The sequence below is a fragment of the Mus musculus genome, chromosome 15, assembly GCF_000001635.26.
Source record: "Mus musculus strain C57BL/6J chromosome 15, GRCm38.p6 C57BL/6J".
Classification (NCBI taxonomy): Eukaryota; Metazoa; Chordata; class Mammalia; order Rodentia; family Muridae; genus Mus; species Mus musculus.
The window spans coordinates 34,296,953-34,571,293 of record NC_000081.6 but is presented as its reverse complement, the minus strand read 5'-3'; the positions used below and the strand labels follow the sequence as shown (position 1 = coordinate 34,571,293).

Here is a 274,341-nt window from a genome sequence, read left to right as displayed (position 1 = left end):
ACCCAAATACCACATGACTCAAATTGGCAATTACTCAGGAGGTCACTAGGTCAAAATTGATTGCCTACTATTTTAGTATTTGGTTTAGTGGGTTTTTTAGAGCAGTTTTGATTTTGCTTCTTGAACATTGAGCAGAAGGTACAGAAATTTCTGATATAATTCCAGTCCCCATGCTTGCAAAGCCTCTCCCTTATCAATGAACTTACAAGTTTGGGAGGTTTTTTGTTGTTGTTTTGTTTTGGGGGTCTATTGTTGTTTGGTTTGGGGATATTTTTTGGTTTTTGTTTGTTTTGTTTTGTCAGCTTGCTATAAGCTAGAGTTATCTGTGAGATGGGAACAACAGTTGAAAAATTCCTCCATGAGATTGGCCTGAGGAGCAGCTTCTTGATTGGTGATTAATGAAGAAAGGCCCAACCTTTTGTGGGTGGTGCCACCAAGGGCTGGTGGTCCTCGGAACTATAAGAGGCTGAGGCTGGGCATGGTGGCCTGCACCTTTAATCCCAGGACCTGCAGAAGCAGGGGGATCTCTGTAAATCTGAGGCTACCCTGGTCTACAAATAAAGTTTCATGGCTGAGAAAGAGAGAGAGAGAGAGAGAGAGAGAGAGAGAGAGAGAGAGAGAAAGAAAGAAAGAGAGAGAGAGAGAGAGAGAGAGAGAAAGAGAGAAAGAAAGAAAGAAAGAAAGAAAGAAAGAAAGAAAGAAAGAAAGAAAGAAAGAAAGAAAGAAAGAAAGAAAGAAAGAAAGAAAGAAAAAGAGGAAAGCAGGGTGAGAGGCTGAGCAAGGCAGGAAGAGCAAGCCAGGAAGTAGCATCCCTTCATGGCTTCTGCTTCAGGTCCTGCCTTGACTTCCTTCAGTGATGGTCTGTGATGTGGAAGTATAACAAAATAAACCCTTTCCTCCCGAAGTTGCTATAGTCATGGTGTTTCATCACAGCAATGATAAACCATAACTAAGACAACAGTCAGCACTGTTAAGACTGTTCTTTCAGACGTCATGAGTTCAAATCCCAGCAACCACATGGTGGCTCACAATCATCCATAAAGAGAAACAAAACAACCTATGGTCCAGAGTGAGTGTGGCCCGGAGCAAGCAGGACTAGAGCAAGAGAGAAAAGAGAAGGGGAGAAAAAAGATCCTCTCTCTAAATGTGTTTGTGTTCACATGTATGTTCAGGTACACACGTTTGTTCAGGTACACACTTGTATATGGAAGGTCCTGGCTGATGGCAGGAGTCTTCCTTGATTGCCCTCTTCCTTATTTTTGAGACAGGGTCTATCACTTGAATCCAGGACTCATCGGCAGGGCTAGTCTTTTGCTGTGGGGATTTCCCCAAGTTCTAAAATTACCAAATTATACCCCAGCACTTACATAGGTCCTGCGGTTCTGAGCTGTCATCCTCTCATGTGTGCAGTAAGAGCTTGAGCCACTGAGCAATCTCCCTGGCCCTAACAATTAAGGTTCTTAGAGGGACATCAGCCTGGTTTTCTTAGGCGACCTCTAAAGGTAGTAGGTATCCTTTAAAAAGATAGAAAAGGGGGAAATCCAGACTCAGTCACTTGAAAATGGAGGCAGATATGAGGGTCTTGAAATCACAACAGAGAATTCCTGGAGCCGTGTGAACCTGAAAGAGATCAAGGATGAGTCTCCTTTCACAGGGAGCACTAGCCTCTTAACCTTTGATTTGGATTTATATCTCAAGAAGGAAATATATTTATTTCTGTTACTTCAAGCCACCAAGCATATGACAATTTGTTGCAGTGACCTAGAAAATAAATATACAGATCAACATGGTCTTTGAAGCGCCAGAACATAGGAGAAAACCTCAGCAAACAGACTCTGCATATGCTGGTAACATGGGGAGGCCCCTCCACTGGCCTCCAGTGACTGGAGCTGATGTACATTTAAAAGTTTGGAGTAGACTTGAGAAGAAAATGGTGGCATTTGCTTCATATCTAAGAACGCAATATGGATATGAATATAGTATTAGGACTTTAGTGACTGAGAGATGGCCCAGCCAATAAAAATGCTTGTCACATAAGCATGAGGACCTGAGTTCAGTCTACCAGTCAATGAGCTCCAGGGTCAGTGTGGTATCCTGCCTCCCCAAAATTGAAAAGGACACCTAATGTTCACCTCTGGCCTCTGTAGCACAGCACTCACAGATATGAACGTTCACACACACATTAGTCACTTTTCTAGTTGGTGTCATCAAACCTATGGTAGAGACAACCTAAGAGAAAAGGTTGATTTGGCTCACAACTTCACAAGTTTTAGTTGAGCACAGTGGAAGATATGATGGTGAGACAGGTTCCCCGTGGCTGTGGAAATGTAGTAGTAGAATGAATACAACAGGAGAAAGGAAAAGCAGACTGGGTGAAGCAGAGGTCTGTTTTAGGGAGCTCTTGGGGACCTAGCCTGGCTCTGGAGACCACAGGTGTGTGCAGCTCACCCCCCCCCACACACACACACACACACTTTAGGGGCACACATTACAACCACACCCACTCAGTCCCCAGCCAGCCAAGAGGGGACTACTGGACACCAAAAATGCCCAATATTCACAGGCTCACTGGGCTGTAGCCTCCCTCAGCCTTGAAGCAGGCTGATCCAGACTTTGACCTTGCTGCCACTAAGAAGGAGATTACCTAGGGTAGATGCTATGCATACTCTAGTGAAGTTTGCTTGGCAGGCCAAGAGGCCTGGGAGCACTCACAAGGCAAAGAGTTTCAGAGAAACTCACCTCCTAGAATATTGGCGTTCTCATAACCCATATACTCATACCCTACCCCCACGTTAGTCTGGTGTATGGATCCACGTGCTCTCTTTTAGTATTATTTTAGTATAAGTGCCTTTAAAGATTGAATTCTGACATAGCTAAGCCTTCGCCAGTGTTCCAACATCCTAGAAAATCCTTGAAGCCGACAAACTTGGAATTCAGTAGGAATTCAGTGAGAATGTCATCTATTCAGTAACATTCAAGTTTACTTCTAGTAGAAACAGTGAAACTAACTAGGCATTACAAAGAATGGAGCTAGAATAGCTCAGGGCTGGTCTGTAGAGTGATTACTTAGGACAATAGCCAGTCTTACCCAGACAAGGGAATACACTATGGTCTAGCGAATAGGTGGGTTTACCATGAAAGAGTTGGGGAATCCCACTGAGACAGGAATCTTCACTACAGCCAGGTATAGCAGGCTATACTGCATATTAGAAGCAAGTTGGTGAATTCTTCTGACAAATGGAGATTCTCCACAGATACTTAAAAGTTACACTCATACAAGAATTTATCGAGGCCTAGGAAATAGGAGGTTTGCATTATTCATGAGAAGGTCTGCTAGAGCAGAACCCCCTGGTGCTAGCTTTCACAAGGCTCAAAGGAGTAGCACAAATTGTGACTAGGGTGTGAAATCCTTACCTGTCTTTAGCTGACCCTAGGCAGGGAGGTTTTAACTTTACTGTAAATATTACCTGGTTCCTGTAAGTCCTTTTGAAGTCATTCCTTTGTTTTGTGCCAGGTAATTTCAATGTACTTTGCCTGCTGTGACATCCTACCCCCTTTATTTTCTGTATTATATAAGACTGGTGTTCACTTTGTGAAAATACATTCAGACTCTACACAACCTCTTGTGTTGCGTCTGTCTGTCATTCGCTGACTCCTTGTCCATCTGCAACCAGAGATCTGTTCTATGCAGACAGGGACCAAAGAGAGTCTGCAGCAGGTAGAGCCTTCTGACCTTGATGGCTCTATTTGCTCATCTCCAAGACTCTGCTTCCTGCAGAAAGGTCCTTGAGACGTTCCAGAGACACACCCTATAGATCACCTACAAGCTGGCTCCAGGCACCAAAAATGGGCTGGCGGGGGATGGGCCTACCCTCTTTATAAGCACGGACTCTCAGTAAACTTCAGAGGCTTTAAACAGAAAGGTTTGTCTTGGCCTCATTCTTTTCTCTATGTCTGATCTCTTTCAGCCCCAGCCCGCCTTTCAGGGAACCCAGTTCACATGGCCGCAGGTGGCTACACTGGGCCTAGAAAACAACAGTTAAATGTGGTTTCAGGCACCATAAACATGGACACTGTCTCAGATTATAGTTCAAACCACAAAAACAGTGGAACTCAACAAGCACAGGAGGCAGTATTCAGATAAGAAAAGGGGAGCCTTTAAATGTGACCAGAGAGCCCTGGTAGATTGCCTGGCTTAATCTGAATGAACATTACCTCATTAGTTTTTAAAGGCTTAGTGTCTCTCATGTATCTATCTAAAGATGGCTCAGGCATGGCTAAGCGAAAGCGCTGGTACAAAAAGGGATGCCGAGGATGTGGGGCACAAGGGGAACCCTCTTCAAAGTGAAAAGAGAAAGATCAGTCTCCCAGTCAAAAAGCAGCTAGAATTCAGAATGCAACAACAAAGGAACCCTTCAAGGACCCACCATCCTGTCTACCAGAGAGTGTACAGCTAAGCAGGTGGGTCAAGACAAACTAGAGAAGTAAATTAATGAGAGTAAGAAGAGCCCCTCCCGACAGAGCAAGCTTTACTATACTACCACCAGCAGCAGCACCAATACTACCCCCAACCCCAGTACCATCACCAATAGCAGCAGCACTGCCACCACACCACCACCAGCAGCAACGGCAGCACCACCACCACCAACATACTACCACCAGCAGAAGCAGCAGCACCATCACCACCAGCAGCAGCAGTAGCATAACCACCAGCACCACCACCACACACTGCAAGCTAGGAATTCTAAAGCTCTGCCTTCTGGACTAGATGGTGTATATCAGTCTCCTGGAGCCCTCCCTTCCAACTGCTCACTCTCCACTATCTCCAGGGATCTGGGCATTCTGCAGCTATCTTCCCTTTTGGGTATGGGGGTATTGTAGTGGCAGCCTAGGACACTGCTGCTACCCAGGGCACAACAGCATACTGGACCTGTAAAGGACAGCAATCTGTCTCCAGGCACAGTGGACTGGTTGAACATTGTACAGCCTTATCTAAAGTGAACCACCTGTTTCCTGCTGGGCTCAGCTCCTGACCTTCCAAGGTCTCCACAGAGTAGACCTTCATCCAAACCATAGCTGAGGAATGACAGCCTGGAATCTACACTCATTTTCCACTGAAACAAGGGAAAGTAAAGATGGCACCAAACAAAACCAGCTTCCAGCACTTCTTGTTTACTCTTTCCAGAGTCTCCTTGGCCAGGGGCTAGAGAGCCCTTCTTGAGGGAACACAAAAAGCCAGTTTGGGTTTTCTAGAGTTGTTTTTTCTTCCACGGTTCTACCGCCCACCTTTTGTTACATGCAAGTTCACTTGGGGGTTGGGTTCAGTCACAATGTGTTTCTAGCACTATTCAGAGATAGACAGGCTGCTGCTTATATGCTCCCTATATGCCCTTGCTGACCTCCCACTGTCCTGTCTATACAGAACGCTAATTAAGTTAGAGCTTCTGAATAAGATGTAGGAGACATGACACAAACGTGAAAGGACTGGGGAACCTGGGACCTGTGCCTGGCACCAACACTCTTCCACTTCACAACAATGTGAACAAGTGACATCAGAATTAACCCCTGGCACACCCAGGCTGGGCAGGAAAAGCTACCCAAAAGGACTGAGCAGTGCCACCACCCCCCACCCCAAGACATTGGATATAACACACACATGCATGACTGCGAGTCCCTTCTTATAGCCACTGGGATGTCGAGCATGTTTGGACAGAGTGATGAATGAGCTATTTCTGCGTGGCCAAAGACGACAGGTCTTTGTTGCAGATTGGTAATTGGCCCTTCCCACAACCCACACAATACTCATGTAGTCTCCATTACAAAAGCAGTGAGAACAACTTCACTTTCCACACTGAAGTTAATAATGGAAGAAAAAAATGTACCTTGTGGCCAGGGACGCTCTGAACACTAGAACTACAGCTTATCAACAGAAAATTGCTGAGAATAAACCCATGTCTGTTAACCTTTTTTTTTTAGAAGAATGATTGAAACAGAAAGGTAGATTCATTTAATTTTCATAATTTAAAAATTGACAATTGCATAAATATCTTTCCAAAAACATCAATAGGAAAACCATCCTGTCCTTGTGAGGAAGAGAAATGGAGCAAAGCCCCAAGCCATGCAGCCTCACCGGGAGGCAGTGCGATGAGATGTGCTGCGTTTCCCAACTCCACACTGCCAGAATGAGACCTTCTGAAGGGCTTTAAAGAGGTAATTCTGGTATAGGTGGAGCTTTAGGGTAAGCCCTTATCAGTATGTTTGGTGCCCTTACTATTAGAAAGGAGAGGTTTAGATTAGACATACAAATGCTGAAGGCCATGTGAACACACAGGAAGACCATCAATCAACAACGATATTGCAGAGATGAGCAGAAAGGCAAGAAACAGGTTATCTATCCCCTGAGCCCTCAGCAGGGCAACCCCAAATTGCTACCCTGATTTCAAGCTCCTATACTCCAAACCATGAGATGATAGATGTTTGGGGTTTTTTTGTTTTTGTTTTTGTTTTAATTTTTTTAATTGGGTATTTATTTCATTTACATTTCCAATGCTATCCCCAAAGGCCCGCACATGCTCCCCCCCCCGCCACTCCCCCCCCACCCACTCCCACTTCTTGGCCCTGTAGTTCCCCTGTACTGAGTCATATAAAGTTTGCACAACTAATGGGCCTCTCTTTCCACTGATGGCCGACTAGGCCATTTTCTGATTCATATGCAGCTAGAGACAAGAGCTCCAGGGGGGTACTGGTTAGTTCATATTGTTGTTCCACCATAGGATTGCAGATCCCTTTAGCTCCTTGGGTACTTTCTCTAGCTCCTCCATTGGGGGCCCTGTGATCCATCCAATAGCTGACTGTGAGCATCCACTTCTGTGTTTGCTAGGCCCGGCATAGTCTCACAAGAGACAGCTCTATCTGGGTCCTTTCAGCAAAATCTTGCTAGTGTATGCAATGGTGTCAGCGTTTGGAGGCTGATTATGGGATGGATCCCCGGATATGGCAGTCTCTAGATGGTCCATCCTTTCGTCACAGCTCCAAACTTTGTCTCTATAACTCCTTCCATGGGTGTTTTGTTCCCAATTCTAAGAAGGGGCAAAGTGTCCACACTTTGGTCTTCGTTCTTCTTGAGTTTCATGCGTTTAGCAAATTGTATCTTATATCTTGGGTATCCTAAGTTTCTGGACTAACATCCACTTATCAGTGAGTACATATTGTATGAGTTCCTTTGTGATTGGGTTACCTCACTCAGGATGATGCCCTCCAGGTCCATCCATTTGCCTAGGAATTTCATAAATTCATTCTTTTTAATAGCTGAGTAGTACTCCATTGTGTAAATATACCACATTTTCTGTATCCATTCCTCTGTTGAGGGGCATCTGGGTTCTTTCCAGCTTCTGGCTATTATAAATAAGGCTGCTATGAACATAGTGGAGCATGTGTCCTTCTTACCGGTTGGGGCATCTTCTGGATATATGCCCAGGAGAGGGATCCTCCGGTAGTACTATGTCCAATTTTCTGAGGAACCACCAGACTGATTTCCAGAGTGGTTGTACAAGCTTGCAATCCCACCAACAATGGAGGAGTGTTTCTCTTTCTCCACATCCTTGCCAGCATCTGCTGTCACCTGAGTGTTTGATCTTAGCCATTCTGACTGGTGTGAGGTAGAATCTCAGGGTTGTTTTGATTTGCATTTCCCTGATGATTAAGGATGTTGAACATTTTTTCAGTTGCTTCTCTGCCATTCAGTATTTAGATGTTTGTTTTTAAGGACTCTATTTGTCACAGTAGGTGTGGCAGGACTCCAAGAGCTTTTGTCTGTTTGAGCACTCGGCAGTGTTTGGGGTATACGATAGGAATACTTGTGGAGAGAGAGAAGGCCTCTACTCCCTTCTATTGTGCAAGCTGAAAACAGCTTCCCATCTTCCCAACATCAGGAATTAGACACTACATCCCCAAAACACTGAGTCAGAGTGTGGGCAATTTTAAATGTGCCCATTAGTCACCAATAGTGGTGACATTCAACCTGCAGTTACCTGTCCCATCCCAGTGTAGCTGGAAGCTGGGCCTTGGGAAGCCATTTGTCTTCTCTATGACTCACCCCCCTTTCTAAGTCTGACCCCACAGTCTTCCCACTGATTCTGTGAGCTTCCCACCAATCGACAGAGAGCCATACTCAACTGCAGTACTCAGATGCAGCTGTATAATTTGTTCATTGTCTACCTGTCCACCTATGCCTGCTTGCCATGTGACAGCCTCCTAGATCAACAATCTGGACTGTTACAGTCACTAGTGTGTCTTCGTGCCTGGTAGCTGGTGGGTGTTCAGTACACACCTACTGCTTAAACGTTGCAGCTTCCATTCCTGACTATGGTGGCAGTACAAATGGTGCAGCAAAGTAAGAACTTCCCAGTTGCTATTTCCCAGTGCGTGCAGAGGTTGTATACACCTCTAAAAGATAGTATACTTTAAAAATACTGTGTTGCAGAACTAGTGAGAGAGGCCAGCAGTTAAGAACATTTGCTCTTCTTCCTGAGGACCAGAGGTCAGTTCCCAACACCTCTGTCAAACAGCTCATAACTGAGTGTAACTCCAGTTCCAAGGACTCTGACACACTCCTCTGGCCTCTAGGGGCACCCACAAACACATATGTAGTACACTCACATAGACAAACACATACACATAGATGAAAAATTAAAATAAAAAATACTAATAGTACATTGTTACTGAGAAATGCTAACAGCATCCTGAGCATGCACAGAGCTGCCATCTTTTCGATGATGGAAGGTCTTGCCTCCACATGAGCAGCTTCTAGCTCCAGCCAGGGTGATGAGTGCTGAGGACTGGGTAGCTGCAGGTTACCTCAGTGACTGACGCTGCATCCACTCACTCTCTCCATTTCATGGGGGATGCCTCTGCAGCGTGAAATGCGCTTGGGAGAAATTTGTGTACAACAGAGCTCCTTTCAAACTTGAAGTCAACCTCTCACCTCTTGAGGCTGCTTTGCCCCCTAAGACGATGGTCCTAGTGTCAGGCTACTGCAGTTTCAACAAAAATCCTATCCCCTTCTCCAAGAGTAGAGTTCATCTCCAGGAGACACTTCCTTTGCTTGTCCACATACAGCGACTCCTCCTGCATCAGGCTTTATCAGGAGATGACGGCAGTGCAGCGGTGGCTTCAGGCTCCATTTCTAATCTCAGCACTTCCCATCTACTGGCCCTTTTGCTTGAGATGCTTTAAGGAGCCAAACTCAGGGCTCTGCCACCGGAGCTCCCTCTCCAGCTCCAATTCGAGTTCTCTTGGTCCTCCCACCTCATGCACAACTAGCTCCTTTCTCTTCTGATGTTTTGGACCCTCAAAGTCACCCACGAGGGCTGCTGCCAACTGCTTCTGAATGCCTACTAATATTGAAGTTTTGACCTCTTTCCATGAGTCAAAAAATGTTCTTCTTTCTTTCTTGTTTTTTTTTTTTTATTTGTATGGCATGTACATGTGCGTGCATGCATGCTTGTCTGTTGGTGTATGTGTGAAAGCCATAGATGGATATCAGGTGTCTTGCTCTATTACTCTCCCTGTTTTTGGAGACAAGATCTCTCACTAGAGTTGGAGTTCATCATCACAGGGACTGTCTGGCCAGTGAACCCCAGCATCGGCCTGCCTTCCCTACCTCCATAGTGCTGGGTTATGGATGTGAGCCACAGTGCTCAGCTCTTATGTGGATACAGGGTTCTCATGATTCCCAATGGCATCTAGAATGATAAACACTCTCTTGACCATTTTTTCTTCGTCCATCTCTAGCTCCAGACTCATAGAATGCATTTTTAAATAATAAGACTTGAAAGATCAAAATTACTCCTCAATCCCTAAGCAGCAAAACAAAGGCTATGTTAGAGGTGTGAAAGCAATGCTGACCTCATGTAGAGGTGTGGCTGGAGACTCCATCAATAAGTGGTGACTTTCTTTTTCATTTTTTATTGGTTATTTTATTTATTTACATTACAAATGTTATCCCCCTTCCCAGTTTCCACTCCACAAACCTTGGTCACCTTCCCCCTCCCCTCCCTCTATGAGGGTACCCCCCCACCTGCCCACCTACTCCTGCCTCAGCTCCCTAGCATTCCCTTACCCTGGGAGCCTCCATAGGACCAAGGGTTCCCCTCCCAATGATGCCAGATAAGGACATCCTCTGCTACATATCCAGCTAGAACCATGTCTCCTCCCTGCCATGTGTACTCTTTGGTTGGTGGTTTAGTCCCTGGGAGCTTTGGGGGCTCTGGTTGGTTGATATTGTTGTTCTTCCTATGAGGTTGCAAACCCCTTCAGCTCCTACAGTCCTTCCCATAACTCCTCCATTGGAGTCCCCTCACGCCAGACTTAGTCCAATGTTTGGCTAAGGGCATCCACATCTGTATTGATCAGACTCTAGCAGAGCCTCTCAGGGGACAGGTTTACCAGGATCCTGTCAGCAAGTGCTTCTTGGCATCAGAAATGGTGTCTAGGTTTGGTGTCTACAGATGATATGGATCCCTAGGAGGAGCAGTCTCTGGATGGCTTTTCCTTCAGTCTCTGCTCTACTCTTTGTCCCTACATTTCCTTTTGACAGGAGGAATTCTGGATTAATATTTTTAAGGTGGGTGGGTGGCCCCCTCCCTCAACCAGGGGCTGTGCCTATCCACTGGATATGGTCTCTACAGGTTCTATCTCCCCTTTGTTGGGTATTTTGGCTAATGTTCTCCCTGTTGGGTCCTGAGAACCTCTTGGGTCCCTGGCATCTGGGACTATCTAGAGGCTACCCCCAGTTCCTCCTCCCCCACTGCTTGCTCCTCCATTCAATTTCTTGACCCTCTGTACTTCTCCCCCATCTCCTCCTGTATCTGAACTGCCCCTCCCCCTGTTGCCTCCCCCTCCTCTCTCCCTTTCAGATCCCTCTCTCCCTCTACTTCCTGAGATTATTGTCTTCCCCCTTCTGAGTAGGATTGTAGCATCCACACTTTGGTGTGGTCTTCTTTCTTCTTGGCTTTCATATGGTCTGTGAGTTGTATTGTGGGTATTCTGAGCTTCTTTTTGGCTAATATCCACTTATCAGTGAGTACATACCATGTGTGTTCTTTTGTGACTGGGTTACCTAACTCAGGACAATATATTCAAGTTCCATTCATTTGCCTAAGAATTTCATGAAGTCATTGTCTTTAATAGCTGAGTAGTACTCCATTGTGTAAATGTACCACATTTTCTGTATCCATTCTTCTGTTGAGGGACATCTAGGTTGTTTCCAGCTTCTGGCTATTATAAATAGGCTGCTATGAACATAGTGGAGCATGTGTCCTTGTTATATGTTGAAGCATCCTTTGCGTATATGCCCAGGAATGGTATAGCTGGGTCCTAAGGTAGAACTATTTATAATTTTCTCAGGAACCTACAAACTGATTTCCAGAGTGGTTGTACAAGCCTGCAATCCCACCAACAATGCAGGAGTGTTCCTCTTTCTCCACATCCTCACCAGCATCTGCTGTCACCTGAGTTTTTGATCTTAGCCATTCTGATTGGTGTGAGGTGGAATCTCAGGTTTGTTTTGATTTGCATTTCCCTGATGAATAAGAATGTTGAACATTTCTTTAAGTGCTTCTCCCCCATTCAAGATTCCTCAGTTGAGAATTCTTTGTTTAGCTCTATACCCCATTTTTAATAGGGTTATTTGACTCTCTGGAGTCTAACGTCCTACCTTCTTTGTATATTTTGGATGTTAGCCCTCTATCAGATGTAGGATTGCTAAAGATCTTTTCCCAATCTGTTGGTTGCCATTTTGTCCTATTAACAGTGTCCTTTGCCTTACAGAAGCTTTTCAATTTTATGCGGTCCCATTTGTCAATTCTTGATCTTAGAGCATAAGCCATTGGTGTTCTGTTCAGCAAATTTTCCCTGTGCCAATGTGTTTGAGGTTCTTTCCCACTTTCTCTTCTATTAGGTTCCTTGAACCTAGTTTTATATGGAGGTCCTTGATCCATTTGGATTTGAGCTTTGTACAAAGAGATAAGAATGGGTCAATTTGCATTATTCTACATACCAACTGCCAGTTGAACCAGCACCATTGTTGAAATGCTCTATTTTTTCCACTGAATGATTTTTGGATCCCTTGTCAAAGATCAAGTGAACAAAGGTGTGTGGGTTCATTTCTGGGTCTTCAATTCTATTCCACGGATCTACCTGCCTGTCTCTGTACCAATAGTGTGTGCTCTGTAGTATAGCTTGAGGACAGGGATGGTGATTCCACCAGAGGTTCTTTTATTGTTGAGAATAGTTTTTGCTGTCCTGGATTTTGTGTTATTCCAGATAAATTTGAGAACTGCTATTTCTATCTCTGTGAATTATTGAGTTGGAATTTTGATGGAGATTGCATTGAATTTGTAGATTGCTTTTGGCAGGATGGCTATTTTTACTGTGTTAATCCTGCTGATCCATGACCATGGGAGGTCTTTCCATCTTCTGAGCTCTTCGATTTCTTTCTTCAGAGACTTCGAAGTTCTTATCATACAAATCTTTCACTTGTTTGGTTAGCGTCACACCAAGATATTTCATATTATTTGTGATTATTGTGAAGGGTGTCCTTTCCCTAATTTCTTTCTCAGCCCATTTATCCTTTGAGTAGAGGAAGGCTACCAATTTGTTTGAGTTAATTGTATATCCAGCCACTTTGTTTATCAGCTGTAGAAGGCCTCTCATGGATTTTTTAGGGTCACTTATGTATACTATCATGTCGTCTGCAAATAGTGATACCTTGACTTCCTCATTTCCAATTTGTATACCTTTGATCTTCTTTTGTTGTCTAATTGTTCTGGCTAGAACTTCAAGTTCAAGTTGAGTAGATAGGGGAGAGTGGGCAGCCTTGTCTTATTCCTGATGTTAGTGGGATTGCTTCAAGTTTCTCTCCATTTAGTTTGATGTTGGCTATTGGCTTGTTGTATATTGCTTTTATTATTGTTAGGTAAGGACCTTCAATTCCTGATCTCTCCAATACTTTTAGCATGAAGGGGTGCTGTATTTTGTCAAAGGCTTTTTCAGCATCTAATGAGATGATAATGGGGTTTTTTCTTTGAGTTTGTTTATATAGTGGATTATGTTGGTGGATTTCTGTATATTGAACCATCCCTGTATCCCTGGGATGATCTACCTGCCTGTCTCTGTACCAATACCATGTGCTCTGTAGTATAGCTTGATCAAGGTGAATGATCATTTTGATGTGTTCTTGGATTCAGTTTGCAAGAATTTTATTGAGTATTTTTACACCAATATTCATGAGGGAAATTGGTCTATAGTTCTCTTTCTTTGTTGGGTCTTTTTGTGGTTTAGCTATCAGTGTAACTGTGACTTCATAGAATGTATTGGGAAGTGTTCCTTCTGTTTCTATTTTATGAAATAGTTTTAGAAGTATTGGTATTAGATTTTCTTTGAAGGACTGATAGAACTTTGCACTAAAACCATCTGGTCCTGGGGATTTTTTGGTTGGAAGACTTTTTTTTTCCATTTTTTATTAGGTATTTAGCTCATTTACATTTCCAATGCTATACCAAAAGTCCCCCATACCCACCCACCCCCACTCCCCTACCCACCCACTCCCCTTTTTTGGCCCTGGCGTTCCCCTGTACTGGGGCCTATAAAGTTTGCGTGTCCAATGGGCCTCTCTTTCCAGTGATGGCCGCCTAGGCCATCTTTTGATACATATGCAGCTAGAGTCAAGAGCTCCGGGGTACTGGTTAGTTCATAATGTTGTTCCACCTATAGGGTTGCAGATCCCTTTAGCTTCTTGGGTACTTTCTCTAGCTCCTTCATTGGGGACCATGTGATCCATCCAATAGCCGACTGTGAGCATCCACTTCTATGTTTGCTAGGCCCAGGCATACTCTGACAAGAGACAGCTATATCAGGGTCCTTTCAGCATAATCTTGCTAGTGTATGCAATGGTGTCAGCATTTGGAAGCTGATTATGGGATGGATCCCCGGATATGGCAGTCTCTACATGGTCCATCTTTTTATCTCAGCTCCAAACTTTGTCTCTGTAACTCCTTCCAAGGGTGTTTTGTTCCCAATTCTAAGGAGGGGCATAGTGTCCACACTTCAGTCTTCATTTTTCTTGAGTTTCATGTGTTTAGGAAAATGTATCTTATATCTTGGATATCCTAGGTTTTGGGCTAATATCCACTTATCAGTGAGTACATATTGTGTGAGTTCCTTTGTGAATGTGTTACCTCACTCAGGATGATGCCCTCCAGGTCCACCCATTTGGCTAGAAATTTCATAAATTCATTCTTTTTAATAGCTGAGTAGTACTCCATTGTGTAGATGTACCACATTTTCTGTATCCATTCCTCTGTTGAGGGGCATCTGGGTTCCTTCCAGCTTCTGGCTATTATAAATAAGGCTGCTATGAACATAGTGGAGCATGTGTCCTTCTTACCAGTTGGTGCATCTTCTGGATATATGCCCAGGAGAGGTATTGCTGGATCCTCCGGTAGTACTATATCCAGTTTTCTGAGGAACCGCCAGACTGATTTCCAGAGTGGTTGTACAAGCCTGCAATCCCACCAACAATGGAGGAGTGTTCCTCTTTCTCCACATCCACGCCAGCATCTGCTGTCACCTGAATTTTTCATCTTAGCCATTCTGACTGTTGTGAGGTGGAATCTCAGGGTTGTTTTGATTTTCATTTCCCTGATGATTAAGGATGTTGAACATTTTTTCAGGTGCTTCTCTGCCATTCGGTATTCCTCAGGTGAGAATTCTTTGTTCAGTTCTGAGCCCCATTTTTTAATGGGGTTATTTGATTTTTTGAAGTCCACCTTCTTGAGTTCTTTATATATGTTGGATATTAGTCCCCTATCTGATTTAGGATAGGTAAAGATCCTTTCCTAATCTGTTGGTGGTCTTTTTGTCTTATTGATGGTGTCTTTTGCCTTGCAGAAACTTTGGAGTTTCATTAGGTCCCATTTGTCAATTCTCGATCTTACAGCACAAGCCATTGCTGTTCTGTTCAGGAATTTTTCCCCTGTGCCCATATCTTCAAGACTTTTCCCCACTTTCTCCTCTATAAGTTTCAGTGTCTCTGGTTTTATGTGAAGTTCCTTGATCCACTTAGATTTGATCTTAGTACAAGGAGATAAGTATGGATCAATTCGCATTCTTCTACACGATAACAACCAGTTGTGCCAGCACCAATTGTTGAAAATGCTGTCTTTCTTCCACTGGATGGTTTTAGCTCCCTTGTCGAAGATCAAGTGACCATAGGTGTGTGGGTTCATTTCTGGGTCTTCAATTCTATTCCATTGGTCTACTTGTCTGTCTCTATACCAGTACCATGCAGTTTTTATCACAATTGCTCTGTAGTAAAGCTTTAGGTCAGGCATGGTGATTCCACCAGAGGTTCTTTTATCCTTGAGAAGACTTTTTGCTATCCTAGGTTTTTTGTTATTCCAGATGAATTTGCAAATTGCTCCTTCTAATTCGTTGAAGAATTGTGTTGGAATTTTGATGGGGATTGCATTGAATCTGTAGATTGCTTTTGGCAAGATAGCCATTTTTACAATGTTGATCCTGCCAATCCATGAGCATGGGAGATCTTTCCATCTTCTGAGATCTTCTTTAATTTCTTTCTTCAGAGACTTGAAGTTTTTATCATACAGATCTTTCACTTCCTTAGTTAGAGTCACACCGAGATATTTTATATTATTTGTGACTATTGAAAAGGGTGTTGTTTCCCTAATTTCTTTCTCAGCCTGTTTATTCTTTGTATAGAGAAAGGCCATTGACTTGTTTGAGTTTATTTTATATCCAGCTACTTCACCGAAGCTGTTTATCAGGTTTAGGAGTTCTCTGGTGGAATTTTTAGGGTCACTTATATATACTATCATATCATCTGCAAAAAGTGATATTTTGAGTTCCTCTTTTCCAATTTGTATCCCCTTGATCTCCTTTTGTTGTCGAATTGCTCTGGCTAATACTTCAAGTACTATGTTGAAAAGGTAGGGAGAAAGTGGGCAGCCTTGTCTAGTCCCTGATTTTAGTGGGATTGCTTCCAGCTTCTCTCCATTTACTTTGATGTTGGCTACTGGTTTGCTGTAGATTGCTTTTATTATGTTTAGGTATGGGCCTTGAATTCCTGATCTTTCCAAAACTTTTATCATGAATGGGTTGGAAGACTTTTAATGACTGCTTCTATTTCTTTACGGTTATGGGACTGTTTAGATGGTTTATCTGCTCCTGATTTAACTTTGGTACCTGGTATCTGTCTAGAAAATCAACCATTTCATCTAGATTTCCCAGTTTTTTTTGAGTATAGGCTTTTGTAGTAGGATCTGACATGTTTTTTTTTTTTTTAATTTCCTCAGTTTCTGTTGTTATATCTCCCTTTTCATTTCTGATTTTGTTAATTTGGACACTGCCTCTGTGCCCTCTGTTTAGTCTGGCTAACAGTTTATCTATCTTGTTGATTTTCTCAAAGAACCAGCTCCCAGCTTTGTTGATTCTTTGTATAGTTCTTTTTGTTTCTACTTGGTAGATTTCAGCCCTGAGTTTGATTATTTCCTGCCATCTACTCCTCTTGGGTGTATTTACTTCTTTTTGTTCTAGAGATTTTAGGTGTGCTGCTAATGCTAGTATATGCTTTCTCCAATTTCTTTATGGAAGCACTCAAAGCTATGAGTTTTTCCTCTTAGCACTGCTCTCATTGTGTCCCATAAGTTTGGGTATGTTTTGCCTTCATTTTCATTAAATTCTAAAAAGTCTTTAATTTCTTTCTTTATTTCTTCCCTGACTAAGATATTATTGAGTAAATAGTTCTTTAGCTTCTATGTATGTGTATGTGGGTTTTTTTGTTTGTTTGTTTTTGTTGTTGTTGAAGAACAGCCTTAGTCTGTGGTGGTCTGATAGGATGCGTGGGATTATTTCAATCTTCTTGTACTGGTTGAGGTTTCTTTTGTGTCCAATTATATGGTAAATTTTGGAGAAGGTACCTTGAAGTACTGAGAAGAAAAGATATTCTTTTGGTTTAGGGTGAAATGTTCGGCAAATATCTGTTAAATCCATTTGGTTCATAACTTTCATTAGTTTCATTGTGTCTCTGTTTAGTTTCTGTTTCCCTGATCTGTCCATTGGTGAGAGTGGAGTTTTAAAGTATACTATTATTACTGTGTGAGGTTCAATGTGTGCTTTAAGCTTCAGTAATTTTTCTTTTACAAATGTGGGTACCCTTGCATTTGTGGCATAAATGTTCAAAATTGAGAGTTCCTTTTGGTGGATTTTTCCATTGACGAGTATATAGTGTCCTTCCCCATCTTTTCTGATAACTTTTGGTTGAAAGTCTATTTTATTGGATACTAGAATTGCTACTCCAGCTTGTGTCTTGGGATCATTTGCCTGGAAAAAATTTTTTCAAGCCTTTTATTCTGAGGTAATGTCTGTCTTTGACACCAAGGTGTGTTTACTGCATGCAGCAACATGCTGGGTACTGTTTATGTATCCAGCCTGTTGGTCTATGTCTTTTTATTGGGGAATTGAGTCCATTGATGTTGAGAGATTTTAAGGACCAGTGTTTGTTGCTTCCTGTTACTTTTGTTGTTAGAGGTGGAATTATTCTTGTGTGATTCACTTATTTGGGGTTTGTTGTGAGAAGATTAGTTTCTTGCTTTTTCTTTGGTGTAGTTTTCCTCCTTGTGTTGGAGTTTTCCTTCTATTATTCTTTGTAGGGCTGGATTTGTGGAAAAATATTGTTTAAATTTGGTTTTGTCATGGAATATCTTGGTTTCTCCATCTGTGTTAATTGAGAGTTTTGCTGGGTATAGTAGTCTGGGCTGGCATTTGTGTTCTCTTAGTGTCTGTATGACATCTGCTCAAAATCTTATGGCTTTTAAAGTGCCCATTGAGAAGTCTCGTGTAATTCTGATGGGTCTCCCTTTATATGTTACTTGACCATTTTCCCTTACCACTTTCAATATTCTTTCTTTGTTTGGTGCTTTAATTATTATGTGATAGGAGGAATTTCTTTTCTGGTCCCATCTGCTTGGTGTTCTGTAGGCTTCTTGTTCTGTAGGCTCCTCTTTCTTTAGGTCAGGGGAGTTTTCTTCTATAATTTCGTTGAAGATGTTTGCTGGCCCTTTGAGTTGGGAATCTTCCCTTTCTTCTGTACCTATTATTCTTCTGTTTGGTCTTTTCATTGCTTCCTGGATTTCTTGAATGTTTTGAGTTAGGAGCTTTTTGCTTTTTATATTTTCTTTGACTGTTGTGTCAATGTCTTCTATGGTATCTTCTGCACCTGAGATTCTCTCTTCTATCTCTTGTATTTTGTTGGTGATGCTTGTATTTGTGACTCCAGTTCTCTTTCCTATGTTTTCCATCTCCAGGATTGTCTCCATTTTTGTTTTCTTCAATGTTTTTATTTCCATTTTTAGATCCTGGATGGTTTTTGTTCAATTCCTTCACCTGTTTGATTGTGTTTTCCTGTAGTTCTTTAAAAGATTTATGTGTTTCCTCTTGAAGGGCTTTTGTTTGTTTTCCTGTGTCCTCCTGTATTTCTTTAAGGGAGTTATTTATGTCCTTCTTAAAGCCCTCTATCATATTCTGTTGGGAGCCGCCCTCACATTCGCCGTTACAAGATGGCGCTGACATCCTGTGTTCTAAGTGGTAAACAAATAATCTGCGCATGTGCCAAGGGTAGTTTTCCACTACATGTGCTCTGCCTTCCCCGTGACGACAACTCGGCCGATGGGCTGCAGCCAATCAGGGAGTAATACGTCCTAGGCGGAGAATAATTCTCCTTAAAAAGGGACGGGGTTTCGCCATTCGCTCTCTTGCACTCTTGCTCCTGAAGATGTAAGCAATAAAGTTTTGCCGCAGAAGATTCTGGTTTGCTGTGTTCTTCCTGGCCGGTCGAGAACGCGGGTAAGAATATTCATGAGATGAGATTTTATATCTGAATCTTGCTTTTCAGGTATGTTGAGGTATGCAGGGCTTGGTGTGGTGGGAGAACTGGTTCTGATGTTGTCAAGTAGAATTGGTTTCTATTACAGTTTTGTGCTTGCCTGTCGACATCTGGTTATCTCTAGTGCTACCTGCCCTTGCTGTCTCTTGACTGGAGCCTGTCCCTCCTGTGAGCCTGGTTGTGTCAGAACTCCTGGGAGTCCAGCTCTCTCTGTGATCCTGTGATTCTGGGATCCTGTGATTCTGAGATCCTGGGTGTGGCAGAGTTCCCAGGAGTCAAGTTGCCTCTGGAATCCTTAGATCCTGGTGTGTCCAAGCTCCTGGGATCCTGTTATATCAGAGATACTTGGAGTCAAGCTTTCTCTGGGTGTTGCAGGATTGGGTGGGGAGACAGCACCGGGGTCCACTCCAGGCACCGCGATGCAAACTGGGAAGAACCTGTGCCTCTGGCTGGGTGGGGTTTCCTGCATCCTTGGATCTTGTGGGCTGCAGTTACTTTAGATGTTGGGGCAGATATTGTGGCCTTACCTGTGATCCTGGGTGTGTCAGAGCACCTGGGATTCGAGTGGTGACATTTTTTTTTAAGGAATCCTTTTTCTTCAGTAGTTTTTAACAGTGGCCTTAAAACCTTCAGAGAGCTATGTTGTAAGCAGATGTACTGGCATCCCAACTTTGTTGATTGGCTTGTAAAGTACAGGCAGAGAAGTTGAGAGGGATTCTGTTGGTCCTGACGTTTTGGATGGGCAAGTGAGCATTAGCTTCCACTTAAAGTCACTAGCAGTCCCAGCCCCACCTTCAACACTTTCAACCCAAGCATTGACTTCTCTTCTCCATCTCTGAAAGCCTCAATGGCATCTTCTTCCAGAAAAGGCTGTTTTGACTCTTTCTTAGCATAGCTCTCTTCTAGACTTGGCTCCATCTTCTTCATGGACTAAGCTCACTCTCCTTGCTTTCCACTATAGAGACAGGTGCTTTCTTTAGGTGTGGTAAGCCAACTTCTGCTGGCTGAGGACTCAGCCTCAGCAGCTTTTGGACTTCTGTCAGCCTTCTTGGAACAGATGAAATCAGGACCTTGCTCTTGGCTGAAGAGAAAGTTGTCATGTGTGCATTCGCCTTTAGCCTCCTTCAAGAACTCTTGCTTTTCTCTTATTAGTACAACAAAATGGTTGGTTGGTTAGTGCAAAAGGACCAGCTTTGGGTCTATTGCAGCATTCCCCATGCCTCCCTCTTTATGTCTCCTGAAACTCTTCTTTGCAAGCTTACTTTAGGAGAATCAATTGTCCTGGCTTCAACATTTTTGTATCTCAGAGTGTAAGGGGGTCCAGTAGAGGGAGAAAAAATGGGGAATAGCCAGTCTGTGGGGCAGACAAAACACCATAGCATGTACAGATTAAATTCAGTCAATATGGTGGCATTTGTGGCACCCCAAAGCAGTTACAGTAGTAATAATAAGGAGAACTGATCTTGGGTCATACATACAATGCTGAGAACATTGCTAAAGTGTGTGCTCATGCAGGGTCTTCATATGCATTTGACTTATAAAAGTGTAACATCTGGGCTGGTGAGATGGCTCAGTGAGTAACAGCACTGACTGCTCTTCCAAAGGTCCTTGAGTTCAAATCCCAGCAACCACATGGTGGCTCATAACCACCCGTAATGAGATCTGATGCCCTCTTCTGGTGTCTGAAGACAGCTACAGTGTACTTATGTATAATAATAAATAAATCTTTTTAGTTTTTTTTTAAGTGTAATATCTGTGAAGCACAAGAAAGCATTGTATGTTTGCAAATATTTGTTACATAAGTGTGTTTCTGAATTCTGTGTACACATAGCTACCAATCACTAGGTTCCCCCATCATCAAATCTTGCCTTGCTCCCCCCCCCCCTTAAACATAATTCCTGGTTGCTTGGTTCCTCTTTTCTCTGCTGTCATGGAAACCAACAGTCCAGAGACAGATTGCTTTTTATCAAGCAGGGTAACATGTATTGCATGCCCCCAGAACATAGGGACATGGCCAGAGCCCAGGAAATACCAGTCTGCAGTTGAGTATACTGGATTCAAATGGCTGTAAGACTGGCCTTGCAATCCCAGGAACCTCACAGAATGTGCTGAGGGACTGCCTGAAAACTGGCTGTGTCTGAGAATGCCCACAGAGACTACACAGTGTGTTCTCAAGAGAGTCTCAAGCCATAATGTTCCTGGTGCTTCCTACTCTTTTGTCTTTCTCTATTTCCAGCAATCGCTGACATAGAGCTCCTACAATGGACAAGCCACATGACATTCAGTCTCTCAAGTTCCACAAAACTGCAAAGTCATAGCTCCCCTTTATAGCCAAGGAAACCAAGGCCCAATGAGGTAATGGTTTGCCTTAGATCACAGAGCAAGAAGTGAGGTAGGTGGTACAGAGTGGTAGAGCCCCTGCTGCTCTGCTGCTGGTGTCTCAGCCCTATGCCCGAAAAGGTCAGCAGGGGACATGTTTGGGCAGACAGAAGGCACCATGGAAACCCTAACGTGTGCACTTCATACACACACACACACACACACACACACACACACACACACCATAGCCATGAAAATATTATAACCCTAGAGGTGATATTTGAAGGAGGCTGAACTCTGAGTTCCAACCCTCTTAAAGTCTTTAAAGAAATAACAAATAAAAAAATAATCCCATCTCTCTGGAATGACATAGGTGTGGTTATGCCTAAAAGCAGAGATTAGCTGACCCCAATGGTCCTGCTTAGCTTTATGACTATGATAAACCATTGCTGGCCAGGCAGGATAACTGCTTAGAGCATTACTAAATCTGTTTTTAATAACACCAACATCCCAGGACCAAACCCTGACCTTCACTGCAATAAAGGTTCATCATCGCTGGAAAGACCAGCCACAGAGGCGGAGGTGGGAAGTTAGGAAGGCCTGTGTGTTCTCCAGCATGGGGCTTCTGAGTCACCGAGTGCCTGGGGAGGGGTGGAGTGCTTGATAATTTATCTCTGTTGAGTTCTACAGGATAAAGAAGAAAATAATGAATTCCATATCACTGCAGCAGGACATTAGTCCACCCAGAAAACTACTTTTAAGTGTCACTGGAGATATATGCATGTCATGTATGATCATAATGTAAAATGTAAAAATCACAAACACAGAGTCTCAGTGTGTCTAAGAAGTGGGCACACCTTAGGCTATCTTCAGAAATGGCAACTATCTGTGACTCCGATGGTGCTGGTGAATTGTAGATCCAACAGGGCAGGAAACTGCAGGGGCTGAAGCAGCAGAAAGAGCCTAGGAGGAAAGCAGTATCTCAGAGACAATTGAGGGGCAGCAAACCAATGACAGGGTCAGGAAATGTGACCAGAGTCAATGGGTGGGACCCCAGAAAGCAGCTATCCCAGTGTCCAAGTGTGAATGTCCAGAAAATGTGGCCAGCTGGCTGGGGCTTTAGCTCCTGCTGGTGATGACACCATCTGCCAGAATTCAGGCCTTTATGTATCTGAGAAGAAGGGTGGAGCTCGTGTTAAGCCAAAGGATAGAGATAGTGAGCCTGGAAGGCCCTGGCTTCCGAGAGTGGATTGACAGGAGAGAAGAAGTCACGTCTAAATGCTGCTTACTGGAGAGAGATGGGGTGACCTGAGTCCCATAGCAGTGTGCTTGGGCTCAGTTTCCAAAGGATTCACAGAGTTTTACATCAGTGTTCCCGCTAGGGGAGCCATGGGTGGTTCCAAGTGGCTGTGTGGCCTTAAGCAGAATCACACCTAGATCCATGTTACCTGCAACCCCAGCCAGGACTATCATATAAATATGCCTGCAGTCCCCTTAGGAAAGGAAAGCTGAGGGCCCCATTTGAGCAGATATAGCTAGAAGTTAGATTCCTGTCTGCATGTGCCAGGGAGCCACATTAGGAAGGAGACCAAGCAGACTGTGCTTGGTAACAAGATCCTTAGGAACCCTGTCATAGTGCCCCACTCCATCTAGGTAAAAGCCAGAGGTCTTTATCCTCCGCCCAGCCCTGTGGTCATAGCCTCACTACTTGGCCACTCATTTGTGCTGCTCTTCCTGATCCATTAGCACAGCCTTCCTACTGTACTCCATGCTTCCACATCCAGGTCTCCGTGCTGATGTTTAAACTGATGCAACGTTCTTTCCCTGGCAATCAGAGGACTCAGCCTTCACTCATCCCTGTCAACTGGTCAACAAGTCTTTGACTCAGCGCAAAGATGAAGATTGCCTCCAGATGCTCACCCTTTTCCTCACAGTGCTTCTGACTGAAAAATCAGTGTATTCCACTTCTTCTGTTTATTGTCTGTTCTCCCAACCAGAGTGTCAGCTTCCTGAAAGAGGGGTCGTCACTGATGTGACCTCCTAGAGCTTCGCACCATGCCTAGCATGTGGTGCTTATACATGCACCGCTGAAGAAAGGGAGAGAGGAAGAGAGGGAGGAAGTAAGGAAGGGGCAGGGGAACTGATAAGTGAATGAATAAATTGATAAATGAATGGTCAAGTAGCAAAACCACATCCTTAACAATAGTCACAAATAATGTAAAATACCTTGGTGTGACTCTAACTAAGGAAGTGAAATATCTGCATGATAAGAACATCAAGTCTCTAAAGAAAGAAATCAAAGAAGATCTCAGAAGATGGAAAGATCTCCCATGCTCATGGATTGGCAGGATCAATATAGTAAAAATAGCTATCCTGCCAAAAGCAATCTACAGATTCAATGCAATCCCCATCAAAATTCCAACACAATTCTTCACTGAGTTAGAAAGGGCAATTTGCAAATTCATCTGAAATAACAAAAAACCTAGGATAGCAAAAACTATTCTCAACAATAAAAGAACCTCTGGTGGAATCACCATGCCTGACCTCAAGCTGTACTACAGAGCAATTGTGATAAAAACTGCGTGGTACTGGTACATTGACTGACAGGTAGATCAGTGGAATAGAAATGAAGACCCAAAAATGAACCCACACACCTATGGTCACTTGATCTTTGACAAAGGAGCTAAAACCATCCAGTGGAAAAAAAGACAGCATTTTCAACAAATGGTACTGGCTTGACTGGTAGTTAGCATGTAGAAGAACGGAAATTGATCCATTCTTATCTCCTTGTACAAAGCTCAAGTCTAAGTGAATCAAGGAACTCCACGTAAAACCAGAGACTCTGAAACTTATAGAGGAGAAAGTGGGGAAGAGCCTCAAACATATGGGCACAGGGGGAAAATTCCTGAACAGAACACAATGGCTTGTGCTGTGAGATTGAGAATTGACAAATGGAACCTCATAAAATTAAAAAGCTTCTCTAAGGCAGCGGGCACTGTCAATAGGACAAATAGGCAATGAATAGATTGGGAAAAGATCTTTACCAATTCTAAATTTGATAGAGGGCTAATATACAATATATACAAAGAACTCAAAAAGTTAGACTCTAGAAAACCAAATAACACTGTTAAAAATGGGGTGCAGAGCTAAACAAAGAATTCTCAACTGAGGAATACTGAATGGCTAAGAAGCACACAAAAAAATGTTCAACATCCTTAGTCATGAGGGAAATGCAAATCAAAACAACCCTGAGATTCCACCTCACACCAGTCACAGTGGATAAGATCAAAAACTCAGGTGACAGCAGATGCTGGCGAGGATGTGAAGAAAGAGGAACACTCCTCCATTGCTAGTGAGATTGCAAGCTGGTACAACCACTCTGGAAATCAGTCTGGCAGCTCCTCAAGAAATTGGACATAGTACTACTGGAGGATCCCACAATACCTCTCCTGGGCATATATCCAGAAGATGTCCCAACGGGTAAGAAGGACACATGCTCCACTATGTTCATAGCAGCCTTATTTATAATAGCCAGAAGCTGGAAAGAACCCAGATGTCCCTCAACAGAGGAATGGATACAGAAAATGTGGTACATTTACACAATGGAGTACTACTCAGCTGTTAAAAACAATGAATTTATGAAATTCCTAGGCAAATGGATGGACATGGAGGATAGCATCCTAAGTGAGGTAACCCAATCACAAAAGAACACACGTGATATGCACTCACTGATAAGTGGATATTAGCCCAGAAGCTCAGAATAGCCAAGATACAATTCGAAAAACACATGAAACTCAACAAGAAGGAAGACCAAAGTGTGGATAATTTGATCCTTCTTAGAAGGGGGAACAAAATCAGAGCAGAGACTAAAGGAATGACCATCCAGAGACTTCCTCACCTGGGGATCCATCCCATAAACAACCACCAAACCCAGACGCTATTTTGGATGCCAACAAGAGCTTGCTGACAGGAGCCTGATAAAGCTGTCTCCTGAGAGGCTCTGCAAGTGCCTGACAAATACAGAAGTGGATGCTCACAGCCAACCATTGAACAGAGCACAGGGTCCATAATGAAGGAGCTAGAGAAAGTACCCAAGGAGTTGAAGGGGTTTGCAGTCCCATAGGAAGAACAACAATATGAACTAACCAGTACACCCAAAGCTCCCAGGGGACTAAACCATCAACCAAAGAAAACACATGGTGGGACTCATGGCTCCAGCTGTATATGTAGCAGAGGATGGCCTAGTTGGTCATCAATGGGAAGAGAGGCCCTTGGTCCTGTGAAGTTTCTATGCCCCAATATATGGGAATGCCAGGGCCAAAAAATGGGAGTGGGTGTGTTAAGGAGCAGAGGGAGGGGTAGGGGAGAGGGGGTTTTTGGAGGGGAAACTAGGAAAGGGATAACATTTGAAATGTAAATAAAGAAAATACCTAATTTAAAGAAAGAATAGTCAAGTAGATAGATGGATGGTTAATTAATTGAATTGATTAATAGAAAAGATACAATCTCTGCCCTTGAGACTCTTACTATCTGGTTGAATAGGTCTCTTTGCATAGATTAGTGTAAGAACAACACATTTTTCAAAAGATTTGAAGTCTGATGTGGGGGAGCGAGGTGGCTCAGCTGTTAAGAGCACTGTCTACTCTTCCAGAGGACTTGGGTTCAATCCAGTCACCCACATGGCATCTCACAGTTCACAATCATCTATGACTCCAGTCCCAGGGGAATCCCTTCCCCTCTTAATGGCCTCCAAAGACACCAGGAATGCATGTGGAGCACATAAATGCATACAGGCAAAACATTCTGCACATAAGCACAAAATAAAATAATTGAATAAAATAAAAGACATTTTTCTTTAACACCCAGCCAGAAAAGTCTCTCTCTCTCTCAGTCCTTCCCTGGCCAAAAAAAAAAAAAAAAAAAAAAAAAAAAAAAATCCTCGTCATGAAGAAGCTCCTGAGAGGAGGAAAGTCATCTGTGACCTTATGGTCCAGACCCAAACCAGCTGGGCCTGAGAGCCAAGAAAGAGTGCTAAGAGCAAGCAGAGCTGCTTGGCTGCTGTGCCTACCCAGTGCTGGGGCAGGTGCCAGGAAGTGCTTGGGACACCAGGCATGGGGAATGGGGAGCCAATGTCGATGCTGCCAAAGGGGCAGGACTGGAAGCAGCATGGAGCACAAACACTCAGACCCTGTGGCTCTCCCAGGGTGCGCAGCTGTAATTCTACCTAAGTCCCTGCCTGTACTAGTTAAGTCACTATGTGTAACCAATCACCCCAAACTGTAAAACCCTGAACAACAATCATAATCAGCCTGTATCATTTCCGTGGGTCAGAAAGCGAGGGTCAGTTTGGCTGGGCAGTTCTGTCTCAGTGCCTGGGGAAGTTATAGGGATGTACTCAACAAAGGTTGCAGACTCTAGGCTGGAGGGTGGGAAAGACAACCCACTCAGTAAACTGCCTGCCTCCCAAGCATGAGGACACAGGCCATTTGACAGACAGACCCTGCCTCGCCATACCCTAATATCACCTAAGAAGCAGTTACATAAGCGATTACGTTGAACCTTATCATCAACAAAAAGGCTGAAAATGCCAGGTCCAAAGAAAACTCCACTCTCCCAAATTCTGGTGCCCTAATTTCCTCTACCAAAGGAGCCACTTCTTTATCTGACCGAAGGACAAATGGCTATGTGTGGTGCCTATTAGCACACCAAAACTCCTGCTGGCCTCTGGGCTCTCTCAGCATTGCAAATACCTATTACAGAGTCTGAGCTAGCATCCAGGCTCTTCCTGACCCCTACCCTAAACTTCTCCAGCTCACAAGATTCCCTCCCCCATCCTCTCATTTCCATAACCCTGCACACACTCTGACTCCTCTCTCTCTCTCTCTCTCTCTCTCTCTCTCTCTCTCTCTCTCTCTCTCTCTCTCTTGCTCACTCACTCTAAACCCCTCCAATCCAATCTGCTAGCCTTGCTCAGTCTACTACTTTGTTTACTTGCTCTGGACTCTTCCAGATGCCTCTGGCTGGAGGCTCCATCATAGCTGCAATAAAAACATTCCCTTCAACCATACCTTGAAGAACAAACTGGGGGCTTCCAGCGTTCCTCAGTGGCCTGTACTTCATTGTCTCTTCTGAATCACATGTCTCCTAGTTCACTATCTCTTCCATGTCACACATCTCCCATTCAGTGTCTCTTCCATGTTCATGTCTCCTAGTTCACTGTCTTGTCCATGTCACAGGTCTCCTAGTTCACTGTCTTTTCGTGTTATGTGTCTTCTTCTGGTTTTTTTCTGCCTTCAGCTGTTCTCTTAAAACCTATTTTTAGCAAACACAGAAGTGGATGCTCACAATCAGCTATTGGATGGATCACAGGGCCCCCAATGGAGGAGCTAGAAAAAGTACCCAAGGAGCTAAAGGGATCTGCAACCCTATGGGTGGAACAACAATATGAACTAACCAGTACCCTTGGAGCTCCTGACTCTAGCTGCATAGGTATCAGAAGATGGCCTAGTTGGCCATCAGTGGAAAGGCCCATTGGTCATGCAAACTTTTTATGCCTCAGTACAGGGGAACGCCAGGGCCAAGAAGTGGGAGTGGGTGGGTAGAGGATTGGAGGGGGGGTATGGGGGACTTTTGGGATAGCACTGGAAATGTAAATGAAGAAAATACCTAATTAAAAGAAAGAAAGAAAGAAATTAGGGAAACAACACCCTTCTCAATAGTCACACACACACACACACACACACAAAAGCCATTCTACTTACTGTCTGTATGACAGAGGGCTGGTTGTTAAGTCTCTCTGTTTCTCAGTCTCTTCCCCCAGAAACATGGAGAAATGACAGTGTTCCTGTCACTGAGTGTGCATGTAAATTACACAAATTAAGCCAAATGAAATATTTAGAGCAAGACTGAGTAGTCTTGACAATGCTGAACTCAGTGCTGTGTGTGTCATGCATGTTTCATGTATGTGTCAAGCATCATACAGCACTATACAGAACACTAACAGGTCTTTCGACTGCAATTGTCGGCTAGAATTAAACAATAATGTGGCCAAATGGCAGGGGTTTGTAATCAGCACCTTCCTTATTAAACATTTTTTAATTTAAAAAAAAAACCTATTTTTACCCTTTTGTAGTCTAACTTCTAGTTTTACTACTTGTATCTGCCCTCTTTATATGTGTGCATATATAAATCTGCATATGAGAGAAAGAGAGAGACCCTGTCTCAGAAAACAAGTAGGATGACACCTAACCCCGGGCACTCAGGGTCATCGTGGCTTCCATGCACACTCACACACACTAAATCCAGGCTGAACAGAGGTTGCATGGTCCCCTTTCGAGATGGCTCACTTGAATGACTGGCAAATCAGTGCTTTCTTAGTTGTTGGAAGGCCAACAAGGCCAGCTTGGGAGATTTAGCTGTAAGCAAATCACCTCTGGATTTGTACAGCTCGACTAAAACCACTCCATAGAAGTTGAAGTTGATACTGACAACATGGTTGTGAGCTTTTACACACATACACGCACACGCACGCACACACATGGGTGCACACGCATGTACACAAGTGCATGTGCACACACACGTTGAAGCCCTGACACTCACCCCACATGGTAGCACTGAGTGGTGAGTCCTTTGGGTAGCAGTCAGGTTCAGGTGAGGTCATGAGGGTGGGAAGTCTGTAAGGGAAGGAAGGAGAGAGAGCAGAACGTTCAATCACACAGTGCAGTAAGTGTGCTTTCCCTGTTTTCTTCAAAATGGGATGTAATATAGCTTACAATTGAGGGTATGAATGTTAGGAAGAGGGATCTCACCAGGAGCCAAGTCTGCTAGCACCGTGATCGTCAACCTCCCAGCCTCTAGAACAATAAGAAATAAGTGTCTGATAAGCCACTGACCAACCTGTGGGGTTTATTCACAGCAGCCAGAGACAGCCAGAAAGCAGCCTCAGAAAGGTATATTCTAGACGGTGTAGTATCAAGATGGGAGACAGCTATCTAAGTCCTATGGGTGTGTAAAGCCATTGAGACCTTCAGGTCTGTCTGTCGTGGCATCTATGTATCCATCATCCCTGTATCTATAATGCCAGGGCACAGGGTTGTGCCAGGCCTGAGGTGGGTAACAACTGCTAAAAAAACATGTGTGTCCTTTTTCCATCCAGTAACTCGGTTAAATGGAGCGGGTGCCCAGGGGATTCCCTGCTTCCTGACAGGCTGTAGGTGCTGAGCACAGGGACTCTGCCTGCCCCCAGTGACATTTCAGTCAGTTCAGTGAGGCACTTGTGTAAACTGACCATTCTGTATAATGTGGTAAATGTACACACAGGAGGTTAGAGTCAGAAGGGAAGAGGCCAGTGTGGAGGCATGTAGCAATGCTGGCAGCGGTGTGAAGTTGAAAGAACCTTCCCGGGGCAGATGAGAGAGACTAACTGTGAATGATGGGATATGGTCATTAGAGCATTCCTAAAGGCTGAATCCTCTTAGTCTCTTTTGCTTCGGAGAGAGCAGCTAGAGAAGGTGCGAGGATCTAGGGTCAAACACCTAGCGTCTCTTTTGAGCTTAGTATAGCAAATTCAATTTTTATTTTTCTAGGTCTAGCATAATGTCCTACTTTCTTCCTCATCATTTGGATGGAGCCTTTCCACATGGAAGAGAGTGTCTGGGGACAGCAACAAACCTTACATCTCCTGGTTCTGAGTGTAGGCCCTGGTCTGCAGCTGGAGCTCCACAAACAGCCATTGAATCTAAAGAAGCAGCTGCCCTTCCCATTTGCCTGAAGGCTCCAGGGAACATCCCTCCAGGGCTAGTAGTTCCCTTAATTTCTAGGGACTGAACCTCTGGGAGTGTCACTGTTGGTCCATACTGCCACCCAGTGGTTATACTTGGGTACTGCATGTTCTCAGTGGACAACTCTGGAGGGTCCCCAAATGGCCATGTTCAACCCCATAACATCTCAGAATAACTATCTATTTTAGCTTTTGTGTGCTAAGTGTCCATCTTCCAACAGATTGCTAATGAGAGGTCATATCTGAGAGAGATAAAAGGGAAATGACGGACTGTGACAAGCCTTTACCAAGGAGCATGTTGGCCAGGATGGTGACTGCCATCTGTTAGGTGCCACTCTCTTGCTGTGCTGCCCTAGACAATCACTTTGTTTCGGTGGACTTGCTCAGTGAAGCATCTTTTGCAGCCTTTCTGCAAAATAAGAGATTGCACAGCTTACAGAATTGCTATGGGGATTAAAATAAATAATCCATATAAACTACGCTAAAGCTCCCTGGCAGGCACATGCAAGCACTTAGCAAATATAAACACAAGGCACTTAAGTTTCTGTTATTCTATCTCAGCTCAGCGAGGGGGATGAAGGGAGCCTTAGTGCCATCTCCATTGTTGACAAGGACACTGAGGACCTGAGGGCTTAAGTAACTTCCCCCAAGGTCCTTCAGTCTGAAAAGGGCGGGGTTTAAAGCCCATCTTTATGGATCTTGCCGTCATCCCAAGTAGGTCTTTGAAAGTTCTGCCCCTTGAGTTGCAGACCCACTGGGAGAAAGTTGAAATGATCCAAAGAGGAAGAAAGAATGACAAAGATCCAAATCTAGCACAGTTTACAGCTCACATCTACTATGGGTGAGCAATCCTCTCGACGGAAGAAGGCACATGTTTTCCAAACCCTGGTCCTGAGGAGTGCCCACTGCGTCAGGAGGTTCTGGCTTCAATTCATACACAGAAGCTGTGTTATGTGGCTAAGTGACTTAGACACATGCTGTCCACTCTCTAGGACACAGCTTCTTCCATGTCCAGGTGGGACAAGAGAATCCAAATCACCTGCCCAGGCTGACATCTTGTCATCCCATAATCTATACCCTTCGAGTGCTCCCTAACTATCTGCAGTGAGGGTCCCAGGTGACCAGCAAAGAACCAGAACCCTGGAAAGGACTGGTGACAGATGGAAAGGCTGGCTGGGTTCTATCACATGAGCAGGAACTTAATCCCTGCTAGAATCCAGTAACAATGTCCACAAAGGCCTGGAAGCCAGGCCCGTGATTTATGGACAAGATTAGAAGACTACAGTGATTATTGGCCCAGAAGACCCACACTGGGTAGGGCATGAGCAGAGGCTACAGCTCCAGGGAGTGCAGGGTTCAGAAGGTGCCACACAGCACCTTACGTCCCTTCAGGGTACGAGGTGGCTGTGTGCTATTGTCTTGTTTTGGCGAATATTTTCAGCATGAGTGGGCCAATTGGCAGACGTAATCATAGGCATTTCACACACACACACCTAACAAGGGCAAGATGAATGATGTGGGTGGTGCTGGAGTCATAAATATCACCAGTATATCAAGGCAAAATGAAAGCAAAGAAAATAAATCTATCAGGATTCCGTGGCTCTCCAAAGCAACCCCAGGACAAAGGAAGCCAGATTCCCCCGACAGCCTGAGCACCGGACTCCTAAACTGTCTTCTCTGGCCGCCAAAGCTTGAGCAATTTCGACACAAGGCAGTGTGTGACTCTCGTGTGCTTTGGAGCACCTGCATGACTCTGATGTAGAAAGCCTGGTAAATCTCACAATGTGTGTGTGTGACTTAGGACAGCCTGAGTTCTGTTTCCTACTGGCTGGCTGGTCAGTGGCCTCTCTCCGTGTTGGCTTCCTCATCTAGAAAGGAAAATGGGAGTCTTGATGAGAGTGTGGTTGTATGACATGGATCACAAGCCTAGTGTTCCACTTTTGACAAACTAGTGCCTGAGTGAGGTCGCTGGAAGCCTGCAGATCTACTCCACGCCACGCTGGCAGGACTGATGTTTTGTTTCCCCACTGAGAATGAGAGAAGTGAAGAGTCCTGGGTGGCTCTGTAAAAGCCGCATGCTGGGTTTGGGGACTCTTGTTCAAGGTCGTGTTTGAGCTTGTTTCTATGGTCAATACAGTTTGGTAGACACCTCCACCTGACTTATAAAATTGTGCCTAAATTCTACCTGGGAACATAGAGAGGGCTCAGATCACAGCCACCTCCTCCCCAGCCTCTAGGTGGAGTGGAACAGAGTCAAAGAGTTGTCAGTAGAAAACAGAGTTGGCAGTAGAAAAGTAAAACTCTCCAGCGGCTGTGTAGCTCCTCATGTGGGAGAAAGGCGGGTAAATGAACTGACTAGTATATCAGGAACCAAGCTCTTCCCCAACATAAGAAGTAACTCCTACCTTCCCCCCTTTCAAAGACAGGGCCCACAGACAGACCTCAAGCAGTGGGCTCAGAGAAGCTTGGGAGATGAAGTCTGAAGCTGCCCAACCCTGAAGTGGCTTCTAAGGGAATCTTTGTTCTGGTTTGGAGTCTCCTGCTACTTCTTAACTTCTGGCCTGGCAGGATGCCCTGGAAGTCTCCTATCTCCCTTTCTCCCCCAGGTGATCTACAGCTCTGGCCAGCTGCTTCATCACCCACTAGGTCCACCCTCCACTTTGAAGACCTGCAACCTCAAGATAGCCAACCAAGGGCCCAGGACTGGAGCCTTGGTTGAGCATCCTTTCTTAGCATCCACATGGGCTTCTGGAGATATGGTACAGATGACTAACATGACAGGAGCATTTGGGAAGACCAGATACAGCAGACACTGACATTTTGCTCAAAAGCAACACCCGAGAGTCAAGATGCTGCAGCTCAACTCTGAGTACCCTAACATCTGGTCACCCCCAGTCCACCAAAACTTATTCAGCTGGCTCCCCAGTGTGGGAGCCATGGGAGCCACATGGCAGATGCCTGTAAGATGCTGGGGAAAGACCAGACTCTTCAACAGCCAGCACCTAGAAATCAAGGCCTACTGAGGGATGTGGGGAGAAAAGGCACACAGTAGTCTAGAACCTCAGCCTCTGCATGTAAAACAAACAAATAAACAAACAAACAAACATCTTGCCTTGGTTTCTAACATCCCAAGAGTGTCAAGGGCAAAAATATCAGAATCCCTGGAGTAGAGAATACTCAGAAGATGGTCTAGCCTGGTGATTCTGATGACACCCCACAAAATCACCCCCAGAGCTAATGAAACCACAAACTGCTGGCCACCCACAGGCCTGGCGCAGCTGGGCTCTCTGGAGGCTGATGCTCAGAAATGTGTGCCTTTGGCAAGTGCCCAGGAGCTCTGGTGATAGCAGGGTGGTGTGGTAGCAGTGTTTGGACACCTGGGACTCTGTGAACGGCCCTGGAACATTCCTGCCTGTGGGAATCACACTCAAGGATCTGGTCCAGATGCTTGGTTTCCTCTAGGTCTGGGAATGGCACCTGAGATTCTAAGTCCCCATTGCTGAGGCTGCTGATCCCAGGAACATAAGCCTATCGGAGTCTGTTCTCTAGCATCCCCCATCTCACTGAGAAACAGAAAAAAGCCCACAGGGAAGCAACTGAGCCAGAAGAGAAGAAAATGGGGTGGGTGGAAGCTGCAAGCAAGCTGGGCAAGAACTAGTGCCTCGCACAGCTAGTCCAAGGCCAGCAGGGTAACTCCAGCTTATCATTTTCTGACCAAGTGATGGTCCTGGGGCTACCTTCCTAATGACCATTGTGGCTATACAGTGGGAAGTAGTCACAGATGGCACAGACAGGTCCCTTGATCGGGAAATCTGCTGGACCCCTGACAGCTACAGCTCTGCGTCTGGCAAAACTGACATCAGAATGCACATGCCAGCTGCTAGGGCTTGTTCCAGAGTCCACCTCAAGAAGTCACACACACGCACATACCACACACACACACTCAGGCACACTCACATAGCTCTGCAAAAGATACAACAGAACAACAGAACATTGTCATCTTGACCTGGAGGGCTCTATCTCATATTTTCCTGGCCTACTTTTGGGCATCTTTTCCTGTTGTAATGTCTTGAGAACAGGTAAAACTTGTCCTTGGGGCTTCCTTCTGATCTCCCATAGAAGTTGGATGCTAGGGGCCAGAAAATGAACAGTCTCCAGGACAACCGCAGGCTTATAAGAACGGGGTCAATGAAGATTCCTCTGCTGAAGGAAAGCTAAAGACATAAGGCTAGTTTGTTTGCCTTAGAGAAAAGAAAGCAAAAGGTTAATAAGTGACTTCAATAAAAATAAGAGTGGAAAGGAAGAGAGGGCACTGTCACTGAAGCCTTCTGCTCTGTTCGACTGGCTGGATACTGTGAGCAGGCATTACACTTTATATAAGACAGTTTCCATTATTTCTTTTCTAGACATCTTCAAGATTCAGAGAGCCCATGGGCTAGCAAGATAGTCAGTAAGAGCATCTGTGCAGTGAGCCTGAAAGCCTGAGCTCAACCCCCACATCTCACAGAGAAGTGACTCCTGAAATTGTCTTCTGACATCAACACGTGAGCCACACATGCACGCACAAACACACAGAAACACATATACAAACTCACACATACACAAACACACACAAACACCCATATACAACCACACCCATACACACATAAAAATACACACATATAAACAAACACACACACACTTCATAGAACTAGACTAGGGAGATGGTCCAGTTCATAAGAGCACTTGCTCTGAAGCATAAGGACCTGACTTTAAAGCCCCACAGCCCATGGGCATAGCTGTGCAGACCTATAACCTCAGCACTTGAAAACAGAGGTAGCTGGATCCTGAGAGCTGATTGGTCAGCCAGGCTAACCCAAACAATGAGCTTCTGGTTCAGAGAGAGACCTTATCTCAAGGCAGTATGGTGGAGAGAGGTACAGGAAAGCACACAACATCTTTCTCTGGCCTCTACAATCTGATGCATGGATGCACACACCACAGTTACACACACACACACACACACACACACACACTCCACATAACAAAATTTCGTCAATTAGGATTCTGCCCAAATGGGTATACCCTCTAAAAGATGGAGTACTGATTAATCTAAGACCACATAAATACCCTTAGTAACAAGGATTTTGCACAACAGAATTGTATTTTAATAGGATCTTTCTAACCACAGCCTATGCTCATGGTCTTGGCACCACCTAGTGGCTTACTTGCTCATTACAACTTTTACCGGACCTCTGATCACTTAAAATTTCAATTCAACAAAAATATATTAGATAGAAGTGATGAGTTAAGAGCCAGGAAGGAAGCTATACTGAAACATTAATAAAAGACACGGTCTCACCTTCCTGAGGCTGATGTGTAAGAGTTATACAAGTACATAATGCAAACATGATTACACACTGCGAGGTAACCAGGAAATGAAATTGTCATGGGCTGGAGGAAGATGTACGTAGAAGAATGGCTTTAGTTTTGATTTTGTGTTTTGAAACAGTATCTCACTAAGTAGCTCAGGCCTATCTTGACCTCTTCATCCTCTGGCTTCAACCTCCAACGGGCTGGGGTTGTGGGCATGCACTACCATGGTCTATAAAAGCAACGTATTTTAAGTGAGTGGCAGGTAAGGCCACTAAAGTCAAGCCCATACAGATGAGACGGAGTTGGATGAGGATATTCTGTGAAAACAGAGCAGGTCTTTGCAAAGGCAAATGGATCAAGGTCTCAAGCGCCTATGGAAAGAGCACAAAGTCCAGCTTGTCCGGAACACCGTGAGCAGGCCTAGCAGGCTATGATGAGGCTGGACTGAAGCTAGGAGTGTGTCCTTAAATGAATGCACACATATGGGGAGATGGGGTGGCGTTGGGGTTGTCCCCAAGGACAGAATCCGGTTAACTTTATACTTTTTCAAAATGGATTGGGAGAGGTTGGAAATACTTTGAATTGAGTTTGGACACTCACTTGACCCCAGCTGGATTTCAGGGATTTCAATGACCTGTGTCGGTTTATGGCTGGCTGCCCTGCCCTTTCCCTTAACTGACAGGCACACCCCTAGGGGGTTGCAGTAGAACCTCTTTTTAAGAGTCAGAATAGTGGTTCTAAATTTGGGGCCTTTTAGGCACCACTAAGTCCAGTTAAATTGACATCTCAAGGAGTGGGTAGCATGCTTTACCAGCAAAACTGAGAACATCTGAGCTTGGGACATTCTTACCAGGAGAGGAAAATATCAAAACAAAGTACTTGGGTTGGGGGAGGGGACAGGGGGTTTTCGGAAGGGAAACCAGGAGAGGGGATAACGTTTGAAATGTAAATAAAGAAAATATCTAATAATAATAAAAAAAAGAAATAAAAAGAAAAAAAAAGCCAAAGTACTCTGGGATACTGGAATCACGGAATCACACAAGTACCAGCCAGGCTGGTTTTTGCTTTGATTGGTCCATTGGTTTTGTTTTTTAAAATGAGTTTGTCCCAGGTAGAATTCCCAGTCTGGACCACAATGTCTCATTAAGTTTCCACCTAGATGTCAACAGCTCAGAAGAGCTGATGTCATAGAGGGATACAGTTTCTTGGTGTAGACGAAGCTGGCTAAGCAGACAGGAGTTATGAGACATCTGAGACTCCATTACTCATTCACAGGTCTCTGAAGTCAGAGGGTCCAAAGAGGCAGGCCTCTCGGCCCCAGTGGAGTCACACATCATAAGGACCCAGAGAGCAGCTAGCAGATGCTCATACTTTGGCTCAGGCTTGGGCTCTCAGGTGATTCTCATACAGACAAGCCAGAGATGAAACAACATCCTATAGCATCCTATAGTTCTGGGGAGACCTGCCCAGAACTGTGTAACTAACTTGCTATTCTGACATCTGCAACTAACACAGTGTGTGTGTGTGTGTGTGTGTGTGTGTGTGTGTGTGTGTGTGTGTGTATGTGTTTGGGGGGGGGGAGTTACGCGCGAGAGCGCACAAGCGTAGGCAAGTACACACACATGGATGTGCAAGTGCATGTGTGCATAAGTGTATATGTTTGTGTGTGTAAGTGTGTAATGTGCATGGCTCAGTGTGTGTGTACAAGCATACTCTACTATGTGAGCATAGGTTCTCATTTTAACCAATTAAACCCTCCACTACTTTTTCTTAAAAGATGCCCACTCATTTATATCTTAATGCTTAAATGGATAGCTCGGGAAAGCTAGTGGTAGTTCTCATCTAGATGGTGGAAGTCGGGTGATTTAAATTATTTTGTTGTTAACCACATACAGCAGTACAAGAAATCAAAATACTCTGAAGGCTGAGACAGGATTATGAAGTCTGCCTGGGAAAAGAAATTTTCTGCTAGACACAGCAGTTCATGACTGAGGTAAGAAAATGCCTGCAAAGACAGTCTCAAACCACCAACAAATACTGGTGTCGGCTTCGCTCTCTGATTTTCCTGATGAAAACAGTCAACTGGCATTCAGTCTGTTTCTTTTCCTGTTGCTGCCGCCACCCTGACAAAAGCAACCCAAAGGAGAAAGGGTTTATCCTGGCTCACAGTTCAGGAATACACCCCACCCCATCATAGTGAGGAAGTCGGACAACTGGAGTGAAACATCTGATCAGACCCCATTCACAATCAGGAAAAAAGAACGCTGTGGCTCAGATCATGTTCTCCGTTTTATGCAGCTCAGGGTCCCATCCTGGGATATGGTGTTTTCCACGGCAGCAGGTCTTCCTGCTTCAATTAACCCCATAGGTGTATCTGGTGGCTTGCCTTAGACAATCCTTTACAGGTCTTCCTGCAGGCTTGTCTCTAACAGATCTTGAAATTTAACACTTCATATATTTTAAGACTATGACCCAGAAGCTGAGAATGGTGATGGAGCCTTCTAGTCCCAGGACCAGAACTCAGGAGGCAGAGGCAGTTGGACCCTCTGAATTCAAGGCCAGCCTGGTTCTAGAATAGCCAGGACTATGTAATGGCATACACTCGCCCCAAAAAATGCAAAACAAAACCACCCAAAATTAATTTTGTCTTATATGGCTGTAACTGGTCCAAGTGTTCAACTTACAATCTTTGGGACAGCACCTGACTTTGTGGGCCTTGACATCCTTGTCCCTCAATAAGAGGACAGAAAGCCATTGTCACTTACTCCATGTCTATTCCATTGATAGAGAGAACAGGAACCCTACCAGTCTTGGATTTGGATCTCTCTGACAGACCACCACTTTTTCAAAAAGATATGTCAAAAAAAAAGCGTATGTTTCCTGGACAATAGGTATGGAGGGCAGTGGCTGTGCAAGACAGACTCTTCTTCCCTGCAATCGCCACTATGCAAATATGCACGAGGAATCTGCAGTGGAACACAGTACAGCTCTTCCCAGATTCACCAGGTCAAGAGAACTGTTCCCAGGACAGTGCTCTAGGAATAGATTTGCGAATACTCTATCACATGGCTCTTTGACAGAGAAGAGTGAGCAGCAGGCAGAGCACTACAGACCGCAGCTGGGGAGCCAGCCACACAGTATACTCAGACTTGCCAGGGGAATTGCTAAGCAACAAAATGGCATTCCGCCTACAAAGCAAGTGTGTAAGAGTCCATACCTACTACTGACATCGGGTGATATTTTTCTGTTTACAGACTGCAACTTACCTTGTTTTTTTTTTTTTTTTTTTCAGCTCATCTGAGTTGGACACTGAAGGAGGCTGGCATGGCTCAAGCCTCAACCATAAAGCCTGTTGTCTTTTCCCAACCCATGTCAAAAATCTCCAAGGAGAAAGAGCCCTAGTGGCACTTACTGGACCACCCAAAGAGCTTGTTCCCACCCCATTTCAAGACCTCCAGTGAACCCTGACTGCACTGGTGTGGCCTGCTGTTTCATCACCCTGCTGAGAGTGCTGTCCTGTGTCCGGGACACACAAACCAGAGCATGTTTTTACTAACTGGTCCTACAAAATGTTTATCCAAAAAAGAATAAGATCAAAGAGAGAGAAAAATATTATGTATTCTTATCTACTTCCTGGAGATTCCCAATGTCCACTGCCACACTCAAATTCCAGAAATCCTTTAATTACAAAAGGAAAATTTTTTTAAAGATTTATTTACTATGTATACAACATTTTGCCTTCATGTATGCCTGCAGGCCAGAAGAGGCCATCTCTCATTACAGATGTTTGTGAGCCACCACGTGGTTGCTGGGAATTGAACTCAGGACCTCTGGAAGAACATATAGTGCTCTTAACTGCTGAGCCACCTTTCCAGTCCATCCTCTCCCAAAAAAAAAATGTTTTTGCTTAACCTAAATTATCTTAAATCAACCTGATCTTGGGTTTTGCTTTGTTATCATATTTAACAGAACATATTTTGAAAATGAACCATCAAGGCCTCCAGAAATTATCTGTAAAGACAATGTTTTTTTTTAACTAGATTTTTTTTTTAATTGAAATATTTTCTCTTGTTGCTTCATGAACCTCCATGTCATCCTTGCACAGGGGCTGTGCTAATCTTCTCTGTATCTGTATACAACTTTTATAAGTGCTCTAAAGCGAGCACTCTGGTTGCTTCTTAACTAGCTGGGCATTCCACTGTACCACTCTAGATGTCATATGACATCATATATGATATCATGAGGGTGGCAGCCATCCATATTGCAGCCCACAGGCTATGCAGTACCCAGGATCTCCTTAATAGTTCCAGAAAGTTCTCTAAAGATCAACCAGACAGTTTTGACAATCCAATAAAGAGTAGTATTTCCATGGCATTTTTTTGAAAGATTAAGAAACAACAAAGCCCTGTGTTCCATCCAATAGATGACAATGAGCATCCACTTATGTATTTGCCAGGCACTGGCATAGCCTCACCAGAGACAGCTATATCAGGGTCCTTTCAAGTACCCAAGGAGCTGAAGGGGTCTGCAGCCCTATAGGTGGAACAACAATATGAACTAACCAGTACCCCAGAGCTCGTGTCTCTAGCTACATATGTAGCAGAAGATGGCCTAGTCGGCCATCACTGGGAAGAGAGACCCCTTGGTCTTACAAACTTTATATGTCCCAGTACAGGGGAATGCCAGGGCCAGGAAGTGGGAGTGAGTGGGTAGGGGAGCAGGGTGGGGGGAGGGTATAGGGGACTTTCAGGATAGCATTTGAAATGTAAATGAAGAAAATATCTAATAAAAAATTGAAAAAAAAAAAAAAAAGAAACAACAAAGCAACACCAGGGAGTGCAGCACACTGTCACACACCCAGCCCACTTGACAATACACAGCCACATGTGATTTCTTTATGGCACACGATGTTAGCTCAGCAAGACATAACTGAGTGCAGCCACACACCTTGGGCCTCGGATGCAGGGCCAGGCACCTCCAGCATCTGCCTGTTTCTTTAGCTCTGATGTGAGGCTCGAACCCTGGCCTTCATACATGAAAGAGCTTGACCACTGAGCTATAACCCAGGATCCTACAGTCTCTTCCTTAGAAAAAATCGTTAACAGTTATTGTTGCACATCATGTGACTATAAAATTTCTAATACAAAGTGTTCAGCTAGCATGTTAAACAATTAAGCATATTCCCAGGACAGGAAAAGATGGAAAAGAGTCAGATTAAAAACAAATCATCATCCACATGATTACATAATTTTAATTCTTGTTTCCACGCAGTTCCACAATATATCTTAAATCAGATGGTGACAGAGACAGCCAGGACTTTCTGTGAGCTTTGACCAAAATAGTTATAATTTAAGACCAGGCTATAAACTTAAATTCACACCTCAATGGTAATTCTTGCAAACCGATACTGCAGTGAGGTTGGAGGCCGCAGCAGCACCAGGCCCCTCATGGCTGCTGACTGGCTGGACAACATTTCCAGCAAGCCGGTCATACTAACAAACCCTAAGGCTTCTCCACAGCCAGCAGCCATAGAAAAATCTCCCTGTGTGACAAAGCCTAGGAGGAGCCTGGAGCAGTGTGAGGTTAGTCCTGGAAGGGGGCCTGACCACAGCCCCTGCGTCAGAGCTTCCTGCCCAGCTATGGGCGGCCCTGCGGCCTGGCCCTCGGAGGCTCTGTGTTCCCCATCCTGCCTCTTCTCCTTTTTCTTCTTTTCTTTCTCCTTCAGAATCAGGCTTTTAAATGGGTCGCTGTGTCTGGATTCCCAGGGTCCATGGTAGCACTGATCCTGACTGAGCCGGTGCAGGTCCTCCTTAGATGGGACACAGATCATGGTGTGAGGCTCTGGGCTGCCCTTCCTGAGCAGGGACAAGCTGACCCACACCAGGGCTCTGGGGAAGTCATTCAGAATGGACAAGCAGACGTTACTAGTCAGTTCTTGCTGAGCTCTGCAGGGAGCCCTCCTGATCTCAGAACTGGGCCCACACCAGGACGAGAGCTGCTTCAGCAGTTTCCTACTCCTACATAAAGCAAGGGACAAAGTTAAAAACCATTTAAAGCATGACATATACTTAGTTCCAATAATCTTTTCATGTCTGTCATTTCAAAGATTATAGAATTGGGCCAGAGAAAATAAGGCATTCAGAAAAATAAGATAAAAATAAGTAGGGTTATAACTAAAGCAAGAAAAGCAATAGGAGGAGAGTTTGAGAAGAAACAGGGATATAAAAATCTTAAGATAAATAAGGTGGACAAAAAGACTACTCAATAGGAGAGTGCACTGTCGGGTCTGAGTGGGCAGTGCTCTCTGCACATGGTAGCAGAAGCAACTCCACCCTGCTATGAGGAATGGCTGCTGGTCCATCCCACATCCACACAATTCACAACTGGAGAGGCTGGCTCAGAACAGAGGCTTGTCACCAATCAGGGCCACCTGGCCAAGGACAGTATTTTCAACCACTTCATAAGTTAGTACCATGTCTCAAATCATGTATTAAACTGTTTCCCTAGGCCCTCTATGAAACATCAAAGGAATGGCTCCCCTTTTCAGAAAGTCATGAGTTAGCATATAGGAACAAGGTAATGTTCATACCCAGAGCCTGTTCAATATGGAAAACTATTCAAAATGTACCTGGCAGCTGCCTATACTTACCGAACAACACAGAGCTGGCTACCTGTGGTAGCCATATGAGCCTCACTGGCATTCCATTCCATGGCCACTTTGGTCCCCTCCTGCGCTTGACAGCCTGTAACTTCTGGCTTCCTGGGTTGGTTTTCAGCTATGCCTGCCTCATTAGATAGTTGGCAGATCTCTTTGGGGACACAAGGCACTCCAAGCCGTCTTGGGTCAGTCTCCTGAGCACCAGGCATTGAAGCTATAATAGCTGCCTCTTGGGCATGAACCCTGGACTCCCAGTCCCGAGTCAGCTGTTCCCAGGGACAACAGAAAGGAGCCAGTGTGCCAAGCTTAACATAGTTGGGCCTTTTAGCAGGAGGGCGTCTAACGAAAAAAAGAAATAAATTTTAAACTACTGGAGAATTAAAACAGCCATGATTATTATAACACATCTCCAAATAACACACCACACACACACACACACACACACACACACACACACACACACACACGCCTTCCCGCCTGCCTCTGCCTCCCTAGTGCTAGGTTTAAAGGTGCACCCCACCATAACCAGCACCTAGCCATGATCAGGGGAGCTTCATTTGGCAGTGGGTGACAATTCATGCAGTCTTATAACTTGCCAAAGTCTCGAGAATCGGTGCTTGGCCATAAACACGTGCATCACTCCCTCCAAGGCCCGGGAACAGTGGGGCAGAAAGACAGAACTGAAAGAACTCATGCAAGTCTCAGACACACAGAGGCTACCTACAAAGATCAAGCCAGTCGAAACTCCAGGGGGCGGGAGCCAGGTAGGTGAGGGTGGGGTAAGGATATGATATATGCTTTTAAGTCAGGCAGTGGTGGCACACACCTTTAACGCTAGCACTTGGGAGGCAGAGGCCAGCCAAGTGAGCTCCAGGACAGCCAGGTATACACAGAGAAACCATGTCTTGAAAAATCAAAGAGAACAAAAATCCCCACGTGGATATGGGAGGGGCTCCTGGCTCTGAGGAGCTACTGACTAGTAGCCCAAGGAGTCATTTTCTTCAGTGGTACAGCAATTGTTAAGTTGCCTATGCTCCAGTAAACAGCATATATCCACTGCCACGGCCATGGCCACACCCATACAAGCAACCTGTATTAAATCAATGAGTCAAAAATAAAAAGTCAGGGAAACAGGAGGAGCTGGGAAATGGAGGTCAGTAGGAATGGGCAGGGTGGTAAGAGAGGACTATGGGGCAGTAAATGTAATTACAGTACCCTCTATAGAAGCATGACATGATCAAATAAAGTAAAGAAGAAACTAACGTCGCTTTACTCTGTGCCTGTTGGAGCCACAGAGCCAATAGCAGGCTTGAAATAAATATGTGCTGGATGAATGAATGACTCAGACAAATATAGAGATGGGTTTAGGGAAAAGTTCCCCAAAGCACCGGCCAGGAGAGCAGAGGCACCCCACAAGGCCGCTGATGAGACATAGTGCACATTCACGTTGCAGCCTTACAGGGTCAAACTCCACCCTGCGCCACAGCTGGCAGCTGAGCCACATGGGCCAGATCTGCCTTTATATGACCCAGACGCTAAGAATGATTTTCATATTTCTAGTCATTGGAAAAGGAAAATGATCCTATTTTATGACTGAAAATTATATGAATTCCATAAGTGAGTGAGCCAGAAATAAGCCCTGGTTGGACTCTAGCATACTCTGTTTTTGTCACCTGGGACTGCTTCCTTGTCCCAGTGACAAAGCTGAGACCTTGTCACAGAGACAAAAGGGTCTACAGTCATAAGTGCACATCATTTGGCCCTCTACAAAAAAGTCTGCCAACATTTGCTGTACGATCATTACTTATTGATATAGGGAAACCGACACACTGGTTAAATGAAAAGGTCAGGTTTCAAAGTAGTATGGGTAACACCATTCTTGTATTTGGGAGGTTTTGTACCTACAGAGAATATACATGAAAGAGTCTAAATAGTGAATAGTAAACATTCTCAGCTACAGGACTTGGCCACACCGTACTGGTGGCGCACAGACACAGCACAGAATGGCTGGGAAGCTGATCCAGGACCAGGTCACAACTTAGTCACTAACACCTGTCTATCATTCAACAAATGGCTCGAGAGCCAGCCAACTCTACACCACTCAGACACACAGACACAGACACAAACACACAGACACAGACACACACACACAGACACAGACACATACACACACTCACACACGTGCACACCACCTCTGTCTGTGGTTGTGGGAACAGCAACTCCCAGCAAAGCCACTGCAACATTCAATTATCAAACAACAAATGTTAGAGAGGACCAGCATACACCACCCATGGCTAGATCTATAAGCACCACAAACAAGAGAGTTTCTGTGCTTCCAGGAACCTACAATTTAATGGGAACATGGGTTCCTATAGTTTACCTAGACTTCTCTATATAACAGAAATAAAGGCCCTCATTCACTTGTTTCCAATGAAAGATATATAAGAAAGGCTACAAGGATAATACTAGAATATTAAAAACAGTGCATATGTATCTCTGGATGGAAGAATTGTATCAGTTTAAAGTGTTTTGCCTACTTCCATGGTTTCGTTAACTTTAATAAATTAGTACTATTCCAAAACCAGGTTTTCTTAAAAAGTACAATTTCTGTAAGAATGGGGGTACAGGTAGGATAGTGATGAGATCCATAGCAAGTATCTGAAGTGTATGTCTGTAGTTCAGACATCCATCACTGAAGTTGGAAAATAACCTAGAAAAGGGCTGGACCAGATAGGCCTCTACAGGACAAAAAAGTATACCCTGGCTCCAAGCACTTCTTGGTAACAGAGAACGCAAGGAAAGGCTTTCCACTACCCACAGTTACTGCAGCCATCCCCAAGCCAGCGGGCGAGGAAAGCAGGAACCCCCGGCCCGAGAGCAGACTGAGAATCGTTCCTTCCTTACCGTCTGTACTTCTCTAGAAGATCCTTAGCTTGATCTTCAGCAAACAGAACTCCAGCACGGCAGTCTGGGAAATCGCCTGGGATGTTAGGAGACCGTCTGTATTGAGAATGCACTGTAGCCTCTTTTAGTCCACCAACTCGTGCACCTCGGTAGATCTAACAGAAAAGCCAAGGGGCCCTGTCAGTTTACTAACCTGAAGTGAAATTGCTTAACTGTCCATATAGGGGCATGAGAAACAAGCTTACAGCCCAGCACAAGGAAAATTGATAAATTCACACGTTAAGAGAATCCTACAACCAAACACCAAACAATAGTAAAACTGAATGGATGAAACTTCAGTCAACATGGGAAATAACTCAATATCCAATAAGCCAGTTGCAGACCCATACGCGATAGGCATATAGATTAAAAATGTGTACTTACAGAGATACAAGCATCTGATAAAGACCATGCACAGAGGGAACAAACACCAAATCCTAATTGTGGTACTTTAGGAGGAGAGCTAAGAGATGTGAGGGACATGGAACATTGCCAGCGAAGCTGTAAGCTTTGTTTCCTAATCGGAACACAGGCACAGGGCACATACTGAAATATGCCTAACTGTCTGGGGATGCAGCTCAGTGACAGAGTGCTTCGTAGACTGGCCAAGACCCTCAGCTCAATACTCAGTACTGAGGAAAAAGCAAACAAAAATTTTCCTAACAAAAAAAATTAAGAGGAACAATTAAAATAAAATCCCCTTCCTAAATGATTAACAGTTTGCACTAGGCAAAAATTACTAAAAATGTAATTATCTGCACAAACCTAGCAGTCTACAATGACATAGCTCTTACCATATCTAGCAGAGTAATACTTAAACTCAGAAGATGCTCACACACAGATTTTAATAAAAATTTTGGCTACAGTTAAAAAATGGGAACAGTATATGCTTATACTTAGCACTTAAAAATCACAACAGTATGCTCTATACTGCTGTAAAAGCTAAGCTAAACTTATTCAAGTCAAAAATGCAACATTATTGTTGCCTATTTTTAAAAAAAATAATAGGGCTAGAGAGATGACTCAGCAGTTAAGAGCACTGACTGGAGCCGGGCGTGGTGGCGCACGCCTTTAATCCCAGCACTCAGGAGGCAGAGGCAGGTGGATTTCTGAGTTTGAGGCCAGCCTGGTCTACAAAGTGAGTTCCAGGACAGCCAGGGCTATACAGAGAAACCTTGTCTCGAAAAACAAGAGCACTGACTGGAAGGGCGCAGATTCCTTCCGGTCGGCACCAGCGCTGCCGGGTCACCTTGGGCGCCAACTCTGAGGATGGTCTCATGTCCCCAGAGGACTCTCCAAGCCCAGGATCTTAGGATCATTAGTGAGTGGAACACAGCATTGGTTCCAAACCAATCGTGACAGGCCTGTGACAGCAGGAGCAAGGACACAGGAGCCTTGCCTGACCAGCAGCTCAGGTTCCTTCTGATCGGTGCTGGTATACCTTGTTTTCGAACACACCAGACAGCCCCACGGTCCCCAGAGGAGACACCACTTCCAGTCGCTGTAACAAGCCTACATCTTAGGATTTCAGGATACCAGGATACCAGGAGCTTGGTCATACCAGGATCTCAGGGTCTCAGAAGAAGCTTACTGCCAAGAACTCTGATACACCCAGAATCTCAGGTTCACTGGATCCTGGATTCAAAGGATCACAGAGAAAGCTGGACTCTGAGGAGTCCTGAATCAACCAGGATTATAGGAAGGACAGGTTCCAATCACACATATTGAGGGCAACAAGCACTTAAGATAATCAGATGGCGGGAGGCAAGCATAAGAACAGAAGCAACAGAAACCAAGGTTACTTGGCATCATCAGAACCAAACTCTCCCACCATAGTAAGTCCTGGATCTAGTCCTCCCACCATCACACCAGAAAAGCAAGACATGGATCTAAAGTCACTTCTCATGAAGATGATGGAGGACTTTAAGAAGGAAATAAATAACTCCCTTAAAGAAATACAGGAGAACACAGGTAAACAGCTAGAAGCCCCTAAAGAGGAAACACAAAAATCACTTAAAGAGTTATAGGAAAACAATACCAAACAGATGAAGGAATTGAATAAAACCTTCTAGGATCTAAAAATGGAAGTAGAAACAATAAAGAAATCACAAAGGGAGACAACTCTGGAGATAGAAATCCAAAGAAAGAAAATCAGGAACCATAGATGCAAGCATCAACAACAGAATACAAGAGATGGAAGAAAGAATCTCAGGTGCAGAAGATCCCATAGCAAACATGGACACAAGGATCAAAGAAAACGCAAAATGCAAAAAGATCCTAACTCAAAACATCCAGGAAATCCAGACACAATGAGAAGACCAAACCTAAGGATAATAGGTATAGATGAGAATAAAGATTTTCAACTTAAAGGGCCAGTAAATATCTTCAAAAAAATTATAGAAGAAAACTTCCTGAACCTAAAAAGAGAGATGCCCATGAACATACAAGGAGCCTACAGAACTCCAAATAGACTGGACCAGAAAAGAAATTCCTCCTGACACATAATAACCAGAACTGCAAATGCACTAAATAAAGATAGAATATTAAAAGCAGTAGGGGAAAAGGTCAAGTAACATATAAAAGCAGACTTATTAGAATTACACCAGACTTCTCATCAGAGACTATGAAAGCCAGAAGATCCTGGACAGATGTTATACAGACCCTAAGAGAACACAAATGCCAGCCCAAGCTAACTCTCAATTATCATAGATGGAAAAACCAAAGTATTCCATGACAAAACCAAATCCACATAGTATCTTTCCACAAATCCAGCCCTTCAAAGGATAATAAAGGGAAAACTCCAACACAAAAGGGAAATTATGCCCTAGAAAAAGCAAGAAAGTAATTCATCAACAAACCTAAAAGAAGATAGTCACAAGAACAGAATCCCAACTCTAACAACAAAATTAACATGAAGTAACAATTACCTTTCCTTAATATCTCTTAATATCAATGGACTCAATTCCCCCCCAAAAAAGACATAGACTAACAGACTGGCTACATAAAAAGGACCCAACATTCTGCTGCTTACAGGAAACCCACCTCAGGGAAAAAGACAGACACTACCTCAGAGTAAAAAGCAGGAAAACAATTTTCCAAGCAAATGGTTCCAAGAAACAAGCTGGAGTAGCCATTCTAATATCGAATAAAATCAACTTCCAACCCAAAGTTATCAAAAAAAGACACTTCATACTCATCAAAGGTAAAATCTTCCAAGATGAACTCTCAAGTCTCAATATCTATGCTCCAAATGCAAGGGCATCTACATTCATTAAAGAAACTTTAGTAGAACTCAAAGCACACATTGCACCTCACACAATAATAGTGGGAGACTTCAACACCCCAATTTCATCATCAATGGACAGATCCTGGTAACAGAAACTAAACAGACGCACAGTGAAACTAACAGCAGTTATGAAACAAATGGATTGAACAGATATCTACAGAACATTTTATCCTAAAACAAAATGATATACCTTCTTCTCAGCAAAACTGACCATATAATCAGTCACAAAACAGGCCTCAACAGATACAAAAATATTGACATTATCCCATGCATCCTATCAGATCACCACAGACTAAGGCTGATCTTCAATAATAACATAAATAATAGAAAGCCAACATTGACGTGGAAGCTGAACAACACTCTCCTCAATGATAACTTGCTCAAGGAGGAAATAAAGAAATTAAAGACTTTTTAGAGTTTAATGAAAATGAAGCAACAACATACCCAAACTTATAGGACACAATGAAAGCAGTCCTAAGAGGAAAACTCATAGCCCTGAGTGCCTCCAAAAAGAAACTAGAGAGAGTGTACTAGCAGCCTGACAGCACACTCTAGAACTAAAGGACGCAAATTCACCCAAGAGGAGTAGACGGCAGGAAATAATCAAACTCTGGGCTGAAATCAACCAAGTGGAAACAAAAAGAACTATTCAAAGAATCAACCAAACCAGGAATTGGTGCTTTGAGAAAAATCAACAAGATAGATAAACCCTTAGCCAGACTAACTAGAGGGAAAAGGGACAGTATCCTAATTAACAAAATTAAAAATGAAAAAGGAGACATAACAACAGAACCTGAGGAAACCCAAAACATCATCAGATCCTACTACAAAAGGCTATACTCAACAAAACTAGTAAACCTGGATCAAATGGACAGCTTCCTACACAGATACCAGGTACCAAAGTTAAATCAGGATCAGATTAACGATCTAAACAGTCCCATTTCCCCTAAAGAAATAGAAGCAGTCATTAACAGTCTTCCAACCAAAAAAAGCCCAGGACTAGATGGGTTTAGTGCAGAGTTCTATCAGACCTTCAAAGAAGACCTAATTCCAACTCTTCTCAAACTATTTCACAAAATAGAAACAGAAGGTACTCTACCCAATTCATTCTATGAAGCCACAATTACTCTGATACCTAAACCACACAAAGATCCAACAAAGAAAGAGAACTTCAGACCAATTTCCCTTATGAATATAGATGCAAAAATACTCAATAAAATCCACACAAACCAAATCCAAGAACACATCAAAACAATAATCCATCATGACCAAGTAGGCTTCCTCCCAGGGATGCAGGAATGGTTTAATATACGGAAATCCATCAATGCAATCCACTATATAAATAAACTCAAAGACAAAAACCACATGATCATCTCGTTAGATGCTGAGAAAGCATTTGATAAAATCCAACACACATTCATGATAAAAGTCTTGGAAAGATCAGGAATTCAAGGCCCATACCTAAACATGGTAAGAGCAATCTACAGCAAACCAGTAGCCAACATCAAACTAAATGGAGAGAAACTTAAAGCAATCCCACTAAAATCCAGGACTAGCAAAGGTGCCCACTTTCTCCCTACCTATTCAATATAGTACTTGAAAGTCTTAGCCAGAGCAATTAGACAACAAAAGGAGATCAAGGGGATACAAACTGGAAAGAAAGAAATCAAAATATCATTATTTGCAGATGATATGATAGTATATATAAGTGACCCTAAAAATTCCTGATAAACAGCTTCAGTGCAGTAGCTGGATATAAAATTAACTCAAACAAACCACAAAGGATAAACGGGCTGAGAAAGAAATTAGGGAAACAGCACCCTTCACAATAGTCACAAATAATATAAAATACCTTGGTGTGACTCTAACTAAGGAAGTGAAAGATTTGTATAATAAGAACTTCAAGTCTCTGAAGAAAGAAATCAAAGATCTCAGAAGATGGAAAGATCTCCCATGCTCATGGATTGGCAGGATTAATATAGTAAAAATGGCTATCCTGCCAAAAGCAATCTATAGATTCAATGCAATCCCCATCAAAATTCTAACTCAATTCTTCACAGAGTTAGAAAGGGCAATTTGCAAATTCATCTGGAATAACAAAAAGCCTAAGATAGCAAAAACTATTCAACAATAAAAGAATCTCTGGTGGAATCACCATGCCTGACCTCAAGCTGTACTACAGAGCAATTGTGATTAAAAACTGCATGGTACTGGTACAGTGACAGACAGGTAGATCAATGGAATAGAATTGAAGACCCAGAAATGAACCTACACAACTATGGTCACTTGATCTTTGACAAAGGAGCTAAAACCATCCAGTGGAAAAAAGACAGCATTTTTAACAAATGGTGCTGGCACAACTGGTGGTTAGCGTGTAAAAGAACGCAAATTGATCCATTCTTATCTCCTTGTACAAAGCTCAAGTCTAAGTGGATCAAGGAACTCCACATAAAACCAGAGACTCTGAAATTATAGACAAGAAAGTGGGGGAAAGCCTCAAAGATATGGGTGGGCACAGGAAAAAAAATCCTGAACAGAACAGTAATGGCTTGTGCTGTGAGATTGAGAATCGACAAATGGGACCTCATAAAATTGCAAAGCTTCTGTAAGGCAAAAGACACTGTCAATAAGTCAAAAAGGCCACCAACAGATCAGAAAGAATTTTTACCAATCCTAAATCAGATAGGGAACTACTTTCCAATATATACAAAGAACTCAAGAAGCTGGACTCCAGAAAAATCAAATAACCCCATTAAAAAATGGGGCACAGAGCTAAACAAAGAATTCTCAACTGAGGAATACCAAATGGCTGAGAAGCACCTGAAAAAAATGTTCAACATCCTTAGTCATCAGGGAAATGCAAATCAAAACAACCCTGAGATTCCACCCCACACCAGTCAGAATGGCTAAGATCAAAAATTCAGGTGACAGCAGATGCTGACAAGGATGTGGAGAAAGAGGAACACTCTTCCATTGCTGGTAGGACTGCAAACTGGTACAACCACTCTAGAAATCAGTTTGGCAGGTCCTCAGAAAGTTGGACATAGTACTTCCGGAAGATCCAACAATACTTCTCTCCTGGGCATATACCCAGAAGATGTTCCAACTTGTAATAAGGACACATGCTCCACTATGTTCATAGCAGCCTTATTTATAATAGCCAAAAGCTGGAAAGAACCCAGATGCTCCTCAACAGAGGAATAGATACAGAATATATGGTACATTTACACTATGGAGTACTACTCAGCTATTAAAAACAATGAATTAATGAAGTTCTTAGGCAAATGGATGGATCTGGAGGGTATCATCCTGAGTGAGGTAACACAATCACAAAAGAACACACATGATATGCACTCACTGATAAGTGGGTATTAGCCCAGAAAGTTAGAATAACCATGATACAATTTGCAAAGCAAAATGAAACTGAAGAAGGAAGACCAAAGTGTGGATACTTCGTTCCTTCTTAGAATAGGGAACAAAATGCCCATGGAAGACGTTACAAAGTTCGGAGCAGAGCCTGAAGGAACGACCATCCAGACACTGTTCCACTTGGGGATCTATCCATAAACAACCACGAAACCCAGACACTAGGCAGATGCCAACAAGAGCCTGCTAACAGGAGCCTGATATAGCTGTCTTCTGTGAGGCTCTACCAGTGCCTGGCAAATACAGAAGTGGATGCTCACAGTCATCCATTGGACAGAGCACAAGGTCCCCAATGAAGGAGCCAGAGAAATAACCAGGGAGCTGAAGAGGTCTGAAGCCCCATAGGAGGAACATCAATATGAACTAATCAGTATTCCCATAGCTCCTTGGAACTAAACCACCAATTAAAGAAAACACATGGTGGAACTTGTAGCTCTAGCTATATATGTAGCAGAGGATGGCCTAGTCAGTCATCAATGGGAGGAGAGGCCCTTAGTCCTGTGAAGGCTCTATGCCCCAGTGTAGGGGAATACCAGGACCAGGAATGGGAGTGGGTGGGTTGGGGAGCATGGGGAGCAGGGAGCGTATAGGGGATTTTCAGAGGGGATTTAGGAAAGGGGAAAACATTTGAAATGTAAATAAAGAAAATATCTAAAAAATAAAAATATAAAAAGAGCACTGACTGCTCTTCCAGAGATCCTGAGTTCAATTCCCAGCAACATGGTGGCTCACAACCATCTGCAATGGGATCTGATACCCTCTTCTGGTGTGTCTGAAGACAGCTATAGTGTACTCATAAAATAGATGAATTTTTTTTAAAAAAACATTCCATTTCAAAACCTTCAAATATTGTTCCTTATCCCTATAAAGTGTGGGGAGGTGCCTGTGGAAGAGACTGTGGGACACAGGTAGACAGATGGACACAAAGCAAGCATGTATGGAAATATCATAGAGTAGCTGTACAGTTAATATTCAAATCACTGTAAGAAAACAAAAAATAAAATGTGTGAGAAAAAATGTACAATATGAGGCAGGCAGTGTGTTTAAACCTACAATCCCTGCCTGGGAGCCTGAGCAGTCAGCTAACAAATCCCAGGCCAGCATGAGCCACATAGAAAGACTGTCTTTGGAGGAAGAGGGCTACACTACTGTCTTTTTTTATTTTCAACTTTATTTACTCTGTGTACATGTGCATGCACATGGGCGCATGTGTGATGGCACAAGTGTGGAGGAGAACTTGAGAGACCTCATTCTTTCCTTCCACCATATGGTACTGACAATCAAACTCAGGTTGTCAGACTTGGTGGCAAGCACCCTAACCTGTGAGCCATCCTGCTGGCCCACAGGTTATCCACGAGAACCTGGCTCCAGGAACCACATGTTATAAAGTATTCTATATTTTTATATTCACTATTTCACCTCTAAGGACAGAAGTACACTGTTAAGTTCCTAAATTGTGCATGATCCCCGGAATATTTAGCATCTATTATCACTTAAGATTGTGTTTTAAATATTGCAATTATAAGCTGAAATCAAAAGGAGACTTACAAATGGAATCCAAAAAGCCATGCCCCAGCCCTTGGGAATGAGGACATCCCAGCCACTGCCCCAGCCCAGTCGGTCTTCGCCAGTCACTTTTCCTGGCTGCTGAATCAGAAGTATGGGTATCTTAGATTCACGAGCCCCTAAATCAAGTTGCGATCCGGGCACCAGCAACTCACTTCTCATCCGGTTTAAATCCTAAGGGAAGAAAACAAGTGGATACAAACAGCCACAGTCTTCTAGGAGGTCGCACTGGGCCTCCCCAGGACCAAACTTAAAAGTTAAATGTTCACCTAAAAGACAAAGCTCTGAAATAGCAAGCACAAGCCAGTATAAGTAAAAATACACTTTCTATAAAGATTTTCCTCTATGGACAGGCTTTGGTAGGAAAAGGCCAGAATACCTGGAACTTGCTGTCTGGGCTAGAGGGTACAGAAGATTCAAAGTGAACTAACTTATGTTCATTCTGCTAATCTCATCTAAATCCGTCTATACTTGTATACTCGATCCCTTTCATTTTGATTATCTTCTGTTATCATTAAGTAAGGCAGTACACAAATTAACCACAACTTCTCAAAGGTGGACAGGTGGGGGAAATGGTCTCTGCTCTTGAGGAAATATCTTAGCAGGTCTGAGTGATTAGAACAGAAGGCACTGTGAATGGAAGGCGTGGACCAACACAACAAGAAGTGCACAGTGCCCTCTCACTTCCCACAGTCTGCTCAGGGAAGGAATAACAGCTGTGCTGAGTTCAGAGACGCCAGCTACTGTCTCAATGACTGAACAGAGCACTCCTCCATGTTGTGATGTAACTGTAACCTCAACCATGCTCCTCAAACTTTGACCTTTTCACGTTTGCTAAGCTTCTATAACTTCCTGTATATTTATTGTCTATTCTAATATATCTTCCCTTTAGCCCCAAGCTTCCCACCTGGAACTTAAAGCCTGTCTCTGAAGATATCCACTCTTGAGAGGCACATGGCCTGTCAAATGGCTCACCTTTCCCATAGTCCTCTTCCAAATTCTCCCCTAACTGAATAATCCCACATATCCCAGGGCTCACTGTTCATCCATTTGCATATTTACTGAGCACCTCTAACATGTTAAGTGGTTTTCTAGAACCTGGGAATACAGCAGTGAACCAGTCAACATGACTCCAACTGTTAGCAGACACCATCATATTAGGAGCTAGTCTACAGATACCCTTTCTCATCTTCCAAGAGCCACCACGTCTCATCAATTTTATCCTCTGGAAGTATATTCTGAATCCCAGCCCCTTTACTCCAGCTGCTGCACAATTCCAACCCCCACCATGTCCTATTGGTGTACTTCTTTCTTTCTTTCTTTACATTCAGCTACTTTATATACATGTTTCTTTTAAGGCTATCTGACCCGCAGGCCTTTCTCCAGCTCTCTCCCAAGCAGAATCCCAGTCTAACCTTCACTCCACATACTGCTGGAGTGAAATCCAGTCATCCGATCTTGAAACCCTCGGTGGACCACGCAGCTGGCCCACAACTTGATGCCTTGAGGCCCTCTACACTCTAGCCTGTGTCCCTTCAGAACGCTCCCTTGTGCCACTACTAACTCTCAGCTCTTGTCCCATCTGGGGATTATGAACAGGTCAGGCCTGGACCACTGTAAATGCCACTTTTACTTCCTGACACCTTTCTCCACTCCAGCCTTGACCTTGCCTCCAAGAAGTCTAGCTCCCATCGAAAAGTAATTCAAACATCAGCTTTTCCACACAGGAAGCCAGCCTCAGTGTCCCTAAGCCTTCCTTACGCTTCCTAACACCCCAGTCATCTGTCAGTATCTGACTCAATGCCTGACTCTGGTGGGGGCCCAATCATTGTGAACTTACAGACAGAATATTTAAAGGAAATAAGATTAAAGACAAATATATTCAAACCACGAGATTATACACTTCAGGTCTTTTACTAGAAAGCATTCTTTAGAAAAAAAAAATCAATGTATCACAACAAAGAATCTATAAGTACACAGGACATAAAATCACCGTGTAGTGTCTCTACTCCAGTGACTCCCATAGCCTGGCACATTAGTTACCTGATCCAAGAGTTTATTCTCGGTGACACTCCTACAGATATCCTGGTCCCAGATGAAGCTGTGTGCACATGCCACAGGCACACCCTCCAGAAGCAGCTGCTTCACTCGCTCATTAGCTAAGAGGGAAAAGAAACAGCCTTCAAACCACACAGTCACTCCACCCAGCACTAATGCGGAAGACCGAAGACAGCAAAGGGCTTCACGCAGTCAACAGGCATTTACTGAACTAGAAGACTTTCCCTGACGAAAAAATTACTCTTAAAATTGGCTTCCTAGACCATGACATCACAAAGACACAACTATAATACTAACAAGATGCCCATCTCATTTAAAATCACCAAACTCTAGATGGCACCTTCTGTTACCCTTTCTCTCAGGTCTCTTATAACTACCATTTACTAAGCTGTTCACTGCTGTCTATAAAACATGTTTCTCCATTCCTTTAAGGGGAGCAATGTTTGCGAACTATACTGTTTCTTGAGAAACAGTTTTCATGACAGAAAAAAAGTTTTTCAAATCTAATTTTGTTAGACTGAAGAATTTAAAAAAATAAATTAAAAAAAAAAATGAGGAGATGGGGGGCTATTGTCCCAAAATACCAACACAGAAATTCACTCAACGCCAGGCATGTGGTGCACGCCAGGCAGAGGCAGGCGGATTTCTGAGTTCGAGGCCAGCCTGGCCTACAAAGTGAGTTCCAGGACAGTCAGAGCTACACAGAGAAACCCTGTCTCGAAAAAAAAACAAACAAACAAAAAAAAGAAATTCACTCAAAAGTGATACCTGAGCTGGAGAGATGGCTCAGTGGTTAAGAGGTCATGAGTTCAATTCCCAGCAACCACATGGTGGCTCACAACCATCTGTAATGGGATCTGATGCCCTCTTCTGGTGTGTCTGAAGACAGCTACAGTGTACTTATACACAATAAATAAATCTTAAAAAAAAAAAAAAAAAGGTGCATACCTGTATAGAGCTGCTGGCTGGGGAAGTAACTAGGGCAAGGTGTGACAGATCTCAGGGGAGATCAAAGCCAGAGAAAATTTAACTGAACAGACCCGAGAAGAAAGCTGCAGAGCAGCACTGGCATCTGCAAACTATCCTACTTCGTGGAAGAGGTCTAACCTTGTAGAAGAGGTCTAACCCTCATGGATGAGGTCAAACCTTGAGGAAAAGGTCTAACCTCATGGACAGGGAAGGTCTAACCTCGTGGAAGAGGTCTAACCTCGTGGAGACTAACCAGAGAGCTCATAGGTGTAGTGCTGAGTGCCTGTGACGGCCACACTGCCCACGAAGGCCCAGTCCCATTCCCAACAGCCTCGACGAATCCAGAATGTTGCCCTAAGGAGCTCACACGAATCTGAGGGGCAGAACTGAGTTGCAAACCAGAGAGAATTCTCAAAAGAAAGGCACAGGAAAGCACCAGCTCATCTTTAAATATTCTAAATGATGGACTAAAAGGACTAAAAGAAGACAGGAGACTCCTAGATGCATTTCACTAAGGGAAAGAGCCAGTCTGAAAAGACTACCCACAGTATGATCAACCACGTGACATCTAGACAAGGCTGAACTCCAGACACACTGAAAACACAGGGGTCAGCAGGAAGAGAGCTGCAGCCTTCAACTCACTGTTAGGAACAGGCAGCTCCGAGCTGAAAGTGCAGCAGCTGCTAAGCAGCAGACAAAGCAGACCACACAGCATTAATAGGGTGTGAGGTTTTCTTTCAACTTCCCCAGGGTTGACACTTGAACCTGGGCCGTGTGGTGTTAGGCAAGAGCTCTATCACCAAGCGACACCTCCAGCCTTGGATCTGTATTTTGAAATCTCACCTCAAAGCTATTTACATAGTAAACTATTCTGTTAATGAAAGTGAGAAGTGTTTTTAAAAACATGTTAATAATTAACTCTTACTTAAGAGGTAAAAGGTTCAAAGCATGAAAACACAGCGGTCAGGTTCCTAGAAACTTTTTCCTTTAAAAGCTCCCTGAAATGCAGTTTATACAAGAAAATAAGGAGCTTGTTACACAAAGCAGGCAAACTCCTCTTTAAGGACTAGTATATTTGAATTAATTTTACTATCACTGTTTGAGACTCTTCTAAGGACTGGCGTTTTAAATGATCGAGTCACCAAAGTACATTTCTATCCTTCATCCTGATTTATCTTCCTAGGTGAGATATTAAAAGTACTGACATAATACTAATTCAACTAATCCATGTGAAAAGTGTCCTCCTTGCCAGGCGATTTGACTCTTGCCTGCAATCACGTACTCAAGACCGTGTATGAGGGAGCCAGAGAGACACAGAGTTTGCCCATGGCTTTAAGGTACTACTGCTCTGACTTCTGGTCATGCTAGCCCATACCCACTGTAGAAGGTAACGATGACGACTTGGGCTCCACAACAACTAATTTCCTATGTGTCTTCAATCCTCTCAGCCACCTCTTCTGTGGCGCTCTCACAGGGCTGTTTATTGGTCCCTAATAAGCTGGGTAACTACATCTAGAGGTTAAAAACACAATTGTTAAGTTGTTATGACACATACTTACATGCTTTCCTCCCAAAGCTCACAAGCTAGTTTAAACTCCTCTCCTAACTAATGGTGTTTAAATGACAGTGTATGCAACACAGCATCATCACAACTGCAGCAACCCCCTCAAGTCCTGGCCAGCCCAAACCCACCTTCCCACACTCCCAGCCAACGAGCTCTCAGGTACCAATATTCTGTTAAAACCATGTGCTCTGATACTTCAGCACCTGGGATGGCCTTGCCAGGATTCGAACCTGGATCATCTGTATGGTCAGACAGAGGCTTCCAATGAGCACAAGACCAGCTGCCGGTGCACATCCCTTCCTCACAGGTAAATTCCGAAACTCCAGTCATTTGGGAGAATAAAGAAAGACACACTTTACTAGATACTGAAAACAGAGAACTCAGGAAAAAAATAGATAACAAGCTTAAGAAGTTGGCTCTGTGGTTTACACCTCCCATGTAAAAGATGCTTCAGGCTGTGTCCTCTAACACGCCCCAGACAGAGCTACTCCATAAGTGGCAGGGACTGAATTCCTTGTGCATCTGACAGCTCGACAAGGGGCATAGCAAGCACCTTACCTTGGTATCTTTCTGGATCAGGCAAAGCTCTGGATCGCTGTGGGGGCAAATTTACTCTCGGATCCCTAACTGTCAATCCCAGAATAGTACCTGCTGGAATTTCTGCTGGTGATGATATCCCTTCAACAAAACAGAGAGAATGAATGCATAAAAGCAAGTTTACAGAAAGGCAACACCCAGGGCTTGCGATGTGGCTCAGTGAGCAAAGACACTTGCCGCCAAGTCTGACAACCTGAGTTCTGTCCCTATGAGTAAAGAAGAGAACTGACTTCCTTAAGTACACATGTGTATATGTACACATACACAAACAGAAAATAATAAAGGTAATAAAAATGTTGTATAACACAATCTTGTTTGTATTTTGAAATCTTTCAGATTTTTCCAATGAAACATTTTCCTTGGGATAATTGTTTTAAAATACATATCACCTTTTGCCCATTAATACCTTCAGAAATAAAATTAACACTTTAAAAATAAAGTTTCTTGCAAAATAAAATTAAAAGACCATAAAATTATTCCCTAACAACTGCACACATTTGTCTAACAGCTGTGCGCATCTGGGGGCAGTGTGCAAGGACATTAGGTCAGCAGTTATTGCTCGCTTACTCTTTCTTACTGCAGAAAACCAGTTATTTAGAATAGGAACAAGCTTGTTATTTCATAAACAAGCACAAACTCAATGCTTTAATCTTTAGCTCTGGGCTTCTTACTCGATTCTCGTTATATCACAACAAATAACAGCAGGATAAAGCAAGGCAACCGCTCTCCTGAGCAGTCCCACCCCTCCCTTCCCTTCTCGTCAGCACCAGATCCTCCCTCCTTGTACCTCCCAACAACTCAAACACTGCTTCTTGTCTTTGGTGAAGAGAACGACCATCAGAGCTCCTGCAAGTGTCAGTCCACCAGTGATGTGGTGTCTCCTCGGCATCCTCTTCCCCCTGGAAAACAAGGACCTGGCCTAGTCCCTGCTGCAGCTGTAACACGGCTGTAACAAGGCTACACTCGCTTTGTTTCTGTATGTGAGAACAACTGCTTCACAGAGAGTGGCAGGGAAGATGCCAGCATATCTAAGACAGTAATTGCTACCTGACTAAACATTCTAATTAGCAGTTTCACACACTCAGAATACAGCCATGCTTTTCAAAGACACAGCTTAAGTAAGCATTGTCACTCTCTTTCCCTAAGAGACCCTTTTCCATCTCACTGCCTTCATCCTCTCTTAATTTAAGCGGTAAAGTGTTCCTTTTTTACCAAACCAATGAAAACCTCGAGTAAACCACTTCACTATTCTCAGCAACACCGGACGAGATGCGTAAACACTTCTACTTACATCTTTCTTAGCAAAGCTGGGATTTAGCAAAGTTGGCAAAGCATTTCAAGTATAGAAGTGTGACAAATATGACAGTGAAGGCCACTATTCATGCTGAAAGCCTCCTCCAGACCCTAAAGTGGTAACTCGTCTGCCACTCCCCTAGCAGAGCTAAGTGGTTTGGAGTCCAGGCCCTAGAACAAAGCCTTCTGAACTCAAATCTTCACTCCAACCTTTTTGAGCACATACAAGACCTCCATGTGCTAGGCACTGTGCTAAGCACTGGGGACAGGGCAGAGGGCAGGGCCTGCACTGCCTGTCATCAGCAGCCGCAGACATCAATGAGAGATACGGACGTTAACGTAGAAGGAACGTGCAGGTTCTACAGAAACAACAGGCAAGCGAGTTACCCAGAGGGGATACAGAGTGTAAGACACAGGCTGAGCCTTGAAAACTGAGGGACGCTTAGCCCAACCAAGAGTCGCACAACAGAGTGCTCAACAGATACAAAGAAAACAGCTGTGAGTCCTGACAGAGATGAGAGGTGACACATTCTAGAACCTGAAGGCCAACATGGCCAAAGGTCAAAGGTGAGGTGAGAACTGCAGGTGTGAGGTAACACAGGCCACAAAGAGCGCCCTGACTTTAATCCTTAGTTAAAATTAAATAAATACAAATCAGCTCCTCACCCACTCAGTCACAAGTAGGACTGGCGGCTACAAATCCTGAGAACACAAAGGATGTCAGCCCTGCTTTTGATCTGAAGTGCCGGGAGACATGTTGCTCAGAACTTTCCAGAAAATCAGTCAGATAAGCCAAACTAAAAGAAAACAAAAAACTAAAGGAAAGGGGAATAAAAACTGACATAAAATGTCAAGAGATTTTAGAGACATCCCATTGTCCATCTACGGAGCAGGGATTACCTTCTACAGATTCACAAAAGAGGATATGAATTAAATATTCAATTGACTATCACACCCACTGAAATTCCATCTTCTAGAAGTGAAAGATTAAAAAATATATAAGCAAAAATGAGCTGGTAATAACAGATTATATGGCAACCCAACAGAATACGAGATTGTATGTGAGGCCTCACAAATCTGCCGTGTTTACTCACTGTGTGTACAGGAGCAGCCCTCAGTGCTGAGGTCAGGATACAGTGCGAAAGAGGGCCTATCAGCCGGAACCTGTTCATCTCCATTGTCAAGTCACTGAGAGAAGACCACAAAATGGAAATGTCTATCACACGTGATGTCTGTGATAAAAATGGAACATAGCAAACATGGTGGCACACAGCACAAGGCATAGCCAGGTAGGGTGGCACACACCTTGAATTCCAGCACTTGGGAGGCAGAGGCAGGCAATCTGAGTTTGAGGCCAGCCTGGTGTACACAGTGAGTTCTAAAGACAGCCAGGAAAACCCTCTATTGAAAACAAAACAAAACAAAACAAAAAAGGAAAGGGGGGGAGGTGATGATCGTAGTGTTGTCACAATGACAGTCTCCCACTGAAACTCCTCCTACCTGACTATAATCCCTGTAGTGGGAGATCGCCATGACCGAGGCTGGCAGGCATCTCGTGTCCCGTCACCAATGGTCTTCTTAGCTCGGCTAACACTCTCCCCATCGTCTCTCCTTTTTCTTTTCTTGCTGATTTTGTCACCAGCTAGTCCTGCTTGAATGTCTTCCGGGGCTGGTGTCAGGAGTGGGTCAGGCATGCAGATATTTGACTTGACGGGTTCTGAACAGTGGCATGTTGTTTTTATTTCTTCTAGGACAGCCTAAGGAAGTATGTAAACATTCACTTTAACCTTCAAAATTAAACACAGAGGGCTCAAGAGATATATTTCTTAGTGGTTAAAACCACCTCTTCTGGCCCTTGTGGGTACCAGGCATACACATAAAATAGAAAAATAAATCCTTCAAAACTGCTTTAAGTTAAATGCAGTGTTACAAATTACATTGACAGAGATGAGTGTGTTCACTGTGATAAACATTACATAATGTGTATCTATTTATTAAATCATCATTGTCAAGATAAGTACATCCATTCTTTGCTCAATAGTTTTAGATAAAAAAAAAATTAAATTAAAAAAAAAAAATCAGCCAGGCATGAAGACGTGGGTTTTTGGAAGACAGAAACATGCATATCACCTTGAGTTTGAGGCCAGATAGGTCTACATAGCAACAGGATAGCCAGGGCTACACAGACCCTGTTGAGAGAGGGAGAGGGAGAGAGAGAGAGAGAGAGAGAGAGAGAGAGAGACAGAGACAGAGAGACAGAGAGAGAGAGAGAGAGAGAGAGAGAGAGAGAGAGAGAGAGAAAGAAAGCAAGCAAGCCAGCCAGCCAGGGCTACACAGACCCTGTTGAAAGAAAGAAGAGGAAAGAAAAGGAGAGGAGAGGAAGGGAGGGAAGGAGGGAGGGAAAGAGAGAGGGGGAAGGAAGGAAGGAAGGAAGGAAGGAAGGAAGGAAGGAAGGAAGGAAGGGAGGGAGGGAGGGAAAGCAAAAGAAAGTAAGGGAAGGATGGAAAGTAACATTTTAATTGATTCATTTAAAAAAATTATCACATCAAATCGTCAGCCAAACTTTTTTACCACTGAAATTTCTAAAATACTGTCTTCCAATAGTAATTAAGAATGCAGCAGTAAGCAGGTCCATGTGGTGGAAGGAAAGAGCAGACTCCCACGCGTGTACGGTTAAATCCCTCCACACACTGTGATTAAAGAGATGGAATGCAACAGAAAGACATACCAGTTTAAGAGTTGGGTGAAGCCAGATCCACAGCTGCCTATCCTCAGAAGCATCCTCTGGGGTCATCCTAGACTTCCAGATGAAGGTAACCGGCCCAAGCATTTCCCTGGGATACTTATTTGCCCGGTAAAGCATGAGGCTCCCTTGCCGCTTCCCAGACAAGCAGTGAACTGCAGCAAAAGTCAGGCCTGGCACAAACATAAATGCAACAGCGAGACTGTGGGTGCTCACACAGAGCAGTATTATTCCTGAGAGCCATGCTTTAGCAACTGTCAGTCTCTGAGAGAAGCTTTGGTTCTGGCCAGAGTAAGTCCTCAAAAAATCTTTGTTAAATCAATGATTTAGTGAGTTTCAAGGTGTTTCTGCCTAAGTTTACTCCGGGAATAATGACTCACTTTACATAAGAATGTTATTAAAGATTTAAATATCAACTCAACCTTTCTTAAATTAACGTACTCACTGGGAATAAGAATATCTTACATTTCCATATTAAATCTGAACTGCTTAGTAGTGCTTATAACAGACATTTATTTACAAATGAACAGATACACAAAGATTAACACAGCACAAGCTGTTGAAATTACCTGCGTCTATGCTACACATTTGAGAGAGCGCTTTCAGTAGTTCTTCCTCTTTGCCTTTCAACTCCAAACAGCAGTAATATGATAAATCCTGAACAAAGGAGAGACATGTTTAAATATTCTAGGATCTGTTATGGGGTAAAAAAAAATGCTAAGAAGCCAGTGCTGTATCAGAAAACCTGTGGAGGAACACAGGAGAGATGGCTCAGAGGTTAAGAGCACAAACTATTCTTGTAGAGGACCCAAGTTCAATTCCCAGCTCCCACTTTGGGTGGTTCACAACTACCTCTAACTCCACGTCCAGAAGGGATCTGATCTAACATCTCCGACAACCAGAAAACCTGTTCTAAGAACAAAATCAATTACCGGAAGTCAGCTTTCAACAACTCAAAATCTAAAGCCTGCCTACTACTATTACATTAGCAGATAGTCTTAAGCCAATCTGAGTCAAAATCAAAATGCACCTTCATTTAATTTATCATATACAGTGCCCTACACTTTAGCAAGCTTATTGTGCTTCACTCTACTCTCACAGGCAAGTTCAAAATAGGCTATAAAAACTACTGCTTTTAAAAAAGGATTACTCATTATTCCTCAGATCTACAGAAGGTGAGAAGCCACAGTAAAGGAGTAAGACAAGAAGAAGTCCACAAAATTATGCTAAAAAAACCCCTGCTCACTTTGGCTAGCCACTGCAGCACCTCCGAGTGCAGTGCTAAGTTGGACATAAAGAACTAATCTGTCCATCTCCCTCCCATGCCAGTTAGAGTAAGCTATGCACAGGGCAAACTGAGAGGAAGCTGAGGAGAGACTGGACTGAGTATGAAGGAATCTCAAGAACTGTGCTGACTGCTACAGTCCTGAAGTTAACCATCAGTCCTGTTCTTATGTCCCAGGAGAGGGCACCAAGGCACCGGCACACTCATCTGTGCACTGCAGCCAGGACCAGTGCCCAAGCAACCCTCTCCACAGCACTCTGAAGTAAGTCCAGCCTGCTAAGCAGCAGGAACTGAAAATTACAGTGGTGATTTGAACAAGTCCCTATCAACCACTTCCATTATTGACACAGAAACCTTCCTGCCAACAATGGCTCCCTCTCAGTTATCAGATGGAGCTCACCCAAATTTATACAACTGGGTCACAACAAAGAAAAATGGTCAAAAGTCAGATGGCCTGAGCCCCAAGCTCAGGTTGTATGGGCGGAGGTAACTTAGTCTCCACATCTATAAAACAGGAACTGACTTCCTTAAGCTGTTGTTGTAAGGACTACTGATGAATGAACACATGTGAAGCATAAAATCAAGTGTTCTAGTCTAGCACTGACTAAAAAAGAATGGCATCCTGTCCCTCCTGGCATCCTGTCTCTTACACCCATCTATCTGACTAACAATTGGACATATGTGCCTCTCCCTTCACCTCCAGCACCCAGCAGGGTCCTTGTCTTCATCTGGAAGATGTGTAACATTACAGAAAAGACTGCTGCACCATGAACAAGCCTAAGACTTGGCACAGGGAAGGTTCTAAGTCCAGTAGCCTGGTGTACCTGCAGGAGGCAGAGGTTTGTCATGGCTCGATAGCAGGCTCGGTGGCTCTTGGCCGTGGGCCTCTCCCCAAGGCAGTAACCCCACTTCTTCACCATATGAAACCGTTTGGCGTGCCAGATGTGAGTCTCTAACCATATGTTCTTCTGTTGTCTGCGGTTAAATTCCAGAGTCCGGTTTATGTGACATCTTCGGGCTTTGTGGCATTTATTTTTTGAATGTTCTTTTTTCTGATGAGCAGCTTTCTCCGCCTACAGTTTAAAAAGGAAAGGCTGAACCCGAACCTTCTTTGTAAGCATCTCAGAGCACAGCGGAGCACTAGGATTCAATGACTAAGCATAAACAGATGGGGTGGAGACCTGACAGGCCCCTCTGCTTAGCTGGCTAGTTTGGAGTCTTCTCTCACATTGACTGAAGAGGGAGGCAATAGAAACTATTAAGATTTCAGAGGCAGGTAATCCTAGAAAGGAGACAAAGACCTAACACTTGCTAGCAGGACAAGCAGGCCTCATCCTTTATGGAGATACAACAGAGGCTGGAGCGATGGCTCAGTGTTTTACCACGCCTTGCTCTTACAAAAACCCAGGTTCAATTCCCAGCACCCATATGGTGGCTCAAAACCACCCATTACCTTTGTGGAAACACCAATTCATTCATTTCATTAGACTACAGACAGATAAATGCTAAATTCTGCTAGAAAACAGACTTCACAGTCAATCTAGAAAGTAAAAAATTTGCAGGGGGGCGTGGTGTGGGGGTGCAGAACACACCCTTGATCCCAGTACTCAGGAGGCAGAGGATAGCCTGGTCTGTAGAGTGAGTTCCAGGAGAGCCAAGGCTACACAGAAAAACCCTGTCTAAAAAAAACAAAAACAAAACAAAAGAGGATGTTTTACTCAGAATGGCAGTCCATGCCTGCAATCCAAGGTCATCCTTAGGTCCAAGTCAAACCCTGTCTCAAAAAAAAGAAGAGAAAGATAGAGGAGAGAGAAGAGAAGAGAAGAGAAGAGAAGAGAAGAGAAGAGAAGAGAAGAGAAGAGAAGAGAAGAGAAGGGAGAAGGGAAGGGAAGGGAAGGGAAGGGAAGGGAAGGGAAGGGAAGGGAAGGGAAGAGGATGTTTTACTCAGAATGGCAGTCCATGCCTGCAATCCAAGGTCATCCTTAGGTCCAAGTCAAACCCTGTCTCAAAAAAAAAAGAAGAGAAAGATAGAGGAGAGAGAAGAGAAGAGAAGAGAAGAGAAGAGAAGAGAAGAGAAGAGAAGAGAAGGTTCCTTGGGAAACCAGAGATCCTCTTGCCTCTGCCTCCTGAGCACCGGGATTAAAGGTCTACTAAAAGCAGCTATAATATCGCACTGCCTGCTAAAGCAGCTAAAGAAGTGGACAGGGCTATGGAATGATCAAACTAAAAATATTCGAAAAGAAATAGAGAATGCTATCAGAAGTATGTTGACTTCCCTAAAATTCTTCTGGATTAATACTTGTTAATATTTCTTAGACCTACTAATGTAAACATTTACACTTAAGTGAAGTGCCTACCTCTTTTTTGGCCATCTCCTGCAACCGTCTAGGAAGGCGTTTGACATTGTGGCTCATGGCTCTACGTCGCATGTGCCTTGGAAGAGTCTGGAAAACCAGTGAGTTAGATGACTTCTGGGTCACAGCTTTTAACATGGCACTGATTTCAGCGGCTCGTGCTTGAGCAAAAGTAGAAGCTGTTGAAGGAAATGGCAAACAGTAGGGTGACTGAAAGCAAGTCTTGAGTCAGCAGTCTCTCTGCTGGGGTTCAGTGGTAGCCAGATCTGAAACAAGTCAGACACTAGGACCCCTATGAGGGAAGTACCAACACTGGTCATTTCTGTGTCCCTATCCCTGGAGAAGATACTTCAATGTTAACATGCTTCCATGTTTTCTAAAAGAATTCCATTTTCTAATTAGAAAAAAATTCAAGCTTCCTAAATCTTCTAGTTAGTAAAAAGGATTAGCCAACTTTAGGAGTTTTGATGTAAACATACTATACAGTCATGTAACATATTCACAACTGTTGTTTCCTAGTCTTTTTAGTTGTGTATGTGTGCTGTTTACATGTTAGACAGGGTTTGACTTGTACCTAAGGATGGCCTTGAACTGATCGTCCTGCCTTGGATTACAGGTGTGAACTGCCAATCTGAGTAAAACATCCTCTTGGTTTTGTTTTGTTTTTGTGTTTAAAGATTTATTTTATATATATGACGAGTATACTCGCTGTCTTCACACACACCAGAAGAGGATATCAAATCCTGATACAGATAGTTGTGAGCCACCACGTGGTTTCTGGGAATTGAACTCAGTACCTTTGGAAGAACAATCAGTGTTCTTAACCACTGAGCCATTCCTCCAGCCCTTATTCTCGTTTTTTTTAAGACAGGGGTTTTCTGTGTAGCCTTGGCTCTCCTGGAACTCACTCTACAGACCAGGCTATCCTTTGCCTCCTGAATACTGGGATCTGTCTGTAGTCTAATGAAATGAATGAATTGGTGTTTCCATTTCTGTATTTCCAATCTTAAGTGATGATTTAAACAAGAAGTTGGTGTTTTATTTATCTTGTTATCTGCTAATAGCCACATAAAGCTTATGTTATTGTGCTGAACATTTTTTTAATTTGTTTACTTTGTAGTATGTGTATGAATGCTTTGCCTGCACGTACGTACGTATGTGCACTATGTTTGTGCCTGGTGCTGTGAAGAGTCAGAAAAAGGCACCAAAGGTATGGGTGGTTTTGAGCCACCATATGGGTGCTGGGAATTGAACCTGTGTCTTTGTAAGAGCAAGGTGTGGTAAAACCATCGCTCCAGCCTGTATGTTTACATCTGACTGTGTGGTTACTTGTGCCCAGGCACATACATGCAGAGGCTAGAGGAAGAGCTGTCTTCCTCTATCATTCTCTGATTTATTCCTTTGAGATGGGTCTCTTAACTGAACTGGGAGTTTACTGGTTTAGCAAGACTGGCTGGACAGAAAGCTCTCAGACTCAACCTGTCTTTGCCCCACAGTCCTGGGGTTATATACATGTACAACAATGCCCACCTTGGGCAGGAAAGACACAAGCTCAGGCTCTCATGTTTGCACAGCAAGTGTTGTGACCACCGAGCCACCTCGCCAGCCCCTAATCATAACTGTTCTTAAGTACAAATTAACAAATAATTTTAAAAAAAAAAAGGGGGGGAGGATTCACAAGAGTTTTGACTTCAAGGAGTGTACTGGCTGTGTCAACCATTTCTGTGTCAACTTGACGCAGGCTGGAGTTATCACCGAGAAAGGAGCTTCAGTTGGGGAAATGCCTCCATGAGATCCAGCTGTGGGGCATTTTCTCAATTAGTGATCAAGGGGAAAAGGCCCCTTGTGGGTGGTGCCATCTCTGGGATGGTAGTCTTGGTTCTATAAGAGAGCAGGCTGAGCAAGCCAGGGGAAGCAAGCCAGTAAGTAACATCCCTCCATGGGCTCTGCATCAGCTCCTGTTTCCTGACCTGCTTATAGTTCCAGTCCTGACTTCCTTTGGTGATAAACAGCAACGTGGAAGTGTAAGCTGAATAAACCCTTCCTCCCCAGCTTGCGTCTTGGTCATGATGTTTGTGCAGGAATAGAAACCCTGACTAAGAGGAATTTTCCTTTACTATTTTGTTTTTTCAAAACTTGTAATTATTATTATTGGTTTTCTTCATTAAAAAACAGTCAGTCTCAAGCTTCTCTCTCTCTCTCTCTCTCTCTCTCTCTCTCTCTCTCTCTCCTCTGTAAGCAGGGTGCTAGAGAAACAATCAAATTCATCTGAGAAGAAATAAAGATATCAGAAAGCATATCTAAGTTACGTTCAAGGGACACAGAATTTATGTTATAGTGGGGTGGAGATCACGCAGCAATGACAGTAAGTCTGGCAAGAGCCCATAGCCAAATCATGGTGTCTACAAGATTTGCTCTGCGTTTGCAGAACACCATACTAAAGATCAGTGGGGCAGGGAGATGGAAGTGATGGGAACAGCCACCCATAGATTCACGAGATGAGTCAGAAGTAGGGAGAGCAGCAGGCTTCAGGACGCAATAGTCAAAGCCCAGGAGAGAGGTGAGCCGGTGGTTAGGACAGAGAGAGGGGAGGCAGCTAGGCAGGGAAGCAAAGAGCATTGTGTACAAAGAGCCAACACACTTCCTGACAAATACCTACCAGTTATATACTTGGGGATCTCCTGAGAAGTGCCCTCAGGACCTGCTTTCCAGCCTCCCTTTTTCTTAAACATGGTTTTGGAGGAAGATTGCTCATTCACATCAGACTCAGGAAGCAAGTGGGGACTCATCTTGATTTGCCACTGCCTTGAGGTTCCAGAATGAAGCTCTAGTACATTTTCAAAAACAAAACAAAAAGAAAGACATCACCGTATCATACCAGAGATAGGCTTACAGCACAGAATTAACTTAACTCTAGAGCCAACCTGTGAGTTATTACCTGTCTACCTGCGCACACACACACACACACACACACACACCCCGCACGCACACACACACGAGCACAGGTTCTGAGGACTAAACTCAGGTCTCCAGGCTCATCTAGCAAGGGGTGACCCTCTGGATCATCTCACAGGCCCTACTATCTTTTTTAAAAAAGGAATCTTGGGTAGAAAGGAGACTTTCCCAAGGAAAAGCCCAAGGCCACAAAGTGAGTAAGCAGTTCAACAGGAATCACATCAGTGTGACAAATAAACACATACAACAGCAATCACATCAGTGTCACATATTAACACATACAACAGCAATCACATCAGTGTCACATATTAACACATACAACAGCAATCACATCAGTGTGACAAATAAACACATACAACAGCAATCACATCAGTGTCACATATTAACACATACAACAGCAATCACATCAGTGTCACATATTAACACATACAACAGCAATCACATCAGTGTGACAAATAAACACATACAACAGCAATCACATCAGTGTCACATATTAACACATACAACAGCAATCACATCAGTGTGACAAATAAACACATACAACAGCAATCACATCAGTGTCACATATTAACACATACAACAGCAATCACATCAGTGTGACAAATAAACACATACAACAGCAATCACATCAGTGTCACATATTAACACATACAACAGCAATCACATCAGTGTCACATATTAACACATACAACAGCAATCACATCAGTGTGACAAATAAACACATACAACAGCAATCACATCAGTGTCACATATTAACACATACAACAGCAATCACATCAGTGTCACATATTAACACATACAACAGCAATCACATCAGTGTGACAAATAAACACATACAACAGCAATCACATCAGTGTCACATATTAACACATACAACAGCAATCACATCAGTGTGACAAATAAACACATACAACAGCAATCACATCAGTGTCACATATTAACACATACAACAGCAATCACATCAGTGTCACATATTAACACATACAACAGCAATCACATCAGTGTGACAAATAAACACATACAACAGCAATCACATCAGTGTCACATATTAACACATACAACAGCAATCACATCAGTGTCACATATTAACACATACAACAGCAATCACATCAGTGTGACAAATAAACACATACAACAGCAATCACATCAGTGTCACATATTAACACATACAACAGCAATCACATCAGTGTGACAAATAAACACATACAACAGCAATCACATCAGTGTCACATATTAACACATACAACAGCAATCACATCAGTGTGACAAATAAACACATACAACAGCAATCACATCAGTGTCACATATTAACACATACAACAGCAATCACATCAGTGTCACATATTAACACATACAACAGCAATCACATCAGTGTCACATATTAACACATACAACAGCAATCACACCAGTGTGACACACATACAACAGCAATCACATCAGTGTGACATATAAACAAAAACAACAGGAATCACAGCAGTGTGACATATTAATACATATAACAGTAATCACATTAGTGTGACATATTAACAGATATAACAAATTACATCAGTTAGACATATAAACACATACAACAGCAACCACATCAGTGAGACATACTAACAGGTACAAGGAAATTTTTTCCTTTGAGATTTCCAACGCAACATGAATTGTTAATCTAAGCCCTTGCTATGGCCTGAACATTTACAAACATAAGAGAGGTCAGTGGAGAATTTTACAGGATACAATACAAGATAATATTTGGGAAAGGTATACCACATGTCAAACTATAGTCCTCTACGTCTAGATCTAACTCTAGAGCTTAAGAGTTTATAGCTAATATTTATTTAAATGGGGCTAAGGCAGGCCATGCTTTAAAGCAGCTTTCCTAACTGGCATTCCCACTGCTATCCCAGAGGACATCTGCACCCTATCACTTCCCAAGGATGTGAAATTAGCACAGTAGTTAGATATTGACATGCTGACTATATTTCTCTGAGGAAACAGAAGTATACCTTAGATCAAACATATCAGCTGTAAAGTGTACATAATCATTCTATAATAGTATGTCTGTTTCACAACGTCAAGTGAACACTGAATGAGAGCAAACCTCTGCTCCAAGAAAAAGTATCTCCCCTTTCTCTTTTCTTCCCTTCATACCCCCTGTCTGTCTGTCTGTCTCTCTCTCTCTCTCTCTCTCTCTCTCTCTCTCACACACACACACACACACACAGACTCAAAGAGAGAACTCAATCTCATATAGATTGTAATTTTATGTATCAATAGCACACAAACTCAGAGGACAACTTTCAAAGTCAGTTCTCTCCTTCCATAGTAGGTTTAGGGAATGGAACTCAGGTGGTCAGGTATGGGTGGGCACCTTACTGAGCACTATATCCTAAGCACCTTACCAGCCTGTTATTTTAAAGTCTAGAAACAATTCATACCCACAGCTAAGACTGAAACCCCAGGCAGGGCTGGTGCTCCTTGCAGCCTGTACTTCCACAGTCCCTACCCTCTGCAGGGGAAGGCTGGGGAAGCAAGCTGCTGGGACACAATGAAGTTCCTCCCTGCTCTCTCATGTCCAGGGACATGGACTGAACAGCTCTGTAAGTGAACTTTAACAAGAAGGCAGACTTGTAAGCACAAATTCTGATAAGGACAGTTTTCTGTATTCTCTCTTTAAATGAACTCGTTTACGTGACATCGAGCAAACAAAACTGGCAAAGGCAATTAATCCAAATGAAGTGACAAGAACAGTGTGTGCGTCTTACCTTGTTTCTGAGATTGGGACGGCTTCCCCTTTCCAAAATGATGCTTTCCATCTCTCTCAGCCATAAAGCCGGAGGACAGAGTCACGTTACTGGGCTGGTTTCTCATTTTCTTAGCATGTTTTCTTTCCTTTGCATTAGACATTTCTAGAAAGAAAGCAATACACTTAATAGAGGAAGAGAAAACTTTCACTTCAAAAATAATGAATTGTTGCCGGGCGCGGTGGTACATGCCTCTAATCCCAGCACTCAGGAGGCAGAGGCAGGTGAATTTCTGAGTTTGAGGCCAGCCTGGTCTACAAAGTAAGTTCCAGGACAGCCAGGGCTATACAGAGAAACTGTCTCAAAACACCAAAAAAAAAAAAAAAAAAAAAAAAGAATTGCCAGGTGTGGGTGCTCGCATCAGCATCTGGAAAGCAAAGGCAGGAGGCTCTTGAGTTCAAGGTCATCCTTTAGCTACATAGCATGAGGTCAGCCAGACCTACCTGACAGACCCTATTTCAAAACACAACAAAGAATACAATTTTAAAATGAGCCAGTAATATGACTCAGCAGGTAAAGGCAATTGCCACTAAACCTGAACTCAATCCTGAGACCTACACAATGCAAGGAGAGCGCCTACTCCCAAAAGTTGTCTTCTGACAACTACATGCCCATCAAGGTATACTCCTAACCTCCAACACAGATAAACAAGAAAGGTAAAATAATAATAATAATAACTTTAATAAATATTTATATAACTCAATGTTTGATGATACCAAAATGTTACCATATTAATCTATAGCAGGAATCCCCAAAAAAGAGATTTCAATAAAGTCACTCATCTCAAAAGAAAGTGCTGTTGCATGCTTATAAACCCAGCCGTCAGGATAGAGCTGGGGGCTGGGCAGAAGGAAATCTTTGAGGTTGAGGCCAACCTAGGCTACACATCAAGTTCCAGGCCATCTTGGACTTCACAGTTTTTGTCTCAAAAAATAAAGGAACAGAGTTTCTTCATGGAACTATCCCAACTGGCAGATTTTGCACTGCCGAATAATTAAACTACATATAATCGCTAATGATGCATAAAATGAGGTAAGATCACTAAAATTAAATTACTTATAACGCTTTATCTTGGTTCTTGGCTGAAATAAAAAGACCGGGATAAATTATAAGTAAAATATTTGAGTCCAAACTGAAGATAAATTACTGGTATTTTCACTCACGACTTCACTTCAAGTGAATCACATAAAGGATGGGTGCAGAGAGAACCTGATGGGTTTACTTAGGAGTCCCCACACCTGGACCAACACCCTCATTATTCATTGAGTCAACGTGAAACACTTGTTTTCTTTTTCAAAACAAAATTCATAATATGGCTGACTAGAGATGTAACTTTTAACAATACCCTACACTATGTAACATAAAGACTTGAGAAGTTATGTTAATAAAACAATATGTATGTCTGTATGTGTTTTTCCACAACTACACTAGATAACAGTCTGAAATGAAGATTTTGAACCTAATGGATGTTCATGTCAACAAGGGACCAACATAGGCACTTGGCATAATTCATAAAGCCTGAGACAGGCCCTGGAAGCCTTCACCCCATACAACAGCCATTAATTCTTTTGCTGATGGAGTCCAGGCTAAAACGTGCACCATGGAGATACTGAAATAAGAAAAACTCAGAGAAGCAGTTACCAAGCCTGCATTTCAATTCCTTAATATTAGAATATTCTACCAACACATAAACTTTATGTAGATAACAGCAAAGAAAGTAGGTTATTCTTGTGCCTCAAAGAAAAGGTAACCAAGCCACTAGTGAGAAAATTCCCCAATCTGGTAAGCATTCTGAGATTCCATCCAGGCTCAGCTCCATTCACTACTCCTAAAACTCAAAACAATTGGAGACTAAAAGCACAAATGAAATATTCTATACAGGGAAACTGTGCAACCTCAGGGAAAGCCAGTAAGAAAATGTCAGCTGTAATTTTTGTTTAGGAATCTACCGTGTGAACAACAGGAATCAAAACTCAGGAGGACTAGAAGAGGAACATAGGAAGAAGATGGAACCAAATAGGCTGTGGAGTCCAAGCAGGAAGCTCGTGTATTCCAGCATGAAGCCCTAAACCAAGAAAAAGGATCTCACCATTCTTGAAGCACGGAAGCAGTCCCTCAGCATTACACAGGACAAGATGACAGGGAATCAAGAGGATTTCTTACAGTGCATGTTGACAGAGGGTCACAGGTCTGACCTTTCTTATTGTCACACTGCACTTAGCAGACTACCATAAACAAAGTACAGGATCAAAACAACACAAGTATTGGATATTCATATCCACACATACATGAACTTTGACTATAAAGCAAACGTTAACAAGGTAAGAAACATTTAGCCCGCAACTACGCTCCTTCTGACACAGCATGAGAACTGTAGGTAGCCTCAGAGCTTCTCCAGTTGGGGATCACAACCCCATATAGGGTCATGTAGCTGAATGTGAGGTGATGAAAAATCTAGCAAGAACAATTCAGAAGTCAAATGTGTAATGAATCCAAAGTGTTTCTGGCAGTGCTCTACCTAGACGTCACTACAGCCACAGTTCAGCAGTGACATCCCATGCTTACACACCATACAACACCAACAAATACTGCCTGAAACAGCTCAGCCAAGATCCCAGGCAAGTTATGAACCCAGTGTTCTTACTGTACATACAGGTTTATGCTCTTAAGAAACAATGTTATACAGGCTGGTGAGATGGCTCAGAGGCTAAGAGCACTGGCTGCTCTTCCAGAGGTCATGAGTTCAATTCCCAGCAACCACGTGGTGGCTCACAAAACATCTATAGGGGGATCTGATATCCTCTTCAGGCAGGCAGATATATATGCAGCAGAGCACTCGTACATTAAATAAAGAAAAAGAAAAAAAAGGAAACAATGATATAAAAACAGGCCTAAATTTCTCTTTAAATTGTTCTCATGCCGCACGTCTTTGGATTGTGCTGGGCTGCATTGTTTGATTTAAAAAACTAGTTTGAAATTGAGTTGCTGGGTTAAATTTTATATTTTTTAAATCATTAATTTGGATTTGGGATTGAGATAGACTTTTCCAACAACTGGCCCTAATTATAGTTCCGACTGTACTACATATTTAGGCAAAATAGCATCTCATCACTGACTATTATAAAAATCAAACAACAAATCAGCTCTAAAAAAAAAAAAAAAAAGCCGGGCGTGGGGGCCCACGCTTTTAATCCCAGCACTCGGGAGGCAGAGGCAGGTAGATTTCTGAGTTCGAGGCCAGCCTGGTCTACAAAGTGATTTCCAGGACAGCCAGGGCTATCCAGAGAAACCCTCTCAAAAAACAAACAAACAAAAACAAAACAAACAAACAAACAAACAAAACCACTTTAGATGCTTTATGTCTTGCAGTATCAAATACTCTACCAAAACTCGTATTTATGAAAAAATAAACATACACACATCTATTTAGAGAGTAAAAATTAGTTTTTATCTTTCTCAAAAGGCAAAATTATACCAGCTACACTAAAGAATTGTTTTAAATATACTTCCTTATGATATATTATCAGTTACTAATTAGTACATCTTCTTATCTACCCAGGTTCGTTAGTGAGAAAGCTGAAGTCGTGAGCTAGGAGAAGATGACTCGCCTCCGGAAAGCAGACCCCGGTCTGCTCAAATCTTGAGGCGATCATGCATAGAAAGGAAGCACGGGATGGCGAAAGGCAGACAACCCACACCTCTGCTTGGTTCCCCGGAATGACCCATCCCTGTCCTTTACGGTACCCAGAAAGGGATACAAGCGCATTCCCAGAGGGGATTCCGCCTGGCAGGGCAACGATAAGCATAAAAACGAGCACAGGAGCCTGAGGCTCTGGACTGCAAGAGGGCCCGCCCGGGCAGCATGGACCTCCCCAAGTGAAAAGCGCCGCAAGCCGAAGCCGCCACTGTGGGCAAGCCCCCACGCGAGGCCCCCGCGAGCTGGCGGCCCCGGCTAAGCATTAGTGCCTCACCACCAACCTGCCAAAAGTTCCGAGGGCTTCGCCGGTAAGAATGACAAGGTTCTGAGATCCCTAGAAGCTCCCACCACAGAGGGTGAGCGAGCGGGCTGAGGGCGCGTGCGCAGCACGGCTTCTTCCTCCACGTGTCCCGGAGTCGCTTGTAAACTACAATTCCCATCGGGCCGTGCGAATTCGCACGGGGCTGTCCCTGAACTAAAACTCTTTTGCCTAGGGCTGTCTGGTCAGTGGACAAGAGTGGGTGTAGTTACTTACCATCGTTTCTTCTTCTGGAGGGTCTTCAAGAGGGAAGGATTAGCATGTCGTCCATAATCAGAAAGGTGATCAGCACCACAAAAGCCCCGGCGGCCATTGGTCCCTACAGGTAATGTTTTTTACTGTAGCTCTGAAGGACCAGGTAGGTGCAGTGTTGCAAGTTTGGAGCTTTGGCCCCTGCTGGTCCGAGCAAAAGAGAGTCTTAGAACGCGCGAAGAAACTAAGTTCAGAAAGAGTACAGTGTATCCAAATCCCTCAGAGAATGGGGGAGCCCTGGTGCTACCAGAAACTTGCACTCCTAAGATCTTGCCCCCATCTGGAGCTGCCGGGGCCCCGAAGGCGAGCTTGCTACATGCTTTCTCTGGTTAGAAGTGGCATCACCCCAACCCCCTTGCCTTTCGTCTTGGTGGCTTCTAGTTTTGGTTTTTGTAACAATTTTATTAAGATAGAATAAACAACCCATAGAATTCTCATTCTGTTAGTGGGTTCAATTCAGTGGCTTTTACTATGCCCAAAAGTTGTGTAGCCATCATCACTTTCTATTCTCAAAACATTTACATCCAACCTAAAATAAGGTTTATACCATTAGCATTTATTCCACATGGCATCTTTCCCCAGCTCCTTACAACCACCCATTTATTTCCTCTCCATCACTATAGGGTTTATCTGTTAAAGACGTTTGCTATAAAAAGTATAATACACTGTTTGGTCCTCTGTGACAGGCTTCTTTTACTAGCATGAAGTTTGATCTAACCCTTTCTTAATTTACAAGATATGCTTGTCTCATTTGGACAGTACTCAGCAAATACCTGTATGTCTATCCTAGTCTCTGGCTTCTATAACGTGTAGGAATGCAATGATGCTTATGAATGGTTTATCCATGCCTATTTACCACTAATATCAAATGCAAGTAACACCAAAGGTGATCTTCTGAGATTATCCTATATACTAGAGCTAACCATATATGTACTGGAAAAATAAAAACTACCCTTTGGCATTTATCTCTGCTTACCAGAAGTGCTTTTAAATAGAAATGGTACTTTCTTTTCACTTCCTTCTGTGGGTGCTATGAAGGACAGACTAACTTTGTAGCTCAGACTAACCTAGAACCTGCTGTTCTCCTGTTTGAGCATTCCTAGTGCTGACGTGAAGACCAGCACACTTAACTTAAAACCTTGTTCCTCAAAATACCTCAGCTTTAAAAATCACTGTATTGTATCTTATATAACTTTCTCCTCTCTAACTTCTAAGTCTTCACTAAAACGTATCTAGAGCCAATTCCTTTTGAAAAAGTCATTTCTGACACAGTGTCTCTTTGCTGTCAATCAAAACTGAAGATTTTCTTCGGCTGCAACATTAGTACTGTAGAAGATGTGTAGTGCATGCCAAGTATTTAGCTGATTCAAAAATGTGTAAGAAGTAATCCGACATAGGCCTTCACCTATAAAAGGAAAAGAAGCAGTAATGTAGCAAATGTTACATGACAGGCACTATGACAACTAACTACCTTTAAGTTGTCTCTCCATTTTACAAAAGGACAGCTCAAGGTCAATCTTTTCAAGGAAATACAGTGTGCAAGTGACATCTTGGCTTGAACTCAAACCCTAGCTCCCTTAATATCAAGAGAAATAACAGTCCCATGTGTCAAAGCAGTAATTATTATAATAGGATTGGAGATGGAACTTAATGGGATGAGAAACCAAATGAAAGGGAGGAAAACTGATTCTGATTTGGAGCAGAGAAAGAAAAAAAGTTTTGAAGAAGCTCCCCAAATAAGGTAGTCCGGTTAAACTTTAAATGTTGGGTTTTCTGTTTTTCCACTTTTAATAGTGTTAGGAAGTTTGACTCATCATAGTTAATTAGTTACAGACTGACATTCCTCCAGAGGACACAGAGGTAAAAGAATACAGAATGTAGAGATTTGGATGAGATAGTTTTCAATTGACCTTTTTTTTTTTCTCCCAAACTGTATACCTGGTGTTTTATAACATTTTCATTGAAATGACTTACTTTCACTTAAATTAATTTTAAAAGAAAACATTATCAAAATACTCTAAATAGAAAACAATACAATAGAAAGTAACTATTTTTAAAAATAACTCAAATAAAAAGTATTAATTCCAAAACTCTATGAGCATACTGCAGTTGGCTCAAAACCTTGAGCCTGCTCCCTTTGTTAAAGTGTTTCTGGCTGGGGCTGGAGAGATGACTCGGCACTTAAGAGCACTTTCTGCTCTTCAGGAAGCCAAGTTTGGTTCCCAGCACCCATATTAGTCCATTCACTCCCATCTGTAACTCTAGCTCCAAAGGACCCAGAGGATCTTCTGGCCTCCATGGGTATGTGCACAGGTGGTGGACTTATACACGTGCACATAAATAGTCATAATAATTTCAATGTCTTTCTGGCCGAGGATGGATATAGCTCAGTAAAAGACCATGCTGAACATGTATGAGGCCCTGGGTGTGTACCACCAGCGCCCAGCTACAACTCCATTTTTCAGATGTGAGAGCTGTCATATACTAAGTTGAATAATTTGCCAAGGTCACTCCACTAAGTAATTTAATACAATTTGAAAGTGTAGTGGACTCCAGGGCTCAATCTGAATGATTTCATTTGTTGTCCCAGCTTAGAAGAATTGAAAAGAAAACTACAAAGTGAAGATATGATTCCCTGTCTGTGGGTGACTTTCTGGGAAAAAAAAATTCAAAAGTTAGCATTAAGAGTTGGAGTTTGTTAGGAGAGGAGAGTTGCACTTTGGATTTAAATTCTTTTTTTTTTTTTTTTTTTTTTTTTGGTTTTTCAAGACAGGGTTTCTCTGTGTAGCCCTGGCTATCCTGGAACTCACTTTTTAGACCAGGCTGGCCTCGAACTCAGAAATCTGCCTGCCTCTGCCTCCTGAGTGCTAGGATTAAAGGCGTGCGCCAGGATTTAAATTCTTAGTTGGCTTCTTTTTAATGGTGTGACCTTACAGAGAGACTTTGTCTCCTAGTTTGCTTCTTTATCTTCTAAATGAACCTAAGTAATAATGCTAGTTCTTAACCATAAGGAAGGAAGGGGTCAGTCCAAAAAATCCCTTTTAAGGAAAAAATTCTGTAGTCCCAGCACTCGGGAGGCAGAGGCAGGCTGATTTCTGAGTTCCAGGCCAGCCTGGTCTACAGAGTGAGTTCCAGGACAGCCAGGGCTACACAGAGAAACCCTGTCTCGAAAAGAAAAAAAAAAAATTGTAGTAAATTTTTTGTTCCTCGGCCTAATCCTGCTCTTTCAGCTATTGGTGATAGTTGCAGGAGATTACCTTCTTTACTTCAGAACAAAAGACATCTGTAGCAGAGAGACACTTTGTCATGAAGCCTGGTAACCAAAGGGTGTCTTCAGATAGATAACTATCCGGCTTGTTAATGCCTCATCTCCTCTCAGAAGCATTAGTTAACACTTGTACAGTTAGTCTCCCTCTTCCTGTTTAGAACGGCCCTGCATGGAGGCCAGAGTCCGGTCTCTACCAAGCTCCTACATAAACAGTATGTGGTAGCCCTCCTGTGATAACAGTACATGAGAGGCAGAGACAGAAACTCCCCAGAGCAAGCTGACTAGATAGACTAGTCAATCAACAAGTTCTGGGTTCACGTGAGAGACCCTGCCTCAATGTAGTAGATAAGGTAGAGAAGGATTGAAGAAGGCACCTGATGCCCACTCCTGGCCTCCGTATTTTGGGAACTATTTCCCAAAAGTAAAGACTAGTGTATAAAGTTTGTGATGAGTACACTTTTTGAAATTCTAGCTTCTCTCAAGAGAATTCTAATGTGCTGGGCTTTTTAGTCCTCAGCCCTGGGAATGAATGGAGTATTGTTACTGATTAGCTAAGCACAACTCAGCACATTTTAGGACACTGAGGACGGACCTGGAGGGATTGCAACACCAGTGCTATTGAGTGGCTTTCTGTTTTATTAGCACTGCCATAATATGGCACAGACCATGACTTGAAACTTAATTGGAATGTTTCTGAAAGTTTTACCCCCTGATTTTGGGCTTGGTTTGCTATCATTTAGGTGTTTCTCTGTGTGGGGTTTGCTTGCTTGCTTGTTTGTTTGTTTTCAGGTAACCTCACTGTGGTCCCAGACAGCCCAGAATTCACTACACATCCCAGGTTGGCACCACACTTGAGAGCCTCCTGAGTACTAGGGTTATAGGTTTGCACCATCATGCCCAGTATATTTCTGGACAGGAAGTAGAATAAAAGGCTTTTAAAGTTCTGCATGGGTGAAATGGTTCTGCAGGTAAAAGCATCATTATCCCAAAACCCAGTGCCCTGAGTTTGGTACCTTCATGGTAGGAGAGACCTGACTCCTGCAATTTGTCCTTTGACCTCCACATGTCTACTACAGTGAGCAAGAGCACACGCATGTACACAAACACACATACACACACACTAAATACAATGCTTTTTTTTTTTTTAATTAGGAGCTGAAAAGATGACTCAGCAGTTCAGAGTACTTCCTGCCCTTGCACAGAACCCAAGTGTGGCTCCATGTACCCACATCAGGTGGTTCACAACCATCTGTAACTCTAGTCCAGGGGACCCTGATGCCTTCTTCTGACCTCTGGGTACCCACACAGAAATGTGGCATGCACTCATGAAAACACACATACATATAAATAAAAATGAAGTCTATTTGTAAGATTGACTTATTTTTTTATTTTATGTACATGACGGTTTTGCTTGCATGAAATTGTGTGTACTGTAGATCTGAGGAGGTAAGAAGGGAATACCAGATTCCCTAGGCTTGGAGTTACATAGAGTTGTGAGCCACCATGTTGATGCCTGGGATTGAACCTGGGTCCTCTGCAGGAGCAGTAAGTGCTCTTAACAACTGAACCAACTCTCCAGCCCCAAAATAGTTAAAAAGAAAACATTAGGAAACAATTTCTGGAACCTACAACTGAAGGAGTAGGATTCTTAGGCCTAGGAAGTATCACGTAGTCAATTGTTTTTTGGGTTTTTTTTTTTTTAGCTAAACCTCTTTAAATCCTTGGGAGTTTCAATCTTAAACACAAATTGTCTCAGCTCCAATAACTACTTTTGATATTCTGGAAATAAATGGATTTTTTTTACTATCATAAAGTTTTTTATTATTGATGATGCATTCGAGCTTAAACTCTTTCATATGTTGTGAAAAACTGAAGATATTTTGCAATGGGCCTAGTGCAGATGGCCTAATTACACAAGGGCGGGGTGGGGGTGTGTTTATAGTGTTAACCAATAGTTCGGTTCAACCTGAGGAAAGCTCACACATTAAGAAGCTCAATAGTTATCTATTTAAAGATATGGGTAAAAGAAAGCCAGAGAGCCCTGTGCTTTCTGAGTTGTCAGAGCCGACCTCCAGCACTTCCTGTGTAAGGGATGAGCATACACCAGGATAGGGTGATAAGGGGACAGGAAGGAGGTTTCCTCTGGAGCCAAGGGGAATAGGACTGCTGGCTTTCGATTCTTTGGTGGTTCCGTCTCCTGAACCTGCAAAATCACCAGTATGGGAGGTAGGAAAGGTTTCAGCCACAGAGAAGGGTTCTCTACCAGAAGCTGGCAGTGGTGTATGGGACCTGGCCAGAGAGTCCAGGTTTTCCATACACAATACCTTTAACCCAGTGGATAGTAGGGAGGTAGAAAGTGCCTCCTTTAGGCCATCCTACACTGAAAGCTGACCATTCTTTACTGAAAAAAAAAAAAAAAGTCAGTCTCTCCCCACCCAAACAGTTAGGCCCAAATTCCCTGACAGGTGTTTGAAGTCCTCAAGTGTAACTGGACTAGGTTCGGTGGGGAAAGCTGCTGGTCTACCCCATGAGAGTTCTCAAGAGGCAAGATATTACCGTAATTTTAAGCCAGCCTAGAATACACAACAAGTTTCAGGCCAGCCAGGGCTACATGATGAAGCCTTGCCTCGAAAGCAAAGACACACCCCACCACCAAAAAAGTACTATTTTGAGCCAGATGTCTTTGCTGGAATTATCCATCAATGTGTAGTCATCTGTTGGACCTAGCAGAGATTCGTTTTGTTTATTGGAATGTTGTTTCCAAACATTCATGTGAAGCTTTGGGGTGTTTTAATTCTCATTTACATATTTGCCTAAGGGATAGAATAATACTGGGTATCCTAGGGTTTTATTGCTGTGAAGAGACCATGTGAACAGACACCATGACCAAGGCAACTCTTATAAGGACAATATTCAGTTGGGGCTGGCTTACAGGTTCAGAAGTTTAGTCCATTATCATCAAGGCAAAAGTACTTTCTCCCAACCTGTGACTGTTTTACATTCTTAAAGATGTCAGTAAACAAAATTTTAATTTAGTAAATGTCAGATTTATGAGTTTTTTTATTTTACAACTTTTACTTTTTTATCTTATTACTATTTTAGCATTGGCTTTTATGTTATCTATTATATATACATGTATATATATGTGTGTGTATATATATGCTTTTGTTTATTTCAGTCAAGCTGTGCAAGTGGACAGGACCATTTACATTTCTGGACAGGTAGGCCTGGATCCTTCCAGTGGACAGCTTGTGCCAGGAGGAGTAGTAGAAGAAGCTAAACAGGTAAGCCTGCACATGAGAGGTCCCCGTTGTAACACTACATGGTAATATCGAACCGTGGAGACAGTCTTTGATCCTGAGCAGTGATCACATGTGTTTTCAGCTACTCACTATTCGGTCTAAGACTTTAAAAAACTCTTTTATCTATTTTATGTGTATAAATATTCTATCTGCATGCATGTTTATTTAGCACATGTGTGCCTGTTGGATTCCCTGGAACTGGGGTTACAAGCGGTCATAAACCACTACGTGGGTGCTGGGAATCCAACTGTGTCCTCTGCAAGAGCAACAAGTACTCTCAACCAGGGGCCATCACTGCAGCCCCTTTAAGATGGCTTAACAACAGAGAAAACCACCTGCTTATTACCTGTGTTATCAAAAACAAATGCTGTTGTGTCAGATGGATTGGAAAGCTTATTTTCAGGGCCATTGACCTCCCTCCTCTTCCCAAAGTATGGATATGTAATTCATTACTGATGATTTGATTATTTGAGGTTTTATTTTGATTGGGGTTAGGGGTTGTTTTAAATTTTGAGACAGGGTCTCTTATAAGCTAGGCGGCTTTGAACTCACTATAAACTCACTAACCCCAGCCTCTTGCCTTAACCTCCCATGTACAATACCATATCCATCCCAGTATTCCTACAAAATAAAAAAACCTTTCACTACAATTCAGATTTAGTCCACTAATGGAAGCCAGTACATAATTGACTTGTGTGGAAATATCGGTTAAAGTAATTACACAGCATCGTCTTTGACCTTTCTTGACTTGATTCACAGGCTCTTAAAAACTTGGGTGAGATTCTGAAAGCTGCAGGCTGTGACTTCAATAATGGTGAGTAACTGGGTCTTTCTTCCCTGTTCATTGGTGGGTTTTGTTGTCTGTTTGTGTTGTTTGCAGCACTCAGGATCCAACTCGGAGCCTCATGCATGCCAGGCAAGCCAGCACTGTTAATGTGTGTTTGGTATGTCCTTGGTCTTTGTGGAGGACGTATAATAGCCAATCATCTGAGTATGCATGTCTTTTTTGGTAAAGGTTATGGAGTTGTTCGTTTACAGTATTCTGCCTGCACATATTCCTGCACACCAGAAGAGGGCACCAAATCTTATTATAGACGGTTGGGAGTCACCATGTGGTTGCTGGGAGTTGAATTCAGAACCCCTAGAAGAGCAGCAGCCAGGTGCTTTCAACCCCTAAGCCATCTCCAGCCCTAAAGGTTGTGGGGGTTTTTAGGTTTGGTTGGTTGGTTGGTTGTGGTTGGTTGGTTGGTTGGTTGGTTGGTTGGTTGGTTGGTTGGTTGGTTGGTTTTTTGAGACAGGGTTTCTCTGTATAGCCCTGGCTGTCCTGGAACTCACTCTGTAGACCAGGCTGGCCTCGAACTCAGAAATCCACCTGCCTCTGCCTCCCAAGTGCTGGGATTAAAGGCATGTGCCACCACCGCCCGGCAAAGGTTGTGTTTTAATGCTCTAAAAAACAACACCGGTTCCTTTCTTTAGTCTTGGTTTCATCAGGTTACTCATAAAAATTATACACTGGGATTTTGTTTTTTGTTTTGCTTTGTTTGTTTTGGAGGGGGTGTTGTTTTGTTTTGTTGGTTTTTTGAGACAGGGTTTCTCTGAGTAGCTTTGGATGTCCTGGAACTCACTCTATAGACCTGGCTGGCCTCTAACTCTTAGAGATCTACCTGCCTCTGCCTACTGAGTGCTGAAATTAAGGCATGCACCACTGCCCAGATATACACTGTTTTTCTAAGTCTTGTTTTGAGTTTGATAAAACGGCTAAAACTAAAGAAGAAAAAAATTATTTTATTTATATGTGTATATATATATATATATATATATATATATGTGTGTGTGTGTGTGTGTATATATATATTTGTATGTATCTGTCTTCTAGTGGTGAAAACAACTGTTTTACTGGCTGACATGAATGACTTTGGCACTGTCAATGAGATCTATAAAACATGTAAGTGATTTGACCTTATTCTCACTCACTTTTAAAGGGAAATAAGTCTGCTGATATAAATGTATCATTGTCAAGTAAAAGTGAGATGTGAAAATGGCATTTTGTCCTGACACAATCCATTATCTGGTTGGAAACACAGTAGTAGCATGCCCTTGTGAGAAAGATCTCTATTTCTATTGCAGTTCTTAAAAATATAATGTGCATAAGCTCTGCATATTCATTTTCCTAGAACCTAACTTTATTGTTTGTTTCTCTGGCTTTGTAAGCCTCCCCTAAATCTTTTTAGACATACAGACTTATTGCTATGATATGGTCTAGCTACCTTCTTGTGGCTCTCTGCAAATCACCGGGAACTTACTGAACATTTCCATACTAGTTCTTAGTCCGTAAAGTGAGGACAGGATTCTGCCACCTTCGGGCGTTGTCAGAATGATTACATTAATTATCCTGTACAGCACTTAGAACAGATACTGGCAAGGTCTAAGCTCCGAGCAAATGCTCCTGTTGCTGTCATTGCCGTAGCAGGGGAAGTGAGTCCCTGTCTCCTGGTAAGATGAAATGAAGGTATAGTGTGAAAAAAACTTCACTGTTATTCTCTGCAGAAGATGTGACCACAGAAGGTTAAAGTTCACAGGGAAGTCCTCGCTGAAGATCAGGAGCCACCCTCAGTTTTGATAATTGGTTCATAGGAATCACTTTAAAGACCAAACCCACACTCATCATTATAAGACAAGGGTGCCAGATTATGTGTTTCATTGCTTATAAAGTACTTAGAAAAGTACCAAAGGTCATAAAATCGTGTGGCAGAATATCTTGTCAGGCAATCTAAATGCAAGCTTTTCTGTCGTTTGTGTGTGGGAACAGACCAGGCCATGAGGCCGTTCCCAGATTCTTGCTTCTCTTGCTGAGTGAGGGCCCATGTGTGGAGATTAACCTGATACTGTTCTACATTCAGATTTCCAGGGTAGCCTTCCTGCCAGGGCTGCTTACCAAGTCGCTGCTTTACCCAGAGTAAGTACCTGGTACAATGCCAGTGCACACACAGTACATGAGACCTGTCGCTTTGAAAGGAAACTTAAAATTAATACAGTTCCTGTTTCTCAGAAATACAGAGTCTAAAAGTCAATACCTGATCACTGTTGTGATCTGAAAAAAGCTTAAAAAAATTCGTACAAAGCAGCACATGGGTATGACATGATCCATCGGACACAATCTGATGACTTAGATTATAAGAAAAACCTTAAGAGCAGTTGTGTTGTGATGTTACTGGAGCAGTGTAGATTGCTGGGCCCCACTGTGTTTCCCCCTGCAGTCTGACTTCATGCCTCAGTGTCTGCCTTTCAGTAAGGACTTCTGAAAATGTAACACAGTGTACAATTACGTGGAGACTTCTGGATAGCCTTTGTTCTCACTGAAGGGAGTTCTTCATACCACAAGGTGTAAAACTAATGCTCTTGCTAGTTCCTACTGTATTTTGGAGTATTGGCCAGAAAATGTGGATAGTATTACTATTTATCTTAATAAAAACAAATTCACCTGGCTCTCCTATTATGAAGACTCTAGACCATTCACTGGAAAGATGCTCTCCATCCTGGTTCTGGTGTTCCGTCACTGTGGTCTCTTTTCCTATGCCTCCTGCCCACTCTGTACACCTGCAGGGCGTAACTGAACCACCTCAGAGTGTCGTTTGTTCTTGCTTTAGTTTGTTGTTCCTGGGAAAGGTCATTGTCAAACTGAAAGTATTGAGTGTATTAGAAAAAGCTTATACTTGGAACCTGAAGACATGGGTTTGATTATCCACTGCTAGTCTTTGTGATGTGGGACCACTTTGTCAGCCTTTCTGAGGTCAGTGCCTTGTTTTACGACCAGGGCTGCTGTGGGAATCAAATGAGCTAATATATAAGTGTGCCTAGCATGGTAGCCTGACTTGTTGTAGAGGCTTAGTGAATTCTCTCTCATCCTTGCTTTCTGTGAAGAGATTAATGGTAAAAATACATGTTGCCAGTAGTTGCATGTGTTATTGAACCTTGACTTGCATTAAAGGATCGAGACAGTGACTTTTGTTTTCTTTACAGGGAAGTCGAGTTGAAATCGAAGCAATCGCTGTCCAGGGGCCTTTCATCAAGGCATGACTATAAGTAGCCATGCTGATGTTGACTCCGGAGGTTTTAGAATGTCTTTCACACTTTAATTTTTACAAATGATGCTGGGAAGTATAAAAATGACCAGAGTGGTTGAAGTTATTGTGGAAGTGATCAAATATGTGGAGATTTGACATTAATTGGAGATTATTCAGTATAGTGACTGATGTTCTAATTTCACTTATGTTGCTGGGTGTGAGAGAAGAGGTGCACAGCTACTGAGATGGGAAGCAGAAGGAAAGATGGGCTGTTGTACATGAGAAATAGTAAGGAGCACATCTACTTAAATCATATTAATTTGCTCATGTGAAATACTTAGTTCTTATGTTAGATATAAGAAACTAAATTGAAATATTCAAACTTGAATAGTACCAGGAGAACAAGTGGACCAAAATCTTATACAGATAATATTACTTTAATTGAAATAAAAAATAGATGTGTAACTTTCCCTTGGTTTTTAATTTTGTTCTCTTATTTTTTTTAACAGTTTAATTATACATTAAAACTACTACCTAATAGCCAGGCAGTGGTGGCGCATGCCTTTAATCCCAGCACTTGGGAGACAGAGGCAGGCGAATTTCTGAGTTTCAGGCCAGCCTGGTCTACAGAGTGAGTTCCAGGACAGCCAGGGCTACACAGAGAAACCCTGTCTCAAAAAACAAAAAACAAAACAAAACAAAAACAAAACAAAACAAAATACTACAATCTAGTAAAGGGTGAGTAGAAATTCTTAAGTTATGGGCTAGAGAGATGGCTCAGAGGTTAATAGAGGTTAATAGCACTGACTGCTCTTCCAGAGGTCTTCAATTCCCAGGAGCCACATGGTGGCTGTCAACCATCTATAATAGGATCTTATGCCCTCTTCTGGCATGTTAGGTGTACATGCAGATAGATCACTTATATGCATAAATAAAATCTTAAAAAGAAAAATCTCCAGCTATTTCAAGTTTATTTCTGGCTTTCAAAATTTTTCAGTTGTAATTAGATTGCATATTGTCATATTTTTATTGAAAGCCTTATTTTTTGTGTATGAGTACTTTTCCTACATGTCTGTTTGTACCCGTGTGTTCAATGCCTGCGAAGGGCATCAGATCACCTTTGACTGAAGATAGAAGGTTGCGAGCCACTATGCAGGTTCTAGGAATTGAACCCAAGTCCTCTGAAAAACCTGTCAGCATTTCTATCTGCTCTACCATCTCTCTCTCTCCACTTTAAGGTCTTTGTTTGGTTGGATTTTGAGATATGGATGCTGTGATGGTTGGAATATTCTTGGCCCAAGGAGTGGCACTATTAGAAGGTATGGCCTTGTTGGAGGAAATGTGTCACTGTGGACATGGATTTTAAGACTGTCCTAACTGCCTGGAAGTCAGTCTTCTCCTGTCTGCCTTCAGAATAAAATGTAGAACTCTCAGCCCCTCCAGCACCATGCCTGCCTGCACATTACCATGCTTCCCGCCATGATGATAATAGACTGAACCTCTGAACCTGTAAGCAAGCCCCAATTAAATGTTGTCCTTAGAGGAGTTACCTTGGTCCTGGTGTCTGTCTACAGCAGTAAAACCCTAACTGAGACAGAGACCTTGCTGTGTTATCTAGCCTGGGCTTCCTCCCAGGCTCAAGCAGTCCTCTTGCCTTAGCTACTGGGGTAGCCGGACTACTGATGTGCTGAGCCCTTAAGCCCTTCAACATTTTTTAAGAACTGCATGAATAATTTCTCATGGTCGAATAAATCCTAGCATAGAATGACAAGTTAGAAAGGAGATTCTGGATCACATTCCTTACCACTTACCTCCCCAGAGTGAGCACTGCCAGGTGCTTTCCCTGAGACTGCTGATGGCCATTTACACACTCAGTTATCTGCCTTTGTTTTGCCAATTTACATAAGTGAACAGTCACCATATATATTATATTACAACTTGCTTCCATATACAGGTATACATTTTAAAACTATAGGCAATTTTTAAAACTATATTTTAAAAACTTTTAAAGGTTTAAAACTATTGTAGACTACTCTTTTGTGTAGATTTTAGGTGATTAACTGCTTGTATAAACCAGTGTTTTAAAAATTAATGTTTTACATCAGTGCTACTGTGGTATTTATTAGGTGACTTTTTGCAGAAGATGGACAGATGTCTCTTTAGCCCAGATAGGACACCAACAACATGCCAAAGAACACCCAAGTCTATCTTAGTGAACCTGTGAATGCATTGGGGTTACCTCTAGGAGTATGAATAACCAAAGAGCCCACCCCGCCTTGGGCAGTGAACCATGCAATGCTAATCTCTGGGGCTCTGTACACACCTTGCAGGCAGCTTAGCTGGGCAGAGACTCCTCTGCCTCACAATCGTTACTGCTCATATAACCGTGGGGATGGGGCTTGTGAAGACCCAAGAACTTCCTAAGAACTCTCAGTCTCTTATGCTCTGTCCAGCAAGGCACTGGGAACGGACAGCTGGGATATCAGGAAGTAAATAAAGGGCGTGAGGACATACAGAAAGCTGGGATTGACTGGTTTGGGCTGGAGAAAGCCTAGGCAGGGTTTATGGTGTTAGCTGCATCAGGAGGCAGGTTTACCTGACCTCAGTAGAAGTGGTCTCTAGTGGGGAACAGTCTTCAGGCCATCAGTATGGAGGTGGGGCTGAGAGCTATGTGGGACATTTTCTGTACACACTGTTGTTAGGTCTCAGACCCAGGTCAAACAGCTGGGGTGTCTATTTAAAATACTCCTCTTTGATATTTTAAATAGGCACATCAGTACCATATGAATTAAAAAAGAAAAGGGAAAACTTGACTGCTCCTAGGTATGGTGGAGGATCTCTCTCTCTCTCTCTCTCTCTCTCTCTCTCTCTCTGTCTGTCTCTCTCTCTCTGTCTGTCTCTCTCTCTCTCTCTTTCTCTCCCCCTCTTTTTCTCATAATTGTGATATGAGGGAGACCCTGAGTGGGGCCATGTGAGGTGAGCAGCTAGAGGACAGAGAAGACCAGGAGAGGAAAGAATACTTGAAAAGGAAGCCCAGTAGCCAAAATGGTTGGACTGTATAGGAAAAGTCAGCTGGGGAAAGGGCAGCCCAGCCTCTGAGCTGGAGAAGTTTAGGGTGGGAGGCAGGATATGCCAGCCATACCTTGTAATGGTTTACTGGCTAGTTTTATGTCAACTTGACACAGCTGGAGCTGGACAGATGGCTCAGCGGTTAAAAGCACTGACTGCTTTTCCAAAGGTCCTGAGTTCAAATCCCAGAAACCACATGGTGGCTCACAACCATCCCTGTCATTGCTCAATTGGCACATGAACAAAGTGGCCATGGTGGTCGAGATGGAGGTTATGCTTGGGCTCAGCAACACAGACTTCCATTCACCAAGGCTGACCTGGCTACAGCTGCTGCTGAGTGCCAGATCTGCCAACAGCAGAAACCAACAATGAGCCCCAGATATGGCACCATTCCTCGAGGGGACCAGACAGCAACCTGGTGGCAGGTTGACTACATTGGACCACTTCCTTCGTGGAAAGGACAGCGTTTTGTTCTTACTGGAGTAGATACTTATTCTGGTTATGGATTTGCCTTTCCTGCATGTAATGCCTCTGCTAAAACCACCATCCATGGACTGACAGAATGCCTTATCTATTATCATGGTAGTCCACACAGTATTGCTTCTGACCAAGCAACATCCCTCCATGGCCTCTGCATCAGCTCCTGCTTCCTGACCTGCTTGAGTTCCAGTCCTGACTTCCCTTGGTGATCAACAGCAGTATGGAAGTGTAAGCCAAATAAACCCTTTCCTCCCCAACTTGCTTCTTGGTCATGATGTTTGTGCAGGAATAGAAACCCTGACTAAGACAAATGGATAGAGACTAAGGGATGCTGGGAGAACCTTGCAGCTAGGTCCACTTTGATGTGTAAATAAATACCTCAGCAGTTTGTCCTGGACTTGAGAACTAACAACTGCTCAAACTTGGTCTTCCAAGGAAGGCTTTGCTATCTCCCTGAACCTGAATCTATAGGGCCCTTGACATAGCTCCATACAGGGGCCAGGGAATGGAATGTGCTGGTCTGAATTGGAAGCCCCCGTAGGCTCATATGTTTGAGTGCTTAGTCATGACGGAATGGCATTAGTTGGGAGTGATTAGGAGGAGTGGCTTTGTTGGAGAAAGGGGTGCTTTGAGGCTTTAAAAGCCTCAATGAGCCGGGTGTGATGGTTTACACCTTTAATCCCAGCACTTGGGAGGCAGAGGCAGAGGCAGGCAGATTTCTGAGTTCAAGGCCAGCCTGGTCTACAGAGTGAGTTCCAGGACAGCCAGGGCTACACTGAGAAACTCTGTCTTGAAAAACCAAAAAAAAGCCTCAACAAGCCCAGTGCTCTCTCTTCCTACTTTGCCTGTCTGGATATAGAACCCTCAGGTTCTCCTCCAGCTCCATGTCTGACTGCCTGCCACTATGATGATAATGGACTAAACCTCAGAAACTGTAAGCCAGCCCCAATTAGATACTTTCCTTTGTAAGAGTTGCCTTGGGGTATGAGTATGTTCATGTCTCTTCACAGATATAGAACACTGACTAAAGCAATATCTTTATGGACTTTACAAAGAGTTTTGATGAAGCCTTGTCTGATCTGTACTTTGCTGACTTTGTTCCTCAAGGAAATTTACATATGCTTTGTTGTGCATGCGAACTGAATTATCACCAGTAGCTTTCACTAAATTGTGCTATATATAGATATGCCTAAAATAAATGACTTAGGGTCAGACTCCCATTGAGCCAAACTCCCTTTTTGTCTTCCATGGGTGTGAAGGTCACAGAGACACCCTCTCAACTCCCTACATTTAGGTCATGACTTCCAAACCAAACTCTGGATAAAAGAACTGGAAATACATATGGCACCCATGGGAACTGAGCTGTTTGTGACTGGGTCAGGACTTCATATCTTCCCTCCAGACAGACAGAGAAGCACTGCATTTTGTTAATGTAAAAAGGAATGGCAATGTTGGCCTCTCACACATGGTTACAGTAAACCAGGCCCATGCCCAGAGAGAGCACTCACGAGTGGAGACAGGAAATAAAAGTTCAAGATACATGAGTTCTGGAGCACCAACCTAGGCTACATGAGACCCTGTCTTAAACAAATAAATAAAAGATAAACATACTAACAATACCTAAAAACAAGTCACCCATATTTCTTTACTACCATCATATTCTTTTTCATTGTTATTTTTAAAACAGGGTCTTGCTGTGTAGCCTTGGCTGGCCTGGAACTCACTTTATAGACCAGGCTGGCCTCCAACACACCAAGATTCACCTACGCCAACCTTCCATATGCTGGTATTAAAGGCAGCACCTCCACACCCAGCTGATTGTCATATTCCTTACCTCAGAGTAAATAGAATCTGCTCTTCTTCTGAAGGGAAAAATAGAACAAAAGGAGTTTGTGACTGTGTATCTCAGATAAAACAAATACACCAGAGTAAGTTTTCAAATACTTTATTAGTTGTAATAACACATATTTGTTTAATCAAAGTTCTAAATGTTGAGCCAATGGTACAAAATAATTCTATAAAAATTTTTGGCCATGATTTCTCCTACAGCCAATTATTCATAAGGAGCTGCCATGGTTACATGGTTGTAAGGAACATTTGCCATAGACATGTATTCGTAGAATACCAAATTTGTGTTGGCCTTGTGGAGAAAAACAAAGATGAGCCAGATCCCAAGAGACTTACAGCCTCCTAATACCGTTGGATAAGCAGTAGCAACCCTTCAGGCTTCTTAATTATTTTTTTTTTAAGAATTCCAAGCTGAAGATATAGCTCATGTTAGAGTACTTGCCTTGCAAGTATAAGGCCCTGGGTTCAACTCCTAGTGCCACAAGGAGGGAACAGTAATAATTATTTCAAATATTCCATTTCAGGTCACTATTCAACCACCCTAATTTATCACTCTCTGTCAGCCAAGTACAGATTCACTTAGGCACATTGCTTCCTCTCTAACACTAATTGATAGCTACTGTTGTGACAAATATTCTTGGAGCCATCTCTAACCATTCTCTCTAGTGGAGTCTAGTGAAGAGACTCCAGAAGAGCTGTGCTCAGTCAGAAGACTCAATATTCCAATAAGAATTGTGTTTTGACTAACTTTTTATAACAAGTTTTGAAAACAAAAGGAAGATTTTCCCTCATATACATATATATTAAAGGTAATGATTTTTTTAAAGATTTCTTTATTATTATATCTAAGTACATTTTAGCTGTCTTCAGACATCCAGAAGAGGGCATCAGATCTCATTATGGATGGTTGTGAGCCACCATGTGGTTGCTGGGATTTGAACTCAGGACCTTCAGAAGAGCAGTCAGTGCTCTTAACCCCTGAGCCATCTCTCCAGCCCAAAGGTAATGATTTTTAGTTGATTAGATCATGAATAACATTTATCATCTAAAGTTTGTACTTTAAGTTTCTACAATGAACATACTCATTTGTTACTAAGAAAAACAATGTTTTAATAAAGTTTTCTCTACAGTTATTGACTAAGTAATCCACGTGTGTCTAGAAAGTACCTAGGTAGAAAGCTATTTTTCCACCCCTTCACCTCAAATGATTAACACCTCTGATATTCAGGAAACTTAAAACAAATCCATAAAATAATTACTAATTGAAACCAACTCCTTGTTCATCCTCCTGCTGAGCTGCTGGGGTGAGCTGCTGGTTGGAAAGGTCACCCCTGGGCCTGAGATGCTCCTGAGAGCTGGAACCCAACTGTCTTTATAGAAACTGTATGCTTGAAGTCTCTAAAAGCACAAGGGTAAACCCAACCACAGTCATTTGACCTTGCCATCTAACATTCTCTGCAGAATTCTCTCTCCTTTCAATGCAGAGAAAGCATTTCCCTGTAAAATTGCCACTTAATTCAAGGCTGAGTTTGTAATACAACGTGTTAACAGTGGATGGGTGTTTTGACTACTTCAAAAGCTATGAACTACACTTGAACTCTTGCAATATAAAGGTCAAATGGAAAAGAATGCCATGAGTGTGTGGGTTATGGTTGGTCACAGAGGTCAGCCACACAGTCCTGTACCCTCCCATTTCTGGCTAACAGTTTTAAAGCCTGGCCTTGTATTTCCTAGATTTGAGGCTGGCAAGAAAAAAAAAAAAAGATTGCCTACTGTGGAAAGCATTTATTCACTATTTCCTTAGCAGTTAGATACAGAATATGATAAAGTTACCTTAAGATTTATTTTCATTTGTATGAGTGTTTTTGCCTGCATGTGTGCATGTGCATCACATATATGTCTGATGTCTATGAGGGCAATGGACCCCTCAGAACTAGAATTGCAGACAGTTGTGAGCAGCTGTATGGTTGCTGGGAAACAGACTCAGGACTCATGCAAGAGCAGTGTCTTAGACAGGGTTTCTATTCCTGCACAAACATCATGACCAAGAAGCAAATTGGGGGAGAAAGGGTTTATTCAGCTTACACTTCCATACTGCTGTTCATCACCAAGGAAGTCAGGACTGGAACTCAAGCAGGTCAGAAAGCAGGAGCTGATGCAGAGGCCATGGAGGGATGTTCTTTACTGGCTTGCCTCCCCTGGCTTGCTCAGCCTGCTCTCTTATAGAACCCAAGACTACCAGCCCAGAGATGGTTCCACCCACAAAGGGCTTTTCCCCCTTGATCACTAATTGAGAAAATGCCTTCAGTTGGATCTCATGGAGGCATTTACTCAATTGAAGCTCCTTTTTCTGTGATAACTCCAGCTGTGTCAAGTTGACACAAAACTAGCCAGTACAAGCAGCAAGTGTTCTTAACTGCTGAGCCATCTCTGCATCTCCTGCTGTATAAATAGGACATAAACTGGGCTACAAAGTAGCCATACCTGGTTATTTTGTTTTTGGTTTTTTTTGTTTTGTTTTTGTTGTTGTTGTTGTTGTTGTTTAATTTAAAAGAACAAACAAGTTTCAGGCTAGAGAGATGGATCAGTGGTTCAGGACACTTAATACTTTTGCAGAGGACCAGAATTCAATTCCAAGACTTCATGTCAGGTGCCTCACAACCTCTCTTAACTCGAACTCCAGGGGCTCCGATCCAATGCCCTATTCTGGCCTCTGTGGACACCTCTATCCATGTGTACAGAAACACACACACACACAGAGAGAGAGAGAGAGAGAGAGAGAGAAAGAAAGAGAGAGAGAGAGAGAGAGAGAGAGAGAGAGAGAGAGAATTTAAAAATAAATCTTTTGTGGGTGGTGGTGACACAGAGAGTCCGGTGGATCTTTGTGTTCTTATGTTCTAGGCCAGCCTGGTGAGTGAGTAAGTTCCAGGGCTGCAGTGATCAACCCTGTCTCAACATCTAAAAATAAATAAGTAAATCCTTAAATTTTTAAAAGATTTCTAATATCTTAGTAGCCACATTAGAGATAAAAGTATAGAAAGCACAAAAAATATACAAATTTCTAAAGCTAGGAAAGTAATTGGATGGCTAATAGAAAGTAAAGCATTAGAAGGCAATCTGTAAAACTTTTATTTTAGAGCTATAGTATACTTTTTGAGAGAGTGTTCTTTCAAGGATGACTGTTGTATAAACCTGCTCTGGGATCACACAGCTGTGATCTCAGCACTCAGGAAGTGGAGGCAGCAGGACCAGGAGCTCAGGCTCAACCTTCAGGAGACCTTGTCTCAAAACAACATTTTAAGGAAGAAAGGAGTTTTGAGCTGGGAATGGTAGAAGAGACCTATAATTCCCGCATTCAGGAGGCAGAGGCAGGTGGACATCTGAGTTCAAAGGCCAGCCTGGTCTACATAGTGAGTTCAAGGTTAGCCAAGACTACACAGTGAGACCCTGTCACATAGACACAAAAAGATAGGCCACCCAATGAAGAATGGACTTTTGTGCTTGTGCCTATTAATTAAATGTGTCCATCTGAGTGCTTGCTATAAAGAAGATTCAGCTGTTAAAATAATCTCTGATAGCTGGATCTGGAGGAACATACTTTTAGTCCCAGCACTGGAGACCTGAGTTCAAGACAGCCAGAGTTTACATGGGAGACCCTGTCTCAAAAAAATTACCAAAAAAGGAATGGTCACAGATATTTTACAGTAAGCCTTTACATTTAACTTTTTATTTTTGATTGTCAACTATTAAGTACAATATGTTATAGTGATGTATATGTATGTATTCTGGAATGGGTTTGTCAAAAATATCACCACACACACCTGCTCTGACACTTTCTATTTATCGACTCTCCTAATCAGGAAAAACTAAACAAATGAAACTTGAAATATATGTTGTATAAAGTCTCTACTGAGTTTCTGACCTAAAAACCTTGCTTGGGGAACTACTCTGAACATTGAGCTTGAGCAATTTTGACAGGAAAATGGATTTCCCCATCTAAGAGATAGAGCTGGGGTAGTGCCACACAAATTTATATTTCCAATATATTGTTTCTTGGTATTCAAACATTGACTCAATAGATAGAGGATCTGTAAGTAGTCTATTGAGGGAACCAAATAACTGAATTCAAGGTTACATAGAACTACTTGCTCTTAATGAGAGCAGTCCAACTTCTACTTTGCAATAGGCTATGTCATCTGTTAGGAACTGCTCTTATCTATCTGGGTGTGTTGCAGAGGCATGAGGTAACTCTGACGTCAGAACACTGATAGTACACTCCCCTCCACAGTGTTACACTTAGTCTTGGCTCACCTTAAGAGGTTTTTATTTTAATGTAGACACTAAAGCAAAAGATGCTAGTTGGTTCATCTAAGTGGTAATCTTAAGATTATGTATTCCTAAAATGGTAAATTTTTCCATAAACCTACCTTGAAATTCATAGACACAAAGCGCTTAATAAAGAACAAGTTAACTGCCATATTGTAACTCACACACAATCATCAGCAGAAGTCCTTACTTGCTTTGGAAGAATTCCAAAAAAAAAAAAAAGACTTTCTGTGGTACAGAAATGTTTTTAAAATCTCGACTTCTTAGCTCTTTTTCACCTAATGCTAATTTGCAGTCACTTAAAAGAAAGCAGAATGTAAATGGAGAAACTAACTAATAAAAAATGAAATGAAAAAAAAAAAAAAAAAAGAAAGCAGGCTCAGGAAGATTACATATAAACAGTAAAGCTGAGCGAGGGCATTTTGGGGTTTTGTGTTTTTGGAGTTTCGTTTTTGTTTTGCCTTTTTTTTTTTCCCCATGTGTCTGCTGTGCATGTACACATGTTCTCATATGTGTGGAGAAATGTGTGTGCACGTGTGTGCAGAGGAACACAGCTGATGTTAGAAACATTCCGAGATCACCGCTCACCTTATTCTATAAGGCAGCATCTCTCAGAAGAACTCACGGTTGGCCGGAAAGATCAGGCTCCCTAGCCAGCCAGCCTTGAGGATCCCTGGGCTGCATTCTAGGCAGGATTTACAAACAGCTTACATACCCACCAGAGTTGTTTCTGAGGATCCAACTCCCATTCTTTGCCTGGCAGCAAAAACTTAGCAAACTGCTAAGCTGTCTCCACAGCCCTAAAGCTAGGACTGACTTAATCCTTGCTGGTTGTGTTCCATTTGTTTTTGTCTCAGAAATTCATTGAAAGTCAAGTGATTTAAAATTATTTTACTGCTAGTAAATCACATGAAAGAGAAAGAAAGAGAGAGAGATCACCAACACTCCCCCCCCTTAAGTATAAAATCACCAGCCAATTCAAAATGGCACATGGAAAATGTGGACTCTTTAACTGTAAAAAATCCCAAAGCTTGCAACAGCACCCCAATTGCATCCCTCCAGAAATTTTTGTTAACATTTAGTATGCCATGGGTCACAGTGATTTGTAGTAGTAGATAGATTTCAGGACAGAAAGTAGTTAGAATACAGGCTCCCTGAGGTTCCTTTCTTTCTGTTTTGTTTTTCAAGACAGGGTTTCTCTGTGTAGCCCTGGCTGTCCTGGAACTCACTTTGTAGATCTGGCTGTCCTCGAACTCAGAAATCCTCCTGCCTCTGCCTCCCGAGTGCTGGGATTAAAGGCGTGCGCCACCACGCCCGGCTCAGTCAAATTTCTATTACAGGACAGAAATATTAGGTAGAGTTGGTCCTGTGTTCTGGGGTTATTTAATTTTGTTCCATCACTATTATAACTGCAAAACTCTCTTATCATGAGTTCCTTAAAGTTTGCTAGTTCCTCTCTCTAGACACCTACATTTAAAGGTTTGTACTTTCCTTTTAGGGTCTCATTTTATCCTGAGACCTCATGGCTACAAGGGTGAAGATTGCCTTCTCTCTCTTAGATGATCTTACAGTTTTGATTGGCTATGGCTATTGTCACTTTGAATTCATAATTATCCTAAGTATCTAAGAAAACCGTGTCTGGCTTAGCAGTTTTATGGTGTAAACAATAAAAGAAAACAAACAAACAAACAAACAAAAACAGCATTGTTCTCTTGGTTCCTACAGTCATTTTAAAACTATACTCCTTGTATAAACCACAAAGCCGCAGAAAGGTGGTGCCCGCCCTCCCAGCCTCAAATATCCCTGCCCTCTGGTGTAACACTGCACACTAAGCCCTTCTGTCACCAGCCCCTGCTGCTCCAAGATCCACAGCTTCTCCTGTTTCTTTCTCTTTAGTTTCAGCTTCTTCACTTTCTTTCTCATTTTTCATCTCTGCTTCCACCTTTTCTCCTGTCTCACCTAGAAAAAGCAACCAAAGGAAATAATAAGAGATGCTTGCTTAGCAGTGTGTCCTGGATAGTTTTTTGTCAACCTGATACAATCGAGCATTATTTAAAAGGAGGGAGCTTCAATTGAGAAAATACTTCCATAAGATGCAGTTCAATGCATTTTCTTAATTAGTGATCAGTGGGGGAGGGCTCAGCCCATTGTGGGTGATGCCATCCCTGGGTTGGTGGTCCTGGGCTCTATAAGAAAGCTGGCTGAGCAAGCCATGATGAACAAGCCAGTAAGTAGTACCCTCTATGGGCTCTGCACCAGCTCCTGCCTCCAGGTTCCTCCCCTGCTTGAGTTTCTGTCCTGACTTCCCTCAGTGGTGGGCTATGGTATGGAAATGTAAGCCAAATAAACTCTTTTCTCCCCAACTTGCTTTTGGTCAGGTTGTTTCACAACAGCAATAATAACCCTGAATAAGACACACTGGACACTTATAACCCCAATGGGGACCATTTTTGCCCTCTAGGTCTACACAGTAGGTTTCTTCTATGCTGTCATGCCAGCATTCTCATTACCCAGAGCCTCTGAGAGGCCAATGTCATGTCACTTAACATCCCTAGGTCCTGGCCTGCTTGTAACACCAAGATACAAAATTCCAGTTTTTGAAGAGTTTTTTTTGGGAATAATGAGATGCCTTGGTGGATAAGAGTACTCACAACACACACATGAGGCGCTGAGTTCAGATCCCTAGCACCATGTAAGAAGCTGGTTACAACCAAGCACGACTATAATGCAGCCAAACCAGGCAGATCCTAGAGCTCATGAGCCAGGTGATCCGTCATTCAGTTAGTTATAACTAAAGCAATATGCTCCTGATTGAGAAACTGCCTCAAACAGAAGCAGAAGGGAGAACAGTCAAGGAAGACACCTGATGCCAACCTCTGGCTTGCATACACGTGCACACCTGTACACACTCACATGGACATGGGCATCCAGGCAGAGATACTAATAATAAAGTAAAAATTTTTAAATTTTGAAGCAGCTTGTGTTTTAGAAATACTTTGCTGGGAGCTGAACTGAGCCATGATAGAATGTTTCCCAAGTAAACTGAAGTCTTCTGTGTTTGGGTTAAGTGAGCTTCACCCAACAGAGATGTCAGCAGCTCTATGCCAGCACCCCTGGCCCCACAACTGGCCTCCATCCCCTTGGAGCCACCCTAGCAGTTAGGCCCTGGCTAACCTCCATTTACCTTCAATGTGTTGTTCCTCTTTATCAGGGTGGATTTCTCTGGCCATTTCCACCTTTGCTGCTGTCTCTCCAGTTTCGGCTGGCTGTACCCTGTTTCCACCTGTTACTTGAGGTTCATGGGCATTTCTGAGACCGTCAGGAGCTTCACAGGGTGACTTGTTCATTACAGGTGTTGGCACGGGCTGGCTTCTGCCTGGCATCTGTGATGTTTCGTTCTCTTTGAGTACTGTTTCTAGAGCTTGGGGCTGCTCAGCTTCACCTGGGGCTTCTACAAGTTGCTGCTGTCCGCTGCTTTCTGCAGATTGGATCCCTTCTATTTCTGGAGAGCTGTTCTCTTTGGGAATTGCTTCTAGAATCTGGGGCTGTGCACCCTTTCCCGTTGCTTCTTTTGGTGGTAGCTCCTGAGTTGTTTCCAGAGGCAGAATGTTCTCGGCTGTTTGTAGAAACTTCATCGTCCCAGCCTGTGGAGCTCCAGGGGAGTCCCTCTCTGATGACAGCCTCAGAGGCTTAATCTCAGCATCTCCTTTTAAAGACGGGACCTCTGTCCTTGCTTCCACATCTTTCTTCACTTCCTCAGTTCCCAACATATCATCTTTGCCTCCTGGCTGAGGTTGCTCACACTCCCCGCCTTGCACTAGAGGCTCAATCTTCTTTGTGGGTCTTGAGTGATCTGTGGCTTCCTTTCCAGGGGTCTCATCATTTGCCAGAGATGGTTGATGGTAGGATTTAACACCATTTGCTGTAGGCACCACTGAAGCCTTGGGCCTCTCGAGTGAAGGATGGCTTTCCCTTTGTGTGTTGCCATGAAAGGCAGCTTCTCCTCCTGGTGTACATGGTTTAGGTTGGTCTACACAGAACTTGTTATGTTCTACAGTGGAAGAATTCTCATTCGAAGTTACTTTTGACCAATTTGGTTGAAAAATAAGTAGAAAAGAGAGAACAGAATTGTTATTTAGCTATCTTGGGAAAGTTAACTGGTACCACGTAGATTTAATGGTTCAATCAAACCACAACCCTCACTTAGATCGAAGCCCTTTAATACCATCAGCCCAAACTCCTCACCTTAGGCATTAGAGTCCTCTAACCTGGATTTCTCCTGGGCACCCTGTCAAGGCATCTGTCCCATATACTAACTTATCACAATTATATGCTTCTCTTGCTCTCACCCTCTCTCAGATGCTTTGCTTTTCCATGTGTGGTCCGTGGACTGGCCCCCATTCCCATTACACATTGGTATCGCCTTTCAGTTTAATAATTGTGCACTGATGATCACATAAAGAAGTCACTTGTCATAATATAGAAAACACAAAATGAAGGCCCTGTTCTCAGTCTGACCTCACCTCAACAGACACTCTAATGAGTGGAAAGGAATTTTTTTCTAATTAAACACGCCAGTAATCTATAAAGGCAATTTCTGAGAAAACATGAAAAACCATGCCCTCTGGTATGACAAAATCACGCGAAGCACTGTGAGCGTTCATATACACAGTAGGGAGAGATTTGGCAAGCACTGAACTGAACAGCTTTTTTGTAGTTCCCAAAGAATACACAAGGAGGTCTATCTCAAAAAACCAAAACAACAACAACAACAACAAAACAAAAACAAAAACAAAAACAAAAAAAAAAGGAGGTCTAGAGACTGGGGGGGGGGGTGAGGATAGCTGGAGTTCAGGGCTGGAGTTAGATTGAGGAGCCTGTAGGTGGCGCTGATAGGCTCAGAGTAAAGCATGAACAACAAGACCTGTGAACAAGGCTATACCAGGACTACACAGAGAAACCCTGCTTGGGGGGGCGGTGGGGGGGGGGGGCGGGAAAGTTGACTAAATGGAGTAGAGCACAGCTCAGAAGTACTGCATGTGTTTAGAGTACACAAGACCCTGGGCTCAGTTTCAGCACCAAAGTCAATACACATAAAATCAATATAGCAAACCATTTCTCTCATATTTTGCCAGGAGAAAACAGTAGGAAAATGTATAGATAAATGTTACATTTTCATCAGAAGATTAATGGGCATATTGAGGTATATTCACACAATGGAATGTTACATCAAACATAGTGGCACACATCTGGAATCTCAACAATCAGGAGACAGAGGCAGGAGGACCACAAGTTTGAGGCCAACCTGTTCTACATAATGAGTTCAAGGCCAGCCAGGGCTCCACAGTGGGACCTGACTCAAAGAAATGAAAATAGCAATTGATAAGTGCAACAGCCTGATAATTCACTAATTTTCAAAATTAAATTTCAAAAATTTTCAAAAAATGCTTCATGAAATAAGACTTTTTTTTTATAAGCTAGAAAATATTCCAATCTGCTCCTCAGTAATAGATGCAGAGCAGTGTTTGAGGCCTGGGGCTGGGACAGGATAGGACAGGAAATTTCCAAGAGGCATGAAGAAACATTTGGTAAACAGAAACAATCTCAATCTAGATTGCTGATTGCTATGGGTGCGTTTGTGGCTGCACACATGTGCAAAGGTTGCTGAAATGTCATGGTAAGTGTGCAGGATATATCGACAATACTCCCCCAACCTGCTAACTTTAACATAATAAAATAACATGGAAAAAAACCTAAACATGGGAGTGGGTAGATCCGATATAAATTATTTTTCCCCTTCCCTTCTCCCTCTTGCTCCAGCCCCACTCACTTCAGCCCATAGGGTTTTTTTTTGGGGGGGGGTTGTTTGTTTGTTTTTCATTTGTTTCTCATTACAGATAGTTGTGAGCCACCATGTGATTGCTGGGATTTGAACTCATGACCTCCAGAAGAGCAGTCAGTACTCTTAACTGCTGAGCCATCTCACTAGCCCCAGATACAGATTTTGAAAAGCCTCCTTCTTTGGGGTAGGGACTTAGTTTAGTGCTCTAGGACCCAGAAAGGAAGGATAAAAGCTGGATGTAATGACTGTATGAGGGAGAATCTTGGCTACCACTGAGTAATCGTGTGGATCCTGAAGACAAAAAATATAGGTAAAGGATTTGGGTTGAAAGAGAAAGAGACCTGCATAGTTTTACCTGACGAATGTGGTGGAGGCAGGTGTCGGTTATGAATAGAGAGGCAGCATCTGGAAGCAGCCAGATCTTGACCAGAAATGTGTGTTGCCTGGGTCTAGAAAAGGATGGTTTTGGCATAAAGGCAAAAAGAGGGTGCAGGGGTGGGGTGGGGTGGGATGGGGGTGCTCAGAGAGACAGAGAGATCATATGTCTCTATCTTGCTCTACAGACTGAGTGTGACTCTCACAGGAAGGTCCAGAGATGGAAAAGCACAGCTCAGTAACTGTTTTCTGAGCGGGCAGGTACAGGCTGTCAGTGTTTAGGGCTCATGACCAAACTGAGAGAGTTCTCTCTTCTTTTCCCTTCCTTACTTCATTCAGCATAAATGAAACTTTCAAAACAATAGCAAGAGAGACAGCATAATGACAGAGCTTTCTCAGGACCAGAGAGAACCCGTCATGATCATATAACAACTCACTTTGCTCCCACACAAGGCTGTCCTGGCAGGGACTGCCTTCAGGACGGAGCGTGGAAGTACATTACTGTATTGATCACAGATGTTTGCCCAGTGACATTTCCTGTTTAAATAGTTACTGTGGTGATTAGTACTGTCAGTGAAATGAAGCAAGCCATGTTCACCCACCTGTGGCAGCTTGTTGTACTCCCAAGGTGTCACCCTTCTAGAGGAAGGGAAGGTGCGGGCACACCCAAACCACAGGCATGGGTTTTTATGTAGAATTTTTTTTTTTTTGTAGGATTCTTAACAGCAAATACACTTCACAAAAAAGTTAAATGTGTAGACTTTAGTCAGATTGCTAAATAAGATTAACAGAAGTACCTGATAATCCATAGTACAAGGTGAGGGTTAAGTAACCTAGACAATATCTGAATTAAATCAGCACTCACCCTGAGGAGCCTAATGAGCTTAAAATACAACTGTTATTCCTTATTAGTTAAAGCTCTTCTTTGAACATTGCAACAGAAAGAATGAACTGCAGCATGAGGGGGCTTTGTACACAGTCCCCTGAGCACTATGAGTTGTCAATACTGACCTATCAAAGTGTAGCATTCTCATGGTGGGCTTGGAAGCATGATCAGGGATGGAGAATGGCCCCATAGTCACAGTGGCAACAACAATTTGATCAGATTTGACTGACCTCAAAACGTGCTACTGGTAACTTCTACACAGAAAAACAACAACAGCCACCCCCCCCACACACACACACACACAACGAAAAACCAAAACAGAAATGGCTCCGAGATTAAGAGCATATCGCTTGTCTTCAGGCGGACCCAGCTTGATTCCTAGCACTTACATCAGGAGGCTCACAAACCCCCTGTAACTCCAGCTCCAAAGCCAGACACCTTGGGCCTCTACAGACACCTACACTCGTGTGTCCATCCCCCCACACAGTCACATATCCACGTGCATAACTGAAAAGAATAAAAATGATTTTCAAATTACACACAAAAAGTGTTTCATTCCACTTGTGGCTTCGATTTCATTTTCTATCAAGTCTTCTTCAGTGTCTGCCACAGGAGGCTCTGGACTAGGCACAGGGATTGTAGCAGGAAGGGCTTTTTCCTGCTATCTTAGAGCTTAATGTCTGTAGGAAAATTCAAACAATACCTACTTCCTCACCAACCACAACTTGGTACTCATACGGTACCTGGCACCCGAGCATCTCCATACACACCACATGAACCCCATCCTTAAGGTAGATAAAACAGTGCATGTCCTCTGGCACCCTAACTTGAAGACAGTGACCTACTTTTATTTTGGTACCTAGTCTACATCATTCTGTAATAAGTGCTGAGGAAAGATGCATTGATTCCACATCCAGAACTGGTTCAAGATGGGCTTTTTGAGTCCTCTGTTTCATCAAATCTTACCCTGCTCTGGGCCAAATCCCCTGAGGCTCATTATCTCTGACTCTGTTCTAAATCAGCTCATGCACAAATGTGTTGTGACAGCTGAACCAACAGAACCCTTGTTGCAAGCAGGGTTGTGATAGGCACACAAAGAAACTAAATACCAGGCCACATTACTGGAAGGATTAGAACCACAACTAACATACCTGAAATTCACATTACGGTAGAAGCTTTTCAATCAAGTTCATTGCCCTGATTAGTAGTGAAAACTTTCTACACAGCAAGGAGAAACACTTGAGGTCAATATTTCCTCTGCTAAGCCACACAGAACCCTGAAGGCCTCAGCCAATCTTCATAGATTTCTACAGTATTCCAAGGAAATGCTCTCGGTGTGTTCTGTGCTGCTACCGTGGAGGCTTTAGGTTCTGAGAACTTGTACTTTAATTCTTCTATGGAGAGGCCCTCCCTCTCAGGCCATGGTGCCTTCCATCTCTCTCATAAGCATAGTCACAAAAATCTACTATTAGGCAACTTTGGAAAATAATGGTACAGTATGAGTCTGCCCAGCAGAGTGGTCCACCATACTCATTCTTTCCTGGCTTTCTTCCCAGTCTTACTCTAGGAAAAATACTTCCCATCCCAGCAACACCTGGAGCTATTCTGGATGGTTGTACCATTCTCTGCCTTCCTACAGCACAGTGTGTAAATGTGTTGTCCTGCTACCATGACTCCAATTCCACCCCAAAGTACAATGTGCTCTATCTACCAGTAGATATTAACAGGGTCCTCATTTTGAGCAGAGGTGAACTTAAGCAATATTCCATGTAATTGAACATCATATTAACTAAAAAGACCTATAGAGGTTAAGTTTAAAACCCAGTTTTTTTTTGCGGGGAGGGGGGATTATGTAACGGGGCAGGGGGCAGTGACTGGCATGTTAAGTGAATTAATTGATTTGGAAAAAAAATCAATGTTTTCTAACTATCTGTTAGACATTTTAGTACAAGATTTCTCATCTTGCTATACTGAGAAAGCAGCCATAGACAATGCATAATGAATGTTTAGGTCTGTGTTCCACTGAAACTTGGTTGCATTTCACTGGCAGCCCAGTGTGCCACCCCTGTCTTGGGCAATATTTAGTCTCTCTCCAGATACATTCACTGGATGATCCCTCACAACAACTTCAGGAAATAGACATCATGATTAGCCACGAGGCAAAGAGAAAGGAGTGACTGGTTCAAAGTAACACAATTAACAAGTGGTTCTGAACTAAGACTTGAGCCCAGATAGTCCATCCATAGGCCCACATTCTTTCTTTTCTTTCCATTATTGAAAACAGGGACTATTATTCTTCTGCCTACATCTTCCTAGTATTGGGATTACAGCTATGTACCTGCTATGACAGCTGCAGAACTTACATTCTTGTTTCGTTTTCTTTGTTTTGTTTTGAGACAGGGTCTCTCTACGTCATCCTGGCTAGCCTAAAACTCATTATGTAGATCAGGCTGGCCTCGAACACAGAGACCTACCTGCCTCTGCCTCCAGAATGCTGGGATTAAGTGTGGGTACCACTATGCCCAGCTCATCTGCATTTTTAAAAATATAGATTCATTTTTTTTATTTCCTAAAGTATTATTTTATTTTTTATTATGTGTGTGTGTGTTGGCGGGGGGAGGGAGTATGTGCACATGACTGCAATGCCTTTATAGGCCAGAAGAAGCCATTGTATCTCTGGAACTGGATTACAATTGTGAGCCCCACATGGCTGATGGGGACTGAATCTTGGTCATCTGGAAGAGCAGTTAGTGCTGAACTGTCTCTCCAGCCCCTAATTTTAAAGTTATGTATCTATAATGGGTGGGGGTAGGGGTTGTGTTCATGACTGCAGTGTCCAAGGCAACTAGAGAAGGTTATCAGATGTTCCAGAGCTGGAGTTAGAGGTGTCAGCCTCCCCACAGAGGTTCTGGGGACTGAATCTGAATCTAGATCCTCTGTAAGAGCAGCACATGCTCTTAATCCCTGAGCTGTGTCTCCAGTCTCCAAACCTATAGTCTCAATCATCGATGTGTGCCATTTCCCAGTATGTTGAAACACATACGCAAACAGAAACATGTGTTCCCCTCCCCCCAAAATTGCACAAATAATCAAAGCTTCCTATAACCATCTAATCTAGAAAAAGAAAATGAATTAAACCAAAAGAAACTATATTTTTTTTATCAGAGTAATGGGGAAAATATAAAAAGAAAATCAGCTTATAGATAAAAAAAAAAACATTAAAAATCCATTACCATGGGCTGGAGAGATGGCTCCGTGGGTAAGAACACTGACTGCTCTTCTGAAGGTCCTGAGTTCAAATCCCAGCAACCACATGGTGGCTCACAACCATCCGTAATGAGATCTGACACCCTCTTCTGGTGTGTCTGAAGACAACTACAGTGTACTTACATATAACAATAAATAAATCCTTGGGTCAGAGCAAGCAGAGGTCCTGAGTTCAATTCCCAGCAACCACATGATGGCTCACAACTGTCTGTAACAGCTACAGTGTATTCATATATATAAAATAAATAAATAAATAAATCTTTTTTAAAAAATCCATTACCATTATTATGACTATAGTGAAGAATGAGCAAAGAGAATGTCTTAATGGGGATGTGCAGCATGGGTCTTTATTGGTTTAGGACAGCTGACCAGAGAAGGGTCTCAGCCAGAGAGCAGAGTGGTAGAAATGGAGGTGCCAGGGCCTGCACACACCACTGCTGCCATCTTTCATGTCCTAACACACAGATTATCACAAAGGAAGGCAGCTGCTCCGTAAGGACTTGGGCTGTTGCAACCCCGTCTGACTGTTTCCTGAGGGCTGAAGAATCACCAGCAAGCACACTGTTAAGTCATCCATTCCCACAGACTGAGAAACGGATACACAACATAGATAGACATGGTAAAATTTCACCTACCTTTGCAACGCTTAATTCCTAGGGGCATTTAAAAATGTTTTTTCATTTATTTTTTTTTTTTATATTCTGACTGAATATTCCTTCCTCTCCTTCCAGTCCCTCCCCTACTTCCCCTCTGTCCCCAGCCCCCACTCCATCCACTCCTCCTCAGTTTCTCTTCAGAAAATGGCAGATTTCTCATGGACATCAACCAAAAATGGCATATCAACTTGCAGTAAGACTAGGTACCTCCCCTCATATTAAGGCTGGATGGGGCAATCCAACATAAGGAAAACGGCCTCCAAAGCAGGTATAAGAGTCAGAGACTGCCCCTGCTTCCACTGTTAGGAGTCCCACAGGAAGACCAAGCTACACAACTGTAACATATACAGAGGGCCTAGGTCAGACCCATGCAGGCTCCCTGGTTGGTGGTTCAGTCTCTGCGATCATCTAACAGGTTACTTGATTCTGTGGGCTTTCTTGTGCTGTCCTTGACCCCTCTGACTCCTACAATCCTTCTTTCCCCTCTTCTGCTGGATTCCTAGGCACATTAAAAAAAAAAAAAAAAGAACTTCATTCTTAGAGGCAAAAGTTGGATAACCTTGGACTTAAACATAAGAACACAATACTCTACCAAAGTACACTCTAGATCTTTAAGGAAATTCCCAGGGGGAGAGTCAAGGAAGGTAATTTCCAAAGTCTCTGGGGTCATGCGACATTTGGGAGACATTTACACTCATTGGTCAATACTGAATTCTAGTATTTCGCTTAAAAAACAATTATGCCTAACATAACTCTGAGAGGCTCCACCCAGCACCTGATGGAAGCAGATGCAGAGCCAAACATTAACTAGAGTCCAGTGAGTCTTGTGGAAGAGATGCAGGAAGGATTGAGGGACCCAAAGGGGATAGGAACTCCACAGGAAAACCAACAAAGTCAACTAACCTGGACCCTTAGGGGCTCCCAGAGACTGAACCACCAACCAAAGAGCTAGCATGGACTGGACCTAGCCCCCTCCCCACATATATGTAGCAGATATATAGCTTGGTTGTCATGCAAATCCCCCAACAACTGGAGAGGGGATGTCTCTGAATCTGCGGCTTGTTTCTGGATCCCATTACCCTTACTGGGCCACCTTGTCCGGATGCAGTGGGAAAGGATGTTTCCTGCAGAAACTTGATGTGCCAGGATGGGGTGATACGGGGGGGAGGGGGGAGGGGGCTGAGGGCTCCCCATTCTCAGAGGAAAGGGGAGAATGGTGAGGAAGGAGCTGTGGGAGGGGGGACTAGGAAAAGGGGTGCAGATATTGGGATGTAAAGCAAATAAATAAATTAATGAAAAAATAAAGTTATGACCCAGTAGTACCAACACTCACACACACCAAATCTCATGCATACAAGAGTTTGATGCTTTTTAACAAATAGTGGAAAGGCTTTGAGTAAACCTCCCAGGTGCTGCGACATCTTTTCAGACTTGATGCTGTAAAACATTAACACAGAAACGGAACTGCCCATGAACCTGGATGAGCCCGCCTTGCAGAAAGAAACTCATTCTACACAGTGAAGCTTTGTTTTACTGTTTGTCTTCCTGCAGACCTGAGAGACGTGTCACAGCCCCAGTCTTGCACCACCTGAGCTCCCGTGTCCCTTGCCTGTCATCTCGAGAATCCTCACTCGTGTTCTGCTTTTCTGCATAATCCTCCTATCTTCACAGACTCCAGATAATTCACCTACTCTCCACTCACTCTCCATAGTTACTGAATCTATTTTTCCTACATATAAGGTTGTGATGTGGTAAAACACATGTGTATGTAGGGCTAGACTGCAGGTGAACTGGAGGCTGCCTGATAAGTGGGAGCTTTGGGGTCACACATGCACTTAAACCGTAACTCAATATATCCAATACTCTGGCAAGTTACTCCTCCCCACATAGCTTTCATTTTCCAGTTATATTTGGTACTCTTTGTTTGTTCTTTAAGACCTCTCTGGGCACTAAAAGCACAAAATGAAGTTGTAATCAAGCACCTGGCCTCTTTCCTGCATCCTCCCTTCTCTTGTGTTGATGTGCCTGTATAAGTGTCTGAAAGATTTCTATTGTGAGAAAGACTCGGTGTTGAGGTTGTAAACTTCTGCCACTGTCATAGAGGTATTTAGGCCATTTTCTATCAAAATTATAAACATGTACCCACTTCGACCTAGCAATGCCACTTCTGAGAGATATGCTTGCACACATTCAAAATGATGTATGCACAAGGGATTTCACCACAACCTTGTTCACAAAAGGAAAGACTGGAGAGAGATCAAATGCCCCCCAGTAGGAGACTAGCCAAATAAGTCACACAACAGATTATTTTGTAGGTATAGAAGGGATAACAGTGCTTCCATCTTGTTAGACTTGAAAAAGATATGAAACAGTGGATAGATGAACTATGTTTTACAAAGCCAAGAAAAGAATATCTGCAATGCATTTAAACAAAACAAAACAAAACAAACAAACAAACAAAAAACTCTCAGCTGAGGGTTACGATGCCAGAATCCATGATACTGAGTCAGGGGGATCAATAATCTGACCTACATAGTGTGATCCTGTCTCAAAACCAGGGCCTGCATGGCTCTACACGAGATGGGGTCCTAGAGCTGAGAGAGGTGGACACATGTCCCACCCCTCACCCAGAAGCTATTTCCAATAGATAACCACTTGCAAATGAAAATTTGGTTTTCTCTAAGGGAGACTTACACAGAAACAAACGAGTACATAAGGGTAGGCTGCATGCCCAGCAGGAGATGCCAACAGAAAATGATCTCAAGGGAATCTTTGGAGGTTCCTTGTCTCATAATGTCTTGTCAGAACTTTTCCCTTTTAAAAAAATTATCTTGTTTATTATTTTATTATTTATAATTGTCTTCTGTCTGTTTATTCTGCAGATTATTTGCACAGACATTATGACTTCCTGAGTGTGAATGAGTGGCTCTCTGCATATGTGTCTGTTTCTTGTGTCATTTCTTGGGTTCTTTCCTTCTGTTTGTTTTGTCCTATTCTGATATGTAAAGTTTTGTTTTAACTTATTTTATTATTATCTCTTAGAAGCATGTTTGTTTTCTAATGAGAGGCAGAAGGGGATGAATCCAGATAGGAGGGAGGTGCAGAGGAACTGGGAGGAAGAGATGGAGGGGAAACCATAATCAGGATATGTTATGTGAGAAAGAAAAATCTACTTTTAATAAAAGAGAAAAATACCAAAAATGAAAAATAAAAATAAAACTCAATGGAAAATATACAAAAACAAGCAGTTGAAAAACAAACAAACAAACAAACCCCAAATCCCACCTTTCTAGGGATGGCATGCCTGTAGTGTCAGCTCTTAGAGAGCTGAGGCAAGAGGCATGAAAGCAGCATGGGCTATCTGACAAATTCAAGGCTAGCCTGAGCTACAGAGTGAGAGTTTAAAACAAAACAAAACATATCACCAACAAAACACCAAATAATGAGACAACAGAGGTGGTACAGGTGAGAGAGGGTAATAATTTCCATACATGCCTTTTTTCAAAAACTTCACATTTTGAGCCATACATCTGTATTCCCTACATTTTATCTAAAGTAGTGGTGTATAATACCTAGGTCCATGCCAAAGGCATTTTGAGCATTCAAAACTTAATCCAGAGACTTCTAGCATATGAAAAAAATCCCATTCATATAGTATCTATATGGAAGAAAAAATTCTATGAATTAATGTTAACTTTAGTGATGCCCTTCAATTACAATGCAACAACGATCTGATTAAGATTGAAGAACTGCTGTGTGAAAATATTAGTTGAAGGCTGGACAAAGACCTTTACAAAGGCCATCCTCTTACCATATGAAATTCAAACCTCCCTGATTGCCCAGGGAACAGACTCCAAGCAGCTAGTGAGAATTCCAATTAGAACAAACAGATGATTATAGCTGCCAGTGGAAATGTACACATTAACCTAGTAATGGATTAATCAATAATTACCCTGTATTTATTTTGTCCACATTGGTGCTTAAACTGTAAACCATAGAGGTGGAGAGCCCTGGCAGAAAGGGGTGGCATTTATATCAGGAACAAACGATGAAACGGTCATTACTCAAGTGTCAGCAAGGAGAGGCTGGGGAGATCATTGGAGACATTAAAGCCTATGAAGCGATACAAGCCTCATGCTCAGATTCCATTAGACCAGAAATGGCTGTAATGCTTAGAATTTACTCCAACAAACTTAAGACATTCTAACCTGTGCCTATTTATTCTTTCTTCCCCCAAAAAAGCCTCTCTCCTCCCAGTTTTCTGAATAAAAATGCAAATGGTACTGTAGCAAATCTGGGCCTGTTCTAAGCCTGGAGCAGCCAGAGGCCATTCTCCTGTCTACAAGGCACACACTTGTGTACTGGCTTCAGGAGTGATGGACAGTCCTATGGGTAGGCAGGGAACTTAGTACCAGCCAATATTCAACCACAATTAGTGGGATCCATTATTCCCATGCCTCCCATTAGCTATCTAATCAGTATCAGCTGGCTGATTAACATTTGAGCCTAGAAAATAGGATCTTCTGGGTGCAGGAAAATAGGTCAGTTTGTAAAGTACCAGGCAAGCACAAGGACCTGAGATCAGATCCCCAGAGCCACCCAGAGATGGCACCTATAATCTCAGAACAGATCTCTGAAGCTCACTGGCCAGCCATCCCAGTCCAGTGATCCTTAGGTTCAGTTAGAGAATTACTCAAAAGATAGGTGGGAAAGTCAGAGAGATGACTCAGCAGGAAAGAGCCCAAGTTGAGAGTTCTGTTCCCAGCATTCACATCAGTGGTTCACAATCACCTGACCCAATGCCACATGTACATGTAGCTTGTAAAAAGCGCTTCAAATTAAAAATGCTCACCAAATATTTCTACTTCTCCGAATCTTAGGAATTATAATAGGTGTTTTACTTGTAATATATTTATATCGTATGCCTCAAATCACTCTAAATCCCCATTAAGTATATAGTCACATGCTATGGAAACAACCAAAGAAATATACTAATGTATTATGAATATATAATAATAATATATGGTATAATATACTAGTACACAATTATATGACATATAACAGTGTGATATATCATATCTTTATGTAATACATTACATATTTATAAATAGTATATGTTATATATTTGCATAACATCTAGGTATAGGAGTAAGTACTATTTTTTTTAATACTTTTTAGTATTTCTTCTGTTGTTTCCAGAGGGACCACATACCCAATGGGGGTCCAGAGTGATTTGATACAAAAACTATTATAGTTAGCACAAACTGGCTCAAAAACCTGTGTCTGAAGCTCCACTTGAAGCCTTGGCAGCCCTGACTTGTGGTAAATTATTTGTAAGTCTCTGTAAAGTAGAAATAAGCATAATTCCTAGTTATAGCATTGTTGTCAGGGTTAAATGATTATCAACAGATAATCACCAACAGCAACTTTAAAGAGTAGTTTAATTATCTACATTTAAGTACACAACATGATTAGGTTTTCCTTTCCCTCCCTCACTCCTTCTCTCTCTCTCTCTCTCTCTCTCTCTCTCTCTCTCTCTCTCTCTTCTTCTTCTTCTCTCCCTCTCTCCCTCTCTCCCTCCCCCTCTCTTTCTTTCTTCTTTCTCTCTTTCTCTTTCTCTGTTTTTCAAGACAAGGTTTCTCTGTGTAGCCCTGGCTATCCTGGAACTCTGTCTTTAGACTAGGCTAGCCCCAAACTCACAGATCTGCCTACCTCTGCTGGGATTAAAGGCATGCACCACCATGCCTGGCTCATGATGGGCTTCACTGTACATGTATAGAGGTCAGAGGACAACATTGTGGCTCAGCTCTCTCTCTTTCTACCTTTACATGGGCTCTGGGGATGGGATGAAAGCCTGTCAGGCTGTTGCTTTACCCACTGAGCCATCTCCCCATCACCAAGATGTTTTAAAATACTTATATAGATTCTCCATCTTCTTTTTTATGTATAGCATCACCTAGATCGACTCTTGTCATTATGGTGTTTATATCTCTGGACTTAATCATCTTACATAACTGCAGCTCCATACTCTTTGGCTGACATTTTCCCATTCCTCTGTCTATCCCTACTACTCACAACCAACAGTCTACTTGTGGGAAGCCACATGTGCCGTTGCAGGGTGGCACTGGCTACCTGGCCACCACGCATAAGTTTGGGTAAACAACCAATGTGTACATATGCCGTAAAGTTTTCCACCAAGTCACTGCCTGGCCCGGGCATGATAATGAGGCTCTGTGAGGTACTGAGAGAGAATAACCAATCAGATGAGAGATATGCAAATGAGGTATGATAATGAGGCTCAGTGAGGTACTGAGAGAGAATAACCAATCAGATGAGAAACATGCAAATGAGGTGGAAAGCATAACCAATCCGGGTGTGAGACACACCTCTCCTAGGCCTATATAAGCAGCACCAGTTCTGGGTTTGGGGTCTTTTCGCCTCTGCAATCAAGCTCTCCCAATAAACGTGTGCAGAAGGATCCTGGTATGGCGTCTGCTTTGCTGGAAGTCGGGCGCTCACAACATCTACTCCTGTGTCTCTGTGAGACTGGGGTTTCATTCTCCAAGGTAGTGTAGTACTCATAAATAAAATGTAGCATTTGCTGTGTTCAATGAAAACGAAAGTATTAAAGGTGAAACCCAGTATAAATTCATCTCATCTCTGTTACTGGATACTGTGTACGAGGCTCAATGGTCCCGAGTATGATGTACTGCTTGCAAGTTGAGCACTTAGGAAATCTTGGTCAGAATTTAATGAAACTTCCTATATTGTCAAATGTGGCTTCTCTAAAACACTTCCCAGGGAGGCTGGAGAATAGTTCCATGATTTAGAGCACTGGTTACTCTTACAGAAGACCCAGGTTCAGTTCCCAGCACCAACACGGTGCTCATAACTATCTGTAACTCCACTTCTCGGGAATCAAATGCTGTCTTCTGACCTCCTTGGGTGCTGCATGTACATGGTCCACATACATACATGCAAATGAAACACTCAAACGTATAAAACAAAATAAACATAGCTCTTTTAAAAAGCATTTAACCCCTCCCAAATAGCCGGCTGATAAAATAGTCTGTTGAATTTTGCTGTTGTTTAGCTGCAGTAAAGGAAAAATACTGCCCTGACAATTTGCTCTTAGTAGTGGTCCTGGGTAGGTTTTGTTTGTTTGTTTGTTTTACAACTTGACACAAGCTAGAGTCATTTGGGATGACGAAACCTCAACTGAGAAAATGCTACTAACAGATTAGCCTGTGGGAAAGCCAGTGGGAAGATTGCTGATGTGGGTAGGTTCAGTTCACTGTGGGCAGTGCTATCCCTGGGCAGATGATATATAAAAAAGCAAGCTGAGAAAACCATGGGGAGAAAGCCTCTAATCAGCATTCTCTATGGCTTCTGTTTCAGTTTCTGCTTCTCAGTTCCTGCCAAGAGTTCCACCCTAACTTCTCTCAGTGGTGAAGTACGATCATCTCTCCTTCCCAAGTTGCTTCTTGTCATGATGCTTATCACAGCAATAGGGACCTTAAGTAAGGCTACTGTCACGGTGGAAGTGAAAGGTACCGTATTTATAAGATTTGGGAGATCTGAAGCTGGGCACGGTGATGAGGCAGCCAGCACTTTCTGAGTTCCAGGCCAGCCAGGGCTATAAAATTAGACCTTGTCTAAAAAAAAAAAAAAAAAAAAAAAAAAAAAGCCACTCCCAAACAATAAGGTTTGGGAGATTTGTTTATATTTGTGTTTTTGTTTTCCCAAGACAGGATTCCTTTGTGTAGCCCTGGCCGTCCTGGAACTCACTCTGTAGACCAAACTGGCCTCCATTTCACAGAGATCCACCTGCCTCTGCCTCCCAAGTGCTAGGATTAAAGGGCTGCATCACCATTGGTGGAGGGGGGGTGCAGGTGTATCTGATTTAAGAGTAGTCTCAAAATGGAACCTAAATGGAATATGGCAAAGTTTCTGACAAAACAGAAGAAGTGATGTTTGGGAGTCTTTCACAGTCTTCTGCCATTTTAGACTAACTGCCATTCCCTTTACAATCTTGCACTTCTGCCCACTAGAACCATTCACCAGTGTGAAGCTTCCATTTTTCACCAAGAGCCTATTACATACTAAACATGGTTAGGCACTGGAGTGAATGGATGCATATTACAGGCATCTAATAAATGTGGACTTTTTATCTAAAAGCACACATACACAGGCTTGGGTTATATCTAGAATTTAAAGAAATTTTAAGCTGTACAGAGAGTAATGAATTATTTATCAGGCCTCTAAGATCACAAAGTTGAAATGCTGAGCATACAACAGTATTCAATTACCAGGGTATTGTCCCATGGAGGCTCTGAGGCAATACACCTGTTGGTTGATTCAGTATGTGTTTCAAGCAATTTATGGTACATACCAATCAATTTCCTATATACTCAAATTTAACATTTCTTTCAGAACAACATTTATGCAAAGAAATCAAGGATTTAAAAAATAAGAATTTAACTCATATGAACTGTTAATATAGTGATCAACTGCCTTCTAAATGAGAGAATGGGGGCTTTATTTCCATCCTATTGATTAGATACATTTGCCATTACTCCCTCGAGTTACATTCCCTGGGATGTGTGTGTGTGTGTGTGTGTGTGTGTTCTATCATTGAGCTACACTCACTCTAGCCAGAGCTCTGTTTCTTAAGCCAGGACACCACTGACAGGTTGAAAGAATCTGTGATAATATTATCACCTGAAAACATCACTTTTCCATGTTTGTCATAAGTTCTCATGAATTATCATGGACAAGGGCAAAAATCCATCTGATTTTATAAAATGGGACATGAAACATGAAAACAATTTCTAACTCTATTGGCCTTAATGGAGGTCGTTGAAGTATGAGGGTTCTGAACTCGGGGTAGAAGTGGGGTGGAGTCAGCAGACACTGTGCTTTAAAATAGACTTCCCATGTCTTTACATTGACAAAGGGTTTGAATCATTTGCACATTGAGCTTTGATTTTTGTCTACTTCCTCACTTTCTGTTTATCTACAGAAGGTAGAAATCTAGATGCTCACAGCACAAAAATAACAGCAATACATTTCTCAGAAGGATATATTGGCTACGTTCTGAAATATCATGAGTTATAATCTTGTGTTCTCTGCCTGAAAACAAAACAACCAAAAACTGCTGCTTCTGCAGTAACACCGGTGAAAGGTATTTTTTTAAAAAGTAAAATTCCCCCAAAACGTCGTGCCTTGACAAAGACTACATATATATATATATATATATATATATATATATATATATATATATATATATATATGCTGCTTTAGGAAATGCACTCAATGTTATAAGCCCATGTCCAAAATGCTAGCAATTTATAATCTAAGAACTACTGTAATCTACTGACTGTAAAACCCAGTCACTCTCTAGTTCGTTGATCTATATCTATTCATTCTACAGTATTTATCACTGTCAGAATGATTGTACGTGTTTATATTCCTCTCCAGCATCTGTGTACACTTATTATACACAGATGATTAAAATGTGCTGGCTGAATTTCTTAACAATAATCAATTATGGCTACCTTTCATCACACACAATATGCCTCAAGAATATATAAATCGAGGCCAGGGGAAAGTGTTTGTGATCTCTCAAAACCTCGGGAGGAACCTATTATATGAAGGGAATGCTCATGGGTGTTCTCCGCATTTTGTCATCTGGCAATGCAGAACCGTCCACAGGAGAGCAAAATGGGACTTTCAATGGGACATTTCTCACCTGCATGGTGAAGGGGGACGTCGGATCTAGTTTAGTTAGTAAATTTAGCACCAAGAACCCTCGCTCCCACCAGGCAAGGCAGCACTCAGCTCCTGATCGGGCACACACGGTGGGCGCACTGGATGGGCACCCCTCAATCCCACCCTCCCAGTTGCGGTGTCCTTCTGTGGGAATGAGCTCTTCCCCTGCTGGCGAGGCTGGGCCAGGGCCGCACCCTCTGGATCTGGGGGCAGCCCGCACAAAGAATCCCCCCAGCGTTGGTGCAATGTGGGTCCTTTGCTCACCTCCGCTGCCGAACCTGCTGCTGTCGCCCGCTTTGTTGAGGGCGCTGCTGGAGCAGCCCATCGCTCAAAGAGCAGTCACCTGGCCCAGCCCCTCACGGGTGTGGATGCGATGCTCACCGCAAACCTAGCGGCTGAAGTTTCTCCAACTATTTGATCTTGCTTTCCCAAGAGCTCAAGGCACAGGCACACCTAGCGGAGTTCTGGCTACGGGGTGCGCACCTGGAGGGGCAATCGAGAGACGCACAGGTGGATAAAGCCGGAGAAAACAGAGTGCCGGACAGCTGGAGGAGCAGCAGGCAAGAGAGAGCAGGGGCAATTAAAACCAAGGAACCTGCTGTACAGGAGGCGTAGGGCGCTGGGAAGGGAAATGGGGAAAAGCTCCGGAGATGAGATGGGGGACAAGGTGAAGTGCTGGGAGGGAGAGGGTGAACAATCGTCCCTAAATAGCTGGGGGGAGGAGGGGCGGCGGCTGCAGCCAGAGGCAATTGATTGGTAGACTAGATGTGCGGTGACAGCTTTATCCTCTTACATAACTCGAACACAGTTACCATAAGGAAGTTCAACAACGAATACCAAACTGCTAGACCTGCCCTCCACAGTCAGGTCCCAGCTCTTGGTGCATTCAGAGCTACACCTGTCTCTCTGGTGTCCTACTTCTCTTTTGTTTGCTTCCATCTGGAGCAGTTCCCCTAATCATGCTTTGTCTTTTTAATTAATTTTTTAAATTACTATTTTTATTTGAGAGGGAGTCCATACATAGTCCTAGTCCTGGCTGTCTTGAAATTCATTATGTAGACCAGTCTGGCCTCAAATTCTTTTTTTTTTTTTTTTCTTGACAGGGTTTCTGTGTGTAGCCCTGGCTGTCCTGGAAACTCACTCTGTAGATCTTTAGACCATTCTGGCCTCGAACTCAGAAATCTGCCTGCCTGCATTGCCTCCCAGGTGCTGGGATTAAAGGTGAGCACTATCATGCCAGGCCATTAAATTTTGTGTCTGAGTGGTTTGGTATCACATGTGTACATAGTGCCCACAGAGACCAGAAGAGGGAGTTGGAGTCTCTGGAACTAGAGGTACAGATGGTTGTGAGCCTCTATGTGGGTGCTGGAAATCTAACCTGGGTCGTCTGGAAGAACAGCAAGTGCCCTGAAGCGCTGTGCCACATTCCCGCCCCTTGCTTTGTCTTCAATGGCTTTAATGTTCAGAACAGGCTATGCGTCCTTATTGAACATCATTTTGTTTTGGTTCTATTTGGTTTGTTCAATATTGTTTTCATGTGATAAAGTTTGACCGTAGTGATTCCCACTCATTGCTAAGGAATCATCCAAAACAGAGCGCCCTGATACTGGGAAGTTGAGGTAATGCTTACTGGGTTTCTCCCCTGCAGAGTTGATACTGTATGATTGTAGTGTAAGGGATGAGACTGGTAGGCTAAGTAAAGCTCTGTTTCCCATCAAACTCTTATAGCTACTTTTATCCTATCCTCTCTAACTGGGATCAGTTATTACCATTATGGAATGGTGTCTTTCTACTCATATTACTCCTTCTACATTTGTTAATTGGCATTTTACTTTAAGGAAGCATTTTCCTTTATGTTCCCCTTATTGATTTACACCAGTAGATACTCGCAAACCCTTAATTATCCAGTGTGCTTCATTACCATCTGTATTAGTTTGCCGGGGGTGCTATAACAAAACACCATAGACTGAGCTCCGTGAACAACAGAAATGTATTTGCTCACAGTTGGGGAATTTAGAAAACAGACACAAGATGGTTTCTTTTAAGGCCCTCTCCTTGACTGATCGATGATTCTCCTTTCAATGTGTCTTCTGTATGTCTATGTCTTAATACTACCTTTTATAAGACTATAGAACTATTGGTTTGGGGACTCATCATTTAACATTAAATATATCCTAAAAACCCAATTTACAGAAACAGCCACAGTGAGAGGTCCATTATATAATATCAGTGTGACTGCAGAGATACAGATTATGGCATAGATGACTCCATTCACAAGCTTTTAAAAATAAAAGTCAATTTTTGAAAAATATTTGTTTTTATGTTATTGTTATTTTATTTTTATGTACATGGTCACTGTCTCCAGACACACCAGAAGAGGGTATGAGATCCCATTACAAATGGTTGTGAGCCTGGCCTTTAATCCCAGCACTTGGGAGGCAAAGGCAGGCGGATTTCTGAGTTCGAGGCCAGCCTGGTCTACAAAGTGAGTTCCAGGACAGCCAGGACTATACAGAGAAACCCTATCTCCAGAAAAACAAAAACAAAACAAAAGACAAAAAAACCAAAAACCAAAAACCAAAAACCAAATGGTTGTGAGCAACCATGTGGTTGCTGGGAATTGAACTCCAGACCTCTGGGAGAGCAGCCTCTTAACCTCTGAGCCATCTCTCCAGACTCATAAAAGCCATTTTTAATTTAGCTATTGAAGGCTTTTAAAAATTTTTTGCGGTAAGATATATTTATATATTAACTAAAAGTAAAATATGTCACTTTAAATTCCCCAAACTGTACATTTTATGCTAGACTAGGATTCAGTTAAGTTCTCCATCTTCCTAATCAACCAGTTTTAGGAATTCCCTGAAGTTCCCTCAGGGATAATTTGTTGACTAAGCCTTGGTGACTTTTGTCATCTTTAGAGGAGGCTCTTGGTTATTAGGCAAACAACCAAGTACTTAATGAGTATTAGTGTTTTTCAGGAATCATCCCATTGCTTCATAAATCAGCAGAGGAATAAAATAGATATAGGACCAGGGGTAGAAGTCAGACTGGGGCTCAACAACTTGTTCTTCCATTTTCCAGAGTTTCCCAGCAAATGTAAAGTCTCTGAAATGATACTCTGATGAGATCTAGCAGCCAATGGACAAAGATAAAATGGATTGCTTGCCGGGCGTGGTGGCGCACGCCTTTAATCTCAGCACTCGGGAGGCAGAGGCAGGTGGATTTCTGAGTTCGAGGCCAGCCTGTTCTACAAAGTGAGTTCCAGGACAGCCAGGGCTACACAGAGAAACCCTGGCTCAAAAAGCCAAAAAAAAAAAAAAAAAAAAAAGAAAGAAAAAAGAAAAAAAATGGATTGCTTTTAGGACATCAGTGTGTGTGTGTGTGTGTGTGTGTGTGAGAGAGAGAGAGAGGTGTGCAAGTTTGTATAACTGCATAGTATATATGTGGAGGTTAGAGTGTTTTTTTGTTTTTTTTGTTTTTGTTTTTGTTTTTTTTCTGAAACAAGGTTTCTGGGTGCAGCCCTAGCTATCCTGGAACTCTATCTTATAGATCAGCTGGCCTGAAATTCACAGCACTCTGCATGCTGAGTGCTGGTATTAAACCCAGTTCAGGAATGTCTGGCACAACCTCTAGTGTTGGTCCTTGCTTTCGACTTTGATACAGAGACTCTTGTTTGCTACTGTGTTCACTCACAAACTTCCAGGGACCCTCTATCTCTACCTCCCATCTTGCTAAAAAAGTGCTGGGATCATATACACTATGGAATCTAAATTTATGTGGATTTACATTAGGGGTCTGCATTCGGGTCCTCATGCTTTTGAGGCAAACACTTTACCCACTGAGCCATCTCTGCATCCCTAGGTAAGCAAATACTTTCGATTGTAATGGATGCTAGATCAGACCTGTTATTCCTATTCGCCACATCTTTGCCAGTATCCTTCATCAGTGGTCCTGTCATTAAGGTATAGACATCCTTTGCCAGATGTAAATATGCCACCCCACCTGTACTGGCTAGTTTTGTGACAACTTGACACAGCTGGAGTTATCACAGAAAAAGGAGCTTCAGTTGAGGAAATGCCTCCATGAGATCCAACTGTAAGGCATTTTCTCAATTAGTGATCAAGGGGGAAAGGCCCCTTGTGGGTGGGACCATCTCTGGGCTGGTAGTCTTGGATTCTATAAGAGAGCAGGCTGAGCAAGCCAGGAGAAGCAAGCCAGCAATGAACATCCCTCCATGGCCTCTGCATCAGCTCCTGCTTTCTGACCTGCTTGAGTTTCAGTCCTGACTTCCTTGGTGATGAACAGCAGTATGAAAGTGTAAGCCAAATAAACCCTTTCCTCCCCAACTTGCTTCTTGGTCATGATGTTTGTGCAGGAATAGAAACCCTGACTAAGACACCACCCCACCCCATATTCCCCAGCTACTGAGGGATGGGGTCATGCTAAGCAAGGAGAATCACTTGGGCCCAGGGTGTTGAGATCACCTTGGGCAGCATAGCAAGAGTGTCCCATGTCCAAAAGAGAAAATGAAAACAAGACATCCTACCTTCCTGACACATTCCATTCCAAATTGTATCTTATCAAAGAACTCTATTATCACACAAGCATGGCAATAGGTTAATTTGTACATGACTTACTGGTCTTTCCATGTATCTACCCAGAAGCAGACAAACCCATAGAGTGGTGGAGTTGTAAATGAAGCACTCAATGAAGGCACCACCCAAAAGAAGCTTGAGGTCCTGTCTTGTGCTTTGCAGTTCGCCTAGTCTGCACAGTCCCGGGTCTTGATCTCTGATTATTATCATGTCCATTTGTTGAACTTTGAAATAAACTGCTTTTCTACTTAACTGGGCTTCCTTCTGTTGTTTCTGCATAAGCCTGCAGACTACACAATGCATGCCTGACTGATCTCAACAATCACCTGAACTCCTTTAGTCTTATTAGATGACTGGCTTAATACTATCTGATCAAACCTGCTACTGTGACTTTTCTTATTTTACTTTTTTGATTTCTGAGACAGGGTTTCACTGTGTAGCAGTGTTCCTGTCTGTTCTGGAACACTCTTTGTAGAATAGGCTGGCCTCGAACTCAGAGATCCATCTGCCTCTTCTTCCTGAGTGCTAACCCAAAGACCAAGTACACAGACAGCACTTCACTTTCCAAAAGCATCACTCCCCATAATAGACACAGGAAGTAAGGATTCTTACTTGGTTCTTTGAACCAATGGGTATAAAAATTTGTCCTACCTTGGATAGAAAATGGCAAAATGGAGTAGATTACAAGGGGAAGCATTACTCTGGCTGGCTTCCAACTCGGAGTTGTGTAATCTGTTGGATGGGAGGAGACTGGGTAGCTGCCATTCTCTTGTCCCGTAGGATGCTTGGATGAGTGCACACTGTTTGTTCACCAAGTTTTCAGAGACTGTTTCCTCGGGTTCATCGTCCCTCCTTACCAACATATTTATCAGCGCGGTTCATGTGTAGTTGCACTGTCAAGAATATGAAGGCTGAGTTCTACAGGCATCAAGTAACTGTCAATATGCTCCTTTTAGTTGCTGGACAGCAACGACCAACATTTAGCTGCATGGAATCAACAACTATCAGATGAAATTGTTCGAACTGTTTGTGCTCTAACAAGGTATACAACCTGTCTCTTTTAATTCTCCTTGCAAGAAAAAACAAAAACAAACCAAAACCCAGGAAGCACAATGAATGTGTGTGTGCCTGTGTGTGCTTTTGTTTTTCAGAAGCTTAGGATGGCAATTTTGGTGAAGGAGAAACAATGAAGAGTCTTGTGTTAACTTTCTTCTCTTGTAATTATGTTATTCTTTTTAAAATCACAATGAAATGCTGGATACCAAGATGCATTCAGGAATAATAACATCTGGATGGCAAAGTCCTCTCAAAGCATATATATTTAGTATGGAAATTGTTTTTCAAGACAGGGTTTCTTTGTGTTCCGGACTGTCCTGGAACTTACAACAGAGATTCACTTGCCCCTGCCTCCTGAGTGGTGGTGGGGTTAAAGGCCTGTGCTACCAACACCTGACTTTTTTTTTTTTTTAAGATTTATTTATTTTATGTATCTGAGTTCTCTCTCTGCATGTACAACCTATGTGCCAGAAGAGGGCATCAGATTTCACTATAGATGGTTGTCAGCCACCATATGGGTACTGGGAATTGAACTCAGGACCTCTGGAAGAACAGTCAGTGCTCTTAACCACTGAGCCATCTCTCCAGCCCAAATATGTTATACATATGAATACACTATTGCTGTCTTCAAACACACCAGAAGAGGGCATCAGACCCCATTACAGATGGTTGTGAGCCACCATGTGGTTGCTAGAAATTGAACTCAGGACCTCTGGAAGAGCAGTCAGTGCTCTTAATCAGTGAGCCATCTCTCCAGCTCCTACACCACCTGGCTCTTATGGATATTTTTTAAAGTAACAGAGTGCTGACTCAGACAATGAATGCCTGTATATGCTCCACCTGGATTCAATAGTTGGTAATTCGTTTTTGCATGTGCCCGTGCCCTACTTACTGTCAGCAGATGTTTTACTGAAATTAATCTGAAAGTGAAGGACATGATCTGGCCAGCTGTGTTTTCTAAAACGGTTTCATTGGATTTCATCATACTATAGTTACGATACCTGCGGAGAAAGTGATTTTCTCTTTATGGTGAGGACAGGTAATGAGATATCATGACAAAAATCATTTCAGGAAAGTTACTTAAGGAATTTTGACTTTCTATAATGGAATTTGTAGTAATTCTGATTATTTTGAAGGAATCTATCTATACATCTCTATATATTAATAGTTGTATGGACAGAAGTGATAAGTATGTTTTTAGTTACGATTTTTTTTTTTGTGGTAAAACACCATGACCAAACATAACTTGGAAGGGTTTATTTTAACTTAGAGTTCCACACCATAGTCCATTACTGATAGAAGTCAGGGTGGGAACCTGAGGGCAGGAGCTAATACAAAGGCCATGGCGGCAGAATGCTTCCTTTTTCTTTTAAGGTTTTTTTTTTTGGACAGGGTTTCTGTGTGTAACAGCCTAGTCTCACAGAGATTTGTACTCACAGAGATCTGCTTTCTTCTGCTTGCCAAGTGGTGGAATTAAGAAAGGGTTTCAGACACTATTGCATATGCCAGCAAGATTTTGCTGAAGGGACCCTGATACAGCTGTCTCGTATGAGGCTATGTCAGTGCCTGGCAAATACAGAAGTGGATGCTCACAGTCATCTATAGGATGGAAGACAGGGCCCCCAATAGAGAAGCTAGAGAAAGCACCCAAGAAGCTAAAGGGGTCTGCAAACCTATAGGTGGAACAACAATATGAACTAACCAGTACCCCCAGAGCTGATGTCTCTAGCTGCATATGTAGCAGAAGATGGCCTAATTGGCTATCATTGGGAAGAGAGGCCCCTTGGTATTGCTAACTTTATATGCCCCAGTTCAGGGGAATGCCAGGGCCAAGAAGTGGGGAGTGGGTGGGTAGGGGAGCAGGGCAGGCGGAGGGTATTGGAAACTTTCAGGATAGCATTTGAAATGTAAATAAAGAAAATAACTAATAAATAAATAAACAAAAAATAAAGGGTTTGTCACCCCCCATTTTTTCTAGTTTTATCCTCTATAAAAAAAAAGATTGCCGGGCGTGGTGGCACACGCCTTTAATCCCAGCACTCGGGAGGCAGAGGCAGGAGGATTTCTGAGTTCGAGGCCAGCCTGGTCTACAAAGTGAGTTCCAGGACAGCCAGGGCTATACAGAGAAACCCTGTCTCAAAAAACCGAAAAAAAAAAAAAAAAGATTAATATGGTCTATGACAACATGACCATAAGTTAAAGTTTAGCAAAAGTATATTAAAGTCTGCACAGCTGTAAACAGACATTATAGTCTTTATTTACCAATCCTTTCGTTTTTTGAAGACAAGGTCTCAGGAGGGCCTTGAACTTGATATGTAATGGAAGATGACCTAGAACTAGAGCTTCTATTCTAGCTTCTCCCCTCTCACCCCCACCTCCAAGTGTTGGAGTTACACACCATGCATTATTATTCCCAGCTTTTGGTGGTACTGGGGTTAAATCCAGGACTTTGTGCACGACAGCCAAACGTCTACCAAGTGAGATACATCACCAGCACTTCTGAAAGCACCTTACAGGAGCAGCAAAACCCAGAGCCTGCTACATGGCACCCTTTCGAATTAATACTTATAATGTCCATAACAATTTCTTCACACAGCACTAAGACTTACACTGTATCTTACTTAGTATGACATTAATTCTGAGGGTACAGTATGGTTCATTTTAAGTGTCTACCAGAAATATTTGAGAGTGGGGGAAGGCAGGCAGAAGATTCATACTTGAATGTCTAGTATGAACAGGAGGCCCTCAACACTCCCAAGCTGCACCTGAAGAGAACTGTATTGCACAGTGCTCTTAAGCAGACATTCCATTTCATAATCAGAGGACAATCACAAACAAAACAGGTCAGCAGAGGGCTGGAGAGATGGTTCAGCGATTAAGAGCACTGACTTCTCTTCCAGAGGTCCTGAGTTCAATGCCCAGCAACCAAATGGTGGCTCACAACCATCTGTAATGGGATCTGATGGCCTCTTCTGGTGTGTCTGAAGACAGCTACAGTGTACTCATATAAATAAAACAAAATCTTTAAAAAAAAAAAAAATCTCCAGGCGTGGTGGCGCATGCCTTTAATCCCAGTACTCAGAAGGCAGAGGCAGGCAGATTTCTGAGTTCAAGGCCAGCCTGGTCTACAAAGTGAGTTCCAGGACAGCCAAGGCTATACAGAGAAACCCTGTCTCGAAAAACCAAACCAAAAAAAAAAAAAAAAAAAAAAAAAATCCCAAACAGGTCAGCAAAGCACAGGATTAAAAAAAGGGGGGTGGGTGGGGTAAGGGTAGCATGTTAAACAGCAATGTCACAACTCCAATCTAGGCTTATTGCTTTGAATTTAAATCATATGAGCTATTTGTTAAAGTTCATTTAAAGTTTACTATGTTTACAAAACTGGATTAATAGAAGACAATTAGCTGGATTTGTACCATCCTAAGTACTTTATGCCTAAATGTTAAAGCAAAGAGTATGGTAATTGAACACTACCGTTTGGTCAAATTCACATTAAAATGGGCCACAACAGTTGAATAAATTTTAATGTAAAATTTCTGGATTTTCTGAGTTCGAGGCCAGCCTGGTCTACAGAGTGAGTTCCAGGACAGACAGAGAAATCCTGTCTCAAAAGACTCAACCAAAACAAACAAAAACCAAAAAACCCTAATTTGCAGGCCTGGTTCTATTCATACTTCTGTAATACACTAGCTGTAAAAATGTGAGAATAACACAGTTACTATCTCATAGAGTGTGTGTGTTGGCTAAGTAATATGTTTTAGTTTCCGTTTTTTTTCTTTTTCCAAAAGATCAACTCACAGAGATTGCCAGCTCCGGGTGGGATTATAGGTATAGATCATCTCGACCCGCATGACTCATGGATGTTTTTAAAGTTATTTTAATTAAGGGGAGGCAGGGTTGTTCTTCCCTTTCCTAACCTCCAGGGCAAAGTAACTCACCATACAGCTTACCTACTACCCTGGGTTTCCTTTTTCATGCTTATATAAATTTGGTGGCACAGGTGCTTGTGCAGTTGGGCAGAGGTCACAGGTCAACTTCTGGGTACTTACTCGGTAGTTGTCCACCTTATTTTTCACAAGATCTTTGAGACCTGGAGCTGACAGGTTAGACTAGGTTGGCTGGCTAGCCAGCCTTGGGGAATCTGTTCCACAAATGGAGTTACAAGTGTGCACAACCATGCCAGACTTTTGGGGGCTGGGGATTGACAGAGAGGTTTAGGCATAAAATGCAGGTCCCCACGCTTGCAAGGCAAGCACACTTTACTGACTGAACAATCTCAACAGCCCTGGGTTTTCGTTGGTGCTAGTGCGTAAATAGTAGAGGCTTTCAAGGTTTTTTTTTTTTTTCCTTGAATGCTACATTTATACAACGGCCCAAGTTTCGTAGCAAAATGATTTTTTAAATTATTCGTATTGCGACTATTTCTTTACTTCTGTATACGTATGTGAGCATTCAAGCGCAGGCCAAAGAAAAACCTGCTGGACTTGGCGCTCCCCTCCCACCACGTGGGTTTGGAACTCATTCGTCTACTTAGCGACAAGCGCATTTACCCGTCAGCCACTTCACCAGGTTTTTTTTTTTTTTTTTTCAATTGTGGTCCCTGTGCAAAGTAGGCTCCCAAGTACACGGTATAAAACCGCCGCAAAAGGGGTGTGTGTCCTACGGAGCGGCAAACAGGAAGATCAGCGGCGGGTGGACAGAGATGCCTCCGCTCCTGGTGAGCAGTCACGGGGTAAACCGGCGGCCCGGGGTCCTTCCGGAGCACGCCCAAGACAACGTCAGGCGGAGACCAGCCCAGGAGAGGCCAGGTCGCTGCCGCCTCGCCACGGAGCCCTGGGCCTCGTCGTCAGCTCCCATCGAGCTCCGGCTCTCCGCGGTGTCAGCCCGCTGCAGCAGAACAAACGCCCAGAACCGAAGGCCGGAGCCCAGACGCCGCAGCAGCCCAGCCTGCGTTGTAACCCGGTCCCCATAGCAACCAACTACCGCAGACTACTCTCGCAAGCGCTGTTCTGCTTGTGACCCGGACCGGCTTCTCTTCCGCTTCCGGTCCCACAATCCTCTGTCGGCCTAGAAGAGCTTTGCATTGTGGGAGCTCCTTCCTTTCTCGCTCCCCGGCCATCTTGGCGGCTGGTGTTGGTGAGTGAGCTCTGCGGGGTAAACGATTAGGCGGCTCGGGGAGCTCCGCTAGCTGGTGTTTGACGCTCTGGATTATAATCCTCTCTTCTGTCCTCTGTGTATGCTAGGTTGGGGGTTGTCCCGCACCTAAGGCAGGAAGATGGTGGCCGCAAAGAAGACGGTGAGTGAAGCCGATCGGGCCCGGAAGCCGGTTCACGTGGAGAGCTGGGTCGGGCCGGGGCGGATAGATTTGAGCACACTGGGTGGACGACTTGTCGCTGACGTTTCAGGGTCTCAAAGTGAATCCGAGAGGCTCTTTGTATGGTCTCAGACATCATGAAAGGGTTCAGTTCCAGAAATCTGGAACTGAGTTTGGTTTTAGATGACTGCAAGTGGTGTTCAAGTCTCAAACGTTTGCATTGTAGAAAAAGTCTCTGGAGTCGATCAACTCTAGGCTCCAACTTGTTATGAAAAGTGGGAAGTACGTGCTGGGCTACAAGCAGACTCTGAAGATGATCAGACAAGGCAAAGCGAAGTTGGTTATCCTTGCCAACAACTGTCCAGCTTTGAGGTAATGGAGGGAACCTGGATGTGTGCAGCCTATTGTAAATTCACTGTGCAGTATCCAGCATTGGGAAGAAGAATAATGATGGTTGCTTTCTGATGTTTGGACCTTGCTTTGTGTGTGTTTTTTGTAAATGTACCTTTGAGGCACGTTGTGTGACAGGAGGTATACAAATGATACACGCAGACTGGGGGAAGCCCGATCCCGAATTTTTCAAGGTTTGAAGTGTTAACACTCCGCTTCATGTGCCTGTTTTAGTTTAGAAAAATTCTGGCTGGATTATGGAGGTGATGGTATCATGAAATCACCTATTTGGCAGGGTCCAATTTTCTGAACACGTTCATTCTTGATTAACTATTTTAACTCGAACCTAACAAGTATTTTAAGTAAGCTGAAGAAGCTTGTGTAGTATACGCTCCTTGATTTTTCTATGGCAATTGTACACCTCTTCAGCCTTTTATGTAGGTGTCTATACTTAGTGGCAGAGTTTGGAATGTTTGGTCTTATTTTAAACCTTTGCCAGTCGATTCATAGTGGCAGCGTAGACATTCATTACTAAATTACAAGCTCAGACTCAGTGGGTCCAGGCTGGAGCTTCAAGTTCATTTCTCATAAGCACTTTGGAGCACTGTTGGTATGTGGGGCCACATTCTAAGCTCAAGGTTCTGTGGAACTTTCAAATCTTAACAATTTGTATCCTTTAACTTGGCACTGAAGTATTTATTTTTTGGGTAATATTATCAGCAGCCCTTATGTAGTATTCACTGTATAGTAGGTGGTTTAAGAGGGCTTACTTTTTTAGGTTTCTGACCCTCCACTCCACCTTCCTATTATTCTTTGCCTTCGTTTGATTAAAATGGAGTATATACTTGTTGCTGACACGAGATTCTCCTGGTGTTGTGAGGTGGCTGATGTGAATGCTGGAAACTGAACTTTCTTAAGAGCAGTACAAGCTTTCAGTGAACCATATCTCCAGGCCAGCATTGGCTTTTTTATGTCTATTATACCCTTTTCTAGTTTTTAAGTAACTTACACATTTTAAACTTAGTAAATTGAAACATGAATACAATGTACTTTAATATTGGATACTACCTCCAAAAAGTTAGGTATTTAATTATCACAATACACTAGTAAAGGATCCATGATAATCAGGACAGCTAGAATCTTTTTTAAGAGTTGGAAGTGATTTAGTTACTGTTAAAAAGGCCTCACCAATTTGTCACAAGTCTGTCAGTACCTTGGTATGGCATTTTATTTGACTTTTTGTTGTTCCCTAAGGAAATCTGAAATAGAGTACTATGCCATGTTGGCTAAAACTGGGGTCCATCACTACAGTGGCAATAATATTGAACTGGGCACAGCGTGTGGAAAATACTACAGAGTATGCACACTGGCTATCATTGACCCAGGTATGTTTTTAAAATTATATTTTTTTCTAATGTAAGTGCTTATTAGACAGTGGCTTTGGTTCAACTTTGATATTAAGAATTTTGTTTAATGCAAGTTCTAGGACAACTGGGGCAGCACAGTGAAACTCTTTGTCCCTCTACCCCTCTCAACCCCTCTTACCATACCCCCCCTTGGGAAGAAAAGTTTGGTAGAAGGTGAACGAGATAAAATTTTACCACCTCTTTGTTGCTTGGGGATAAATAGTTTGTGGTAAATGCCTGCATTCTATTTTATTTTGAGCTTAGAAATTTTAGTTGCCTTGTAGAACACTGCGAATATTCTCGCTGTTCTGATTCTGTGATAATCAGGACAGGCTAGACATTCGCTATAGTAAGACCATGCATGTGTCCCCAGACCTAGTTCTTTACTTCAGTCTGGTTATCTAAATGCTGGTGACAGACCATCTGATTCATTATTTGTATAGGATGGCTGAGATTTTAAGGTATTTTTAAGTGATTTTAAGAGTGATAGCCGAAACAATTTGCACGTAGTGCTAATCTGCCTTCTTACCTAAAGAACAAGTAGGGGAATTCTTTAATTATTAGTTGCCATTAAATGACTTGTAAAACTATTATTTTATTTTCTAGGTGATTCTGATATTATTAGAAGCATGCCAGAACAGACTGGTGAGAAGTAAACAAGAAAGTTTTCCTTTAATAAAACTTTGCCAGAGCTCCTTTTGAAAAACATGGTGTCTGTTTGCTTTCTAACATTTAGCTTTCTTGAAACCACAGGCAAGACTTGGGTGAGAAGTTATACTGCTTGGTTTTCATTTTGCTGGGGTTTTGTTAAAAGATTGTACACTGTATCACTATGCAAAATGTGTGGACCAGAGAAGTGTTTGAGTGTATATTTTCAATATTGAAATGCACATTTGTGGTGATACAATAATATCTAATCAGAAGGTCATTTGGTGTTTTTAATCACTATTTTATATACTGAGGTAAGATCTCTCACTTAACCTAGAGTTTGGCAGTGCCAGCTAGTCTAGCTAACTTCCTCTGGGGAGCCTCTCTGGACACCCTAAGTGATAGAATTGCAGGCTGGCACCCACTGTTTATTTTATATGGGTGCTGGTGGTCCAGTTTCAGTCCTCAAACTTGCACAGAAAGCTTCTAAGCTGTTATCCCTAGCGCCTTGTAAAGACAGGCTCGGGGTTCTAGTCTCAGGGTGTTTGCATTGTATTTTTGGGTATGTTTGAGAGGCATGGGATGATTTGTGATGGACCAAAGCTGTGGATTTTGCATGCTATTTTGAATAATTTAGAACTATTTTCAAATTAACTATTTCCTACTTAGTTCCTTAAAATATGGAGAGTTCCTGTGTTGTGACTTGGCTATAAGCATTTAATTTTTTTTTCCTAGAGCTTTGTAGGTAGTGATAATATGAGATAATTTTTTAAATTTTTGTGTAGTCATTGTGTTTGCAAGAAGGGTTTAAAATGCAAAGGAACGTTTAAAAGCTATGTGGTAGGAGACACAACTTACTCTGCTGTGTTTCATGGAGAATCTGTAAGAAGTACCATTCTGCTGTTTCTAAGGAGGAAAGGTCACTGTCCCACATCAGGGGTTGTAAAAAGTGGCATTTTAAATGTGCAGGGGAAGCCGGCCGTGGTGGCGCATGCCTTGGGAGGCAGAGTAAGGTGGGTTTCTGAGTTCAAGACCAGCCTGGTCTACCAAGTGAGTTCCAGGACAGCCAGGGCTATACAGAGAAACCCTGTCTCGAAAAACCAAAAAAAAAAAAAAAAAAAAAAACCCACAAAACAAACAAAAAACCATAAACGTGCAGGGGATTCTAGCCAGCTGGATTTAATCCACAGCTCTACTGGGTGAGTATAGAATATGTTAACTGCAAGCAACACTGGCAGACACAGGTTGAGCTTGCTATAGGAAGAAAGTCTAACCTAGTTAAAGTTGATATTTTTTGTTGTTTAAATAGCATTAGTCACATTTGATTCTTACTGAACTATGGAGAAGTAAGGATTCAGCGTTTTCAACTTTAGGTCACATAAATTTGAGTAAATATTTCCCAGTGTTTAAGCAGCTCCCCATTAGATTTATGACTGTCTAGTCTGGAACTTTACGTTTTGTCTTTTGTTTTTTTCTCGAGACAGGGTTTCTCTGTAGTCCTGGCTGTCCTGGAACTCACTTCGTAGACCAGGCTAGCCTCGAACTCAGAAATCCGCCTGCCTCTGCCTCCCAAGTGCTGGCATTAAAGGCGTGCGCCACCACGCCCGGCTAAGCGTTTTGTCTTGTTAATAGTAGTTTTCAATATTGTGTCCACTTACCATTTAACTTGCTATTCCATCTGGTTCAGAGTCAAAGCAAACAGTGGTCTTCATCTACTCAGTATAATCCTCCCAGGCCCCATCTTGTGAGAGACTGGTGGTGAAGAATAAAATTGTCACAGCTAACACTGAGCATTTAAGGTGTTGAGGGTTGCTGTACACTGTTTTCTAGACTCTGGGCACTTGCATACAGTATTCATTCGAATGTATGCCTAAAGTGTTTGTTGAAGATTTGCATGTATGGGTGTTGTGCTTGTCTGTGTACCACTTGCATGCCTGATTCCCATTGAGGCCAGTAGAGGGCATTGAATTCCCTAGATCCTGGTTCATCAGCAAAAACAAGTGCACCTAATTGCAGAGCCATCCCTCCAGCACAAAGATTTAGTAATGTGTGTGTGTGTTTGTTTTGCCTATGTGCGTTTAAGTGCACCATGTGTATACCTAGTGCTTAAAAGGCCAGTTGCTGCTCTTGGGTCCTCAGGAACCGAGTCACAGATGATTGATAACAGTGCACTTATCCGCCAAGCCATGCTTCACTTAAAAAAAGATGTATATAAAAAATGTTTTGAGACTTGCTAAATGTGTATGTGCTCAATATTATGACAAGAGCACTGTGACGTTTGTTACAGGTGACATGTAGGCTTAAAGAGGTTAGTGCCAACAATGAAATTTAAAAATGCTGATAACACCTGAACAAGCATAATTTTTTCGAAAGATTTTATGTGCGCCTGTGTTTTGCCTGTATGTATGTTAGTGTGATACCTTGGAACTGGAGTTACAGACAGTTGTGAGCTGCCATGTGGCTGTTTGGGAATTAAACCCGGGTCCTCTGGAAAAGCACAACCAGTGCTCTTAGCTGCTGAGCCATGTCACCTCCCCAGCCCTGTGAGTTTTTTCTGTTTTTTTAAGAAACCTTAAGCTTTTTACTTACCATGTCTGCATGTGAGTATGCCGGATGAAGCATTTGATAGCTTGTACCTGGAATTAACTGGTGAGAGTACAGCTGCCTGGTGTGGGAACCCAGTTCAGTTCAGCAGTAGATACTCTGTCTAGTCCCTAATCAATAGTGGGGATTGGCTGCGGGCTTGTGTGTTATATGTGGCATCAAGGAAAAAGTGGTAGGGATGGTTTTATGCAGCTAGAGGGAGGTTGAACAAAGAGTAGCCAACTTGAAGCCCTGTGACTTATACCTTAATCTTTGTATCATCCAAATTAATGCTTTGTAGCAACATTTATTTTGAGTCACAATGTTGACCTCTAGAAAAATTACTCAATGGAGTGAAGCCTGGTAAATGTTGTTCCACCCACCTTTTGGGAGAACATTCTGGTCAAAGCACTTTAAGTATCAGTATAAATTTAATTATAGTATTTTGAATATGAAAGGTTCATAATTTAAAAAACAGCGGCTTGTCTGTCCTCTGTAAAGCTAAGTGCATTTTTGTTTTTTTTTTTTTTTTTTTTTTTTTTTTTTTTTTGTCTGGAGACAGGGTCTCTCTGAGTAGCCCTGGCTGTCCTGGAACTCATTCTGTAGACCCGGCTGGGATTAAAGGCGTGAGCCACCACGCCTGGCAGCTGAGTGCTTTCTTGAAGTGGTATAAGTTCCCTTTCACTTATCTCTTGCACTTGATATGCAAATTAATATGTCCATGCATAGCAATGTATATGTTAATTCATAGAATTACCAGAATGCTAGATGTCAGGGTCTCAGTATATAGATCAGGCTGGCTTTGAACTCAAGGAGCTCCCTGTTTCCCAAATTGTCATTGATTTGAGGGCTGGAATGTGGCACAGTTACGAGTGCTTTCCTGATCCACATGAATTCCGAGGTTCAATCCTTAGCACCAGGTAAATTAGTTATGGTGGTGCATGACTATAATCCTCAACACTTAGGTGAAGCAAGAGACCTTAAAAAGGCCATATGTTACATAGTGAGTTTGAGGCCAGCTGGGGATGCTTGAAATCCTACTTTAAAGAAAAAAAAAAAAAAAACCCAGCCAGGCAGTGGTGGTGCACACCTTTAATCCCAGCACTTGGGAGGCAGAGGCAGGTGGATTTCTGAGTTCGAGGCTAGCCTGGTCTATAGAGTGAGTTCCAGGACAGCCAGGGCTACACACAGAAACCCTGTCTCAAAAACCCACCTTAGTTTTGGGCTTCACCATGGATATTTATGTAAGTATATAGTATTTCTGTGATACAGACCACACGGTGAATCAGTTCTGATGTTTAGGCTATTCCTAACTAGTGACATTTCTCTGCAGGTCTCCCTTGTATACGTTAAGACCATTCGGTTTGATCTCAAATGGCAGTGCTATAGTTAAAAGTCTGTTTTCAGAACCTGCTAGTTTGTACTTTCCCTAGCAGCATGCAAGGACCTCTATTTCCACATTAATAACATCACTAGTCAAGTCAGTGACTGCTGAGCTGATGAGCTTAAAAAATATATGCAAACGCTAAACCTGCTTTTTTCTGATTATATTGGCTTTTCTCATGTATACATAGTTTATACTTAAGCTAAGCTTGGGCTTGGTACCATATGCGTCTGTGTTCCCAGTACTCTGAAGGTGGAAACAGGAGAATTGGGAGTTTGAGGCAGCCTGAGTTAACAACTAGTAAATAGCATGGCCCCTAATCAAATTTAAACTAGGAATTTTACTCAACACTATTTTCTGGAATGGTGAATTTTAATATTGTGTAGAAATCCAACTTATTACAGAACATATGTCTCTGTGACTTATGCACATGTCCATATACACATCAAGGTAAATTCCAGTACAAAAAATAGCAATTTGTGGAGTCAGTTTTCTGCCGAAAATGAAATTTCAGTGTTGCAGTAGAAGGAAATTATGTCCACAGTACACCGTGGAACACTACACTGCGCAGCTTATTTATTCTCATGGTAAACTCAGAATTCAGGATTCCTTCCCCCCACCCTCATTGAATTTAGACACCTCAGTGTCTCCATTTTCTCTGTCCAGCAGTCAAGCAATCCAGTGTCTCCTGTACTGGTTGTATTTTGCTTTACAGCTTGTAGGTCTGCTTATGGTGGGAGGCTCTACCACCTTTGTCAAAATCCTTTTTAAGATGGTGTACAAATATACATAAAAGCAATTCTGGTCTTCATCTGTATTTTAGGCGATTTTCCAAAGCTTCCATTCTTTGAGTCATTTCTTCTAGTAAATCTCAAATTAAGGAAAAGGAGTCTGGAATACCTGTTTTAACTTACAATCAAGTACAATTTGATTTAACAAGTTGCAAAAATTTCCAGTATATTAAAACTCTTGTACATTTATAGTAATCTAACATGCCTTTAAGACTATAAAAAGTAGTTCATGTTAAGCTGCTTTTCTTTTTCTTTCTTTTTTTTTTTTTCTTCGAGACAGGGTTTCTCTGTGTAGCCCTGGCTATCCTGGAACTCACTTTGTAGACCAGGGTGGCCTCCAACTCAGAAATCCACCTGCCGCCTCTGCCTCCCAAGTGCTGGGATTAAAGGCGTGCGCCACCACGCCCAGTTGGCTTATTTTCAAAATATCAAACCCAGATAATTCAATTTGAATTTACTTTTCCTTATGATAAAAAAAGACAAAAAAAAAACTTTATCCAAACCAGTGTTGCTTATAACTAACTAGCCAGTGCCACACTCATAGTTGGGAAGGTGTGAGGTGTGTCAGAAGACTGGCATGGGAGTCAAAAGCTAGGGAGTGGGGGAAGGGGACAGAAAGAGGCTACAGAGTTAATGCTTGTCTTCCCTCTAAGCCACTTAATCCTCATCATCTGCCCCCATGACAGTGAGTCCAGCTTTATCTGTGTATCTACCATCAGAAAGACAGTCCACATGGAGGACCAGTGTCATACCACCCCCTTACATGGAGAATTGTGTGTTCTTATGTAAGCCTGTTGGCACAGGAGTAGTTCAGAATTAAGCCATTTCCCTATGGACTAGTTGACACTGAGGTGAGTATCAGCTGGCTTTAGTAAGCTTACTCTAATTTTAAGTTCAGAGCAGCTGGCAGTTTGTTCAATAGAATGAATCATTGTATCCAGTTTGCTTGGTAGAATCTTCAATCTCTTAAGAGAATTGATATAAAGGATCTCTGCTGCCAAAAACAAAAAGGAACACACCCAGCTCCTTAAAATCTGCACATCTGTGGGGCCATTGTGTGGTTTTAGGGCTGAAGGTTTAAAGGCTTGATGGAGTTTGAAACTTCTTCCTTTTATAGTGTACTGTGCCTATCTGAGGTACTTTGTTTCTAGTGTATATCCATCCTTTTTTTTTAAAAGACATATTTTATGTATTTGAGTACACTGTAGCTGTACAGATGGTTGTGAGCCTTCATGTAGTTGGGAATTGAATTTTTTAGGACCTCTGGTCAACCCTGCTTGCTCTGGCCCAAAGATTCATTTATTATTATTCATAAGTACACTAGCTGACTTCTGACACACCAGAAGAGGGCATCAGATCCCATTACTGGTGGTTGTGAGCCACCGTGTGGGTGCTGGGATTTGAACTTAGGACCTTCGGAAGAGCTGTGTATATCCATCCTAATGTAGAGGTTTAAGTGTCTCCCCCTTACACTTTACATGTTGCCAGATTGGCTGTTATTCTTCCTACACTAGCCAGCAGATGACAGCTAAGTGCTTGCTTGAATGGTCAAGCTTGGCTTGACCTCAACTCTCAAACACCTATCTAGCTGCCTCTTACAGAAGAAGAAGAAGAAAAAAAAAAAAAAAAAAAAAAACACTTTCCTGGTTCAGTGTTGATGCCTTTGTCAATGCAATCTACACAGTTATTTGAAAAGTTTTGCTAATATATTGAGGTTTGGTCTTTTGCTTGTATTGTAATGCTAAATATTGGCCCCCAAGCCCTGGTTGGCCCAGGAATGAGAGCCTATCTATCGTACCCAAGTGACCTTATGTAACCTTGTCCCCCTTCCCCAAAATTATCCCTGATGGGCAAAGAAGGATGCCTACAACCAATAAGCTAGGCAGAAAAGAGGTTATTTTCCTGGCTTGGGATCTGATGGAAGGAGGAAGGAGAAGGGGAAGCTGCCATAGGGTGAGTTATGAATACATGTCTACGAAGGCTGCCTGATTGGAATTAAGAGCAGCCTAGATGGAACATGGAAGTTATGATTTGGGGTTATTGATGGGGAAATAATTTAGCATAGAGGGTGGATATCTGCCTAGCTCTAGTGCTGATTAAGGCTTATAATAATGAAAGTGTTTTTTTTTTACCCAGGAACTGAATGATCAAAAGCAGGGCAAAAACCACTGATTGAGATAAAATATTTTCAACAACAGTATCCTACTGGAAAAGGATATAGCGCTGGGTTAATTTTCTTACTTCTTCATTTGCAACGTTCTGGAACAGTATAAGGTTTTCACATTTGCATTGGTCCTGGCTTTCTTCCAAAGGGTTTCCTGAGAAAGCAGATGAAAAGAGTTCGCCTTTGTCTTTACCACACTTCCCAGACATAATAATGGGACTTATCAGTACACAGGAACCCATAAAGAAGTCTTTTTCCATGGATCCAGATACAGGGAAGTAAATGCTGGTGAAGGGCTTGGTTGGCTTCAAACAACGGAAGAGACAGTGTACTTGGGGGTCGAGACAATGGCTCCTGCATTAGTTTTTAGTTACTGCACTTAATTTCCTCTTCCCCACTTTAAAATCTAAGTCTGTTAGCAAACTAAAAGGCTGCTGCACCTTAGCTAGTAGTGATTGTTCACTTGGAATTACCTGAAGATTTGGTTGAATGGAAAAGTTTTTGTGTAGACCGTGAAAGATTGTCTTCTTCAAACAGGAATCTATGTTGCACTGCAAAATTAGAACAGGAAAGTAGGTCTTTGATCTTTATGGTGACTGGCTCAGGTTCTGTGAAGAGAAAGAAGTGGATTCAAGTCTGTCTCACGTGACTGTCTTAAGCAGCCACCAGCTTTGTTGTAGAGCTTTGCTTTGAGACATACGGTGACAAAAACACTTGGCAGAGATAGTAGCTACCCACTATGGCCTAAGGGACAGAGTGAAGCTTTCCTGTCTGTCAGAGGAAAAGGGTCCTAGCTGACATTTAAATCTTAACTGTCACTTTACAACTTCTGTCTACAGGGGAGCTGAGGCAGAAGACCCAAGTGACCATAGTGCCTTTTAAGACTCACCTGTTGGCTGGTGGGCCTGCTGTGGCAGGTCCCATGCTGCTGAGTCCTGTCTTCCACCAGAGTCTTCTAGAGCTGAATGGAAAGAGATGGCCAAAGGGAGTGATAGTTCCACACATGCTCTTTAGGACCCAGGGTCTTTTGGTGTTATTTGGTAACACCAAGGATTCAAACAAAGCAGTTTGACTATGTTAGAGCAGTTCTCTCCACAAGAGAACTTAAGTCTAAAGAATGCCCCCATGCCATGTCAAGAAGGTGATGCTGAAAAAAAGTTGAAGTTGCTAAAAGACCCAGTATAATCTGCAGCCCTACCTACCTAAGACATTTCACTAGGAATGAAAGCCACAAGGCAAAGCATGCTCAACCCTTGGGAATCTGGAAGGCTTTCTCCTTGGGTCCTCTCTTCACTCCAGAGTTCTTTGCTTTAGAGGAATAAGGCATCATTTAAATTGGATTTTAAGGGCGTCTGAACCCAAAAGGCAAAATGGGTATTATGTGTAAGTATAACGAGGTCAGCTAGTGACCTGGAGAAAAGTATATTAAATGTCTAACATCTAAAGGAGAGTCATTCTAGACGTAGATGTCCCTGCAGGAAGGCACCCTTTAAATGCTCAATGGTGAGCCCTCAAGGACAGGTATCCCCACAAATTTCCTGAAGTAGTACTTATTTTTTGGTTTCTTTAGTGGTGGCTCCTTGCTTAAACTTCTCTAGGGTTTAGTGAGAATTAAGACTAGTATATCAAAACATTTAGAATGGGGGCTGGAGAGATGCTTCAGTGGTTAAGAGCACTGGCTGGTCTTCTAGAAGTCCTGAGTTCAATTTCTAGCAAGCACATGGTGATTCATAACCATCTGTATATTCTGTCATACAGGAGTACATGCAGATAGAGCACTCATACATAAAATATATCTTAAAAAAAAGTTTAGTATGCTATTTGGCACAGCAAGACATGGTAGCTATCACACTTGTCTTCCCTCTTCATTTTTTTGGGTGCAGTGCCTTTTTAGGTATCACTTGGTCAGCAGGGAGGCATTTTTCTGGGCACTGAAGAAACGGTTTGAGGTTTTTCTCTGGGGTTCATGCTGCCCTTTGGCTAACTAAGGTCTACCTTAGACACATTCTATAATACCTTCACAGATGCCTTCTTTCAGCTTTTCACTTATTTCGCCCATTGTGCTGAAATCTTCAGCGTAGAAGAGATGCTTGTCAATGGGCTCAGAGGCAATCTCCTGTAGTTCTTCCTCAATGGCTTTTCCTACCCCAACGGCATACATAGTGATACCTAAGCAACAGAAATGAGAGTAAGATACCATTGCATTCCCACCATCTGTACATTGTGCTGTGCCCAAAGTCAGTTAGGTATTAAGTTGTGGACTTGAAACATCAATACTAACAACCCATTTATAGTTTCTAACACTTTTATTGTGGACCTATGAACAAAAGAGGATTCTAGAGATGCAGTGTCTAGAAGGGGGTAGATAGCTAAGGCACAGATTTTTTTTTTTAAAGATTTATTTATTATTATATGTAAGTACACTGTAGCTGTCTTCAGACACACCAGAAGGGGGAGTCAGATTTTGTTACAGATGGTTGTGAGCCACCATGTGGTTGCTGGGATTTGAACTCTGGACCTTCGGAAGAGCAGTCGGGCGCTCTTACCCACTGAGCCATCTCACCAGCCCTAAGGCACAGATTTATTGATTAGCTCTCAAGGGGGGTTCAAGTAACAAATATTCGTTGTACTCCTGAATTGGCCTCTGGACGGTAGGAAAAAAGTCTCACAGCTTGGTAAAATGGAGTTTTCTGGGAAAATTCTAAGCAGGTTAATTTATAACATTATTTAGTTTACAAACAAAATAGGCCCTTACCATATAGCTAAGGCTGGCCTGAAACCTGGGCTGTTATCCCCCTGACCCAGCCTTTTGAGTGCTTGGATGGTCTAACCTCAAAAGGAAATGAGAAAAATCTTAACTGTCTTGGGGCCAAATGGAGCTGCCTTCTGCCCACCTTTCTTGAATGGATGGGTGGGGTGGGGCATTGTCTTGAACAGAAATGAAAAGATAAAGAGGTGAGTCTGCAGACCACTGGAATTCCCAGTCAGGATAAAGAAGAAACTTAAAATATCTTCCTGAAATTTCAAAGGAGCATTCCCAAGAGGGAAACTGCTTGTTCAAGGTCATATTTAGTTTCGCCCAGAGAAACTGAATTCATTAAGAGGATGTCATTTTGGATAAGCCTGGCTGATTCAAGAACTAAATAATCTGCTTTTACTAGCTGTCGTTGGGCAATTTGAAGCAATTTGAATGTGGAAATGTAAGGTGGGTTAGTTTCAATGAATCTAATAAAAGGACAATTACTGTTTTGGGAGGAAAAGACTCTTGCCTAGTACTTTTTAAGAATGCAGTCTACCAGGGCTTATGGGTTATACTTGAGCTCTAGCAAGCTAGTCTAGAGTGAACAACCGGTTTTATAAACTACTAAGATCAGGCGATCCTGGGGATAGACAACTCTAAAGGCTCCCTCACTCTTGGTCAGGGAAAGACTGAACACTGAGGTAAGAAAAGCCTATAAAATGGACTCTTTCATTAAAAAAAAATGGTTTGGAAACCATCAGCAATTTTGTGAGGGAGGATGGAGTTTGCTAATAGATCCAAGAGTACTCCTGTTTTTTATAGACTGAGCAACTGTCAGTCATCTACATCTGGGCCCATTTAGGCACAGATTCTAGAGAATCTCCCATGGGACTGCGTGCATTCTTCTTCTTAGCAATGCGCCTTCAGTACTTGAAGGAGGTTGGCTTGGAAGCAGGCTGCTTTACGACCTTGAGTCTTCTCATCGCACCAGATGAAATCCATATATAATCATCATGAACTAGCTCCAACACCCATCCTGGCTTTTGGCCTCTCATGAATCAAAGGCCACACTCTTCCACATCTATGCAAATAAAGTCATCCTTCAAACCCTCCCTGTAGAATACACAAAGTCAGGAAAACCCCAGAGAAAGAGTTGAGCTTTGCGGAGCAATAGGAACTTGGACCCATTCAACTTTGTTCTTTTCAAAAGCCAGGTTTCTGCCAACATAGGTCTCTATCCAAAGACTTCATGACTTCAGAATATTCACTTAAAGACTTGATCAAAAATCTATTCATGCTTGTAGTTCAAGTACTAGGGAGGCTGAGGCAATGAGTTTGAAGCTGTTCTGTGCTACATCGAGTGTTTCAGGTCAGCCTGAACTGGAAAGAGAATCTTTCCTCTTTGTTTCTTTGCTTCTCTCTCTCTTCCCCCACCCCATCCCCTTCTTCCCCCTTCCTCCCCAATCCCTCCCTCCCTCTTCCTCCTCTTCTCCATTTTTTTTTTAAAGTGTCTTGGTTCCGGGTGATGTTTTAGTGGTTAGGTGCTGCTCTTCCAGAAGATCTGGGTTCAATTCCCACACCCATATGGTAGATAAAAGCTGTCCCTAACTTCATTTCTAGGGGACCTCACACCCTCATAGAGACACACATGTAGGCAAAACACCAATGCATGTGAAAATAAAAATAAAAAAAGTTAAAAGTGTCAGTAAAGTTGCCACCAGAAATCCATCTTTAAAAAAATTCTTCAGGTGACTCTGGAGGAAACATACCAGGGCATTAAAACACTTGTATGTTGTAGTTAAATAACACTTGCTGAGGTGATTATCTCTACTGAACTTCACACACTAGGTGGTAAATCCGATTACCCAGGCTGTGAGGCCATTTTATTTAGTTATCACCAGGGTCCCATTATGGCCTGTAGGTGGCAGTATTGCCAAGGTGTATTTTTAATGGCTTAGCCAACAATTATTGGTTGCTCAATCATTAAGACCAGCTGTGAATCTAAAAGACCCAAACTTTGAGTAATATAAACCACACCTCCATCCCATTTTACCATTGGCCTTGGCTTTACTGGCCCACTCAGAGACATCATCCTGAGCCCGTCCGTCGGTGAACACGATGGCTACTCTGGGTACCTGCGTGGAGGGGGGCCTGGCCCCTTCTACTTGGGTAAAACTTCTCTCAAACATGTGTTTCAGGGCCAGCCCAGTCATAGAGCCTTTGCCCATGTATTTCATGTGGGTCACGGCTTTCTTCATTTCCTTGGCTGAGCTGAAGCCCCTCAGGGTAAACTCTGTTCGGACCTGTGTGGAATACTGCAGCAGCCCCACACGAGCAGCTTTGGGGGAAACTGCCAAGGAATCTATGATTCCAGTGACAAAGTGCTTCACAGTCTCAAAGTTCTCTTCTCCAAGGCTCTTGGATCCATCAATCACAAAGACCAGGTCAATTGGGCCTTCAGTGCATCCTATAGGAATGAAAGGAAAGGTCACATGGTTAAAAAGTTAGAGAACATGTGTATACAAAGGATAAAAAAGCATACTTCAGCAGGAGGCATAGGTGAACTTAGAGAGCCGGGTTTTTGTTCTTCAGCTAGTACACAGGATAGGCAGGTGGGGATATCACAATTACCATTTTCCCAGATACTCTTCTATTTGTGAGTTCCCAATTACTAACACCAGTAATTTCCCTAAATAAGCTACACAGTATACACACGTTGTAAAGGAAATCACACACTGATTACTGGCAGCAAGACCTTTACTGTGCACAGAGTACAGTAAAGGATTAGACCAGTGGTCCTCAACCTTCTTAATGACGTGACCCTTTAATACAGTTCCTCAGGTTGTGTTGACCCCCAACCATAAAACTATATTCAAAACTGTAATGTTGCTACTGCTATGATTATAAGGTTCTGTCAACCCTTACAGGAGTCATGACCCACAGGTTGAGAACCACTGGATTAGGCTAGACCTTGGCAGTTCCTTTTGCTTTATTGCTGGAGGCTCAGATACATGAGTGCTAATGTTTTGACTGACAGAAGAAGATATGCTTAGTTTCTCCTCAGCCATTTCCTCTTTCAAGAAGCTTACACAGTAACCCAGCTGTGTCAGCTACTCTCTGAATATCCTAACACATTAATTTATTCAACCAAAGTCAATGTATTGAGCATCTGCTTTGTGCAAGTCAGTGGACACCAGCAGGATTATGATAATGACTAACACAAAGTGTCAAATGCCATTTTGCTTAAATCCAATGTACCCTATGCTGTACCCATGCGGTGAGATAATTATTTAACAATGTGTTGGGCTGGAGATATGCCTCAGTGGTTAAGAGCACTGACTGTTCTTCCAGAGGTCCTGAGTTCAATTCCCAGCAACCACATGGTGGCTCACAACCATCTGTAATGGAATCTGATGCCCTCTTCTGGTGTGTCTGAAGACAGCTACAGTGTACTCATCATATATATAAAGTAAATAAATAAAATCTTAACAAAACAGAACAATCAAAAACAATGTGTCTTTCTTAGTCTAAATTCTCCTTCAATACATACTAAGTATCTTTTATTTTGAGGCCCATAATGTTTGACACACAATAGGTATTATGTATATTAATTCTGATAGAATAAAAGAACCTAGTAGTATCTATTTGGTAGCACAGTACTACTAGTAGTACTTACTAGGTCAGTACTCTACTGACCTATTAAGACTTAAAGAATGTAACTTTAAAAAGAGATTTTTGGAAAACTTAGATGGTTAACAGTAAAAAGACAAACTTTATATAAATACATAGGCAATTTAGATGCTAAGAGACTTTGTATGTAGGGCTGCATAAGAGAATTGTACCAATTCCAAATGGATGATCTTATTTCAAACAGTCTACAGTATGTTATTATAATATTCTCTTTTTATATAGATCAAGCAGCTGTCTAACCTTTCAAAGTAAAGTAAAAAATAGAGCAAGTAAAGGCATATATATGCAAAATTACTTCTATGCCTGGCCAGCAGAAAATGCTAATGTGAGTGCGTGTGTGTGTGTGTGTGTGTGTGTGTGTGTGTGTGTGTAGGGGGATAGTTAGGGGTTGAGTTCTCTCTTTTTAAATTTTATTTTGTTTTATGTGTATGAGCGTTCTGCCTGCTTGTATATGTCTCAGATCTTCTGGAACTGGACCCACAGATAGCTGTGAGGTACCATATGGATGTTGGGAATTGAACCCAGGTTCTTTGAAAGAACAGATAGTGTTCTTAAGCACTGAGCTAACTCTCCAGCCCCAGGGTTTCTCTTTCTTCATTAAATGCTTGTCTTCATTACTCAATCTATTGATTCATCATAGAAAGGAAATCAGAAAAGACTCAGATGCCATGCATGTGTCTCTCCAGCATATTTCAGGGGTACTGGAGTAATTCACAAGCTGCTATCCTCTATATACTCTTTGCATACAGAACAGAAACAGTCTATTTACTATCTACTAAATCAAAGGTGTTCTGGCGGCTGTTGTTGCTGTCCGCATATACATCTATGGCAGAAGGAGAGCTAAGGAGTCTATTGCCTGAAAATGCTCCAAAAAGCCATTGCTCCAAAACTAAATGGAAGCAGCGAGCCAGTTTTGGTCACTTACTCTTGCAGTGCTTTCCATCCTCAGCTAGGACAAAGCCCTCTGAGCACCTGCACAGATAGGAGTTCCCATTGTTCACACACATGTGCTCACAGCCATGCTGGGTTGACTTGCAGACATTCTTCCCTAGGGAAAATGTGGGGAGATGAACAACCCATTATTGTAGAAAGAAGCTATCAAGAGCAGTCACGTCAGGATATGGTAAGGAAGTGATCCATCTTAAAGACATATCATTGCTAAAATGATTGCCTTTGCAGTCTGTGCCAAAATAGGCTGAGGTCAAGGGGCAGTTCCCGTCAGAGCTCTTTTGACCCTACTGGACCTGGTGGATTTGCCATTTGATTTTAGAATGGCTATATAGGTGTTAGCTTCATATTTCTTAGTAGCGATCCCAGATACCCCATGCTGGTTGTATAATGAGCATTTCTCATGGGTTAGGTAATTTGAGCTTTTTGAAGTAGTTAATGACCCTTTAATCCTAACAACACCCTTGGGGCGTGGCTAGGTACATACAGAGAATAAATAAAGCTATGGATGCCATGTATCTGACTGAGTTGTACAAGGTTGTCTGGCCAGAGGATTGCCCAGTTGGGGCACATTTCCCTGAGTCTTCACTTTCTGATTGTATGACACCCCTGAGCCTCTGTCTACCCTTTAAAAGGAGAAACCTTACATGAAATTATAATCTGTAACTAGAGATACCACTAGGAAGGTGGAAACTGTGGGATTTAATTTAGGGATAAAATTGTAAGGCTAGAAATATTGCCTCGTATCCACCTGTTCAAGGTATTGACTGATAAATATGTTAAATGAATAGAAAAATTGGCTCATCCAGACATGTGGACAGGACCAAAGCATGAGCTCTATGAAAGAAGGACTGCAGTGTTCAGCTAGAAGGTCAGATGGTGCAGGAAGGCTGGCAGAGGCCAGCCAGGGCCCCAATGCACTCATTCACATCAGAGCCTCTCTCTAGACACAAGCCCTGCTCCCAGAGAAGAATGGTGCCAATAGTTCTCTACTCAGCTTTGCTGACATGTGCAATGCCCCATGCTCTCAAGGAGTCTGTGAGGAAACTGCCACAAAGCAACCTCAAAACAAAATGAACTTGCTGTGTTTAACCAAGAAAGGACCATTCTATCCACTACAGTAGAGTCAGAAAACCATATAGATATTATCAACCCCCACCCCTTAAAGAGAACTATCATCTAGAAAGGGAAGAAAGTCTATACCTATATTCAAATCCCCACTTGACTGAGCTGCTCTTTCTTGAGTAGCATAACTGCTAATTTTATGTAAACTTTAACTGGTGATGGTGCCCGCTTTTTGGGTTGTTTTTTTGTTTTTGTTTTTGTTTTTGTTTTTGTTTTTTTGTCAAGCACAGGTCTAGAAGTTTCTGTACCTTGTACGTGAGGCTAACATTTAAATCAGCAGATTCTGAGTAAAGCCGACTGCCTTCCCAAGTGTGTGTGGGCCTCATCTAGTCACATGAAGGCCTTCAGAGCAGGCAAAGAGACGTCCTCCTCACGAGCCCTCACAATTTCATGAGCCAATTCCTTAAAGTCAATTTCTCTTTCTTTTCTCCCCCTTTCTTCCTTTATCTACAACATGTATGTACGTGTTCCTCTGCCACATAAACGCTGTTATCCACTTTTCTGGAGAATCCTAGCATGCGTATATGTGACTATCTGTGGGCACTCATGTTTGTGCTTGTGGGGGTCAGAAGTCAATGTCTTCCTCAGTCACTATCCACTTTATTTTTTGAGACAAGGTCTCTCTCTGAGGCTGTAGCTCACCAAATCAACTAAATTGGCTGGCCAGCAAGTGTCTGGGATTCTCTGGTATTTGCCTCCCCACACTGAGGTGATAGGTGTACTCTACCATGCTTTCTTTTACACAGCACTGGGGATGGACCTTGGGTCCTCATGCCTACACAGCAAGCTCTTTACCAACTGAGCCATCTCTGAGATCCCTCCGGAGCTTTCTAATGAAACTCTGCTTGAGAAACCTGGTCTAGGGAAGCAAATGGTAAGTCTTCTTTTGTTGTTAGTTTGGGTTTCTTTCCCCTCTCAAAACCCCACAGAACCTCCCTCCGGCCCTTCTCCTACCTTACATATATGGTCTGCCAAGAAGAAAAAGAGCTGAAATTATCTTTTTGGCCCTGGTAGTCAATTGCTACCAATGATTCTAGATTTTCCCATCAGCTTGCTAGGCACTAAATTAGGCCCTGTACAGCTACCCAACCACCATGCAAGTGCTGGGAGGAAACAGAACAGAAGCCTGACAACTTAGGACTGCCACTGAGAAATTCCTGAAGAGCCCAGAGTCAGCTCACTTGATCCCTTGGAAACACCTTCAGAGCACCCACAGGTGGGATGTGAGTTTGTAACGTGGTTACGAATTCTACAGAGGTAGAATGTGAGGATCCAGTGAAGAGCTGTGCCCAGTTCCATATGCAGACCTTGAGCTACTTACTCCTGCAGCGCTTCCCATCCTCAGCCAGCCTGAACCCCTCCAGACACTTGCAGACGTATGATTCGCCACTGTTCACACAAAGGTGCTCACATCCATGGTTAACATCCTGGCAGACATCTTTCCCTGAGGAGAGTACGGTGATTAAAACAACTGCATCAACAAAAAGTCTACGTGGACTCCCCCTGGAAGATCCATTCATCTTGGGCTCTGGACTGCTCCTTGAGTAGGAAGGTGAAGCTGGATGAAGTCTGGTGGCTCTGGATTGACTTCCGTCTTCAAACATTCCCACTGCCATAGCCACCTCCACTCTCCAGCACCAACTTCAGTGTCTCAGGATGCAATCCAGCCCCAGCGGTCTGCAGGCATAGCTTCTGGTGTCACGAGAAGGTGTTGTTGGTAAGGTTACATAGGGGAAAGCTTGGTTTTAAATTGCTAGCACTGGGAGCTGATCTTACCTTTGTCAGTGGCATAATCTACTATTTAGGAAAATCACGAAACCTCTTAGAAACTTAGCTTTCCCGTCTGAAATGAGAGTAACGACTCCAGGTACTCATCTTTCCTTCACAGCTCTTTGGGAAGAGTTTTGAGAAGTCAGAGAAGAGGACTGACAAAGATCCATTCGCCCAGTCGTGCACACTGCGCTTTGATTGTTATTGTTGTCGTTGGAGTTTTAGGGACAGAACCCAGAGCCTTATGTATGCTTGGCAAGTGCTCTAACCACGAAGCTACATCCTTAGTCCATTTATTTACTTATATTTTTACTTACGTGTCTGTGTATGGATATGTGTACATGCATGTAGTTGCCTGCAAAAGCCAGGAGAGGGGGTCAGATCCCCTGGAGCTGGAGTTACAGGAGCCTGTAAGCTGCCTGATATGGATGCTAGGAACTGAATTCATATCCTCTGGAAGGACCCAAGTATTCTTAATCACTAAGCCATCTCTCCAGCACTCTAAGTAGCTAGGAGGATAGGAGTACACCACCAGCTCACCAGGCCTAGCTTAGTGTGTTGCTGTCATTGAGAGAGGGTGTCACTATGTAAGGAAGCCTAGAACTTGCTGTGTAGACCAGACAGGGCTTGAATGCACAGAGATCCACCTACCTCTGTGTCCTGAGTAATGGGAAGCAAAGCAAGTACCACTACACCTGGCTTGACAAATTATTATTTAGTAAAACCTATAATTATACGTAGTTACTTCATTATTACATAGCACCCCTCTTCTGTTTCAGGATCCCACCAAGGACCCTGCATGACATTTGATTGTGTGGTATTAGCTGTTGAGAGTAGTTGGCTCACATTAAGCCTGCAGTGTGAATTAGGCATGGCTGTATGAATTAGCTCTAGTAAACTTACTTCTGCAGGTCTTCCCATCGTCACGAAGAATGTACCCCTCAAAGCACTGACACACGAAAGAGTCTTCACTGCTTACACATGAATGTTCACAACCATGGTCCCCCAAAGCACAAGAGTCCAGTTCTGGTTAGAATTACAAAAATGGAAGAAAATTATTCATAGATAAATGAATGGTGACCTATTCATTTCTAAAAGACATTCCAGACATCTTAAATGAAAACGGTGTCTTTTCTCACAGAGTTCATTTCAGGATAGAAAGTGTCTATGAGCAAAAATTTCCTAATATATAAAAAGGACATACATAAAGCAAAACATACAGCTCCAGGGGGAAAGAAAACAGAAAAAGACAGTTTCCAAAGGGAGATGTAAATAGCTAAGACTAAAAGAGAATAAGTCTAACACCAACTTTCCTGTGGATCTACATATGCACGTAGAACACTTGACCTATTCATTCGTTTATTCAAAGGCAGCAAAGCTTTTTGTTGTTTTTTTTCAAGTTAGGCTACCACCATGTAGCCCAGGTTGGCCTTGAACTCATGATCTTACGCTTTAGCCTGAGCACTAAGGTAAGCTTCAACACACCTAGATAATCAGCAAATGTGTTGTGAGTTCTTGCTGTGGGCCAGACATTGACTAGACACTAAGGACAGAACAACCAATATATATATAACCATATATATATATATATATATATATATATATATATATATATGGTCAAAGGGGCCAAGTGGGTTGGAGTTTGACACCTTATAGTGTCTGCTAAGGAGCAGAGCCCTGGAGATGGAGAGGAGGTGAGTAGTGCTGGTGTCTGAGGAAGTGTCTGGATGAGAAGGATGACTAGATGCACGATGAAGATGCCAAGAACATGTTCGCCATGTTTCAGGAAAGGCAAAGAGCCCAGCAGGGTGGGGGTAGGCAGGACACAACATGAGGGCACATAGGCAGGACATGTCTGAGGGAGAAGGGCAGTCATAGAATGTTTTGAGCAGGAGAATCCCCTAGCCTGGCTGTGTTGTGAAAGCACAGAAAGCTGTGAATGCAGGGAAGGAACACAGGAAACAGATATAGCCTACTGCAGTGATCCTGCTGGCCCAGAACACAGTGGATCATGTGGTCAGACTGCCTATGTTCCGATGGTAGAGCCTATAAGATTTGCCGGTAGATTGATGTTAGAGCACAGATCTTCTAGCTGTCTTTCTCCCCCTTCCAGAAATCAGGCCGCACCTCCCTGAAGCCTGTCTTCCTGGGAGTTCTCTCTTCCCTCTTGCAGCTGTGAGCAAGCCTAGACCACAGTCAGTGCCAGGCAGATCACATGGTATGGATCTGGCCACCTCCACTGACAACGCCGGATCAGGATGGCCTTCGTTCTTTAGAATCCAGGACTCTTTCTCACTAGCTTCTTTACTCTGGTGTGGCTGTGCCTGCTACTGGTCTCCCATGTCACGGCCTGATCGCAGCTGCTCATGATCATGAAGATCTCTCCTAGTAAAGTTCATCTGAAGGACAATTTTGTGTCAACTTCTGTCCTTTCCAACACTTGAAATGAAGAGTCCACCGTCACATGGTTAGGACAAGAGTCAGAGATAACTCTGAGATCACCACACTGAGCTCCTGAATGTAGCATATTATTTTATAGGGCTGGGTGGCAGTGACATTTTAAATAATTAATTAATTAATTAATTAATTAATTAATTTAGTGCATGAGTGCTCTGCTGCATTTTATTTGTTTGTTTGTTTTATTTTCGAGTGCTCTCTGCTGCATGTAACCTGCATGTCAGAAGAGGGCATCAGACCTCATTACAGATGGTTGTGAGTCACCATGTGGTTTCTGGGAATTGAACTCAGGACCCCTGAAAGAGCAGCCAGTGTTCTTAACTGTTGAGTTATCTCTTCAGCTCCATCGGGGAACAGTAAGAGTTTATGAGAACCATACAGTTAACTGAAAGCTAACTAAGCCTTTTAGACAGTGAACAGGATTTCAACAGTGGGTGTGCACCAAAGTGGAAAAGGGGCTTGGCAGGGGTTACAACAGGAAGAACCCATCAACTTTGTTTTTGTTAAGCATCATTGCAACATTTTTTAGACAAGGGAAGTCCTCAGAAATATATCCTGTAGGCTAGTTAAGGGATCCAATATTATTCTCATTTACTAGCAAGAGAAATTAAAGTCGAGGAAGGCTTATTACAGCTCGCCAAGACCACTTGCTAATAAATGGAGGAACCAGATTAAAAATTTTTTGATAATGAATTCCATAACTTTTCCCAACTACACAGCATCACCATCTGCTAAGCTTTCAGACACAAAGGGAATTTTGCCTTTCTTTGGGCAGGAACACTGCCAGAATGTTTGAGCAATGGGGAAATGATGTAGGCTGGACATTTAACTGCAGAGGAGATTCTAAGCAGAGGTTGGTGCTCCGGTTTGCTCTGGGTGTGACTCACTTCTCTGGACACATTCTGGACTCATTATTAATGCAGAATAATTCCCTGTGGCTGGGTAGTTCCTCACAGAGTTAAAAGTACCACTAAGTGGCACACAGCACAGACAGCTTGTTGGCACAGAGGGGAAATTTCCTTTTTCATGCATTTATAAGAATACTCCATTTTCCAAGGTAATAAAATAGCAAAAGTGCTCAGGCCAATATCACCAAGCCCTAATCCAAAGTGGACTTTCTGATCACACTCTTCTGCCTGGGACTTCCTAAACCCAGTCCTGTAGTCTTGAAGACTACAGGGTTTTCCTCAATGGAGATACAGGCGACTGAGCTCAAGTTTCCCAAGCCCATGTCTGTCAGATGGCACTGCTTTTCTTTATCAGAGGTCAGGACAGCCAGGGAGAAGCCCTGTGCCCATAGGCTCGTGTTCTTATACTTGGCTATATGGCGGCAGCCTCCAGCCCAGCTCCTCAGTTCTCTTGGAACTGTTACAATGTACATGCTTTAAAGTAAGTAAGAGTTTATAAGCTTTTCTTTTCATCCCTTCAGGGTATCTGATCCAGAACAGGATGGGTGATGCTCAGTCAGTCATAGGAGACGTCTACAGATGACTGCTAAAGGGAAAACACATACAGCTTCCAAAGTCAACTGTACTAAAGGGCACACATGTCTATGAAAGTTACAGAATGCACTCAGCAACTTCATGTAGGGATTCCCTTCTGCAGATACCCTTGCACTATGTAAAGGGATGTGCTTTCAAGTTACTGACTACATTACTGTTTGTAGAGGTGAAAAGTGAGAGTCAACCAAAGTGTCCAGAAACGGGACTGACCAAATGCAATGGAACATTACACAGCTTTACATATCTTTATGTATAGGAACTTCCCTATGTAATTGTGGTGATTTGAAAAAGAATGTCCCCTACAGGCTTACAGATTTGAATGCTTAGATACCAGGAGTGGTATTGTTCGAAACATAGGAGGTATGGCTTTGTTGGAGGAAGTGTGTCACTTGGAGGTGTGTTTTGAGGATTCAAAAGTCCAAGGTAAGGCCAGAGTCAGTCAGTCAGTCTGTCTGTCTGTCTCTGTCTATCTGTCTCTTTTTCTTTCTATCTCTGGGTCAGTGTGTCAGTGTGTCACTCTCAGCTACTGTTCCAGCACCTATGTGCATGCTGTGATGATAACAAAGGATTAAACCTTTGAAAGTGTAAGCCAGACCCCAATTAAATGCTTTCTTTTATAAGAGCTGCCTTGGTCATGTTGTCCCTTCATAGCAATAGAAAAGTGACTAAAACAGTCGTCAGAGTAATTACTGTAAGCAGCCTGACTACTGCTTGATGGCAGAATGTAGACTTTAGGACTCTGAATTAGGAAAGCAGTTGAATGTTTTGGCAGGGGCCTAACTAATGGTGGTGCTGGGAGCAGTGTAGATTATGACAGCTGGGTTTGACGAAAAGAAGAGTAGTAAGTGGGTTAGAGACATTCTTGTGATATTGTGGTAAGGAGTGTGGCTGCTTTTTGCCCTCATCCTAAAAATCTATCTGAGGCTAAATTGAAGAGTTTTGTTATGGTGTCAGCAGAGATTTCAAGACAGGCTAGTATTGACTGTGTCATGTAGTTGTTAGTAACCACTTTTATGCAGATCTATGTGAAAAAGAGTAAGCTAGGCAGAGAAAAATGCAAAATGTACAGCTTGAGGATAAAAGGAGCACCAAAAAGTATAATGGAGTTCACTGCACAACGAGATAAAAAGTTTAAAGAAGAGCCTGATGCTAAATGAGAGTGGTGACCTCAGGGCAAGACCCTATGCGCTACACTCCCAATTTTTGAATAGTAATGAAGGAAGGCTTCTGTGTGATGGAAGCTGCCAACAGCAGAAAGGTGATGCAAATGTAACTGAAGGAGGGGGTGAGGCCCAGCTCTAGCAAGCAGCAGAATTAGCAGCTTTAGTTACAAGATTCTGCTATAGTGGCAAGGATACATGAAAGGGGTTGTGGACACTCCCTTCTCAGCAAAAGAAAAGTCCCTGCACGAGGCCCAGAGATGTCATTGTGTGAAGCTGGACTGTGCTGGAAACTCCAGTATGTTGGAGATGCTGGAATTGTGAGATACCTGTCAAGAAAAGCTGCAGATGAGATGTGGATCCAGGCCAAGACAGAGAAACATGAAAGAAGTTGGGGATCCTAGCTGTTAGACATGGGGGTGCAGAGGAGCTTGCCCAGCTGGTTTTCAGTCTTGCATTGGTCCAGTATTGCCTCGCCATGCTCCCTTTCCTTACTTCTGGAATGCTAATGTACACCCCATGTCATTGGATGCTCAAAGTATGTGATCTGTTTCTTATTTTGATTTTATATTTTTCCACATTTAAAATTTTCCTTTAATTGTATATTTTCCATAGATATGGTATTTCTCAAAATTATGTACCACATTAATTTTCTTTTTTAATTTTAAACAAAATTTTTATTAGATATTTTCTTCATTTACATTTCAAATGCTATCACGAAAGTCCCCTATACCCTCCCCCCAACTGTAACTCTTAAGAGAGTGCCTTGAGTCTCAGAAGAGATTTTGAACATTGGACTTTTAAACAGTTTTGAAACTGTGATAGACGATGGAAACTTTTGAAGTTGGCCTGAATGCATTTTATGTAAGGAGAGTTTCTAATAGAAAGGTCTTGTTCCCCAAGTGGTTCTTGATTGGCCAGTAAAGAAAGCTGGGTTGAAATCTGAACTAAACAGTACCCCTCAGAGCTTGTGTTTCTAGTTGACTATGTAGCAGAGTTTTACCTAGTAGGCCATCAATGGGAGGAGAAGCCGTTGGTCTTGTGAAGATCATATGCCCCAGTACAGGAGAATGCTAGGGCCAGGAATCGGGAGTGGGTGGGTTGGGGAGCAGGGTCGGGGGAGGGCATAGGGGACTTTTGGGATAGCATTTGAAATGTAAATGAAGAAAATATCTAATAAAAAAATAAATAAAATAAAAAAACTGTTAAAAAAAAGAGAGTTGCATGATTTTGTAGAAAACAAATGATTTGGAACAAATTTTTAAAAAATGTACAGTAAAAAAAAGAGAAAAAAAAAAGAAAGCTGGGTTGAAGGTATAGGTGGTACTTTGAGGAAAAAGGAGGCACAGGAAAGAGAGAGGGCTTTCTGCCATGCTTTGGAGAAAGAAGAATGTAGCAATCATGTGAGGTCTTGGGGAAAGCTGGGGCTTGTGGCCTCCACTACAGGTGGGTGGCCAAGGATGTTTGACAGGGGCCAGATGGGACTAGCCATTAAGTTTAGGGCAGGTGGAGAGACAGAGATAATAAATTGATAAGGACATGCTTTTCCAGGAGGGAGATATCTGTTCCAAGAAGGCAAATTGTAAAGTAACAAACTGTGTCTGTGTCTTTTATCCGAGGATTCAGGGAAGCTGAGAAAGAGCTGGTAGCATGATTACCTCCTGGAACCAAAGGTGGGCAAAGCAAAAGGGAAGACAGGAGGGGCTGGTAGCTTGGCTGATCCTGGGCAAAGGCAGTAGCAAATTTAAAACTACATGAAACAGTTTTGTACTATGACATGGCTATAGGCCTATGGGGGCCAGGAAGTGGAATCTGGTAGTTTGAAAAAGAATATTCCTCATAGGCTCTTATATATGAAAGCTTAGTGATCAAGGAGTGATACCATTTGAAAGGATTAGAAGGATTGGAATGTATGGTCTTGTTAGAGGAAGTGTATCACTGGTGCTAAGATTTGAGGTTTCAAAGGTCCCGTGACTCCCAACACTCTCTACCTAGAATTTTCATTGAGAATGTCCACCAGATCCTATGATGTGGACTTTATTACTGCAGGGCTCCCCACTCCCGGGCTCCCCACCTTTCCTCTAAGGTAGCCTTATAGAACACTTCTCACTTCTCACACTGCCCACTTTCTGCATGCAGAGGGTGTGTGAGGTCACAGGAATTCCAAGGACCATATGCCATAAGAGACAGAATGCTAAGTGTGCTCTGAACTCATTTCCTGCTCAGGGAGGCTAGTCCTACCTGCCCACCCACTCTGGAAGGCATCTTGGCCTCAGCTTCTCTCAGGGCCGATGATACTCTGCTATGGGAATGTACTTGAGTGTGTCCTTTAAGTCACCATCTCTAACTTGCCACCGGCCTGCAGAAATAGTGTACACTCCAGGCAGGACTGTACTTGTTTAGCAAGCATTTGTGGAACAATGACCTATGCCCACTTCTATCCATATTTAGAGGCTAAAACAGGCCTTGGAAGTATGCTGGTCCAACCCCACTTTAGAGATGAGGAAACTGATGGCCAGTGAGCAGAAGTGACTGTCTCAAGGCTCCTTAAACTGAAGAGGTGACTTGTCTTAGCTGTACTGAACCCAGTAGTTCACAGATTCATCCCCTCTGTGTTTCCCTCCCAACTCTATGGGGCTAGCCAGTCTGGTAAGATTCTTGGAAGACAAATTAATAGTTGGCTCAAGGTAAGCTCCAGAAAGTTTCCTGTCACCCTGTGCTACAGGTGACAGGTCCCACCTGCTCCTGTGACTCCCTCTGGCATTGACCTCCCTCTGGCCCATCTGGACCATGCACCTGCACTGCTGCTGTCCACCTGTGTCAGGGAAGCTCGTGGGTTGTACCTGTGGCTGGCTCCCCTGATTGAGTGTCTAGCATCAAATTTAACATCTTTCCTGAGACCTGGGACTCCCTACTCCATGCTCTTGTGGCCGTTCTGCCCACATCCCGGTGGCTACCATGCAGACTGACTGACACATCTTAAGTACTTCTTCCAGAGGAACCCTAACCACTGCTGGGGAAGAAACTGAATTAGGTCAGTCCCAGGGACCACCAGCACCTCGTGCACTACAGGCAGACACGGGAGAGGAGATGGGCCAAGGAACATGTGCTGAAGCAGATATTAAGACTCTGCCCAGACAAGAAGATGAACCAGACTCAGTTACCAATCAATGCTAAAGCAGAACAGGGTAGAAGCTTTAAGAAGTCCCAGGAAGCAGGACAAAAACATCTCCCACTCAAAGACATGCCTTCCCCTTCATTTAACTAAGGCCTCACTGTGAACAGGCTCTGCCCTCTGTGACCAGGATGACTCAAGGCTGAGCCGCATAGCTAGGTTGTTGAGGTACATGTATATTGACACAAACTGTGCTTCCCACATCTAAGTTATAAACCAGGCGGTGTGTGTGGGGTGGGAGTTTCAGGAATTGTGGGGTAGTGTGTCCAGTGTAGTCAGACTGTCAACAATGACAGATAGTGACTCTGGTCTGGTTTTGAACTCCACATACAATGTAATTGAAATGCAACTGACCTTAGGAGGAGATGGTCATAGGGGTAGTTTGCCAAGAAGGTGCCTGACCAAGGTCAACAGCTGGCATGATGGTTTCAGTGGGGGCAGCTGACCTGTTGGTGCCCCTGTAGAAGCTTTTTCTTAAACTAAGAAGCATCCATATATCACCACTCTAGTCATCACCATCACCACCATTACCACCACCACCACCATCATCATCATCATCATTATTACCATCACCACTATCACCGTCACTATCCTCCTCCTCCTCTTCATCATCATCATCATCATCAAGGGTATATGATGTGATGGGGAGCTGATGTGCTATCGTGCAATCTAGAGGTCAGAGAACAACTTTCTGGAGTCAGTTCTCTCCTATCTTTATGTGCACTCTCAGGCTTAAACAGCTCACCAGGCTGCCGAGGCAGGCACTTTACTGAGTCATCTTGACAGTCCAGGACTAGTGTTTTTATTTAAAAAGACACCAAAGAGCTCATTCATTCACTCCCTGTCTCTCCATCTCTCTTCCTTCATGAGTGGACACGCCATTGGTGGGGGAAAGCCTTCACCAGAGCATTACCATGCTAGCGCCCTGCATTCAGACATCTAGCCTCTAGTACTATGAGAAAGACATTTCTGTGGTTAGAAAACAATATGCAGTCTGTGGTATTTTGCCATGGCTTTCAGAGCAGACTTAGACAACTAGGCTTGGGGTGGGACAGGGGCAGGCCATTGAGGCTGAAGAGGTTTTTCATGTTAGCCTGTGATAGATGGACTGGGAGTATGGCCAGTTGGATCCCAGAAGCTTCAAGGCTCTGGCTCCTGTACAAGCAGTGTCCTCCACAGCTGGAAAGAAGGGCTTCTCTCAGGACAGTGTGTGAATCCTGAGCTTGCTAACTTCTGGAGGAGGGTATCTCTCTCTGGCCTGCAAGGAGAGTGTGCCCGGGCCTGTCCCTGAGCGAGAGGTCTCCAGACAGCAATACAGGGGTCTCTTTGGGTCTCTTGGTGAACAACAGGCTAAAGCTGAGGAGTGAGACCTTAACTAACAGGGGAGCCATATGGTTTAAGGTCCACTACACATTTTAAAACATGTCTCTGAATATATGTTTCTGTACATGGGGCTGACTCTGGTGATAGACTGGGTTTCTGTACGCAAGGTGGGAGGGGCTAGCTGAAGCATAGGTGGGAGGGGCTAGCTGAAGCATAGGTGGGAGGGGCTAGCTGAAGCATAGGTGGGAGGGGCTAGCTGAAGCATAGGTGGAACAGGGGCTCTCCCACACTGCTAGTCAAGGATTGTTAGTGATCCCCCCCCACCCCCGGGAGGCAATAGGGATTCATTACAGGTGACAGGGTGGAGTGGAGTTAAAGGAGACCTAGATGGTCTCTGTTCACTGCTAACCCATTCATCTCACTTTGCTAGACTGGGCCCTGGGAACACCAGGTAAGACCTGGCCTCTGACTCTGACTCAACTCCCAAGGTCTTGAAGACTGCGGGCTGAGCACTCCATTTGTACTGTGCCTGTGGAGTCTTGTTTGGCACGGTGCTGATTTGTGCAAGTTGCATTTAAGGGAAAGGCATTCTAGTGAGGGAAAGAGGCCCCTGAGCTGTGGCTGGGAGAAGAAACCTCCTTATTCCCCCACCCCCACCCCCACCCCAGCTCACTCCCAAACTGTATAGCTAGAATCTGGCATCAGAGGACTGAGAGGAAGAGAGGGTAGGCGTCATGCCAGTCAGTACCTGCTTTGACCCAGGAACTTGGAATTAGTTCTATACTTCAGCACCTTCCAGAATGAGTGATAGGCTCTTCTGACCATTTGTTGTCAACAGTCTAAATAAAGGCTGAGGAACCCCTTGTGTGTTGAGCAAGGTCTGGCAGACCTGGGCTTACTTTAGTAAAGTCCACCAGACTTTACTAAAATGGTACAGTCATGTTATCTGGCTCTGTACCATCTGGCATGGGGCTGGGGTACAGTCATCCTCACCCCATTAGCTGTGACTACAGTGAAAACTCAGGCTTTGATTACAGGATGGAGCAGCTGCACTGAATCACTTGAGAGCAGACAGAAAGTCTTCAATTAGGGGAACGGCTCTGCCGGGTAAAATGCTTCTGCCCCGTGAGTTCTGAGGTATGTGGTAACCCATCAGGTTACCTCACAGGTTCTCAGTACCGCCCAACCAGACATAAAGCTCACTTGTACTTGATGTTGGCTCTTTATTTAGACCCTTGTTGGGCTTAAACTCACATAGACAATGACACCATTCCCTTAGTTACAAACACACTTTAACTGTGAAAACAGGCAAGGTTTAAGGACAGTGAAAGCAAAAGCCTGGTTAGGCGAGGGCGGGAGGACCAAGCAGTCCTGCGAGCATCTCACCCTCGGCTCTTGCTTATCAGAGCAAGGAAAACAAATGAGGGAAAAAACCCATAACCCCCTCACATCCGGCTTTAGAAGGCAGGCAAGTATAGATGGTATTTAACATACCCGCCCTTTTTCCACACCCCCAGTGCCCGGGCCCTATTAGAATTGGCTGCAGCAGCAGTCTGTGAGGCAGCTGGGCAGAGATCGACAAGCAAGCAGCAACATGGATAGCCCACTTGCCAAGGTCCAAGAATCCATTCCAAAGAGGGCAAGTGTTTCTCACAGGAAGCACAGGGATGGCAGGGCAGCTGTCAACATGAACTGACAACACAGGCAGGGGGAGGATGACTGCTGCATCTTCAGTTGTGCCACTGGCCAAGGAACTCGGTCTGATAATGAGAAAGGCAGGAGCCAGGGAAAGCAAAGTATCGTCTTTGCTTCCATTTTTACCCTTTCTCTCAGACGGTTCTTAGTTCTTCATTTTGTTCTATGTGGAAATAGTAGCATTGGGCAGAAAGCACAGCATTCTTTAGTGGAAGATGAGAGAATGGTTTTGTTTGTTTGTTTTTGTTTCTGTTTTGTTTTTTGGCTTTTCATGACAAAGTTTATTTGCGTTGCCCTGGCCGTCCTGGAACTGGCTCTGTAGACCAGGCTGGCCTCAAACTCATGGAGATCCTCCTGCCTCTGCCTCCTGATGCTGGGATTAAAGCATTTATCACCACTGCCCAGTGAAACATCCTGGAATTTTACACTTGATCTTAGCCAAAAGGCCAAGAAGTGATGCAGCCTGGAATTTTATCGTTAGGCTGTTTGTTTAAATGGAGAAAGGAGTTAAAGCCAGCTACAAGTAAAGCTAGATACCTGGATAATATCACTGCCAATCTGGCCTTGTGCTAAGGTGACAGGGCTCAGGGAAGGCAAAAGTTTTCTCAGACATCTGCCTTTCAGAGCTAACTGAGCTCCCACACAGACTGAGACCCTACTTAGTAGAGGGCTGTACTGGCTAGTTTTGTGTCAACTTGACACAGGCTGGAGTTATTACAGAGAAAGGAGCTTCAGTTGGGGAAATGCCTCCATGAGATCCCGCTGCAAGGCATTTTCTCAATTAATGGTCAAGGGGGAAAGGGCCCTTGTGGGTGGGACCATCCCTGGGCTGGTAGTCTTGGGTTCTATAAGAGAGCAGGCTGAGCAAGCCAGTGGAGGCAAGCCAGTAAAGAGCATCCCTCCATGGCCTCTGCATCAGCTCCTGCTTCCAGACCTGCTTGAGTTCCAGTCCTGACTTCCTTGGTGATGAAGAGCAGTATGGAAGTGTAAGCCGAATAAGCCCTTTCCTCCCCAACTTGCTTCTTGGTCATGATGTTTGTTCAGGAATAGAAACCCTGACTAAGACAAGAGCCATCTTGGACTCTTCCCTGAGTCTGAGCTGCAGCCAATCCATCTGTCCTTGGAGTGTGATAGCATGGGCTTAGCACAGTGCTAAGCACCTGGCATGCAGCCAGCTTGCAGTCAGCAAGTCTCTGTATTGTGGGTCCCAGGTTTGACTGGCTAGGGGTAGAGCTGAGAGTATGTCTTAGTCTGTGCTCTGGAGTTCTATCACAGCACATGGATAGAGTGACAAGGAAGAATAGAAGCATAAGAAGTTAGGACTTCATCCTGCTTCATCTCACTGTAGGAAAGCACAGTGAGGACTTATGTACAAGAGGTGGGGACAGAGGGATTGATCCCACACTATAATTGCTCATTCTCTGTAATCAGCCAACTCCCACGAGAGTTAACCCTTCCCACCAACACAATCACCTTGGAAAACTGCCATGTTTCAAACGTATCATAATAGCAACTAAATTTGAACATAACTTTGAACAAACCACAACTCAAACCACTGCAGCACACCAAAAATGAGGGACTGTTTCTTAATGCTAACAAGGCAGGGCATGGAGATAGCAGAGCCATTTCCAGGAGCGTGGGAAGGAGTTTTGGGCAGGAACACCAGTGGCTTCAAGATATAGGCACACACATCACCAGGGGCCCAGTGAAGTCTGAAGGAGGATGCACAGGTACATGCCAGTGTCATCAACTCACTGGCACCCGTGAGGGCTTGTGCTGAGCCTGTCTGTCCCAGGATCTTAAGTGTAATGAAACTCACTTGCACAGGTCTTCCCATCGCTTCGGAGCACATGACCCTCAGGACATTGGCAGGCAAAGGATTTGTCTGTGTTGACGCAGGAGTATTCACAACCATGGTTGCTCAGCAAGCAGTAATCTGCCCCTGAAAGACCAAAGCCAAGTGAGGTCCCTGAGCCTGTCTCAGCAAGCCTTCATGGCTATGATGGGAATCAAGTAACTGTTTATTTATTGCCATTGAAAGCATGCGGCCCCCAGAAGATTTCCCCTTAGTCTCCCTGGGGGAGAAAAAAGGGCAGAGGAGAACATGCTGTTCTCTGCATTGTCTATACAAGCACTTCTGTTGGGAACCCTTCCCATAGAGAGGTGAAAGGGGAACTCACTGGAGCAGGTCTTGAGGTCATCATTAATAAGGAAGCCTTCTGAGCACTGGCAGACAAAGGACTCCTCTGTGTTCAGGCACAGCTGCTCACAGCCATGGTCCTGCTGTGCACAGTGGTCCACCCCTGCAATGGTCACAAAATATGAAAACATAAAGGGACCGAGGTGCCAACACACCATTGAGCAAGGCTAAGCAAAGCCTTTCTGGCAGCAACAGCAGCCACAGGGAAAGAGCTATGCTTGCTGAGATATCAGCCTTGCTCCATGTCAGTCATACAAACCTAGAGTCCCTTGAGATGAGAAAGTCTCAGTTGAGGAATTGCCTCCCCCAAAGTGGGCTGTGGGAGTGTGTGGCATGTCCTTGATTTGATTGATGCCCACTGTGAATGGTGCCACCCCAGAGAAGGTAGTCCTGAGTGGTATAAGAAAGCAAGCTGAATATGAACCTGGATGCAAGGCGGTACCAGCGTTCCTCTGTGGTCTCTGGCTCAGTTCCTGCCTTGAGGTCCCTCAGTCATAAATTGTTACCTGGAAGTGTAAACTGAAACAAACTGTGTTCTCTCCAAACTGCTTTTGGTCATAGAGTTTATCCCAGTAGCAGAGAAGCAAACTAAGACAGGGCTGATTCCCATGTCCTAGCTGTGGGTGTGAGTCACACTTAGCCTCTCTGTGCTGTGACCTCCTTACCCAGGGGTGATAGCAGTCCCTTTCTTTTCTATGCCTCCCTTGACTCTGTTTGTTCACACAAGGCTGGCTAACAGGAGCCTTTCTGAAGTGGAAATTCCCGGTTTATTTGGAAACTCAGTTGTGTCATGTGATATTTTTTTCTGGAAGCTGTCTTATGAGAGTATGTTTCGTTGAAGCAGACACACAAGAGGACACTGTGATGTTTGGAAAGAGCCCAACAGATTTTTGCATCAGTTCACCTTGTAACAGTTTGCAGGTCTTAGCTGACCTTCTGACCTTTACTTGTCATGACTTCATAGAGAGAAAAGAACCAAAGAACTTCTCATGGTATTCCAGCTGCTTCCTGACACTCTAGAGGACTTGTGCTGATTCGACAGAGCCTTGTGGTTTCTTCTGGACTGAACAGCTGCTACTGATTAATGTTTGGAATCACCCAAAAGAACTACTTCTAAACAGGTCCACATCTCCCATTTCCTAGTAACCTTTCTTCTCCCCTACCTTTGGTTGGTGGGCTAGAGGGGAAGTTGAAACATTTAAGAACCTTTACTAAAATAGGTTTTGAAAAAAAAATGTCCAAGCCTCCACTGTTCTGTTTCCAGTGCTGCGATCACAGTGCACACTGTCACACCTCCACTCTTACCCAGGTTCTGATGTAGAACCGAGACCTCCCCCTTAGATACCTGGTGGTTACTTTCTGGTATAATGCAGTCAAAGTCAGAGGAGATGATCCATCTAAAAGCCCTCCAGGGGCTGGCATAAGACAAGCAGAATTATTGTGTAATTCATTTCTATTTGAAAATAAAAAAGTCAATTAAAAGAAAAACAAAAAACAAACAAAAAAAAAACCTCTCTTAATCAGGACATCCAGATTTAGAGAAGAAACAAAAGCCTCAGCTGCCTGTGTGGCCTCTTCTGGCACCTAAACACCATACAGCTGGTGCTTGGGCAGGGAGAGTGGAAAGCCAGGGAACACACAGCTATGGTGGCTAGCTCCCACGTAGAGTCCCATGGGCTGCCTCACAGATTTACTGAATGGAGAAAATGTAACCCCCATCAGCTGGACAGACACTGAGGACTTCACGACAGCCCACTGAAGTAAGCCTTTTCACTCTGCATGGCTGAGGACTAGTGCCTTCTGCAACAGTCTACTGGCAGGCAAACCTACTGGAAACTCTTTCAGAGTCTCAGGAGCCGAATGCTCATGCTCATATCCTGAACTGCCATTTACCAGGCCCAACTGTTGGGAAGCATGTGAGAGCTAGGGTGTTGAAGATGCTCACAACTGTGCCAACATGGAATGAGTACCTCAGAAGGGTTGGCTGCCGTCTTGCTTGGGGCTCTCTAAGAACCCCATGAGTTTCCCTGAGGACTTCTGGGCAGAAACAGCTTGGTTTATATTTTCTAAATATTGACAAATCTTATAAAGACCCCCATCTCTTCTGGGCTCACATCTGAACTTCTAGATTTCCCAAGGCATGCTGGGAGAGTCAGGAAGTCAAGGATGCTTTAATGCCTAAGGTAGACTCAGTGAAGTTGCAGATTACTACCAGGGCCAGTGGCAAGCCAAACCTATACATGCTGAGAAGAAGGCAGGATTTGGCACCTCCATTAGCCAGGCATCTTCTTGTTGAACAAAGATCTCCTTCTCCTTCCCCTCAGCTCAGGACCCAGTGACAGTCAGAAGAAAGTGTACAGCCCAGTGCTGACTTTTGCTTCAACCTCTTCATTCAAAACCCCCTTGACTTCTGGGATCATGCTTAGAAAGCCACATTTCCCTCCCTCTGAAGACAGAGAAGAATGAGGTCCCCCCAGGCTGGCCCTGTATCTCATACTTCAACTGTGAAACTTCCCTTCCTGGCATTCAAGGGTCCAAATGTCCAACAGCTGCATGCTTCTCACTCAGCCTCCTGCCTGCAGAGCCAAGCAGTACATAGTGTACTGTTTGCAAAGCACAAAGAAATGATTCTTATGTAGCCACTAGCCCCAGCTCTCAGTGTGTCATGGTAACTATCACAGCCCCCACATACTCTTAGCCTCTGCTGGCTTGGGGCTGTGAAGACTGTACCTCAAAAAAGAAAAAAGTTATGGGCCCATCCAGCTGGCAAGATCTGAAAGTTCTCATATGTTTATGTCACTAAGCTTGTGGTGGGTCCAATAGAAGGAAATAAAGGAACAACTTCACAAAATTCCCATGTTGCCCTGTTTCCCCCTCACATTAGCCTGGGTAGTCCAAAGTTTTCCAAGGTCTACCCCTTCTGACTTCTTGTCCCAACCTGGTACTGGCCGTTAGTCACTTTCACAGGCTTGTTGATATGGACTATATTTGTATCTAGTATTATGTTTATCATAAACCAGGCATTAGACCACGAGATTGAAATGGCCTCAATTATTCCCCACAACCACCTGGGGAATCAATGCTATTAATTTTTAAAAATAGGCAATCAAAACTGGGAGAACAACCTGTCCAAATCACATATATAGAATGTGACAGAGCTTAGATTTGAATTCAGGCCTATCTGATTTAGCAAATGCTTTTAGTAGCAAAGACTAATAGCAGCTAGCAGCCCTATTCTAAGCAGCCTACACATTCATTCTCTCTCTCTCTCTCCATTCTCTGCCCCCCCATGCCTCCTTCCAGCTTTATTTTTTATTTTATTTTATTTTTTATTTATTTATTTTTTTGTTGTTGGTTTTTTTCGAGACAGGGTTTCTCTGTGTAGCCTTGGCTGTCCTGGAACTCACTCTGTAGACCAGGCTGGCCTCAAACTCAGAAATCCACCTGCCAAGTGCTGGGATTAAAGGTATGCATCACCACACCTGGCTCTCCCAGCTTTATTTTTGCTGGGATCTAACCAATAGCTTTGTGCATGCAAAGTTACCATTCTACTTACTGACTTAGCTTACACCCTCAACCCTATCTTAGTTTGGATTTCAATTGCTGTGAAGAGACACCATGATCAAGGCAACTTTTATAAAGGACAACATTTAATTGAGGCTAGCTTACAATTTCATTTTGGCAGGAAACACGACAGACAGGGTGTTGGAGGACCTGAGAGATCTGCATCTTTATCTGAAGGCAGCCAGAAAACGACTGGCTTCCAGACATCTAGGAAGAGAGTCTCAAAGTCCAGATCCAAAGTGACACACCTACTCCAACACTCCAACAAGGCCACACCTCCAATAGTGCCACTCCCTGAGCCAAGCATATTCAAACCACCACATTCCATGTCTTAACCCCCATGGGCTTGTTCAACACATGAATCTATGTGAGTCATACCTAGCCATAGCTTAATACAAAATTAGTTCAACTTTAAAAGTCCCCATAGTCTATAATAGTCTCAACAATGTAAGAAGTTCAAAGTCTCTTCTGAGATTCACCTAATCACTTAACTGTAATCTCCTATAAATTCAAAATCAAAAAGCAGATCACATACCTCCAACATCATATTATATACGATACTATTCTAAAACATCATAGTGAGGAAATACTGGCCTGAAATAAGACAAAAAGCCAGCTGGGCAAACTCCAAACTCTGTGTCTCCATGTCTGAAGTCAAATTGCTCTTCAAATCTCCAACTCTATTCATCTTTATTGACAGCAACAAACTTCTTTCTCTTGGGCTGGCTCAACTCCCTGTTAGCAGCTTTCCTCAGCAGGTGTCCCATAGCTTTTACATCTCTAACATCTTGGGATATTCAGGCAACTTCAACTTTACAGATTCTTGTTCCAATGTCTAGGATCCACACATCATCTTCTGGACTCCTCCAAAGGGCTTGGCTCACTTCTCCAACTCTGTCCTCTGTAGAACTAACTCTAGGCTCTGGTTGATTCTACTCCACTGATGCTGCTGTTCTTGGTGGTCATCCCACGGTAGTGGCATCTTCAATATACTGTGATTTTCTGCTGCAACTAGACTTGACCAATAGCTTCTCATAGACTCTTTATTGTGCCAAGGCTCAACTTCTTTGTGTGACCCTTTTAGTCCTGGATCATCTGAAGCTGCACCTTCACCAATGGCCTTCCATGGCCTCTCACAGTGCCAATCCTCAGCTGCTCTCCATGACCCCTTCATGCCTTCAAAACCAGTATCACCTGGGTGATTTTTAAACATTACCAAGTCCAATTGCAACACAAGGTACAACCTTGGCTATCTATCTCTGGAACATAGCTTCTTTGTGCTCTCAGAAAACACTTCCTAGATGCTAATCTCTTCTTAATCACCACTAATTTTTTAGCTCCAGCTAACCAGTATCACTTGTCCCAGTAGTCTCTTCTATTCTTGACTATAAAGCCAGATTCACATGGTCAAAGCTGCCAAGTTCTGCTGCTTGCTGTGGCAGGAACATGGCCTTCTTAATGTATTGCCAGCTTTCTCTTTTTCAACTTCCTCACTGCCTAAGCTTGGCTGTCCTGGAACTTGCTCTGTAGATAGACTTTGAACTCAAGAGTCTTAGACTCGGTCTTCTGAATGCTGGGATTAAAGGTGTGTGCCACCACAGCTATACTTAAGCTTCTTTTTACCAGGAACTTGTTCTGTACTAGACTGGCCATGAACTCAGAGATCTGCTTGTCTTTGTCTCCTGGGATTAAAGGAGTATACCATCATGCCTGAACCTAAGCGTTTCATTATAGATCTTAATCAAGTTGAAAACTGAGAATAGTTATCACAACCCATCCCTTGTCAATTTGATACACAATCACATCTCCTTATGTCCAAATGAAGACAATAACCAGGTCATAATAACACCTAACGTGATATAACCCTCCCTCATACAACTGCAAATATATACGTTTAGCTGGGTGGGATCTTGCATGGAGGTCACCACTTCCTTAATTCCATTTAATATCCTTGAACACAGAGTTTAGCTTCATTCTACTTCCTGGTACCCCTTTACTCTTTGAACCACACATTTTGTATTTTTCCTTTCTAAGCTGGCTATGCTTGATCAAAATGTTCTTCATGAAAGTAAACCAGAGGACAGAGTCTATACTGGACTTTTTTTGAGATGTCCTTTGTCAATGCAATAAATATAAATGTCTTCACCTTAGTCTCAGGCAGACTGTTTGGATAAAGGCAAAAAGCAGCAACATTCTTCACCAAAACATCATAAGGATGATCTCCAGAGTTCAAATCACCTCAATACCAATGTCTTCCGTAGTCCTACTAGAATGGCCTATTAATTCCTTCTTAAAGCATTCTATGTCATTCCAAATCCAAAGTCCCAAAATCCACATTTCTCCAAACAAAAACGTGGTCAGGCCTATCACAGCGATAACACAGTCCCTGGTACCAATTTCTGTCTTAGTTTGGATTTCCACTGTTGTGAAGAGACACCATACCAAGGCAACTTCTATAAAGGACAACATTTAATTTGACTGGTTTAGTTTCATCATGGCAGGAAGCTTGGCAGCATCCAGGCAGACAGGGTGCTAGAAGAGCTGAGAGAGCTGCATCTTGATCAGAAGGCAGTCAGGAAAATACTGGCTTCCAGACAGTTAGAAGGAGGTTCTCAAAGCCCATGTCCAAAGTGACACACTTCCTCTAACAAGGCTACACTTCCTAATAGTGCCATTCCATGGGCCAAGCATATTCAAACCACCACAAACCCTACACATTTATTTATTTCCATCCCCAACCCCCATCTTGTTCTCTTCTAATTTTTTGAGATGACATCTTGCTCTAGAGCCTATGCCGGTTTTGAATTCACCATCCTTTGCCTCAGCCTCCTGAGTGCTGAGACTGTTAAGTATACACCACTGTACTTAGCATATATTAACTCTCTTTAAATTTTGTTTAGATTTATTTACTTTATATGTATCAGAATCTTGCCTGTATGTATGTATGTCTGTATGTATTATGTATGTATGTATGTATGTATGTATGTATGTATTATATGTATACCTGGCATCCATAGAGATTAGAGAGTGTTGAATCCCCTGAAATGGTGTTACAGTAATGAGCCACTAGGTGGGTGCTGGGAACAGAATCTGGGTCTTTTACAAGAGTAGCAAGTGCTCTTAACCACTGATCCATCTCTCTAGCCCCCATATGGATTCTCTTGATCATTACAACTCAACATTTGGAGTGGGTAGTACTAACAGTGACACTTGATGGTTTATAAATTGCAGGAAACCCAGAAGCTCTGGAAGGGTATGGATGCTAATGAGCCCAAAGGATGGTGAATGGTTGGTCTCCACTCCATCAGCACCCACACCCCTGGGGCACACTCACGGCTGCAGGTCTTGCCATTGGGGTCCAGATTGTAGCCCTGACGGCAGCGGCAGTAGTGACCCTCCTCTGTGTTCACACACTCATGCTCACAGCCTGGTTTGTTCAGTGCACAGTAGTTGATCCCTAAGGAGAGAAAGACCCCCCATTCAGACTGTATGAGGCTACTTGGGTAGGCTCCAGGGTTCCCACAATCCCTGGAAAGAGCTGCTGAATACTGCTTGCTGAGGCAAGCTGGGAATTATCATTCAGTCAGTCATTTGCCAGCTAAGGGCCAGGCCCTAAGCTAGATGTACCAATGTAAATGTGAACACTACCAAGGCCTGGCCTTCATGGGTTTGCACTCTGGAGACACAGCAAAAAAGAATCAGGACTGTTAGACACCAAAGATGCCAAGAAATAAGGTGAGGTTATTGATGCCTTCTGTGTACTGCACTGCTGGTTAAACCATAAACTGAGGAGCAGAATAAAGGGTGTGGAATGGATGTAACTTCATTTAGTAGGGTCTGGTATGCCAAAGACACATGCCAGAATTGTCACATAATGTCCTTGATGTATATCAATTCGTGAAGAGTTCAAGGCGACTCAAGAAGAGTTCAACGTGACTCAAGTCACGATACCAGATGACTCAGGAAAGAAATTCCAGAAAAAACACCAAGGTTAAAAATGTTGAAGCACAATGTCTAAACTCCTCACTAAGGAAATCCAGGTCTAGAGCAATAAAGATAGTCTCTTCGAGTGATGTAGCTGATGTGAATGGCAGTTCCTAGACTGGTCCTCAGACTAACTAACTGGGAAATTCACACTAGCTTTTAAGGATGTTATTCCAGCTATGATGAGCTCCAATGTGAGTATGAGAATCCAGAATCTCACAGCCCACATCTGGGTCACAATGCAATTGCTCAGCCTCAGACCCTGATGGCATTCCAGGCTTTGCACCACTACCTTCATGATGAATGTCTGCAATTGACAATGGCACTCTCCAGCAGGAGATGAGGAAGAAGGCAAAAACCTGGCCAGGAGTCTTCCCTCCGGTATGATGCTGCCTCAAAGTATCTTCCTCAGTTTAATCAGATGATACTGAATTCATTTGAAACAGATTTTATTTTATTAGATTTGAAAGTCACCACCAGCCTCCTGTTACATGTAAATGGCCCCAAGTTCTAAGGCTCAGAACATTTTTGAGATCTCAGGCTCCTAATTATAAACCTCAGATTTTGTGCCAATTCCTTTGCTTCCCTCTGCATGGAATGCTCTAGAGAGGCCATAAGCACTTCCTCCCACTCCCAGCTGCCTGCAACAATCCAGGACTGAATGCAGGCATTAATGGTATCTCTGACAGACAGATCTTAGAGGTCTAGGCCTGGGCTCACAGCAAAGATGACAGAAAATATAATGAGGGGGAAGGGGGAGGAGGAGGGAGAGAAGGAGAAGAAGGAGGGAGGAGGTAGGAGGAGGGGGGAGGAGGAGGAGAAGGACAAGGAAGAGAAAGAAGAGGAGGAAGATTTATAGATGGGCCAATAAAGTCACCAGATCTTAGGAAAAATCTGGTTTTTTTTTCTGGTTATAAAAGCAGGGCGGGGCTGGTGAGATGGCTCAGTGGGTAAGAGCACCCGACTGCTCTTCCGAAGGTCCGAAGTTCAAATCCCAGCAACCACATGGTGGCTCACAACCACCCGTAATGAGATCTGATGCCCTCTTCTGGTGTGTCTGAGGACAGCTACAGTGTACTGACATATAATAAATAAATAAATCTAAAAAATAAATAAATAAAAAATAAAAGCAGGGCGGCTGCAGAGGAAATGGAGCCGTCACTATCAAACATATGCAGATGAGTGTTAGGGACTCTGGCAGGGGCCACAGCCTAGCAAAGGACCCATTTGGGGTCCTTACGTGGGTCTCCCACCCTGTTCTCTCAGCACATCTCTCTTGATGATCTGTGCAATGGCTGCCTGAGAGGCCTCTCCTCTTCAGGAGCCCCCAGCAGTGTGTGGAAGGAGGGGTATAAGCCAAGGGAATCTTAGAGGACTGGCAAGAGATGCAGAATCTCAAGCAAAGTCTCCATCCGTGGCTACATACCCGATTTGTTTCCATTCTCTACCCCATGAGTAACACAGGAAGCATGATATCATAATGCCTATTTGTGCTGAACCAGATCTAATTATCTCCTAAGACCCCTCATCCACTAATAGGAGTCCACCGGCAACCGGTTTCTTACAGTGTAGTCAGCCCCACACACATTCATCCCTAGGAAAAGGTGTCAGCAGAGCAGAAGAGAGCAGCTAAGCTGTGAAGCTGGCCATCCAACATACTGTTAGGTGTGTGTGTTCTAATGGAAATACTCCACCTCCTTGTCTTCACAGTTTGAATCTCTTCATTCAAGTTCTCGTTTAAGACTTGACTGTTTCAGGGGTTTGTATCCAGGCTTGGTGGTAGGAATTGTAAGAGAGGCTCAGTTTCAAAATATGGGTTCTGTAACCACATAAAGTTTAATATTTTTTAGAAAGAGTATGGAACTTAGTCTGTGCCATAAGCAGGATGGGACTTGTCTAGATTCAGTTCCACATATGACCCACAAAAAGTGCATGATACAGTCTTGCCATGTAGCACATGATGGCTAGGAAGAAGTAGCAGGTGCAGCACACAGGGAGACATCCTAGCATGTATTGTAGTGCATACCCGAGAACCCAGCCCTCAGAGGTTAAAGGAAGATAGGTGCAATGTTGAGACCAGCCTGTACCACATAGCCAGAGTCTGTCTTAAAACAAGCCAAACCACAAATAACAGCAAGAGAGGGAGGGAGGGAGGAAAGAAGGGAGGGGGGGGGGAGAAAGAGAGGGAGGGGTAGGGGCAGAGGGAGGGAAGGAGAAAGGAAGGAAATATATATACCACTAATCAGAAATTCCAGTGAATTCTACAAATGCCATGGTGAGGAAATCACAAACAAGGATCAGGAAATTCCATTTATACTGTAATTTCTCCAGGATGACGTATCTCAGAGCAGCTCCATCACTCATTCCTTCATACATAATCTATTCCACAAGTCTCTACTCAACCCATACGAGCTAAGCACTCTGAGTCGCTGAGGATTCCATGATGTAAAAAGGCAAGCACCTCTTCCTGGTAGGACTTCCACTCTGGTGTCCTTCAGGAACAGTCTGGTGTGTGTGTGTGTGTGTGTGTTTATATGTGTATGTATGTATGTGTGTGTATGCATGCATGTATCTGTAGATACTAGGGATGTAGCCTAGAGGTCTGGTTTGGAGTAGATGCCTCTCAGTATTTCAGGTGACAGGCATCTGAGTCACATGGACTTCCTCACCCCCTTCCTGCTGATGCTCTGTTGCCTTTGAGAGCAGCTGCAGTGGCCAAGTGCATTACCCTCCTCCTTCCTTCCAATCAACGAGAACAGAACCTTAATGTCCCCACACTCAGAGGTCATCAAGTGTTCCCTATGTAAGACTTGAAGAAACCAGCTCCTTTGATGTCACATCTGTATGCCCAGCCTTTTTTCTCCCTTAAGGTTCCACAAGCCCTTTCTAGGGGCACCCTCATCTCAAGGAACAGCTTCCGTATGGACTGAGTTGCTAAGCAAATCTCATGACCAGATTTCATCTATTCATTCTCTAGAAAAATGTCCCACAAAAGGTTCTGCTGACACAAAAGGAAAATAAGAGCAGAATGATGTTAATAAACACAAACATCCATTACAAATACAAGATGCTAAAGGTCTGCCAAGAAGGGAAAACAGAGAGGAACATTTGGAGAAATGGGCCAGGGTTACTTACTTCGGCAAGTTTTCCTGTCTGGATTTAGCATGAAGCCTTTCAGGCAGCGGCAGAGAGCAGACGTCTGGGCATTGACACACTCATGCTGACATCCGTGATTTGAAGAGGCACAATAGTCAATCTCTGGAAAGAAAGCAAGGTTCTGGGAATCGTGAAAAAGTCAATATGGCTAGCCATGAAAGCCGAGGGTTCTCAGGCTCCATTTTCCCCAAGGGGATAAAATACAGAACTTACAATTTTGACCCAGAAGAGCCTCTTCAAAAAGCCATTTCCACATCTAGATATTATGTCTTCATCTCAAAGATCTTTCTGACATTTGATTTTGAATTGGCATGGGCAGCCTGCTTCTGCATTCTCTCGCAGAAGTTCCCTTCTGCTCCTTCCTACAGCAAGCGTGAGATTTCCTTCCCTTCCCTGGTTGTTCAGAGAGGACCCGGTCTGGCACCAGAATATTGCTATCCCTGATTCCAGAGAGGCACCCACTAACGAACCCCCCCCCCCCAGGAGAAGCCACAGATGCCAGCTTGCGAATAGAGAAATGGCAACCTCCCTCGCTTCCCTGTTGTTGAGTCTGGCACTCTCACTGATAAATGGCTAAACACTTCCCAGGTGTAGCTGGTGCCTGTCCTTGAGAAAGAAACAAAAAACCAAACATCCTTGAGGGGGGATTAGGCCCCACTTTTTGATAAAAGGAGGGTAATCAGGGGTCACAGGCAGCTGTGACTAGTCATAAAAACACACTAGTTCTTGACAGCACCATAAAGTTACTCCTCAGGTCAGAAGAGTTCGCCTTCCCAGTTGAAAGATACTGCCTTGCCGCCTGAACAAATGATATTGTGTTTGAAAAATGACTTGCCTTGTCACCTCCCCTGTCACCCTAAAATCCAAAGAACCCCTGACTATTCTGTATAAAAATGCTAAGCCTTTTAGGCTTGAGGTTGCACCTCTCTCCTGCACAGTGGGAAGGTTCACGATCTGAGTCTGACTCAAATTAATAAGTAGACTCTTGTTTCTTTACATCAGGCCCAGCGGTTCTTAGAGATCTCCTGGGGGTCCTGTGGAATTGCTGATACAACATTTGGGGGCTCTTCTGAATGGTATTCCCCAGCAGATCTCTGGAATCTGCAGTCCGGAGAGTCTAAAGTCAGCGCACCAGTGTGGTGAAAGTCAGTGTTTCTGTATTGTTCATTGTTCATGTCTGTTCTTTCTGGCCATATTTTGGCATCAGAAAAAGCCTCGAGGTAGCAGTGCAATGGAAAGAAGTGGCTAAAGCAGATGCGCTGGGCAGTCATGGCTGTAAGAGGGAGGAAGATGTTCCTGACCCAGGGTCCAGGGTGGATGAGGTTCCTGACCATTGGTTGGAAGTGCTTAGGGAGAGACCTCCAGCAATCTGCTCCCATATCCACCTCACTTCTACTTTCCGAGGTGAGAGTCTGTGAGTCCTAGTGCTTGGATTTACTTTTGTTTCTAGTCACGATGTGCCTATTTCGTGCATGTGGTTTTGTCAGTGGTGTTTCTGGTAGTGTTTAGTCTCATGTTATACTGGATGGTGATGGATGCAATGGGACGGGTTAACTCTCATTCCCCCCCCCCAACATTGTTTTAGCTCACTTTAAGGAAGTGAAAACCAGAGCTCACAATCTCTTGTTGGAAGAAAATGCACACGTATTGCAGCTCCGAGTGGCCTACCTTCAGAGTAGGACGGCCACTAGAGGGGACTTTCTATCTCTCCACAGTGCTAGTGGTGGAAGACAAAGTATTGCAGAAGGTTCAGGGACATCCAGAACAAGTCCCCTACATTGTAGTCTGGAAAGATTTGGTTGCCAACCCACTATCCTGGGTGAAATCATTCCTATTGCCTCTTACCAAAGATATTTAGCCTTCAGGAATCATGTCCACTCTGATGGCAAAAGACAAAAGCAGGAAGTCTCCAAGTCTTCAAAGCCCCTCTATCCCATTTTACAGGACACTACGCCAGAAGTCATTTTCCCACTGCCTTACACTCAGGCACCAGCTCTGACAAAGGCAGCGGCCCCTGCTTTGGCTGAGACCCCGCCTCCCACTGTGTTCCTGGACATGGACTTGCACAGGTGCTTCTGCTTCCTGCGTTTCCACTCATGCGGGCAGGACCAGTGCAGGTATATTCACTCCCGGAGTTTCCACCTGTGCCCCTGTACAGGGGACCTGCCCAGGCACTTCCATCCCCAGCGTTTCCACCCGAGAGGATTCCTGCAGCAGAACCAGTGATCCCTACATTGACTCTACTCCTGCCCATGTATCCCCCAGAAGGAGCGCCCCAGGTTCCAATAGTGTCCACCTTGGAGATGGAGGGAGGTCCAGCTCACAGGACTAGAAGCAGGCATGCCAACACACCGCCCCAGGCTGTAGCACCAGAGGCAGATTCCACTATCTTACCCCTGAAAGGGACAGGCCCAATTGATGAACAGGGAAACAAACCCTATTAGTATTGGCCTTTTGCTAAGGCTAATCTTTACAACTGGAGAAGAGTGTATGCTAGGTTCTTTGACAACCCTAAAGAGCTCATTAGTCTCTTAGACACCATCCTTTTTACCCATCAGCCCACTTGGGATGATTGTCAGCAATTGTTGCAGATTCTCTTTACAACAGAGGAGAAAGAACGCATCATCCTGGAGTCCGGGAAGAACGTTCCAGGTGCCTATGGCACTCCAACTCAGAATCAAGCTGATATTGACGAGGGTTTCCCTCAGGAGACCAGCTTGGGATTATAACACAGGGACAGGTAAGGAGTGTCTTCCAGTCTATTGCCAGTCTCTAATGGCAGGTCTCAGAGCAACTGCCAAGCAACCCACGAATCTGGCTAAAGTTTATGATGTCAGGCAGAGAGATAATGAGAGCCCTGCAGAGTTCCTCGAGAGGATTATGGATGGTTTCCGCTGTTATACACACTTAGATCCTGAGGAAACAGAGAATTCTAACATAGTGGTGCTGACATTTATAAATCAGTCAGCCAGAACATTGGAAGAAAGTTACAGAAACTAGAAAGACTAGGGGGAAATTCATTGAGAGATTTAGCAGAGGTTGAGGAGAAAGTGTTCCATAACAGGGAATCTAAAGATAAGACAGGGAAGATATTACACAGAGATCTAGCCAGATTCCTGCTAGCCAATGGTAACCCAGAGAGAGAGGAAGCTCTGGAACATTGCAGAAGGGAGAGAACCTAGAGAAGACCCCTGGCCAGAGCCTGGAGGAGGATGCCTATCAGCCTTAGGTAAGAACCAATGTGCCTATTGTAAGGAGAAAGGACACTGGGTCAGAGAATGCCCAAAGAAAAAGCCCTAAAACAAGACCGTGGTCACTGAGGAAGAGGAAGACGGAGGGAGTCAGGGCTTGGACCCCCTCCCTGAGCCCTGGGTAACCCTTATAATGGAGGGGGGAGCCTCTAGACTTCCTGGTAGATACTGGAGTCCAACATTCAGTGCTTGGAAAGGCTGAAGGGTCATTGTATAATAAAAAATCCTGGGTCCAGGGATCCATAGGTGCCAAACAATATTCAGGGACTACCCAAAGGACAGTGGACTTGGGAATGAGATGGGTATCTCACTCCTTTATAGTGATACTTGAATGCCCATACCCCTTATTGGGGAGAGATCTACTAGCCTAAATGAGAGCCCAGATTTATTTTGGCCCTGGGAAAATCTGGCTAATGGACTAGAACGGCAAACCAGTCCAGGTGCTGACACTTGACGTGGCCTCTGAGACTGAGTCTAGACTGTACGAGTCACCAGCCACCCCCCCCCCCCAAAAAAAAAGACCTGGATGCCTGGCTGGCAGAGTTTCCCAAGGCTTGGTCAGAGACTGGAGACACAGGGCTGGTAAAACATTGACCCCCTGTATTTGTAGAGCATAAGCCAGGAGCAGACCCAGTATGGGTCTGCCAATATCCCATGTCCCAAGAAGCACGGAAGGGGATCATTCCTAATATCTGGAACTGATGGTGCTATCCCAGGCCCTTATTATGGAAAAAGGACTGGCTGTCAACATCTGTATGGATAGCCAGTATGCATTTGCAGCTGCTCATGTACATGGAGCTATATACCAGGAGAGAGGACTCCTAACTGCAGAAGGAAAAACTATCAAAAACAAAGATGAAATTCTACAATGACTTGAAGCCCTCTGGCTGCCAAAGAGAGTGGTAATCACACTGTCCAGGCCATCAGAAAGGAATAACGGCAGTGGCTAGAGGTGACAACTTGGCCGCCAAAGCCACCAAAGAGGTGGCCCTAGAGGAAACAGCTGCTTCCATGTTAGCTGCGACTCTACCAGAACCGCCAAACCCCAACCTGCCGGAATGCCCAGTCTATTCGGAGGAAGAGATCAAATGGGCCAAGAATCAGCCCATGAGTCGGTGTTCAGAGGTCTGGTGGCAGACGGCAGAAGGTAAGCTAATACTACCCACCTCTCTGGCAAGATCTATCCTCAGGAAAATCTATAGTGTCATCTACATGGGAGTGAGATGGATGGCTGATGCAGTGAGACAATCTAAAGTGACTTTCATGCAATGTATTATTGAGAATATAGTGTCAAGCTGAAAGCTTGCCATTTAACCAACACCCACAACACTGCCAAACATCCAGGCTCTCATCTTTGAGGTAAGAGACTGGGGGACTACTGGAAAGTTGATTTTACAGCAATCAAACTGGGAAAGTATGACTATAAGTACTTACTGGTGTTCGTGGATACCTTCTCCTGATGGACAGAGGCATTTCCAACAAAGACTGAAACTGCAAAGGTAGTGTCTAAGAAGTTGCTAGAAGATATCATATGATAGGTCAGACAATGGGCTAGCATTTGTGTCCAAGGTAAGCCAGGATGTAGCGAGATTTATTGGGGCAGATTGGAAATCACATTGTGCATACTGACTCCAAAGTTCAGTTCAGGCAGAAAAGGTGAATCTTACATTAAAAGAGACCTTGACCAAATTAGCCATGGAAACTAGCAGGGAGGGTCTAGATGACATTCCTTTCCTTTGCCCTGTATCGGGTGAGGAATTCTCCTAACCAGATGGGATTAACCCCCTTTGAAATCATATATTTCCTGCTCCTATTGTACCTAACCTTCAGTCAACAGCTATTGCAGAATTAGATGATGAACATGAGCAGGTTTGGCCTAAATCGAGTGCCCTCTATGAAGCAGACCCTGTTCTGGAACCACACAAGTTTCAACCTGGAGACTGGGTCTACATGAACGGATTTAGCCAGAATGTGTTGGAGCCCCGGTGGAAAGAACAGTACGTCATTTTGCTGAGCATGCCAACAGCTGTTAAAGTGGATGGGATCACTGCCTGGGTGCACTGCACCCATGTGAGACCAGCTAATCCCTTCTCCCCAGAAGAAGATTGCCTGAATTCACAGTCATCGCTGGAATGGAAAGTTCATAGGGGCACCAATACTTTCAAGCTAAAATTAACCCAGTCTGAAGTTTGCTGTTTTTACTAGCTGTGTGTACTGCTGCCCCCCAGCCTACGCCTCCATTCAGAGACCAGAAACCCACACCAGCCTTATGACTTGACTTGGACAATCGTGAATCCTGAGACTGGTTACTGTAGATTTTGACAAACCCTAAACCTGTATGAAGAGGCCCTGTACCAGGCAAACCTGCGCCAACACCAGTCCTCACTCAGACTGGCAGCTCTGTTCCTCCCTGTCCCCAGCCTCACCCCCCAGCAGGTGTCCCCAGCTCTGAAATCTTTCCTGACACACACATAGCTGGTAGACCCACTCTGGTTGAGCTAACCACTTCTTACTGGTTATGCTATAATGCTAGACCCCCTTTTTATGAAGGTGTCAGATTCATATCCAGATATGATGAGTCTGAGAAGGACACTGCATGCAGATGATCCCAGGGATGCCCAGCTTTAACCCTTTAGACCATATCAGGACACGGCACCTGCCTAGGGAAAGTTCCCTTGTCACATCGGCACCTCTGCAATCAAACAATCCCCATTGTTCATTCCAAATGGGTTATATTTCCCACACATCTTGCTGCTTTGTTTAGTGTGGCTAGTATGTGGATGATTTCAGGGCTGACCATTTAATATTAGATAACCAAGGGCTCTTCGCTGGGGAAGATCTGTTCTCCCACCCTGGGCATCCGTGAGTTGCCTGTAGTTCTTTGTCTATGGATGGGACAGCACAAGATTCTCACATCAATTGCTGTGGTCTGTTCAGGTCTTTCTTAGGCAGTTTTGTTGTTGTTTGCTTATTCATTGCTTCCCCACCACTTTTTTCTTTTTTTTGGTTTTTGTTTTTCAGAGACAGGATTTCTCTGGAATTCACCATGTAGACCAGGCAAACCTTGAACTCAGAGAGACCTGCTTGTCTCTGACTCAATACCGCCCAGCAAAAAGAGGTGTGTTCCAGAGCTTAAACTCATATCAGGGTCTTGTTCAAGCACTGACCCATTTCAATGGTCTCTCTTTTAATATTGTACACATATGGATATGTTTTTGTAGTTTTAGGATCATACAACATAGCATTAAATCAGGAGCACTTTAGCATATCATTTGCATGTATAAAACATTTTAATATCTGTATAATATTCTGTACATTACTTGGTTTAATCTGTTAAACAGCTTTTTGTAATAGGTTTTTCAAATCTGTATGCATAAATTCTTGTGCTTTTATGTTCTTAGGTTTAAAAAAGAATGGCCCCCAGAGGTTCATATAATTGAATGCTTAGTTGTTAGGGAATAGAACTGTTTGAGAAGGATTAGAAAGATTAAGTGGTATGGGTTTGTTGGAGTAGATATGGCCTTGTTGGAGTAGGTGTGGCCTTGTTGGAGTAGGTGTGGCCTTGTTGGAGGAGGTGTGGCCTTGTTGGAATAGGTGTGGCCTTGTTGGAGGAGGTGTGGCCTTGTTGGAGGAGGTGTGGCCTTGTTGGAGGAGGTGTGGCCTTGTTGGAATAGGTGTGGCCTTGTTGGAGGAGGTGTATCACTGGGACATAGGCATTGCCTTGTCTCACAGTTCCTGCTCTAAGGTGTTAGGGCTGAGAGGTAAGCCATGTGTCTACAGCTATATGTAGCACACAGTAGCTACTTAACAAATATGGTAGAATGGATAAATGATTATTACTACTACTCCTAATAGAGTAATACCTAGTGGCTATGTTGTGTGTCTGCATGTCTGTGCACCACAAGCATGCCTGATGCTCTTGGAGTCCAGAAGAGGGTATTGGATGCCATAGAACTGGAGTTACAAACAGTTGTGAATTACCATGTGGGTGTAGTAATCAAATTGGGATCCTCTGGAAAAACAGGCAGTGTTCCCAACAACTGAGTCATCTCTCCAGCCCCACAGTAGCAAATTTGATGATATATATATATCATATATATATGATTTGTTCTAAAGAGGGGACTGCTGAGCCATCTCTCCAGCCCAGAAAAAAATATATCTTTAAATAGATCTATAGAGACTGAAATGTAATGAGTTGATTTTTAAAAAAATAATTTACTAATTTTTTGGAAGTGTGTAGGAACTGGATTTCTTTTTCCCAGCATGAGAGCGATGGCCAGGTAGCTGGGACTGTGATGCCTCAAAGCTACTAACAAGGCCTGGTGCTGCTGGATTTGTCCCTTGTGTCACAATCCTTGCTACTGGTTGCTTCTCAGCTCTTTCTTGTCCTGCTGGAGACAGGGACACCACAGCGTTGTATATGTACAAGCAGGCTTTCTCTTTACTTCCTGCACCATTTTTTTTAAAATACTTGAAACATCTCTTTTTCTTGTCAGCCTTTCCATCTGGCTCCTGCCCATCCCCAAGGATGGTGGGAAGGTGGCCTTTCTAGGGGGCAGTTCATCCTAGTGCTGTTGCCCTGAACCCCATAGCTTTCCCAGCATTCCTCTCTGCCCACGCATTGGGCTGGCCAGCTTCAAGGCTTGCCTTTAACATGGCCTGAAGATAGCTGAGCTGCTGGCTCCATGCCCTCTCTGGTGAGACCTCCCAGCTGGAAGGGCCCTTCCCTGACTCCCAGCCAAACTCTTCCCAGGGCTCTACACTGCAGCTTCTACTTCCAGATCTGATTGAGAAGCTCTGACCTTGTCTGTTCCACTCTCATGTTTGGAATAGGATTTAGTAATAGGGAATGTGCTGAGGGACAGTATGGAGGATGAAGCTGTTCTGGAAACTAAAGTGGGAATGTGATCGAGACTCCTTCCAGGAGGAAGTTTTGAGATCAGACAGATGTGTTTTCCCCCATTCCTTTGACCATGGGACCATGCTTCCAACTTCCCTAGTCCAGGATGTCTCCATCACACCATGGACCCTGGGTCACATGTGTCCTGGTGCTGTGACTAAACTGCTCTGTGTGGTAGGACTTGTGTTCCCGCTAACTTTCAACAGAAGTCTTGAGTTTTTATGTACCTTTCTGCTTTGTCAAGGCATATGGTACATGCTCATTAATACTAAAATCTTTGTGGCTAGTGTTATCTTTGTGTTAGTGTGTATGTGTTCATGTGTGCACAAGCATGTACACATGTGTGGAGGGCAGAGGTCAGCGTTGGGAATATACTTCAATTGTTCTCCATCTGAATCTTTTGAGATCAGATCTTTCTTTGAGCCTGAAGTTTACCTATTTGTCTAGACTCGTTGGCCAGTGGGCCCCAGGGAGCCTCCTGTTTATACCTCCTCAGTTGTGTTTCTTTTCACAGGGGTGCCAGAGACTCAAATCTCCTTGCTGGCACAGCAGTCACCTTACCAACTGTGTGATGTACCCAGATCCCAGCATCATCTTTTGTGAAAATGTAATTAGCACTAGCAATTTGATAAATCATTTCTATAAATGATCTTCTTTAGTCTTTAAGATAACAGACTGAATTATCTTTAAGTGTTACCATCTCCTGTTTCAGTTGAGGACATTGTGGCATAAGGTTTGCCCAAGATTGCCCACAGAGTCCACCTTTGATCAGGAATGCTGATTCATCAGCCCAGTGACCACAGTTCCCAGCCACAATGGCAGCCTGACTGTTGTTTTCTAGTTCAGAATATGGTTTCTTGAGGGTGTGGTGGGGCTAGGTAGACAGCATCTTGATGGGAACTGCTCAAGTTTTGTACAGAAAGGAGGGGAGACTCGGAGCAGAGCAGCCTACTAAACCACTCATCCCTTCCAAAAGCAAACAAACAGTTGTACATGAGCTATGTACTGGGCATGGAGGTCTAAATACCCTATCTTAGTCCAGCTCTGGACTAAGCTGCTCCTATCTTAGCACTTTTTTCTTCTTTCAGCAGCCCCTCTTCCCTGCTTTGTGTGATAAATGATGGCTTACTTTAAAATCCAGCCAAGATCTGTCCTCATCCCAGGACTTCACCTCCTTTGTTTTTACTGGCTCGTGTTTGGGCTCCAGTAACATATGTTTTCGATGTAATATGCCCTGTCTCTAGCTCTAGGGTTTTAAGCTGTTAATAGTTAGGGATTGGAGAATAGGAAATAGAAAGGATGCCTTTGAAAACACACACAGTAGTACATACAGGATATACCTTTGAAAGGTGGAAAGTACACCAACTTTTTATAAATTAAAATCCTATTTTCTCATTGATATACATTGCAGAGATAACTTATTTTATTTCTAATTGTTATTGGATCTTATGAAAATATCACTGGGCCCTGATATTTCATAAGTAGGCATTCCTCAAGTGACACTCCCACAGTATCACAGGATAATAAATCTATCCACAGAAGTTCCAAAGTGTCCCTCTGCACATTTATATTTAAAAGAGTACTCCTGGCATCTTTTATAAAACTGGTGATCACCTTTAGTTTATAGATTTTTCTGTTCCAATTTTAGAAGTTTAAGTTTAGTTCAATATTTATGCATATAGTTAAAATCAAACAGAACTAAACAGTTTACAGAAAACTTGAGCAGTTCTCAGCAAAATGCCATCCACCTATCCCCACCCCACCCTCAAGAAACCACATTCAGTTCCTTTTGGCTCAGCGATTTTCTGGCCCTCACGTGGAGTCAGAGCTGGAGCCCACAAACCACAGAGCTTAAGTGAAAATGTTCTTCAGGCCCTGTTATGATGATAGGCACAGCCATACTGAGGCAGCATGTGGGATGCTGATTTGGTTGTTAGCATGTCTTTCTCTAACAAAAGATGCCATCACCAAAAACTTTGACTGGAGATTATTGAGACCAAGTAAGCCATAATCTTAGGACTATACAGAAAGGCTGACACAGGAGGAATAGGAACAGATTTTCATGACTTAGCATGGGCTAATCCATGTGCAGGAAGGTCTACGTCCACAGTGCCCACCACAATAGCACGCTGTGTGCATGTGCGTGTAACTTACTTGAGCATGTTTTCTTATCGCTGTTAAGAGCAAATCCCTCGTGGCACCGGCACAGGTAGGAACTTTCAGCATTTACACACTCGTGTTCACATCCATGATTTTCTGAGGCACAGTAGTCCACAGCTGAAGAAAACAACACACATTTAGGATACAAAGAAGGGTGCAGAAGAATGTCAGAATACCTATAACAAAAATAATTAGAGCTAATAATGGTCCCATCCTCCACCCTCCCAAAACAATATGGATAAATAAACATGCAACATCCCCCTAAAAATCATGAATCTAAATCAGGCTTTCATTCTGGAATATAAAACATATATGGACAAGTATATTTAAAAATCAAAGAAAATCAAATCAAAATTATTATAAGGCACATCTATTGAACTGGGGAAAATGGAGATCAGATAAAACTTAGTGGCAGCTGTTAGTATAGCTAATGATAGCGCACTTATCTTGCACTCAAGAGGCTCCACGACCATAAAAACAACAAAGGAATGAAAACTCAAAGCAGTAAGTCAGCACAAACAATTACATAAATCATGAATAGCAATAAGAATCATTATGGAAGCAATCTGATCATTTAAATTTGCAAACCTAATTCTAGAAAATAACTGGAGTGGGAAATTATTTATATACAGTAAGATATTTATAGTAGCATCATCCATAGTGATCAAATAGGTTTGAAAGTCAGATAAGAACTTATAATAAGGGTAAATTATTTAGTGGTTCATGAGAAAACATACTGGATTATACCTCATTAGTTCCATATATATATTCACCGAGTATATACTATGAATCAGGCCCTGTTTTAGATGTTAGAGACAGAGTAAATAACAAACAAGACCCACACAGCCTCAAAGTGTTAACATTGGTGGTGGTATGACCAAAGTCATTAAATAACATCATCCATTAGAAGATGGAGAATGTTCTAGAGGAAATCAAGGTGAGTAGGACCTGTCGGGGAAGGAGGCTGGGATATGACAGAGGTGGTCTGGAAAGGGTTCTCTAAAAAGGTGATTGGGCAGTATTGAATTAGGTACCAGTCATAAGGACATCTGGAGTGTCCCAGGTAAGTGGAAAGGTCAGGAGGTGGGGTCACACGTACTGTGCTACAGAACTAGCAAAAAAGACCAATGCAGAGCGGGAAGAGAGGTAGAGACACAAGTTGTGTGGTTAAAAGAGACATGTGGGCTTCAAGGACTTAACATTCTATAGATCTCAGAACTGGTGTCCATGGCTTTACATGGAAGCAGAGGTAATAAGGGTAACATGAAGACAAGTCAGTATGACTGATGAAAAGGAGTAAGTAGGGGTGGTTCTGATGTTAAGGTCCTGTTCCCCAATTGGTTCTTGATCTGTCAGTAAAGAAGCCATGGGCCAATTGCTGGGTGGAAGGGATAGATAGGACTTCTGGGTCTCTGGAAGCAAGCAGGGAGATGCAAGGCAAGGAGAGGAGAGTTCTCCATCCATGTGAGATCTCAAAACAGAGTGGCCACACAGGCCACTCCTACAGGTGGATGGTCAAGGGTGTTTGGCAGGTACTAGATGTAACTGAGCAACAAAAGTTTAGAGCAGGTGGGAAGTGTGTCGATAAGGGCATGCTAGCCTTGAGAGTTTAATAATGCCCAGCAATTACACCAAGAAGGTAAGTTGAAAATGAACATCTCTGTGTGTGTGTCATTTATCTGTGGATTCAAGGGAAGTGGGGTGGGGGCTCATAGCAGTCTATTCCCGGAGCTTGGCAGGGTAGTAAAAGCCACACGCAACAAGAATAGCCAGGAAGATGAAGAGCAAGCAAATATACTAGCCATGCACAAGGACCTAAGTCCAACTCCTGGATCCTGTATAGAAAGATAGATAATAGTAGATCACATCTGTAACTCAGCACTGCTATGGTGAGACAGGAGGTGGAGACAGAATGGTTGGAAGCTGAGAGCCTGGAGTACAAAGAGACCTTGCCTCACAAAATGGAAGATGGAAATTTACTCCCTCAAATTGTCCTCTGACTTTCACATGAATGCTGCAGCACTAACTTGCATACTCATGAGCACGTGGGTATGCACGTTCGCGTGTGCGCGCACACGCGCGCGCACACACACACACCACATACTACACACACCACATCACCCCCACCACCACACACACTACACACACATACCACATATACCACACACACACACACACACACACACACACACACATCACTCCCCACAACACACCATATACATCACACACACATATCACACCATACCACACACACACCCTGCATCACTCCCCCCTCCCCATTCCCCTCTGCCCTCTCTCTCCACATCCTCCCTCTCTCTGCTTTTCTTTGTCTTTACTGCCCTCTCAACTCCCCTCCCCATGCCACGTATAAACTCTATTCTATACAATACTGTTCTGTGGCTGGTCCCTCAGGGGGAAGGGATGCCTCAGCATGGGCCTGTAGAGGGACCTACTTCCACCACACCTGACTGCACATCCACCAAACATATTCCTCCTCTCTATCTTTTTATAAAACATAACACACACACACACACCACACATATATACACTAAACACACACCACATACACATATATACAGTAAACACACACCACACACACACCAGATCACACACATACCAAACACACACCATACACACTACACCACACCACACACACCACATCACATACACATCACACACACACCAAACACACCACACACACACACACACACACACACACACACACACACACATACATGCACACACACACTTTGTTAAGGAAGGTATCATGTGAAGATTATTAGACTTCAGGACTGCAAATTAGTATCACAAATTAAGAAGGGGCAGGAAGACCCTTTGTTGTGTGCATGGCCTTGCTGGCATCTTGGTTCAGGTTTCTAGTTTCCTATATTTTTGACATTGCTGTTGCTTTAAGTCCCCCAAATTTAGGACACTTTGGTAGATAGCCCTAGGGCCAATCCCTGGGTGTTAAACGTGGGGCCAATGGGATTCCTGCTGAATTAGAGATGAATCCAGAGAAAAGTATCAAGATCAACTCCAGACATTTGGACAGAACCATAGGAAGGATGGCTCGACCAAGAACTAAGATAGAGATGGTTTGAAGATTGTGGCAGGAGGACCCACACTACCATCTGGAGCATCAAGGGGACATTAGCATTATAGTTGTGATGGCTACATTGCTCATAGACATACAAAGTCTGGTGAAAAAAATTAGATCCCAGGCAGGCAAGACAGCTCAGAATAAAGACACTGTGTCATCCTGACAAACTGAGTCAGACTCCTAAGAACCCATGAAGGGGCAGAAGGAGAGAACCAGTTACATAGATGTCCTGTGGCTCCACATGTGTGCTGTGGCATGTGCACTACCCCATCCCAGAAATAATCAATGGTAACGTTTTAAAAAGCAGATCTCAAAACTGCATATGTATAGTGATTATATCCTTTTCCTAAAGTAGAGCCCACAAATGGGAAGTAAGAGTTACTGTTAAATTCAAGTGGTAGGATTAGATAGATAAATATATGTTTGATACATGCGTACTTTTTGTTGTGGTTTCTGTACTAAGGGCTGAACCCAGAGCCTGTGTGTATTAGGCAAGTGCTCTATCACTGTGCTGTGCACTCCATTGGCCTTTGCAGTTCCTTACAAGAAAAATCATGCATGGATGAGACACTAGTGCATCCAACACCGTACCTGAAGGATGCAGAGGGGAAGCCAAGACCTTAAAGAGCAACAGCCTGTGTTGTGTGCTTCTTTTGCTTTCTGAGTGAATCAAGCTTCAGTCGGAAGCAAAGCTTTTAAAACATCACCTCTGCAAGTAGTTCTAATAGCCCCTAGTATCTGTGAGTTCAATACATAGCACTTGACTTTCAAGTCCTATGATATTTCTGGTGCTACATAGACAAGGGTCACATTACTATATCACAAAGAACTCAGATTCTTCACCTCTTTTGAACTTCTCATAATCCCCTGTTTGGAAGCTATAGAAGAAACTATATAAGATAACATTCTACATAAGCAGCTTTTTTTATTAGATATTTTCTTTATATACATTTCAAATTTCAAATGCTATCCCGAAAGTTCCCTATACCCTCCCCCCGCCCTGCTCCCCTACCTACCCATTCCCGCTTCTTGGCCCTGGCATTCCCCTGTACTGGGGCATATAAAGTTTGCAAGACCTAGGGGCCTCTCTTCCCAGTGATGGCCGACTAGGCCATCTTCTGCTACATATGCAGCTAGAGACACAAGCTCTGGGGGTATTGGTTAGTTCATATTGTTGTTCCACCTATAGGGTTGCAGACCCCTTCAGCTCCTTGGGTGCTTTCTCTAGCTTCTCCATTGGGGGCCCTGTGTTCCATCTTATATGTCCATCTTATGGACAAATGGATGTATCTGGAGGATATCATCCTTTGTGAGGTAACCCAATCACAAAAGAAGTCATTAGATATGCACTCACTGATAAGTGGATATTAGCCCAGAAACATAGAACACCCAAGATACAATTTGCAAAACACAAGAAAATCAAGAAGAAGGAAGACCAATGGGTGGATACTTTGTTCCTCCTTAGAATAGGGAACAAAATACCCATCAAAGGAGTCATAAGCAGCTTTTAAAGCTGAACACAATTCTTCATAAATCAAAGCTCTCTTTCCCTTTAAGGCCTCTGGGACTTTATGTGACTGAGGTAGTTGGAGTGCCTGCATACTAGACTATCTATCTGTGCATATCTCACCTTGGCTGAGATGTGTGCTTATAGAGCAGTGTGGTGGAACACCTGTGCTCTTGAACACCCTCATTCTTCCGCTGACCACATGGTATGTCTGTAAGGCATAAGTTCTCAAGTTGTGGTCTGTGAACTGCTCACATCAACAATCATTTGAAAATTTACCTACAATATCAATTCTCTGGTCCTGCCCTAGACAAGTGGGATCAGAATTTCTGGTTATGGGAACCTGGAATCTGTGTCAACAAGTCCCTAGGGGATTCTAGTGTATGATAAATTTTAATAGTCTCTGTTAAATTGTAACAACATACTATACATGCCATTTGTTCATGATATTGTAACTAACTATAATAATAACAAGTAAGTATAAGCACTCAGAATTTTTCTTAAAAATAAAAATTAAGTTAATAGCTTTGGAGAAACTTGAGGCTTGGTACCAACTAAAGTTACTCTGAGAACAATAATTTTATGGTATTATAAATATAAAAGATGGAGTATTTTTTATTAATATCAACAAGGATCCTGACCCTAGATTATTTTACAGAAATTTTCATATCCTGTGCCAACTTAAAGAACTCCAAACTGAGAAAATCCCAGATAATATGTCACAGGAATGATGTATACAATAAAGATGTTAAATAAGCCTATTTTTTTCAAATAAGCCTATTTAATGTTTTGAAACTACTATTAAATATGACTTTTATTAAACATACACTTGTTTTTAATTAAAACAATTAAGATATGTTTGTGTACATAGGTGAGATGTTTAGGAATGGAGCTGTCTGTTTTGAGGTTTATGGCAGGGTCAGAGTCTCTTAGTATGTAGGTCAAGCTGGCCTGGAATTTGTAGCAATGTTTCTTAAGTGCTTGGGTTACAATTGTATATAACCATGCCCTACCAGCTGAACTCATAGTTTTTAGGGCATCCCTTTTTTATGGTATTTTCCATTCCTCAGCCAGCTACAGGCCACTGTCACAGAATGAGATTCTCTCGGGCTGATTCTGAGGCTGCTTTGTCCTCTGTGTGCACACCTGTCTGAACCAAGGAAGGGCTGAATTCAGTGACTGGAAGTTCCTGAGACCCTGGTCTATACAATTTCAATGTTTCAATGCTGTCATTGACTCAGTATCAGGCCACTTAGGGGTGGTGGTCCAGGCCACCAATCAGCAGTTGGACATGAAAAAACCCATTTCCAGTCATGTGAACCTCAGAGTTTTAGGATACAGAAAGTTCTAGTGGACTCATCTTGGTCTTTCTTTACCAAGTATTTTGGATTTGTTGCATAACTTCCTAAGTTCCAAAATTGTACTTTTGAAAAGGAAGGCCAAGGTTATGGGCAGATGTCTGGAGCTGACCACTCTCCTTATTCACTCCAACAAAATCCCTTCCGTTATCTCTGCCTGGAGTCTCTATGTGCACCTTCAAAGATGAGAAGAATACTGGAACTCCCTGGCCATCATTCCTTGTCCAGGCGTATAGATCACAGAGGGCCAAGAGTCAGAAATGAGCCTTGCTGAATGTAGTCTCTGCTCAATGTGTGAGAAACCACCCAGCTGTCTTCAGACATAAACAGTACTTTAGTGCAGTGACAAAGACTAAGGTGAATTTGTCATGATATTTTATCACAGCAACAGAGAAGTAACTAATGCACATACCTTAGAGACATCCTTACATGTAGTCACCCATAGAAAGCATCAAGGAAATACAAGCATCTAACTGAGATCAAGTGCCTAATCAATAGACATTGAAATGGCGGTAGATTGTCTGACTCTAATAGAGTCACGTGTTAAACTGACCTGTAAGCTTCATGTTATTATCCTTACTTTACAGACTGAGATGACTGAACCATAAAGAAATCCAGAGATGTATAAAAGCAATGACAATGGTATTTTCCACACAGGATGACTGTCATACATGTAAAATACTTCAGAGAGGTGCCAGGACCAGTAACAGTCAATAAATGCAAGTACATTTTTATCACCATCACTCTAAGAACATAAGGTTGGACTGATCGACGTATGGACACCTACGCCATTTATTTAGCTCAGGAGCACTTAGTTCAGTGATGACGGAATCAGTCAGTGTGTTGCGCCTTCGATACCACTGACAAGCCAGTACCAGATGTGAGTGACTTTAAGCAAATTAGTGTAATCATTTGAATTCTTATGTCCTTCCAAAATTCATGTTCAAATTTAATTTCTAATGCACTAGTACTGGGAAATGTGGCCTTTAGTAAGTGGCCATACCACAAGGGCTCTGCCTTCAGTAGCTCAGTGCTTGAGTGAAGTGCTCGTCTAGAGTGCCCAGGTTCTGTTCCCAGCATCCAAGTATGGCAGATTGCAACCACTTCCTCTTCTGGCCTCCATGGACCTCAGAACTCACATGTATGTACCCTACACACACACACACACACACACACACACACACACACACACACACTTAAAAATAAAACCAATCTTTAGAAAGGTCTCCATAGTATTCAGTCCCGTCTGCCTGTCCACCTTCCATGACAAGATGACACAGAGTTGAAGGTGCCACCTTGAAAACAGAGAGCAACCTTCACCAGGCAGCCTGTACCATTTAGAATACATTTCTACTAATGAATTATCCAGCTTTAGGTATTTTATTGGGAGAGCATGAATGAATGAAGACAAAAAGGAAAAATTGAATTTGCAGTTTAAAAACTAATTGAGGGAGAGCTCATTCAAAGGACAGAAACGGCAATGCAAGTTCAACCTAACGAAGAAGAGTTCAACTTGCTCAGTTTCTACTCTGCTCAGATAGTTGGAAGGAAAATAGGACCAAGGCTACCCCCATTTACAAAGCCACTAGTAAACATCGGGTAAGCAAGTTCACGAGAAAACGCACTCCCAGAGAAAAAGCACAGTCCATGAGTGATGTACAGAGTGGGGTGACAATGAATACAGCTTCAATAGCAGCTAACGCATTTCAAAGTCAGGAGCTCCACTAAACCACATAGGGCATCTCAATGAGTAAATGCAGTTCAGTAACTCAGATGGGTGGAGATGTTAACTAGAACTCATGAGTCGGTACCTAAGAGATTGACACTCACTCAGGGCACAGTGATAGTTCCAACCTAGCTCTCCAGATGTCTCTCTTCTCCATTTCTGTCCTCTCTGGGCTCTCGATGCAGCAACTGCCTTTCTAGAAATTTGACCCCTTAACTGAGGCTACTGGCCACAGAGTTCTACTTGGTCATCTCACACCTATCTCCTCATAGATCTTGGTCAGCGGCTGTCAAGGGCAGTGGAAGATGGTAACGTAAGGACCATCATGGGGATGAGACGTGCACCACCTTAGGATATATGTTTCTCTTGGCTTACCATTTTTCTGCTTGATGGCCAAATACAGGCAAGACATACTTGGCATTTTGATTGTGAGCCTAGACTTTAATGGCTGAACTATCTCTCCAGCCCAAGACACTCTCATATGCTTATAAGCATTAGCACTAAAAGCACTCTTCTTGGATGAATACAATACAGTGCTGCTCCCTGGCAACCACAGCATGGACTCACCCTTCAGCAAATGTCAAATTCCAAGCTTACAGCATAATCCTGAGAGACACAAAGATTCTCCACTACTCTGGGACAATTAGACAATTATTTGGTAACGGAGAGGAATGGGTTCCCCACCACCCTCCAGTTTCCCAAGGGCCAGGAGTTGGCCTCCTGCTCGTCTGTCCTCTGTGACTTTCACACTCTTAGTTCATTCTGTGTCTCCTCTCACTCAATTAGAACTTTTCTCCTGCCTCCTTGGCACTATCTCGTCCTTCCTCATATGCCCATCCCCCACCTTTTTCTTTTCATTTCTTTTTCAGTTCACAAAGTTTCTACTCATTTAACAACAGAAAGGCGCAAAAAAAATGTTTTGTAGTACATATTTCTATGGGGGAAACTATGGTAGAAAATGCAATGAATTATTAGCAGTGATTTTTCTCAACCTTTAAATATTAATTGTACAATAAAGAATTAGTGAAGCAAAATAATAATTGGTTGGATCAGGGTTGACGTCTGTTTTGGCGGTGTGTCAACAGAATACTCTGACACTCTGTCATAGTTGCCACCAGGAAATTAACACCCCATCCCCAGTAAATAGCTCCAAGGCTTAGGAGACAGATTCCATTTGCTGATCTCAGATGAGGGTAGTTTTCAAACTCACCAGTGTATAAAAGCAAAGCCGCAATACTCTCATTACTCTCATGCAAATAGCAAATGGCCGCTTTTTGTTGTTGTTTTCCTTTTTCATAAACCTAACAATCTAGGTATGCTGGAAAATATGCATTTGAAATACAAAAGCGAGCTGGGCGTGGTGGCGCACGCCTTTAATCCCAGCACTTGGGAGGCAGAGGCAGGCGGATTTCTGAGTTCGAGGCCAGCCTGGTCTACAAAGTGAAGTCCAGGACAGCCAGGGCTATACAGAGAAACCCTGTCTCGAAAAACCAAAAAAAAAAAAAAAAAAAAGAAATACAAAAGCATAAAGGAAACAGGACATGAAGAGAATCAACATGACCTCTGAAAGCAATGGGCTATAGAACAGAAAAGCTAGATTTGGTCAGGACTCTATGTTCACTTCAGCTCACCTTACTGAACATCTGTTATTTACCTACTATTTCTTGCTCTAATGATAAATAAGATCAGGCAAGGGTACTTTAGCCAATCAGGAAGGTCCTGCATACATATTAGGGGTTTTCTGGCCTGTTCGCCAAGGGCTAAGGAAAACTACAACCCATCAGTGAAGAAATCAGAGGCTAGCCCAACCCCTAACCCGCTCAGCGTGGTGTCCTCAAGTTGGAAGGGTGTTCGGCTGTGAGTCTGTGTTTGTAGCTCGCACTTGCTGGAGACCCCCTCCCCAGCTTTATGTTTGAGATTGCTTATTTTCTGTGACCATGATGCCAGTGCACACAGTTGAGCCTTTCACTGACCTGCAGGTCCAAAGTGAGAGATAAGACTGCCAGTGTTTTTGAGGTACTGCATAGTATCCCTCCCTGCCCATCACCAAGTAAAATGTATGTATAATACATGAGCTTACAGTTACATCCCCACGCTCTGCCCTTTTCAAGCAGTGAAGTAGAAAGCAATTACATTTATATAGATTATCTTCAAGCATGGTTTATGTGAATGATCTAGAATAAACAGATACTGACCCCAAGTAAAAACTAAGTCTTTAAAATTCAAAATCTGCCTAAAAACTAGACCACAAAACCAAGAACTTCATTAAAACCCAAAGGACAATCTGGGCTTTGTGCATGTTTGTTCTACCCACTGTCCTTCCTATTCATAATGTGCCCTTCCTCGGCACACAGGACTGGAGAGATACCTACCTGTACATCGCTTCCCGTCCTCGGCCAAGGTGTAGCCACTGTAGCACTGGCAGACAAAGGAACCCAGCATGTTCACGCACAGCTGCTCACAACCATGGTCCTCTGTGGCACACAAATCCTGGACTGAGACAAAATTGCACCATTAGCACATAACTCTGGAGGAGAAGAGCTATTGGTCCATGACACTTCAACTCTATAGCACTTACTACAGTAATCTTTAGAAACATTACACATTTTAATATATTATTATCATTGTAGAAAATTGAGGGCAAAATAGATAAAAGGGAACTCCACCTGCAGTCTACTACCCAGAAAAAACACTGGTGACATTTTGTGCATTTTAGCATATATTAAAAACATTTTCAAAGTTGGAATTATATGGAAACTGAATAATTTTAATTAATATTTGTCTTTTCCTGTGGTAATGAAAACCGCTCTGAACATATTTTGAGGGCTCATATGAGTCGAGCTGAGCGCAAGAGGTTCAATTGCTCCCAGAAAGTACCATTCCTAATCTCTGGCATGCATAGCTTCACCAACACATGCCGGGATGACTTAGTTTTGAGCTGCTTTTGACACTGTGCAGATAAGGCAGCCAAGTAAGGTACGGACTTAACAGTCTGCTGGAAACATGGTATGGTGGTTTGAGTAGGAATGGACCCCACAGGCTCTCACCAAGGAGTGGCACTATTATAGCAGGTGTTGTCTTGTTGGAGTAGGTGTGGCCTTATTAGAGAAAGTGTGTCACTTGGGAAGGGCTTTGGGGTTTCAAATGCTCAAGCTAAGCCCAAGTACTCTGTCCTTCTGCTGCCTACCAATCAAGATGTAGAACTCTCAGCTACCTTTCCAGAACCTTGTCCCCTTACATACCACAGTGCATCCTACCAGGACAATAATGGACTGTAAGTGTAAGCTAGCCTCAGTTAAATATTTTCCTTTTAAGAGTTGGCATGCCCATTGTGTTTCTTCATGGCAACAGAACACTGACATAGACCCGTGGCAAGTCCAAGCACAACACCGATCTTTAGATTTCCATCATCCTTTCCTCTTCCCATCTGACTATAGGAAAGGTTCTAGGAAAACTTTGTATGTGCTCTGCTTGTCCACCTGCACAATCGACACCAGATGCCATGAGTGACGAGCCAAATTACAGGGAGTGACAGAGGAGTGACTATTGACAGTCTGGCTTGAGTTAGTCATCACATATCCACAAAGTGCTGAGCAGCTGGTCATTCACACGCAGTATGGGAACATGTGTATGGGGGTTCTCCTCAGCCATGGGCTTAGGAATACGTTAGAGGAAGAAGAGGTTAAAGGCACCTTCAACCCATCAGTGAGTCAGCCTCTCCTTGGCACAGGTGGGCAGACAAGATGATGCTGTTTTCTGGCAAGGAGACTCCTTGGATGCCATGAAATGACAGAAATGACACTCTAGTTACAATCCTGCCATTAAAATCAGCAAAAGCCAGAGAGCATAAAGGGGACTGAATGAATTAAAGAGATATTCCTTTGGTTAAAAAGCATCACTACATCAAGGGTGATGAAAACTCAGTTACCCAGAAAACTGTCAGCTGCTGACTCTAATCTTTATACTTAAAAGGAAAAAAAGAGTCTGTACCACTGAAACAAAGATTGAGTTTATCTTTAACTGTGTGTTTGTATGTGCTCACCAGCATAGCTGCCTACAGAGGGAGCACGGGGTCAGATCCTCTGGGGCTGGTGACACAGGCTGTTGTGAGCCACCTGACATGGAACTGAACTGAGGTCCTCCGCAGGATGCTCTTTGTGGTTGGGCCACCTCTCCAGCCTCATCATCCTTCCTTGTTACTAAAATATCCCTTATTAAATTAGTTTTTGACAATTTTGTACAAGTAATACTTTTCTGGTTCTCTCGCTCTTCTTTCTCCCTACCAGTCTCTTCCCCATATTCATGTCATTTCATCCTGTGACCCACTGAGTTTACCCTGGGCTTTCTGTGAAACCTTGAGTTTAGGACTATCCAGTACATCCTGGGGGATGGAGTTACCAATGGGTATACAACTAAAGATAATGACTGTCCTTCCCCAGGAATCCATCTGTAGGCAATAGCTCAGCAAGGAAGAGTCGGGCCCATAAGTTCCTATGGATCTATGATTAACTATGGCCAGTCTTGTGAAGGCCCAGTGCAGGCGGCCAGGGCTGCTGGAACAGCGTGATTTCAATGGCTGCTATGTCCTGGAGAGTGCATTCTGTGGTCCTTCTCCCATATTCCCGCTCTTACATTCTTTCTGCTCCCCATTCTGTGATTTCCCCTTGGCCTCAGAGGGGGTGTCATAAAGCCCCCTGCCTTTAAAATCTTTTTAAAATTTATTTTATTTATATGAGTACACTGTAGCTGTCTTCAGACACCCCAGAAGAGGGCATCAGATCCAATTACTGATGGTTATGAGCCACCATGTGGTTGCTGGGAACTGAACTCAGGACCCTCTGGAAGTGCTCTGAACTGCTGAGCCATAAGCCCCTTTTCTAGGGATAAGCCCTCTACTGTCACATATTCTTAGCACCATGAACATCCACGGGTCTGCATTTGTCTCATTTACTTTGTACAATGCAGGTTCTCTAATTGTCCCTTCCTGGGCATGATGGCTCAGTCTGCAAAGTTACTGTCTTGGCAACATGAGGACCTGAGTTTGATCCCCAGAACCCACATAAATAGCCAAGCATGGTAGCAGGCACTTATTTTTTTCTTTTTTCTTTTTTTTTTATTACATATTTTCCTCAATTACATTTCCAATGCTACCCCAAAAGTCCCCCATACCCTCCCCCCCACTTCCCTACCCACCCATTCCCATTTTTTTTTTTGGCCCTGGCGTTCCCCTGTACTGGGGCATATAAAGTTGGTAGCAGGCACTTATAATCCTGGCAGTGAGATGGGAGGCGGAACAGAATCGCTGGCACTCCCTGCTAGCTTGCCTCACACCCTTGGCAAAGACATAGGCAGACCCTCAAGCAAAAGGTGCCTGGTGCCTGAGCAACAACAGCTGAGGCTGTCCTCTGACCTCCACAGACATGTACACATGTGCATACACACACATGTGCACATACACAAAAACATACATAAATAAGTACTTGGCCTTTGAATTTTGTATTGTGCTTTCAGATAAACATTAAATTGACAAAATGATAAAAACGGATCTCTATTAAATAAACTGGGCACTTTTTAAAAAACTTTTTATTTTTATGTGTATGGGTGCTTGCCTGCGTGTACAAACGACTGTGCACCACATCCATGAATGTAGTTCCCAAGCAGGCCAAAAGAAGGCATCATATCCCCTAGAACTGGAGTTAGAAAAGTTGTGAGCTGTCATATGGGTGTTGGAAGTCAAACCCAAATGCTCTGGAAGAGAGCCAGTGTTCTTTTCCATGGAGCCATCTCTCTGCAGCTTGAGCTGGAGCCCTTACAAAAAAACTTAAGATTTACACTCTCACATATTAAACTGCTCAGGTCTAAGCAGGAGAATGGAGACGGAGGGGACATGCTGATATGCAGGAGACCAGGAGAGGCTTGGCATTTGGAGTTTACTCTGGGAATTCCATGGAACGGGGCAGGAGAGCTTGGGAAGGATTGCTAACACCAGATGCTGAGAGCCCTCTAGTAGGCTGCCGAATCTGAACTCTGTTCAACAGGGGAGACTCCATCCAAACTGTGCTTTGTATTCTCGTGTGACTGACAGCATCTGTCACAGGTATTCTCAGCTCTGGGGACCTTAGCAGACTTCCAGCATAGCTCAATGAAAACCATTGACTTGTATGAGAACAGTATTAGGGCCCTCAGTCCCAGGCTTCAGTGTGCCTGGAGGGTGACAGCCAGTTTGCCTGGTGCTATGAGGAGTTTTGGCCTCACACACTGGCTGGCTGTGCACTCCAGCGCAGACCCTGCTTGCTCCCTCCCCAGCATGCATCATGATGTTAATGGTGCATGTGTTTATATGGTGATGCAGTCACTGGGTCATCCTTTGTGCTGGCTACCTGCGAAGGGACTTAGAGTCCCTTCGCAGGTAGCCAGCACAAAGTCTTGCTGCTGAGAAAATACGGGCCCAGCTCATGGCAACAGTTGCTTCTAGCCATCTCTGCAGGAGGCAAGAGCTTGTGTCTCTGCTCCAAGTATTGCCTGGCTCCGTTAGGGTCACTAGACACCCTCCCCCAACTCCCCTCCCACTCCCACACAGCCTTCACACAGATGTACTAACCAGGAAGAGCAAGAAGAGGTGGGTATAAGGGCTTTTCGTTAGTCATTTACTAACAGTTGCCTGGCTTCAAAATTCTGAGAAAGCTTTTGTAATAACAAGAGAAAATTCGTGTATTTTCGTGTATTGTCTTTTCTTCTTTCTTTCCTTCTTTCTTTCTTTCTTTCTTTCTTTCTTTCTTTCTTTCTTTCTTTCTTTCTTTCTTCCTTCCTTCCTTCCTTCCTTCCTTCCTTCCTTTCTTCCTTCCTTCCTTCCTTCCTTTCTTCCTTTCTTCCTTCCTTCCTTCCTTCCTTCCTTCCTTCCTTCCTTCCTTCCTTCCTTCCTTCCGAGTTTCTCTGTGTAGTCCTGGCTGTCCTGGAACTCACTCTGTAGACCAGGCTGGCCTCAAACTCAGAAATCTGCCTGCCTCTGCCTCCCCAGTGCTGGGATTAAAGGCGTGCGCCACCACTGCCCGGTTCGTGTACTGTCTTAAAAGTATCATTTCAAAACAAATGAACAAGGTACTTGAGATACTATGTGGTTTTATTTTTGTACCAGACGACTTAGAACAGACAGAGCAAATGAGGAAATGCTGATTATTTTCTAGACAGGCCAGGACTCTGCAAAGTGCAAGGAATAACTGTGTGGCCCTGTCTATTAGACATTCTGGAGTCCTTTCAAAAAACACTGATGTTAGAACTGGAAGATGCTCAGATAGTAAAGTGCCTGTCGGGCAAGCATGAGGACCTGAGTTCAATCCCAAGGCAATATAAAAAGTCAGACACAGGTGCTTGTAACCCCAGCACTGGGGAGACAGAGATAGATGAGCCAGCCTAGCTTGTCTGGTAAGCTCCAGGACCCAATGAGAGATTCTATTGGCATCGAGAAAAGGAGAGGGGGAAAAAAAGAGAAGGGGAAAAATGAAAGAAAAAGAAAGGAAGGAAGAGGAAAGGAAAGGAGAAGGACAGGGTAGGGCAGGGCAGGGCAGGGCAGGGCAGGGCAGGGCAGGGCAGAGCAGGGCAGAGCTCCCCTTTCCATTCCCCATTCCACCACACTAACCATGAAATTCACTTACTTACAGTTGTGCCAAGATACACCCGTTCTATTAAACTACACTGGCTCAGGGGAAGAATTTCAGCAGCAGTGTTTGCTAAATATCCTCAAAATCCCCAGAGTGTGGTAGTCAGAAAATCACCAAACCCCTTGAAAAAGAAAAAATCCCCATGATCCTCTGAGTGGACAGTATTCAGACTTCTTTTGTGACCTGGAACCCCAAGGCTCAGTTTTCTCTCCCCAGACACACATGAGAATGCAGTGTGGACTGGAAAGCTCCCAGTCCCAGAGAATTGCCCCATGAATACTGAGCTTGCCAGCTGGCTCTCTGAGGCTGTTCTTTCATACTGTTTTTAGAATGTCGTAATTTATGACCATGAGTGATTTGTACTGACCCAAGGGAGACTGTTAAGAGATTAATCTTATTAAACAAAGTCAAAGGAATAAACGAAGACTGGGCTCTAACCAAATGCCTTCTTGTTTTCCTAGCATTGAACACTTCCATTTGACAAAAAAGTACAAAAGTTTTTGGACAATTCCTTATGCTTTTGAAAAACAACTTTCTCCCTCAAGGCCTGGAGGACTTCACTGAAGAGTGATAAACCCACTTCTGGGTATGGAAGAGACCTTGGCTTCAGAGTTCCTGTTACCCTGGCACAGCCTTCTGCCTTCTTTGCCTGGTGACCCAAGTATGGCTTGAGACATCAGTCAAGCATCATCTCTTTCAGAAGCCTGTTCAAAGACTTCATCCTCAGGATCTTGCAGCAACTCCCTCTGGTCTCTCCTCTGCTTAACTGTCTTAGTGGCTTCCTGATGCTCTAGCGTGATATCCCAACCATCCAATTCGAGGTAGAGTACTATACAATTCCTGGCTACTCTTCAGTGTTAGTTAATGCCTCTCTATTTCCCCTCTTTATCCTTCAAATCAAGATTTTTCATGCTCCAAGACTGAACATGTTGCTCTTTTTTTTTTTTAACCTTAAATGTTTATACCCCTTCCTTGCCTGCTTTTCACCTACCTAATTTTTATGTATCCTTTAGGATACATCTTAAAGTATATTTTATGAGGGGCAGAGAGATGGCTAGGCAGTGAAGAACACTGACTGCTCTTCCAGAGGTCCTGGATTTAATTCCCTGTATTCATATGGTGGCTCACAACCATCTAGAAGGGGCTCTGAGTTCCTCTTCTGGTGTGTGTGAAGACAGAGTGCATATATAATATTTTTTAAAGTGTATTTTCCAAAGAGACATCAGTTGCATTTGTCAAGTTCTCCCTCACAGTTTCCCCCTATAGTTCTCACAACAATTCTAACTTAATGCTTAATTTGTAAATAACATGAACCTATCCTGCCTGTCACACAGGAGCAGACTCCGCAAGCTCAACTACTCAGCCTGATGCCTGGCATGTGGTCTGTGAAGGAATTTCTGTGAATGACAGAATTATTCCACTTGTTCATTCAAGAACATTCTTCATTGTGTAAGGAAAACAATAGTGAATCAAATGGATCAGAAAAGATGTAAGGAAAAAAATTCCACTGAGAATCTAGTAAGGGATTCTTTGGTGTGCTGGAGTTGACTGGCATTTCTTCCACATAGGTAGCTTGAAATGGCCATGGTAGAGTGTTTATACCAGGGAAACTGGAAAACACTGTAAACCAGAGCCTTTTCCCTAGATAGATGGTTAAATACTGACTATCTGGTGGGTATATAATGAGGGACCAGCAACACTATCTTGTAAGCAGGGAGTAAGGCGTGGTTAAGAACTACCACTTGTTAAAAAAAAAAAATCAAATAAACCGAGCGTGGTGGTGCACGCCTATAATCCCAACACTTGGGAGGCAGAGGCAGGCAGATTTCTGAGTTCGAGTCCAGCCTGGTCTACAGAGTGAGTTCCTGGACAGCCAGGGCTACACAGAGAAACCCTGTTTCAAAAAACAAAACAAAATAACCCCCCCCCCCCAAAAAAAGAGTATTCCACCACACCCAGCAAGAAACAACATTCATAAAGCTGTGAAATAATTTAATTGAGAAAGTACCCTGTTTACAAAGTTTATAGATGGAAGCAGGCTTAACAAACACACACTCCTCACCTCCTAAATCTTGAGACAGGATGGAGAAAGGTCTACATGACACAGGCATGACCCTAGAGACAAGATTGGCCCAAGTCACAATTCCATAAAGATGGTTTCATTTTATTGGGTACTTAGGGAGGCTTCAGACATGGATATGACACTTACAAAATATTTTAAAAGTATCTTTGGCTATGTTTGTTTTGCTAAATTGATCTGATACAGCAAAATTGGCATTTTGAAGCTTATAACAAATGGTCTGGCCAAATTCAGGCTATGTCTTGCCAGGGGCAACTATTAGCACACAGTCAGCTAAATGCGCCTGTCTTCTGTCCTGGAGAATTTTACTAGAGTGGTGGACTGCAAAGACAGGTGAAATCAATTAGTAAGGATGCCCTAGCTCCGAGCCTCAAGGGTGTGCTGCAATCCATCCATGGGGTCTCCCCAGAGGGCACATGAACCCTGTATTTAAGCATTTCCCTTCATTCATATCCTGATCTTAGCGCTGGATCTCAGCCCACAGAATTTGGGATGTGCATCTTGTTAACCTTGGGGGAGGGAAGCACGAGGCAGAGGCTGTGGCTGCTTGGCTACACCCAGGGCTTAATCAAAGAGCTTATATAGATGCTTCAGAACTTTAGACAAGCCACAGCACATGCTATTGGCACCAACGACAGCTTAATTTCTTCTTTGGAGTCAAAGCAAATGAACACCTTCCCTAAGGCACTCTATTTTTTTTAATAGTTCCCTTCTAGTATTTAATCCAAGATGAACAAATGAGAAATTGTTTATCACAATGGAGAGGAGAGGGAGAAGTTGTTACCACAGCTGGGGTTTCACTTCATTGGTAAGACTGGGGTTTCTTACTGCCTCAATCCAAAGCTCACCCCTGGGTTACAAAGGCAAGTCAAATCCAAGCCCACGTTTTGTGGACCATCCCTCCTTTCACATCGTGCCTGAAAGCACTAATTTCATTTTGACAGCTGCAATTTGGATTTTAAGACTCAACAGTAAATGTGAGTCATCAGCCTTGTGCTTCTCTCCCGAAAGAAACATAATGAACCCAAAGTTCCAGAGAAAACCAAGCTGCCCTCTCTGGCAGGCTCCAGCTGGGCCTGTTCCTTTCTTCCCAGAGCCTTGGAATCATCTCTCCTATTCACTCATGAGATTGTAGCTTTCCTTGGGGAAAGGAAAGTGAGGCTATGGGAGGTATCCCACACAAAATACTAAAACCCAAGTGATGGGCTTTAGACATAGCTCAAAGGTAAGAACAGCCCAGTGCCTTTTCAATGGACCCCCATGGAGGCTCCCAACAGGCTGTAATTCCAGGTCCAGGAGATCCAGTGTTCCCTTCTGGCCTCGACAGGTCACACACACACACACACACACACACACACACACACACACACTGACACACAGACATACGTATAGGCAACATCCATATATACTTAAAAAAATACCCTGACTGAATGAAGCAATATATGAAATAATACTTCATTGTGGGAGAGCAATGCTTTTTTAGTTTTTAAAGTTATCCCATCCCGCACGCACGCTCTCGTGCCCTTGCGTGTAGACTCAGCGAGCTTCCGAGTGAGAGTTAAAGGTCTGGGTCAAAGGGCTTTAAGATAGAACGGACATTAGAATCCACGGGTGGCTTGTGAACCCTGCAGGGAGGTCCTGGTTTATCAGGTCTAGGCAGGTGGAGACTGGAACACTTAAAAGTAGCACAAGGTTTAGGCTCACCTCCCCATGTGTGGAATTCTTTCTAAACTATTATTGCTTCATGTTTAGTCAGTTCAGTTCTCCCACGGGGCCTTTCTCTCTCCAGATTCCTTCTGTTTTTAACTCTGTGCCCTGACACAGGCAGAGAGTGAGCAAATGATACACACCACGATCTCTAAACTCTAGGCTCAGCAGCCAGGAGTAGCAAGAAGCTGGGTGACTGGATTTACTTCTCAGCAAGTCCTCTCTCTACACAGCTGCTCTTAGTGGCAGCTGGGTTAGCTGACTTGTGCAGTTGATGCCCTGTTCGCTCACCCTCCCTGCCTCCCTCCCCCACCTCTGTCTCTCTCTTTCTGTCTGTCTCTGTCTCTGTGTGTCTCTTTTCTCTCTGCCTCTCTGTCTCTCCCCAGACCCCTCTCCTGACCACTAAACAAGCCTGTTCTGCTTAGGCTTTCCCTTCAGTGATAATCTTCCTTCTCTAGGCACTTGTGTGGCTTAGCTCCTGGACTCTGTAGTTTGCTCTCGAAACCGTGTTTCTCTGTGAAGAATTATGTCAGTCTTGTTACTACTACCCGCCCACTCACCCCACTTTATGTCAAAAAGTCATCCTTGGGACAAATCATTGCTGTGGTCTCGATAACTCTGCAGGCATAAAGAATGCACACTGAATTGAAATTGATCAGAATTATAAACTGATTATAGCCTTCATATCTTGCACTGTGTGTGCAGCATAGGGGAAGCTAAAATGTGAGTTTCTTAAGTCTCACATATACAAGAGAAATGCCCAGGAAGAGTGCTCACCCACAGAAAGGATCCCATAGGGAGTGTATAAATGAATGGCATCTTTGAATCATTAGTTGCCTTCTAGTACAGCATAAACACTAATGTCAGATCCAACGGTGACTTTAAAATACAAGACTAATTGCAACTTTGCCCTTGACACGCATGTCCAAAGACCCAGCTGGAGTTTCCAACTGCTTTCACATGTGTCCTGGTCCAGTTCCAAGACTCTTTCTATAATCTCTTTTGCTTGTAGCACTTGGAGCACTGCTTACCTTCAGAGCTCTCATTCTGATTTACGGATTCTGGTTTTATTGACTTGTAAATGACAGAAACAAACTGCATTAAATGGAAAGTCAAGCAACCATGGCAGTGCAGCCTGCTGCTGGGGAGGCTGAGGCTGAAGAACTGAGTATGAGACCAGGTCGGACTACATAGGAAAAAACGCATTTCAGTAAAAAATAAATTGGGGCTGGTGAGATGGCTCAACGGGTAAAAGCAATGACTGCTCTTCTGAAGGTCCTGAGTTCAAATCCCAGCAACCACATGGTGGCTCACAACCATCCGTAATGAGACCTGATGCCCTCTTCTGGCGCATCTGAAGATAGCTACAGTGTACTTATATATAATAATAAATAAATCTTTTAAAAATGTATAAATTGATAAACTGGGGATATCTACACATTATCAACAAAGTCAAGGTACCAAATGTGACCATCCTTGTTCATCCTATAACTCCTCCCCCTGCCCCTCTTCTTGGTCGCAGGGTAACCACTGATCTGCCCTCTGTCAGCATGACACAGCAAGTTGCTGGGGGTTGGTCTGGTGTTGCTATGCATTCAAATGCTAAACACTGGCCCCAAGATCTAGTTGCACCCTCTCCTCATGAACAGCTCCTCACTCACCAAGTGATGCAATGTAAACTTTGCCCCCCAATTTACAGCTATTGGGTAAATAGAATTGGCTGGGGAGATTAGAAGTAGGTGGAGTTCCATTTACCTGGCTGAGGGTTGCAGGTAGGAGACAAGAGGAGGGAAGGAGAGCACAGAAGGTCTTCATTAGGTGTGATGGAGCGGGGAGCACAGAGCTGAGTGAAATGCCCTCACTCTCTGCTCTCTCCTCTGCAACCGACTGCTGGAGCAGAAATAGCCCAGAAGAAACACAAACAGCAAGTATTTGGGGAGCAGAGTCAGGAAGTAGCCAGTTTATCCATTAGAAACTTAGATTAGGGGGTAACCCCCAGTAATTGAGCAAAAGCTACATCAGTCAATCAATCAATCAATCAATCAATCATAGTCTGAGTCTCCTTCATGTGAAGCTAGATGGGATAGGATAGGAATACTTTGTTTAATTTACAGCAAGTATCCTATTTTAGCATCTAGTTCCTTTCATGCAGAAGGTTTATACTGAGGCACGCTGGCTGCTGCCTGTGGAGTTCATTCCTTATTGCTGTGTAGTATTGCAGTGTGTGCTTGAGTGCAGGGCGTTATCCATTCACCAGATGAGGAGCATGTATGGCTGCCAGAGTAGGATTATTGCAATAAAAGTGCATGGGAACATTTGTGCTCAGATCTTTAGACACAACTCACTTCTTTGGGTAAGTATCCAAGTGAATGGTAGGTAAACATATTAGGTACACATCCAAGCTTATAAAAAATGCTAAAATAATTTCTAAAATGGTAAAACATTTCACATTCTTATAAGCAGTGTGTGGTGGTTTGAATCAGAATGACAGATTCAGCTCCCATACCCATGCTGGGTGGTGTACAACTGTCTGTAACTCCAGTTTTAGGGGATCCAGGACCCTTTTCTGGTATACAAGAGTATGCATACACAAATGGTACACATGCACATGTGCACACGCAAACATACAGAAAAAGAAAAGGAAAATCTTTTAAAAATATATCTAGTCCAGTTAGTATGTAGTGGTACCCAGTGTGGTTTGAGTTCGCATTTTCCTACTGGCTAGTTATGAGCATTTTTTCATGAGCTTCTTTGTTATCTATATGCCATTTTTGGACTGATTTTCAGTCCTGGGATTGAACCCACAGTCTTACACACACTGTACAAGCATTCTGCAAACACTGAACTACACCTCAGCTCTATGCTGTCTTTGGTTTAGTGTCTATTCAATTTTCTTTTTCTATTTTTAAAGGGTTGTTTTGTCTTCTTTATATATTTTGAAATCCTTTGTTGGTTATGTTTTGCAAATGTTTTATCATAGTTTAGTTTGTCTTTTCTTTTTAGTGGTAATATAATTCAGAGATCAATGAATTTTGATAAAATTTACTGATTTTTTTTCTTTTAAGTCTTAAGAATTTTTTGCCAAATATGGCAATATTTTCCTATAGATTTGCTACATCCACTCCAGTAGTGACACGCATGACAGGCCAAAAGTCTGGATGGAGCCCTGAGGCGAAGAGTTTCACGGAAACTTAGTCTCTTGGAACTGTGGCATTCCACAGCATGTATGCTCCAATTTTATCCTTGTGAATGGATCTGTGTGCTTCCTTCCAGTATTGTTTTGTTATAGGTGCCTCTAAGCAATGTCTTGCCAAATACCCAAGCAAAACCGAACTTTGCTTCCTGGCTTTCACCAATGCCCTAGGTAGTCCTTGAGCCAACCCTGGGCTTGGAATTCAGTAAGAATGTTGCCTATTCAGTGACATTCAGAATTGCCTCTAGTATTGTAAGAGAGATTGTGAAAGAAATCAGGCATTACTATCTACTACATAGAGTTAGAAATCTCAGAGCAAGTTTAGCAAAGTAAGTTTAGAGTCCTTATTATAGTTATGTACGGCAGACTACATTACTTATTAGTAGAAAGTCCCCCCCACACACACACACTATCACTTAGAATAAAAGCCAAGTCGCTCCTATATACAGGAATTTACAATGGTTTAGGAAGTAGATTGGGCTGTGGTTTTAGAGTATTGCATTATTCATGAGAAGGTTAGCTAGAGCGGAACTCCTTAATTAGGACCATGACTTGGGCATGAAAGCCCTTGCCCTGGGAGTGTAAAGACCTCACATCTGGATTCTAAGACTATAGCTGACCTTAGATAGATCTGACTTTGTCTCAGTTGTTTTACTGCCCAGTTCCTGCCAGGCTTTGTGTTTGTTTTCCTCTGTTTTGTGTAAGAGTCATTAAGCATTCAGTAACCTCATTTGTACCTTGCTGATGTGTCACCTAACTTCCCTATATTCTTCTGTATAAAAAGTTTGATGCTCAATTTGACAAATTACATTCAGATACAGCACACTCCCTTGTGTCCTGTCTGTTTGTCACCCCATTTTCTCCGACTTTATGCCCATCTGTCTGAGGCCCTGATTCCCATGGATTGAGGGGGGCCGACTGAGCCCGGTCTGTGGCATAGATTCATCTGGGATATTTAGTAGCATTTATTCTTATGTCTTGAAACGCACTTTGAATTGTTATCTACATAATTTGTGATAATGGCAAGATATTATACACATATCCATATATATTGTCTTGATTATATTCTGCTCTGTAAATAGCTTAAAGGCAAGTAGCTTCAAACCTACAATTCCATTTATCTTTTTCAAAGTTTTAATCAAATACACTTTATTCTCAGATCACATATTTTAAATTTGCCTACTTGCTAAACATTTTACTTACACTCAAATTCCATACTTTGTCATTTTCTGCCATCCACAGACACTGGAACAGGACAAATACCAAGTCCCCAACATATGTGCTCCCAGCTGAGGCAGTTGCTGCTCTCCTCTGCCTTCTACTTTCAGCATGTAAACGCACAACTTGTTTTCAGCCTACCTAGTGCCACATTTTTGTGTATTTTCTTGGTGACTTTGCTGTTTAAATGGTTCTCCAAGGTAGTATTGAAGCACTCTCTAGTGGTCCTTAGTGCAAGAAGGCTATACAGTGTACATGGAGAAAATAAATGTTAGATAACTCTCATCAGGCATGGTTAATTACATGACTAGCTATAAATCTAGTGTCAGATATGTCTATGTCTATGTCTATGTCTATGTCTATGTCTATGTCTATGTCTATGTCTTTGTCTTTGTCTTTGTCTTTGTCTTTGTCTTTGTCTTTGTCTTTGTCTTTGTCTTTGTCTTTGTCTTTGTCTTTGTCTTTGTCTTTGTCTATGTCTATGTCTATCTCTATGTCTATGTCTATGTCTATCTCTATCTAGAGATACATACATACATACATACATACATACATACAATAAGGGTTATTTAAATAGCAACATGGGAAAAATGAGGTTACAAATTTACTGATGAATGTTGGTCCGGAGATCACAGTATGGTGACCCTACCTTTCTCCTAGACAAAGATTCAATATTTGCTAATGCAGTGTCATGGGGACTTCATAGAACTAACACTGCCAGAAAAACTGAGAAGGGACTGTTTCAACTCTTAGGTTACACATTTTTGTTAATACTTTGAAATCACATGATTTCTAAAAGAACTTAAGGAGGGTTCTGATGGGAATCACTTTGAATTTATAGATAATCTTGGAGCGAATTAACAATTTAGCCATACTGAATGTTCTAACCCATGATAAATATATTCTTCCATATTCTTTAATTTATCTCAGAAAACTTTTATAGTTTTTAGTGAAAAATAACACTGTCAGGGTAGTTGTGGCATACACCTTTATCCTAGCACTCTGGAGGCAGAGGCAGAGGGATCTCTCTGAGTTCAAGGCCAGCCGTAGTCTACAGAGCTAGTTCCAGGACAGTAAGGTCTACACAAACCAACCCTGTCTCTAAGAACAAACAAATGAGAATGTTTATTTTAAATACTTGTCCAGAACTTATATTTTATTCTATTTTACATAGTATTTTAAGATACCAATTTTAGGTGCCAGTGTACAGAAATACAATAAAGTAATTCAGTAGACTTTTTCATCTTGTGATCTTACTCAACTCCTTAATTAGTTTAGTAGCTTTAAGAAGGAAAACTCAATTAGTGTTTCTATATAGGGAATCACAGAACCTGACAAAGGTGGCACTGTTGTTTCCTTTCTAATCCTTGTGGCTTCTAAATTCTTTTTCTTTCTTTATTATACCAATTAGGTCCTCAATGCCATGTTGATAGAAGTGGGTGTCTTCTTTATATTCCTCTATTCCTCCTCTTAGAGGAGAATGTAGTTTCTTATCCAGGAGTGTAATGTCAATGCTGATTTTTCTCAGAGCTGCTGTTTATTGGATCAAGCCATTTTCCCTTTATTCTTACTTGCTGATAGTTTTTTTTTTTTTTAAGGAATGAATTTTTATAGATTAATGCTTTCTCTGCATCTACCAAGTTCATTTATTTTTCTTTACTAGTGTACCAATACAATGAATTACATTAATTACATATGAATGTTAAACCTAATTACATATGAATGTTAAACCAACCTTGCATTAATGGGATAAACCATGATTTCTCTTCATATTTTTCTGTTTTTATATATAGTATGGTTGGGTTCTACTTGCTAAAATGTTGTTGAGAATTTTTGCATCCTGGGCTGGGAGAGATGGCTCAGTGGATATCTGTTTGCTGCAGAAGACTGAGACCTCAGTTCAGATGCCCAGAATCCAGATACAAAGCCAAGCATTGGAGAAGTACCTGAAATTCCAGGGCTGGAGGTAGAGATCTGTAATCCTGGAGACTCACTGGACAGCCAGTCTAACTAATGCACTAAACAAAGCAGTAAGGGAAAAAGGTCAAGCAACATATAAAGGCAGACCTATCAGAATTACACCAGACTTCTCTCTATAGACTAAGAAAGCTAGAAGATCCTGGGCAGATGTCATACGGACCCTACGAGAACACAAATGCCAGCCCATGCTATTATATCCAGAAAAACTCTCAGTTACCATAGGCAGAGAAAACAAGATATCCCTTGACAAAACCAAATTTACACAATATCTTTCCACAAATCCAGCCCTTAAAAGGATAATAGATGGAAAACACCAACACAAGGAGGGAAACTACACCCTGGAAAAAAGCAAAAAGCAATCTTTCAACAAACTCAAAAGAAGATAGCTACACAAACAAAATTCCACCTCTAACAACAAAAATAACAGGAAGTAACGATCACTTTTCCTTAACATCTTTTAACATCAATGGACTCAACTCCCCAATAAAATGACTTAGACTAACAGACTGGATATGTAAACAGGACCCAGCATTTTGCTGCATACAGGAAATGCACCTCAGTGGCAAAGACAGACACTACCTCAGAGTAAAAGGTTGGAAAACAATTTTCCAAGGAAATGTTCTCAAGAAACAAGCTGGAGTAGCCATTCTACTATCGAATAAAATCAACTTTCAACCAAAAGTTATCAAAAAAGATAAGGAAGGGCACTTCATACTCATCAAAGGTAAAATTTACCAAGATGAACTCTCAATTCTGAACATCTATGCTCCAAATGCAAGGGCACCCACATTCAGAAAAGAAACTTTACTAAAGCTCAAAGCACACATCATACATAGGACAATAATAGTGGGAGACTTCAACACCCCACTCACAGCAATGAACAGATCATGAAAACAGAAACTAAACAGAGACACAGTGAAACTAACAGAAGTTACGAACCAAATGGATTGAACAGGTATTTATAGAACATTTCATCATAAAGCAAAAGAATATACCTCTTTTTCAGCACCACATGGTACCTTCTCCAAATGGACCATATAATTGGTCACAAAGCAGGTCTCAACAGATAAAAGAAGATTGAAATCATCCCATACACCCTATTAGATCACCACAGACTAAGACTGGTGTTAAATACCAACAAAAACAACAGAAAGCACACATAAACATGGAAGCTGAACAATGCTTTACTCAATAACAACTTCATCAAGAAAGAAATAAGGAAAGAAATTAAAGGCTTTTTAAAATTTAATGAAAATGAAGACACATCACATCAAAACTTATGAAACACAAAGAAAGCAGTGGTAGGAGGAAAACTCGTAGCTCTAAGTGCCTCCAAAAATAACTGAAGAGAGCTTACAATAGCAGCTTGACAGCACACCTAAAAGCTCTAGAACAAGAAGAAGCAAATACACCCAAGAGGAGTAGACAGCAAAAAATCAAACCAAATAGAAACAAAAAGAACTATAGAAAGAGTCAACAAAAGCAGGAGCTGGTTCTTAGAGAAAATCAACAAGATAGATAAACCCTTAGCCAAATTTACCAGAGGGCCCAAAGACAGTATCCAAAATAACAAAATCAAAAATGAAAAGGGAGACATACCAACGAAGTATATCTTAAAATAACTGTTCTGTTTGTTGACTATCAACAGTTGAAAATATTAAAGTCACACACACACAAACAAAAAAAAAAAACCCAAAAACCAACCAACCAAACAAACAAAAAAACCCAGCAGAGCAGTGGTGGAGCATGCCTTTAATCCCAGCACTTGGGAGACAAAGGCAGGGGATTTCTGAGTTTGAGGCCAGCCTCCAGGACAGCTAGGGCTACACAGAGAAACCCTGTTTCGAAAAACCAAAAATTAAAATCATGTTCTATAAACATCATGGAAATATTATGGATAATTTTTCTCCCTGTGCTTGAAATTAGCATTTTCTTTTTTTCTTTCTTTCTTTCTTTTTTTTTTTTTTTTCCAAGACAGTGTTTCTCTGTATAGCCCTAACTGTCCTGGAACTCACTCTGTAGATCAGGCTGGCCTCAAACTCAGAAATCCACCTGCCTCTGCCTCCCGATTGCTGGGATTAAAAGCATGCACCACCAACGCCTGGCTGTTAATGATTCATTTTTAATATTTTATGCTCTTGTACTATGCTTAACTCCCCAAGAATACTTTGCATGTTTTGAAACAATTTGTATTCAACATTAGATATAGAATCCTCAGTTTGGATAGTATTTCATTCATTTATGGTATTTTTAGGGTATGAAGGATATGAGTATAAAAGTTGAACAAATTTTTATGTATTATTTGATTATCAAAATACTCAATATTATTAATATGTTTGATGTATAAAATGCATTTAAAAAATTAAGAAAAAAGAATTAAAGACTTGCTTTGGCTGATGACGAGGGATAAAAAAAGATAAGTTGGAGGTTGGGGGTAGTGGGTGTATGGAGAGATGTCTCAGGAGTTAAGAACACTGTTTGCTCTTTTAGAAAATCCAGATTAGATTCCCAGCACCCACATAGTAGCTCACAACTATCTGTAACTCCAGTTCCAGGGAATCCAATGTTCTCTTCTGGCTTCCATGGGCACTGACAGATGTGGTATGTGTGTGTGTGTGTGTGTGTGTGTGTGTGTGTGTGTGTATGTATGTATGTATATATATATATATATATATATATATATATATATATACATATATATATACACACATACATGTAAAATTATAAAATAATTTAAAATTAAAAAAATTAAGTTGGGTATGATGATACATACCTGTAATCCCAGCCCTTGGGAAGCAGAGAGTGGGGAGATTGACCCATGTTTGAGGCCAGCCTGGGCTACAGAGTGAGTTCCAGGGTAGCCAGGGAATACTACATAGAAAGACCTTGTTTCCAAAAACCTGAGATGGGGGTGAGGAAGAAAGAGGTCTTACTAGTGGAAAAGTAATTCAAACAGAGATGGAGAGCAGATGTGGGTGTGTAGGAACACATGAGGCTTTTCCATACATATCTTTTTAAGTGTTCACCACTCTAGCACTATTCTAACACATCTATAAATTGCAGACAAATTTTAATCCAGCTCTGATCACATCCAGAGACATTCTAGGTCTATATGATCCATACAGAATACAGATACACCACATACTTTTGATCCTTCTACCTGGAATACAGACATGTCCTTAGTGTAGACCTTTAATCCCAAACAATGTAGGTGAGGTTAATTAGTAAGAGGAAACATCCTTGTTTGAAAGTGACATCTAATTGAAGGGCAGACAATATGATGAATCAGAGAAAGATTTGACAGAATAAGTCAGAGATAGGAAATGCCCAGCTCTCATGAGAACAGGCAGAAAAGGGAGGCTACTCAAGAGCAGTACAGAGAGTCAGTCAGCTGAGAGTCAGTGCAGTGAGTGCAGTGTAGTGGAGTTGGGAAAGATAAAGCCAGAGAATAAAAAGAAGCCAAAAGATTAGAACAGATTGCCAGAGTTAGTTTGAGTCCAAGCAGAGCAATTCAGCGAGAAGCAAAGAGAAGTCAGATTGAGTCAGTCAGCTTACAGAGATGTTTGAGCTACAACAGCTGAGTAGAACTACCAGCCAGAGTTCAGAAAGCAGTAGAAAGGGTGAGCTTACTCAGCAGTAAGCCTTCAAGACAACAATTACTTCAGGCAAATAAAAGTACTTTTACAGTCAATGTCTCATATGATAATGCTGGGTAGGGAAAGCCCTTTGAAAGGCATAAAGAATCAGCAATATAGACCATTCCATGAGTGGAACTCAGAAAGTGAGCTCTAATGCATTTGATCTAGTTTTGAATGGGAGGGGACTTTGCAATAATTGGTGTTCACTAAGCTGATGTTACTTAGACGCTCAAAATGCCCCAAACCAGGTCACCTAAAATGAGGTTATATATCCTCTGAAAAAGAGACATTAGTGGCCCAGGGTGGATCAGGTATGAATAGTTTTCCATACCTGAAAGGTTATTCATGTATCTAGAGTAAGGCTTCAGAGGGTACAAATAGGATCAAAAGTAGAAATGCCAGAATAAGATTTCAGCTCACATGATAACACAGGGTGTCTAGGATCCAGGTGCTTTGCAGTACATAATTGGCTTCTCTAGATCCATTTCTCACCTGGACACCACAGGAGATAGAAAGTTCTCCATTTGCATGGGAAAGGGAGCTAGTACTTTGAGATGGATGTCCATGACACTCTGCGAATCTATGAATCACCTATGACTGTCCCCTCTCTCCACAAAAGCAGAGTATACATAGAAAGCAGCAAGGAAAGTATACTTTAATCTGTAATGTGTGTCTGTGTGGCAAGGCAGTGGCTCAGGGACCTTCCCACATTTTGTGTACAGCCAACGGCATGGAGGATTAACAGTCAGTGGGATGTTAATCAAATGGTGCGTAGCTGTGTCTCATTTCACCCAGGAGTCTTGTACTAGTGTCAGCAGGGAGGCAGCATGTAGACAGAGGTCTGGCTGGTTCAGCTTAGCCTTCACACAGCCATTGTCACCAAGGGCTCAGCACATGGATTGTCGTAGTTCAAACAGCGGTGTAAGTTCCCAGTGTTGTGATCATTGTTCCCATTTAGTGAGTGAGGAAACTGAGGGTCAAAGAGTTTAAGTAAGCAGGTCTGGCTGAGGCAGCCACAACCTGAAGATGATAATGTCAGGGTCCAAATTGAAACCTATGGACGACAATGGCCCTGTTAGTCTCACAAACCCCATTTCAGAAATTCAGTTGAGACAGTATGATTTGCTTCTGAGAAGGAAGTGTGCACCTTTACCTCTGGTGCTGAAGGTTCTGGTAATGGCTCAGGATAACTAGGCCTGGGCAGAAGACAAGGCTCAGCAGCCACATTTTTCCAAGTGTGTCTCCCCTAACTTCCCCTAACTTAGTGTTGGCTAGACACTTCCCCAAACCCTTACTGCCCAAGGTTATAGGACCTCAAAGGGCAGAAACAATCGGGCAGAAGCTCTCTGAAACTAAACCTGAAACCCCCAAACTCAAGAGGACAGAGGCTTCTAGTTTCACTCACTTAGTGAAACTAAGTGTCAAAAAAAGGAGGAGGGCTGGAGAGATAATTTAGAGACTAAGAACATGTATTGCTCTTGTCAAAGACCTGAGTTCAATTCACAGCACCCATATAAGGTGGCTCGCAACCACTCTAGATCACAGTGAAAATAATACCTTTGGCTTCTATGACACCTGTAATTATAAATAACAGTATGTTTTGGGGAGGTGAAGGAATGGGAGGAGGAGGAGTAAGAGGAGGAGGAGGAGTAAGAAGGGGAGGAGGAGCAAGAGGAGGAGGAGGAGTAAGAGGGGGAGGAGTAAGAGGAGGAGGAAGAGTAAGAGGAGGAGTAGTAAGAGGAAGAGAGAAGTAGGAAGAGGAAGCTGGAATGATGGCTCAGCATTAAGAGCACGGTTGTTCTTGCAGAGGACCCAAGTTTGGGTCTTAGAACCAACGTGGCAGCACATAACCATCTATAAATTCAGTTCCAGAAGATCTGACATCCTTTCTGGCCTCCACAGGTATGTGGTACATGCTGTGAACAGACGTTCATTCAGGTAAAACATGCATACACATAAAGTAAAATCAACATCTTTTTGTGAAAAAGGACAAACAAAGGGAGACACTGGATTGTAGAGTTGGAGTCTCCGAGGACTCTGGGAGTTGCTCTCTGATCCATTTGTCACTCTTGAATTTAAGAGCCTTTACTCTAGGCTTCTGTCCTTCCTTTAGTGGACTTCCCTATCCTGCACCTAGTTGCCTGTTCAAAGCCCAGGTAGCCTCTGCTTTGAGCTCTTTGATGCCACAGTGCTAGGCAGAGCTCTGCTTGGGTCCTTCCTTTTTTCCCTAAGCCTAGGCACTTCCCTCAGGATGAGAGGAGTCTGGGAATACCAGGCCTATGCTGGGCTGGGCAGGACTGACAAAGACTGCTTGTGAAATTGAAGGAAGAAAAGCTCTTTAGTTTAATTAGTTAATTAATTTATTTATTTATTGGTGTCAGAATTCATCTGGCATGGCTAAGCCAGCCCATAGAAAATAGGCACTGGCAGCTTCCCAGGCCCCAGCCAATCACCGGGCATGAGACACAGAGAATATTTTATGCTCCTCAAAGAGGAGAAAGCAGAAAAGGGGTGGGCATGATGGCTGAACACACCTGAAGAGGACAAGGTGAACAAGAGATGTGTGAGACTATTCTAGATGACCCTTCCAGACTCCCTGGCTTGTCAGCGAATTCTGTTAAACCTGTGAATATTTGCTGTGACTGACTTCTGCTGGGGAACCTGAGGGAGTGTCAAAGGTTCCAGGAGTCCTGGGGTCACAGAGGAGCCCCAGAACAGAGAATCAAGTTGACAGTGGGACAGGGAGGTCCTTCCATTAACTGCTCAGTGCTGAAAACAAGAAGTGAGACGAGAAGTGGAAACTGTGGTTTGGCTTTCTAAATGCAGTGCTAATTACAGACATTTGTGCAAACTGCTTTCCATTAGCGTTTAATTGCTCTCCGTGTGGTATTGTAACAATTTTGCATTGCATGAACTACACGTCAGACTTAGCTGAGTTCTCTTCGCTTCCTTGCAGCCAGTCTTCCCAGGCCTTGTGTGCTCAGTTGGGTTGTATGTGGTTAAAATAGTGGTTATAGTTACAACTTACAGAGAAGGAGAAGGAGGAGGACAAGGAGGAGGAAGAAGAGGATGGGCATACACTTACTATATGGTTAATTCCCGAAAGGCCAGGGTACCTCCTGCTGGCTTAAATATCAGTGTGTTGTCTAGTTTTGGGAACTGGGCCAGAGAAGAACACCATAAGTTCTAATAATTCTAATGCTTTATATCTGTTTGTCCTTTTTGTTTTCTTTTTAAATTAGGAGAACCATAAAATGTCTATCACTAAAGCAGCCGGATCCCTGCGTATCTCTAGGATGGGGCGTGCACAATGCTTGACTACTGAGGTCAATATCTCATCCTTAGTCCATGCTTTGGGAAGAAGATAAAAGAGAGAAATGGCTCCATAGGGCCCAGCTAATAAAGTCAGGGTGGGAAAGCTTCCACCAAGAGGCAGTAGATGTGAGAGGGACTGCTTCTCAAAGACAGCATCTCCACCAACCTTTCACACATTGCCTAGTGACCTACTATGAGCCAGGCTTAGGCACTGTGGTGGGTGAGGGGGTAATACCGGGAAATACAAAAGCTGTTTCCAGCTCTGAGGAGGTGGCAGGTAGGTTGGGAGAGGGACTATGGGTGAATAAGACACACCTAGCTAAAAAAATTTTGCACAGTTGTCAAGTTGGTTTAACTTACTGCTATTTTGCAGATATCTTCTTGTCATGTGAAAAGATAATGTTTGATAATGTTTGAAATGGTGCAGAAAGATAAACTCTCATATATATATATATATATATATTCTGCTTATGAGAGAAAGCATGTAGTATACTATGTCTTATTTTCTTATTTTGTTTGACATGATGCTTTTCAGTTCTATTCATTTTCTTCAAATGACATGATTATGTTCCTTATGGCTGAATAAAATTATAACACATGGGCATGCATTAAAAAAAAAAAGACACACCTAGCTAAAGAGCAAGCAACACTGACACATCAGCAAAGTGGCCTTACTTCTGCAAGTCTTCTGATCCGTGCTGAGAATGTACCCTTGCTTGCACTTGCAGATGTACGAGCCAGGTGTGTTGAGGCAGAAGTGGGCACAGTTGTGTTCCAAGACGCTGCACATGTGGACTGCTGCAAAGGAAGACAAAGAAGGTGGGTGAGCAGTGGCACCTTCCCTTAGCCTCAGTCTGTGCAGCAAATATGCATTGCGAGCATGTGAAGAAGAGGCTTGAACCCAAAGCGATAGAATCTGACGTCCCTTTCAGCAGGGAGGTTCTCTGTCTAAAGTTGACAGTCAGATAAATAAAGGACCACGTAAGGTGAAAGAGGAATGATGTTAGGGTGAACTATATGACATTGCTTATTCTGTATGGTTTTTGGCCTACAAATCCACAAATTCCAGGTTCATCTTAACACCTTTTGACAGGCAGAGAAGATCAGAGAAGTTTCTGATTCCAGAATGTCTTTAGTAAGAAGAAGCGTTGAGTAGGCAGAAGTGGAGTTGGAAGGAGAGCTACCCGTCAAATGAAGGTGTTAGAAGCCAACAGCCTCCCATGATCATAAATTCTAAGAACTACGTACTTTCAAGTCTGCATGAAGTATACAAAAATTCGGAATAACACTGTATTCAAATGTTTTATAATGTCATGATTTTTGTATCTCAATTTTAAATATTGCTGCATTTAGTTTCTGAAAGCATCTCAGCTTCAGATACATAGGTTCTTCTTCTTCTTCTTCTTCTTCTTCTTCTTCTTCTTCTTCTTCTTCTTCTTCTTCTTCTTCTTCTTCTTCTTCTTCTTCTTCTTCTTTTTTTCGAGACAGGGTTTCTCTGTGTAGCCCTGGCTGTCCTGGAACTCACTTTGTAGACCAGGCTGGCCTCGAACTCAGAAATCTGCCTGCCTCTGCCTCCCAAGTGCTGGGATTAAAGGCATGTGCCACCACCGCCCGGCCACATAGGTTCTTATTAAATCTATTTGGAGCTCTTGCAATTCTTGCTGTTTTTTAACATCTCAATTTATGACTTTAATCAATCTAGTACAAGTTGAGCATATTTAAAATTAACAGGCATCAGTGTGAACAGAACACATTATATAAGTGTTCTCATAAATAAAAGATGTCCAAGTGAGAAAATAGCTTTCTGAAGCTTATACAATAAAAGAGAAATGTAAGAGCAATCCTGTGTTTAGCCAGTAGGTAGGGAAACTCAGCTACTGATGGACTACTTTTGCATATACACGTCTCTGCATTTAAGTAAGGAATGTTGCAGCCAATGACTCTAACACAAGTTAGAGTCACTTGGGAAGAGGGAACCTTAGCTAAGAAACTGTCCCCACCAGTTTGGCCTGTGGAGTATTTTCTTACTGCTGATTGATCTGAGAGCCCATCTCTGTGGGTCATGCTACTCCTTGGCTGGTAGTCCTAGGTGGTGTAAGAAAGCAAGCTGTGCCAGGTGTGGTGGCTCACATCTTTAATCCCAGCACTCAGGAGGCAGAGGCAGGTGGATCTCTGGAAGTGTGAGGCCAGCCTATTCTACATAGTGAGTTCCAGGACAGCCAGAGCTATATAGTGAAATAACAACAAAGAAAGGAAAGAAGGAAGGAGGCAGGGAGGGAGAAAGAGGAGAGAGGGAGAGAAGGAGGAGGAGGAAAGGAAAGGAAAGGAAAGGGAAGGGAAGGGAAGGGAAGGGAAGGGAAGGGAAGGGAAGGGAAGGGAAGGGAAGGGAAGGAAAGGAAAGGAAAGGAAAGGAAAGGAAAGGAAAGGAAAGGAAAGGAAAGGAAAGGAAAGGAAAGGAAAGGAAAGGAAAGGAAAGGAGACAAGACGAGGAACAAGCCAGTAAGCATCATTGCTTCATGGCCCCTGCTTCCTTCCTGCCTCCAGGTTCCAGCCTTGACACCCCTCAGTGATGATTCTTGACCTGAGAGGTGTAGGCTGCTTTTGGTCATGGTGTTTTATCACAACAATAGAAACTCTAAGACAGCAATATATGAGATAGGGGAATGAAACTGTTTTATTTTATAACAGCACAATTTAGAACTTATTGTTCTGAGCTCATAACTCCTGTTAGGACACAGATCACATAAGGGAAGTTGCAGGTTTAACCTTACCATTTATACTACAGGCTGAAGTAGTTGACCTTTTTGTGATCCTGAGAAATTTTAATATCTTTGCGTTAAGTGAAGCTAAACATTACACTAACCTCATCAGGGCCTTGTGAGAGTTAACTGAGTTAACCTGATAAAGAGGCCGGAATGGTGATCAAGAGCTGGGGAGGGCTTAATACCTATTAACCATTTCACAGCAAAAGGAAAGTATCATGCTGTTTGATTTTTATTTATTTATTTTTATTCTATGTGTTTTGACTACATGTATATCTGTGCACCACATGCATGCCTGGTGCCTGAGAAGGCCAGACGAGGGCATCCAGTCCTCTAGAACTGGAGTTACAATGATTGAGCACAGAGTGCTGGGAAGTGAACCAAGTTCCTCTGGAAGAGCAACCAGTTTTCTAACTGCTGAGCCATCTCTCCATTATAATATCATTTATTTTACATTTGGGAATATTGTCTCTTTGTATACCCAATCATTGATATGTCTGTCTGTCTAACCATCCAGTTCAATTTTCATTCAACATTAATCACAAATTCTATCTGTACTGACACAAGCACTGTATTTTACAGGATCCAAAATGTGCTCTAATTTCAAAGATATTAAAATGAGAGGCCATATAAGCTTGATCCTCATTACTGATAGATTCCATATTTGTAGACTCTCCTGGTCACTGAGCTGTACTTGTAACCCCAGAGCCATACGGCGCTTTCCCAGTCTTCCTGAGGTACTAAGAGGTAACAGTAGTTTGTCTCCTGGTCTCGATGCCCTTGGATGTGTTGAGCAAGGCAGCATTGCTTCCTTTAATCTTCTACTTCATATGATAGCAAATTGTTGCTTTCATAGTCCAGGCAGCACTATGTTTTTGACATTTTTGCGGGTTTTGTAGGTAATTTTCCTGTTTGAAATGACCCACTAAGTAAAAAAAAAAAAAGCTATGATAAAGCCCTCTTAGGAAAATGAATATATTAAGACATGTTCCATCCTAGAATGATTTAGGGTCTTTGATGGCCATGAGCTCAAGGTTAGTGAGTCAGCAATACATATTAATTTTGTTGTCTCTGAATAGATTATATATTGACCCGCTACGAAAGTGTCAGATTACCAGAGGCTCATTGCAACTGATCTTGCCTGTGTATTTTGTATAAAGGAAATGATTCCATGTGCTTTAATTCAGTGTTTACAGTGACTTCATGGAGCAAAATGACATTGAACAATGTAAAACAATTCTATCTTGGATTTAATCTCACATGTAAACTCTAACTTAACTAACCTTTTTGATTGAATTTAATTACCTGGCTCTGGCTGAAGCCTACTGATGTCTTCATCCATTTGTCTCAACCTACTTAGACATTTACCTGTTGGTCAGCATGGGGACAGTTTCCAGTCTTTCATCTTTACACAGATGCAATGAGCATGCTCAAATGCATTTTTCCAGAAGGCATACAGTTATTCCTCCAAGATTGGCTCCAGTGTAATTAGCCACAACACCCAAGTCAAGTTGAGTTTCCATCACTTTCAACCAAAAGAACCTCAAATATTTTACAGAACAGAATAAACTGTACATCTATGGAGTCCTATGGCTGAGTGCCCCTGCGTACATCTGGGTCTCTTGCCTGCTCACCTTTGCTGTGCTGTTAAAGTGGAAGCAGCATTCTGCCTCCTTCACTGAGCTGAAGAACTGTGTGAGCCAATTAGCTCCATTCCTCAGAAAGTACCAGGTTTAAGCTCGAGCAAGGTTTTTTACTCAGAAGAAATAATAAGTCACTAGTCTAAGTCAGTATTGGGACTGGATTTTTTAAAAAAGATTTATTTATTTATTATATGTAAGTACACTGTAGCTGTCTTTAGACACTCCAGAAAAGGGCATCAGATTTCATTATGGATGGTTGTGAGCTACCATGTGGTTGCTGGGATTTGAACTCAAGACCTTTAGAAGAGCAGTCAGTGCTCTTAACCGCTGAGCCATCTCTCTAGCCCCTGGGACTGGATTTTTTTAATTTAATAAATTTATTATTAAATGTTGTGGTGTTTAGAATTACTCATATATTACTCATTCACTTTATATCCCTCTCATTGGCCCCATCCTGGTTGAAATTTTTTTTTTAAGAAAATGACTCATTTAACCTAGACTGGCCTAAGAGAAGAATGTGTGTGTGTGTGTGTGTGTGTGTGTGTGTGTGTGTGTGTGTGTGTGTGCATGCCCAATCTCAGCATTTAGAAGTTAGAGGCAGGCAGATCTGTGACTTACAAGCCAGGCCTATGTAATGAGGTCCTATCTCAAATACGTATATATTTGAGAGAGAGAGAGAGAGAGACAGAGAGAGACAGAGAGACAGAGAGAGAGAGAGAGAGACAGAGAGACAGAGAGACACAGAGACAGAGACACAGAGATAGAGAGAGAAGGGAGGTGGGGAGGAAAGGAAAGAATAAGTAGCTATTTTTTTGAAGTGGGGTCGCTTGTTTTGATTTGTAAAAGAGTTTTCCTATGTAGCCTGGACTGGCCTAAAATTTATCATCCTTCTGCCTCAGCCCCCTGCATGCTGGGACTGTAGGTATGCACCACCACACTCAAGTTTGCTTGAGAAATCTGTTTTTTTTTTAAAAATGTATGAATGATAAGATGAACATTCTGTTCTGTGTGGCTGGCTGAGGGTCTCGATGGGAACAATCGCAGAATATATAAGCCAACATCTATGTAGGTTTGCCTCCCTGTTTCACAATAGAGCCTCAAAGGGGTGAAATCAATGTAGACTTTGCCCAGACGCGAGGAGTGCCTTCAGAACACGATTTGGGCCTTAAGCTGTGCCTAAGTATAAAGGGGCTGTTAGGGTAGGAACAGCTTTGCTCTGGGCTGATAAAACAGACACGATAGAGTTAAGCAAACACAGCCCTAGCCAAGCTATGCTGAGTCACCAGATTTCAAAACACAGACTTTTATTTAACCTTAAGACTTGCAGTTTTCAACCTTGATAGTCAGTGTTTTCTGCTCCTGGGCAACAAAAATGGATGCCAGGATGTGTGGGGTTTGGTCAGCTTGCACACAGGACCTTGGTTCACAGGAGTCTGGTCTTTTGTTGGGTTTCAACATCACTTTCAAACTGTGATTCACTGCCCTAATTGGGGAGTGAAACCAGTGAAAGGACCAGGACTGGCATGTAGAAGGATAGATGGATAGATAGATAGATAGATAGACAGACAGACAGACAGACAGACAGATAGATAGATGATAAACAGATGACAGACAGACAGACAGACAGAGATCGAGATAAAACAGACTTTAAATATCATCATTCTGAGCTCGGAGCATGGTGATCACCCTCCTTACACAGCCCTGACCAGAGAACACTACTCCTCTTCCCATCTGAGCACATTGTGGTTTAGCTGTAGCTTTGGGGCCAGAACACCTGGCTACCCTTCACTCACCTAGAGCTGACTGACCCTGGGCAAGGCAGAGAAGTCTTTAAGTCTTTCATTTTTTCCTGAGTTTTAAGAATACTTATTTCTCATGTTTGTTGTGTTAATAAAATGATTTTACTTCTGCTGAGAGCCCCATGGAGCATGCACACACACTCAGGCACACATATGCACACCTTTGAGATAGGTTTCTCTTTTGTAGCTCAGGTTGGCCAGGGTCTTCCTATATAGACTAGGCTAACTTGAAACTCTAGATCCTCCTACTTCAGCCTCTTTAAAAACATTTGTCTTTTTATTTTGCCTCTGTGTATGAGTGCTCACTCATGCTCACTCTCTTTGTCTTTCTCTCTGTCTGTCTCTGTCTCTGTCTGTCTCTGTCTGTCTCTCTGTCTCTGTCTCTGTCTCTGTCTCTCTCTCTCTCTCTCTCTCTCTCTCTCTCATACACACACACACACACACACACACACACACACACACACCAACGTGTCCTTTGGAGGTCACAGTAGCATTTAGGAGTGGATCCTCCCTGACCAGCTTATCACTGCTGTGCTGTGTGTACTTCAGGCTATCTGGTGCTGGAACTTCTTGTCAGTTCTCCAGTCTTGGCTTTTCATCTCACCACTGCCTCCAGCTTTTTCTGTGAGTTATGGGGATGGATCTCAGGGTATCAGGCTTCTATGTCAATGTCTTTACCCTCTGAGACATCTCCTTGGCCCCTCAACCTCAAGTGTATAGATTACGGGAGTGTTCTGTCAGTCTTAGCCACATGGATATATTGATAACAGCAACTGTTAGTGATTAATCTTATTGTTTCACTTTAAAGGCTTTCTTGGAGCCCCCAGGCAGACCCAGGTGCTCTTTGGGATGAGGTCCTCGTCTGGAAAGCTATCCTGGGCTATGAAGGACACACCATGTCCACACCCATTCTTCTATAAGGAGAACATCTTTCCAACAGTCCTGAGGCTCATGCGTGGAGAGGAAGTACTTAGGCTCTGAATCTCGGAAGCTGGTGTTTGAACTATTTATTTTTCTCCAAGCCTCAGTTTCTACTTTTGTACTTGGGCACCACAAGAATACCTGTCTGGGAATACAGCTTTAGTATTAAATGGAACAATGCACAGAATGTACCTAACATGAGACATGACCGCCTATGGCCATCAGGGTGCAGTTCAATGTTTCAGGAGCAAATGAAACTTGCTCCTGAAGATGTCATTTGCAGTTCAGAAGATGCTCATGGCTGTGTCTGGTTGTCAGACTGCAGATGAGAAGTAAAGCCAGTTGCCTCACATGTGCATCCGGAGAGTATCTGACTGTAGTAATGCACACACACTGAATGGGGCCCACAGGTTATTTAAACCTGTCTGTACATCCACCAGCTTATAAAAGCCCTACCTTACAAGGACCAAGCTCATCCTGTCACATAGTCGGTCACACTGCCAGTCTCTCACCCAGCACCACACAGCCAGTCCTGTCCTAGTTCTACAACACAGGGGTCACTTACCAGGTTTACCTTCTTCAGATGAATGGCACTAGCAGAGCCATTTCCCTGTGCAGGCTGCCCTTAGCAAATAGTTCACCTTAAGACAGGAATTTATAATTCTTGGCCTGTGAAGGAGAACAGGAACTTTGGAATCAGCAAAGTTTGTTAACCTGTAAGGCCAGGGTTGGAGAGATGGCTCAGTGGTTAAGAACACTGACTGCTCTTCCAAAGGATCAGGGTTCAAACCCCAGCATCCATGTGGCATCTCACAACTGTCTGTAATTCCAGTCCCAGGGGATTTGACACCCTCACACAGACATACTGGTACAGTACCATGTAGCCTGGTTTCACAAGCATCAGGTGTACGGGGAAAGTGCTTAATGGGCATTAGTATTGCCGTATTCAGCATGTGGTTGATAAAGAGGCTCTAGGGCCTCCTCAACCTTTCAAGAGAGCTGATGAAGCTGCTCAGCAGAGCCTGGTGGTGCAAGGCCGGGAGCTCAGCTGCACTTCAGCAGAGTGCATGAAAAGAGTCCCAGGGGATTCTCAGGCTGCACAAAGGAATGAGATAATACCAGTGTTTTCTTAAAGCTTCCAGATTAAACAAAGATGATGGGGAGCCTGGGGTGGGGGGTGTCCAAACAGCCTTTTAAATTTGCTGCGTGTCTAAAGCACACAGAGAAAAAAGGTTCTCTGAGCCCAAGTCACATGGGGGTCATTCATGTCATAGAGCTCTTCTGCCTTATCATATTATCTTTCCATTTGCTGATGACTGCAGAGTGCTTATAAAAGGCACTCCTCCATTAAAACCATCCAATACACACGAAGAAGCTGACAAGAGGGTTACGGAACCGATTTCTTTTTTTTAATATTTCCAGGAAAGGGGGAACATAAATTCTGCTGAAGTCATTTAAAGTCATAAACCTTTAAAATGTTTGCAGTGTGTTCTACTGATTGAAGTTTTCCAGTTGACTTAGGCCACGGTGCACCACAATAACGAAGCCTCTCTGTGATGCTAGGGAAATGGTGCCTCTGAATGGTTTCCAACTGACCCTGCTCAGAAAAAAAGGTTGTTTTTCTTTCATGTCATTGATTTCTTAAGTAAATCATTTGACTCTGGAGTCAAAAGAAAATGGAGTCTTTGCTTAAGTTAGTTTTTGCAAGGTTTGCAAGTTTTTTTTTTCCTTTTGTTTTTTAGTGATACATCAAAAGTACACTTGGGGCTGGGAGTGTAGCCCAGTCAGGAGAGTGCCTGTCCGGAGTGATGAGGCTCTAGACTTCATCCTCATTGCGGTGGTACACGCCTGTAATCCTGGCATGTGGGAGTTAGAAGGAACATAATAATAACAACAATAATAAAATTCAAGGTTATTCCCCACTACAGAGAGTTTGAAAACAATCTGGATTATTGAGACTTTGTGTCAAAAGAATTTAAGAAATTAAGCTGGTCAGTGGTAGCACACACCTTCAATCCCAACAATTGGGGGGCAAAGGCAGGCAGATCTCTGTGAGTTTGAGGCTGGTCTACAGCGTGAGTTCCAGGACAGCCAAGGCTATACAGAGAAGCCTTATCTTGAAAAGAAATTAAATTACTTTTAATTTTGAGGGGGGGCTTCCTCTGAGATGCTCCACCTATCAGCTGACTTAGACAGAGACAGACACCCGCAGCTAAACAGTGAATGAAGCTTAGGTACTATCATGGAAAAACAGGAGGAACGGTTTTGGCCTCTAAAGAGATAAGAACTCCATAGGAAGACCAACAGGGTCAACTAACCTGGTCCCTTGGGGCTCTCTGAGACTGAACCACCAACCCAAGATCATACATGGGCTGGACCTAGGCCTCCCTGCACATATGTAGCAGACATACAGCTTGGTCCGCATGTGAGTCCCAAACAACTGGAACCTGGGCTATCCCAAAAGCTGTTGCCTTTACATGGCATATGTTCTACTAGCTGGGCTACCTTGTCTGGCCTCAGTGGGAGAGGATGTGCCTAGCCTTATAGGAATTTGATATACCAGGATGGGAGGGATCCCCAGGAAGACCCCCATGTGCTCAGAGGAGAAGGGGAGAAGGAATAGGGGTAGGGTTATGGGAGGGGGTAACCAGGAGGGAAACAATGAATAGGATGTAAAGTGAATAAGTAATAATAATTATTATAATAAATTTTAAAATGTTTTTAAGTACATCTTGTTTTTCACTCACTATATCATAAGGTTTGCAGTTTGTCATATTCTAAGAATTAGCCTTCAAAGCCCTCACAGTCCTTGCTTTGTATTGAGCCTCTTTGTCAGTAAACAAACATCCTGCAGCAAAAATTCCCTGGTCTTCCACACACATGGGGAAGCTATTATGATTTCCACCTTCTGCTCCTATTCCTACTCCAACTTGCGAGTTCCAATTTTGGGAATGCCAATGTGTCAGCTAAACATGTTGGAGGATACCTTTATTCTGTCCTTACTCAATCTGTCTTTGCATTTCAAAGCCCTTTGGAGCTATCAAGTAAAGGGTCCCGTCATTAAGCCTGATGATCTAAGTTTAAATTCCAATGACCCATAGGGTACAGAGAACCAACTCCTGCAAATAGTCCTCAGACTTTCATACATAAGCAGCTGTGGCATGCATGCACCTACACACACACACACACACACAAACACACACACACACACACACACACACACACACGCGCGCGCGCACACACACACACCTTTTCCTCTAGTAAAGTCTTTTTTAAAAAGATTTGTTTATTTATTATATATAAGTGCACTGTAGCTGACTTCAGATGCACCAGAATAGGTCATCAGATTTCATTATAGGTGGTTGTGAGCCACCATGTGGTTGCTGGGATTTGAACTCAGGACCTTTGGAAGAGCAGTCAGTGCTCTTACCCACTGAGCCATCTCACCAGCCCTAGGAAAGTCTTTATAAACAACATGGCCTAGATTAGACCCTGAGGTTTTCTGTCCTGAATTCTTCTTCCATTACACTGTTAACAATTAAGGCTACTTTTGTATTTGTGTAATTATATGCTTAATATATGTATAATCCTCCAAAGAATGGTGCATCTCTCTTTGCCCATGGACCTGAGCACAGAATGAAGGCGGCCTTAAAGACAAATGAGGCACAGACTTACTGCACAGTTTGTTCTGGAACACTGAGGTCAAGGACTCAATCTGGCTGAAATTGGCCACCAGGAAGACATGGTCCTTGTGGGGCTCACTCCCAATGGCCTTTAGTGTATTCAGGTCCACCTGACCGACACCGATGGCAAAGATCAGGATGCCTGTGTTCCGGGCCTTGGCAGCTACCTCAGCCACCGAGTCCTGAGGCCTCCCATCAGTCACAATCATTATGATGCGTGGCACATTTTCCCGCAAGGGCCTGGCCCCCTCTGCTTCTGAGAAGGCAATGTTGAGGGCATATTGGATGGCAAGCCCTGTCATGGTGCCAGTGGATAGATGCCTCATTCTCTTGACAGCCCTCTCCACCTCAGACTTCCTCTTAAAGGTCTTCAGGGAGAACTCGTTCTTGACCGTGCTGCCATATTGGAGCAGACCTACTCGGGTAACATCAGGACCGATGTCCAAGAACTGCAGGATATCCAGAATGAACTCCTTGACCTTTGCATAGTCATAGGTGTTGACACTTCGGGAGCTGTCAATGATGAACACCAGATCTGCCCGCTTATTCTCACAGGAACTCTCTGGGGAAAGAGCAGAGGTCACAAGGATCAGAGGAAGGCGTGTTCAGATTTGCCCTTCTGTTGCTGTAATAAAATACTGGCCCAGGTCAAGTGGTGGTGATGGATGACTTTAATACCAGCAGAGACAGGCAGATCTCTGTGAGTTCAAGGCTAGTTTAGTCTACTGAGCTAGTTCCAAGTCTAGCCAAGGCTACACAAAGAAACCCTGATTTGAAAAACCAAACCAAACCAAACCAAACCAAACCAAACCAAAACAAAACAAACCAAAACAAAAACTGCCCCCAAAGTAACATGGGTAAAGGGCCAACTCTGACTAGCTCATGAATGAGGAGAGTGGCAAGCATGGTGAGTTTGGCAAGTGTAGCCATCGAGCATGGCCAGCACGGTGCTGGAAGGCTTCATCCTTCTTCCTCATTCCCTCTGCCTTGCTAAAAGCTGTTAGATTACATTCCTAATGCTAGCTCCCAAGGTTTATTCCTTTATTTGATCCTCCTCCTGAGGTTGACTACTAAGGTCCACCTACCAAAGTACTGAAGCCCAACAATCAAAAGCCTTCTTTGGCTGCCTAATTATCATGCTCAATTAAACTTCAATACCTCATCCTAACATGAAGGTTTCCCTTTGTTAGGGGAAAAGTGCCATCTTGCTAAGTGCCACATCTGTCTCTTCTCTATCCAGAAGCAGTCCTTTGTCTCACTCTGGGACAAATACCCCTGCCCCTTCTCCCTTACCTCTTTCTCCCCTTTCCCTTGTTCCCTTCCCTTCTCCCTCATCCTCTATCTCCTGTCTTTGTCTCTTATCCCTGCCCTCTGTGGCAAAGAAATCTCCTTTGTCTTGAGAACTTGGTCTTGAGGGTCCTGAGCTGATACTTTTTCTTTCAATGGAGAAGAAAGGGTTTATTGACTTATAGGTTATAGTTCAACATCAGGGAAAGTCACGCAGAGACTGTAGAGAAACACGACCTATTGGCTTGCTTCTCCTGCCTTTCTCGGCTACTTTTCTTGTACAGCTTGGGCTATACTGCCCAGCAACACAAGTGGGTTGGGTCCTTCTACATCATCAGCACTCACAATCATGTCCCCACAGACATGTCCACAGGCCAGTCTGATGGAGATGACTTTTCAATTGGGTTTCTCTCTCCCCAGGTTTGTGTAAGTTTTTGACAAGCTGGGCAAAAATAATGGTAAGAAGAAAGGATCCAATTTGAATTGTCTCTTGTGGAAAATCCTAAGAACCAGGAACATCTTTAGAACCTCCCAAATTCAGGTTTACTCTTATTCAGGAAAGTTCTCGGCATGTCTGTGTACATTAGATGATCATGACCCTAGACTACACACAGTGTTTCTTTTTGCAAGATAAATCTATAAAGTCAATGCAGTTTCAGTCAAAACCTTTATCAGAATCAAATGTATTTTATTATTTGTGGCATGGTGTGTAAGTTTGGCAAGGCACTGAAGAAAAGATGCTTAAGAGGGTCCAATATCAAATGGCTTGCATTCTATCTCGGAAGACAGAGCTAAGAAAATGAATACCAAGGGTTAAACCAAGTTTTCACAACAGACTTTTAAAAAGCTGCAGCAGGACAGGAGCAGTGAAGAATACTGGCTGTTCTTGCATAAGACCTAGGTTTAATTCCTAGTACTCACATAGTGGCCAGCAACTGTCTGTAATTCCAGGTCTATGGGAATCTGACAATCTCTCTGGTCTCCAAGGGCCAATGCATGCATGAGATTCACAGACATCCATGCAGTCAAAACACACATAGAGTAAAAATAAATACGTCTTTTTTTTTCTAAGAGGGAGGGGAGGGGAAACAAGGGAGGGAAGGAAGGAGAGAGAAAAAATGAGGGAGAGTGCACTCAGAGGCTGAGGTCAAAGAGATGAGACACAAGCTGCCTTGTGAATACAGATCGTTTGGTTGAAAGAATATATGGAGAGTGGTTCATGAACAAAGTCCTAGACAGGATAAATGTGGTGGAAAACTAAGTAAAAGGCTCTAAAACACATAGAATACTAAGAACTACTGGGTGGAGTTAGCTGAGAATATTCTGAAGCCAACTATAAAAAACTTTTCAAGTCAGACTCAGAAATCTGTACACAGGTCACAGATGGCATGATGTCTTAGCACCATATTGCATAACATCTCTTGCAGGGAAGTTGCACGATCGCAATTAACTGAATCAGAGTTTTCAGATGCCTGCAGTTCAGTGGTAGAGCACATGCCGGGCATTTATGAGGCCCCGAGTTAAATACTCAGCATAGAAAAAAAAATCAACTGAGTTTGAGTCTTGCAGGGGTTCCAGATAGATAATATACTCCACTGTGGAATTCCTGACCGATGAAGGTGACAACCTGCTACTGTTTGGATAGGGTTTGAGAACATTCCTCAGAGGGTCGTGTAGCCAGATCCAATTCCTATTGTGAAGTTCGGGGAGAATGGAAGTTTAATGTAGCTATGGCATCCAGAGGTTGGATACTTGCTAAGAATCAGGACTGAATGGAACAGAGCCTCTGTTGCTGAGTTCTGGTGACTTTTTAAGAAGAGTGGCAGAGGCCAGAAGAGACACAATCTATACTTACACTTCCTTATCCCACAATGCCTTGTGCCTCCTGGGGTACCTAACAGCAAAAAGTCATTACCACATACAGCCTTCCAGCTTGATACAGAATATCAAGTAAAAAACACCCACTCTATATGTATTTTATGCATGTGCGTGTATTTGGGTTTCTGTATGTATGGGTGGGCGTGGAAGCCGGATGTCTAGGTCCTTCACTATTACTCTCTATCTTTTTGAGGCAGGTCTTTCCCTCAGCCAGTTGTGTAGACTGGCTGGCCGGCCAACTCCAGGGATCCACCTGTCTCCCTTGCTGCTCATGGTAGGGTTATAGACATGTACAGCTATGCCCAGCTTTTATGTGGGTGCTGGGAGTCCAAACAGCTTCTTATGCATTTACAGCAAGCTTTACTCCAATTGAGCCATCTCCCAGCCCCAGCCTTTCATAATAAAATTACCTAGCTGCACCTATTTCCTTAGCTCAGAAGAAAGCACACCAATACACTACCTTTAGGCAGAGTGATCCTCCCCCTCCCTTCTTCTCTATGTCCTCCCTGGACTTTGCAACTCAAGCAGGATTTGAAAGGGATTAGAAAAAAGATCCCAAGTCCTTGCCCTAAATCCCAACCACCACAGCTGCAAGAATGAGACAGAAAGCCAACGATTAAGCAGTGAAGCCAGTCATTAGGATGGGAAGTGGAAAAAGTCTGGGAAGCCATCCTGCTCAGGCCAGCTTGCCAAGGGGTGACTTGTCATGTAGAGCTGGCATACACACCTCTCCATGGCACCCATACAAGCCCAACAGTCAGAGAAGAAGGGGGTGCCCCCAGTACCAGTAGCCTGGCAGGAAGCCACATATAACGTATCCCCATCTAACAGCAAATCCAATCCTGGGACCTAGGTACATATAAGGGGAATTTCTCAAGAGAGAGGCCCCCACATTCACAAGATGTTCTAAAATCTCCTTTTCACAGTGAATTCATCATAGGTACCTAAGTCCATTTTCAGAACAAGCTACGGAGAAAAGTGCTAAAATTGTACCATTGCATAGGTGAGAAAGTGGAGGTGCTGAAGAGTTTACTAATCTTTCATAATTCAGGAAAAGAGAAAACACACAGAGACACCACTAATTCCCAGCTCTCAGGGCAGCTATGAGCAAGGGGCCGACAGGTAATAGTCACATAAGCAAGCATGTAGACTCTCTTCTGCCTACCTCCTCTCCCAAGTTCTTTTTCTCCTTTCTCCTTAGCTCTCATACTAAGCTTGAGGATGGGCGAGAGCAGGACTAGAGTGTGTCAGGATGGGCCAGGTCAGTTCCCCTCCAGTAGCCACACCTGTCTGCCCCTTCTAAGTAAGGCTGAGCTAATTTCTGGGATAATGGGCCAGTGGTGTCTACTTGCTGAGGAGATCAGGGGATCTGGTTGACCTCACCATAGACAAGAACTTTAATGGTTCAAAGGAAGGAGACCCCACAAAGGACTAAATCACTGAAAATTCTCATCCCCTAGAGACATTTGGTAGCAGAGGCTTTTGCTCAAACTGAGATTTTTATTGTGAGTCTTACTCATGGCATCAACATCCCAATGAGCATCAACAATTTGAAGAAAATTCTGGAAGTTCCATGTGGAATTGTGTGCTAATCTGAATTAGTTCCCATCAAAACAAATGGGTTGTTTCCACAATGCTTGGGACACAAGAAAAATATCACAATGCTTCACAAATATTGTTAAGAAGTTCCACAAGAGTTGTAGCTCTGAGCTGAAATCAAGTTGTAGCAGTCTACCCTTACGAACTCAGACCTGCTCAGTGTGTCCCTTGAAGGCTAGCTCAGTGGTTCTCAAGTCTAAGCATGCACCCTGGTTTCCTACAGCATTTGTTAAAGGTCAAAGCAGTGAGCTGCATCCCTAGAGCTGCTAGACTCTGAGTTTGGAGAGACAGATGAAAACTTGCCTTTCTAACAAGTTGAATGGTGACTTTGCTGTTCCCGATCCAGGGATCTGAGAATGTTAGAAAGCAAATCTCTGGAAATACAAAGAATTCTGGTATGTCCTGACTTCACTGCCTCACTGTGAGTTCCACAAGGTGGGACTCAGAAATGTGTTTGTGTGCATGCATGTGCGTGTGTGTACATATGCATGTGTGTGTATATGCTTATGTGCATGGGTGTACATGCATGTGCCTGTGTGTGCACATATGTGTGTGTGTGTGTGTGTAGGCATGCATGTGTATGTGTGTGCATGCACTTGTCTGTGTGAACGTGTGTACATGCATGTGCATGCTTATGTGGTGGAAATACAATGAGTATTCTACCACATCAACATCTGTAGAATTAAGTGAAATTTCAGGTGGTAAAATAAGGCTTCAGAGGAAGAAACTGAGTCAGGGCAATCAGGTGAAGGAAGCCACAGCAACCTTAAAGCCAGAGAGTTCATGGGTGCCTCTTGTTGGTGTGGCATAACTTTAGTTCCTACACTTATACACAGCATCATCAGGGCTGAACTCTCAGTTCATGGACTCCAGACTAATAAAATGTAAGCCAAAGGACCCCATGTAGAGGCAAGTCACCCACTTTAAAGAACAGCAAGCTTATGAAAAGGGCTCTCCCACAGCAAAGTCTTGAGCTTACTGTTGTCAGGCTGGCATGATAATGGTAGCTTCCCTATCATTTCAAAGTCCTCTCAACACATCCTCAAGGATGCGCTCTACAACACAGCAATATGAGCTTTGCAAATGCTTGAGAACACCAAAATAATTCCTGTAAAAACCTGCAGCTTCTCCACGATGGCCAGTTGGGAGACATTTCCAGAAAACTGGACTCTCCGCTGAGGGATCCCCTCATGCTAATTACTGGTGCTGAGGAAGCATGCACCTTCTCCTCAGCCTGGGGAGAGAACACACAGCGATCTTCCTCTTGGCCCCTCATGACAGGACTTTCAGCCACACTTGGATAAGGATTCGTGAGCACATAATAAAATGTCATCCCCTCTCACCATGAAGCAATGATCTGGACTCTGTCAACTGCACTTCCAATCTTGTCATCTGGACTCAAAGTCCTGGCTTTGAGAACATAGTCTCTTGCCCTCTTTCAGAAAAAGAGAATCTGGGCCAGGAGAATTTTGAGAACATTTCTGCCCTTCCGGGTGACAGTGTGCAATCTCACAACTATTTCCTCTCCTTGGGCTGAAGATTTGTCAATGCTGGAACTGGTTAAGTGGCAGCATGGTAAACATTTGGTGCCATCCTCCTGGGGAAGCCAGGGCATTTTGGAATAGGGAAGGATGTGAGTCTCTACAATGAGGATAAAGTAATTTTATCTGGAGGGGACTTGGGGATTCTCAGGCAAACAGCAATAAGGTGTGATGATCTCAGTACACAACCAACCTCTGTCAGTTTCTGCCCGAATAATCGTGACCATCTCTGTAAGTTCTTTGACCCTCAGTCTCTTGTGAGTGTGTGTGTGTGTGTGTGTGTGTCCATGCTTTTATGTTGGACAATCTTGGCTGTTATTCCTCAGTATCATCTACCTTCATGTTTGCTTGTGCTTTGTTTTGAGATGGGTCTCTCTCACAAAGTAAGCTAGACTTGTCAGCCAGTAAGACCAGAAGATCTACCTACCTCTGCTACCCCAGCACTAGATTAAAAGTGCATGAGACTGTGACCAGTTTTTTGATTGTTTGTTTTAAGTTTCCAGGGACGGAGCCCTCTCCCCCACCCAATCATTGATCTTTTCTTCTGTAAAACAGGGCAAGAAACTTGTAAGATTCAAAGAGAATACTGCAGGAAGTTGTAGATCACACTGAGCTGCCCAACCTTGTTTGGAATGTTTTCCATATGCTGGCCTATTTATTCCCTAGTCACCTTAGGAACTGAGCAGTTTCTGTTTCCACATTACAGATGAGGACATGGCTCTAGAGAGTCCAAACCTGCTTACAGTTTCCTTTCTGTCTGGAAGCAGAGATGTTGGGTTGAACCCTCTGTCTGACTGTACAAGTGTGAGGAACCAAGATTCACCACCAAGCATGCTCACCCCATCTTCTTCACCTTGCATTCGCACAATCCTCAAGGTACACAAGGACTCTTTCTGCTCTCGGGGGTCAGTTCTTTTCTTTTCTGGAACATGGCCCAAGCTTTCCTGTACCTCACCAAGTGCTTTTCCCTTGCTAAATACTTATTTAACTTACCCAAATGATAAAAACAAAAGAAAACAAACAAACAAACAAACAACCCTGGCCTTCATCACAACAAGAGCCTGGGCCTGCTGGTTAACTCATATCCACACTTCCTTGGCAAGGCTTGCTGAGGGCTCAGCAGGTATGAGATCTGAGGAGACTGAAGGAGAAGACACTGAGATAGACAGACCACTGGTCTTGCAGTGACTGTGGGGACTAGGAGGAATGTAGCCAGGACAAGAGACAAGTGCTAAGAGAATGGAAAACAGAGACCAGAGGTTTTATATCACTCCCTAGCAAAGCTCCACAAACAGATGGCTTGTGGGCACTGAGAAAACTGAAGATTTTAATGATACAAGAGTAAAAAAACAAGGTAATAGTTTCTGGGGTTCTGGCTGCTAGTTAAGAACTAGAGAGTGATCTTAAACAGCCCAAAGGCAGACTTGAAGAAAGAATTGTGATGTGTGAGACCAGTGAACACATTAGGGTGTTCTGTTGCAGCTACTCTGACCTGGGGCAAGTTAGGCAAAAGCTGGATATAACAGGGTTATCGGGTGGATCAGGAAGGGACAAAGGTTGACAGCATTAAATCTGAGAGGCCAGGCAACTGGGAAAGTGAAGGGCGAAGGAGACATCAAGATCAATGGACACAAAGTGAAGATAAGACCTCAGCATTATCGAAGTGTAAGTATGAGCCTGGTAGTGCAGTTACAGGATGGAGATAAGAGACGCTAATGGCTGAGCTCAGGATAATAATGTGTGAATATGGAGCTCACTAATTTCATGGCCAGAGTAATGCTGGGCACAGGAATGGTGAGCAAACAGTTACAACTGCTCTTGTTAATAGAGTTAACCAGTGGGACATGATTTAAAATGTGACTAGAACACTGGAGAGAAACAGAGAAAAAAAGGACCTCAAAAGATTTTTCTTTTTTTTCTTCCTTCCTTCCTTCCTTCCTTCCTTCCTTCCTTCCTTCCTTCCTTCCTTCCTTTCTTTTCTTTCCTTTCTTTCTTTCTTCCTTTCTTTCTTTCTTTCTTTCTTTCTTTCTTTCTTTCTTTCTTTCTTTCTTTCTTTCTTTCTTTCTTTCTTTCTTTCTCTCATTTTTGTTTTTTTCAAGACAGGGTTTCCCTGTGTAGCCCTGGCTATCCTGGAACTCACTTTGTAGACCAGGCTGGCCTTGAACTCAGAGATCCGCCTGCCTCTGCTTCCCAAGTGCTGGGATTAAAGGCATGTGCCACCACTGCCCGGCAAAAGATTTTCTATGGGACACAAGAGAGGTGGGCAGTGCCTAGAGCAAAGACCACAATGCAAATGATGCTGTGATAGTCCCCGCCCATGGGACAGCACATGCCAAGTGAGATTCTGTCCCCATGTGCCTCAAGACTGTGATTGACTTGCAGGGCTTACAGATGGCAAAGAGGATACATCAGGAATAATTTGTCTCATCTTTGGCTCTTGTCCCCAGTGTCACTTGACCTGTAATTCCCACATATTTAGGCACTTTAATAGAGTGCCTGGACCCTGGCCAGGCCTGGAAGGCCTGTAATCAACTCTTGTTTCTCCAACTCCCTTGCTAATCAGCAGCCAGCTGCTGCATTACCTCACATTAGACACTGTACAAAGCTGATGAGCAATGGCTTTCTCTGGCTCCATCACTTCCATTCACATCTTCCAAAAGTACTGCTGGAAAGAGACTGAACCCTGACTCAGGGTCTCAGGACAACACCCTCCGCTGCTTACTGGGCTCAGGACATCTCTTGGACTCATTGACAAAGCCTTTTGTCCTCTGTAATACTTTCTAAGTACTTCTCCAAAGTCAAGGGGAAAAACAGCTCTTGTGGTCTCTCTAGGCTCATTGTTGGGAGGAAACATGAGGTCATGAGGTATTTCTAGAATAATGAGTCAAAACTAATATGATGAAACCTAAGAGAAGTTAGTGTTGCACACTTTACATGGGGTTCAAATATCAAGTTATGAATCCCAAGGAGAGGGACTTCCAGATTGACATCTGGTTACAGATTAAAATTGGGACCAGAATGGCAGGTAAATCTATACCACAGCCTCAATTTACAGCCCCAGTTCCTTGGCTTTAATGTCAAATTTTAGCTATAGTATTCTCATCAACACCACACGTCAACATTTCCCAACCAGTGTTGCCAGCGCATCATTAGACTCCTCCTAATATTAGTATTTTAACTATCTCATCTACGGCCCTCCTGGCCTCTCCTAACTCAAGGGACCTTAGTCTTCTCTTCATATCAGAACTTCTCATGAATGAGTATCTGGGTACATTTTGATCTGAGTCAAAAAAGTTGGTCTGACAGCTATAAAGTGCCCAGGACAATGAAGCCTCAGGGAGTGGTTACCAATGCAACCATCCCAAGGTCACTGACAATAAAGTCATTATGGTTGTACCATCCCAGGGTCACTAGCAACAAGGTCACTAACTTTTGCAGGAGGCTCTCTTCACGAGCTTCCACTCTGCTATTGATGCTCTAAGCCATGGGGTCTCTTGTTTTTACACTTCTCCCAGTGTACCTCCATTGATGTAAATGACCCTCTTTCATATCCCATGTTTACCTCTACTAAAATCCTCTCTCTATGTTTTATGTATAAAGCTATTTAGCTACATGCACCATCTTCTATGAATCCTGGGACTCAGCAAAGTGCCACATAGTTGGATGCTCTTATCTGAATCTTTGCTTATTCTCTTTGGTGTGCATAAGTACGTGTAAGGAGTGGAAAGGAAGCAAAAAAAGAAGTATAGGCAGTCCTCCATGAGCTTGGATGGATGGAAAAGCTGATCTGGAGGTTCAGTGAGCCAGCCATGACAGAGATCCCTAGTGGTCTGGTGATGTCAGAAACACTTGGCAAATGTATTAAAAATGCTGAGTCCTGAAGTTAATGAGTCAGATCCTGTACAGGCGAGGAATCAGCACTCGTTCCAGGTGGTTCTTGGGCACAAGCCTGAGAACTCGGTCTCTAGAGACATGTGGTCATGAGAGGCCATTTGCCAAGTGCCTAGAAGAGGGGATTGCAGCAGAGTACTCCATGCCTGTGTCTCCATTACCAGGAGAAGTCTTAGAAATATGGTGACACTGTATCCTGGATTCCCTCATGTCTCCTGGTGCAAATATCGTTCCATTGCTGAATCATGTATGTGACTGCTATGCCATAGTCTCCAGTTTGATTCAGACAGTAAAGAAGGTAGACCCACTACTACACAGGAAGGAATGTGAGAAGGAAGGGAGGGCAGATGAGACTTAGAGGTTCTCTAGCAAGTCCATGGACGTGGGGTTGATAGGAAATGGTGGAAAGAAATTGAAAACCTATCTACTCTTTGCATTTACAACCACTGTTTCACTGCAGTAGGTAACCTAGCATGTAGTTTCCTTTCAACAGAAAAATGTCCCACAGAAAAGGTACCTTACCCTCCTAGTCAGCAGATAGCACACTAACTGGTACCTGAGACTGGGAGGAGAATTAGACAATAAAATAGAACCAATGTCACAAGATTTACCTGCTGTGCATCCCAGGGTAAGTAGTGACACATGCTGTGTAGTATCATCCCATAAACACGATGTTTGCTGGCCCAGAAGCCCCACAAATCAGACTACACTTTGACATACAGTGGACTGCAATTGCATGACAGCCTAGTTCAGATGTGTACATAGAAGGTGGCGAACTGAAGGCATCAAAGGCAAAAGTGAGTGCCTGGTGCTGTAGGGACGTTGGCATCCTAAGACATGCCAGGTAGTTGGATGCACTTATCTGAGTTTAAGGAGACTCAAAGTGCTCACTGATACAAGTAAGCATACCAGTGACCATAGAGCAAGGCAGAGTGTGATGAGCTACTGTCCAAGCCCCATCATATGTGCTTTACCAGAAGATCCTATGCTGATCACAGTCTCCAGAGAACTGACATCTGACTGAAAGACTCAGAGAGTATTCCATGAACCCAGTGCAACTACAAGCCACACAATCTCTAGTCCTGGTCCACCACTGAAAATGAAAGTCACATCATACATCAAGACGAGACAATGCTCATGGTTCATGGCCATCCCTCCATAGCCCAAGTGGAATGCCTGGTAAAAATAAAAAGAACATGACTGAAGAAAGGGAAAATATAATAGCTTGGCTCCCCTTTCTGCCAGACATTCAAATTTTCTTCTCTTTGTGCAGAGCATGCAGCTGATACCATTGAACTTACTTAGATCATAGCTTCCCCCAGGAATACCCAACACACTGTCTGAATAGCCTGTATGTTCTTTTTAATACATACCAATGGAACCCAAGTCCAAAGCTGAAGACTTGGGATTGTCCAGCTTGCTCTGTGTGCACTTTAACCCAGAAAGAAATGTACAGAAGGACAAATGTATTGGGAGAAACCCCTTATGGGTGAGTTCTTTTCAACCTGCAGACACATATAGGCTGCGTCCTTGCAAAAATATACTTGTTTCTTTTTCTGTTATTTTACAAAGATTTTAATGAGTTGTCAGTCATCTTTGCATAGCAATACTGCTTAATAAGTAGAGTCACTGGCAAGGGGCCCCCTGATGGATCCTAGTTGACACCAGCTCAAATGTCAGTTGTTCCCATTGCTGTTATAAATTCCTTCAGGAACACAGCTCTCTAAGGCCCTCAGGGAGCATGCACCAAGGAGCCAGAAAAAGGGAAAGGAAAAAAAAATGCCACATCACACCAGTCTCCTCTGGTAAGTATTATAGGAGTTGAAAGGCGGCACCACTTGAACTTCAACAACTGTGGCTTCCAGAGCCCTGGATGGGTTTCTTTACAAGGGAGCCAAAGAAAAGGCTGCCCTAGTTTAGCCCTGGAGAAATATTTTCCAATGAACTGAAATTTCCTTGCAAGGTAAAGCAGTTTGCTCCAACCTCACTAAGAAATGCTCAACAAGTCCTCTCAGAGTTTGCTGCACAAACTTTCCTGTAATTGATAGAGTATAAACAAACACATACATACTCGGTGGCTTTAGATCCTTTTAAAAAATAGGAGCTGACAGAATAAAAACAGAAAAAAAAAACAACTTAGTATTATTCTCAAACACTCTGAGCAGTTTTTTCCTTTTTTCTTAAATTGAGAAATAGTACTATCTTCCATTAGAGTCCACAGATCTGCATGTTCATGTACACATACATACATAAACACACACACAAAAACACATTTTCTAATATAAAACTATGTGCCAAGCACTTCCTGGGAAACAAGCTATGTGACTTCTGCTCTCTATAGAGCATCATATAACATAACTAGTTGTCTAAAGCCTACTTTAGACACTGGCCTATAGGGGCACTCAAACGTAAGAATTTGAGCAGTAGCCTCTTCTGCTCTCTAAGAGTTCAGCAAATGGAAGCCAGGAGCAGGGCAGAGAGACCTGTGAACAGTAATGCAGAATAGCTAAGATCTTCAAGCCAGGAGGAGAAGGAGGCCCTATATGTTCAGCTGCATGGCATGGGGTCCTGGTGTCTTTTCCCCAGAGTAAAGATGAGTTGTATGACAGGGTACCTATCTCTGAACACTGGACCAGCAAGAGAGACACTTTCAACTGTACAAACACAGGTACTCTTGTACCAGGTTCTAAAGACACCATATAACAGTCTCACCAAGATGAATCACAGAGAAGGCATATTTGGGAGGTTTTTAAAAAGCATGAATCACAAGTTTATGATATGATAGACTGAGTTAGGCCTGGGATTGAGTAGACAGGTTAGGGCAGTTATGAGTGCAGGCTCAAAGCCAGACCAGAGTGTACTACCCAGGTATACAAGGAACCGAAAGTGGGTGGTAAGGCTGGATCCTAAAGAGGCAGGATGACAGAGCTGTCTGGGGTCACATATAGTCACTAATAAGGAGCTGAAATGGAGTTATAGAAAAGTTTGTGTGGTGTGTGTATGTGTGGTGTATGTGGTGTGTGTGTGTGTGTTTGTGTGTGTGTGTTTATCCTCCCTTCAGATACACACTTAGCCCAGACTTCATGCCTGGTCCAACCCAGTCTCACCATGCCTGTCCCCAACCTGTGTGGTCCTTTAAGGTCCTCAACAAGGTCTCAGGTTTAAATTCTCAGCTCCCTATTGATAAGCCTAAAACAAAAACCCAGAGAAACTATTTTAAATTCCTGATGTTAGGAGTTGCATATCTGCCACAAGAATAAGTCTACCTTGCTTAGGTAATTGAAGGAGAAACTTCAGGTTGACTGTGAGGGCTTCTCAACTTATCCTATACCTAGTTCCAAATTTCAAAAGCAATATTGATTGAACATCAACTCATAAATACCATCTCTCCCCAAGTCTTCAAATACTACAGAAGTTTAAAGGGAAAAACTACAATTACCAGAGTCCACTGCAGCTAGAGTTTGGGATAAGAATGAGCTAAACTATTAGACACAGACGGTTACAAAGGATGAGACATAGAGGCTAGCTCTGCTAACACTGTAGAAGACAGTGCACTACAGCAACAAACTTGGTGTTCCAGTGTCGGCACACCAGCATCCCTGTAGATTACAGTGACAGTAGTATGGCTCACCAGAATCCTGGTGGATTGTGGTGACAGTATCCAGAGCGATGTGTATTAGTGTAGTGAACTGCACACCCCTTCCTCCTACTATCGTGCAAGCGCCCAGCTTCCTATAGTGAATCTCTTTCTGCTTGTTACCTAGTACAATCTGCTTTCTCAATAGTTACCTCTCTGCTTAATGCCTTGTCTGTCCTCAGGATATTCCAAGTGGAGGCTCCAATTTGTTGAGGCAGAACAATCCAACCAAGCACACTCAGTACTCCTGAGAACAGTTCACTTCTCCAGGCTTTGTGGAAACTGACTGTCTTCACTTCCTTCTGGTCACCTAGCACTTCTGAATACCCATCCCTCTACCCCTCTCTACAGTGACTCCCTGGCTGGCTGTTCGTAACTTGTTTGAAAACTTGTCCTCTTTCCACTTTGGTACAACGCTTTGTTTCCTCCACTCCTACTTAACTTGGCTTCAGTTTCAACTCCCTCAACACATGGGGACAGTAATTATTCAAAAGGAAAACTATTGGGCAAGCAATTTGTTTCCTTGCTGCTCATAGCAGTTTAGCAAATGCTCTGTCTCCATCTGCTGCCTTCAACTACTTTGAGATTGCCACCCAATGTTAGGGTTGCCATGGAAGCCAGAAATAACATGCTGGGAATCTGCACCACACAGATTTGGTGCTTTTGGTTTTACAAAAAGCCTTTCTTATAGTTGATCATTAACTTGAGGTCTGATTATAATAAGTAAGATAGCAAGCTGATGAACTGAAATAGCATTTCTTCAAGCCCAGGATCATCAAGCACTTGGGACATAAACATTTTAAAACTAAAAGGGGCACTTTAAAGGCTAGATTCGACCTTTTTATTTTTCCAGTGAAGAACCCCATGCTGTGTTGAGGCTTCTGGCTCCTAGTCTGCCCCTGTCTCCAAACCATGCTTCTCCACCAGGGACAAGAACATTCGTCTCTGTGGTCTTCAGTTTTCTTTTCTACAAGTTTCAGACAATAAGATGAGGACTAAATGAGAGAATGTGTATTGAGGACGGTACTGCATACAGAGGGTGAATCTTGATAACTTGCTATTGTTTTTAGTATTCTCACCTAGGAGCACATTAAGATCTGTGGTAGTGATGTATGGAAGAGGCAGGCACCCTGAAAGTCCAGAGACCTGCATGCTTCACCTAGTGAGAGGACACTAACCACATATATTTACTCTATCATTTTCTATTCCTTTCCTGGGAAATAAGTGTTGGAATAAATGGTATGTCTTCCCAGCTCTAGTTTGCTACAGTTTAAAAAAAAAAAAGTAAAAACTGTTCTTTGGCCCTCTATTCATGGTTCTAGCCACATCTATGCTAGCTAATATTTATGGGGTAATGATTATAGACCAACAGAATGTGCTAGCTTGGTATTCCTTACATAGTCTCCATTTCAGATGGGAAGCTATAACTCTGAGAGGTCCAGGACCACACAGATAGTAAATGGTGGTTGAGAACTCAAATGTATCTGACTTGAGTTCCTATGATTGTACTGGAAAAGCAAACACGCACACACACAAACACACACACAAACATACATACACACACACACACACACACACACACACACACACACAACTGTACAAGAACATTATCTGTTGAACCTTATATACGTCCATGTTGCCCAGTTGTAACTGCAGAGTGTATCCTGAGATATAGGTCGTTCAACAACCTAGTAATGTTCAAAGAAAACTTTGGGATTGCCAAAAAAATAAAACAATGCTGAGTTCCCCCATTACGCTGCAGAGATTTTCCACCTCTACCATTAGCCCTCACCTGGACTGCATATTTACCCCCCTGGGCAGAGCTTGCCTGTGTCCTCTTCATCCTAACCTTGATCACACAGCTAGGCTGATCCTTTAAAAGCCAAGTGAAAGTCTGTCATTCCTTTGAACTACTCATCCCTTCTTATGACAAAGGCTCCATAACTTGATGCAAAACATGGGAACTTCGTCACTAATGAATGGGTTTATGCCATTAGGAACACTAGGCCCTCAATGAGTATTAGGCATCAGGATAGAGAAGGGACACATAAAACCTAGAGGCTGGATATGTTATGCCCAGTTCACTGGACCTGGCAGAACTTTATTCACGGGAGCATTTGGAAAGGATATAACCTAGAAGGGATCATGGGACTATAATGGGGCTTTTGTGGCTTTGCAGAAATATGAAACATCATGTTTATGAGTTAGAAAGGTTCACTAGACCCAAATGTCTCAGGCTGTCATGTAAATCAGATTCTTAAAGTGCTAATACAATCCATCCCAGGAATGAGTGGGGCAGCTGGGCAGTGATGGCATATGCCTTTGATCCCAGCCCTCGGGAGGCAGAGGCAAAAGAAGGCAGATTCTGTGAGTTCAAGGCCAGCCTAGTGTACAGGGGTGTTTCAGGATAGCCAAGGCTACACAGAGAAACCCTGTCTCAAAAAACAGAGAGAGAGAGAGAGAGAGAGAGAGAGAGAGAGAGAGAGAGAGAGAGCAAAAAATACCCAACAACAACAAAAAGTGCCTCCCTCCTATCACCAAAAGTAGGGTTAAGTAGTAGGTTGGTCAAAAGCAAATGTGGCAAGATCTATATGGATCCAGAAGTCCTGGGATAGAGGAAATGACCAGTGTTTGTGGGTTTCTGGAAGGGTTTAAAACCTACGTAAAACTTCAGTGGAAGTCTTAAAGGATAAAACAGTACAGGTAGAAAAGACAAAGCTTGTCCCAGGTGGTATCCTCCAGGATAACTGTGTACACTTTTTCCCTGCAAAAAGTACACTGAGATTGTTCACTCAACTCTGGGCCCTTTTAGCATCCAGATGTGGCTGATGGAAAGACAGCAGAAATGTTCTGGCTCCAGCATGTAAGACTGGAGAGGTTAGCTCAAGCCATGGGAATAACAGGCAAGAGCACAGCCCCTCTCCCTCTTGCCCCTAAGGAGAACCAAAAGCACATACCCACACTGTCTAGCCGGTCAAGTTGGGTGGTGTGTGGCAGCTCTTCAGCAATGCCAAGACACGGGCATAGGGCAGCTCATGGAGAATGGCTGAGTGTTACAGAGTTAGATGAGGGTGTGCTGGATCTGCAGCCCTGTGCCCAACACTGCTCTTCTGAGGAGACAATTGAGGTGAGGGACGGGATCCTTGTTAACATTTTGTAGTATCCTCCTAGCCATGAAATCCCCAAACCATTTGGCACTTATTTGGGATGGGTTGTGAAGGCCCCTCAGAGGTCCTGCCCACTGTGGTAGAAAGGCTTTTATATATTGTACAATGTTATCTATAATTATATAACTATATAATATTTATCTTTAATTACATATTATATACTTATATATAATATAATGTTAACCCTTGAGCATTTTACAGATGGTTAAAGGCATGTAGAAGAACAACAAGAACAGCAGTCAAAAGACTTAAACAGATTTTCTATGGATAGGAAAAAAAAAATAAAGTCCAGAAGCTATAATTTTATTGAATATCCCAGTGCCAAGGTGGGTTAGCTCTCTGTGAGTTATTGGCAGGAAGGTCCAAGGTCTTCATAAACCATAAGGTCTATAGCAGCTGCTGTTGGTTATAAGCTAGAACTAGATGTTAAGACCCTACTTGTTGCCAAAAACCGTACCTACTTTGGCTGTAGGACATAAAAAAATAAAACTAGAACTGAGCTTGAAATCCTCTATTGTTGAGTAGCTTTTGTAGTGCCTGTAGGCTGAGGGGAGAGAGTCATAAGTCCTGCTTGATTATGAAAAATACGTGCTGCCATATCAACATGTAAGGGAAATGTGCCTGCTGGTGGAATAATGACATGGCTGTCAGGGATGCAGATTGAATTTAAGGTCCATTCCACAGGAGGAACTTGGGTTAAGAAGCTGGAAAGATGACTCAGCAGTTAAGAGCACTGGCTGCTCTTCCAGAGGTCATGAATTCAATTCTCAGTAACCACATGATGGCTCACAACCATCTGTAATTAGATCTGATGCCTTCTTCTGGTAGTATGTCAGCAATAGTGTGCTCATGTACATAAATAAATAAATCTCTTTAAAAATTCTTAACGTAGGGCTGAAGAGATGGCTCAGCGGTTAAGAGCACTGACTGTTCTTCCGAAGGTCCTGAGTTCAGATCCCAGCAACCACATGGTGGCTCACAACCATCCATATTGAGATCTGATGCCCTCTTCTGGTGTGTCTGAAAACAGCTATAGTATATTTACATATAATAAATAAATCTTTTAAAAAATTCTTAATGTAGAATACTGTTTCTTCTAAATAAAATGACATCATCAAGGAGTGGTTTCTGGTTTCATCTGACCATCTTGAGTGCTTAAACATCTATGGTGTTTTGAATGAGAAAGGCCTTGATATTTAAATACTTGGTCCCCAGTTGGTGGAACTGTTTGGGAAGTATTAGGAGGTGTGGCCTTGTTGGAGGAGGTGTATCACTGGGGGTGGGCTTTGAGATTTCAAAGACTCCCACATTCCCAGTTAGATCTCTATGTCTCCTACCTGGGGATAAATAAACCCCCAGCTCTTCCTGCCACTATGCTTTTGACCCACCATCATGAACTCTAGCCCAATTAAAAGCTTGATTGTCTAACAGTGTAGGTAATAGTGTTTTGTCACAGCAATAGAAAAGCAATGAAGATGATATCTCAGGTCATGATTTTCTTATCTATAAATTAGGCATCATTATAAAATCTTACTCTCAAGGACTTGATGAGGTCAAGAGAGACAAGACAAAACAATAAGTACTCTAAATTGTAAAGCTCTCCCATAAATGACAGGAGTGATAAGAACAAAAGAGTCAACAGCAGCTTCTCTTCCCAGAGTCACACCCATGGCCCAGGTCACAATGTTTCTTCGGATTTTATGAAAAGCTTTATGATCCATGGAAAGAAAACACTGGATCCTTTCTTTGTTGTGGCACCTATTAAAATATAGCTTAGAGCGATAAACTGAGATTGTCAGAAAATGCCTGAACATGCCTTCTGCCTAGACAGCACACATGTGGCCCCTCCTTTTCCAGAAGGATGGACCAACCTAAATCAAGGTCTCACAGGGCTAGGGACTCCCGCATCCCACAGGGTCTGTAGCATCCCAGGAAACTCAGAGTTCCTTGGTGTGAGTTAGCTAACAACTACAGACAATCCTATAGGCAGCCCCCATATCTGGCCCCAAGTACACTGGACCCTCCATCACTGAAAGCCTACTGTTCCAAGAAGGCAGATGATCCTCCACCTCTCTGGGGTGTAGGCTCACACTATGGGCTCAGCAGTGGCCCAGCTGTGGCACTTCTGAGAAGCTGGAGTCATTAGGTGGGCCAAAGGGTCAAGAGAGTTGTAAGATAAGAAATTGTGTTTGTTGAAGCTCTGTCATCAAGGCCAAATCTTACAGGGAAACCAAGGCTCATATATATATATATATATATATATATATATATATATATATATATATATATATATATATAAAACACAAGCCTATCCTGAGGTCTCAATGTTTCTCCAGAATTTTCTGCTAAAAGTTTTATGATCTCTGAAAACAAAAAAAATGGGCATGTTTTGTTAAAGGACACTGTGTCACTTCTTAAACTGTGGCTCAATGTTGGGAAGTGCAATTTACACCAATAAACTTGACCATGTAGATAAGTGGAGCAGCTTTTAAGGAAACCAATTACCAGAGGAGACCAAAAAATAAGTAACAAAAGCCAAATTAATGAATAGCTTTCAAGGAAATTCAATAAGTTGTCAAGAAAATCTCTGTCCTGGCTGGTATTGTGTGTCAACTTGACATAAGCTAAAGTCATCAGAGAGGAAAAAGCCTCTCTGGGTGGTGGGTGGTGGGTGGTGGTATCCTTAGGTTGGTGGTGCTAAGATCTACAAGAAAGCAAGCTGAACAAGCCATGGGGAGCAAACCAGTAAACAGCACCCCTCCATGGCCTCTGCATCAGCCCCTGCCTCCAGGATCTTTGGGTTTCTGTCCTGACTTCCTTTGGTGATGAACAACAATGAAGAAGTATAAACTAAATAAACCCCTTCCTCGCCAACTTGCTTTTGGGGCAAGGTGTTTCATGGCAGCAGTAGAAATCCTAATCAAGACATCTATTCCCACTAGGCAGTGGTGGTGCACACCAATAATCCCAGTCCTCGGAAAGCAGAGGCAGGCAGATCTCTGAATTTGAGGCCAGCCTGATCTACAGAGTGAGTTTCAGGACAGCCAGGGATACATGGAGAAACCCTGTCTTAAAACAAACAAACAAAACAAAAACAAAAACAAAAACAAAATACAACCCAAAATGTCTTTTACTGATCCTGTGAAATTCCCCAAATTCTTAACTCTTAGCACTTGAGGCTTTAGAATTTGACCAAATTGTAAAGCAAAACACAGCGAGTTGGTTGTGACCTTGGCATGACCTGCAGCATTCTTGACATCCAGAACAATGCTTGCACAGTATAGGGTCCCAGTATTTTTGTTGAATGAATGAAAAGCCAGGCAAATCAATGAAAGAAACAAGCAAAGTGTATGAGACCTAGGTGATTTATAGTATGCCTAATATGCTATGTAAGATAAATGGATTTCCTCATCTTGAAGACAAAAAGCTGATTAGAAGAGTGGAAATACTGCTTCATTTAGAAGCTGGGACAGTCACAGAACACCAGGGTCCACCAGACATCTCCAACACATGGCTTACATGTCAAGGATAACTTATGAGTGCAGCTCAATGAAAAATAGCAAGAGTTGCCTATATAAAGGAGAGGAGGAAAGAGGGAGGGAGGGAGAGAGAGAGAGAGAGAGAGAGAGAGAGAGAGAGAGAGAGAGAGAGAGAGAGAGAGACAATTGTGTAGTTCTCAAGCCTGAACTCTGGAGAGTGTATCATGATACAGTGACAAACGGAGAGTACACCTGATTCTAGATGCACTCAGGTGAGCAGCACACCCCCACCGGTCTCTAAGATGCAAGGATTTTCCATTTCTCACTGCTCCAAACTCAGTCCTGGGACTAAGGGGTCCTGGAAAATATAGTTCTTTACTAGGTAAGTCAAATAGAGAGGCACCGTCCCTGGAGTCAGTACTGGGGAATGAAGATCTGGACATGGATGGCAGGTTCCCACTGCCTTTGCCAGATCCAGCCCCCTTGAATGCAGCCCTCATGGTTCAACCTGATTTGAAGAGCCTCTGGACTAGTTCCCATGGCCCAATGCCCACATTACATATAACCCATCATGCCTTTCCATAGGCCCCTCCTGGCTCTGAGCTCAAACCATCCAACGCCAACATTTGTTTTGTTTCCCACAGCCCTTCCCAAGCTTCAGCTCTTTGTGCATTTGGTCACCCAGATCTTCCTTTGAAGCTTGGACTTACTTGCTGGCTCTGGGATTTATGAGAACATCTCCATTCTCCCTTCCTGGCCCCACCAAACTCTGAGCAGCCAAAATACACACACTGCCTCTCTTTCATATTTCCCTGTCCACTTGCATGTATAGAAGCAAGACTTTCTCATTTGAGGTTCTCATTTTTGGATTTTGAAAAAAAATATCCCTCAAACCAGGGTTTTCACCACCTGGTTACATTACGCTCAGTTCCCATCTGTAGCCTCAGGATTATAGCTGGGTATGGTAGAAGGTTAGGCTCAATTTAGTGACTCAAAGATGCAACTGGAAATTAATAAGTACCACTCTACTGAAGTCTGAGTGTGCCTGGGGATGTCAGAAGTCATATGTCACATCAGGTGAGTCAGAAATAGGAAGCAAGCTATTTAAGAGACAAACCAGAAGAGTGAGAAGTGTATTGACTTTCTAGGAGATTAACAGAACCCTCTGAGAATTTACATATTGAAATTTGAACCATACTTCAGAAGGTAGCCATGTTTGAAAATAAGCTCTTACATTAAGAGCTAGGTATAGGAGTCAGGAGTCACACTATAACCCCAGCACTAGAATAGAAGGGGAAGGGTTAAAAATTCAAGGCCATCCTGAGCTACATAGTGAGTTTGAAGTCAGCCTGCGATGCATGAAACCCTACCTCAGAAAACAAAATAAACAAAACAAAAAGTTATAAAGAGTCAGGTATGATGGCTCCCACATGTACTCTGAGGCTGAGGCAGGAGGACTATCATAAATAATCTGAAGGCAGTCTAGATTATGGAGTGAGTGAGACCCAGGCTAGCCTGGGACACAAATTGAGACTTGTTTAAAATGAGGTCACAAAGAGGGTAACCTAATATGACTGTTAATGTTTTTAAAGGAAGAAATTGAGATGCATAAAGGCACATGAAAAGAACCTGTGTAAAGACACAGACAGGAGCAACACAAATATCTACACGGCCAGGTCAGAGACCTCAGAGGAAGCCAGACTACCAACACTGTGACGTCAGACCTTCAACCTTCAGTATTATGAGGCAATATATTTGTGCTGTTGTAAATCCCCCCATCTATGGTCCTCTCTTCTGGAGGCTTCAACAAACTGGCATATCACTCAAGTCTGTACTATTTCTGTTCAAGAAAACAGTAAATATTGTGTAATGTTTAAAACAAGCTCTTTTGCATTTTTCAGTAATATTCATTAAGTATTTAGATGTGATCTTTAAAAGTAAATGACATTCTTTATATAAACATTTAAAAAGAATATAAAGTATTTATTTTAAGATATCATGGTATACGGGCAGCATAAGTTGAAGTGTCTCTTCAATAAACTATTTAAAAAGACAGAGCACAAAATTAGGAAGAGTGGAAAGTGGGGAGCCATCTAGAAGAAATTAAGAGAGGAATGGGGGTGATATATCAAAAAAGTGAATAAAACATTTGAAAACATTAAACTTAGGACATTCACAGAAAAAGAGATAGAAATGGAATTTTAAAAAGAGAAATGACAGATCAATACCACACTTTCTCTTGCATGCAAAATCTCGATTTAAATTTATGTATATGTATGTGTTGTGTGCATGAATGTGTGTAGAACATGAGAGTAAAGGGGGAGAGAGAAAGAAGTGGAGAGGGAGGGCAGAAGGGGGGACTGTGGCTATTCACACCTACTCTGGTGGTGTGGGCAGGCAGTGGGGCATACAGAGATTCCTTTTGGAGGCCTCATCCCTGAAGACCTCCAGTGGACAGGCTCCACCCCCAAAATGCTCTGGTACTAGACCTGACCCCCTAGAGACACTTGAATGGCCAGCCCCCACCCATTCCTACTCCCAGGGGCTCCAAAGACAAGGCCCTACCTCCTTCTCTGCACCCCAGCTTCTCTAAGGGCCATAATAGCTATTTCCAGCTCCATGGGATCAGAGAGTGACCAGGTCATACAGAAAAGAATCCAACCAATCCCTGAGCTTACACGAAGATGAGGTCACATAATCCCTCCAATCCAGGCCACTTTGAAAAGCTATACCAGTACCACCTCCATCCCATCCCTACCTCCTTCCCAAGTCCCCCTCCTCATATCCAGCTCATATACCTGCACTCTCTCAACCCCCACCTCTCACCAGAAACCCTGTATAAACCCTGTCTTCTGTTCGGTTCTCTGGTGCTTCTCACTGACAGAGGCAGCCACCTTCCTGGGTTTTTCTCTCCTGTGAGGCTTGCTGAGAGGTGCTCTGTGGTGTTCCTTGGCTCCTGACTGCTGGGATACCTTTCCTATCTGAGCTGTAACACACACAGGGGACCTGGGAGAGAGTAATGAAATAGAGTTCTGTGAGAGCAGGAGGGACTAAATTGGGAGAGAAAGGAGAGCAACACGAATGGAGGTGAGTCACTGGGATGAGTTAGAAGAAACAGAATGCTACAGGTATGCAGCAATGCCACAGTAAGACCTACTGTAATCAAAACTAAAAATTCATTAAAGATTAAACAAATTTTAACAAATTTTATTTTAATATTTTCAATGTGACTTGAAGATACTGAAGGCATCTTGCCAAATTTGCATGTAACCCTAGCTTGCTGTACCAAGGAGTTAAAAAGCTAAGAGGAGGAGGAGGAAGAGGAAGAGGAGTAAGAGGAGGAGGAGGAAGAGGAGGAGGACGACGACAACGATGACAAGGAGGAAAAGAAGAAAAATAAATGAAAGAAAGAAAAAGAAAGGGAAAAAGAAAAAATAATGTTGAATTTGAACAAACACAAATACAACTAGATCTGAGTGAGGTGGTGCACTCCTGATGTCAGCATTGGAGAGGCTGAGATGAACAGTGAAACCTTGTCTCAAAAAGCAGCAGGAGACAAAGGACTGTGGAGATGCGAGGTAGGTAAGAGCTTTTGCTGTGCAATCAGGAGGACCTGAGTTTGGGCCCCAACACCAATGAAACAGTCAAGTATGGCGGCACGCATGGCGGCACACACATCTGTAACTGCTGTGAGAGACCACAGTAACCAGTACAGCTAAATGAGTGAGCTCTGTTTCACACAGAGACCCTGTGCTGGCTCCGTTTGTCAACTTGATGCAGGCTAGAGCCATCTCAGGGAGCCTCAGTTGAGATTGTGCCTCCATTAATTAGATCAGGCTGTAGGCAAGCCTCTTCTTAGTGATTGGTGTGGGAGGGCCCAGCCTATTGTGGGTAGTACCCGCCCAGGGCAGGTGGTCTTAGGTGCTTTTCGGTCCTGCCCTGACCGCTTTGGAGGACAAACTGTGATGTGGAAATGCGAGCTGAAATCAACCCTTTCCTCCCCAAGTTGTTTCTGATCATGGTATTTTATCACTAAAACAGACCCTGCCTCAAAAAAGAGAGGTGTAAAGTGATTGAGAAAGCCACCCAACATTGATCTCTGGCTTTCACTTGCATACACACACAAGCACACATGCACATGCATGCACACACACAAGCACACACACACACACACACACACACGTACACACAGGCATGCACACACATATTCATGCACAGACACAGGCACACATATGCACACACTCATGGATTGAAAAGAATGTGCAGCTTTCACAGAGCACCCCCATCGAGTTCCCAAGCTCCAGTTCTGTCAGCTTTTTCCTGTATTCCCTGACTATGGAAACCTTCACGGGCCCAGTGGTCCCTCTTTAGGCACTCTTTGCCCATCTGAGAGGCCATTTACCTCTTTCTAGGGATGCACCAAGTGCCTTTGGCACACCAGACTCATTGCTGAACTGCTGAAACAGCAATGAGCCACACAAGGATTCAAAGCAGGGATCCACTTTGCCAGCAAAGCCTAGTGACAAGACTGTGGCAATGTAGTCATGGTTTGTAATCTGGACCCAGATTAGGGCTGCTTCCATAGAGACCTAATTGGTGAGCCCAGTCCAGGTAGATGGAACAGAGGGGATGTCTAAGGTCATAGGTAAGGGTCTGGGCAGAAGAAATACCAAATTCTACCTCTGGCCACTGAGTAGTTCTTAAGAATTTGAACGGAACACCCAACTTCTCAAAGACTAATCACCACCTGCAATGTGGGAATAACGGCACTGAGCTGAGTGAAATGTGAATCGCCCTAGCACAGTGCCAGGTAGACAGGAAATGCACAGGAGAAATAACAAAATCAGGTAAAACAAACAAAAAGCCCCCATGGCAGCCATCATTGTTGTCATTGTCGTCATTACTATCAGTTATAAAGACCAGGCACATGACTGACCCTTGAGGGAAATAGGAGACTAGAAAACAGTGGCTTTGTCACCCATGAAGGGGACCCCCAACCCACTTTTTCTCTACATGGCATCCACACACTTCAGGTACAAGACCCATTGGGGATACAGCTTGTGGGAATTGAGAAAGGCAACAAAAGAAGGCAAGATAAGAGTCGATAAAAGAAGGCAATAAAAAGGAAAGAGCTAAGGAAAGTGTGCCCTGGATAGCGTTCTGAACATAGAAAGAAAAACAAATACACATAAGACAGAAGATTCCCTACGGTTAGGATTGTTGAGGCCTGCTCCCTCCCCCAGCATACCTGTAGACATTTTGTTCCATGCCTGCCAGCTATTTCATATTGTCATTGTAATATGCCTGCCACTCAATGACATAGATAAATAACTTGACTCAGAGCAAGGTCATGTTTATCACATATCCTGTTATGTTCTTTATATTCTGAGGTTTGTTAATCTTAAGAATTTCAATAAGCATAAGCTCCACTTAGGACCAATTACAATAAAGGTCATCTAGAACTGTTCTGTCTAGCTATCCAAAATATCTTGAGTCAGAGCAAACCACCAGGCAGCACTTCCTGCACCTGCACGAGTTCATTGTGGTTTTTCCTTTATAAGCAGGCCTTGAGAAATGTTACAGGTTGTTACAGCCCCCGAATCCTGAGCTACAGCCTAATTGACCAGTCTTAGGGTGTACATTCAATAACCCATCCATGTCTGACTGAGACCAGTGTTTGTGTGGTTGGTGGAGTGACTCCTGGACCCCAACAAGGATGAAGAGAAGGTCACATGATCTGGCTAAGGTCAGCTGTTGGCTTTTCCACCTGGTTCTCTTCAGAGTGCCATCCAAAAGAGACTGTGATCCAGAACCCTGGCCAGAGCAGCAGGGTTTGCCTTCCAGGTTCATGGCTATCTTTCAGCATCCTCTGTGAGCAAATGTGCTTTTCTCCATGTTCGGGAACCTCAGTATGCAAGGCTCAGTGAGCAGAAAGGCAACTGCGTACAGCATGCCACTTCCAACCCCAGGCTACAGACACAGCCTGTCCCACCCCTTTGTCCCTGTCCCATTTCCCAGTAAAACGAGGAAGAGAGGATGATGCTGTTTGTGGGGTGTCTTAGTAAATGATCTACTGCTGTGAAGAGACATCCTAACCAAGGAAACTTATAAATAAAAGTATTTAACTCGGGATTCCTTGCAGTTTCAGAGGCTCAGTCCATGGTCACCATCTGGGGAGCATGGAACAGACAAGATATCCCTGGGGCAGCAGATGAGAGCTCATATCTGATCCACAAATGAGAGGCAGAGAAAGTTAGTGAACTGGCAATAGCATAAAACCCATCCCCACCAGGTATGATGGCACATGCCTTTAATCCCAGCATTTAGGAGGCAGAGAGGCAGGAAGGTCTTTGTGAGTTCAAGGCCAGCCTGGTCTGCAAAGCAAGTTCTGGGATACCCAGGGCTGTTTCTCATTGATACCCTATTCAAACCTCCTCACCCCCACCCCCACAACCCACCAAAAAAACAAAAATAAAAAGAATGAATGAATGAAAAGGAAAATCCCACCTCCAGTGACACGCTTTCTACTACAAGGACACACCTCCTAATCCTTCTCAAACAATTCACCAACTGGGTACTAAGCCTGCAACTGTACGATTCCAAGGAGGCCACTCTCCTTCTATTGTTACCCGGGGCCACTTTCCTTCTGTTGTTACTCAGGGCCACTCTCCTTCTATTGCTACATGGGGTTTGATGCCTTTGGAAAGATAAGTGTCCACCTCTTGTCTCAGAAGGTTGAGAGTTATCAATTTAGAGTTGTGTGTGTGTGTGTGTGTGTGTGTGTGTGTGTGTGTGTGTGAAAGACAGAAAGACAGACTTGGAGCCAAGAGAAGAAAGAGAAGACATATGCTTTTCCAATTAAACCAGGGATGGCTCATCCCCAAAAGTCAAAAACTCATTATGAGGCTGTAGACATGGCTTGGTGATGCTGTGCTTCCCCAGTATGTGAAAGGCCCTGGGTTCCGTTCTAACATCATAAAAAAATAAAATAAAATAAAATAAAATAAGCCCAACTATGCAGTCATAGATGGTGATACAGGATATCAAGATATGTTCAGTTATTTATATATACTTAAATATTTATGGTGTTTATCATATAAATATCTTTAATTTTTAATATGCTAAACATTTTCCAGTTCTTTTCAAAGTATGTAGAAGGCATGCATTTATGGTGCTACAAATCAGGGACTCTCAGGAGAATAAAGACAGGCTTAGTATTTGGTCAGTTAGAACAGGTTCTGCCTTATCAGCAGGGTTCTTCAATCCATCAGTGTGGTTTGTGTGTGTGTGGGGGGGTGTGTGTATGTGTGTGGGGTGTGTGTGTGTGTCCCTGAACCAGAGTGCCTGGGCTGGGAAGGCTCCTGCCTCTGAGCTCTCTGGTGGCTGTGCTGTTGACTGGAGGAATCCCACTGGCAATTGACACTTGCATTGAGGATGCAAAGTATTCAAGGTTTTAAATTAAAATTAAGCTTCTATTTTAAAGCCTTGAGTTTAATGTGGGCATATAATTTTGCTCTAATACACAAGGGCAAAGAGTTTTCTTCTGAAAATATCCTTACTGAACTTGCCTTGATAGGGGTGTTATGAGAATAGAAAATATATTAAACTTGTCTGGATAATGCCATCCATATTCCAGCATATGGTGTTATAGGGAGAAGCAGGCAATGCAGACAGGCAGAGCCTGCATCCAGACACAGGGAATGGAAATGGCAGGTTTCAGTGATTTCCATTTAATAAACATGTTTTCTCCAGAAAGAAAATGCCACAAGACATACAGAATACCAACAGATTGTCAGGTCTGACATACAGTCTAGCTGTTAAACGCAGTGAGAACATATTTTGGAATGGGTCTGGATTCAAGTCCTGCTGCTGTTTCTCACTGGGTAACCTCTCTGAGGCTCCATTCCCTCATTTGTGAAATGGAAGCAGAGAGTTGGCTTTGGAGCATTTTCAGGGAAGTAAATGAAGTGGTTTCTATAAATTCTAAATATCTAGTAAACATTGGCTTTAGCACAACCCTGAACGGTCTCTGAAACCACTTCACCTTCATAGCTTGCAGGCAGCTGTTAGAACATAGGCCCTTCAGACAGGTGTCTGGGAACCATACACACACACATACACACACACACACACACACACACACACACACACACACACACACCACACACACCACACACATACACACTCACACACACACCCCACACATACACACACACACACACACCACACACATACCACACACACATACACACATACACCATACACACATACCACACACACACCACACACATACACACCACACACACATACACACACACACCACACACACACACACCACACACACATACCACACACCCCCCCCCCCCCCAAACACACACACCACACACACTGCCTGTAACTGCAGGACCTCTCACTCACCCAGCAGTGCAGTCTGCGGATACATCCGGACATGACGGCCTCTGGAAGGGAACCTGGCTTGGGGACGCTCTCTGCCGTCAACTGGGAGGACAAGGAAGAGCTGCCCAAGCATCAGCAAGCACCCCACCAACATCTTCTCCATCTTCAAGAGGAGCAGGGCTGCAGCTATAATACAACATGAGAAAGGCAAGTTAGATTTCTGGGTGTCCCTGATGTTAGGGTGCTGCTGCCCCATTGCCCTGATTTTTCAGGTCCCAAACATGCTAATTGTCTGACTTTGCCCCTTCCAAACGTGAGGGGGCCACACGTTGGCCAGGTCCTCCGGAGTTCTCTTGAGCTGGCAGGGGCCATGGGAAGTCCATCATCACCTTGGATCACAAATCTATCTTGACCGTTTTTATGACTTCAAGGTACTATTTATTAATCATAGGCACATTCTACATCTTAGATGTGAAAAAAGGAAAAGAGATCTTAGAATTCAGGTAATAATGGTCTTTCTGCCTATCAATAGCAAATTATACAAATTATTAATTAATTATTAATGTCCCTAGAAATCAATGTGCAGCTGACATGGGTAGTATGACAGTGCCAGTTGTGCTCCCCCAGCCCCCAGCCCCAACCTCCAACCCCCAGCCCCAACCTCCAACCCCCAGCCCCAACCTCTAGACCCCAGACCCCAGCCCCAACCTCCAGATCCCAGACCCCAGCCCCAACCTCCAGACCCCAGACCCCAGCCCCAACCCCCAGCCCCCAGCCCCAGCCCCGAGACCCCAGACCCCAGCCCCAACCTCCAGATCCCAGACCCCAGCCCCAACCTCCAGCCACCAGACCCAACCTTCAGTCCCAAGCCCCCAGCCCCCAGCCCCAGCCCCCCGACCCCCAGCCCCCAGCCCCAGCCCCCAGCCCCCAGCCCCAAGCCCCAACCCCCAGCCCCCAGCTCCAGCCCCCAGACCCCAGCCCCCAGCCCCAGCCCCCAGACCCCAGCCCCCAGCCCCAGCCCCCAGCCCCCAGCCCCAACCTCCAACCCCCAGCCCCAACCTCTAGACCCCAGACCCCAGCCCCAACCTCCAGATCCCAGACCCCAGCCCCAACCTCCAGCCACCAGACCCAACCTTCAGTCCCAAGCCCCCAGCCCCCAGCCTCCTACATCCTTTCTATTTTAATAGAGTATTGCTATGTAGCCCAAGTTAATCTTGAACCCATCATCCTCCTGCCTCAGCTTATCATATAACACCACACCAAACGTGTATACATTTATTATGAGGGAGCACAGCACAGTGACTAAGGCTGGAATTCTGTTCCTCTGCCAGTCACATCTAAATGCTTTACTTGGATTAACTCATTCATTAAGCTAGCATTCTTCCTACATTCCCAGAGGCTCAGTGAAATCAACTATCTTGCTTGCCAAGGTCATGTATAACATTAATCCAGCAGAAAACGAAACTGACCCAATGTAAAATCCACAAGTGTCCATTCATGAAAGGCCACTGCTGTTTAACTGATAGAGGAAGGAAGGGAGCAGGCGTAAGGCAAATACCACTTTCCAGAATTTAAACAAACAACCCCCACCACTGTTCAGCGAATTGCTTTTAGAAGCTGACCTGCTGAGGAACTCAAGCCCGTCAACTCCCGAAACTTTTTACTAAGTACCAAGATTGTATTAAAGATAGGCACTCTTTATTTAGTGTCTAACTCTAACAAGTAATTTGCCTAAATTTATTCATTTTGGGTAACTCCTATCTTTCCTCATCTAAATAGTTTAGAGTCCTCTAGTTAGACTGGCTACTTTTTATTCCTTTAACTCTGAGATTCCTTCGGAAAAGAAAAAGGAAGATAATGTAGACTATCTTGCTATTTTTCTTTTCATTTTTAAAAATTATTTTATTTTATGTGCATAGGTGTTTTGCCTGCATTTATGAGTACTATGCAGTACATGAATGCAATACCCCATGCATGCACTACCTCTGTAGTCCAGAAGAGGACAACAGAGCCCATGGAACTGTAGTTACAGACAACTGGGCATCATCAAGTGAGTGCTGGGAACTCAACCTCAGTCTTTTGCAAGAGCAGTCAATGCTCCTCAGTAAAGGTCTCTGGCTGTGTATTGTGATGCTAAATGTGGGTCTCTAAGACCTGGTTGCCCCTGAGGGAGAGTCTGCATGTAGACCCAAGTGATGCTTGCCTCCAGATTATTTCTGATTGGTAAATAAAGATGCTGACAGCCAATAGCTGGGCAGAAGAGACATAGGCAGGTTTTAGGGTTCCCAGGCCTGGGGTTGGGGGTTGAGAGAGAACCACTAGGACAAGGAGAAAGGAGGAGGAAGGAGGAGCTGCCATGGGTTAGTTCATGAAAACATGGACCTGAGGGATGGCCAATTGGAGTTAACAAATTCAAGGTTAGCTATAGGAAATAGATTTTTAATAGCATACAGGGTAGATATCTGCTCAGCTCTTGTGTTGATTAGACTTCTTGTAAACATAGAGATTGCATGTGTCTTTTATTCAGGAACTAAATGGTTACAGGCAGGGTAGAAATCCTGGATTGGGATTAGATACTTTCTATAACAATTGAGCCATCTCTCCAGCCATTGGTCCTTTGTATCATCTTAAAAGCTATTACTTGTTTTCATAATGACTCAATATTAATCACACAACTTGCTACGACATAGATGGTGTGGTATCATCACTGTGAGTTAATGAAATTTATCTTTCTGTTTCTGATTTGTTTTGTGTAGTAGAATATTGTCCAGTTCAATCTGCTTTGTTCCATACAAAAATATATTATGAACTCAACTCACTATCAGGGTGGGGGACAAGCACCTTCATCCACTGAGTCATCCCTCCAGCCATATTTGTTGTTATTCTTATCATTCTGCATTCTGCATGCCAGCCAATTATGTGTGCATGTTGATCTATGATGTTGGAGTTTATTTTTTGAGATAGGGTCTCCCTATCTAACTCTGGCTGGCCTCCAGCTCACAAGGACATCCTCCTGCCTCTTGTCTCCCCACCACCATGCCAAGTTCCAATGTAATGTTAAAAATGGGTTAAACACAACTTTACTAAACCAGTACAGTTTCTAACCATACTCTAAATATTTATCCTTATACAGTTAAGTTTAGTTCATACCTCTTACCAAAGAAACTTCTTAGCCCCTGGTGGTGTCAAATACCTTTAATCCTAACACTCAGGAGGCAGAGACAGGCAAAGCTCTGTTTGAGTCCAGGCTGCTCTACAGAGCCCTGGCTGCTAGTCTTATCATTCTGCACACAAGCCATTCAGTACAGAATGATACATGACAAATTTTGTCATGGTGAGCCATTTCATTAGCATAAAACCAGCTAATATGTTTACTTACAAAACAATATTGAAGTTCATAATTTTTAAAAGCTTTTTACATTTATTTATTTTATGTATGTGTATACACATGTATGATACATGTGTGCTACAGTATGCACATGAAACTCAGAGGACAACTTGCAAAATTTGATTCTTTCCTTCTACCATGTCAATTCCAGGAATCAAAGTTAGGTTGTCAGGATTGGCAATGGGCAACTTTATTCACTGAACCATCTCATCAGCCTCCAATTCACAATTTTTAAATATATATAAATATCTGAAAGTATTTAAAGTTTTCTCATTTCAAAAGGAAATGACATGGTAAGCTACAAACTGGTAGAACATATTTATGAATATATATATGATGAAGTATTTGTATAGTTAATATAAAAATGTATTCTCTTTTCAATAAAAAAACGGACCACTTTAAAATATGCAAAGGTTTGAAGAATGTTTTAGTTTGTGTTTCTATTGATGTGGGAAGACACCCATGGCATGACCATGGCAACTCTTATAAAGGAAAACATTTCATTGGGGCTGGCTTACAGTTTCAGAGGTTCAGTCCATTATTGTCATGGTGAGAATCACCGCAGTGTCTAGGCAGACATGGTGCTGGAGAAGGAGCTAAGAGTCAGCAGACAGCAGGAGACTGTATCGCTGGACATAGCTTAAGACTATAAATGACCTCACAGCCCACCTCCACAGTAATTAATATACATCCTCCTACAAACAGAGGCTCTCCACACAATGCTACACTTCCTAATAGTACCAGTCCTTATGGCCAAGCATTCAAATACAGGATGAGTCTGTGGAGGCAATTCCTATTCAAACCACTACCAAGAGGATAACTAGGGGACGAACATGAAAAGACGTTCAAATGTTTATTGTTAAAAAAAAAAAAAAACACAGACAGTGGCACCATGAGGCACCATGAGAAACCTGCTAGGTAGCCACCATAACACAATGCCTGCCATGTTGAGAAGATGCAAGGACATTGGAACCTTCATGATTTGTTGGTAAGCATGCAAAGCGGTGTGTCATTCTGGAGCACAGTTGACAGCTCTTCATAAAGTTATAGCTAAATAACACGGGAAAAGGTAACTCACTGTCTCTATTCACCCACACTTTTAGCACCAAAGGCCACACCCTAAGAAACCCTTCAAACCCCAGGAAAACAGAAGCGTTGTCCTCTCTGAGTCCTGACCCTACACACTTAGTCAGAAGACAAGAGCATCCATCCACACAATAACTCTTTCCCGGATGCTTGCAGAGGTTGTGCTTTCCAACACTGAGCATGAGAGTGACCCAATAGATGGTCCGCTGATGAGTGGGAAACACACACTGAACTCCTACTGAGCAACTAGGGGTTCTCTGCTAGCCGAACCCCAGCACGACACCAAATGAAAGCAGCAGACACAAAAGGACTATGCTCTGAATTCTCTGACTAGAGGAAATTCAATAAAGGCAGAACTACATAACAAGAGTAGGAAACAAACCAATGGGCTTGTGGGTAAGAAAGGGGAACCAGCCATAGAGCAGCCAAAGGGAAAGAGCTAGGAGGCTATGGGAACATTTACGTTATGGTTATGATGGAGTGACATATTTGTTGAAATTTACCAATCATACCCTTTAAAATTAATGAATTCCACTGTATGGTAAACTTCAAAAAAGCTATTTATAAAATAAAGAAATGGCATTGAAGAAGAGCAGGAGGAAGGGTTGAAATATTGTGGAATGGTGTCTTCTGGGCATGGCCTGGCTATAGTATGGGCGAACTCTCAGCAGTTCTGGTTACCTATACAAGACCTGCACAGGGTTGGGTGGGCCTGTTAATATCCGCCCCACCCCCTCCGACCCCGTGCAGGGGAGACAAGCTTCCAGACCCTGCCCCTCCCCAAGGATCTCTAAGTAGCTAATGGTTGTTGGGAGAGAGAGAGACATTTTATTCAGTGGTGTAGCCATTGTAACTTACCCCATATTTCTGTAACCAATCTTAAAACACACACACACAAACCCAGAGAGAGAGAGAAGGGGGGGAGAGGGAGAGAGAGACAGAGAGAGAAAAGAGGGTTGGGGTTGGGTCATGCACCACACAGTGGGATCAGGAAGGGAACAAGAAAGGATAATGGGGGCAAATATGGTCTAAATGCATTGGGTATGTGTCTGAAGAGTTGTAATGAAACCCATTACTATATTCACTAATTTATGGTAATAAAAATAGAAAAGATACTATATAAATACATAATAATGGCAATATTATGTAATATAATTATAATCAGACAATATGGATTTTTCACATAATAATAAGTTGATGCATGTCCTCAAGTCAATGGTACTTTCTTGGTTTGGCATTTATAGCTCTTGGCATCTCAAAAATATGTAACATCCCTAAGAGGAAAATTAAAAGACTTTTAAGGACAGTCCTTTCAACTCTGAGCAAATGAGAGCTTTTGTGTGAGAAACTGCCTCCAGTGAAGCAGCAGGGGGCACAGAAAGAATGTTTTGAAATAATGCAAGGCTTTGACTTTTGTTTTAGCCAATTGTCTCCTTTCCATGAGACAATGGGTTCTTTTAGGAAGCTTTACCAAGAGGTTGGGACAGAGAAAGGAGGCTGCTCTAACAGCTGGGGACCTTCTAAGCATCACTATCTGAGTCACCAGAAAAGTAGGGTCCCTCCAGAGTCAAGAACAAATGAGCTGTGGGTCTTGAGAGATCTGGCTGTCTATATTCAAGGGACCTCACTTGTGTGTCACAACTCTCTGGTATGTAATGAACCATCAGTAAGAGGCATGACAACAAAGTGGTATCTCTACCTAAGCATGACCCACAGAACCCTGCTCTCCTAAAAAAGTCTATAGCCAATGCTAAGCCCCATTCACATAAGAAAAGGAAGTGGCAGGCTGGGGGGATGGTTCAGTGGGTAAACTGACCCATGTGGTAGCAGGGAACGAACTTCCACAGGTTGTCTTCTGACCTCTATGTGTGTGCTAACACAGATACATACACAAAATACATACAATAAAAATGTAGATAATTAAGAAAAAAAGTAGGGGCTGGTGAGATGGCTCAGCAGATAAGAGCACCCGACTGCCCTTCCAAAGGTCCTGAGTTCAAATCCCAGCAACCACATGGTGGCTCACAACCATCCGTAATGAGATCTGACTCCCTCTTCTGGTGTGTCTGAAGACAGCTACAGTGTAGTTACATATAATAAATAAATAAATCTTAAAAAAAAAAAAAAGAAAAAAGTAGAAAGAACATTAATGTTAGCTTAGTGCCTATGACAGGTTAGGCAGGGAACCAAGTATTTTTGCTTGATCCCCACCAAAGCAGATAAGATCTTACTTTTGAGAACAGAACGCTAAAGTTTATAGCTAGAGACCCTCCAAGGCTTCAGAGCTAGTTGACTGGTAAAACAATGAAGAAACCCCCCCCCCGGCCCCCCGAAACCTCTCAGGCAATCAGAGAGATGACATCAGTTCGGCAACTGTGTCCTTCACTCTAAGTATTCACATATAATCAGGCCATGCTGAGACTAAATCTCAGAGCTGGGCCTTTCCTATCTTCCTTCCACCTATTATCAGAACTGCCATCTCCTGCATGGCCAGCAAACCGGAAGCCAATGCATGCTAGAACATAAAGACTACCCATAGGCAGCTCGACACTTCACACCCTGGTTATTACTGGGTTAACCTGACATGTTGTCTGTGACTTCCAACTAGAGGTGAAGATGGGCTGCTGACTCAGCTAGTCCAGCAAGGAGCTCATCTTCTCTTCCTCAAGTCCTTTCATGGTCAGAGTGACTCCTTGGCTTAGTAGCTGTCTACACCTAGACCAGTTTCCATCTGCCCTCTGCATCCTGACCACATTCAGGAATGCACACACTTCACTTTTTCCTCTCGGCTTCCTTCCTGTCTCCTAACCTCTTCCATGGCTGCAGCCAATTTTGCAGTCTAGGCCTTACACACCCAGACTCTCTGAGGCACTGCTAAAATGAGCTGGAGTTCTGAGAGCTCTTGGAAGAGCATCCTGGCACTGTTTCCTAGCAACACGATGTACACCACTCTCTGGGGTATCAGCCATCCCTAGAGCTGTGTATGTCATCCCCCGTGTTTGTTCCCTTAGACAGGGAAGGAAATCCCGCTTAGCTTCCCCCAGAGAACTGGGACTCCCGGGAAAGGAGATTGTGCATGGGATAGAACCAGCAAGCAAATGCCAGAGCAACTTCTGGAAAGGCCCTTGCTGGCGGGGCTGGTGTTACCTCTCCATTGAGCTCTATCTATCCCAGCATCTCCTTGGTCACTGCTCACTCACTCAGCTTCCCCTGAGACCAAGCTTTCTCCCCCTCTTTCCTTCACACTCCCATATCTCGGTGCCTTCTCTCAGTTACCAATAAGAACTGCTTCTAGGCAAACTGGAAATTGTTTTTCAGACTCTCCAGTGGCTCATTTTTCTTCCTTGTCTTTCAAGGAGCAACATCTCTTTGCCTTTCTTAAAATCTTGAGCCTCATTCCAATTGTCTTTTTTTTTTCCCCTTTTGGTTTTTGGAGAAAGGGTTTCATGTAGTCCAGGTTTGTTTTAGAGTTACTATGTAATCAAGGATGATTTTGAACTTCGGACCCTCCTGCCTCTCTGCATTTCAAGTGTTGGGTTATAGACATGCACCACCATGCTCAGCTTTCACCTAGCCTTTTGCTGTCAGACATGCGTGGTCTTAGCTAATAGGAGTTTGACCTGCCTGTTATCCAAGGCTGTCTCAGGTTTCAATTATGCTATGATATCCTCAGCGATGAACTTCAGGCCCCATGCCTCTTGACCACCTGGGTCTGGACTCTGGAAGCCAGAACCTCCAAAACCTGGGTTTATAGAAGAGATCTGGCTGGTTATGTGGGGGTCTGAAGCTGAAGTCTGTCAACTGAAATGAAAGCAGGAACAGAAGGGAGATAGAAGATGAAAACCTGCAGCCTTTCCTTCTTCAATGGAGTTTCTAAGAGAACAAACATTAGAGGAAACCTTCTAAACAGAATAAACAGGAAGCTTAGAGGAAACCTTCCTGGCTACAAACTCACCTTGGTATCTTGGCTGGCTTTGTGAAATTATCACTTTGAAAGAAGGCAGGGCCGGGCGTAGTGGTGCATGCCTTTAATCCCAGCACTCAGGAGGCAGAGGCAGGCGGATTTCTGAGTTCGAGGCCAGCCTGGTCTACAAAGTGAGTTCCAGGACAGCCAGGGCTATACAGAGAAACCCTGTCTTGAAAAAAAAGAAAGAAAGAAAGAAAGAAAGAAAGAAAGAAAGAAAGAAAGAAAGAAAGAAAGAAGGAAGGAAGGAAGGAAGGAAGGAAGGAAGGAAGGAAGAAAGAAAGAAAGAAAGAAAGAAAGAAAGAAAGAAAGAAAGAAAGAAAGAAAGCAAGCAAGCAAGCAGGCAGGGAATGTTCTCGAATGGACATTTGCACAAAAATTCCACTAACACATATACATTATCTGCCATCTTAGAGCATCCCTCAAAAGGTTTTGTCCTAGAATTAGGGAGGGGATGAATTCAGTGTTCACACAGATTCCTTCCTTTTCTAGAAAGGTGGGTAGCAGAGTTCACTAGCAGTAAGAGACTTTTAGAACTATTCTCTGTACTTCAATGAAATCTCATTTAATCCTGTAGGCATTATAATCCCCTCTAGATGCATGAGAAAATTGAGGCATTGTGTTGCTGGTTGTCTCCAAGTACTCCAGCCTGTAAACTTGGCAGCTGGGGTTTGAACGAGGCCTGCTGATTCCCAAACCTCTGTCCTTTACCCTTACAGCTTCGTTGTCCATTCCTCAAAGGCTAATGGGAATTGCATCCTGTAGATGCACTGTGGGAGCGCCACAGTGATTACTGTACAGTATCTCCAGAACACCAACTCCGGGAGACCTTACAAGGGTTTGTCCCCATATTTTTCTGTCCTCTCCCCAAACTGTCGTCCAGTTTTCCAGCAACACAAAATGCCCTCTTCTTATCCCTCTTCCGAAATACAAGGAAGCCAGAGCTGGACACAGAAAGCAAAGGAAATCTAGATGACACTGGTCTTGAGGTACCAGCCTACAGGAGGAACCAAGTTATTTTCTACCTGGTAGATAGGATTGTCACTGCAAACCCACTCAACAAGTCCCTATTCCCTGGTCAGTGTGGAGGGGTTCTGAGTGTCCCTGCAGCGAAGCACAGCGCCCCCGCGGGGCCCTCGGGTACTACTGCCGCCCCATGTGTCCCGCGCCTGGCCCGGCGTGGCGGGACTTCTCCCGGCCGAGGGGACCTGCAGCGCCGCCTTTCTCTCCCACTCTCCACAGGGAGACAGCGGGTCCCCCAGGAGAGGGACAGATTTTGCGTCTGTCGGTCAGTGGGTCATCTGCTCCCGGGTCAGCGCGCCGCGCTCACCTGCAGCCACCGCCGCCGACACCCGGGAAGAGAGACAGGGGAGCAGCTGTGAGTGTCAGTCTCCGTGGTCCGCCGCCTCGCCCCGCAGAGGACCGCAGAGCTCCTTGGGCACCGATCCCCGGACGCGAACAAGAATCCCGCGCCAGCGCCGTGTCCTGAGAAGCCGCCTTCAAGTCCCATCCCAGTGCGCTCTCCGCGCTTGCTGGCTGCCTGGGAGGCTCCCTGAAAGGGCGGCGCGAGGAGGCGGTGCCGTACAAGGGTTGGAAGCGGGCGGGCGGAAGGAGGGGTGTCCTCTTTGGGGACGGGGAAGGCGGGGAGAGGCAGCAGTCAGAGCTGCCCCACGCTACAGGCAGCCCCCAGCTCGGGGCCAAAGACGCTCTCCTTGCCTGCTGCCACCCTCAGACTCCTGGTGCATCCCTAGTCCCTGTGGAATGAATGGATCTCCAGAGGTTGGAGTAACTGGAGACTTTAGGGAGCGTGTGGGTCTGGGGCGGGAGTGAAGTGGGGTGAGGGTTTCCTGGTAACAGGAGACACAGCTGGAGTCATATAACATGAATTGAGAATCATTTTCTTCGGGAGGCATCCATGGAGCACGATGATGAAGAAAGAAGTGGTGAGACTTAAGATGACTGATGACACAGCCAGAAGTTGTCTTGGCAGTCTAGGACAGCCCCACCAGCGCCAATTCATATTACTAGTATCCACTGGCCCTGGACCAGCCACTGGGATGGGAAAGGCCATTAAGATGCTAGTTCAGATCAGACTCAAAAACTTAAATCTTTCCATGGGTACTTTGTTCCCCATTCTATGAAGGAACAAAGTATCCACACTTTGGTCTTCCTTCTTGAGTTTCATGTGTTTTGCAAATTGTATCTTGTATATTCTAAGTTTTGGGGCTAATATCCGCTTATCAGTGAGTGCATACCATGTGTGTTCTTTTGTGATTGGGTTACCTCACTCAGGATGACACCCTCCAGATGCGTCCATTTGCCTAAGAATTTCATGAATTCATTGTTTTTAATTGCTGAGTAGTACTCCATTGTGTTACAGAGACAGGAGTTACAGAGACAAAGTTCGGAGCTAAGACAGAAGGAAAGACCATCCAGAAACTGACCCACCCGGGGATCCATCCTATATACAACCACCAAACCCAGACACTATTGCATATGCCAGACAGATTTTGCTGACAGGACCCTGACATAGCTCTCTTGTGTGAGTCTATGCCAATGCCTGGCACATACAGAAGTGGATGCCCACCGTCATCTATTGGATAGATCACAGGGCTCCTAATGAAGGAGCTAGAGAAAGTACCCAAGGAGCTAAAGGGGTCTATAATCCTATAGGAGGAACAACAATATGAACTAACCAGTACTCCCCAGAGCTGTGTCTCTAGTTGCATATGTAGCAGAGGATGGCCTAGTCGGCCATCAATGGGAGGAGAGGCCCTTAGTATTGCGAAGATCATATGCCCCAGTACAGGGGAATGCCAGGACCAGGAAGCAGGAGTGGGTGGGTTGGGGAGCAGGGCAGGAGGAGGGTATAGGGGGCTTTGGGGATAGCATTTGAAATGTAAATGAAGAAAATATCTAATAAAAAATTATAGAAGGCAAGATTTCTTTTTTTAAGCATTTATTTATTACTATATATAAGTACACTGTAGCTGTCTTCAGACACAGCAGAGGAGCGTCAGATGTCATTACGGATGGTTGTGAACCACCATGTGGGTGCTGGGATTTGAACCCAGGATCTCCAGAAGAGCAGTCGGTGCTCTTAACTGCTGAGTCATCTTTCCAGCCCAGAAGGGAGGATTTCTATAACTTCCTTAAGAGAGGAAACATTACCTGAGATAGTGGCCATCCTAGGAGAGACAGAGAGAAAACAGGACTGATCAGTAGCAGGGAACCGAGCTAACTCCCAGACTCTGGGATTACCAATCTGGGATGGCAGGATGCTACAGCAGACCAGACATCTATCTCCTAATAAAAACCCTAATTCTGGGGCTGGAGAGATAGCTCAGGGCTTAAGAGCACTGGCTGCTCTTCAGAGGTCCTGATTTCAGTCCCCACCAACCACTTGGTAGCTCACAACCATTTACAATAGGATCTGATGCTCTCTTCTGGCATGCATATGTACATGCAGATAGAGCGCTCATAAATAAAATAAATCTTTTAAATAAAAAAACAACAAGCCGGGCAGTGGTGACGCACCCCTTTAATCCCAGCACTTGGGAGGCAGAGGCAGGCAAATTTCTTGAGTTTGAGGCCAGCCTGGTCTACAGAGTGAGTTCCAGGACAGCCAGGGCTATACAGAAAAACCCTGTCTCGAAACAAAACAAAACAAAACAAAACAAAACAAAACAAAACAAAACAAAGCAGCAACAACCCTAATTCTATCACCCAATTGCTAAGCCAATACACCCCCATCCAGATTTTAACAAACCATCAGAGAAAATCAGAACTAACTAGTTTCAAATCTTAGAATACAAACAAATGTCATCTACAAGACCTATTCTGCAAGACCTATTTCTATAAAGAGCTCCAGGTCTCAGCCATGGGGCTGGAGAGATTGCTCAGCAGTTAAAATCATTAACTGTTCTTTCTGAGTTCAATTCCCAGCACCCACATGGTGGTTCACAACTACCTGTAATGGAATCTGATGTCCTCTTTTGGTGTGTCTGAAGACAGCTACAGTGTATATACATAAAATAAATGAATAAATAAAATCTCAGTCAAGGCCACTGTGATGGTGCACACCTTTAGTCTCAGCACTCAGGAATAAAGATGGGTCTCTGAGTTTGAGGGCAGTCTGGCCTACATGGTGAGTTCTGAGCCAGCTAGGGTGACATAGAGAGGCAGTCAAAAACAACAAACAAACCAACAACACAATAAAACCCCATAAAACAAAGGGTTAACACATTCTGGCCTTACTGCCCAGAAATAACCAGGGCCTCATGGCCCTGTGTTCCTTACCTGAACCTTGGGCCACAGGCTGCTGCTGACAGCCTGCACTGGTCAGAAATTTCTTCTTCAGTCTTTAGAAGAAAGAAGATGAAGGTCAGAAAACAGAACAAAGTCTCCAGGAAATGTTTGGTCTTGGATCCCACAGCAGAAAATTCTTCCTTACAGACAGTGAAAACACCCAAGAAGTTGGAAAAGCTAAGTTATAAATTATGGAAACATATTTCAAATGTGTGTCTATCCCAAGATACCCATAGGATCCAATAATTTACCAGGGAAACAAATAGCTATTTGGAAATCCTTCCAATTTTAAGAAGACTCTGACTTACTAATGATCCCATTATTTGGTCTGTGCCAGCTAAAGTGGGTGTTTCCCCCCAGGGAGTTCTATGGGGATTCTTCAGAATAGGAAGTCTGTGGGTGGAGCAAGGCTGGGGGCCAGGCAAATGGGTTAAATGAGTTGCTCTACTTTATGGGATATTCTTCAGGTGTGCAAAACAACAACAGCAACAACCAAACCAAACCAGACAAACAAACACCTCAGCAAATCAAACAAAGCTCGGTGTCCTGATATGCACAGTTGGAACAATGATTTACCTCGCTGGTACCTTGTGTGTAGGGCAAGGGGATAAATGCAAGTTACTGAGAAGGGCTGTCGGAGGGAAGGGCCAACCAACTCTGCCTTCTGTGTTTGAGGCTCTACTATGGACTCAAGGAAACCTTATTCAGAAGGAACACTGTGCTAAGGTGTCTAGTTCATATGGGGACCCACATATGCACACAAGAATGAAGGCAACAGTATGCTAGACCTCATGAGATAACTGATCACACATTTGTACCTATGCTGCATATCATCTGTCCATTCCATCTCTGCTGAGGGTCTGTGCTGGGGTCCATCTTACCTACTTGATACAGGTAGTCCTGAGCTGTATTTAAAAAGCAAGCTGAGCCGGGTGGTAGTGGCGCATGCCTTTAATCCCAGTACTTGGGAGGCAGAGACCGGTAGATTTCTGGGTTTGAGGTCACCTGGTCTACAAAGTGAGTTCCAGGACAGCCAGGGCTATACAGAGAAACACTGTCTCGAAAAAAAAAAAAAAGCAAGCTGGACTGGCATAGCAACATACACCTTTTAGTCCCAGCACTTGGAAGGCACAGACAGGTGGATGTCTAAAGTTGACGTCAGCCTGGTCTATGGAGCGAGATCCAGGACAGCCAAAGATACACAGAGAAACCCTATCTTGAAAAAACAAACAAACAAACAAACAAACAAAAGCAAGCCCTGGAGAGATGTAGTGACCAGGGTTTCTGCTTCAGTTCTTGCCTCCCAGTGCCTGTCTTGGCTTCCCTCAGTGGACTGAGACCCCAGTTATCTAGGCCAAATAAACCCTTTCCTCCTGAAGTTGCTTTTGATTGTTTATCGCAGCAATAGAAAGCAAGCTAACAAAAGGTTTATTTGGGACTGGGGGTGGGGGTGGGGGCAGTAATTTCACATAGGCCTTAAACTTATTAAGGACTCAATATGGATGTTTTTCAAGATTTATTTTTTAATGTGTGTGTTTTGTTTTGTCTGCATGCCTGTCTGTGCACTGCATGCATGCCTAGTGCCCTTGGAAGTCAGAAGAGGAATCATCAGATCCCCTGAAGACTGGAGTTATGGATAGTTTTAGGACACCATGTGGATGCTGGGAATCAAACCCAGGTCCTCTGCCAGAGCAGACAGTGTTCTTAATTGCTGAGCTATCACTACACACACACACACACACACACACACACAGAGGGGAGAGGGGAGTGGGGGATGGGAGGGGGAGAGGGGAGGGGAGAGGGAGAGAGAGAGAAAGAGAGAGAACACTTATTTTAGACAGGTTCTCACTGTGGTTGGCTAGGAACTCACCATGCTAGCCTCAAACTCATAGGTCTCTTCCTACCTTTTATGCTGAGACTAATGTCTCAAACACCAAGTTTGAGAGATTTTTAAATAGACACATCGACCCACCTTAGAGAAACAAGGTTATAGTAAAAAACATTTTATAAATTCTGGTGCAGAATTTCTTCCTGCCTTGGGCCATTTATGTTCTCGGATGAAACACACAGCAGGATTTTTTCTCTTCCTGCTCCTTTCTTGTGGTCTCTAGCCTGGGAAACTTAATAAGTGTTTTTAAGTATACATGGAAGAATAAATAAGAAAGAGAAAAAAGCCATCATGGGAGGGTAAAAGGGAGCCGCCATGAGATAGAGAATCGAGGAGAGCTGCCAGAGCTGCCATGGGCCCAAAGGGCTAAAAGCAGCCTACATAAACATAGTAATTAATAACTTGGACTATGGATAGGAGGTGGATTCTAACAGCATGGAGGGTAGGCAGCTGCCCACAATTGTGCTGCTTAAGGTATATTAAAAATATAAGGCTGTGTGCCTCTTTCATCTGGAAAACACAAATGGCGGGAAGAAACCCCAAGCTGGAATTTACAAAGTATTTTTTACTCCATGAGGTAATAGGGATCAGTTAGGGAAAACTAATATAGCAAGTCAAAAATTTGTTGGAGAAACACAGCACATTACAAAGAGAGTTCAGATTTTGTTTTGGTGTGTGTGGAGGGAGATGCTTAGCATTAAGTAGTGCATGTAGCAGCCAGGGTGACCTTGGTGTCATTCCTCAGGTGCTCATACCTTGGTTTTTGAGACAGGGTCTTGATGTGGCCTGGAACTCACTGGTTAGGCTAGACTGGCAAGCCTGTGAGCTCCAGGAACCCATTGTCTCTGCTTCCCCACTGCTGGGAATGCAGGTGACACTGCAGGCACGTGTCACCAGGCCTGACTTTTTTTGTTGTGGATGATGTAGATGTTGAGGGTCTGATTCAATTCTTCGTGCATGTAAGACAGACACTTTACAAGTGAACTATCTCGGAAGCCCATGGATTCCGAGGTGTGTTTTGTATTATTTTTTTAAGGACTAGACTTTAATTTTTAATTATGCTTATATGTGTGTGTGTGAGTGTGAGTTCGTGTATGAGTGCAGTGTCAGGAGGCCAGAAGTAGGTGCTGGATTCCTGAAACTGAAGCTATGGGCAGTTGCAAGCTCCCCGGCATGGATGCTGGAAACCAAACTCTGGTCTTCTTTAAGAGCAGTAGGATAAGAGATCTTAGGCTAGGAGGCATTGTTCCAGCTCCCATGGATTCAGATGTTGTTATGTAGTCCAGAACTACCTGTAAGGTCCTGCAGATGAAGTCGGGCCTTTTACTTCTTTATAAAACCTGCACTACACCTTGGAAGTGGACACTTGGAAGAGGATGCAGAGTAGTCTTTAAACATAGGACCTGGATTGTGGAAGCATCTTTTGGAAGCAGAGTGTTGGCTTTTCATCCAAACTATGATGAACTGGCCCATGACAAGAAGCCAACAGTCTCATTGCTGTGACACTCAATTACCCATCATTCCTCAAAGACATGACTCAGTCTCTATCTGCTCTGGCTGTCTGGTGCTAAACCAAGTTGGGAGACCCTTGGGCAGTGATAGTATCCATCTGTCCTATAAGATCCCCAGCACTGGCGGAGTTCAGTAAGGATAGACTCAAGAATAACAAAATACCAGATGTGATGACTTTTCCAAATCCTACTTTGCCATGAAAGCAACTGTAACATGGTTAGTACTGGAGTCCAACAGAAGAAACACTACAAAGAGTTAATGGAAAGAGTAACATGATAGTCCACTGAGAGTCACACTGCATGAGATGGAGAAAAACATTTGTAGTGCAATAAAGTGAACAATTTCATAGATAGTGAAGTCTCCAGGAAGCAATGGAAGATGATGTTACAGCCACATTTCTGAAGAGTTTGAATGAGTTTTTATTTTTTAAAAAAGATTTATTTCATGTATATGAATGTTTTGCCTACATATGTGTTTATATATATGTACACACACATACATGTGCTTATATGTTTATAGATACATATATGCATGTATACTATATATACATACATACGCGTATATATGCACCACATGCATGCCTGGTAACTTCAGGGACCAGAGTAGGATTTTGCATTTCCTGGCGTTGCAGAGGGTCCCGAGCCACCATTTGGAAGCTGGCAGTGGAACTCAAGTTTCATAAAACTGCGAGGGCAGCCAATGCTGAATTATCTCTCTTGTCACAGTTGAAAGAGTTTTTGTGTTTGTTTGTTTTTCTTAGAGCAAAGCTTCTACAAGATCTGAGCCTTTCTGATCAGGCTTAATGGGGAGGTACCAAGCAATATTGCTCCACAGGACAGTGTTGTCAATACTTGTCAGGACAATGTTTAAAATGTAGCATCAATATACTGAAGGACAAATCCCACACAATTTTCTCCACAGAAGCAGAAAGTATACCCAAGAGAGAAACACTCCACAAATGGGAAATAGAATGGGAATGCATTAACGTAATGAAGGTTATCCACAAAAAGCTGTGACCAGCATGGTGTCTGACTCAGAGACTGGGATTTTCAGGGATTGGGAGCAATTTACTGTCTCACCACTTTCTCGCATGGAAGGAAAAAAAAGAAAACCAGATCCGTTTGCAGAGACAGACTGCCACGAAGAAACTTGAAGACACAGACTACGGAACCTTTAGGATGAATAAGAGAGTTTAGCAAATCTTCAGGATACAAAATCAATGATCCAAAACAGTGCTAGGTATAGAACTCAGGGCCTTGCAAGCTAGGCAAATGCCCTATAAGCCCAGATCATCTGTGGGTGGGACCTGACATGTGGTCCTGAATCCAAAGTGCCAGAAAGTGGGTAAACACGAATCTGAGCTGCATGTTCTGTTCAGAATTCCCCCCTGAACACTTTAGGTCTCTTTAGAGTTTAGATTTGGTAACTTACTGCTTTAATGACCCAGTGACAGGGAAAGGGAGAAAGCCTCGGAGAGAAGGCTTATTAGCAGTTTTCCTTTCAGAAATGCATGGTTTAAGTTCACATGAAAGGAACATGATCAGAAGAATAGTAAGAGCTGTTTTTATTTTGTTTTTAATCTCAAATTTAAGCAGAGTATTAGCTAGGCTCTAATCTTACAGTCCTTTAATCTTTCTTTATAGATCAATCCTTTTCTTATTGGGCTAATGTTCTTTCCAAATAACCTTTTAGATTCTCTTCTAAAAGTCAACACACACACATGCATACACACATGCATACACATACACACTCTCACACACCTGCACATGTATGCATGTACAGACACTTGCACACATGTTGTAAACACTTCTCCAGCTGTGATTTTGGGGATCTACCTGAGGGACCCTTCCCTTAGAATGCTCCGTAGGAATACATTTTCCCCCACTGGGCTCCTCTGTGAAAATTCTTCTCTGTGGGATTCAAGCTCCATGGAGCTGCTAAGAATCTTTGGTGATCTCTGGGGGAGGGATTACAGCTGGCTTTAATTTGCCTTATGTGCTTATTCTTAGTCTAGTAAATACTTTCTAAGGCCTTTCTATTTACCAGATGTGTGCGTGGCACTGACATAAAAATGAGAAACAGTTACACAACTGGGGGATCACAGACAAGAGGAGGGGATCCTGGAAGTATTATGAAAATCACAAAACAACTGCCTCCTGGATTCATGCTTCATAAAACTTCTTTTTGTTGTTGTTGTTGTTTTAAATTGGTTTTGGGTTTTTTTGTTTGTTCATTTCGTTCTTTTGTTCTTCCTGAGGCAGGATTTCTTTGCTTAGCCTTAGCTGTCCTGGAACACACTCTGTAGACCAGGATGGCCTCAAATGCACAGAGATCTACCTCTGCCTCTTGAGTGCCCTATATACTCTCCCTCTCCCTCTCCGTCTGTCTGTCTGTCTGTCTGTCTCTCCTTTCTTTCTCTTCTTATTTGTCTTCTTTTTTTTTTTTTTGCTTGTTTGTTCTTCAAGACAGAGTTTGTGTGTGTAGCCCAGCTTCCATAAGATTTCTAAATGTAAGTCACTTATTTCCTTTTTCTTTTTTTATTCTTCTTTCATACATTATCTCCTAACCTCAGAGTCCCTTCTCTCCACTCCTCCCAGTCACCGCTCCCTACTTCCCATCTCCCCTACATCCATTCCTCCTCCATTCCCCTTTAAAAAATAAGTAGGTCTCTCAGGGATGTCAACCAAACATGGTATAACAAGTTACAACAAAACTAGGCACAAACCCTCGTATTAAGGTTGGGTGAGATATCCAGGATGAGGAAAAGGGTCCCAAGAGCAGGCAAGAGAGTCAGAGACACCCTCCACTCCTATTGTTAGGAGTCCCACAAGAACACCAGGTTACGCAACTCTAACACATATGCAGAGAACCCAGCTCAGACCCATGCAGGGTCCTTGATTGGCACTTCAGTCTCTGTGAGCCCCTATAAGATCTTCTTAGTTGATTCTGTGGGTGCTGCTCCTCATGATGTCGTCTTCTGCAGGGGTTCCTCTGGAACTGCCTAACAATTTGTCTGTGGGTCTCTCATCCGCTCCGATCAGCTGCTGAATGATGCTTCTCTGATGACAACTGGACTAGGCTGATCTATGAGTATAACAATATCATTAGTAATTACTTGTTGAATTTTTTTCCCAGTTGTGTTGGTTCTATCCTGGGACTCTGGCCTGTCCAGTCTTTGATTCCTGTTCATCCAGGCAGTCTCAGGCATGAGCTCTGTCTCTTAGGGTGGGCCTCAAGTCAGACTAGTCATTGATTGGCCACTCCCACAAGATCTGTGCCACCCTTACTTACCCCAGCACATTGTGCAGGCATGGCATATTGTAGGTGGAACCTTTGTGGCTGGGTTGGTGTCCCAGTCCCACTGCTGGGAGCCTTGCCTGTTTATAGAAGATGGTCGATTCAGGCTTCATATTCCCCATTACTAGGAGTCTTTGCTAGGGTCACTCTTGTAAGGAGTTTCCCCTGCACTAGGCTTCTACCTCACTCCCCAAATGCTCCCTAATTCGGTTTATCTCTCCTAATACTTTCTCTCTCCACCAACCACCTGTTCCCCTCCTTACCCACCCCACCCATCCTTG

At 43.3% G+C, this 274,341-nt stretch overlaps 6 protein-coding genes and 2 non-coding genes across 12 annotated transcripts; 4 read left to right on the top strand and 4 right to left on the bottom strand.

Moving 5' to 3' along the window:
* Nucleotides 1-39,470: 39,470 nt before the first annotated feature.
* Nucleotides 39,471-39,580, bottom strand: Gm22208. Its single transcript, XR_003951736.1, has one exon. It is a non-coding gene; the product is annotated as a U6 spliceosomal RNA (small nuclear RNA).
* Nucleotides 39,581-40,640: 1,060 nt separating this feature from the next.
* On the bottom strand, nucleotides 40,641-75,983 carry Pop1 (processing of precursor 1, ribonuclease P/MRP family, (S. cerevisiae)). 3 transcript variants are annotated; one of them, NM_152894.2, is made up of 17 exons: nucleotides 75,879-75,983; nucleotides 71,862-72,005; nucleotides 68,816-68,983; nucleotides 66,160-66,335; nucleotides 64,627-64,875; nucleotides 63,087-63,174; nucleotides 62,503-62,690; nucleotides 61,275-61,531; nucleotides 60,869-60,962; nucleotides 59,269-59,380; nucleotides 58,443-58,562; nucleotides 58,115-58,204; nucleotides 55,337-55,452; nucleotides 53,276-53,467; nucleotides 44,977-45,131; nucleotides 42,064-42,411; nucleotides 40,641-41,431 (listed from the first exon to the last, which is right to left on the bottom strand). In NM_152894.2, exons 2-17 carry the CDS (start codon nucleotides 72,001-72,003, stop codon nucleotides 40,789-40,791), a joined length of 3,138 nt encoding a protein of 1,045 aa, NP_690854.1. In that variant the 5' UTR covers nucleotides 72,004-72,005; nucleotides 75,879-75,983; the 3' UTR covers nucleotides 40,641-40,788. The 3 variants fall into 3 exon arrangements, with proteins under 3 accessions (NP_690854.1, NP_080616.1, XP_006520221.1); NM_026340.3 differs by lacking the exon at nucleotides 58,115-58,204; XM_006520158.4 differs by lacking the exons at nucleotides 58,115-58,204; nucleotides 58,443-58,562; nucleotides 59,269-59,380; ... (7 more) ...; nucleotides 71,862-72,005; nucleotides 75,879-75,983 and adding an exon at nucleotides 56,963-58,108 and having other exon boundaries at nucleotides 40,646-41,431.
* Nucleotides 75,984-76,047: 64 nt separating this feature from the next.
* On the top strand, nucleotides 76,048-87,272 carry Rida (reactive intermediate imine deaminase A homolog). Its single transcript, NM_008287.3, has 6 exons — nucleotides 76,048-76,241; nucleotides 82,615-82,720; nucleotides 83,498-83,552; nucleotides 84,615-84,683; nucleotides 85,639-85,694; nucleotides 86,759-87,272. Exons 1-6 carry the CDS (start codon nucleotides 76,177-76,179, stop codon nucleotides 86,813-86,815), a joined length of 408 nt encoding a protein of 135 aa, NP_032313.2. The 5' UTR covers nucleotides 76,048-76,176; the 3' UTR covers nucleotides 86,816-87,272.
* A 10,129-nt stretch (nucleotides 87,273-97,401) lies between these two features.
* Erich5 (glutamate rich 5) lies at nucleotides 97,402-117,982 on the bottom strand. The gene is made up of 3 exons (NM_173421.2): nucleotides 117,587-117,982; nucleotides 99,710-100,606; nucleotides 97,402-98,484 (listed from the first exon to the last, which is right to left on the bottom strand). Exons 1-3 carry the CDS (start codon nucleotides 117,645-117,647, stop codon nucleotides 98,354-98,356), a joined length of 1,089 nt encoding a protein of 362 aa, NP_775597.1. The 5' UTR covers nucleotides 117,648-117,982; the 3' UTR covers nucleotides 97,402-98,353.
* A 10,035-nt stretch (nucleotides 117,983-128,017) lies between these two features.
* On the top strand, nucleotides 128,018-130,789 carry Rpl30 (ribosomal protein L30). Of its 2 annotated transcripts, NM_001163485.1 has the most exons (5): nucleotides 128,018-128,109; nucleotides 128,217-128,269; nucleotides 128,514-128,659; nucleotides 129,932-130,062; nucleotides 130,690-130,789. In NM_001163485.1, the coding sequence occupies exons 2-5, from the start codon at nucleotides 128,249-128,251 to the stop codon at nucleotides 130,737-130,739; spliced, it is 348 nt and encodes a 115-aa protein (NP_001156957.1). In that variant the 5' UTR covers nucleotides 128,018-128,109; nucleotides 128,217-128,248; the 3' UTR covers nucleotides 130,740-130,789. The 2 variants fall into 2 exon arrangements, with proteins under 2 accessions (NP_001156957.1, NP_033109.1); NM_009083.4 differs by having other exon boundaries at nucleotides 128,069-128,269.
* LOC115488553 lies at nucleotides 130,372-130,503 on the top strand. The gene has a single exon (XR_003951672.1). It is a non-coding gene; the product is annotated as a small nucleolar RNA SNORA72 (small nucleolar RNA).
* Nucleotides 130,790-135,051: 4,262 nt separating the features above from the next.
* On the bottom strand, nucleotides 135,052-264,613 carry Matn2 (matrilin 2). 2 transcript variants are annotated; one of them, NM_001358780.1, is made up of 19 exons: nucleotides 264,386-264,613; nucleotides 254,639-254,803; nucleotides 225,734-226,303; nucleotides 215,609-215,731; nucleotides 192,517-192,639; nucleotides 182,448-182,570; nucleotides 172,122-172,244; nucleotides 168,337-168,459; nucleotides 161,419-161,541; nucleotides 161,058-161,180; nucleotides 148,830-148,952; nucleotides 147,478-147,600; nucleotides 145,009-145,131; nucleotides 142,447-142,860; nucleotides 139,670-139,822; nucleotides 138,543-138,614; nucleotides 138,127-138,261; nucleotides 137,709-137,807; nucleotides 135,052-135,562 (listed from the first exon to the last, which is right to left on the bottom strand). In NM_001358780.1, the coding sequence occupies exons 2-19, from the start codon at nucleotides 254,778-254,780 to the stop codon at nucleotides 135,507-135,509; spliced, it is 2,871 nt and encodes a 956-aa protein (NP_001345709.1). In that variant the 5' UTR covers nucleotides 254,781-254,803; nucleotides 264,386-264,613; the 3' UTR covers nucleotides 135,052-135,506. The 2 variants fall into 2 exon arrangements, with proteins under 2 accessions (NP_001345709.1, NP_058042.2); NM_016762.2 differs by having other exon boundaries at nucleotides 138,127-138,204.
* On the top strand, nucleotides 213,422-222,243 carry 9430069I07Rik (RIKEN cDNA 9430069I07 gene). The gene is made up of 4 exons (NM_001256161.1): nucleotides 213,422-213,520; nucleotides 214,861-214,944; nucleotides 215,662-215,752; nucleotides 221,946-222,243. The coding sequence occupies exons 2-4, from the start codon at nucleotides 214,873-214,875 to the stop codon at nucleotides 222,116-222,118; spliced, it is 336 nt and encodes a 111-aa protein (NP_001243090.1). The 5' UTR covers nucleotides 213,422-213,520; nucleotides 214,861-214,872; the 3' UTR covers nucleotides 222,119-222,243.
* Nucleotides 264,614-274,341: the final 9,728 nt, after the last annotated feature.

Bases quoted from the DNA above. Each gene is read 5' to 3' on its own strand.
- Matn2 (NM_001358780.1), bottom strand. From the start codon at position 254,780: ATGGAGAAGATGTTGGTGGGGTGCTTGCTGATGCTTGGGCAGCTCTTC. The intron at 161,181-161,418 runs GTGAGTTCCCCT...TTGGTCTTTCAG, and splicing joins TGACCTCAAGACCTGCTCCA to GGGCAGATTACTGCTTGCTG. The intron at 135,563-137,708 runs ATATCCTTTTCC...TTTGAGATTTAC, and splicing joins AAGAAAATTAACCCAGCGCT to TAGAAGAAATGACTCAAAGA.
- 9430069I07Rik (NM_001256161.1), top strand. From the start codon at position 214,873: ATGTCTATCACTAAAGCAGCCGGATCCCTGCGTATCTCTAGGATGGGG. The intron at 214,945-215,661 runs GTCAATATCTCA...TTGCACTTGCAG, and splicing joins CACAATGCTTGACTACTGAG to ATGTACGAGCCAGGTGTGTT. The intron at 215,753-221,945 runs GTGGGTGAGCAG...TTCACTTTAAAG, and splicing joins TGCAAAGGAAGACAAAGAAG to GCTTTCTTGGAGCCCCCAGG.
- Rida (NM_008287.3), top strand. From the start codon at position 76,177: ATGTCGTCCATAATCAGAAAGGTGATCAGCACCACAAAAGCCCCGGCG. The intron at 82,721-83,497 runs GTAAGCCTGCAC...CTTGATTCACAG, and splicing joins TAGTAGAAGAAGCTAAACAG to GCTCTTAAAAACTTGGGTGA. The intron at 84,684-85,638 runs GTAAGTGATTTG...TTCTACATTCAG, and splicing joins CAATGAGATCTATAAAACAT to ATTTCCAGGGTAGCCTTCCT.
- Rpl30 (NM_001163485.1), top strand. From the start codon at position 128,249: ATGGTGGCCGCAAAGAAGACG. The intron at 128,270-128,513 runs GTGAGTGAAGCC...TTTGCATTGTAG, and splicing joins TGGTGGCCGCAAAGAAGACG to AAAAAGTCTCTGGAGTCGAT. The intron at 128,660-129,931 runs GTAATGGAGGGA...TTGTTCCCTAAG, and splicing joins AACAACTGTCCAGCTTTGAG to GAAATCTGAAATAGAGTACT.
- Pop1 (NM_152894.2), bottom strand. From the start codon at position 72,003: ATGTCTAATGCAAAGGAAAGAAAACATGCTAAGAAAATGAGAAACCAG. The intron at 58,563-59,268 runs GTACAAGGAGGG...GTTTTGTTGAAG, and splicing joins AGTGTTTGAGTTGTTGGGAG to GGATATCATCACCAGCAGAA. The intron at 58,205-58,442 runs GTAAGGTGCTTG...AAATGACTGGAG, and splicing joins TGATCCAGAAAGATACCAAG to TTTCGGAATTTACCTGTGAG.
- Erich5 (NM_173421.2), bottom strand. From the start codon at position 117,647: ATGGGCTGCTCCAGCAGCGCCCTCAACAAAGCGGGCGACAGCAGCAGG. The intron at 100,607-117,586 runs GTGAGCAAAGGA...ATTGGTCAAAAG, and splicing joins CAGCAGGTTCGGCAGCGGAG to TAACTTCGAATGAGAATTCT. The intron at 98,485-99,709 runs GTAAATGGAGGT...TGCTTTTTCTAG, and splicing joins AGAGGAACAACACATTGAAG to GTGAGACAGGAGAAAAGGTG.